Below are 287,461 nucleotides of genomic sequence, written 5' to 3' on the forward strand. Positions count from 1 at the left end.
CCTGCCCTCCTGGCCTGCTGTGCCCAGGCTCAGCTCACCAAGTTCTTTTCCCCTCAGGGCCCTGCTCCAGCTGTTCTCTCCTGTCTTGAAACTCTCCCTTCCCCACCCCCACCCCCAACCGCCAACCTTTGCTTGTCCTGGCCAGTTCATACCTACCCTTCCGGAACTCGGCTCGAAACCCCTGCTTTCCCAGAGGCGGCACACCCACCCTCTAGAGTCAGGTGCCCCCAGTCGGAAAAGCGCCTGTCCTCCCTGGACTTCTTCATAACATCTATAACAATTGTAATTACATAATTATTGGTGCCATTATCTGTTTAATGTCTTTCTTCCCCACTGGACAATAAACTGTGAAAACGGGGGCTCTTTTCTGAATGTATCCCTAGTGCCTTGCACAGAGCCTGGCACTCGATAAATATTCAATGAATGAATGAATGGAAGAACAAACGAAGACCCGGGGATGAAACCCACACGGCACAGGGGAAAGGGTGCTCAGATCTTAAGAGCCGGAGAAAGGTTTGTGGGTGTTCAGTAAAGGGGAGCCACTTGGCAAGGGCGAATCAGGAAAGGCTTCTAGGAAGAGGTGTGTGGGACCTCCTGGAATAGTAAAGTGCTTTGATTCAGAAGTCCCAGCCGTGAAGGTTAAGGTGTGAGTCAGAGGTCCAGTCGCTTAGTTTCACCGAGCCTCAGCTTCCCTGTCTTTAAAATGGGACCAGGGTGGTGCTCACGTCAGGTGGTTTTCATAAAGGTTCGATGTACTCAGCACGGCACATGTAATAAGAGTTTGCTTAAGCTGCATTACTACTGAGCGGAGCCGGAACTTGGTAATTCCAGGCAAAGGAAGCAGCATGTGTGAAGGCGTTTATGAGGGATAAAAATTCCATTTGATTCCCTGCTGCCTTGGAAGCCATGTTTTGTAACTCATGCCCTGGGCCTGAGCTGCTTGGCCAAGGGGGAGTGTCTGACCCGGTAAGAGCCGATCACAGGCTGGCCAGCGACCTGTGACCTCTCGCTGGGCCCATCAGATTTCCTCTCTGGGGTGTTTGATTGAAGAGACTTGGGAAGAATTGGCGGGAGAGCTGAAGCTGAAAGACCCATGGTGGAAATATTGCGTAACAAACTGTAAATTAGAACTGAGCACGAGGAAATCAGAGAGATGCCTCTGATGCTTCCGCTCCCAACCCATCTGTAACTTTATGAAAGAAGTTTCTATTTTTTTTTTCTTTTTTGAAGAGGTGGGATAGCAGTACAATTAAATTTGGCTTCTCACTCAAAGACATCTTAGCTGTGTGACCGTGGACAGAGGGCTTGACCTCTCTGAGCTTCACTTTTCTTGTCTGCAGAATAGAGATCATTAAAGCATTTCTCTCAGCAAGTTGTGTAGATTCAATGAGATAAGATATTAGGTCATATTACTGTTCACTGATATCCTCCTCATTAAGAAAAACCAGGCTCATCTAAAAGATTGGGAATGCTTAAGCCTTAACTTCACTCTTTGGGTCTCTGATCTTTCGTGGAGAAAAAAGGCTGAGAAATATGCTCAACCCCCCACACTAGGCGTATTTTCCAATGCTCTTGGGCACTTAAAATTGTCAATATTCAATTCAGTGTTCTATGGACATTTTGATCCATAAAAGTGGATTTTCACATGGTTGAATCTTTGAAAGGAAGGATCCCCAAGAGCCACAGAGAGCACTGGACTGGGGCATTCCTACCCACCCCCCCACCCCCCCCAGCCCCCCCCCCCCCCGCCACCAGGAGATGGACTTGAGGCCTAATCAGGGAACATTCTCCATGCCCAGGGAACAGACCCCGCAAAATGTATGCCCAGAATGATTTCAGAATCAACAGAGCTGTGACTGTCGTGTATCTCCCGTTCTTGTGTCTTCAGAATGGAAATGTTTGACTGTGATGTCCTGTCCAGTTACACCGCAGTATTTGGGGCCTGTGGGGGGTGGGGGTGGGGAGGTAGCTGGAATTTCTGGTTCTTAGATCTCGGAACCAAAATGACCCAGTTCTCCTCTCTCTGTTGGAGGGTATTCTAGGCATCATGCAGAAATCTTGGACTTTTACACCAGTGTTTGGATGGGACTTTGGATGGCTTGTCTAAAGATAAAAAGGTTCTATATGTAGGTGATAGAGGGTATTCAATCTGTTGTGGCCAGAAGGGCAGACCGTGGTAGATTATTTTATCAGTCACTACCACCCCAGCCCCTTGAAGTCAGCCTTGGCCACGCAACTTAACTTTGGCCGATGACATGTGTGTGCAAGTCACATGTTGTTCGAGGCAGAAAACCTAAGAGCTAGTTCATGCCTTGCCACACTCTTTCCTGCTGAAATAACCACAGCCGGTAATGTTCTAGACAGAAGATGCTTCAGACGCCTGCATCCTGGAAGAAAGCAAATATGTGGCCAGGCCGCAGCCAGTGTGCCCTGGACAGGTAGCGTGGGTGAGATACAGACGTCGGCAGTCGTAAGAACCTAGAAATTTCGAGTTGTTTCTCCCTGCCACGCAGCTGGCTTACCCTGACCGTTAGCATGATGTGCTACATGAAGGGGCGTAGTTAACAATAAAAGTATAAAAGGGGGGCTGTATCATGGAGGACTTGAAATACAAGCCATATGTCTGGCTGAACCCGCATAAGGTGTACAAAATAAAGTCACTTTTTAATATTCCAGGAACACCCTGATCCCATCTCCCTGTAAAGAGTGTCTTTTCTTCTCTCCTCACAGCACCTGCCGCCTCTGTCTTCTCCCCTCACCCTGAGTTAAGTCTGGAATCCTCCACAAAAGTCTGTTGAAGTTACTGCTCACAGAGAGGATCAGAAAATCTAGTCTGTCCACCAGAGGGAGGGCCTGTGTTCCCAGCTGCTGGCTTCCCTGCCTCATGGTGTCACTGCTGAAAACGGAATGGCCAAAAGCAAGCAGCATAAAAGGAACAATTGATAGATCTCTCTGTACTAAAACGTAAGATTTCTGAATGACAACAGACACCATAAACAAGCTAGAAACAAGCTATAGCCTGGGAGAAAATATTTGCAATTTATATAACAGATAAGGGATTAGCATCCAGAATATATAAAGAATTCTAACAAATCAATAAGAAAAAGACAAATGGCCCAATAGAACACTCAGCAAATGATAAAAAACAGTCGATTTATGGAAAAGGAAATTCAAATGGCCAATAAACTTGAAGAATGTTCAATTTCACTGGTAATCAAGGAAATAAAACATTAAGCGACCATGAACTATATTTCACTCGTCAGATTGGCAAAAAAAAAAAAAAAAAAGATTTGGTGTTAAATGTTAGTGAGGGTGTGTGGAAATGGGGACTCTGGGCCACGGTTGGCGACCATGCAAATTGGCACAGCCGCTTGGAGGGACAAGTCCACTTGCTGGTGTATCCCCCAGAGAAGGTGCTTGTCTATAAGGACGCCTGTGTAGAGATGTTTACTGCAGAATTGTTCAGAAGAGTAAAAACCTGGAGAGGGGCATCTGGGTGGCTCAGTCAGTTAAGTGTCGGACTCCTGATTTCAGCTCAGGTTATGATCTCATGGTTCGTGGGTTCGAGCCCCGCATCGGGCACTGCGCTGACTGCAGGGAGCCTGCTTCGGATTGTCTGTCTTCCTCCCCCTCTGCCCCTCCCCTGCTCTCGCTGTCTCAAAAATAAATAAATCAACTTAAAAAACAAAACAAAACACACAACTCCCAGAAAACCTAAATGTCCATCAGCAGCCAGATAAACCCTAGCAGGCCTGCTATGCAGGCCCATGCAACTATTCACAAGAACGAGATCAATCTATGACATAACATCAGGAGATACCATTGGGTGCGTAAAGGAAGTGTCAGAAAATACGTAAGGTGTGGCATCTTTTGTAGAGACAGAAAGAGAAACCTACGTAATACTTTGGAAGTTTTCTTTATAGATATAAATGTATAAAAAATATTCGGGAGGATGATTCAAAGGGCAACGACAGTAGCAATCTTCGAGAAGACGGAGAGGACCTTGCCTGGGGGCACTGGTGGGAAGGTGGTAAGTAGGTCGGGGTGGTGGTAAGAGGTCACAGGGGACTGAGCTTCGTTGCTGGTAGGTCTGTACCGTTTTCACAGAAGGGAAAAAGGAGAAGGTATGTGTGAACTGCTTGTGTCATTAGAAACGAACTGTTCATAAGGAGAAGCAGGCTGGCTTGTGAACCCCCTCTTCACTGACAGAAAGACAGCGGGGAGCCAGGAGCACCACCGCCCTGCTTCAGGGTGCAGGGGTGTGTGTGTGTGTAGAAACCAGTCAGGAGAAGGTAGCCGCTGGCACTGACTCCCCCAGCATCTCAGCGCCTCAACACAACCAAAGTTTCTTTCTCGCTCGTGTCACAATTCAGTGTGCGTGGTGGGGGAGGGGATGCTCTGCTCCACACAGTCACTCAGGGGCCCCGGCCCCTTCCATGTTGTGCTTCTGTCGTCTTGCGATGTCTTGTCTTCCTCTGCATTTGGCTGCCGAGTGGGACACAAGAGATGCCATGGAGGACTGCTCAGGAGATTTCTAGTCCTCTGGCCGGAAGTGACCAAACCTCGCATTCCATTGGCCGGGACGTGGTCACATGGCTCCGCCTCAGTGCAAGGGAGGCTGGGAAATGTAGTCTAGCATGTGCTCAGGAAGAGGGAAGCAGCTTGGGGATCACAGAGCAGTCGCCGCTTCATTCAGCTGTGGAGCTTTGGCTCCTACACATGGTTGTTTCAGGCCACATGCTGGCCCACCTTCTGAGTAGGGCGCCGGCCGGCGTGATGAAATACGTGCTGGAGAAAGATGAGGAGGGGAGACTGGGTGAGGAGAGGAGGAGGGGGCTCCTGCAGGGGTCCCAGTGATGGGCAACGAGGTCTGTGTCCAAGCAGCAGCAGGGGTGGGGTGTGGAGCAGAGATAACAGGTCTTCTAGAGGCAAACTCTGTAGGATGTGGGGGTTACGGTACAGAGGCCACACAGGGTGGCTCCCTGGTTTCAGAAGGACAGTGGCCCCTCACACTGAGCTGGGGAACAAGTTTGGCTCCAGAGGTGGGTAGCTCCAGGTCTGAGAGGTCTGTAGACACCTGTAGAGGGAAGCGTCCTGCAGGCAGCTGGGCGAACGCAGAAGCAAGGTGTGGGCTCCTGGCGAAGATTTGGGGGTTCCAGCTGGTACTTGAAGTGATGGGATCATAGTAAGTCTGTGTCATAAGAATAAGACACACTCAGCTCTCCCCAAAACAGGCAAAGGACGTGTCCCTGTAATTCTAGCATCCTGAAGTCAGGGCAGCCGAAAGGCTGGACTTCCAGACACTGCGTGATTGCTGACAGGGCAGAGGAGACGGACCAGGTTGGGGGGGGAGAAGCATCTGACAGTGAAGGGACCTCTACATGGGCCCCAGTCTTTCTGAGAGGGAGGGGCTGGACCCAAGGAAAGAGAAGCTGCGAGCTCAGTCTGTCCTGGGGGCAGGAACATGGCCAGCACAGGCAGGAGATAACTCTATGACCTAACATCAGCTGTGCCCGCGTTCAGGAGCGCCCCGTGCTTAGTTTAATGCTCTGCTACTGTCATTTTGACATTGAGAATAATTGTATCTTTGAATCTGTGGGGAGTTATTTTTTTTTTATGTTTATTTATTTTTGAGAAAGAGAGTGAGCACGAGCAGCAGGGAGAGGGGCAGAGGGAGAGACAGAGAATCCCAAGCAGGCTCCGAGCTCAGCACGGAGCCTGATGCAGGGCTCGATCTGATGACTGTGAGATCATGACCTGAGCCGAAATCGAGAGTCAGACGCTCAACCGACTGAGCCACCCAGGCCCCCCTAAACTTTTTTTTTTTTTTTAATTTTTTTTCAACATTTATTTTTTTTTTTGGGAGAGAGACAGAGCATGAACGGGGGAGGAGCAGAGAGAGAGGGAGACACAGAATCGGAAACAGGCTCCAGACTCTGAGCCATCAGCCCAGAGCCCGATGCGGGGCTCGAACTCCCAGACCGCGAGATCGTGACCTGGCTGAAGTCGGACGCTTAACCGACTGCGCCACCCAGGCGCCCCACCCCCTAAACTTTTTATAAGTTTTATAAGAGAAGTCCGGTGGAACAACGGAGCATGCCTGTGACCAGAGGAGACAACACGCAGTGTTGGTGCCCACCGCTCCTTGCCTCCCTGTTGGCATATAGTGTTTGCTGTGCCCCTCGAGCACAGAATTCCGGTGGACCCACAATGGGTGGGAGCCCAATGAGACGCCAAGCAATTGAAAGGTAAACATGTTCCTTTGACTGAGGGGGGCGCCCACAGCCTCCAGTGGCCCCTCTTTCCTTTCAGTTAAGAATTTGCTTGGGGCATCTGGGTGGCTCAGTCGGTCGAGTGTCCGCCTCTTGATTTCGGCTCAGGTCACGATTTCACAGTTCGCGGGATCGAGCCGCATGTCAGGCTCTGTGCTGACAGCTGGGAGCCTGCTTGGGATTCTCTGTCTCCCACTCTCTCTGCCCCTCCCCCGATTGTGCATACTTGCTCTCTCTCTCTCTCTCTCAAACATTTAAAAAAAAAAGAATTTTCTTGGAACGGTTGAAAGAAGGCGATGCGAATTACTAAGCAACCCTTTCGCAACCTTTCGCACTAGTGTTGTTTCTCTGTATTAGCCAGCTACTCAGTCGAAAACCATGACACAGAAGGAAAGGACAAGAGTGACCACAGTTCTTTTTCTTCTCAATCTTCCTACTCAACAGAAAGCTAAAGGCAGATAGTGTTAGTAGCCCGTGCGTAGATCAAGAATTGTGAAATAAAACCACTTGCGTTCATTTTGTGCAGCGTTCCTGCTATTCTGGTGAGAAGAAATATATGTATCTATATGAGCTACAAAATAGGTATATGGTTTCGGTGATTCTGTGTGGGAGTTAAATGCTCTTATATTTGCATTTAACATTGGTATTGCCTAAGTGGCATTAAATCTCAAGTAAAAAGTGTTCTGGCCAGTTGTGAGAGAGACCACTGGAAAAAAAAAAAATTTTTTTTAATTAAATCTCAACATTTTTCATTGTACTTTTCCCCTGCTCTTTGGACAGGGGCCAACGTTTTCATTTTGCACTGGGCCCTGCCAGCTATGTGGCCAGCCCTGAATGCAGGGTTTTGCCTAGAACCTCGAGACCCAAGCGACGTAGGACAAATGTTTTGGCTCACCCACTTCTTGACCCAGTGTTTGAGATCCTCTGTAATTTGGCTCTGTTTCTGATCCCAGTGGCAGATTGCCCCATGACTCGGAGCTAGGCTTGAGCTCGGCTGCCCCAGCTCAAGCCTCAGCTCTGCCTTTGCTGGCCGTGTGGTCTCAGGCAAGTTCCTTAACCTCTCTGTATCCCACTTGTGCCATCTCTTAAATGGGGATTTTGATAGTAGTACCTCCCTCAACGAGTTGTTGAGAAGGTTAGATGAGATAATAACCACAAAGTATCTGGAACAGCCCTTGAAACCTCCAATTGGGGCTCGACATGGGCGAGCCGTTACCATTCTAGCATTTTCTACAATTTTGCTATCTGGTGGAGGAAGTCCCTGGCTGCCCTCCCCTCTGGCATCTTGGTGATGCTGGAAGATGGGATCAAACTCAGCCCCTGTGCTGAGGAAGGGGCTGTGGAGAGTGGGGCTCCCCAGTAGGACATGGGCTCCAGGCCTGGGGGGGGGGGTGTTGCCCTGAGGGCTCCGTGTGAGGCTGTGAAGGCGGCTGTGGGTCTGGGGTTGGGTTGGGAGGATGTTAGAGATCTCTTGGTTTCCACATGTGTATTAATTTTCTAGGGCTGCCAAACGAAGTGCCCCAGACTGGATGGTTTAAACAACAGAAACTTATTTTCTCATAGTTCTGGAAGCTAAAAGTCTGAGACCAAGGTGTTGGTGGGCTGGTTTCTTCTGAGGCTCTCTTCACGGCCTGCAGATGGCTGCCTTTTTCCGGTGTCTTCGCAGGGTCTCCCCTCTGTGTGTGTCTGTGTTCAAGTCTTCTCTTCCTGAAAGGTCACCAGTCATATTGGTTCAGGGCCCACCCAGTGACCTCCTAATCTTAATTACCCCTTGGAAATCCCTGGCTCCAGGGGGCCTGCGTGGCTCAGTTGGTGAAGTGTCTGACTTGGGCTCGGGACATGATCCCACAGTTTGTGGGTTCAAGCCCCGTGTCGGGCTCTGGGCTGACAGCTCAGAGCCTGGAGCCTGCTTTGGATTCTGTGTCTCCTTTTCTCTCTGCCCCTCCCTTGCTCATGCTCTGTTTCTCAAAAAAAAAAAAAAAAAGAAAAGAAAAAAAAGGAAATAAAAATAAAGTCCCAGGCTCCAAATTCAGTCACCTTCTGAGCTAGTAGGGATTAGAACTTCAACATGTGAATTTTGGGGGACACGGTTCAGCTCCTAAGAGTGTCTGTGAATGCATGGCTGTTCGGTGGGTTCCTGTGACTGCCTGATTGCACACCCATGTGTTTGTGTCAGTGTCTGAGTGTAGGTCTGTCCATCCTAGTATCTGACCTTCAAGACTTCCGGGTCTTGGCATGCCTGTGGTCATGAGGCCTCCACGGCGTTTGGGGTCAACCTGACCATTCCGTGAGTGCGTCTGGAGGTGGTGCTCTAGAACAGCAGAGATCTGGGGGCCTCGGGGAGCGGGATCTGCCCGCCTCTGGGTCCTGTGCACACGCGAGCCTGTCTTGCGTGTGTCGATAAACTCGAAATCTGAACGGGCATGTGGCTGCAAGGCAGGATTTGAAGGGAAAGGGGAAGGATCATATTCATTTGAGATCTGAGAGAAGACAGCGTGTTTACAAAAGCGAAAGAACAGCGGGTTAAACATATGTTGGCGATGACTGTGAGCCGACAGCAGCTGAGGCTGGGCTGGCTGCAGGGTAGATGCTGTGGCATGTTGGTGTCTTTAAAACTGTCACCAAACCAGGGGCGCCTGGGTGGCGCAGTCGGTTAAGCGTCCGACTTCAGCCAGGTCACGATCTCGCGGTCCGGGAGTTCGAGCCCCGCGTCAGGCTCTGGGCTGATGGCTCGGAGCCTGGAGCCTGTTTCCGATTCTGTGTCTCCCTCTCTCTCTGCCCCTCCCCCGTTCGTGCTCTGTCTCTCTCTGTCCCAAAAATAAATAAACGTTGAAAAAAAAATTAAAAAAAAAAAAACTGTCACCAAACCAGATACGGAAGCAAAACAATGGGACTGAGCAGAATCTAGTGGGGGCGGGGAAGGAGGAAGCACCGGTGCCTGGGAGGGGGGGTCATCGTGAAGGTCACTGTCAGCACATAGCTGCTCCCCCCACCACATTGACCCTTTCTCACTCTCTCCACCCACTTCTTTCCAGCTGAACAGTCTGCACCCTGAGCCCTGGAGCAGGGGTCAGGCATGACGCCCCCACTCAGGCTGTGCTCAGTGCTTTGCAGGCGTTTACTCCTCCCTGCAAACCTGCAAAGGGGTAATTATTATCTCCTTCTAAGAGTGGAGGAAATCGAGACCCAGGGAGACACAGGGCCTTGGTCAAGGCTGTAGCAGCTGGGATATGAACTGAGGTCTGAGTGGCTGTTCTCAGGATTCCTGGATGTGTTTGTTAAAAAACAATGAAAGAGAAAAAGAAGGGAGAGAGGGAGGAAGGAAGGATGAAAAGGGGGAGGGGAGGAGGGAGGAAGGGAGGAAGGAAGGAAGGAAAAGGAAGTATTCCCCATGCTTTGAGGTGGAATCTGTGGGCAGGCTCGGTTAAATAGTGTATGTTTCCATCCCTCCGTTTATTTCAGCGAACAGGCTTACGTGCACAGTGCTTTCAGGAGGTTCTCTCATCTCCAGGTCTGGAGGTACAAATGTTCCCCTCGGATGTACCCACTGGGGCCTTTCTCTCGGTGACTCCTTTCCTTGTGGGCTTTGTAATTGTCTGTAAACTCACACTCAGCAAGGCTTGTTTCCCCTGGGGGCCCATGTGCCTGGGTTGTATCGATGGAGCCCTTTGAAGCCTGCCTCCACTGGGGATCCAAGGTTTTTGTCTGGTCTTGGATGCGGTTGCTGCTTTTCAACTTCCCGGGAGAAGTCTCCGGGCTCCAGGCTTTATGCTGGAGTGTGGCGCGGCCCCGAACCTCCCGTTTTCTTTTCCACTCCTGCCCCGGCTCGATGGCAAGTCTTTTGTCTCTTTCACGGACCAGCAGGCAGAAATTTTCCCCCATAAGTTTTGATAGGTAGAGTTTCTTGTCCTTGTCTGTTTGTAAGAATGGCACTTTCTCATTTCTATGACAGTATCTTCTTGGACCCATCGTAACCCGGAACTGTCTTTGTGACCAGACGATTTTCTCCCATGTAGTTCCCTCGTTCAGACTATGCGTCGTCTTTCCTCGTGGTGCTTTTCAGCTCCGTCTGCAGCCTGGTTCTTCCACCACGGACTCCTTCGAGAGCAAAAGGCCCTCCGTCCGGGTGGCTTTGGCTCTGTTAATCTCCACGTTTTGCTAAGGAGTGTGTTCCAGCTCACGCCTTCTAATGGCGATTGCAATTTTGTCTTTGATTTTTCCTGGATTTGCGAGTGCTTCGTTTCCTTCCCAAGGTTTCCTTTATCCTCTTTATCTTTTGTCAGTTCTAACAGACTTGCAAAGTGGATACTAACCAGAAAGGACAACTAGAGAGGTGTCTAGAGATGGTTTATTTAAGTTGAATGTTTAAATAAATCGACAGTGCCTGATGGTCAGGACGTAGGCAGGGAAATCAGGTGGCCGGGCGGGACCCCTGCTTCGGGCCAGACTTGGCCAGATGCTCCAGCGTTACTAAAGGTCCTGTGGCCTCTGGCTGCTCATAGGGAACATGGTGGCAGGAAAGCTGGGGCAGAGTTGTCCCAGTGCCTCTTTGTCTTAGCGAGCAACTCCCCTGGGGCTCCTGGCTCCCACCGCCCCCTCCCCAGGGAGCTTCTCAACCTCACTTCCGGCTCGCTGTCCTGACCCTCAATTCCCTCTTTGTCTGGCTCCTGGGGCTCCCTCTTTCTTGGCTTAGAGCTCAGCCACGCATTTATATCCTTTGGTTATATTTTATCTGGCATTTTGATGTAGAGTAGGAGTGGGGATTTCCCATATTGACCCCAATGCACTACCTCCAACTAGAAGTTTCTGGCACAGTTAGCTATATACCTTTGAGCAAGACATTCAGCATCTCTGAACTTCAGTTTCTTCATCTATAAAATAAGCAGGTTTATGATAGGGATATCTACAAATAGGTTGTTACAAGGAGTATGGGAGCCAGGCATGCGAAGAGTTTAGAATATATGGTGCCCGGAACATGGTAGGCATCACATAAAAAGTAGGTGTTATTATTACCTCTGCTCCTACTTTCTTTTTTTTTTTTTAATTTATTATTATTATTTTAAATTTTTTTTAACGTTTATTTATTTTTGAGACAGAGACAGAGCATGAACAGGGGAGGGGCAGAGAGAGAGGGAGACACAGAGTCTGAAACAGGCTCCAGGCTCTGAGTGGTCAGCACAGAGCCCGACGCGGGGCTCGAACTCACGGACCGCGAGATCATGACCTGAGCTGAAGTCGGACGCTTAACCGACTGAGCCACCCAGGCGCCCCCTAGATGTATTTTTAATGTTTATTTATTTAGTTTGAGAAGGAGCGTGTGAGCAGGGGAGGGGCAGAGAGAGAAGAAGAGAGAAGATCTCAAGCAGGCTCCACACTGTCAGAGCAGAGCCTGACGTGGAACTCGAGCTTACAAAATGTGAGATCATGACCTGAGCCAAAACCAAAAGTCGGACCTTCACTGATGGAGCCACCCAGGTGCCCCATCCTGCTCCTATTTTATTTATTATATAAAGATCTCTTTATTATATAAAGATCTCGGGCTCAGAGAGATTAAGTAACCTGCCTAAAGTCACAAAGCTGGTCAGTGGAATAAACCCCAGATGTTTGAGTCTTCTCAGCCTAGGTGCCCGACATGTGAGTAAAGAGGACTTTAGAATGAGCCGGGCCCCAGCCACCATCTGAATACAGCCTCATGACAGATCCCAAATGAGAGGACCTAGCAGAACCCAGTCAACCCCTAGATTTGTGAGCAAAGTAAATGATTGCTATTATTGGACGCCACTGTTTCGGGAAGGTTTGTGGCACAGCGTTGGACACCAGGACCCCCGTTTGGTTGCTTACCAGGCACAGTGTACCCCTTGGATAGACACAAGGCCACAGTACCGTGTCGTTTGTTCGTTCATCCATCTACTGAGCAAATACATACTGAGCCGCCGTTCTGCCCGGGGCTCTTTTCTAGGCACTGGGGATTCGGCAGTAAACGAGACAGACAAGATGAAAAACAGACCAACAAATAAAAAAGAAAATACCAGGTAGTGATAAATGCCAGGGTGAAAATAAAACATGACGAGACAAAGTGACAAATGGAGTCTTTTCAACTTAGGTGATCGAGGAAGTCTTCTCTGCTACTCTTAGGGTGAGGTGAATGTCAAGAGAGTAAGAGCTGGCAGCAGAATATTCCAAGGCAAAGAATTGCTAGTGGAAATGCCCTACGGTGGGAACGAGCATGTTTGGGCATCCTCGGAAGGCCGGTGTGGCTAGAGCATGGTGAATGGGGGGGCAGGGGCCACGAGAAGGACTCTAGGAGCTGTGCGGGGGAACACGTACGGCTTTGTAGGCCAAGGAGATGATGGTGGGATTTTGTCCAAATGCAACGAGAAGGCATTGGCAAGTATTTTAGCAAGGTGGTGTATCCAGTGAGAGTAGGGCAGGCTGTGCTGCTATAACAAGATAAACCCTAAAATCTCAGTGGCTTTCCACCACAGAAGTTTGCTTTTCTTTTAAATAGCAGTCACCTATGTGTTCGGAGGGGGGTGGGATTTCCTCTCAATGGCAGCTCAGAAGCTCAGGCTGCCTCCATTTGGTAGCTCCATTATCTTGTATCTTCCAGGTCACCGTAGGTCATCTACCTAGGGGCAGGTAGAAGGAGGGGACAGGGTGGGGAAGGCACACCAGGTCTTATCCGCCTTAGCCTGAAGCAATGCAGACGGCACTGCTCACATCCCATTGGCCAGAACTGGTCACATGGCCAAGCTAACCATATTGAGGCAGGGAACACGCAGAAGACCTCACAGATAACACCTGAGAGCTCCCGACAGCCTCTACCAACCAGAGAGTAATAGAATCTGATTTGTATTTCAAGTCGGCACTTGGGGTGACTGCGAGAAAAAAGTGACCCAAGAATTCCCATTCCCATTGGGAATCCCAGCTATGAGGAGGTTCGGAAACTGTCGCCCAGCTGTCTCCTCTTTTGAATTTGTCACTCGTGGCCCTTAATGCTGGGCAAATTTTACCTGCTGGAACAAACAAGAAAAAAGAAAGAAACAAACAAAAAAAACACAAAAACTTGCATCTGGCTCAGGTCAAAGCTGGAGCCAAGAATTCAAAACCAAATGTTTCATCAGGGAAGCCCTGATTCCCAGACTTTGGCATCATGGATTTGTAAGTTCCCAAAACAAATATGGAAACCAACAAGAGTTATTTTGTCTCATAAGTACATACTGTCACTTTATTTCATAAAATAATGGGCATCTTAATATTTATAAATCAGAAGGAAATAATGGCACAATAAAGAACATTCTTTTTTTAATGTTTATTTATTTTTGAGAGAGGGAGAGAGAGTCTACGGCCATACCACCCTGAACACACCCGATCTCATCTGATCTCGGAAGCTAAGCAGGGTCGGGCCTGGTTAGTACTTGGATGGGAGAGAGGGGGAGAGACAGAGAGAGAGAGAGAGAGAGAGAGAGAGAACCGAGCAGGGGAGGAACAGAGAGAGAGGGGGACAGAGGATCCAAAGTGGGCTCCATGCTGACAACAGGGAGCCCAAAGTGGGCTCGAACTCATGAACCTTGAGCTCATAACCTGAGCTGAAGTCAGACACTTAACTGACTGAGCCACCCAGGCGTCAGAACATTCTTTTCACAGGAAAGACAGTTGACAACTTTACACAGATCATACACATACATGCGTGCACCACGCACGTGTATCGTCACGCTAGGCCAATATGCACTAATAACGTATGTTCGTCGGCTTTCTGGAATTGCCCGTGAGAACCTTTTATCATCATTAAATAAGTGAATCTGTGCCATGAGCTACTGTGTAACTATTCTGAGTTGCTGTGTGAGAAGCTGCTTGAGGCAGATTAACCACTTTTCACTCCAAGAGTCACCCTCAAAACTTTCAGTTTGGGAGTCACGTTTGAAATCCCTGTTCGTCTTCTTATACTGTGATATCTTAACACTCATGCCATGCCCCTCTCAATTGGTAGCCATCCAGGCCTCTTCTTGTAATAACTGCTTACCTGTTTGAGGTGTCTTTCCCCTTAGGTGGGGCTCCTGAGATGAATTCCGTGCTTACCCTGTAGCCTAAAGTTTAAGCCAGAGCAGTCTCAACATTGTGCTCCCCTTCGGTATGTCCCGCCATTGTCCCGTGATGTCGTAACTTACGGACGGAAATGCAATTCTGCTCGTGGAATGCCACATTGTCTTTATTTCTCTCGTTTCCCTCCTTGCATTTCCTGCCTCGTTGACAGGCACTGGGCCATGAACGGATACTTGGAGTCTACGGGACTGAGTGGACAAAAGCAGCCAACGTCCAGAGCCAAACGGACGCCAAGAGCCAAGGGTGGCCACCCAGGCCAAGCGCAGGAGTCTGGGGGAATGCAGGGGGAGCAGGCACCTGCCCTGGTGGTTGGGGACAGGCCAGGGAGGAGCGGGGGGAGCTGGAGGGCTAGAGAAGCCTCGTGAGGACCTGCAGGAGCTGGCTGGACCCCACCTGCTTCTCCAGTCTTACTTCCCTCAGCCCCCTCCAGTCAGACGGACCCTGCTGGACCTCCTCTTCACACAAGACCTCCTTCTCCTCTTGTGCCCTTTGAGCACGTCCTTTCTGCCTAGAGGACCTCCTTCTTGTGCCCCAACCCTCGTTGTTCTGCCGGGCCAACCCGTATGCATCCTTCAAACGGAGCGTGCTCTGCCTTTTTTCCGCACGGCTCTCACTGGACATGCCTCGTTTGCTGCCTCGAGCCTCGAGGCTGAAACACTGGATGTGAGGCATACGAGAAAGAGAGGGGGCCAGGATGGCCCCAGGTTTTGGGCTGAGCAACTGGAGAAAGATAGCCTGTTTCTAACAGGCAAGATGGAGCAGACAGAGGGAGGAGTGGGTTTGGAAGGTGCAGTCGGAGCAACAGAAGTATGACACTGGAGATGCCCGCTACACATTCAGACGGGCATGTCGGGTGGGCTGTTGGGTAAAAAAGTTTGCGGTTCAGGGAAGAGGACTGGGCTAGAGACAGAGTTGGGAGTCAGCAGTACCAGGCTGGTATTTAAAACCATTTTTTTTTTGGATATGAGAGTCTGTGGGATGTGTGTCTTTTTTTTTTTTTTTTTTCATTTACTTATTTTTGAGAGATAGAGCACAAGTGGGGGAGGGGAAGAGAGAGAAGGAGACACAGAATCCGAAGCAGGCTCCAGGCTCTGAGCTGTCAGCACAGAGCCCAACGCGGGGCTCGAACTCACGGACCGTGAGATCATGACCTGAGCCGAAGTCAGATGCTCAACCGACTGAGCCACCCAGGCACCCTGGGATGCATGTCTTTCAGACGCTGTCCTTCAGCCTAGGACGGCTGGTCCTTCCAGCAGGCCCTGGGCCACCCCTTAACCTCACCTTCATCCCTCCAGCCATGAACCCTTCGCAGCAGCTCCAGCCACCCCTCACCTTCCTCTCTACTCTGCGTGTTCACACAGCTTACCTCCTTTGCCTGCCTGATGACGGCTCCTCGTTCTTCAAGGACCACATCCTTTCTCTCTGTAGTCTCTTCCTGGAAGAATGAGTATTTCTGTTCTTTCTGTCACAACAGCACTTTGACCATAGGTTATCGATACCCTTGGGCAGATTGCTTCACACTATAATGTAATACCTGTGTGGTTGATAAATATTTTAGAAGATTACCCCAATGTGTTTTCTCCTTGGTAATTCCTTCTAGACCCTCAACCCGAGCCTCTTCCCTCCTTAAAACCTCTTTCCCAGGACTTAGTACTTCAGGGCAGAAATGATATAAAGTAAACCCAAGAACAAACAACCAACAAAAACAAAGGGTAACTTCTTGACTGTGAATTCTCAAATTTCACTGTTAAAAATCCATGGCATTAAGAGAATAAGAAGACAAGCTACAGATGGGGAGAAATATTTCTAGATGATGGTGCCTGGCCCGTGGGTAAATAGATGCGACCCTCCCCTGTGTCCAGTTTATTTGGTTCAGGGTAGACCTGACCTCTCGTCGGGAATTAGAATTCTCTCCCCGTAAGTCTGGAATTAGAGCTTAGAGACACTTGTCTGTGTCTCAGATCACCGGAACTACATGATGCATAGCGGACTGAGGGGGCCATTATGGCAGCCATGTTAGATAGGGAACCAGAGAGAAGAGAAAAGAGGTCTGTTTGAAAGGGGGAAGGATTGGGGCGCCTGGGTGGCGCAGTCGGTTAAGCGTCCGACTTCAGCCAGGTCACGATCTCGCGGTCCATGAGTTCGAGCCCCGCGTCGGGCTCTGGGCTGATGGCTCAGAGCCTGGAGCCTGTTTCCGATTCTGTGTCTCCCTCTCTCTCTGCTCCTCCCCCATTCATGCTCTGTCTCTCTCTGTCCCAAAAATTAATAAACGTTGAAAAAAAAAATTTTAAAAAAAAAAGAAAGGGGGAAGGATAGGGCGCCTGGGTGGCGCAGTCGGTTAAGCGTCCGACTTCAGCCAGGTCACGATCTCGCGGTCCGTGAGTTCGAGCCCCGCGTCAGGCTCTGGCCTGATGGCTCGGAGCCTGGAGCCTGTTTCTGATTCTGTGTCTCCCTCTCTCTCTGCCCCTTCCCCGTTCATGCTCTGTCTCTCTCTGTCCCAAAAAAAAAAAAAAAAAAAAAAAAGTTGAAAAAAAAAAAAGAAAGGGGGAAGGATAGAAGCAGACACATGGGGAGAAGGAGTAACAGGAGGCCACGTGACCCTGGACAAGCCCCAGAATTTTCCTTCCATGTGACTGTTTTCCTGTTTGTTCCACAAATTCTCTTTTTTGCCTAAGCTGGAGTGCGTTTCTGTTACTGATAACCAGATGATCGTTAGCAACAAAATCTGAATCTCCTCCAGACTGTGTGCACATCTTGAGGGGGAAACCGACTTTCTAAGTCCAGAAGCCTGACCAGGACTCTCCGTGAGGGATTGAAGAAACAGGCACTGTCCGTGGAAGAGTAGGACCCCATCCACCAGAATGTTGTCCAGGACTCTGGGAATCCTGTTCAAGAATTGCGTATAGCAAAGCTACAAGCATTCGATTTGGAGTTTGACGCCTCTGACCCTCACTTAATCACAGCATGACTTAGGAAGCCCCAATTTCCATAGCTGTCGCGTGGGGATCACAGTCCCCGCATCACGGGATCCAAGTCGGCATTGAGTGAAAAAATTTACGCAGGAGAGCCGAGCCCAGTGCCTGGCACAGGGGGAATGCCTGTGAATGGAAATTGTCGTGATTTCTAACTGCCGTTGAGAATGACACTGTTCATCCAAGAAATATATGTTGAGTGCCTCCCGTGTCCTGGCGTGACGGAAAGAGAGAGAAGACTGCCAAGGTGCTTGCCCTCCTGAAGCCTCCAGTCTAAAGAAAAGGAAGTGGCTGCTCTGGAGTGCCTTCCTTGTGCCAGCTCTCCAGAGTAAGCTCCTCTGTGACTAGGAAGTGGAGTGAAAGAATCACAATTTGGGTCTGTCATTCTGCGGTGCCCCCGTGTAATAAAAGCAGTTCTGCACGTGGTTATGGTTTCTGAGTTTCAACAGCACTGTCTGTGGTTGTTCTGGGTTTATTTTTCCTATCCTTACAGTCAAACTCTGTGAAAGAGAGCCGGCCACCTCTGCACCCCTGTCCCACAAATGCATTCAGCCCACCTGCCCGCCTTCTGCTTCTCCAGGCGTCTGTGTTCAGTCTGAGAGCACAGACCAGATCAAAATCCGTGCAGATCAGAGCAAAGTTCTGTTTCAGCTGGCAAGACTGATAAACTGATGAGATTTCCCCCTTGCTCTCTTAAGGCAGCATCCATCCATTCTAGTTCCCACGGATCAATGCCGGAAAACAGCCTGAGGAGTAATGATGTAGTTGTTAATTGGGAGAGCTTTAAGGGAGGGGGCAAAGAGGACAAAAGTGAGCGGTGGGGATCTCAGGTTCAGGAGGCTGTCTGAGTTGATGCTTGGGCCTGTGTGCTCAAGGCCTGCTAAGCTGCAAAGACCTGCTCCCCGAACTTGGCCGCGTGTCATTGAACACCCTCTGGGATCTCATCATGTCTGAAATACACTGACTTTTTTCTTTCCTGATTAGATTCATTATTAAAATGTTTAAAAAAAAAAACCCTTGATTGTCTTCCTCCCTGATAAGGAAACTATGATTGTTTTTTATTATTTTATTTTATTTTATTTTATCTTTTTCCAGATTTTCTGAAATACAATTGACATATATATTGTGTAAGTTGAAGGTGTACAACATGATGATTTGATATACATACGTATTGTGAAATGATCACCACCGTAAGGTCGGTTAACACACTCATCCTCTCCTACACTTAGCATTTGTGTGTGCAGCGAGAACTTTTAAGATCCGCTCTCTTAGCAGCTTTTAAGTATACAATACAGTGTTACTAACTGTAGTCACCAGGCTGTACATTAGATCCCCTGAACTTGATCATCTCGTCGCTGGAAGTTTGGACCCTTTGACCACCTTCACCCATCTCCCACCCTCACCCCCCACGTCTCTGGCAGCCACTAATTTTCACTCTGTTTCTATCATTTCCGTGTTTTAGATTCCTCATATAAGTGAGCTTATACAGTACTTGCCTTTCTCTGTCTGACTTCTTCTTTTTTAATGTTTACTTATTTTTGCAAGAGAAAGAGAGAGAGGGAGAGACAGAGTATGAGCAGGGAAGGGGCAGAGAGAGAGGGAGACACAGAATCCGAAGCAGGCTCCAGGCTCTGAGCTGTCAGCACAGAGCCGGACATGGGGCTCGAACCCATGAACCACGAGATCGTGACCTGAGCCGAAGTTGGACGCTCAACCGACTGAGCCACTCAGGTGCCGCTCTGACTTATTTTACTTAGCATACTGTCCTCCTGGTTTGTCCATGCTGTCACAAATGGCAAGATTTCCTTCTTTTTAATGGCTGAATAATACTCCTCTGTGTGTGTGTGTGTGTGTGTGTGAAACTTTATCCACTTGTAGGTTATTTCTGTGTCTTGCTTTTGTAAATAACGCCACGGTGAATGTGGGCGTGAGGTGTCTCTTTGAGATCTTATTTTCATTCCCTTTGGATATATACCTGGAAGTGGGATTTCTGGGTGACATGCTAGTTCTATTGTTTAATTTTCTGAGGAACTTGCACACTGTTTTCCGAGGGAACAGTGATTTTAAGTGGCCCGTCAGTAGGCCCAGCCTCAGGAGGTGACCTGATTGACAAAGCCGATTTCCTAGCGTCCCTTTACAGTTGTGTGTATGTGTGTGTACAGCTGGGAGTGGCCATGTGACCCATTTCTGGCCCATGGGATCTAGCGAGGTCTGCTGGGGAGTTTCTGGGAAAGACTTTGCTCCCTGTCCGCCTTCGTGCTATGAAAGAGGAGACCATCTAAAGCTGGAAGAGCCAGCCATTCTGTGCCCAGGAGGCAACAAGTGTGAGCATAAAAGACAAACCACCTGAAGGTGTCAGCAAAGGATGGAAGGACACGTGCTCTTAATGCCTTCATTCTCCTATAACAGGAAGACCGGAAGTAGATGACGCCAGGCCAGCAAAATAAATGCCTGTTGTTCAAGCTACCGTTGGCTGTTGGTCCTGTAGTTTGTGTCCATATACATAGCTAAAATACATAGATATGCTAAAATAGAAAATGAAAATCTCTATCCTCCCCTTACCTATAGCCACTGTTAAACTATTAACGTTTGGTATACATTTTCCAGGGGTCCAATGTATTCTAATACCTATAAATATTTATAAATACATATAAAATTAACGGGCTCCTAGAATAAATGCCTTCTGTTCTATACCCCGTTTTGGTTTTTTGTCTTACTTAACCAAATACCGTGGTATATTTCGATGTCAGTACAGCTTTCCTTTTTTAATGACTCAATCTTCTATGGCTGGACATTTAGGATATATCCAATATTTTCTCATTATAAGCAATGCTGAAATAATTATCCTTGAACATACATCTGTGTGCACTTGCCTGATTGTTTGCTCTGGATAATTATTAGACATGGACAGAGGGTATGCACATATTAAATGTTGACACATCTATGTATTAAACAAATGTTTATTGAGGGGCTAGTATGTGGGGCACATTTATGCTTGATGAACAGATACCATGGTGGAGCTTTTAGTCTGATGGGGAGACTGAGAATTGAACAGGTAAACAAATAGTAAATAGCTACAAATTGTGATGAGTGGGAAGAGGGAAATGAATGGATGTGGTGTGAATACAAAAGGAAGCTACTTAGATGACCAGCGAAGGCCTCCAAGGAGGTGACATTTAAACTGAGAGTTTAAGGATGAGAAGGGCCCAGGAGATCAGTCTGGTGGCTGTTTTCCATTATATGAACGGAGGCAAAGCCAGGAGACTGGTAAGGATGTTATTGAAGTCGTCTGGGCAAGATAATGTGGTTTCGAGTGGAGTATTAGGAATATACAAATGGATCAGTGGACAAAAACAAAACATTCATAAACAGGGAACTCAGTATATTATAAAAGTGTGTATGCTTACAGTAGTGGCCCACAATTTTATTTACTGAAGTTTTACGTTATATTTTCATATGTTAGATAAGCAGTATTAGTACTGCTCTAACAGATACTAAAATATAAGTTAACATGATACTAATATATGATATGAAATATGAGTTATAATGTAAGTTTTACATTATATTTTATATTCATTAGGATTACTATTCTTGTAAGAAATTTAATATAATCTCCAGTTTCAAAAATTTTCTGCATATTTTCCCATATTTATCAAGATCAGTTTTTTCTTGATGTTTATTTGTTTATTTTGAGAGAGAGAGTGTGTGTGTGAGCAGGGGAGAGGCAGACAGAGAGGAAGAGACAGAATCCCAAGCAGGCTCCATGTCATGAGCACAGAGCCCAGCATGGGGCTCAATCTCATGAACCAAGAGATCATGACCTTAGCTGAAATGAAGAGTTGGATGCTTAACTGACTGAGCCACCCAGGCACCCCTCAAGATCAGTTTTAAAATAATTTTGTCATGTTCCATTGCACCCCTCCCCCCAATCATATTGGTTTTTTAATTTAGATTCCACTAAATTTATATATTGAGTTAGGGGAGATAGACATCTTTGCAATATTAAGACTTCCTCCCCAGGGACTTGTTATGTTCTTCCTTTTATTAAAGACTTTTATGTTTTTCAGTAAGGTTTTATAGTTTTCTTTCTATGGCCTTGCCGTTTCTTTTTTTTTTTTTTTTTTAATTTTTTTTTCAACGTTTATTTATTTTTGGGACAGAGAGAGACAGAGCATGAATGGGGGAGGGGCAGAGAGAGAGGGAGACACAGAATCGGAAACAGGCTCCAGGCTCTGAGCCATCAGCCCAAAGCCTGACGCGGGGCTCGAACTCACGGACCGCGAGATCGTGACCTGGCTGAAGTCGGACGCTCAACCGACTGCGCCACCCAGGCGCCCCGGCCTTGCCGTTTCTTGTTAAGGTAAAGGCCAGGTATTTTATAGTATTCATTACTACTATGAATGCAATTTATTTTATTTTATTTTTTAAAGTTTATTTATTTTTGACAGAGAGACACAGAGCGTGAGCGGGGGAGGAGCAGAGAGAGAAAGGCAGACACAGAATCTGAAGCAGGCTCCAGGCTCTGAGCTGTCAGCACAGAGCCCGACACGGGGCTCGAACCCACAGACCGTGAGATCATGACCTGAGCTGAAGTCGGACGCTCAACCGACTAAGCCACCCAGGCGCCCCTGAATGTAATTTTTTTTAAAAAAAATCATACTTTCTAAATGGAAATCACTGGTATTTAGTGCTGTATTTAGGGGATCCTATAAGTAATACCTCTTTCCCTCTTCTGAATTTGGAAGAAATTGAGGCATAGATACAGGAAAGAGACATAGGAGATAAAAGTCCTGGAAATTGACAGGAAAATGTAGCTTTTGATCAGTAGCCAAGTAGGCTTTCTATAATATTTCCCCTTGGATGGGATGATTTACCTCTATAGTAGCAGGCAGTGCTGGACAATAGTATCTCTCTGCACCAGAAATAGGTCCATTTGCCGCATGGTAGAGAACACAGAAATACTTGCTGTCTGTGATCAGCCAAAGCCAAAACGAACACAGAATTCTTCTGTATAGAAAAGAAGTCTTCTCCCTTAACAGGAAAGTGATTGATTTCAGTGTTTATCTTATAGCTAGCCATTTTACCAAAATCTTAAGATTTTTGACTGATTCTCTTTAATTTTTATTTTTAGGTACACACTTAAATCATGAATAGATAATATCAATTTTGTCTTTTCCTATCCAATACTTGTATTTCTTATTTATTTTTCTTCTCTTATTTCATGGGCTTTAGTTTGTAGCAGCTATAGCAGGCATCCTTGTTTTGTTTCTGACTTAAATGAGAACACCTTTAGTGCATCACCATTAAATATGGTTGTTTATGGCTTCTGATAAGTAAATTTTATCATGTTAAGCTTGAATTTTTTTCCTCATTTACTAAGAGGTTTTAAAAATTTATAAGTAATTGGTGTTGAAGTTTATCAAATACTTTTAAAGCATCTGTCTTGTTGAAATATCCTGTGATTTTTTTTTTTTAATTTTTTTTTCAACGTTTATTTATTTTTGGGACAGAGAGAGACAGAGCATGAACGGGGGAGGGGCAGAGAGAGAGGGAGACACAGAATCGGAAACAGGCTCCAGGCTCCGAGCCGTCAGCCCAGAGCCTGACGCGGGGCTCGAACTCCCGGCCCGCGAGATCGTGACCTGGCTGAAGTCGGACGCTTAACCGACTGCGCCACCCAGGCGCCCCTCCTGTGATTTATTTTTAACAATGCAATGAATTTATAGACTCCCTGAGGCTGAATTATTCTTGCCCTTTTGGAATAAATCTTGCTTGATCATAGTGGATTTTGGCTTGTTTTCCATCAAGTTGGACTCAAATTGCTAACATTGTGTTCGGTAGCCTTACGACTATTATATACTTAAATAGGTTGGTTTATAGTAGTGATTCACGTATTAGAGATAACTGGTGAACTTTGAAAAGGTGGCCCTGACTCAGATGAGTTTGAGAAATGCCATGTTTTTTACTCCTGGACTTCACAGGGACTTTACTATACTCATACTTACTGTGGTTCTCCAAAAGGTAGACTGTAAATGGCACGCGGCCCTGTCTCAAGTTATTTGACTGTAGACCCTCTTTTTCAAACAACCCTTATTAAATTATCTGGAGACCAGTGTTCTATACTGATCTGCAGTTCTCCTTTTTGGTGTAATCTGTCGGATTTTGGTATCAGAGTTATGCTAAATTTGGGAAGCGATATGGAATATTTTTGCTTTTTTTCTGTGTAAGTTTTTCTATTAAAAAACTTTTTTAATGTTTATTTGTTTTTTTAAATGTTTATTTTTGAGAGAGCAAGCAGGGGAGGGCCAGAGAGAGAGAGAGACAGGGAGACAGAGGATCTGAAGCAGGTTCCATGCTGACAGCAGAGAGCCCTATGCGGGGTTCGAACTCAAAAACTGTGAGCTTATGACCTGAGCTGAGGTTGGGGCTTAACTGAGCCACCCAGGCACCCCTGTTAAACATTTTAAATAACATCTAAACACTTCTGAGCAGAATTGCCCTAAAAAAGGGCTCGTCTGTGTAAAACAGAGCAAAGTGGAGTGGTCCTGGCTGAACTTGGCCACCAGCTGAGGCTATTTCCTCGCGGTCACTGGGGAGGCTGACAGGAAGCCTGGCCTGGCCCCCTGCCCCCAAGTGACTGCCCACCGCACAGAGAACAGCTAAGTGCTGACGGCTTTAGTGGTCAGTCCAGAACGTGGGGCTCGAACTCACAAACTGCGAGATCATGACCTGAGGGGAAGCCAGACGCTTAACTGACAGAACCACCCAGGCGCCCCTCTGTGTAAATTTAAATAACGGAGGGATTGTCTGACCCTTAATGGTTTGAAAGAACTTGTCCGTAAAACCATCTGAACCGGTGGCATTTCTGAGACAGACGCTTGGAATGCACACACTTGCCTGGCTTCCCCACAAGACATTTTCCTCGACAGCCAATTCTGCTTAGAAAAACCTAGGATGTGTGAAAATTAGACTTGATGTATTAGCAAATTGATGCCAATCACTCTTTGCATGGTCCTCAGCTCTAAAGGCTCCAGCCTTCTGACCACAGTTCTTTCAAATGGCAGGCCAGCCTCTGCCTGGGAATGCCTTGCTGGGGCTCTGTGGGGCATTTTTGGTTAAGGAATTATGCAGAGCCTGCTCCTGTCTTTGGTAGCAGCCATTCTAGCTGAGAGTCAAGCTCTGGACTCCACTCCTCATGCAGTCTTATCCTCTGGCCTATACCTTTCCCCGAGTACTGTAGGGCATCACATCTGTAAACCTCTCCCTCTAGATACTTCCCTGAGGGCAGTCCCATGGCCCCTGTGGGTTGATCATTTGCCCAGCATAAAGGGGAGGCAGAGAATCGCTGGGAGATTGGGGTCATTATGAGAGAGAGGCCCGTTTTTAGTGGAGTCTGGGACCTGGCTAAGCTTGTATTGGGTCATTTGGGAGAGTGGGGGGGTCCCCTGAACTGGAGTGAGCGGAGCTGAAGGAATGGCCTGCAGTTCACGAAAATCTAGGAGGGCTGGGTGTCCCTGCTAGAGGACAACGTGTGTGTGTGTGTGTGTGTGTGTGTGTGTGTGTGGTGTTCATCTAAGGCGCCAAGAGGCCTGGGGGCGTCCAGGGTTCTAAGGCTGTGCTGAAGGACTGATACAGTGAGGCCTAGGAGAGCTGAGTGGGCTGCGGGGGCCCTGGAAGAGAACAGCTTGGCGGAGGGGATAACTAGGGCCCAGGCTCCAAGAGGCCTGGGGCTCCCGGGGCTCTGAGGCCGGGCTGGGGAGGGGGGGGGGTTACCCGCCGGCTGGGGGAGGCCGGGCCGGGGGGCTCGCGGGCTGGGCCGTGGGGGAGGCCCGGGGTAGGCGGGGTGCCGGCCGGGGCGGCGGCGGCGGCGGCGCGGGCTCCGGACGCGAGGGCTCCCGCTCCCTCCTCCCGCCCGAGCCAGCCTCGGGCGCCCGGCGCCTCCCCCGGAGCCAGCGCCAGAGCCGGGAGGCCCGGAGCCCGGCCCGCCGCCGCGGCCCGCCGAGGGAGCCGCCGCCGCCGTTGTCGCCGCCGCCGCCGCCGCCGCCGCCAGGCCGCGCCCCGCCCCTGCCGCCGCCGCCGCCGCCGCTCCCCGGTGAGGCTCGCGCTCGAGCTGCGGCGCCGGCCCCGCCGCCTGGGCCCCGGGCCCGGCCCCTCCCGCGCCGCCCGGGCGATGAGAAGCTGCTTCTGCGTGAGACGGAGCCGGGACCCACCGCCGCCGCAGCCGCCGCCGCCCCAGCGGGGAACAGTTAAGTGAGGTCGGGCGGGCCGGGCGCCGCGGAGGCTCGGCGGAGCCGGCCCTGCTGCCCCGGCGGACGGGCGGGCGGGCGCGGGCCCCGGGCCGAGGGGCGGGCGGACGGGCGGAGCCGGGCCGCGCCGAGGCCTGCGGGCTCCGTGCCCGGCCCGCCGCGGGGACAGGCCCGGCGGCCTCTTCCCGGGCCCGCGCGCGCCGCGGCTTCCCGAACCCCGGCTCGGCCTTGCAGCGGACAGGCCGGGGGGAGCTCGGGGACCCGAGTGCCAGCAACGCCCCCAGGGCCGGGCAGGTGAGGGTCTCCGAGAGCCACCGCCGCCCAGGTGAGAGGTGAGGCGGCCCACCTGTGCCCAGGCCGCTGCGGCCACCTGCGCAGACCGGGGACATTGATTTCACTGGCCTGGCCTGGGGTCCGGCTCTCTGTGGTCACGTGGGTGCAGACCAACTTGCACCTGAGCCTTGAGCATCACCTGGGGTGCGGCCTCACCTGTGACCTGGGCACAGCAGAGAGGACACCCAAATGCCAGGGCACCTATCTAAAGGTGAGGCGCCCGGAGTGGGCACCCAAGACCCAGAGTACCCATCCTGGAAGTGTGATGGCTGTGTTGATGAGCACCCCACACCCCACAAGGACTCCAGCCTAAGTGAGACAGACTTAGGACGGGGGGACATCGGATCCCCAGTGACAGGCCCAAGTGAAGAGGGCAGACCTATGTGCATCTTTGTCCTCTTTGTTACCAACAGACAACTCTTCCTAAGTTATCAGCCTCTCTCACCGCTAAAGATGTGACTCGTCTTTCCCCTGCTTCTCAGCAGTCTCTTCAGCGAGGCGCAGAGGAAGGCCCCAGGAAGCAAAAGGCAAATGGCTGTTGCCCCTTGTCTGCTCCCCACCCCCACCCAAGAACAGACTTCTGCCACAAAAGCCACAACAGGCCAGTGACTCTTTAGGGGCCTTTGTCTCTGGTGGTTCCTTCTCAGTATAATCTCATTGTGCATTTCTCGACAGCTGGCTGCATCTCATCTCGTTTTAACAGGGGGAAAAAAACCAAGTCTTATCAGCTGCAGCAGAGAAGCTTTAGAAAAGTTAGGGGATAAGCTCTGCAGAAACCTAGGCAAACCGAAAAGCTCAGGGTCCTCAGAAGGTTAGTTACAGGGCACAGGTGACACCTTTCTAGCTCCCTGGAAATTGTGGCAGTGCTTTGAGATAACTGGGCCGTGCGGAGAATATTGAAATGGAGCCTCTGAGAGGTGGGGCCTCTGCTGGGACCTGGGCACCAAGACCCGTGTGAAGCAGTTGACATGTGAATTACTGGTTCATTTGAGTCCAGAATCATCTTCTTTAATCAGCATTTTAAAAAATTTGTTTAATTCATTTTTGAGAGAGACAGACAGAGTGCAATTGGGGGAGGGGCAGAGAGAGGGAGACACAGAATAGGAAGCAGGCTCCAGGCTCTGAACTGTCAGCACAGAGCCCACCATGGGGCTTGAACTCATGAACTATGGAGATCGTGACCTGGGCCAAAGTGAGGCGCTTAACTGACTGAGCCACCCAGGCGCCCCTCTAATCCGCATTTTTGATTCCTTCCTTCTAGCTCTTAGGCCACACTCCTGATTTATGCTGAAGGTATTTTCCCTGCCTGCCTCCATCCCGCTGGCAGGCTCTTCCCACTTCCAACTGGAACAGCGCACCATGGCCAAATGCAAGGGCTTTAGAATTAGACCTCAGCTTAATCCTTGGCTTTCCTACTTCCTGTGTGTTCTTGGGTAAACTAATGAACTTTTCTGAGCCTCAGTTTCCTCATCTGTAGAGCGAGGCTAATGATAATATGTATCTCACGGGATTATGGTGAGCAGTGAATGAAATATTGCAAGAGAAGCATTTAGCTCTGTGCCTGCCTCAGGGCAAGTGGTCGGTAAAGGTTAGTGGTTATTAGTAAGTGTTTGTTGGCTTATTAATCAGAAGAAGAGCTTTATTTATTTATTTTTTTCTTTAGAGTGCCTTTCTGTTTGTAGCTCTCCTTAGGGCAATCAGGAAGGGATGTTAGCGTAAGAAGAACACAGGGCTTGGATTTAGGGGTTTGGATTTGAATCTCAGTCTCCTTCCTGCAGTCCCGGTGACCCTAGGCAGGTCATGGAACCTCACAGAACCTTCCTGAATTCCAATGTCCTTCTATGTAGAAGTGGCTTAAGAATAAAACCTACCCCATAAGGCTGAATGAATTAATGTATGTGAATGCATGTGGCACTACAGAGGGTGTGGGGGAGTCCTCTCTAAATTTAGGTGGACTCCAAAGGCAGACCCTGGTTTTCTGGGTCCATCATTTAGACGATTTGGAGGTGGGAGGGGTTGTAAGAAAAAGAATGCAAGAATATCTTGCTTTTGTGCATTTCACGAAACCACACGGCCATGCGAACGCATTTCTGGGTCCCCTCTCAGGGCCTTGGAAGGGGTAAAGGGTGGGGGTGGCTGAAGGTTCATTGCTATCAGTTTCATGGCAGATCGGCTTCTGGGGGGCGTCAGAACCTAGAAGTCCTGGGCCCCTCCACCTTAGCAGGTTGGAAGGGTTCCACGCGTCCCGCCCGAAGAGCGACATCCTTGCCACACTGGAAAGTAATGATAGAGTTGGAGCCGAGCATGGGAAATGTCAAAGGTGCTATTATGATCATGAAGATAACAAATGACTACATGGCTGGATGTGGTGGGCTGAGAACACTGTATTTAGTTGGTTGCGGTTGAATGAGCAGAGTCTCCTTTGCTAGTTGGGTTGTGGGAGGGGAGGCCTGGGGTCCCTGAACGAGCTGCCTCTCCCAGGCTGTTCTCGCGCTCTCAGAGGCCCTCCCTGGCCAACATTTTCCTGGCCAACATTTTCTGGCCCCACTGGCTCCGGTTGGCCTTCTGCTTGCTGGGCTGCCCTTGGGAATTGTGGTTTCCCTGCATCGTCTGCGCTGTTTGCAATGAGGTTGCCTATGTCAGACCTCCTCTCCTCTGCTGCTTGAGAGGCAGAGCCGCTGCGGGGTGTACTTGACATTGCCTCCCTTGTTGGGGACACCCTGCGGGCACGTGTTTGGTTTACCTGACACACTTCGGGTGAGATGTGGAGCTTGCGCTGGTGCAAATGTGAGAGGCCCGTGGGCCTGGAGCCCCGGAGTCACATGCTCAAGCCTTGTAGCTCCTACCTCCCTGAGGACTGGGGGACCACCTTGTTGCGCTGTGGTTATAATCTTTCTTTATACATGAGCTCTTTCTATACACACACATGGACACAGACGTAGCTGTTGTTGTTTAAACAGGTACTGATCAGCAAAAGCAAAATACTCAGGAGAATATCCCTTGATCCTTTAGAACTACAGCAGAATAAATGAATTCTTGGTGTGCAAAATAACCCTAAGATGTTTATGAAAATGCAGATTCCAGGGCCTCACACCCAGACCTCCAATCGGAACATCTGGGGAAGGGGCCCTGGGATCTGTGTGTTGAGTAAGAAATGTGGGGTTGTGCTTCTGCTTCTGGAAACTTGAAAACCACAATTGTGGAGGCTTTTTTTCTTTTAAAGTATACAACGCACATAACATAAAATGAACCATCCTGATCGTTTTGAGGTGTGCAAATCAGTGGCACTAAGTACATTCACACTGTCATGCAGCTCATCTTTGGAACTTTTTCATCTTGCAAAACTGTGTACTCATTAAACAGCTTCGCTTTCCTCTTCCCCCAGTTTCTGGCAGCCACCATTCTCCTCTGTGTTTCTATGAATCTGACTAATCTAGGAACCTCATACACGTGGAATTATATAGTATTTGTCTTTCTAGACTGGCTCACCTCACTCAACACGATGTCTTCAAGGTTCATTCACGTTGCGGCATATGTCAGAATTTCTTTCCCTTTTAAGCTGAATACTATGCATTACGTGTATATACCGTGTTTTGCTTGTCCATTCATCTGTCTACGGATACCTGGGTTGCTTCTGCCTTTAGGCTCTTGTGAATAATGCCGTTGTGAACATGGATGTACAGAGATCTTTTCAAGACCTGTTTTCAATTCTTTTGGGTACATACCCAGATGTGGAATTGCCAGACTATACAGTAATTCTATTTTTTTTAAGTTTATTTATTTATTTTGAGAGGGAGAGAGAGAGAGAGAGAGAGAGAGAGCGAGCACAAGTGGGGATGGGGCAGAGAGAGAGAGAGAGAGAGAGAGAGAGAGAGAGAGAGAGAATCCCAAGCAGGCTCTGTACTGTCAGCACAGACCCCGACTCAGGGCTCAAACTCATGAACCGTGAGATCATGACCTGAGCCGAAGTCAGAAGCTTAACCAACTGAGCCACCCAGGCGCCCCTATTTTTAATTTTTTGAGGAATCACCCTACTGTTTCCCTTAGTGGCTACATTTCCATCCCCAGCAAACGGTGCACCAGGGTGCCAATTTCCCACGTCCTCGCCAACACTAATTTTTAGACTTTTGATAGTAACCATGCCAGTGGGTATGAGGTGATAGCTCGGTGTGACTGTGGTTTGCATTTCCCTAGTGATTAGTGATGTTGAACATCTTTTCATATGGTTGTTGGCCGTTTGTAGACCACTTTTGGAGAAAGGTCTATTCAAGTCCTTTGCCCGTTTTTTCCCATCAAATACTTAATTTTTGTTGTTGATAATTGTGAGAGTTCTGTATGGATTTGGATTTTCACTCCTCATCGGATATGTGATTCGGAGAAACTTGCTTCCATTCCATAGGCTGTCTTGTTCACTCTCTTGACTGTTTCTCTTGATGCAAGTTCTACAAGTTCCTTACACGACACAACCCTGTGAAGGAAATATTATCTGTCGTTCCAGTTCTGCTGGGGAGGAAACTTAGGCCCAGCTCAGCTAACGCACCTGCGGCCACACAGGTTTAAATTAGTGCCGGAGCTGGGATTCAAGTTCGGGTCCCTCTGACTCCAGAGCTTGCACCCTCTCCATCGCTCTGCTTCGCTTTTCATTCCCGCACCGACCTGATACTGTAAGGAGGCCCCGCGGTGGTCTGCAGGAACGGGGGCGTTGGTTTGAGGAGCATTGGGTTACAGGAGAGGAAATAGGAACAAAAGACTTTCGAATCTCTTCCTTCCTTCCTGAAGCCCTGCATCATTGCTTGGACCTTAGAAATTGCAGAGAAATGCCAACAGGCTTTTAACCGTTTTGTTTGTCTGTCTGTTTGTTTGTTTGTTTGTTGTTTAAGCACCTCAGAAGCTTGTTTCGGCCGTCCATCTGCTACCCACAGTCCCCCCAGTGGTCTGTTCACGCCGCTGCTGATTCCACGTCTCTTGCCCACAGTACCTTCACTGCCCTGCACCCTCTCTCTTTCCAGGAGGCCAGGTGGAGCGCAGGCTCTTCCCTCACATCTCCCTGACTCACCAGGCAGAAGGAAGTGGCCCCTCATTTGCAGTCTCTTTCTTTTGGGATGTTTCCTCTGGCGTGTGAGCTCCATGGGTGGTGGCCACGTCTGTTTCATCGCTGTACCACCCAGCACAGTGGCATTTCACCTGGCTGTGCATTATCCAGTCTTGGGCCCAGCCCAACCCAATTAAGTCAGAACCTGGGGGTTGGAAGGGGCAGCCGTGGTTTTTACAAACCCCTTAGGGGAGTCTTCTGGGAGACCAGCCTGGAGACACCCTGGCCCCTGCCAGGCTCTCATCCAGCCTGCTTGGGCTGGGTCACAATCACCTCTGGAGCTAGCTGCTGGGAGCTCTGCAGTCCCGCCTCCCTTCCTCTGCAGCCTGCCTGTCCCTGGAAGCGTGGTGTTTGTCCTGGGCTCACTGACGCCCAGCCTGGCGTTCTAATTGGAAGGGGCCCGCAGGTCTGCTCTTGCCGTTGCCCTTGCTGTTTTATGTGCCCACCTTAATTCAGCGAAACGTGGGCAGTTTGGGAGGATAGGAACTTGATTCATCCGTGCATCCACTCACCCACCCACTCACCCATAATCCATTTATTGAGCACCCACCGTGACATAACACCTTTGAGCAACTAATGTTCTGCTAGGGAAAGTGTACTAAACCTTCTGAGAGGCAAGGCTGTGTGTTTCTGTGTGTGCATACGTGTGTGTGTGCACACGTGTGTGCTGAGACCGTGTTCTTGGTGAGCATCGGCGTTCTCAGTGACAGCAGCTGTGTGTATGGGCAATCGAGGAAGGTTTGGGAAGAACGGGAGATGTGACCCAGGTTTTGAATGGTGGGGTGGGTGCCATAGGGGGAGAGCTGGGTGCTCTTGGCTGACTCTCTGGGGAGGGAGAGACCGAGGGACTCATTCCGAGGCTGTTCCTCATGGATAATTACCTTCGGGTTTTTTTCTGTTCATTCATTCGTCAAACATCTCATGAGTACCTGCTGTCTTGTACAAAGTTCAGATTGTGGACCAGCAGCTATTTGTCACCTGGAGCTTGTCAGAAATGCAGCTTCTCAGGCCCCATCCTACGCTTATTGGATCAATATCTCTGGGAGTGGGCTCCAAGAGTGTCTGTCTTAACCAACTCACCAGGTGACTCAGGCCAGAGTTTGAGAATCCCTGCTCCAGAATGTTGGATTTCCAACCGCCATCATTGCATACCCTCCCTCAGTGCTTAGCACAAAGGCTCCCCATAAATGTTTGTGGGCTTACTGCTGTGTGCCAGTGCTGCTGGGTACTGGGAATGTGAGAGATGCTTCAGGGGGAGGATGGCATGTTCAGCCAGGACATACGGTGATGACAGCCAGCAGGACACTAGACACCTACCACTGAGTCTCAGGAGAAAAGTCCGGGCGGTTGGAAGTATTTTGGAAGTCATCGGCGCACAGGGAGAATGATTAGATGACCAAATGTCTGAAAGTCAGAAAGGGGTTGGTAGTGATGGGACACGCCTGGTTGACCTGAAGCTGGGTGTTCTGATTCTGGCCCGAGAGCCCATTTGCTGGGTGTTGAGGTGACACATTGGCATTTTTACCCTAGACGCTGGCCATCAGGGTAAGGGTGTGCCTGACCTTATGTCCCTGAATAGCAAGAGAGCATTTCTCTTGGGTCCTCCTGGGATGGCTTCATCTGTAGAGCATCTGCCTTCTTTTTTTTTTTTTCAATGTTTATTTATTTTTGGGACAGAGAGAGACAGAGCATGAACGGGGGAGGGGCAGAGAGAGAGGGAGACACAGAATCGGAAACAGGCTCCAGGCTCCGAGCCATCAGCCCAGAGCCTGACGCGGGGCTCGAACTCCCGGACCGCTGTAGAGCATCTGCCTTCTGTTGGGGGTCCTCCCTCTTCCTTCTCTCCAGGGGACAATAGGGCACCAAAACTTTGATGGGAGTGGGCAGGGCTGACCCTCATTTGCAGTGTTTGTGGGCAGGTCGGAGTGGGGCTCACAGTATACTGGAGACTGCCCCCAGCACCAGGCTCCCTGGTTGTGCAGAGTTGGGCCTGTATGAGGCAGGGCTTTGGCCACAGCGGTGCTGGAGAACTTGATCCCGGATTTATTTTTGGAGCGAGAATTCCAGGATCTAACATTGCACTGTGTGAGCTGCAGCACCCTGAACCCCAGGCCCGCATCACATGGTTTGTAGAAAATCTGTTTGGTATACAAACGGTTAATATAAATGTAGGCATAGGTCCGATAGAATGGATACATGTATTCAGCAGACTCTTTTATTAGAAGTAACTGGGGCCTTTACTGGGGAAAAGGAAGTGCTCGCCATTGTTAGTTTCCCTGGCTGGGAAATTCTTTGCGATCTAGGAGAGCTTAGAAAAATATTTGCCTTAGTTTCCTAATATCTTAGCAGCCTTCCCGGCAGCTTGTGGCCTATTGCCACCTGACCATACTCAACAGTGTTTGTCACAGTGATTTGGCTTCTGACCAGGTAAGTGGTCCAGACCAGAGTGCAGGAGGCACAGGGATGCCATTCTGAGCTTCCACCGTGGACGCCTCTCAGCCTGTGCGCTGTCGTCCAGGAATAGTCCAAGAGCTGGCTGGCCATTGGCTTGGGTGCTGCATGGACCCAGGCCTCAGCCTGCCATCTCCTAAGGAGGTAGGTCTCTGCACCTTAGCTGCATGGAGACCACCCAGCTTGCGTGTTTGTGTGTGTTGTGGTGTGCATTGGTGAAGCCTGGCCATGGGCTCCCTCCCATGGGAATGGGGCCGTGTCCTTCTGCACCTGCTGAAGATTTGTTAGCAGCAAGATGCCAGTAATCGGGGCAACAAGAGGGCCTCGGTCCCTGTAGACCACTACTGCCACTGGGCAACAGGCAAAGAGCTGCCCGATGTGGGCACAGCAGCAGCTTGTATTGGGAGACAGCCCGTTCTCAGTCTCCACCCTGCTGTTGGTCAGGTTCCCACGGCAAGTGAAATATTTATCCACTTCTCTTCCCCAACCCCGCAAGCTGGTGGATGTGGGCAGACAGTTTATGTCTTTTGTGCCCTTGACTTTGGATTTCAAGCAAGCTGATGGCAAGTTCATCCTTCTGTAGGGATTTAATTAATCCACGGGTTTTGTCATTTCAATTACGGTAGGCCAGTTTAACCTGCCCCCCCCCCCCAATCCTTTGAAATTATTCTCCTCAAAAGTTGTGTGCAAGTCGCGCCTTCAGCCCTTGGCGGGCAGTGCTGGTGCTGCTTCTGAGCCAGCCTTCCTCACCGCGGCAGGGAGGCCGAGTTGGGGTTCCCGCTGCGCCTCCTTTGATGGCAGCGCCCCTTCCCCCCTGCGGTTATTGCCCCCCACCCCACCCCGCCTCTAGAAGGGCCTCGGCGGAGAGAGGTCTGAGCTCTGTTAGTTGGGTTTTGATTTCAGTACAGGAGTTGATAAAACGAGATAAACCCCAGGCTCGAAGGGCCGGGGAAATTAAACAGAGATGATATCAAAGTTCCCCTGAGTTTTCAACTGTGATACAGTAGCTTAGTTTTCTCCCAGACTGGGGCCGGGAGGCGCGCCTTTGATTCTGAAACAATATTCAGCATCAGTTAAGCCCAGCACTGCTGACTTTCAGGGATTAAGCACACTGTTGTAGTAATTCTTTGATCAGCTACAAGGGAGCAGTGTGCTGTGTGTATGAGAGGCTTTATAGTTAAAGTTCATTTCTCTGTGAACCTGGGATGATGGCATTGCCAGGGTGCTGCAGGGCTGGGCGCCGGGGCCTTCCCCAGGCACTGTTTGCAGCATTGCAGGCAGAAGCGGGAGGCGGATTTTCTCCTACCCACCCTTGTTGCATCGTATTCATCAGGCACGGCATGGAAAAAATCCTCCTGGATTTTCCTCCGGAAAACCCACCTCACTCTAACTGATCCCATGTAGCCCCCGTATGTACAGGCAACACACACACACACACACCCCACAACACATTTACACATATTCTTCTGTCTGGCGGGGAAATCCTCCTCTCGGGGTAGACACAGGAATAGCTGCCCAGAATAAAGCTCTGCAGCCCCTGGCCTTGGAAATGACGTAGTGGAGGCTGGCCACGCACTCGGGGTAAAGATTGGGATGGGGATTGGGGCCAAATGACCTGCAAGGTTAAATTGGGAGGACTAGCCAAGTCCAGTGTTGCCACTGCACTCTCCGTGTGCCCTCGTGCAGATGTGACTCCCGGGGGGCATCACGACCCGCATTCCTCACGTGGCGTTTACCGAGAACTGACTTAGTTTCAGGTTGGTTCAGTCTTAGGGCTCTGAGAAATCTCCACCTCTGTCGTCTTGTCATCTAAAACACTGGTCAACTTTTGGCTTTCCCCCTAGAGACCTTCCTTGCAGCCACAGCTGGGATGGTAGGAGTTTCCCCAAATTGCTCCCCCCACCTCCTCCCGGTTGGCCTCGCGACTTCCAGTTGGTAATGGAGCCCCTGTGTGCTGTCGATTGCGCTCGCACGGTGCTATACATCAACCTATTCCCTCCTGTGCAGTGCTCGGATCTCCCTCATTAGGCCTAAATTTACCTCCGTCCTACACAAACATGGCCTTAGCTCATTTTTATTGTTGTAAATTATTTATGAGGGAAGTGTTGAATCTTGAAACTGAGGTGTGAGGAAAATTAATCCCATGTTACTTTTATCTTTCTGTACTTTTCTCCCCCTTGCTTCACTTATTGGGCTATGGCTGGAGAAAGAAGAGCTTTGGCATTTTTAAAGATAATTAGTGTTGAAACTGCCTTCTCCATCTATCGGACGGGATGTTGGTCTCCCTCGGCACAGTGTCACGGAAAGCAGACCGGACCTGGGAAGGAGGACTAAGGGTCCTGTTTAGGTCTGCGAGCTGCCAGATGCCTGGCTTCTGACAGCCGTGGGCCTCAGTTTTGTCTTCTCTAAAATAGGGGCGATAAGACCCAGCCACCTCCCAGGTTTGGTGTGATCATCGGTGGAGAAGGAGCCTGAGAAAGCTTTTTGAGAAATGCAAAGCACCCTACGTATGCGGTAGCGGGGTGTCAGTGTGTTTGGTGTGCAGTTAGGGTTTTGAGATAGGGGTGGGTCTCTCTCTGCTGCGTAGCTGCTGAGGACGAAACCAGGGGGTTGTTGCAAGTAGGCCTTGGTATTTTACGTTTCAGACCCGCATTGCCTCTTGCCAGACAGGTTAATGTTGGTCTTAAACAGCCCGCTCCCCCCTCTCGGGCAGATCTGCTCCGCAGGCTTGCATTAATGGCCTCTTCTCCCCTCTCAGAGGCCTGGCCTGTGACCCTGGGCGGCCGAGTACTCGGCGGTGCCATCCCTTCTGGCTCGAGGCTCCACACAGCCCGGGAAACGTGGAGTGCCAGTTAATAAATGGCCTTTTGTTAGGAAGGTCAATTGAAGTGACGGTAGAGACGCTGTTAAAAGTAATTTGCAGTCAGAAAATATGTAATTCAGGGCAAGCTGCTTTGAGTGATTGCCTCTGCCATGGATATCTTGGGCGTTTCTCATTAAAAGCTTCCTTTGCCGGTGGTGGGGCTTCCTCCACCGCCGAGCCGGCCGCGGCCCCGCGCCGCGAGGAGTCATTTGTCTGTATTTCACAAAGGCTGCCTTGATCCCCGGGGTACAGCAACTGGGGGGAAAGGGAAGAAAGAGGCGTGCATCCGAGATGCTCTGTGCTCATGCTCTGCTGTCGCATCCTCCCGTCTGCAGGCCGGGCTGGGACCGTGCACGCATGGGCACGGGCCGCCGGCTCCTTTGTCTGCCTCAGCCGGAGGCAGCCCGCGGCCATCTTGGAACCTGCCGCTGGGCTGCCTCCCCGGTGCATTGTGGGAGCGGCGGGGCTCCCGAGGCGAGTTTCCCCACCGCCCTTGACGGAGGGCTTCGGGAAGGGAGCGGCCTTGTCGTGGGCGTCCGGGGCCGACGTCGTGACCCGGGGCCGGGACTCTATCAGCAAATAAAACCTTTCGTATTTATTCCCATGTTCGCCTCCTGTCTCTCTGTCTCTGCCTCGCTCTCTCTGTCTCTCATGGTAGAGGCGGTACTAGCTTAATAATAATAATTAATAATAATAATAATAATAATAATAAAAAAAAGAGACTTACCTCGGATGTTCTTTATTAAATTCACAGCATGGTATTGTAGCACTGGCAGAATTTGTACATTCTGCTAATGAGTTGTTAATTGCAAAGCGTTTTGGTAACCAACAGCAGGTACCCGTATTTTTCGAACTGCAGCAAGGTTATTTTCGTGCTACCATACTATGGGATTTTCCAAGGGAAGATACTTTTTTGATTAGTGTTTGCTTCAGATTGGGCTGGTACACTTATTTACCTCTACACCTTCTTTACTGGGGCATGCATATCTACTCATTCAGTAAGTATTTACTTCATGACTACTGTGTGCCAGAAGCACCAAGCCCTGTGCTTTATATAAACCTGGCTGGTAAATGAAATTTGAAAATAGAAAATGTGGCATGGTATGCTACCCCCTGCCCCGGGCTCTAGAAGCTTATTTTCAGTAGAATTAAGTAAAGCATAACTTAGTTTAGCTTTTGTCATAAACAGAAGTTGAGAGTGTGGCTGCTGCCAGGTGCTTCCTAGCGTTGATTGGAGACTTGGCTCGATTTCATTGGCAGGTCTGTTTTCCGGAACTTTTGTGGGCTTGGGGGGACACTGATCACTTGGGTGACTTGCATATAGCATTCTGATTGTTCCTATTTAAAAGGCTGCAGTCATTTTTAATGGCCTCCGCCTTTTCTGATTCTAGGCTGGGAACTAAGAGTATTTCTTCTCCCTGCCTGTTTGGTTTGCTTTAGAAGCAGTAACCAGCTTTGAGAGATCTGGTAGACCTACAACCAGTGGGACTTAATTGCTGCAGAAGGAGGTGGAATTTAACTTGCTCTTTTTCCCTGCTTGTCCTTTTAAAAGAACTAAAAGTCATTTACATAAGGTGTTACCTCTTTTATTTGCTTTCTGGTGCACTGCCTCTGGAGCTGCCCAGACCCAGTGCTCTCTATATCCTACTTGTCTCCTCTGGTCACATCAGGAGGCAGTCAGCAGCAGAATAATAATGCCATTTCCCCTCCCTGTCTCCCAAAGTGCCCGGCAAGAATTATGGTCATTGTTAGTGTTTAGCTTTGAGTAAGTGCCCACATGACCTGCAGGATTAAACACAACAGAGGCACCTGCCAGCCCTCCCAGGAACGGCACCTACCACGTTTCTAGCCAGTTATGCTGGACCTGTGTGCCCCAAGCCTGCCAGTCTCGTCTGCATTTTATTGAGTGCCTACTGTGTGCTAGGGACCCCTCTGGGCTCTTCATTTATATGACTCCCTTAGATCTCATGGCAGCTCTTTGACTGTCAGTACATTGACCTCTTGCTTGCTCAGAGTCATGAGCCAGTAAGCCTTGGAGCCTGGATGTGAATGTCATTCCTTTGCCTCCGTGCCCAGAACACTTTCTTCCATGTGTCTGGAAGCCTGCCTGCCCCACAGTCCACGCTCGGTTGTGGTAGAGGCTGTGGATTTGGAAGTCTGCACCTCCCCAAGGAGATAATGTACAGGAGAGAGGTGAACAATGCTGTTAGATTTAGCTGCGTCTGATTTATCCTCAGAGAAGCTACTGGCATCTGTTCAGAAATCAGGCAGCTTGTTGAGAGAGTCAAGAATGGTTTGCTTTTGGGTTGGAGTCAAAGTCACTTCAGGGAGGCCCTCCCTAACTCTGTTAGCCCAGAGTTCAAAGCCAACTTGAGAAGATCAGGGGTCAGAGATAACTTGAGTTCTTGATCTGAGGAAAGGGTCAGGTAAGGTCGGGGCTCCTATAGCTGGTTCAGGTAGACAGAGCTTCGCTCCGGATATTTGCCCCAAGATTCTGGCTCTAAGTGTTTGAGACTTTGTATCATTCACTTTAAATGGTCAGTTTGAATTTTGTGCTTTCTTTTTCCTTCTTGGAACCAGGACCAGTCCACCATGCCTGAAGTCAAAGACCTTTCAGAAGCTTTGCCAGAGACGTCGATGGATCCCATCACGGGAGTGGGAGTGGTGGCTTCTCGGAACCGAGCCCCAACAGGCTATGATGTAGTAAGTCAAGATCCACTGATTCAACCGATATTTGCCTCCTGTGTTCAAGCCCCTCTGAACCTTGTACATAAATGTGCTTCTTCCCTCTAGGAACTTAAACAGAGGGGGGAAAGCATCACCAGTGGGAAGTACGGGGAGTGTCCTAGTTTGGGAGTCCAAGAAGCTGAGTCCATCTGGGCTGTTTCCTGGCCTTGGCTAAATCAGTTGACTTCTGTGATGGTCAATTTCACCTTCTATAAAACTGAAGGGTTGGCCCTGTTGATTTCTAAAGTCACTGCTAGTTGTGACATTTCATGGAAAGGATCCAAGAGCCTAAAAGAGCCGTGGCGGTTGGCATCAGTGGTCCTGCATGTGTTGATGTCATCAGTGTATTGCCCTATGTTTGTATAGCTCTTTGCAGTTTGCAGAGCAGTTTCCTACCTGGGAACTCATTTGGCTGTCACGGTTCTCTGGAAGGCTCGGAGGATAAGTAGCTTTATCTTCCCTTTGCTGATTAAGAGAACCCAGGCTCTGATAAGTGGAGTGACAGAGCCCCAGTCCTTGGGAGTGGTGACTCAGGACCAGACCCCCTTCCGAGTCCAGTGCTCTGCCTGATTACACCACTACAGTTTAGCAGAGAACTTGCTGTGCTTTTCAGCAGGTGTCTGTGGTGGTGTTCAGTAGATGGCTGGAATTGGTTATTTTGTTGTTTCGTTACATACGTCTTGATTTGGCTCCAGCTTAAAAAGTGCTGAGTAACATGAGGAAGGTTTTGTTAACAGTGACTGTGGTCACATGTTCTGAGATTTTCAGGTGGCCTTATTTTTACTTTCCTCGTTTTGTTTAAGACAGTGTTTTATTCTTGTTTATTGGAAGCGTGCACCAAGAATACATACGAGTAGAAGATCATGGGTCTCCTCAGCCAGCACTGAAAACCTGCCGCCATGATTATATTAGCATCTGATGTCCCAGGGGTGGGAGGGCTACGACAGCAGGGCCCAGAAGAAGCCCTAAGGCATGCTTTCTCTGCCTTGACACTGTTGACATTTTGGGCCAGATAATCAGAGACTTCTGTGCTGTGGGACTGTCCCATGCCACGTATATAGGATGCTTAGCAGCACGCCTGGCCTCTACCTACTAGATGCCAGTAGCACCCCCCCACCCCCGCCCAGTTGTGACAGCCCAAACTGTGTCCAGACATTACTGGTGTCCCCGGGTGGAAGGGATAGAGGGGCAAAAGCAAGCGCTGCTGGGAACACCACAGTATGTATCGGGCCAGCCAGCGCTGGGTCCTGTGCAAGGCAGCAGCAGCCTGTTAAAATGCTCCCCATCACTTCCCCAACTGTTTGAAAGCTTATAAACATTTTAAAAGTGAAAGGGCGAGGGAATCTTTTCTGACAAAGATTTGAGTCTTACCTGCTGTCTGACTTCAAAGCACTGTTTGAATGTATAACTTACCATAAAATAGAATCATTAGATATGGCTCTGTGCCATAAAACTCTTGGGAAGCTAATAAAAATGTTCCTGATTTGAGAAGCCAAAGTGTCTTTTGATGAATTAGATATGAAGCAGCAAGTCATGAATCAGGGCAGGGGCTCAGCGCTCACGCTCTCTGGGAGGACTGGCTCGGGGGTCGCTCTCCTGGGAGGGCTCATGCGGGGGGCTCACCCCCAGGGCATGGGTCTCCGCGCCTTCTTGTTATTCTCCTCTGTTGATCTGTGTCTTTAACATTCGGCTTGTACCTTTGGGGTCATCTGGAAAGCTTGGCTGGTGGGTGGCGGATGGCCTTTGATAGTCTGGTTTTCTGAAAGTCTTGGGAAGTCTGACAGGAGCAGAATCTATCCCTATCATTTTCTCCTAACATCTAGCTCAGGGCAGAAGAGCGCAGTGTCAAATGAGTAAAATTAATAAGCACATTTCATGATTATGCCGTACCACGCATTATAGTAAAAGGTGAGCAGGGCAAGAGGCCCCTGAGGGTCAGCCTGGCAATTACCCAGCCTCCGCACGCGCAGATGGAGAGTGTCCGGGCTCCCTCTGAAAGCCCTTCCAGGGAGAGGGGTGGGAGTCCTCTCTTTGTGCTGACCACTGGATCGTCCTCAGGTAAGATCTGGTCCCCGAGAGGTCCGACCCCGAGTTCAAGGGGAATGGCGGGGAGGCCCGTTCCTTTTATCTAGAGTTTCACAGAAACTCAGCCTCCAAACCGAAATATAAGGCGTTTTATGGTGGCGGGTTCAGAGTTGCTTAGACCCAACGTCAGTGGCCGAGGAAGCCCTGCTGTAGATTTGTGGCGAGACCCCTCTCTGCCGGTCACATCTGCTGTAGGATTAGTCCCTCCAGTGCACAGAGTACGTTAAGTGCCGTGACCACGAAGCCCTGAGAGTTTGGCACCGATGGGCTGCTGGCCCTGGGTAGCACGGCCGCTTTAAAGTGAGCACAGGCCTCGTGGCTTGCTTGAAGTAAAAGATGCCGCCTGTGTGTTTATAAAAATTTGATTTTGTAGCTTCTCTTTCCTCCAGGGCAGGGGAAGCTTCTTAGGCTAAGGGGCTGGGGATAATTTGTGAAGCTTCTCAGTTTATTGTCCCTATTTCTGCAGCCCTCTGTGAGATCGCCTGCCCCCCTGCCCTTTCTGTCCCACTGCCGCACTCTCAGATCTTAGAGCAACTGGTGCGGATGTTCCCTGGCGTCACAGGGCGGGCGGGTTGCACGTGTGACGCCACGGCATCTGCGTCCCGACTCTGTTGTCGGTGCCTGGCATTTGCTGAAGGTAGCACATGCTGTTGTATCATCTTTGGGTGGTCAGTTTTCCGTGACTCGGGATGCCAGAGACGCACTTCGTGCTAAAACTCTCCTGTGCAGAATTAACCTCTGATTTCCAAGTCAATCTGGGATGTAGCAATCTGAGGGCATCAGGCTGGCCGTAGCTGATGACCACTGTGGGTGTATTTCTCATGTATTTCCGCTGAAATACGTCCTAATACGTCCTACCTTTTATTTACATTCTTCGGCCTTTCTAAACGAGTGTTTACAAATCGGAGACTAATGCCTCAACACCGTATTTATGGGGCGACTCTTTCCAAAACGGAAATAGCTTCCTTTGACAATACGCTTTCAGGTAATATACTTTCATATGATAACATACTGCTTTGGCAAAAACTAACGAAACGAAAAGTCAACAATACAGACAAAGAATAATCAAACACTCTAGAGTGTTTTAATTAATTTATTTTAATTTCTTTGAGAGAGAGCAAGCGAGCAAGAGGGACAGAGGGAGAGAGAGAGGGAGAGAGATCGAGAGAGAGAGAGAGAGATCGAGAGAGAGAGAGAGAGAGAGAGAGAGAGAATCTTAAGCAAGCTCCACGCTTAGCGCAGAGCCCAACGTGGAGCTCGATCCCACGACCCTGGGATCCTGACCTGAGCCGAAATCAAGAGTTGGACGCTCAACCGACTGAGCTACTCAGGCGCCCCTGGAGTGTTTTAATTTAAATTGTTTATTTATCCAGCCTGTTTTGTGAGTAAATACTATGTGCCGGCTAGGAACTGGGTATATGCTGATGCATGAAAACATCCAGTGTTCCTACCTTCACAAAACTTACAGTCCAGAGGGAGAGGAAGACAATCAAATGACCACACAAATAAATGTAAAATAAAATTGTGCTAAGTGCTTGGCAGGGAAGTCCTAACAGACTGTTTTATTGATCAGATCTAGCTTTCCGGATCAGTCTACCTTTCTTGCTAAATTCCAGGTTATGACAGCATGAACCTGCTTCAGCTTCTAGAAATCCCTCCTTTTCTTCTCTACTCTGAGACCTGTCTGCCCCCTAGCTTTTTCTGAGACCCTCCCAGGGCGCCACCTCAGTTGTGCTTGGGGTTCTTAGCTCTGGCTCTCTCCCCTGCCTCTGCACTGTGCCATTTTTCCTGGTGACACCTGTGAGGTTGCCCTTGGCTGGGTACATACAGCTCCTTGCTAACCTGTCAGTGAGTGACTGCTCCCACCTGCTGCCTGAGTCGGGTCGGACAGTGTGCCTTGTCCTCTACCAGAGTCACTTTTTTTTTTTCAGTTTATTTATTTATTTTGAGAGAGAGCAAGAGGGGCAGAGAGAGAGAGAGAGAGAGAGAGAGAGAGAGAGAGAGAATTCCGAGCAGGTTCTACACTGTGAGTGCAGAGCCAAAACTGGGACTCGATCTCATGAACCATGAGATCATGACCCGAGCCAAAACCAAGAGTCAGACGCTTAATGGACTCAGCCACCCAGGTGCCCCCAGAGTCACTTTTAATGAGACTTACCTGGAACTTTAGGGGGAAGGAGAGTGAGAGAGTAAAATTCAGAGAATACGGACGCCTGCTACTGAGGCGCAGTGTCCTTTGACCCCTACTTGCCCAGACTCTTCTTTTATTCAGCCCACCTCCCAGCAGCCTTTAGGGTTGAGTCCCAGCCTCGGAGAGAGTAGGAGATATTTTTCTTTTTCCTCACGGCAATCTAACACCGCCTCCATTCTCTTCCTGAAAATCCTCACCCTACACACAAGAGTCTTTGTGGCACAGTGACCCCAAAGTGACAGATTATCCCCTAGCTCAGTGAGTATTTTCAGATGTCCAGGTGGAGGATTCTCAAGATTTTGTGCGTCTCAATCCTCTGGAGGACCCCACGCCCCAGATTCCGCTGCAGTAGGTCCGGGCAGGGCCTGAGAATTTCATGTTGACCAATTCCCAGGTGACGTAGATACTGCTGGTCCAGGGGCCACACTTTGAGAACCGCTGATCTAAATCAAATCATTCTTTTTATTATTTTTTTTATTTGAGAGAGAGAGAGAGAGAGAGAGAGAGAGAAGGAGGGGCAGAGAGAGAGGGAGACACAGAATCCGAAGCAGGCTCCAGGCTCCGAGCCGTCAGCCCAGAGCCCACGGACTGTGAGATCATGACCTGAGCCGAAGTCGGCCACTTAACCAACTGAGCCACCCAGGTGCCCCTAAATCAAGTCATTCTTAAACAGTCTCCGCATGTGGCCACCACACATCTACCTCAGGGAGGGCTGTGCTAACTTTTTCTGTTGTTTTTCAGCCTCTCCTGATTTAGAGTTCTGGAAGTCTCTGGGGATGTGTGTGTATGTGGGTTTTTTTTTTTTTTTTTTTGAAATATATTTTAAAAATATAAAATGGTACTACTGATATTTTCCCAGCTTCTAAAAAAATAGTATATTGTGGGCATAGATAGCTCTCTATCAGTCCATGTAGGTATATCTCATCTTTTTTTTTATCTTTTTTTTATCTCATCTTTTTAATGATGAATATTGTATTGTCTGACTATGCCAACATTTAGCTAATCCCACGTTGAAGGGCACTTAGTTTGTTTCCCTTTTTTTTTTTTTAATTTTTTTTAACGTTTTTTTTAATTTATTTTTGAGACCGAGAGAGACAGAGCATGAACGGGGGAGGGGCAGAGAGAGGGGGAGACACAGAATGGAAGCAGGCTCCAGGCTCTGAGCCATCAGCCCAGAGCCCGACGCGGGGCTCGAACTCACGTACCGCGAGATCGTGACCTGAGCTGAAGTCGGACGCTCAACCGACTGAGCCACCCAGGCGCCCCTCCCATTTTTGTTTGTAATACGCTAAACAAAATCCTTGTATATGTATCTTGCTGTGACTGTCCTATTAGCTCCCTAGAATAATTCCATAGGTTGGAATTACTGGGTCAGGATATTCACATTTTAATTTGATTAACATTACTGATTGCCTTCCAGAAAGGCTGTGACATTCTGTCAGTTTCTATTCTCATTAAGGTGAATGTGAATAAAATGAATCTGGGGGGGTGAGGGTGCAGGGGAATGAAAGGACTGAGTCTCCCCCTCCCCCAGGCTCTGTGCCCAACTTCCGGTGGTGCTGGCACACCGCCAGGAGGGAGGGCCTCGTGATTCTATGACACTTGTCGCAGTGCTACCTGTGGATCTTCTCCCCAAGGGGTCTGTCATCCCTGAGAAACAGATTCTGTGTAGGACAGAAATCCAGCTTTAATTTCACGTGATTTCAGCGTATCTTCCAGCCTCACGTCCTTCTAGTCACTTCTTTGGCCTCATCGAACCTCTCACTTCCTCGTGTTCGGAATAAGCAGAAACTTTATACCGTCGTACCTCTAAGTCTACTTTTCCCATAATTCCAGAATTCCTGTACCTCTCCCCCACCTTTCTGGGGTAGAATTTGACTTCTCCTTCAAAACCCCGTTTGAGTAGCTCCTTAGTGAAACTTCACCTGACATTACTCGTTCGTGTATTTATTCACGCATCGGTTTCACGAATATTGTCGATCACCTGCTGTCGTGTGAGGCCCTGGGAATCCGAGGTCTGGTGAAAGGTGAGAGGTGAGCCTGGGAGGGTGGATGAGGCCGGATCACAACACGAAAGAGCCAGCTGCTCTTCTGAGGGTGATGGGGGTCGTCAAAGGGCTTCAGGAGGAAGAGATTCTTAGATTCGTGTTTGCACAAGTTCACCTGGCGTGTGCAGCAAGGAGAATAATTGGAAGATGTAGGTACCAGGGTAAGGGGGGATGGATTTGGAGGCCGTGTGCTAGCGCGGGGTGAGAGACTGGTGGGCTAACCACAGCCGTGGAAACAGAAGACGTAGATGGATCTGAGGGACATGGGAACGTGGGACGTGGGCACCCAAAGACATATTCTTCCACAGAAAAAAATGGATTCGAGTGTGGGGAGGCGGGCGCAGAGGCGAGGAACGGAAGGGCCAAGATGACATGTGGCTGTCTTGCTGGGCAGCTGGTGGATGCTTATGCTGTCGCCGAAATGGGAACGTGGACGGCCGGTGGGGGGGGGATGCGGGTGGGGTGCGCGTGGAGCAAGGCGATGCCTCAGTTTGGGGCACGCTCAGTGTGACGTCCAGGTGGAGCTGTTGAGGGGCCCTCGGTCTGCAGGTCTAGACAGAGATCTGGGGGTTGTCGTCACATGGCGGAGACCATGGTGTGACTGAAGTGTTCCTGGGACATGGTCCTGTCGCATCAGGGTCCCTGTCCGAGGCCCCCCGGGGTATCGCTGAGTACTGGGTACGAAGGGGGCCCTGCAGAGGGGACTGGGGCTGAGCGTCCAGAGAAGTAGGTGGGAACTAGTAGGAAACTGAGGGGAAAATGAGTCTGTCTAGAAGAAGGGTAGCGTTCACAGTCGCCTAAAGGTTAAGGAAACTTCAGCTGAAAGGTTTCTGTTGGGTTAATGCCAAGGAAGCGGGGTAGACTCAGAAGCAAGACCGGAGTGGACCTGAAAAGCCCACCTGAAGTGGGAGGGGACCTTGAAGGCAGGGAGGGAGAGGGAGATGACAACGGGAGGGTGGCATGGGATCAGGAATCTTTTTTCCTTTGTTTACAGGCGGGAGCGTGTTTGAGCACGCCCGGTGGGGAGGAACCCGGGGAGAGGGGCTGTCTGAGGAAGCAGGGCCCACGAGGGGCAGAGGACTCGGCGTCCAGGGCCCCCCGGAGAAGAGCCAGGAAGCGATGCTTTTGCGTGGCTGCTGCTTCCTCCTGGCACCGTGAGCTGGGAAGCCAGCCTTGGTCACGGCCACCACCGGCGAGTGGGCCTCGCGGGCAGACACGGGCCGCTCGTGCCTTAAGCCTGCGCTTCCTCCGTCCCCTTTCTCTCAGCACAGCTGCTTACTTCTGAAACTAATTAGACGACAAAACCTTTCTTAAAAACTGCTGGACCTGAATAATTTATATATGCCCTAAATGTATGTGGGATTTTCTAAATAATTAGAAGTTTCGAATGCTTGAACTGTCAAACGTGAGTGGCGCTGGGGGGCCTAGGCGAGACCGGCTTCCCTCTGGGCCGGTGGGCTGTGTCGAGGGGGCACAGAGAGGGGTACGTTTAGAGTCCTATGCCCGCAAATGAGGTCCTACTTAGCACAGTGGTGAAAGAAAGAGGTAATCTGCTAGGTGCTGAAGCAGGTTCCAATAAGCTGGTCTTCTTACGTAGCGCCCAAGGAATTCTTAAAAAGTCACATGAGGGGCACCTGGGTGGCGCAGTCGGTTAAGCATCCGACTTCAGCCAGGTCACGATCTTGCGGTCCGTGAGTTCGAGCCCCGAGTCAGGCTCTGGGCTGATGACTCGGAGCCTGGAGCCTGTTTCCGATTCTGTGTCTCCCTCTCTCTCTGCCCCTCCCCCCGTTCATGCACTGTCTCTCTCTGTCCCAAAATAAATAAAAAACGTTGAAAAAAAAAATTAAAAAAAAAAAAAGTCACATGAAAAGCCTGTGAAGACGCTAACAATATCTTACTAGAAACCTATGGTGGGGGACCCTGGGTGGCTCAGTGGGTTGAACATCTGACTCTTGGTTTCGGCTCAGGTCATATTCTCACCATTACATGAGATTGAGCCCCGTGTCCGGCTCTGTGCTGAGAACGTGGAGCCTGCTTGGGATCCTCTCTATCCTTTTCCCTCTGCCCCTCCTCTCTCTCTCTCTCTCTCTCTCAAAATAAATAAACATTAAAAAAAAAGAAACATATGGGGGACATCACATGGGAAATGTGGGGTGTAGTCATATGTCTAGTCTGATCCCAGCTGACACACAGCCCTCCAGAAATCTGAGGTGCTACTTGTGACCGGAAAGCGGTCTCCTGACCAGAGCCCATGGCCTCGAGGAGCTGCCCCCACCTCCAAACTCTCTCTGCCTCCACAGAGCAAAAGCAGAAGCAAGGGGCAACAGCTTCTTCCTGCCGCCTCCGGTCCCCTCCCCACCGCTCTGCTGTCCAGAGCGGAAACCACTGCAGGCCGAGACCTGCCTCGCACACGGGTTTATTTTCAGAACCCGAGCTTGTTTTGAGAAAAAGCACCAGGTGTTCCTCCCTTTTGTTTTGTGAGAAAATACATTAAACGGAGAATTACTAAAAACACGGATAGTGGTTTTATGACCGGCCCCTGAGCCTTTGTTTCCTGTGGCTTGGATCAGCCAACTTCGTGCAACGCTGGCCTCCTCCCTGCTCGTTTGCCTGTGCCCTGCAGAGCCCTGCCTGGCCTCGGACATCCAGGAGGTGTGCGAGAAGCGTGCCTTGTCTGCTCTTAGCATGAGTCTGTCAGAAATAGTGGCTCGGTCTGTTAAGTGTCCGACTCCTGGTTTTGGCTCAGGTCATGATCTCATAGTTCATGAGTTCGAGCCTCACATCAGGCTCCACACTGACCGCACGAAGCCTGCTTGGGATTCCTTTCTCTCTCTCTGCCCCTCCCCAGCTCATATGCTCGCTGTCTCTCTCTCTGTTTCTCTCTCTCTCTCTCAAAAAAAAAAAAAAAAGAAAGGAAAAGAAAAGAAATAGTAGCTTGAATTGTCTACTTCTAGACTCCTGTCCCACCAACTCTGCATTTTGGTTCTGACGCAAAGACTTTCTTCTCATTAGTGACTTTCTCTGCAGCTGATTCTTCTAGACAACGGGGAGAACTTGACAGTGCGGCATTCTGGTGCCTCCTCTTGTTCGCTCACCTTCCTGTTCACCACTTAGAAGGGCTTCTGACAAAGAAACCCCAGTTAGCTGGGTTAAGGGAAAAGAGGGACCTGCTTTAATTTTCCTTTTTTTTTTTTTCAGTTCAGCTTTTTATTTGGAGATCACTGTAGATTCACATGCAGTTGTAATGAGTAATACGGAAAGATCCCGTTTTTACTCAAGTTCCCCTTATAGTAACATCTTGCAAATTCAAGTAGCAGTCACAACCAGGATAGTGACCCTGAAACAGTCAAGACACAGAAAGCCTCTGTTTTCAAATGGACCTGGGATTTTATTTTTACCCAGGTGTGATGAGGCCAAAGGATCAGGCGACAAGTGCTGCTGAAAAGGTAGTTTGTTCTATTCCCAGCTCCCAGGGGGAGGAGACAGGCCATGCCACTGCAGGGCCACCCAGGGAAGCCCCAGCAAGGGGCAGGAGGCAGAGGGAGGAAGCAGGGGCAGGAGCCTTTACTGTGGTGTCTGTGCGAAAGGCAAGGCAGGTCAGGTGAGCAGACTTTGGACCCTCTGGTTGAAATCGTTTCCGTGGGCTCTGGGCTGGAGGGCTGGTCTCCAGTTGTCAGATACCTGGCCCTGGGGTGATTTAGGCCAGGGGAACAGTGGAAGGAGCCTGGTAAAAGGAGGTGGATGGGGCTATAGACTCGGGGTTGGTCTGTGCAACTCAAGGTTGCGTGTAAACGCTGTGCTCATAGGCAAGTTGTATACAATCTCTAGCAGTTAACTAACCTCTTCCTTAAGCGCAGACAACTACTAATTTGTTCTCTGTTTCTATAATTTTGTCATTTCAGGAACGTTCTGTAAATGGAATCCTGCAGCATGTAACCTTTTGAGATTGGCTTTTTTATTGTTGTTTTTCAAAAACTCTGCATAAATCTCTGGAGATTCATCTATTGCGCTTTTCATAGCCAAATCGCATTCATTGGTGCGGCTGCACCACACTTTATTTAGCTGTTTACCTATTGAAGGACATCTTGGTTGTTGCCAGTTCGGAGCTATTGTGAAGAAAGCTGCTGTAAATACTTGCGTACACGTTTTTGTGTTAACGTAAGTTCTGGTTCCTCTGGGATAAAGGCCCAGGCGTGCGGCCGCTGGTCATATGAGAGGTGCATGTTTAGCTCTTTTAAGAAAATGCCAGATTCTTTTCCTGGGCGACTGTAACCTTTTACATTCCCGCTGGTAGTGTATAAATGACCCAGTTTCTCTGCCTCCTTTCTGACATTTATTATTGTCCTTTTTTTTAGTATTAGACATTCCGATAGGCGTGTAGTTATTCGTCACTTGGTTTCATTTGCATTATGCTAGTGGCTGATGACGTCAGACACCTTTTCACTTATTTGCCGTATCACATCTGTCTCTTCCGTGAAATGCCACTTCATCTCGCACTCCTTTCCTAATTAGGTTGTTTGGGGTTTTTCCTGTTTGAAGAGTCTATGTGTATTTTAGGTACGAGACTTTTGTTGGTTATGTGGTTTAGAAGTCTTTTCTTCTGGTCCATACTTGTCTTTTTATTTTAACAGGGTCTCGGACGAGCAAACGTTTTAAATTTTGACAAAGCCCCACCTACCAATTTTTCCATTTATCAATCATGTTTTTGGTGCCAAGTCTAAGAACTGTTAGCCTGGCCTTAGATCCTGAAGATTTCTCCTATTTTTTTTTTTTCCTACAAGATGTGTAGTTTTACATTTAAGTGATACATTTTGACTTAGATTTTGTATAAGGTGTGGACTTAGGTCTGCGTCCTCTTTGTTTTCTGCTGTGGATGAATGGCTGCTCCAGTACCATTTGTTGGAGAGGCAACCTTTCCTTTCCTCTTGAATTGCTTTTGAGCCTTTAGAAAAAATCAGTTGGGCATATTTGTGTGGCTCTCTCTTAGGTTCCATTCTGTGTGTATAGCCCTCCACCAATACCACACAGTATTGATTACTGCAGCTCTGTAATAAGTCTTGAAATTGGGTAGAATGATTCCTCCCACTTGATTCTTCTTTTTAAAAGTTGTTTCAGTTGTTCGAGTCCTTTGTCTTTCCATATAAATTCTAGCATAATCTTGTCCATATCTATAAGAAATATGCTGGAATTTAGATGGGAACTAACATTTAAAAGGGGTTCTGACCCAGTTCCAACATGGCGGGGGGGGGGGTTCTCCACACCAACAACAAGCAGTTCTGACCCCAGCAGTGGGTGTACTCTAGATCAACCATGAACTGTCTGCCCAGAGATAGCATCACGTCCTACAGGTTGAAGGCTCAGTCCCGCAAGACTTCCCCCTCCCCCACTTCAAATGACCACCACAGGCTGGGTTGTCACCTGTGCTTCTGACCTACCAGTTACAGATCAGAGGTTCCAACTACCACTTCCTTGGGTTCAATTAATTTGCTAGAGTGGCTCACAGAGCTCAGAGAAACATTTTACTTATGAGATCACCAGTTTATTATAAAAGGATATAACCCAGGGGGGGTGCCTGGGTGGCTCAGTCATCTAAGTGTCCAATGTCGGCTCAGGTCATGATCTCATGTGTGAGTTGGAGCCCCGCATTGGGCTCACTGCTGTCAGCCCAGAGCCTGCTTCGGATCTTCTGTTCCCCTCTCTCTGTCCCTCCCCCATTCCCGCACATGCTCTCTCTCTCTCAAAAGTAAATAAAACATTACATAAAACAAAGGATATAACCCAGAACAGCCAGAAGTAAGAGAGGCCTAGGCCAAGGTGTGGGGAGAGGGCGTGGGACTCCTGTGCTCTTTCTTCCAGTGCACCATTCTCCCCACATCTCCACGTGCTCACCAACTTGAACTTGGAAGCTCTCTAATCCCCATCCTTTTGGATTTTTATGGAGGCTTCATTCCATAGGCATGATTGATTAAATCATTGGCCGTTGCTGATTGATTCAACCTCCAGCTCCTCTTCCCTCCCAGAAATCAAGGGGTGGGACTACAAGTTCCAACCTTTTATTCATGGTTGGTTCCCTGGGCAGCCCCCATCTTAGGTGCTTCTCCAAAGTCACCTGATTAACATAAACCCAGTTGTGGTAGAAAGGGGCTTGTTATAAACAGTAAGACACCTCTCTGACCTTTGTGGCTCTGAAACAATTTCAGGAACTGAGGACAAGAGGCCAAATATTATAACAAAAGATATTCCCATTACTCTTACTGCTCAGGAAATTCCAAGGGTTTGGGGAGCTATGAACTAGAAACCGTGAGTGAAGACCAAATATGTATGTCTTTTTTTTTTTTTTAATGTTTATTTATTTTTTGAGAGAGAGCGAGTGAGGGAGCGCAAGAGTAGGGGAGGGGCAAAGGATCCAAAGTAGGCTCTGTGCTGACTGCAAAGAGCCTGACACGGGACTTGAAACCACAAACCCTGAGATCACAACCTGAGCCAAAGTCGGATGCAGAGCCAACTGAACCACCCAGGCACGCTACCAAATATGTATTTATTATTATAAATCACAGTGTCAGGGGGCACCTGGGTGCCTCAGTCGCTTAAGCATCCAGCTTCGGCTCAAGTCATGATCTCACAGTTTGTGAGTTCGAGCCCTGCATAGGGCTCTGTGCTGACAGCTTGAAACCTGGAGCCTGCTCCGAGTTCTGTCTCTCTCTCTCTCTTTCTCTCACTCAAAAATAAATAAACATTAAAAAATTTTAAATTACAGCATCACAATATTAAATCTATATCAATTTGAGGAGATTCACATCTTTACTATGTTGAATTTCCCAATTTGTGAGCATAATATTGTCTCCATTTATTTAGTATTTTGATTACTTTCACCAGCATTTTTTAGGTTTCAGCAGATAAGCTATATACGTTTGATATAATTAAACTTAAGTACATCATTTTTAATTTTGAGCAATTGTAAATGGAGTTGTATTTTTATTTATTTGTTTATTTTCAAGTTTATTCATTTGAAAGAGAGAGAGAGAGCAAGAGGGAAAATCCCAAGGAGGCTTCCCACTGTCAGTGTAGAGCCTGATGTGGAGCTCAAACTCACAAACCATGAGATCATGACCTGAGCCAAAATCAAGAGTTGGAGACTTAACTTACTGAGCCACCCAGGTCCTCTCTATTTTTAATTTTGATGTCTGTGCGTTCATTGCTATTATATAGAAATAGAATTGGTTTTTGTATGGTTATCTCTGCTGAACTCACTGTTGTATGTTTATCTTTGCTGAACTTTTGAGACCTTGCTGAACTTACTTATTAGTGTATATTCCTTGGGATTTTCAGTGTAGACCATCACATCAGTTTTTCTTCCTTTTTAACCTATATGTCTTTTATTTCTTTTTCTTGCCGTATTGCAATGGCTGGAACTTCTAGCACTGTGTTGCATAGAAGTGGTGGCAGTAGGAAATCCTTGCCTTATTCCTGATCACAGGGAGAAAGCATTCAGTCTTTCACCATTAAGTATAATATTATCTGTAAGGGTTTTTTTTAAATTTTTGTCTGTTTATTTAGTTTAAGAGTGACAGAGACAGTACGAATGGGGGAGGGCAGAAAGAGAGAGGGAGAGAGAGAAAATCCCAAACAGGCTTTGTGCTGTCATCACACAGCCCCATGTGGGGCTTGAACTCACGAAACCATGAGATCATGACCTGAGCCAAAACTAAGAGTCGGACACTTAACCAACTGAGCCACCCAGGCTCCCTGCTGTAGGTTTTTTTATAGATGCTCTTTATCAAGTTGAAGAAGTTCCCTTCTATTCCTGTTTTTCTGAGTATTTTTATCGTGAATGGGTGTTAAATATTGTCAGATGCCTTCTCTGCATTGATTGATAAGATCATGTGTTTTTTTTTTCTTTAGCCTGTTAATGGGTGTATTACATTGATGGATGTTTGAATAATGAACCAGCCTTGCAAACCTTGAATAGATTCCACTTAGTTGTGGTGTATAATTCTTTTTACTTATTGTTGAATTCTTTTTGCTAAGACATTTTTTGCTAATATATATCAGTATTCATGAGAGATATTGATCTGATATCTTGATATTAACTTTCTTTTGGTACCATTTCTATCTGGTTTGGCAATACTAGATTCATAAAAGGAATTGGAAAGTGTTTCCTCCTTTTCTGTTTTCTGGAGGGGATTGTGTAGAATTGGTGTTAATAAAATGTTGGATTTTAATGTTAGGTAGAATTCTCTAATCTCTAATGAGATAGTCTGGACCTGGACATTTACTTTTTGTATATTCTAAAATGATGACTTCAGTATCCTTACTAGTTATAGGGTTATTCAAATAATTTATTTCATATTGGGTAAGTTATGGTAGTTTATGTTTTTTGAGGAATTGATCCTTTTCATCTAAGTTATCCAATTTATGAATGTAGAATTGTTCATAGCATTCCATTATTATCCTTTTGATGTCTGCAGAGTCTGTAATAATACTCTCCATTTATGATATTGGTAATTTGTGTCTTCCTTCTTTTTCTCTTTGTCAGTCTCCGTAAAAGTTTGCCAATTTTATTAACCTTTAAAAAAAAAAAACCCCAGCTCTTCATTTCATTGGTTTTTCTCTGTATTTGCCTTCTCAATTTTATTGATTTCTGCTTTTATCTTCATTATTTCCTTCCTTTGCTGACTGTAGGTTTATTTTGCTCTTTTTCTAGATTCTGAAGGAAGGAGCTTGGATTATTGATTTGAGACTTTTCCTCATTTCTGATGTATGCATTTAGTTCTATGAATTTCCCTGTCAATAATGCTTTAGCTACGTCCCACAAATTTTCATACATTTAAAAAAAATTTTCATTCTGTTCAATGTATTTTTAAATTTACCTTTAAATTCTTTTACCCATGGATTGTTTAGAATTGTGTTATTTAGTTTACCAACATTTAATGATTTTCCTGGAATTTTTCTGTTATTGATTTCTAGTTTGATTCGATTGTGGTTGGAGAACACACTCTGTGTGATTTCAGTTATTTTAAATTTGTTGAGGTTTGTTTTATAGCCCATGAAATGGTCTATTTTGGCATACAGTCTATGGTCACTTGAAAGACTGTGTATTTGTTACTGAGAGGAATTTTCTTTAAAAGAGGATTAGATCCTCTTGGTTGATAGTGTTGTTGTGCTCTTCTGTATCCTTGCTGATTTTCTGTCTAGTTATTCTATCAGTTTTTGAGATCAGGGTATTGAAGTCTCCAACTACAATTTCGAAATTTTCTGTTTTTCCTTTCAGTTCTATAGTTTTAGCTTCATATGTATTTTACAGCACTGTTTTCTGGTACATACACATTTAGGATTGCTGTCTTTTTGGTGTACTGACCCATTATTATGTAATGTCCCTTTCTGTCTCATAATTTTCTTAGCTCTGAAGTCTTATTTTATCTGATATTAATATAGTTATTCCTGCTTCCTTTTAATTAATATCTAATAACTGTTTCTATACTTTTACTTGAGCCTACCTATAGCATTATATTTGAAATAAGCCTTTTGTAGGCTGCATATAGTTAGATCATGATTTTAAATCTACTCTGCCAATCTCTGTCTTTTAATTGGTGTATTTAGACCACTTATATTTAATGTAATTATTGATATTTTGGGGCTAAACCTGACATTTTATTTTTGATTTTCTGTTTTTGTTTGTTTGTTTCTGTGTTCTTTCTCCCATCTTCCCATGGGTCACTTGAACATCTGTTAGAATTTCATTTTTGCTTATCTAATTGTTTTTGAGTGTCCCTTTAATAGATTTTTTAGTGGCTTCTCTAGGTATTACAGTGTGTGTGTGTGTGTGTGTGTGTGTGTGTGTGTGTGTGTCTTATAACAATCTACTGGTAACCTCATTTTACTTACTTCAGGTGAAGTGTAGAACCCATGTTGTCTTTTATGTCCCTTTACTTTACCTCATTTATAATATAATTATCTTAAATATTTTTTCTACGTATATTTAGAACCTTGTCAGTGTTGTGATTTTTGCTTCCACCATCAAACATAACTAGAAATTCAAGAGAAGGAAAGTCTATTTACCTGCATTTTTGCTTACCATATTTTTTTTCTTCCTTCCTGATGTTTCAGAGTTTCCGCTTTTATCATTTCTGTTTAGAGGACTTCCTTTAGCCATTATTTTATAGTATTTCTGCTTATGACAAATTCTCTTAGTTTTTTTAAATCTGAGAATGTTTCTATTTCCTGTTCATTCCTAAAGGATATTTCACTGGATATAGGATTCTGGGTTGAGAGTTCTTTTGGCACTTGAAAAATGATGTGCCATTTCCTTCTGGCTACTGTGATTTCTAATGAGAAATCTGCTGTCATTCAAATTGCTCTTCCCTTAATAGGTAAAGAATTGTCTCTTTCTCACTTCTTCAAAAAAATGTTTTTTTCCCTAATTTTTCAGAAGTTTGTGATGTTTCTTGGTGGGCATTTTTTTGGATATATTTGGACTTTGCTTACCTTTTTTGACTCTGTAGCTTTATGTCTGTTGCTAAATTTAGAGTTTTTCACCATTATTTCTTCAGATACTTTTTCAAACTTACCCTCTTTCTCTTGTCATGGAACTCTGATGGCAGAAATGTTAGATCTTTTGTTACAGTGCCACAGGTCCCTGAAGCTCTGTTTATGATTTGTGCAGTCTGTTTTCTCTCTGTTGGGTAATTTCTGGTCTGTCTCCCGGTTCACTGATTCTTTCTTCTCTCTTCCATGCTGATACTGAGCCCACCCATTAACTTTATTTCAGTTACTGTATTTTTCAGTTCTAAAATTTCAATTCAGTTTTTTGTATTTTCTATTTCTTTCTGAGACTTGCTGTTTCTTTGCTAAGACTTTCTATTTTTTTTTCATTTGCTTTAAGCATGTGCATAATTGCTCAGTGAAGCATTTTCATGATGGCTGCTTTAAATTGTTTTTTTTTTTTTTTTCAGATAATTCTAACATGTCTGTCATCCTGATTTGGGTGTCTATTAATTATTTTTATTCAGTTTGAGATCTCTGTTTCTTTGTGATGTTTTTGATGAGTGAGTTTTGATTAAAACTTGGAAATTTTGGGTATTATGTTGTGAGATGCTGGATCTCATTTAAACCTTCTGTTTTAGCTGGCTTCTTTTGACACAATTCTGGTAGGAAAATGGGAGGAAACTACCTCTTTACTGCCAGAAAGAAATAGAATTCCAGTTTCCCCACTTGGCCTCTGTTGACACCCGAGAGGTAGGGCTCCTTGTTATTGCTGGACAGAGGTAGGAGTTCTAACTCCCTACTTACCCCCCACTTATACCTCCCTGATAGGAGTGCCTCATTACAACTCCCCTGTGGCTTCTAGTGACATCACATGGTTGGGAAGATGTCCTTGTTAGATATCATGGTGATATCTAACAGAGAGGTCCTGCCTGTCTGTTAGACCTCTTCAACATCACCCCATAGGGGAGAGGGAGAGATGTGGGGAGGGGTACCACATTACCATCTGGTGGGGATGAAAGTCCTGGCTCCCTACTTGGCCTTCCCTGACACCATCTTGGCAGAGATGTTAGGATGCACCATGACAGCCTGGTGAGTGTGGGAGTCTAGATTCTCTACTCTGACATTGCTGGCATGAGTGGGAGTGGGCACAATATTTTATATCGTGTCTGGAGTAGATCTGTTAATGTCTAAAAGTTTCTGTCTTGCTAGGATGCCCCTTTGGCTGGAGAAAGCAGACTTTTGTTGGGGCTTTTTTGGTCTGTGTCTGTTGCTCTTTCTGGGTTGCTGGCTTCTTTAACTCTAAGACTGGGATATGTAGGGCAAAAAGAAACCCACAGAACTCACCATCATGTTGTTCCTTGGGTCCTGAGGTCCCTAGCCGTCTGCCTTCTTCTGTCACCTTCCAGGGTTTACTTATGTTTGTTTTGTATAATGTCCAGGGTTTTTAGTTGTACTTAGTGGGAAGAATAGGGAAAAGCATATGCATCCCATTTTCCTGGAAGTGGAAGTCCTGGCTTGCTTTAATTTTATGTTAATTCAGGGTTAACCAGAGAATCTGTTTGTTTCTACGCCTGTCGGAAATCTTTCTAAAACATTTATGTTTCAGCCTTATTATGTTTATAGGCAAGAAATATGCTACTGGGAGCTTGCAAAATACTTGCCAGTTACTCCTTAATGTCGACAAGACTCGAAATGCTTCAGGGCCACCTTTCTAATTTTTGTGGCCCACATTAAAGTATTAAGAGACTGTTTGCATGAGGGATGGTGCATATTTGGAGGAGAACATGTGGTTGAAGTTGAGAATTGTGGGTGATGAGCTATGTTATTGAAAGATTGAGGATTACTGGAGGGGAGGTAGAGTCCATGAAATGTCTCCATATAGGGGAGGTGACAGTGGAAGGCAGCATCTGTTCTGATTCTTGAAGAGGGTAGACACCCAGGGGTTCTAGCAACCAGTTGTATTTATTAAGTAGTTATTTGTAAAGTCTTGCTTTGTTTTAATAGCAGGTAACTATTAATAGTTTGGTCTCTATCCTTCAAATCCCTTTTCTGTGAATTTGAATATACAGTTGATCCTGGGCACCTGAGTAGCTCAGTCAGTTAAGCGATCAACTCTTGGTTTCAGCTCAGGTCATGATCTCAGTTTGTGAGTTCAAGCCCTACATCAGGCTCCACACTGTTACAGTGTGCTTGAGATTCTCTCTCTCTCCCTCTCTCTCTGCCCCTCCTGTGTGTTCTCTCTCTCAAAATAAATAAACTTTAAAAAATATTTTTAGAAATACAGTTGATCTTTGAACACCATGGACTTGAAAAGTGGAGGCCCACTCATGTGGATTTTTTTCAAAAGTACAGTGAAGTGCCATAAATGTGTTTTCTCTTCCTTATGATTTTCTTAATAGCAGTTTCTTTCTCTAGCTTACTTTATTATAAGAATATGGTATAGGATACATATAACATACAAAATATATGTTAATCACCTGTTTATGTTATCAGTAAGGCTTCCAGTCAATAGTAGACCATTGATAGTTTTTGGGAGGGTCGTAAGTTATACATGGATTTTCTGCTGCACACAGGGGGTGTTGGTGCCCCTAACCCCCACATTGTTCAAGGGTCAGCTGTACTTATATATAAAGAGAGAAGATGTATAGTTTAGTGGTAAAAGCATAGACTCTGGAACCCTCCTACCTGGGTTCAAATCTTGGCTCTGCCATTTATTAGCTGTGTGATCTTGGTCAAGGTACTGTACCTCTTAGTGCCTCAGTTTCCTTGTCTCTAAAGTGGGGATTAATAACAGCTTTCCTCATAGAATTGTATGGGGGTTAAGTGGGCTAATGTTTGTAAAGTGATTAAAATAGTAACTTGGCTTAAGCTAGGTAGCTGTTACTATATTATTATTAATATACATATGCTATACATAATATTCTTTGACTTTTCTCTTTTCTTAGCTATGTTTGTAGGAAATCTTTCTATGTCATGACCTGTATGTCAACCTCATTCCTTTTAATTACTGTTTTCCCACTGTGTAGTAACTTGTTAACCACTGTCCTGTGGGTGAAAATTTATTTATTTATTTATTTATTTATTTATTTATTTAGTCAGTCAGTCTTTGAAAGACAATGCTGTGATAAGTAATACATGTCTGGGTGTGTGCTAATGGATCAAAGGATAGGTATACTTTAAATTTTAGGAATTCTTTCCAATAGCTTTTCAAAAATGCTTTACCAATTTATATATGTTCCAGTAAATGACATACAGAAGTTTCTATTTGTCCTCATCTTTTTGATCACTCTTTATTAGCAGTCTTTATCTTTATCATCAGTCTTCTTATTTTTATTTTCCCAAATTAGGAGCTCACTGTGTGGATTTGTAGTATTTGTGTTTAGGTTGAGTATCTTTTCCTGTCGATTGGCCATTTGTATTTTTTCTGTTAATTTCCTGTTTTTATAGACATTGACTCATTTGGTTAGCTTCTTATTGATTTGTGGGATTCCGTCATATATTCTATTTACCAATTCTTTGCCTATTACATATGTTACAAGTATTTTTCTCTCAGACTATCATTGTCTTTCAAATGTGTTCACAGTATCAAGTTTTATTGTTTGTTCATGTTATCAGTTTTTGGTTTTTATGTAGTCAACATCTGTCAGGTTTTTTTTTTTTTTTGTCTTAATGCTTTAAAAGATTTGTCTGGATCATAAAACTAGTAAATGAAAAATTTCTGAGAAACAGTACATTTAAATAGTCTCAAAGTATCGCTCACAAAATATTTATTAATTACAAAAGAACAAAAGTGGGGAAACCAAACAGATATCAGCGTAAATAGGTGATCCAAGTTAACATTACCAGTAGTGACACAAATAGATATCATGTGCCTCTTGATATGATACACTGTGAAGGACACGGCATATGAATAAATATGTGAATATATATATATGTATATATATATATATATATATTGCACATATAGAGAGAGAGAGGAAGAGAAAAAACAAATGTCGTAAAATGTTAACATTTTAGGGAATCTAGGTGAAGGGTATACAGGAATTATTTGTATTATTTTTGTGACATCTCTAAATCTTAAATTACCTCAAAAGAAAAATTTAAAAAAATTAAAGAGACGCAAAAAAGCCTATCTACCCCAGGATTATAGAAATACTATCCTGTATTTTTAGCTAATACTTCATGTTGTTTTGTTGACTGGGCTTTTTAAACATCCAGATTTTTGTTTTGGGTTATAGTATAACGTAGAGTCTTAACATTTTTTGTCTTAACGCTTTCTGAGCACTGTCTTCTACCTGTTGGTTTGATGTACTGCTGTTGTCATAAACCAGACCCCTGCATATTTACAGGTTGGAGCTTTAGACTGGTTGAAAGCTCATTTCTGGTCCCAAAGATGGAATTCAGCAGCTTCTTTTCCCTTAGGGAAAGGGCCCTTATGCAGAGTGGAAGGCATGAGGCAAACAAAAATAAGCTGTGTTGCTGTCGCCTTCCGACCCCCCTGACCCCTAGCCAGCCCCCTGGGATTAGAGGGATGGGGGAGGGGAGGAGGGGAAGACTTGATCCTAGGGGTCTGCGAAGAATCCTGGGTAGGCCTTGCCTTCAGGGTTGGGATGTGAGGCTCCTGTGTGTTGCCAGTAGATCCGACAGCAGCTCTATACAGCAGGCCCAGGCTGGGGGGTTTAAAAACTCTCCAGTTAGGTAAGACTGTTCCACTAACAGCACATCATGCCCTTAAAATTCATCCTTAGCTTTTGTGAGTAAATCTAGAACTACGGCATCATGACAGTGTTGCAGCATCTTGCTCTTCACTTAAGGCCCGCAGGCCTCAACGGATTTAGAAAGCAGTCTGGTGACCACAGGGAGAAATCTTGTTGCCAGGTGGCATTTGCTTGAGCCCCAAAGGCAGGAATTTTCCAGGCTGTTTCTAGGTTCTGTTCCTTACCATTTATCCATTTAACCTATTCTTCTACAACAACACACTGTTTCTGTTTTCGAAACTTTAGAGCATGTGGGGTTTTTTGAAGTTAGTAATTCTTTGATTTTCTGAAAATTAAGGTGAAGTTGCCATAACATAAAATCAACCAGTTTAGAGTGAACGATTAAGCAGCATTTAGTATATTCGCAGAGTTGTGCAACCATCACCTCTCTCTAGTTCCAGAACATTTATTTCATCATCTGAAAAGGAAACCCAGCAGTCATCAAGAAGTTGCAGGCCTTTCTCCCCTCCCCCAGCCCCCAGCAACCACCAGTCTGGGTTCTGTTTCCATGGATTTACCTGTTCTGGATATTTTGTATAAATAGAACCCTATACTATACGACCTTTTTATTTGGCTTCTTTCACTCAGCATGATGTTTTCAAGATTTCCATAGCACATTTTGATATCTGATAGAGCCATTTCCTTCCTTCATGTTCTTTTTTTCAAAAAATTTTGGGTATTTACAGCATCTTATCTTTTTAAAAAAAAGTTTTAATGTTTATTTATTTTTGAGAGGAGGGGGGGAGAGAAAGACAGAGACAGAGAGGCAGAGACAGAGACAGAGAGTGCGTGAGTGGGGGAGGGTCAGAGAGAGAGAGAGAGAGACACAGGAACCCGGCACAGAGCCTGACGCAGGCCTCAAACCCGCAAAAGGTGAGATCGTGACCTGATGTAAAGCTGGACACTTAATCGACTGAGCCACCCGGGCGCCCCGCGTCTTATCTTTTCTAAAAGAACTTGAGAATCAGCTTGTCACATTCCACAACATATTATGTTTTGATTCTCAGTACAGTTGCACTGAGTTAGCATGTCGATTTGAGGGGAATCCGCATATTTACAATACTGAGTTTTCCCGTCTAGGAATAAGGTGTGCATTCTCTTTATTGAGGTTTTGTCTTATGTCCAGTAAAGTTTTATAGCATTCCTCATATGTCTTGTCATTTCTGTATGTGCTTTTTTGTTTGTTGTGCATAGGTTCTTTTTTTTGTATAGCTTTAGTGAGGCGTACTTGACCTACAATATACTGCATAAATTTAAAGTATTCAGTTTGACGAGTCTTGACATGTGTATGTTTACACCTATGAAACCGTCATTGTCAAGATCATGAGTGTGTCCATCACCCCCAGAGGCCCTTCAGTAACACATCCCTCACTATCCCAGCCCCATCCCTAGAAAGCCACTGGTCTACTTTCTGTCACTGTAAGCTAGGTGGCATTTTTTGGAACTTTATATAAATTCTTTTTTTTTTTCCTTTGGTCTGGTCTTTTTTTCTCAGAATTCTTTGTCTGACTTTCTTCTCTCAGAATAATTCTTTCAAGATTCATTCACCCTGTCGACTGTATGAGTAGTTTTTGTGTGATTGTTAAATGAGTAGTAAGTACTTCATTGAATAGTTATATGACAGGTTATTTGTTGATGACTATTTGGGTTATTTCCAGTTTGGGCTAGTGAAAAATAAAGCTACTATGAACATTCAGATACAAATCTTTGTGGGGACATATGCCTTCATTTCTCTTGAGTAAAAAATGTAGGACTGGATGCTGGATTGAATGGTAATGTACATTTAACATTTTAAGAAATTGCCAGTGTTCCATATCCTTGTCAACATTTGATTTGCTCACTTTTTTGAATTGTAGCCATTCTACTGGGTGTGTAATGGCCGTTGATTATGGTTTTAGCTTGCATTTCTCTGGTAACGAATGGCTTTGAGTACCTTACCTTGTGCTTTTTTGCCATTAAGTATGTGTCTATGTTGGTGAAGTGTCCGTTCCAATTTTTTGCCCATTTTTTATTGGGCTTGTTATCTCAGTTTGAAGAGTTCTTTGTATATTTTAAATACAAGTCCTTTGTTGGATATATGTTTTAAAAATATTTTCTCCCAGTTTGTAGCTTTCCTTTCAGTGTATTTGAAAAGCTAATGTTTGATGAAGTCAAGGTTATTAATTTCTTTTTTTTTTATAGTTGATGCTTTTTGTGTAACACTTAAGAAATCCTTGCCAAGCCAAAGGTCAAGATTTTTGTCCATAATCCCTTTGAGAAGTTTTAAATTTTTAGCTGTTACATTTAGGCCAAACTTACTTGAAGTTAATTTTTATATATGATAAGATACAGGGATCAAGGGTCATCTTTACAAATAGCTGAAGTGAAGATTATCCTTTCTTCACTGAATTGCTTTGGAACCTTTGTGAAATATCAAATGATCATGTATTTATAGGTATATTGCTGGGCTCCGTATTCTATTCCATGATGCATATATCTGTCTACATGCTAAAACTGCACCCTTAGATTACTGTAGTTTTGTGATAATTCTTAAAATCAGGCAATCCTCAAACTTTATTCTTCTCTAGCTATTTTGGTTATTCTGGGATATCAAAAATGTCCTTTGAATTTTAATATAAATTTTAGAATCAGCATGTCAGTTTCTAAAGAAAAGGCCTGCTAGGACTTGTGATTGGGGTTGTACTCAATGTATGGACCCATTTGCATAGAATCATCATCTTAACAATATTGAACCTTCAGATTTATTAACATGGTTCATCTCTTTATTTATCTAAGTCCTCCTTCGTTTCTCTGGTAGATCCTTTTTGGTTTTCAGTGTACAACTCATGCAGATCTTTTGCCACATTTATCCTTAAGAATTTCATACTTTTTGGGGTACCTGAGTGGTTCAGTCAGTTAAGCGTCTGACTTCTGCTCAGATCATGATGTCACCATTCCCTGAGTTCAACGCTGGGGTCGGGCTCTGTGCTGATGGCTCAGAGCCTTGAGCCTGCTTCAGGTTCTGTGTCTCCCTCTATCTGCTCCTCCTGCATTCATGCACTGTCTCTCTCTCAAAAAAAAAAATAAACATTAAAAATTTTTGAAAAAAAGAATTTCATACTTTTGATGCTATTGTCAATGTCATTTATTTTCATTTTAATTCCATTTTAGTTTTTTTTTTTCATTTTTTTAATGTTTATTTTCTTTTGAAGGAGAGAGAGACAGAGCATGAGTTGGGGAGTGGCAGAGAGAGAGAGGGACATAGGATCGAAAGAAGGCTCCAAGCTGTCAGCAGAGCCTGATGGGGGGCTCGAACTCACAAACCTGAGACCGTGACCTGAGCTGAAGTCAGATGCTTAACTGACTGAGCCACCCAGGCACCCCAATTCCATTTTAGTTTATAGAAATACAATTGATTTTTGTATATCCATCAGATATTCTGCAACTTTGATTAGTTTTTATAGCTTCTTTGAATATTCCTTACAACTTTTCTACATAGACAGTCATGTTGTCTGTGAGTAAAAGCAATTTTCCTTCCTCCTGTCCAGTCTGTATGCCCTGTTATTTGTTTGTTTATCTCTACCTTACCACACTGGCTAGAACTTCCAGTACACTTGGCTAGTACTCAGTACACCTGAGTTAACCTGGTGAAGGCAGACTCACTTGCCTCGTTCCATGTCTCAGGGGGAACAACATACAGTGTCTCACTTGAATATAGTGTTAGCTGTAGACTTTTTGTAGGTACTGTTTCATAGGCTTAGGAAGTACCCTTCCAGAAAGCTTTTATCATACATGGATATTGAATTTTGTCAAATGCTTTATCTATATTGAGATGATCATGTAGTTTTTGCTTTTTAATCTTTTAATATGATGAAATATACTGGTTGCTTTTGGGATGTTAAACCAAACTAGCTTTTTTGGGGATCAACATCACATGGACATAATATGTTTTCCTTTTAACATATTGTTAGATTCAATTTCCTAAATTTTGTTAGAACAGTTTATGTACATATGCATGAGAAATATTTGTTGGCCTACAGTTTTCTTTTCTTATCGTATCTCTGTCTGATTTTGATATTAGGGTAATGCTGGTCTCATATAATAAGGTGGGAAATATGTCTTCCTCATATAAGTTCCTTATATATCTTCTGGAATATTTGATGTAGAATTTGTATTATTTCTTTAAAAAATTTTTTCTCTTAATGTTTATTTGAGAGAGAGAGAGAGAGGGAGAGAGAGCATGAGTGGGAGGAAAAGCAGAGAGAGAGAGAGAGAGAGAAGACACAGAATCTGAAGCAGGCTCCAGGCTCTGAGCTGTCAGCACAGAGCCTGACGTGGGGCTTGAACTCACGAACCATGAGATCATGACCTGAGCTGAAGTTGGACGCTTAACTGACTGAGCCACCCAGGCACCCCTAGAATTGGTATTATTTCTTCTTCAAATGTTTATGGGATTTACCAGTGAAGCTATCTGGACTTGGTCATGGGAAGGTTTTATAAACTCAAGTTTTTAAGTAGATATAATGCTATTTATCTCTTCTTGAATGAGCTTTGGTAATTTGTATGAGGGAATTTTTCCAATTAACTGAAGGTTTCCAGTGCCTGGGCATAAAGTTGTTCATAATATTTCCTTATCGTCTTTTTAATATCTTCAAGATCCATAGGATGTCTTCTCTTTCATTTCATATAATGGCAGTTGGTGTCATCTCTCTTTTCTTGCTCAGGCTACCTAGAGTTTTATCAATTTCATCCATCTTGAAAGAACCAGCTTCTGGTTTTATTGATTTTCTCTATTATTTTTTCTTTTCTATTTTATTGTTTTCTCTTTATTATTTTCTTTCTTCTGCTTACTTTGGATTTAATGTTCTAGTTTCTTAAGGTGAAAGTTATAGTCATTGATTTAAGACGTTTCATCATTATTAGTATAAGCATTTTTAGTACTATGAATTTCCCTCTACACCTTGCACTAGCTGCATCCCTCAAATGTTGATATGTTGTGTTTAATTTTAATTCCATTCACAGTACTATCTAATTCACCTTTTGGTTTCTTCTTTGAACCATAAGCTATTTAGATATGTGTTGTCTCACTCCCATGTATTGTGAATTTTCTAGATATATTTCTGTTAGTGATAACTTACTTCATTCTAGGCCATCAGAAAATAAACTTAGTTTTTTGGCCTGGTGCAAGAGTCAGCAAACTTTTTCTGTAAAAGTCCAGATAGTAAATATTTTAAGCTTTGTGGACCAAATATGTATATTGATTTTTTTAACCCTTAAAAAATATAGAACCATTTGTAATTCATAGACTGTACACAAACAGGCTACTGGCTAGATTTAGCCTGTGGGCTGTGGTTCAGGCCTAGATGATCTGTCTTAGTAAATGTTGTATGTATACCTGAGAAAGTATATATATATATATATTCTGCTGTTGTTGCAGTTGGAAAGTTTTTGATAATTGTTAAAATAGTTCTTCTTCACCTCTCCCTTTTGTGGGGGCTCTAATTACATGTATATTTGTCTACTTGATATTGTCCCAAAGTTCAAGTAGGTAGACAAATCCTAGAAGGAAATAACAAAAATGAGATCAGAAATGAGAAGTAAAGGAAGAAAGAATTGTTAATTGAGAATTGATTCTTTGTAAAAAGCAGAATAGATAAACTTGTAGCAAATATGGCAGTAAATGGAAATAAAATGAAGATAAGCAGAATTTTGATTGAGAGAAGGAAAGTAAGAGTATAAAGAGATTTGAAAATTGTAAGAGAATATGATGTGTAACTATTATATGCAGTCTTATGCGACTAAAATTAAAAATCTTGATGAGTTAGATCATTTCCACTGCTATTTAAGAAGAAGAAATCCTATCGCAAACGTGCATTGAAGGAAGAAATTGGAAAAGTCATTAGAGAGTTATTTCTAACAAAAGCATCAGACCCAAATTGTTTTAAGGTAACATTCCCTAAAATTGTCAAGGAACAGGTAATTCCCACATCTTCAAACTATCTTAGAGCTTTCAAAAAAGAGGGGGAAGCTTTTCCTTTTGTTTTACAGAGCTAATTTAATTGATAATTGATATTGCTATTGTGCATGGTACTATTTTTTCCCATTGTTTTCTTCAAACGATTATTAGTTTTGGCTTGCATAGTTTGTATAAAGGAAAACTAACTTTTAAAATACATTTATCATGAGATGCCTGAATGGCTCAGTTGGTTAAGTGTCCGACTTCAGCTCAGGTCATGATCTCACAGTTTTGTGAGTTCGAGCTCGTGTTGGGCTCTGTGCTGACAGCTCAGACCCTGGAGTCTGCTTCGGATTCTGTCTCCCTCTCTCTTTACCCCTCCCCTGCTCATGTGTGCGTGTGCTCTTTCTCTCTCTCAAAAAAAATAAAAATTTTTAAATGTTTATTTATTTTTGAGAGAGAGACACAGAGTGTGAGCAGGGGAGGAGCAGAGAGAGAGGGAGACACAGAGGCAGAAGTAGGCTCCAGGCTCTGAACTGTCAGCACAGAGCCCGATGTGGGGCTCAAACCCACGAGCCGTGAGATCACGACCTGAGCCAAAGTCGGACACCCAACCAACTGAGCCACCCAGGAGCCCCAAGAAAAAAAATTTTAAATACATTTATCTTGTGTCCAACAACCTCATTGAATTATTTTATTGCTTCTGATTTCCCTTTCTATTCCTTGGCTGCCCCCATGACCCTTTGGACCATGGTTTAAGCAGATGACAAGTTTGTAAGGTTTATGCAGTAGGAAATGATATGATTGCAAATTCCACTGTGTTGTGAGGGGGAAGAGTTTAAGAAAGCATTGGCCTGCTGACTAAGCAGATATCCATTAATAGCATCTCTACTCTCCTTTGCTAAGACCTGTTGCAGTGTCTCCCCACCCATCTCCCTAACTCCATTCTGACCTCCAGTCTTCCCTATGTGATTGCAGATGGAAACTTTCTAAAAGAAGCAGACTACTCCTGCTCAGAATTCTTCTCCAGCTCTCTGTTCCTAGATTCAGAGACCAATTCATTGTTTTACTTAGACACCCGGCAATTAACACTGGGTAGGTGTTTATCAAATGGATGGGCTTCACTGGGATCTCAGACCTTTTTCTTGACTTGCCCCTTCACTGCCTTTCCACCCCCATCCTGCCCCCTTCAGCTCTGTGTGCTTCTCCAAATGTGCTGTTCCCATTCTTGCCTGTGTGCCCTTGTGCGTGCACGCCATTCCTCTCCCTGGGGAACTGTGTTGGAACTCTTTGTATTTTGGTACTTTCCTCTCTTGCAGCTCTTACCACTCTGATTGCAGAGGTCTGCCCATGCGCACCTTCCTGTGAGGCCCCTGGAGGCTGTGGAACAGTGTCTTTCATGTGGCTGCACCCCCAGTTCCCTGCACAGTGCCTGAGAGTATACGTACCCCACCAGGCACGCAAAAAACGTTTATTGAATTGAATTAGCTGGCTCCTTTGTTCTGCCTTTCTGTGCCTGGGATAGCGGATGCCAACATCCAGCTAAGTTATGTTTGTGTTAAACATGAATTGAAATGCAATTACAGCTGGCAGTGTGGTTTGAGAGCCGAGCAGCAGAGTAAATAAGAAGGGTGACTTAGCCGCAAGTGCCAGTTCATCTCCTTTGCTTTCCTGCCTCCTGTCACTGAGTGTGACGCATGCATGAGCAGCACGAGTTCAAGTGTCCTCCCTTATACCCCAGCAGTTTAACTCTTTCCGTCCTTCTGGTCTTCTTGGCTCTCTTCCAAGGGCCCCTTTGTCAAAACCGGCCAGAGGCCCAGAGCCAGGCCCTGCGGTCGGTCGCAGGTGGTTGTCTCCAGCAGGAGGCTGTCCTCCCCACTGCAGGTGTTGCCCGAGAGCTGGGGCAGAGGTGGAGTCAGCAGCAGGGAGCAGGGGAGCCTGGGCCAGGGTGCAGGCCGGCCTCCTTCCTGAAGGCCTGGGGGAAGCCGTGTGGAGTCACTGGATTTTCTGCCGATCCCAGAATTCCTAGTTTTTGCTCTTTTCTTAACCATATCTGCTAGGGCCCCAGCTAAGGCAAAAACAGTACAGCTTACCAAAGACATTGCCTCCTGATCTTAGACCCATTTGGGGTTTTTTTGACTTTATTGAATTGCATGCAGAAACCGCATCTTATAAATGGACCTACCTTGAGGTCAGTTGAATTGGCCAGAGAGAGAAACTTCCTTCTTGTATTTGGGAAGGCACTTAGATGTCTTGGAGTGTCAAGGTGGGGGTCTCCAGAATCTTTCAGACCGTGCAGTTGCTTGTTAATGAGCATTCATATGGCCTCCCTACATCAACTGGGCATGCTTCTTTGTATAAGCCTGCTCTCGTGGGCTCAGAGGCTTTCTGAAACTTTAGAGACGGAGCTGAAGGGGAGAGGAAGCGTCCGCTGACTGGCAGACATGTATTGGGCCCCAACGAGTGTAGGTCCTGTGCTGGGTCCTGGGAATCGTGAATGTCAGATGTGGTCCCTGCCTGCGCGCAATTTACGGACCTGAGCAAAAGGGAAGAGGTGCGTATCCTTGGGTAGCCCTCTTCCTTCCTGAGATTAATCTTCCCAGGAGAATCCTCATTCCCTCTCCTTCCTGCCTGGGTTCTTGCTTGTGAATCCCTCTCATTCTCCCTCCCTCTTCTCCCTCTTTTCCCTCCACACAAACGTACTGTGGTCCCCTCTGTTCCTAGAAACTGGTGCAGCACCGCCCCCATCACCTTCCTTCACCTTACCGTCCCCTCCAGCTGCTGTCTTAATAGTCCTTTCCCTCGAAGGTTGTTTCTGCCTCTCCTCTTCTTCACGATCTCCACTCACCCTTACTTCCGAATTGTCTCCCTCCATGGCTTTTTCCTGATTCTTACTCTCCTTGATCTCATCTCAACTTTGGACACCGTTGGCCAGTTCCTTCCTCCCTGAACATAATCCGTTTTCTGAATGCAGAACTGGCCTATGCTCCCTATGGACCGTTTGGAAGATAGAAAGTACAAGGAGGGAAAAAAGGGATTTGTAATCCTACACTCAGAGGAACAATGCCAGTAACATTGTGACCTGTATTTCTTAGTTTTTTCTTCGGCGTGTGTGTGTGAGGGGGGTCAACAGTAATGGGATTCTGCTCTCTATTCTGTTTCTGATGTACCTGAACCACACACTGTGCTTATTATCGCATTGTGTGTTTTTAGTGTATTATTGTACTATTTTCTTAGGTCATCAAATATTCTTCTATAGCCCTTCTTTCTTGAAACACTCTTATCCCTGAAATGTGATTTCAGCTGCTTTCTACGTCATTCTTCTCCGGTTTCCCCTCCCGTGTAGTCCCTCCCCAACACTACGACATCCCCGGGTTGTGTCCCAGCCTCCATCACTGTGCGCTCTCCTCCGGCCTGGGTCCCAGCCACCCGGAGCCGAGCCGCATCCGCACGTGGGCAGCCTGTGCTCGGGCCGCTGTCGTTGGCCAGACCCATGGTTCCATCTGCCTGCCAGACTCGTCCACGTATTGCAGTGGTGGCACTCAACCTGAGTATTCCCAGAACGAACCGTCTTCTGTTTCCTTACCACTGCCCACCCAGCCCCCCAAACCACAGCCGCCCCTCCTGCCAACTCCTTCTACCAGGTGGAGACCAGACTCTTCCTGGACCCTCCCGCCCCCGGTCACGGCCCCCACCCCTGGCAAGCAGGTTCTTGGATTCTACCCCCGTGTCATCTTTTACACTATTCCCTTTCTGTCTCTACTGTCACCAAGGTCAGCCTTCACTATTCAGGTCCCAGGTGGCCTCTTCCAAGAGGACTCGTCCCTCTCTTCTCAACTTCAGGGTTTGTCCTTGAAGCATTGGGGCGAGTCCTGACTCCTGCACCTGCTGTGCTCCCCCAGGTTCTGGCTCCTCCCACCTCTGCTCCTCAGCGCATCCCGCCTGATGCTGCTCCTCTAACTTTTTCCACGCCGCCCCCCTCCCTGCGCCCTGATGTGCTTTCTCGTCCTTCCGAGCACTCCCCTCCATTGTGGTACTAAGGGAGCTCTCCTTGCTCTTCCGGTAACTCCGAATATCCCTGCTATGTCTGGGCCTGTGCTAGTTGTTTCCATAGACAGTATTTCCTTCACACAATGACCCTGTGAAGTTACTGTTACAATCTTCTTTTACAAGAGGAAAACGAAGCCCAGGAGAGCTCGAGGGCTCTTCCTGAGATCACACAACAGGTGTGGATGAGCGGAGATCAAACCTTGGTCTCCTCCGTGTACACACTGTACCCTCACTGCTTATTCAGCTTACCTGTCGGCCTTCCTCTGAGGAAGGGACCGTGTCTACTCATATTTGCGTATGCGGAAGAGCATCGTGCAATGCCTCGCGTGTCTGAGCGCTTAGTAAATATCTGCGGAAGGAAAAGTAAAGACGTGAATTGCACCCCAGCGATGACTACATAGGCAGGTAGGGGTCCCCGTTTAAGGCCAGATCAGCCTGCCTACCTGAGCGTGGGAAGGAGTGTTTCTGCTACATCAGCACCAGCATTTGCCACTGACTAAGGGATTACTGTGTTCTAGCCGCCGGGCAGAGCACTTAATTTGCACTGTCTCTTTTAATAATTACACAACTGTCTGAGATAGAATCTATTGTTTCCCTTTATGGAGGCACAAGCTGGGGCCCAGAGAGGTTAAGGAACTCAGCCAAGGTCACACAGCTACTAAGTGGTGAAGCCACAATTTGAACTCACATCTGTCCAGTACCAAAGCCCGTGTTCTAAACTGCTACGTTCTCCTGCTCTCCTGGCCCAGGAGAGTAGGGATTGGGTGGTGTGAGGCATAGGTTGTTATCCCAGGGTCCCGTGAGGAAAGGGCTTTGAAATACTGTGCCCTGGTTAGCAAAGACAGAGAGGAACTAGCCTTAGGAGCAGCTCCTGTTTTCTTCTCTCTTCTTCTCCTCATTCAGCAGACGCATCCTCCATAATAATTCTCTCTTACTCTCTGGATCCTGTGGTAGAGAGAGGATTAGTGAACCCTGCCCCCCTTTTTTCTAATTAAAAATATCTTCATGACATTTAAAAAATTATAAAAGCTCATTTCAGAAAATCCAAATCATATAGAATTATATGAACTGAAGAATGAGAACATTACCTTTCTTTTATTCTTAATCCTACACTTATTATTAGCAGTTTGGAAGTATCCTTCTAGGCTTGTTTTCTCCCCCCCCCCTTTTTTGCAAAAAAAAAAAAAAAAATATTTATTTTTAATTAAATAAGGGATACAAAAAAATCTTCTTATTTAAAAAAATCAAATAATACAGCCGAAAGCTCAAGTCACTCTCTACCACACCCCTAATTTCTGTTAGCCACTCTCATCAGTTTGTTCTTTTTTTTTCCTTTTCCCTCGGCACTTACGCGTTTAAATGACTGACAGAACTATGTTGCTATAACTTGACTTTTTAATATAAATTAGATCACGCAGCAAGCTCTTGCTTTATTTTTCCCGAACGATGCGTATGCTGGTTAGATCTTTCTAGATTGATGCGAATAGGACTAACACGTTCTCATTCCCTGGAGTGTGATGCTCCATGGCAGGCTGAACGCTCTACACGAGCATTCTCCTGATGCCCAGCGTCATCTCTGTCCAGTTTTTCACTGCAAAGAGCCTCAGGGCACACCCCCTTGTTTGCGTTGCCAGATTTAGCAAATAAAACTGATCAGATGCCCAATGAAATCTGAAAAATTTGAAAATTTTTTAAATTTGAAAAAAATTATTCACTGTTTCTCGTGTATCTGAAATTCACATTTAATTCAATCGGGCGTCCTGTGTTTCCTCTCGCAACTCTTCGCCTTTTACATTTATGAGTATTTGAAGGCCCTACTCCTTTTTTTTTTTTTTAAGGTGTCTACGATATCTGATTTTTTTAAATGTTTATTTATTTTTGAGAGAGAGACAGAGTGCAAGTAGGGAAGGGGCAGAGAGAGAGGGAGACACAGAATCTGAAGCAGGCTCCAGGGTCCGAGCTGTCAGCACAGAGCCCAACGTGGGGCTTGAACTCACAAACCGTGAGATCATGACCTGGGCCAAAATCAAATGCTTCGCGAACTAAGCCACCCTGGTGCCCTGATCTGATTTTTTTAAATTAAAAATTGTATTACTAAATATTTCATATACAGTTCTTGAATAAGGGGGTTTGGGGGCACTGAACCCCCCCACCACTGGCACAATTGAAAATCCATATATAACCGCTGACTCCCCAAAAACTTAACTACTAATAGCCTACTGTGGACCAGAAGCTTTACTGATAACATAAACAGTCAATTAACATCTTTTTTTGTTATATGTATTACGTACTGTATTCTTACAATAAAGTAAGCTAGAGGGGAAAAAATGTTATTAAGAAAACAGTGAGAAGAAGAAAATACATTCATAGTACCAAACTGTATTTATCACACACACACACACACACACACACGCACACACAATTCGCAAAGAAGTGCATCTACACAAACCGGTGTTGTTCAAGGGTCAGCTGTATATAGAAAAGTATACAGAGTAATGTAACAAATATCCATGTAACTATCATACAGCTTCTTCAGATATTAGTATTTCACTAAGTTTATGTGGGATCTTTGTTTTTTTCAATAAGAGAGAGAGAAAACGTTATTGGTGCCTGTGTACCCTTCGGACCATGCATCCTTCTTTACCCAGAGTAACTACTGAGTTTGGTATTTTTCATTCCTATACATTCTTCCTGTTTTCAGACTTTGTATAGATGACTTCCATGTGGAATCCATTATCATATTGTGCATATTTTTCAACTTGTTCTTTCGCTAAGCATTGTTTTCGAGATTTATCCTTGGTGATACATACAGCTCTAGTCAATGTATTTTCAAGGCTGTATAAAAATCTGTTGCATGAATATACTATGACATATTTATTCATCCTTTTGTTGATAAGGATTTGGGTTATTTCTGATAATTTACCATCATAAACAGGGTTGCACCTAATACCTTCATATCTTTGTGCTAAGAATTTCTCTAGGGAGCACTTACGGCGTGGAATTGCTGGGTCATTTTCACCTTACTGAATTTAGTAAATGTGTTTTCCAAAGTGGCTGTGCCAGTTTGTGTCCTACGTGTTTTTGTCAGATATTTACAGGTTAGTCAGTGGTTTGCTTTGAATGATATAACATTGTCATTTTTAATTTGCATTTCCTAGAGAGGTTGAATGTTCCCTCCCATGGTTTCTCCATATTGTATATCATTTTTCTTTTGGCTTATCTCTTTTTCTCATTGATTTGTAGGAGTTCTTTATTTATTTTGGATATTAATCCACTGTGAGTCCTGCATCGCTCACTGTCTGAGGCTTGTCTTTTTACTGTTTTTAGTGTCCTTTGCGGTACTGAGGTTTTAAGTTTCAGGGTCGTAAAATTCATCAATCTCCTCTCTCACGGATTTTTCCTACACATGCATCCATTTCTTTAACAATTTCCTCTATTGAAATCATAAAGATTTTTTAACATTTTTTTGAAAGGCTTTAAAATCTTGCTTTCCACCTTTAATCTTTAACTCACCCGGAATTTGTTTTTATGTGAAGTAGGGCTCTAATTGCATTTTTGGTTTCACAGGATGTCTGAGTGGTATTGATTGAAGAGTTCATGCTTGACCACTGCTATGTCATCTGCAGTTCTGTCATAGGTTGTGGTGGAGAGGAACCCGCCTCTGTGTGGCTGCCAACCAGCCACAAGGAAACCTGTTGCTGTTCTCGGTGCAGGTCTCCGTGTGGAGACCCAGGGCTGTGTCCTGGCCGGCCATCTGGGCGTGGCAGAGGCAGGAGCACTGTGGCCCCAGCCATCTTTCCCAATGACCCAGAATGGAGCGGACATTTCCACTTTGCTCTAGCCGAGCACCCTGCCCGTGTTTACATCCCATTTCCCCGCTTATGGCTTTGCAGTCCCCAAGAACTGACTCCTCTGTGTGTCTGTCTTTCCCCCCCAGCAGATGCAGAAGCAGGGCTCCTGATTTCTTGGGGTGTCCCCGGGGGTCTCTGCTTTCTTCCATCCTGCCCCGCCTCAAGAAGCAGTCTTCTCTGTGCCTGCTGGAGTCACGGCAGCTGTGCGGCAGGTAGAATGAAGAAGGGTGTTCTGCATAGCCCCTCGTGCCAGCTGTAGTTTGTGCATTTTCTCATTGCTCGCTCTTTTCCTTACTCATTCAGCCAGTTGGCAAATACCTGACTGTGTATCATCAGGGGGGCTTTCCAGGGCCAGGGGTCCTTCAGCCAGGCCCTAAGTGAGGAGAACGTTCCACACAACGACGTTCCAGAGGGAGCCCCAGGAGCGAAGCCAGGGAGGCAGGAAATCGCAGAGACTAAGGGAGATGGGGCAGCCTCAGGGACAGAGGTGTGCATTCATTTCTTTCACTAAAAAATGTTAGACATCCCAGCTGAAAGTCTGTGGCAGACCTGAGCCGGCTGTTCAGGATACAAAATGATAAAATAGTGCAAATGGAATCAAAACCAAACAACAACCAAGAGTTTCTGGACTCGTCCTCAGTCAGATGGCTCTTTCCACTGTAGAGTTTTAGAAAGCCTTTTGGGCACACAGCCTGTTAGGGAGTCAGAAGGAAGGCCACTTGGGCTCCCATTCGTGCTGTGCCTAAACTGCTCTGAGGAAGAGGTGAAATAGCTTCACGGTTGGCCATTGTCCGACCTGGGCCAAGTGTCTGTGTTTCCACAGTGGATGATCTAACACGTCGAGAGCCCTTTGAACTTCATTCTTATTCATAGTGTCAGCCAGATATTTCCTTTGGAATGTCTGCAGAGTTTCCCGGCCCCTTTGATTGTTTTGTGTCTGCCAGATACATCTTTGAATTGTGGGTGGGCTCCCTTAAAACACCAGGGTGTGAACGGGTTGGCCAGTCTGCTAGTTAGCCTGGTGGTGAGCCGTGGTGTCTTTTGAGAACCCCTCGTTAGGCAAGGCGAACCTGATGCTGACATCGAAGAACTGTTGATGGCTGCGAGGATTTACTGCACAGCCCCTCTGCGGGCAGCCTCGTTGGGTAGCTGATTTACAAAGTGTTTCTCAAGTTTAAATCCGACAGATCGTCATTTCTCACCCCATCAAACGAAGTCTTTTAGATTGTTGTTTTTATTATAAAAGCTGCGTAGAGTCAGAAGGTACAAACTTCCAGTTATAAAATATGGTGTTCATGGGGAATGATGTCCAGCATGGCAAGTATAGTTAATAATACTGTGTTGCATATTTGGGAGGCTAAATCTCAGAAGAAAAAAAAATTCCGTAACTATGTGTGGTGATGGAGGTTAGCTGTACTTATCGTGGTGATATTTCGTAGTATAGACAAATATCAAACCACTGTATTGTAAACCTGAAATTAATATAACACTGTATGTCCATTATGCCTCAATTAAGAAAGAGAACACCAGAAAATACCCAGAAATCTCAACTGCTCACAACCAGACAGTAGTTAATGCTTTGCTTTATATTTGTCTCAATCTTTGTGTACACAGATGATTTTTAAGAAACAAAATATGACATTGTACTACGTAAATTATTTTGTAACTTCGTCTTTTCCCCTGAACTTTCCATGAGCCTAGATACGTGTCCTCAAAATCATTTCCAGTGGTGCTGAGTCATCCATTTACTGTAAGGATGTTCTTTAACCATTAGAAATTTATCATTCCCCTCTTTTGCCTTTGTTTTGTTATTGTTCTTATTTATTCTTGAGAGAGAGAGAGAGACAGTGCAAGTGGGGGAGGGGCAGAGAGAGAGGGAGACACAGAATCTGAAGCAGGTTCTAGGCTCTGAGCTGTCAGTGCAGAGCCCAACTCAGGACTCAAACTCATTACCTGTGAGATCATGACCTGAGCCAAAGTTGGATGCTTAACCGACTGAGCCACCCAGGCACCCCCCCCCAACTTTTGCCTTTAAACACTGTACCCCAACGGACATATAGATAACACTCCTCCCGTCTGACCCCACTCCAATCACAGAGCCCCCCTTTCTGTCCCTTTGATCCATCTGCCTGGTTTCTACCCTGTCTTCATGGTAGCTGTTCCCTTGCCCTGCAAGGCTGTTCCTCCAGATCTCACGTGACCGTTTCTTCTTGTCATCCAGGTATCAACACTGAGGCACCTTATCAGAGAGAGCTTCCCTGGTCACCCCCCTGAAGCAGACTCTTTTCTTCAGTCACTGTCCCCGTTCCCCTATTTTATAAATGCACTTAGCATTCCCTAAAATTATCTTACATGTCTGTTTATTGTGTGTCTTCCCCCATCGAGACTGTGACCCTGGGGGTCAGTGACCAGGTCTGGCTTGTTCAACTACCTATCATCTGCACCGTGATCAGAGCTAGGCGCTCAGAAGTTCAATGTGAATGAACAAATGATGTGTGTATTCTTGTGTTCACATCTGATCTCTTCCTGAGGCTCTCTGCCCAGGAGTGGAATTCTTTGGTCACACTGTGACCCATGTGCATGTCTATTTTTAAGGCATTTGATATGCAGCACCGAATTAATCTAATTTAAAGTTATACTACTTTATACTCACGCCAGTAGCAGTTGGGGTGCCTCTTTCCCCCATAGCCTCCCTTGACTGTTGCCATCTCCCCTCTTTGAAACGTGTCTTTGGTAAAGAAAAGTGGCATCTTGTTGGCACTTGAATTTAATAAGTACGTAGGTGGAACATATTTTCGTGTTTGTTGGCCATTCCTCTTGCTTCTGTGAACCGCTGGCTCATGGCCACAGCCTGTTCCTTGACCGGAGTGTTCGTCTTGTCCCTGCGGCTTTCTAAGAGCTGTGTAGATAGGTTCTCTCTTAAGCTTCTTGGTAAGAAGATTTTTCCCCACACTTAATATACCATGGACACAATTATAAATATACCGCATCCTTTTTTTTTTTTTTTCAAATTTTTTTCCTAACGTTTATTTGCTTTTGAGACAGAGAGAGACAGAGCATGAAAGGGGGAGGGGCAGAGAGAGAGGGAGACACAGAATCTGAAACAGGCTCCAGGCTGTTAGCTGTCAGCACAGAGCCCGACGCGAGGCTCGAACTCACGGACCAGACCGCGAGATCATGACCTGAGCCGAAGTTGGACGCTCAACCCACTGAGCCACCCAGCCGCCCCTACCACATCCTTTTTAAGAAGCGAGTAAATATTCTATGGCATAAGCATACCATGATTGATTGAGCCAAGACCCTTTCATTCCTCAGTTTCCTCATCTATGAAATAGATAGTAACTCATTATCATCATCGTAACTTGTAGTGTTGTTGTATAAATGCATTGCTTACTCTAATGATCTAGGGTGAATAAAATACTGCACTTAGGCTCCTGGCACACAGGATGTACACCATGAATGTTAGTGAGTGCGGTGTTTTTACCCACAACACGTGGGGGATGCAGTGGAACAGACTGGACAGGTGTGGCATCAGGTAAAAGTCCAGCGTGCCCCCCACCCCAGGGAGGCCTGAGCTGGGTGTCGGCCCTCCAGAGAAGCAAAAGCGCTGTCTTTCACTGAGGTCGGCTTGCTCAGACTTGTCTTGGTTTCTGTGTGCTTGTGTACTAGTTTTGGTTGCATTTGCCTACCCTCCCCCTTACACAGGTGAGCTCCAGGACCTCTGTGTCTCGCAAGCAGAGGAACGCAGTGAAAACACGGGGCCTTGCCTGAGTGTAGACACCCTTTTAAAACCAGTGGAACCACATGATCCTCTTAAGAGATACTGAAAAAGCATTTGACAAAATACAGCATCCTTTCTTGAGAAAAACCCTCAAGAAAGTAGGGATAAAAGGATCATAAAGGCCATCTACGAAAGACCCACCGCTAATATTATCCTCAGTGGGAAAAAACTGAGAGCTCTCCCCCTAAGGTCAGGAACATGACAAGGATGTCTCCCTCTCACCACTTATTCAACATAGTGTCGGAAGTCTTAGCCTCAGCAATCAGACGACACAAAGAAATAAAAGGCATCCAAATTGGCAAGGAGGAAGTCAAACTTTCACCCTTCGCAGACGACAGGATACTCTATGTGGAAAACCCAGACTCCACCAAAAAACTGCTAGAACTGATACATGAATTCAGCAAAGTTGCAGAATATGAAATCAGTGTACAGAAATCAGTTGCATTTCTATACACCAATAATGAAGCAGCAGAAAGGGAAATCAAGGAATTGATTCCATGTACAATTGCACCAAAACCCATAAAATACCTAGGAATAAACCTAACCAAAGAGGTAAAAAATCTATACACTAAAAACTATAGAAAGCTTATGAAAGAAATTGAAGAAGACACACAAAAAAATGGAAAAACATTCCATGCTCATGGCTTGGAAGAATAAATATTGTTAAAATGTCGATATTACCCAAGGCCATCTACATATTCAATGCAATACCTATCAAAATAACACCAGCATTCTTCACAGAGCTAGAACAAGCAATCCTAAAATAAATATGGAACCAGAAAAGACCCTGAATAGCTACAGCAATCCTGAAAAAGAAAACCAAAACTGGAGGCATCACAATTCCAAACCTCAAGCTGTATTACAAAGCTATAATCATCAAGACAGTATGGTACTGGCACAAGAACAGACACATAGATCAATGGAACAGAATAGAGAACCCAAAAATTGACCCACAATCATATGGCCAACTAATCTTTGACAAAAGCAGGAAAGAATATCCAATGGAAAAAAGACAGTCTCTTCAGCAAATGGTGTTGGGAAAACTGGACAGCGACATGCAGACGAATGAACCTGGACCACTTTCTTACACCATACACAAAAATAAACTCAAAATAGATGACAGACCTAAACATAAGACAGGAAGCTGTCAAAATTCTAGAGGAGAAAGCAGGCAACAACCTCTTTGACCTTGGCCACAGCAACTTCTTACTTGACATGTCTCCAGAGACAAGGGAAACAAAAGCAAAAGTGAACTATTGGGACCTCACTAAGATAAAAAAGCTTATGCACAGTGAAGGAAACAATCAGCAAAACTAAAAGGCAACCGACAGAATGAGAGAAGATATATGCAAATGACATATGAGATAAAGGGTTAGTATCCCAAAATCTATAAAGAACTTATCAAACTCAACACCCAAAAAACAAATAATCCAGTGAAGAAATGGGCAAAAGACATGAATAGGCACTTTTCCCAAGAAGACCTCCAGATGGCTAACAGACACATGAAAAAATGTTCAGCATCACTCAGCATCAGGGAAATACAAATCAAAACCACAATGAGATACCACCTCACACCTGTCAGAATGGCTAACATTAACAACTCAGGCAACAACAGATGTTGGCGAGGATGTGGAGAAAGAGGAACCTTTTTGCACTGCTGGTGGGAATGCAAACTGGTGTGGCTACTCTGGAAAACAGTATGGAGGTTCCTTAAAAATTAAAAATAGAACTACCCTACGACCCAGCAATTGCACTACTAGGTATTTATCCAAAAGATACAGGTGTACTGTTTCGAAGGAACACATGTGCCCCAATGTTTATAGCAGCACTATCGACAATAGCCAAAATATGGAAAGAGCCCAAATGTGCATTGACAGATGATGGGATAAAGAATATGTGGTTTAGGGGCGCCTGGGTGGCGCAGTCGGTTAAGCGTCCGACTTCAGCCAGGTCACGATCTCGCGGTCCGTGAGTTCGAGCCCCGCGTCAGGCTCTGGGCTGATGGGTCAGAGCCTGGAGCCTGTTTCCGATTCTGTGTCTCCCTCTCTCTCTGCCCCTCCCCCGTTCATGCTCTGTCTCTCTCTGTCCCAAAAATAAATAAACGTTGAAAAAAAAATTTTAAAAAGAATATGTGGTTTATATGTACAATGGAATATTAATCAACGGTCAGAAAAGAATGAAATATTGCCATTTACAACAGCGTGGATGGAACTAGAGTGTACTATGCTAAGCAAAATAAGTCATTCAGAGAAAGACAAATATCATATGACTTCACTCATATGTGAAATGTAAGATATAAGACAGATGGATGTGAGGGAAGGGAAGCAAAAATAATTTAAAACAGAGAGGGAGACAAACCATAAGAGACTCTTAAATACAGAGAGCAAACTGAGGGTTGCTGGCAGAGTGTTGGGTGGGGGGGAAGACCTAAAGGGGTGAGGGGCATTAAGGAGAAGACTTGTTGGGATGAGCACTGGGTATTACATATAAGTGATGAATCACTAAATTCTATTCCTGAAATCACTATATGTTAACTAACTTGGATTTAAATTAAAACAAAAATAATAAAAAAATAAATAAAACCATTAGAGTCAATAGCTTAGACTTAAGTCTTACAAGATAAGGAAGGCGTTTCAGCATTAAAATTAAAATCACCATTTTCTTCCATACTTCCAGCACCAAAGCAAAACCCTCCAAACCTACATGCTTCCAGAAGTGTTCACAAGCGTTACCTTTTCTGCGGCATTTGGTACTGAGCTGAAGCAGTATGTTCCCAGCCTCCTTTCACTATGGTGATACTGGTGGGTCTCTGAAGTGGCCCCGAGTGGGTCTTTCTGTTTGGATGATGTTCTTCTGGTATATTCCAGGTATGCCCCTATGTGGCTTGTCAAAGGCAGGGCCCATAGGTGTCCTGGTTTTGACCTAGCAGGTTGCCTGTCCTTCCCTGGGCGGTGAAGGGTGACTGCTTCCTGAGGGTTGAGGTGGAGACGCAGGAGTGCACAGTTGGGCTGGTGACCTGGGAGGTCCCCCCATCTTGGTTTACTGAGTTGATGTTAAGTTTACCTCACTTCTCTGAGCCTCATTTTCTCACGTGTCATCTGTGGAGCAAACAGTACGTATGTCATTGGGTTGTTGGGAGACTTCAATAAGAAGTGCACGTGACTTGCTTAGACCCTTGCCAGGCAGACAGGAAGTCCTCTGCAAGGGTTCCAGCCCCACTGCCTGTCCTGAAACCAGGAGGATTTCTTACATTTGAGTTCACGGTTCTGTTACAGCACCCATGCCCCATAGGCCAGCTGTGGGGAGCCAGTCACACCGCACAGTGGCTGTTCGGGCTTCCCGTGTACACATTTTTTTCCGTAACTGCTGCACAGTGGTCCAGAGTGTGACCTCTGAACTTGGGCCAGAGAAGGATTCAGAGGCCTGGGCCGAGAGACAGAGGCTGAGTCCGGATCCTGGTCAGGCAGCTTCCTCTAAGGTCTTGTGGTTGGTTCTGCAGGGCTGGGACTGTCACTCACAGGGGACCCCCAGGGTAACTCTAGGCGGATTCGAGCAGCAGAGGAGGCCAGAATCCTCTGTGCACGCAGCTTTGGACATTGTTACACTCTTGGGAACCCACTGAGGAGGTGACTGGCATTGAGGTCATGTTGCACCTGGAGGAACATCCCTGATGGTGGGGGTTTCCCTAAAAGGAATCGTCCATTCCCATAGTGTCTCCCGTGATACATTTCCCAGCTCTCTGATTCTTTTAAAGTTAAAGTTCACTTTTCTTTCAACAAAAGGATACATAGGTAAAAAAAAAAAAAAAAAAAAAATCAAAGAGTACCGAAAGGCTCAGAAGAACAGGCAACAGCCCCCAGCCTGTCTGTTCCTTTTTTACTCCCCAGAGGCACTTTCAACCCTTAGATTTCTTCACTTCCGGTACTTTATCTCCGTTTCTAAATAGTTTGAATGAACTACTTATTTCTTAATTTACCTATCCTACACATTCAGTTCTCTTAAAATCTCCCCCAGCAGGCAGCCTCACAATTTTTGGTAACTTGGTGGTCAGTGTTTACGTATTATGACAAGGCAGACTCTGGGTACCGCTCAGTCAGGTAATGTACTATGGGTAGTTTTTCTTTCTCATGCATCCTTCTCATTTTCTTGGAATTAGTTATTGACTTGTTTCTTTCATTTTGCTTAACTGTCTAGGTGCCTATTTCTTTTATATTCTAATTTTTAAATTTTCTTTTTAATGTTTTCCCAGCTATCATTTTTATTTTATTTTGCTGTGTTGTGTTTTGTTATTTTATTTCCAGTATAGTTAACATACAGTGTTCTGGTAGTTTCAGGTGTATAATGACATTCAGCACTAACATACATCGTGACACGGCACTCCTTAAGCCCTGTGACCTATTCCCCCATCCCCCCTACCAACCTCCCCTCTGGTAACCATCAGTTTCTTCTCTGTAGTTAAGAGTTTGTTTCTTGGTTTGCCTCTCTCTCTCTTTTTTTTCCACCTTGCTCACTTGTTTTGTTTCTTAATTTCACATATGAGTGAAATCATACGGTATTTGTCTTTCTCTGACTGTGTCCTTTTGAATTAGTATTTTTGTATTTTGGGGGTGTGATTACTGGATCATAGGGTAGTTTTCTTTTTAAGGAACCTCCATACTAATTGCCTATTGATTTTTACATACAGATTAAAAATTTTTTTTTAATTTTTAAATTAATAAATTATGTTTTCAAACAGCTTTATGCCTGTGTTTTTACTTTTCTAAGTGCTCCAGTACATCTGTCACACACCCATCCATATTTCTTCCCAGGGTTTAAGTACAGTTCCAGAAACTGTCCTAGCCACTCTTCCTCCAGATGTCCCACCATGGCTTTCTCTCCTTTTCCTCACATCTAGGCCTGGGCACCCCTGTCGTCACTGTCCCATGTAGGATCTGTTTCCTGGGGTTCATGGTTTCCTCTTCATTGATTTCATCCCCAGTTTTGCTGATGCATTCTCCAGTAGGTTCCTAAGAGAGGGCTGCTGGAAGATTAACTTCTTAAATCCTTGTATGTCTGCAAATGTCTTTATTCTGCCCTCACATTTAATTGGTTTGAGTGGAGAATTCAAGAATTCCCCAGAATCTTAAAGACATTTTTTTCCCTTGTCTTATTTAGCACTCGGTGTTGCTGTCGAGAAGTCTGATGTGTTCTGATTCCCATTCCTTTTTATGTGACATGGTACTTCTCTCTGGAAGTTTGAAAGATGGTTTATTTCTCCCAGATTTGGTGGGATTCTCTCTTGTTTTGCTTTGGGGTGGGACTTTTTCATTCACTGTGCTGGAACACTCACGTCCTCCTTAGTATGGACACTCACCTTCTCTTCCATTTTTTGTTTCTCTTTCTGGAGATTTCATCATTTGGATGTTGTCCTGATCCCTCAGCCTTCTTTGTTTGACTTTCCTATAGCTTATCTCATCTTGGTATTCTGCTTTCTGGAAGTGATCCTCAATTTTCTCTTCCAGTATTTTTTTTTAATTTTTAATTTTAGCTATAACTTTTTTATTTCTAGGTTCTCTATATTATTCTTAAATTGATCCTTTAAAATGGTTTTCACAATATTCCATTCTTTGGTGGTTGCAATATATTTATTAATCCTTTTGAAGATATGAATTATAGATTTGGCTGCCTGTTTCTTAATTTTAATTGTTTCCTCATACTGCTTATACTGTCTCTGCTACCCTCAAATGCCCGTTGTTCTTTTTTTCTTTTTTTTTTTTTTTAAGAAAGGATTCAATTTTGTTTCTTTTTTTTTAATGTTTATTTTTGAGAGAGAGAGAGAGACGGAGAGCAATTGGGAGAAGGGCAGAGAGAGACACACAATCTGAAGCAGGCTCCAGGCTCTAAACTGTCAGCACAGAGCCCGACAACACAGGGCTCTAACTTATGAAACCCGAGATCATGACCTGAGGCAAAGTCAGATGCTTAACCTACTGAGCCACCCAGGTGCCCCTAAATGTCTGTTTTTCTAATTTGGACACTGTCTTTCATATTTGGGACTTACCTTCAGCACCTGGTGATCCTTTGCTGTCAGTTTATGTTTAAGAGTGGGGCACTAGTTAGTGGGGGTGGAGTGCCGGGGTGGGGGTGGGGCCTGTGGGCTGGTGGGTGGTGCACAGGGTGATGTAGCAGGGAAGTAGCTTTTGTAGCAGGAGACCCCGAGAGTCTATGCGTGCTGGTCTATTCTCTGGCACTCTTTAGTATCTCCAGAAACGAATCCTTTGGTATCCAGTGCTTAGGGGATACACACAGCTGCTGAGACACCAGAAACAGGAAGGAGGATAAGCGTGGTGGTGGCAGGGGAGGGGGGCCCACCATTCAGTATGCACAGTTTTCAGTCTGGAGTCTACATCCTCCTTATGTTCTGGAGTCCTGAGCCTTACTGGTTCCATTTATGCAGAAAATACATCTGAAATGGGGATGGGGATCTGGGAGTATGACTGCTGTGTTTATAGACCTTGTTCCAATCTTCCTGTTTCACCCTCATCCCCAGTGGTATCTGGTGGCTCTGGGACGGTGTCCCGGGGTGCAAGTCATTAGACCCTCCACTCTGCTAAATCCCAGCCTTTCACTTTACACATCTCTTTGCACAGACGGTTGTTGACATCTCTCTTGCATCGTGCTCTTCTCCTGCTCTGTATTTTAGTGGGTTCATGCCTTCTCCACGTGGTTGTCATTTGAGAAGAACATCGGCAGAGAAGGGAAACATCCCCATGTGTTCGGTCCGTCACTGCCCACCTACTCCTCTCCACAGGCAGCTCCTATACCCAGGGAAATGCTGGAAAGACAGGGAGGGCATGAAAGGGTGAGTGTGTATAGGAGAGAAGAATGTGTATATGTGAGTGTGTAATTAAAGAGCGTGTATGAGAGAGAGAGTGTGTGTGTGTGTGTGTGTGCGCGTGCGCGTGTGGCACGTGTGAAGCCCTGTAATAAATACTCTGAGCAATGCACTCAGCAGCAGCAACTCCAGTGATTTGGGGAACAGGGCAGGGTACAAACAAGATAAGCGAAACAATAAGGGACCTCATTGTTGAAATGGGTATGTGGCCTCACAGAGTGGGGATTTTGAAGGGGATATACTCAGCTCAAGGGATTACATCCTGGAAACTTCATTTAAAGTTTTTTGATTACCTTACTCGGGTAGCTAGCAAGGTGTGTGGCTTTTCACATTTCGACCCTGACTGAGTGGCAGGTTAGTTCATTCCTTCAATAAGCTTTGATTGAGCCCGTATGTATCAGGCACTGTGCACAGTGCAGGGGATGGATGGCAATTGCCATTTTCCTTGTGAAGCTTGTAGTCCAGGGGCAGGATAGTAGGGGGCAGGTAAACATTAAGTGCACATGTACATAATTTGTGTTTGAAGGCCAAATCTAGTCCCAGAGATGGGGAAGGAATCCCAGAGGACCAGCTGAACCCCAGTGTGGCAGTTTAGGACTTTTTGAATCTTGACGTAGCACGATGTCACTTTAAAGGTGTGGTTCGATGTCAGACCAGCTGTCCTCGTTTTCGGTTTAGACGTGTTAGTGCTGGCTCTCTGGGTGCCCCCTGCTGAGCACTGAGGCAGACGCTTTGCATGTACGGTCATCTCTAACCACGGCGTCCCCAGGAGGAGGGGGTTTGCTTAAGCCATCCAGTGTCAGGTTCAGGTCTGCCTCTTAATTTCATGGGCTGCGCTGCACCTAGATCACCTCTTCCTGCAGCCCTCAGCCCACCTCCCCATGGCCTCTCCCATCCCGAGAGTCAGAGGCTGGCCACTGAGTTCTCACGGTCAGAGTTGAAACGTGAATTTCTGCAGGGGGGCCTGCGCAGCCTCCCGCCTCACACGTAACTTATCGTGTACCTCGTTAGCTCATCTAATTTGGGACACAAGCATTAAGGTTCATAAACACCTTTGTGTGACTGGATTAGAAAGAAGCTTCTGGGTACATCTTATTTTTACAGGGAAGGCGAGGCTGGGAATGCCTGGCCTTGTTACCCCAGGGCCACTTTCTCAGTGCTTCTGATGAGCTGGGACCCGGGACCTTCTTGCTCCTTGTTCTAGTCCACCCTCCGTGTGGGTCCGGGCTCTGGGCACCTCTGTGTTCTGCCCAGACACACACACACACACACACACACGTGCACACACACATGTGCATACACACACATATGTGCTTGCACTCTTTCTCCCTCTCTCTCTCTCTCTCTCACCACCCTCCTCACCTCCCCTTGGTTGGGGTTGGAGGGCATTACACATTTTTACTTCATTGCAAATGAGTTGTGGCCTCAGGGCAAAGCCAGGCCTTTGGTTGTGCATTTTTAATGCCTTTCCAGTGCAGGTTGGAGGGCTGTACCGCCTGGGCCTCCCAGGTAAGGGGCAATCCCGCTGCGCACCTGTTCTCTTTACACGCTTGTACCGGCCTCTTTATCACAGTGAGGTGTCTTTCCCACCCAGAAAAAGGAAAATTCAGGCAGTGGGGTGAGCAGAGGGGGAACCATCCTTTTCAAGTCCTGGAAACAATAGCCTTGATTTAGGGTATACCCGCCCTCCAGTGGAATTACTAAATATCCAGGAGAGCCCTTCTGAACTCCATTCCCTTTCTGGTGGGAGGTTAAAGACAGCTCTGTTTTCTGAGGTCCCAGCCTGGGATTCCACAACCTTCTAGTGTTCTGCAGACTATTTTTTTAATGTATCAAAAATAAGGCATTTATTATCGAGAAACCACGGTTTGTGTAAGTTCCCTTATTTCTTTGTTCCTCTAGCATCTTTTATTTTCACATCTTCATGGTTCTGAAATTGGGATGCATCTTAAAATAGATCCGTACAGTTTGATATTTGATTTCCTTTTTTCCTAAAGGGTTATTCTTTCCATCCCTGAGTGATTCCCAAGTGACTACATCCTAGAATTGAGGAAGTACCAGAAAAGTACAGTTTGGGAAATAAAAATCTTTCAAAACTTAATGTGCTGACTTCTCCAATCCTTTCTTGGTCCATTGCAACAAAGGTTGCTCTTTTCTCGTTAGAACCACTCCATTCTCATGGAATCCACGGGAGAAAACAAACAAAAGAGATGCTTGGTGGTGGAGAGTTAGGGCCCCTGCCTTATAGCTCATGTTTTCCAAGAAACTTTATGTAAGACCATTGTGGGGGAAAGTGCTGATGAGGCCTGATGCTGTTCCAGGTCGTCTCTTTCTGTGGGGGTGACATAGTTGGAGCAAACGGTTCCTGAAATTATCCCCATACCATTCCTCCCCCACATTTCAGGTCAAACATATTTGCACATGTAGCATAAGGGTCTTTCTTTTTCTCGTGTTGCACTTGCTAATTTACGATTGTTCAGTTTGGGGGGGGGGGGGAGGCATTTTTCTTTTGCCAGTTGGCCTTTGGGCCTCTCTGAGGCAGCCTCCGAGAATGTAGCTGTAGGGGGCCCTGGGGATGCCCCCCACGCCCCCGCCCTGCTCATGTGACCACCAGAGGCCGTTGGCGTGCTGTGTGGAGAGTCCACGGGATGGGGCTGAGACCAGGCAGTTTTTGTGCAAAGAATGGAGGTGCTTTCAGGGATTTGTCAGATCGAGAACTGCCCCCCGATGTCTAAGGCCCAACAGGACGACCAGGGAGACAGCAGAGAACAGATCGTCTTGGAGCTCAGTCTGAAACAGGGTGCTGCCCCCCCCCCCAGTCTTCCTGGATGTGCCCCCTCGGGATGCTGTCCTCTGGAGCTACCGAGTGAGACAGCAGAGCAAGCCCCGGCGGTCTGTGACTAGAACAGTCTGAAAAGAAATGGGGGGGTGGGGAGGGGAGATGCTGTCCTCATCCAACCATTCCTCTCCTGCTCTCCAATCTCATCGTCAGCAGATTGCCCCAAAGCAGGGACTTTCACGCTAAGCTCCCCGCCCCGGCCCAGTACACAAGTCCTTTAGGACTCAGATCAAGGCTGGCTTCATGCTTGAGCGCTTCTGAGAGGAACACCTCTGTAGCTCTGGACTGGGAAATGGCTTCTTAGTGAGGCCATAAACAAGGAGCTGAATCTTTTTTATTTTTCCATCATGATACAGTTTCCGACCTTGAGTACCACTCGTGGAGCCTGCGTACGGAGGAGACAGAGAGGAGCGGGCTTCCCTGGTACCCCGCCCCCCAGCCCCCACTAGGGTCCCCTTGACGAAGCATCCTGGCTGGCCCCAGGGCCCTGGAGCGGGCGGTGCTCCTCTCAGGTGGCATTTCACACCCCATTGGACTTTTTTCTGCACCTGTATGTCCCCCGAGTAAGTGGTAATGAGGAACTTAATGTGCTGACTTCTCCAATCCCTTCTTGGTCCATTGCAACAAAAGTTGCTCTTTTCTCATTAGAACCATTTTTGTCAGGGTGTCTTTAATCAATGGCTTCCCTGGGGACAATATTTTTAGAAGTTGTATTTTTCACATTCTCCCTTTTCCCCTTTTGGAAAATCTCTTCGCGGTGCCTAGTGAAATGAACTAATGAGATGCCATGAGAGTTCGGGCCAGTGTTAATTGGCGCAGGTATGGAGAAGATGCTCACACACGCCTCCTTTTCCAGCCTGCCTTACCTGTGCTCTTTTTCTCTGTCTCTTTGGTGTAGGTTGCACAGACAGCAGATGGTGTGGATGCTGACCTCTGGAAAGATGGCTTATTTAAATCCAAGGTTACCAGATACCTGTGTTTCACGAGATCATTTTCCAAAGAAAATGTAAGTCTAGTAGTGGTGTCCGTTTGCTGAGTGAGCACAAGGCATTTACGTGCCTGGCTGAAATTTCCTCTTTTTTTTTTTTTTTTTTTTTTTTTTTTTTTGCTGTTGTTGTTGTGGTTTATTTTCATTGCCATATTAATCTGTGGTTTTAGTGAACTGGGTAGAAACCAGCAGCTAGCGCTGTGTTTCATTTATTAACGGTATTATTAGCCACGTACCCAGGTGTACCGTGAACTCCATTAAAATGTGTTCTCAAAAGGGAACCAGGAAATTTCTCCCCCAGCCATCATTTGCCTACCTTTCCTGTAAGTCACAAATCACAGGGTAGTGTGGACGTGAGAGTTTGCTAGTGCAGCTGCATTTAAAGCCGGCCGATAAATGGAAGCATGGCTGGAAGGACACTCCATGATCACCTCTTCTCCCAGACACGGCCTCGTTTCCCAAATGACTTTCTCCCTGAGTCTCTGTGACGTTTGACATTTCTTTGTGTCTGCAGGTAGGTGTCTACCACATGTGTAGATGTCTTTCGGTGTGGTGTTCTTAATTCTTGGGCCCGTAAATTAGGAAATTTTAAAGCTATCCATTAAGGCTCTTCCAATAGAGTGTTTTAATGAGTGGCTTAGAAAAAAAGGGAAGTAGCTTTTGTATCTACCCAGAGCTACTCTGAGTGGGGCCTCTTAGAGGCACTGCAAATAAACCTTTTCCATCCTCAGACAGTCTCTGCGAGTATTAGCTCCTTTCCCGAGATCAGAGAGTTTCTGTGCTTATCTAAGGTCACCTGTCTTCCCTCGCCCCAAACGGGGAGCTGTCAGACTTTGATTTTCAGGGGTGACATTGTATTTTTGGCCTAGATGTCATTGTCTCTTTCTAACGCAAAAAAAAAAAAATGGGGGGTTATTAATTTATTTTTATAAATTTTATTGTAACAGTAACAGAAGCTCATGGTTTAAAAAGAAAAACGATATTTTTCAAACATCCTCATTCAGAAATGGGAAAGGGGAACAGTCGGTCTTTCTCCCCATCACATACCACACGGCCTGTGGTCCTATCCCTGGGTCCTCTGGTGTCCCTCAGTGATGTCTGGACGTAGACAGTCACATGGTTCTGTGGCTTGCACACTCTCCCACCCGCCATCCTGTTGTTTATTGTTAAGTCTTTGTTAGGAAAATCATTTCCTCATGTATCCAGGAGTGGGGCAGAAATCATTGCTTTAATTTTCTCCCCCTAATTACGAGAGTAACATATGCTGGTTGTAAAGGACAGAGTTCCTAATGGGGCAGGGACAGTCCCGGCACTAAACACTGGAAGTCCTTCTCGTGCATGTGGGAAGGTGGCAGCTAAGGCTGTAAGGAGTCTGAGCAGGTCCCTGGGTGCCGCCCTGGGAGACACTGGAGGCTGGGTTGCCTTTCCGGACGGACGTGGGCTCGTGCAGTTAGGGGTGCGTGGCCCCATTCCTCCTCCCTGCGTCCGTGTCCACACTCGGTACACTCTCCCGCCCCCTTTGTCCCTGAAGTTGACCTAAACCCGCTTTTGAAATGATTGATATTTTTAGCTTTTGTCACCTCCGTCCTGTCTGCCGGCTGCCACTTTCCGCAGGTCAGCTCATTCCTGCCACTTAGGGCGGGATGGACGAACTCCCCGAGGAGTTGAACAACTCACTGTGGCCTGGTCTCTTGGCTCATCACTGATCTCTGCTCAGCCTCTTCTCCTGACCGAAGAGGCTGCAGCTCCAAACCGTAGCCTCAGAGGACAGCTACGATGTCTTTGATAGTTTTTGATTTCTAGGGTTATTTTGTTTGATTCTTTGTTTGTTTTTGCATTTGCCCTGAAGGCTGTGGGGTGTTGTAGTCTAGGCCAGAAGAGTCCTGGATCCCTTGGAGCTGGGGATGGTGACAAGTCAAAAAATGACAGAAGTCACCAACGCTTGTTTATTTTGGGTGTCCCGGGTAAGTGTGTTTCATATTATACAAGATGCATCGAGTTTATCAGCCTTTGTTGAACATTAAAGAGATCTTACTGAGTGCCTGCCTTGCAGGCCTCACTCCAGGAGGGCCAGGCGTTGGGGGGGGGGGGGGAGGGTATTAGCAAAGGGCTGGGGGAGAAATCTCGCTTCCCCTCTGAAGGAGTATAGGAAATCGGTGCATTTTCTTTTCCGAGGAAGAATGACTGAGTCCGGGAGTGAGATCCAAAGGGATCCAGACGAGGGGGGGTTGGCAGGGACCCACTTGCCAGCTCAGGAGCACAGGAGGAGTGGGGTGTGTTTTAATCCCATACAGCCAGTCTGTCCTGGTTGTGCTGTCACCACCAGGACTTTGCATAGTGTCATTTTTTACAACTGTAGAGGAGGGATGTGGGATCTCAAGACTGGACAGATTCTTAATTAGGCGGCTCGAGACTCCCAATGTAGGAGTTTTGGGACACTCCTTTGGAACCTAAATTCCTTTCCCCCAATAACGCTATTAATACAGAAACCTGGCTTTGGAGTGACATTGCTTCCTGGGGAAGGATCGAGATTAATTGCACTTTTCATGCCCTGTACTTTCTGCATTACCTGTAATAATAATGTACATAGATTAGGTAGGGAGGATATTAAACAGAAGGATTTATGAACATTTGAATATTAAGTTGGTTATCTGTGGCTACCTTAAATGCAAGGTTGTCAAAAATAATTACAGTATACTAGCAAATACTGGCTACCAGAGACAATATAAATACCCTGAGTCAGTGCATATTGGGCTTTTGGCATGAATCATTTGCTCAACAAGGATTGGGAATACGTTCTTCATATTTATGAGGAGGAAATGAAAAAGAGCACGGGATGGGGGAGGGGAGAGGAACAAGCAAAATTAATGGTGTCGCAGACCTACTGTATTAAACCCGGTACAGCAGCAGCCCCGTGCACGGAGGGACCACACTTGGGCTGCGGGCAGCTTTGACAGTGCAGCCTCCCGTTTTGTATGCATGGGAGGGTTTTTGATGCTTTTTTTAATGGCCACACCACTGATGTTCTGGTTTTATGATCAGGGACATTTGTAGAGTGTGGAGGGTGAGGTCGCTAAGTGGTTTGCAGTTGACTTCTGTGAAACCCAACTTGTCAAGTAGAAGACATTTGAGAAGGATATTGATGAATGCCCATCCATCTACGGGGCAGGAAAACACAGCCAGTTGTTAATTTCTCAATGCAGAAAGCAGTGATGACATGGAAAAGCAACTGCCAGGGGAAAAAAAATTATGATAGATTAGATCAGGCAATTCTGAAAGCAGCTGATGTTTTCGAGTTAGGTTAACGGTTCAAACCTTTTCTACACGGTCAGAGATTTATTCTGCATTAGTAAGATTCCCCTTTCCACTTGCTGCACTGCACTGGGCATTGTTTCCCTGAGACCCAGCTACCTGAAATGTAATAATATAAAATGGTCCTCAAACACGATAGTTCACGGAGAAAGAAACGGTTTTGCGACAACAGGGCCATGAAAGCACTGGTCACAGTTTGCACTTGACATGCCGACCTTCACAATTAAATCTGGAGAATGTATTTCATTTGTGCACTTTTGGGGTATGATGGGTTTATCAAATATACTTTCATTTTTATGTTTATTTTTATTGTTACTTTTGTTTTTGCTGATACAGTTTTTTAAAAAAAAATTTTTTTTAACGTTTATTTATTTTTGAGACAGAGAGAGACAGAGCATGAACGGGAGAGGGTCAGAGAGAGGGAGACACAGAATCTGAAACAGGCTCCAGGCTCTGAGCTGTCAGCACAGAGCCCGACGCGGGGCTCAAACTCACGGACCGCGAGATCATGACCTGAGCTGAAGTCGGCCGCTTAACCGACTGAGCCACCCAGGCGCCCCGCTGATACAGTTTTGATTTGTCATCCAAGCAGATCTAATCTCGTTGCTGACTCTGGCCCACCCCGTTGAAAAGGTGCCCCCCAAACGTTAAATTGTTCAGATCATTATTGAGCACCTGCTGTGTGCCAAGAACCATGCTAAGCTTGGGTTTAGAGTAATGACAGATGGTTTGGGTCCTCGTGGTTCTTGAACCCCAGAGGTGAGACAGACGTTAAACGACTAACCTCACAAAGATGCCATTACAAATTGATACGGGGGAAAATAGAGAGTGACCAAGAGAGAACATAGCGTAGAGTTTAGATGGTAAGAATCCCCTGACTGGTTTTCTGAGGTCTTGTTGGCACTGAGCGTTTCCACCGGAAGTGTGGGCTGCAGGCACCAGTATGTTTGCAGACGATCCCCTCTTGCAGTTCCAGAATGGGATGTGCTGTCTGCAGGAGGTATTTTTGCACTGGTTACGGAAACTGCGCACTGTGGACCACCATGTACTGCCACTGAACAGAAACTTTAAGAGGCCCTTGGGCATGTCATTTTAGGAGATGTGTCATACTGAGGCAGCAGGGCTTTTCACTCGGTATCAGTTTATGATTCTTGGGATTTTACGGAATGCATCTAGCAGCCAAAACGTGTCAATATGCAGACCGGCCATCGCGCAGGAGTGTGACTGGTTCTCCGTTAGGCTCCGATGCAGCTCTCTCCTGCTGTGGCGACTGCCCCGGGAACGTGCTCTTTCTAAAACCGGCTGGCCCCCGAGAGCTGAGGCTCCAGGCTGAGTGGCAGCCTGGTCCCAGGACGCGTGCGCACAGCTGCCCTCTGCTGGGTTATGTGTCGAGCGTCTCCCGGGTTGCTGTCTAGCCAACTAACCAAAGCCGTGGCTGAGTGAGTGGCTTTGAGGTGCCGCAGATGAAACTCCTTCCCGGGGGCCACGCGCGTCCCCGTGTAACCGCTGGGGAACATTAAGTGGCACCTACTCTAATTAACCTGCTGTCGTAAAGCTGCACCAGTCATTGTGTTAAATATGCATCTCGAAGCCAAAATGGCAAACCCACCACAGGGGTGTTCAGATTAATAGTCTGTATCTCTTTTCTTTCTTCCCAAGAGTCATTTAGGGAACGTGTTAGTGGATATGAAGCTCATTGACATCAAGGACACTCTGCCTGTGGGCTTCATCCCGATTCAGGAGACGGTGGACACACGTGAGTCTCCCTTTAGCACCACTCATTACAACGGGACTTTTCTTCCTGCAGGTGTATTTTTAGAGGTTTTGCATGGGCATTTTTCTTTGGGAACATTCCAGGAGGCCTTGCTGCATGCCCGTGAATGAACCCTGCTGCTTCTGACGCGTGTCTGACTTGGTTCTCCGAGGAGTTTGTGGTGTTCTGGGGAGCAGCGTGTAAATGAGCAGAATGTCCTTTTCTCTTACAACGGGCTCCCTGCTGAATCGGCCCCCTCAGGAACACAACGGTGAAACTGCTCGTGGTTCGTGGTTAGTCCATCCTCTGGTGTTAACGGAAGCCAACCTTGGCGCAAGACCCAGAAGCATCAGGAAAAAAATCAAAGACGCCTGCAATAATGTCCTTATTTTTGGCTCTTGGAGCACACGAGAAAAGTCGGAACCAGAAAGCCTGCGCTAGAGGACACAGGGTTCAAGTGTGAGTGAATACTCTGACCCCTGAGCCACAGCGAGCAGAAGCGCGTCCCCGACCAAATAGAAGCTTCTTCAGGATCCTGGAGTGCTTTGAGGTTCTTGTCAGGCACGTCAGTTATTAAATCATGCTGGAAAACCTCTGGATATTTGAGCCTCCCCATTTTGATACAACTTAACTTGTTTTATTTTTAACTACTGATCCCAACTTTAGGATGTCCCCAACAGTGAAGCAGCAAATGGAAAACAAAGAATCCTTTCTTTATTACATATGATTCACTTGTGAAATTCTGGATCTCATTCTTTGTCATACATGCTTTATTTTTCCATAGTTAGTCCCATTTTAGGCCCACAATTTTTTTGCTGTTTTCTTGCTAGCATTTCATATAGACCAGACTTTGCATATCTACACAGACGCCACATAGCCATTTTTTTTTTAATTTCTTTATTGTAGAGAGAGAGCACATAGCGGGGGAGAGTGGCAGAAGGACAGAGAGAGTGAGAGAGGAAGGGAGGGAGAGAGAGAATCTTAAGCAGGCTTCACACTCAGTGTGGAGCCCGCCACGGGGCTCAATCCTGGGATCGTGATCTGAGCCGAAATCGAGCGTCAGCCACTCAACCCACATCTGAGCCACCCAGGCACCCCCCCCACCCCGCCACCCCCTGGCCATTATTTTAATGAAACAAGGATATTCCAGTGTATAGCGTATTTTTATTTTCTTAATTGTCCTCTCACTTTTGGCCATTTTGTTTTTACTTGTTATATACGTATTAGCTAATAATCATGAGAGCGGACGTGTTGTAACCTAATAGATGCTAACCCCTGTGATAAATGGTTCCTGACTTCACTGAATCTTCAAAAGACCCCTATTTAGAGATGAGCATTATTAAACCCATCACATGTGAGAAAAATGAGGCACAGGAACTGCTGAGGGTTTGAAGAACTTATCCAAGATTCAAGTGGGGGAGTAACTGGAAGACACACGCAAGTCAGACTCCAGCCATACTGTTAGCCACACAGCCGCCCTGTAACAGCATGTGGTTAAGTGCCTTTTACAGAAGGGTTTTATATATTTATGCATCAGGGTTTTCTGGTAACGGTTCTATTGAGATATAATTCACCTACCATATAATTCACCCATTTGAAGTATCCATTTCAGTGGTTTTTAGGATAGTCACAGAGTTGTGCAACTATTACCACAATTAATTTGGAAACACTTCATCATCAAGAAAACCCTCTACTCATTAGCAGTCACTCTCCATTTCTCTCCAGCCCTCACCTTGCCACCGCTTCCCAGCCCTGGGCAACCACTAACCTACTTTCTGTACAGACTTGCCTGTTCTGGACACTTCATGTAAACAGGATCCTCCAACATGTGGTCTTTTGTGATTGACTCTTTTCACTAAGCATAACCTTTTCAAGGTCCACGTTGTAGCATGTGTCAGTACGTTATGCCTTTTTATTGCCGGATAATATTTCGTTATCTAAAGGTCCCACATTTTGCTTATCCATTCAGTTGGTGGACATTTGCACTTTTGGCTATTAGGATTGATGCTGCTGTGGGCATTCATTACAAGTCGTTGTGTGGTGTGGACCATGTTTTTCTTGCTCTTGGGTGCACACCTAGGAGTGGGATTTCCAGCGTCACATGGTAACTCTGTATTTAACTTTTTGAGGACCCACCAAACTGTGTTTCAGGGGAGCAGCACGATTTTGCATTCCCACCAACAGTGTTTAAGGGTTCCAGTTTCTCCACATCTTCACCAGCACTCGTTATTACCATTCTGGCCATCTTAGTGGGTGTGGAATGGTCTCTCCCTGTGGTTTTGATTTGCATTTCCTGATGGTTAACGGTGTTGAACAGCTTTTCACGTGCTTGCTGGCCATTTGTATATCTTCTCTGGAGAAATGTCTCTTCTGATCCTTTGGCATTTTAAATTGGATTGTCTTTTTATTGTTGAGTTGTAAGAATATTTTCAGATATTCCAGATACAAGTCCTTTATCAGTTATATGGTTTGCAAAATTTTCTTTCTTTGGGTTTTCTTTTCACTTTCTTGACATCCTTTGAAATGCACAAGCTTTTTATTTTGACGGAGCTCGGTTCATTTACTTTTTTCCTTTGTTGCTTATGTTTTTGGTGTCATACCTAAGAAAGCATTGCTTAACTCAAGATTACCAAGATTTATGCCCGTGTTTTTTTCTGAGGGTTTATTGTTTCAGCTCTTACATTTATGCCTTTGATCCATTTTGAGTTAACTTCTGTGTATGGTGTGAGATAGGGGTCTAACTTTATTCTTTCACATGTGGATGTCATGTTCTAGCACGATGTGTTGAAAAGACTATTCTTGCCCCCGCTGACTTGTCTCAGCATCCTTGTTGAAGATCATTTGACCATAAATGTGAGTTTGTTTCCAGACTCTTGAGTTCTCTTCCATTGATCTGTATGTCTTTCCTCATGCCAATAGCACGCAGTCTTGATTACCGTAGCTTTGTGGCAAGTTTTGAAACCAGGAAGTATGAGTCTCCCAACTTCATTCTTCTTTTTCAGGATTATTTTGGCTATGCTGGGTCCTTTGAATTTCCATGAATTTTAGGATTAGTCTGTGTCTGCAAAGAAGCTAGCTAGGTTTTGATAGGAGTGGTGTTGAATCTCTAGATCAGTTTGGGTATGGGTAAGATTTTGAATGATTTTCTTGTGATGAGTTTCCGAGTACTTGAGGCTGCAGGGTCTTAGGTCCGCTCTGGTCTGCTCCAGCCTTCTTCTACAAACATTTTCCTTCTCTTCAAGCACTCTATACTTGACCCACACTGAGGTACTCACTCTACACTCTTCACTCCTGTTTCCTTCCTGACTCTACTTATTGGCTGTGTTGTTTTCCTTGCCTGAAATGCCCTTTCCCTCAATTCTGAGCGTCCACACCCCTTAGCTTTCAAGGGCGAGCTTTAATTCTGCCCCCTGCGTGAAACCGTCTCTGACCCCGAGGTACCAGTTTCAAGTAAGTTCGCTCTCCTCCACGGTCAGCGAAGATTGATGAACGCCTCCGTAGGCACCACAGGCTTTGCGAGAGAAGGTGACTGACTAAGATACTGGGCCTTCCCTCCAGGAGCTCAGTCTGGTGGGTGACCTGGCCCTGAAAACAAGGTCTCGCGTTACAACGTAACCAGACAGAACTGTCATCCGTCAGAGAGCAGGGGCCAGCTGCCTCCTTTCCACTTTTCATCACAGCCGGCACAGCACACGTTTAGTGGAGGGAGGGAGCAACGTAAGCACTGCGGTGCAGTGGTCGGAAGCCAAAGGAAGCGATCGGGTTTGCCTCTCAGTGGCCCCCTGTTCTCTGTCAGGACACGCTGCGGCTTGGCGTGGGGGAAGCACGTGAGCTCCGGGGTCAGACTCACTGATACAGGGTCTGGCTCTGCCACTTACGGCTTTAGCACCCCAAGCACATGACTTCACCCTTCTGGGCCTCAGTTTCCTCATCTGTAAAACAGAGGGGGGAATGTCCGATACCTCGTAATGTTTTTAGCTTGGATTTTAGCTGCGTCTATGTCTTCTGCGCATCTTTGCTACTAACCTTTTTCTCTGAGGGTGAGATTCATGTTTAATTCATCGTCGAATCACCTAAGGCACCTACCATACACAGCACCTTGCTCGGAGGATGGGCTTCATAAAGATAAGCTTTAGTAGTCTCTGTTGCCAAATTAACTTCCAGAAATACCAGTTCACGGTGCCACTAATGATACAGGCTTGTTCCTGTTTTCCAGAGGCCTGTCGGCGTAGGCTTTAAATTTTTATTCAGTTTTACTATTCTAATTTTATTTAATTTTCTCGTCATCATTCATTAGCAAGACCTGAACATTTTCACACGTGTTCGCTTGCTGCTTTTGCTTATTCTTATGTGACTCGTCTGTTTAGGAACTAAAATTGCCTTGTGGACTTGTATTCATTTCCCACTTTTCCCCCGTGTTTTTCTTAGGTTCAAAATTTGCCTTGGTGTTCGTTTTTGACAACTAATTGACTTGTGATGTCTTTATATCGATACACTGGAGAGCCACGAGGGATTTCCCATTCTGCATTTTCCTCCTGATTTGTTGAACCAGTTAAGTGAGGAGGCCTAGGGCCTCGTCCTGTCTGGGCCTGTGGTCTGGCTGCGGTGCAGCCCCCGTGATCTGGGTGGGAAGCCTCTTCCCCGTGACTGGGGGTCTGTCACTTGGCTGCCCGTGGACATCCTGAGGGCAGGTCCTCGCATCACCAACAAGTGTCTCACCACACACGGAGAGGGGGTGGGCTTAGGGTAGCCTCTTCATTTCGGGTTAGATGTCGTTTCCTAGAGCCTCTTCCCAGGGGCCAGGTGAGCCCAGACCGACCGGAAAGACCTGTGGTCAGCTCTGTGCAGTTTGCAGCGCCTTTAAGGCCCCGATTTTATGAAGTCAGCCAAAAAACAAAAAAAAGAAATGAGACTCTTGTAATGAATTTAAAATAGTTTGTTGCTATCCACACAGTACTTAAAAACTGGAAGACTGTTTGTTTTAGTAAAGTGCTGTATCCTTCCTCTGTGTTCATTAGCATGACTGAACACATTTCTATTGACTCTGTATAATGTGTTTACTTAGAATCAGGCCTGTTTAAGCATGTGTAATTAGTGGCTCCGTCTCTTACCCCGAGTTGCTGTAGATGGAGGAATGGAGCAAAGAGCAGGGTGGCAAAGGCAAGTAATATGCCGGCCTTTTCGTTTATTGGAGGAAAGGTCTCACCTTCTTCACACATTCAAAGGTCCCATCTTACCGGCTAATAGTTTCTGAAGGGGCAGGGTCGCTACGGGTGTTTTCCCGCCCGGGGTAACCGTCCCTGCCTTGTGAGGTATGATGTCTGGGGTCTGGATTGAGGACGTTACTACTCCTAGCTCATAGATCGGATCTAGCCCTCAGTTCCCTTGCCTGGGAAAAGAACCCACCAAGTTCCTGAGTTTCCTCCCCTCCCCACTCCCAAGTCTACGAGGCACCACCACTGATGGCGATCCCCCCTCCGTCAAGCCAAGACCAGCGGCGGGACTGCCCTTCCCTCCCCGTTCTGTTGTCTGATTTGAAAGTGCGTACTTTCTGCCCCAGAACTGAAAGGTCCTGAAAGTCAATGCCAAACACTGACATAAATTGTGTGCTAGAGGTTTACTGGTAATAATGACGATAAGAACATTCATGGCTGTGCTTTATCGAGCACTTACTATGTGCCAGGCACTGGGCTAAGTGAAGCATATGATGTGGTATCACATTTCATCCACCCAGTGTCCCTTTGGGGTGGGGTTCCATTAACTCCCTTTTGCAGATAATGAAACCCAGGCTCAGAGAAATTAAGTCACTTGCCTAAGATCATAGAGCTGATGGCGGAATTGGGACTTCAACCCAGATACATCAGACTCATGTATTGAGTGGCTGCAATGGATTGAAATTCATTTTTTAAAACCACAAATGGGGGCGCCTGGGTAGCCCAATCGGTTAAGCATCCAGCTCTTGGTTCCGGCTCAGGTCACGATCTCATGGTTCGTGACTTCGAGCCCCGAGTCAGGCTGTGTGCTGACAGCACAGAGCCCGCTTGACATTCTCTCTCTCCCTGTCTCTCTGCCCCTCCCCAGCTGGCTCTCTCTGTCTCTCTCAAAATAAATAAATAAAACTTAAAAGAATAAAACCCACAAATGAACAAACCAAAAAACACCTGGTTGGTCACCATTGGAGGTTGCTACATCACCAACTCATTGCTCTAAGATTTAATAGGTAAGAGCAAAGAATCATGTGTTTTTCTTTCCTTTCCTGTACCATGCCTTTTTCAGGGAGACCAAGTAGTTGACGAAGAAAAGTTATTTTTTATGTAGAAGAATTCCAGCTAATAAATGCAGAAGAAATCCCAGAATTAGAAAACGGCCATTTTGAAAACTTTAATGAGATTATGGATCTAGGTAACAGTCCTCAGTGGATGAAAACACTGCTCGAAGGAAGGTAGTTGGGGACTTTATAACCCAAGTTCCGGGCCGACACCATGGGAACCCAGGGTGGCACAGCCGGATGCCATACCTCATGATAGGACACTGTTGGACATATATGTACCACTTGTGAAGCATTCCTACCTAAAAAAACAACCAAACGAACAAATAAAATCTAACCTGAATCTAATCAAGCCTTCCACTCTAACTGCCACCTTACAGGAAATACAGGAGAATGACCCAATCTTACCAACTTGTCAGTGCCCTGAAGAAGAGGGGAGGGTGGAGAGGTTGTTACAGAATAAAAGGAACCTAAGAGTCCTAACAACCAGAGCTGGTGCATAGACATTGTTTGGATCTTGATCCAGGGAAAGCAATAGTTAAATGATATTTTTTGAGAATAATAGAGAAAACTTAAATATAGACTGTTCGTGATAGTTAGGAGTCATTGTTCATTTTGTTAGCCTTGATAATGGCACGCGGGTCACACGAAAACTGATCGTTTGCCTTGGATGCCTACTGAGATATTGATGGGCGATATGACACGGGGCGGGGATTCATTTTAAATCCTCCAGCAAAACTACCAGGGAATGGGGGAAAGAAAGAGGTGACAGCAGCTTGTCCATTGTTGACAGTGTTGAAACTGGATGATGAGAACAGGTGGATTCATTCATTCTGTTGTTCTCCCTACTTTGGGGAATGTTTGAAATTTTCCATAATAAAAAGAAAGAAGAAAAGCCCCAGTGGCAAAAAGCATTAATACTCAGGGTGTCCGTGGGTATGTCCCTGATGGCTTGAGCAGTGAGCAGGTGATGGTTGTGGCAGTTATGTGGCTGTGAAGCCAGCTCCACGGGTTTATTCCAAGCTGCTTCTCCTTGCAGAGGTGTGTGCACCCCTGGAAGCCCTTCCCGGCAGGGGTGTCTGGGGTCAGGTCCCGAATGCAGGGCAGGGCTCCTGGTGCCTACCCTGCAGTCCCAGCCTGTGGAGGGCAGGAGGGGTGCAGCCCAGTGGCTGGGATGACCGGTCGCTTTTGCTGCCAAGAAGGGAGCGTGACAGGAGACACGGCGTTCAGAATAGAGATGTTGGCGTCTCTGGTAGACTCATACCTTTTCTTGTCCTTTTCTTCAGAGGAGGTGGCTTTTAGAAAAAAGAGGCTGTGCATTAAATTTATCCCACGGGATTCAACTGAAGCTGCGATTTGTGACATTCGGATCATGGGCCGGACGAAGCAGGCCCCCCCTCAGTACACGTTTATTGGGTAAGTCTCAGGAACGCTGATCTCCTCTCTTCTCTCTGCCAGGAGTGCTCAGGTCACTCCCAGGGCTGAGGTCCCGAGACGGTGTGTGACCCGGGGGCTCTCGGCCACCTGCCTCTCTAGCCTGAGCTCTCATTGCTGCCCTTCCTGCTTACGCTGCTGCCAGTCCAGACGCAGAGCCCTTGACCTCTCTGTGCCTCTGCTCACACTGCCTGCTCTATCTAAGGGACTTTCCTTCCCTTGTCCTCCTGTGTGTTCGTCCTTCAGGCTTCTCGGGGGCCTTTCCACATACCTGAAAGCCCAGATATTCGCTCCTTTTTGACCACTTGGCCTCAACCCTCTACATTGTGTATTCGCCCCACCAGAGTTTAAGGAGCACCCGTTTTGTCCCTCAGGGCCAAAGACCCCGGCTGTGGTGCTGAGGGAGCAAGCAAAGACCTGCTCTCATGGAGCTGGTCTTCTAAAAGGGGAGACAAGCAGCAAACAAGAAATAAACGAGACCATTTCAGTTAATGGCGAAAATGAAACAGCAATGAACGGAGGCTACTTCAGCGAGGGTGTCAGGAGGGTGACATTTGACAGAGATGTAAATGTCAAGAAGAAAGCAGCTCTGCAGAGACTTGAAGGCAGAGCCTTCTAGGCCCAGGAGAAGAGCGAGTGTAAAGGTGGGAATGGGTGTGGCATGTTCAGGAGCAGAAAGCAGCCCAGTGTGGCCGGCACAGGCAAGCGAGGATGAGCCGGGGTTTGGAGTGAGCGGTTAGCAAGACCTCGCACAATCGTGGCGGAAGTTTGAATTTTATTCCAAGAGCAATGGAGAGCCATCGGAGGGTTTAGAGTCGGGAAGAAACATGAACATTGCATGACTACATGATAATTCCTTGTGCAATTCTTTTTTTTTTTTTTTTTTTAATTTTTTTTTTCAACGTTTATTTATTTTTGGGACAGAGAGAGACAGAGCATGAATGGGGGAGGGGCAGAGAGAGAGGGAGACACAGAATCGGAAACAGGCTCCAGGCTCCGAGCCATCAGCCCAGAGCCCGACGCGGGGCTCGAACTCCCGGACCGAGAGATCGTGACCTGGCTGAAGTCGGACGCTTAACCGACTGCGCCACCCAGGCGCCCCTGTGCAATTCTTTAGTCTGATGCTCATCCTCCCTGATAAGCAGAGGACTGCTGAGGGCTTGGCCCACTGTGTCCTATTCACCCGGTAGCCTCAGTACCAGACGTGGGCCCAGCTCTGTAGCTGTTTTATAAATACTAAGTACAAAGAATCTCAGGATTTCACTCTGGGCTCTAGATTGTAAGTGATAAGAAACCCAACCCAGGCTGGCTTGAGCAAAAGGAAGAATTCGTTGGCCGACGTAACAGCGGAGATCAGAGGGCAGGATGGCTTCAGGTGTGGCTGGAAGTAGGTGCTCAGAGGACATCCCTAGGACCTGGTTTCTGCCATGTTTACCTCCTTTCCCAGATTCCTTGGGGTAGATGCCTTTCTTCCACATGCTCTTCCCCAGTGGACTCATGGTGGTGTGGGAGCTCCGCCTACTCATCCTCCAGGTTCAAGTTCTGAGGCAGAGAGCAAGTCTGTGTTCTTGATCATTCAAACAAGTTCTAGAATTCAGTCTCAGTGGTCCTGATTGATCTCACTGGGGTCATGTGCACCCTGAACTCATCACTGCTCCCTGGAAAATGTCATTCTCTGAGAAACCAGGCCTGAACCGGAGGCAGGATTGGCTCTGTTGGAACCCAGGGGCTACGACTGGGGAGACAGCTGCCCCCCAGATATGGAGGGAAAGCAAAGAGTCAGAAAGAGGGACGAGTGGATGCTGGATGCCCGAAAGATGACAGGTGTTCATTATATTCAGTCAAGTGAAATTCAGGTCTCTCCAACCAGTGAGTCCCATAGATCATTTTTTGTTCCCCTGGCCACGGGCCTCTCTCCCTGTCCAACTTCGCAGGTACCATGCCCGTCCCCGTGGGCCCCCATGGGTGCACTCTCCTACTTGGCTTTTGCAGTGACTTCTATATCCGGGTTGTGCTCTGTTTTGCTTCTTGTTCACTTGAGCCCAGGTCTTCACTCTATAAGCCAAGCCTTTCTCCGCGGAGCTCTCCCATGGGCAGTGGCTGGGAATGTGGTGTTTGCATGGAGCACCTGGGGAGCAAGTGTCTCAGGAACACCTGATTTTCATCTTGGTGCACAATTAGACTCTCGGCTGTGGAATCTGAATGCCCTGATTCAGGATTTTGTGGTCCCTAAGAAGGATTCTATGATCATCCTCTTCCTACACACTGAAAAGTCCTGTTTTGCAACATGGTTTAAACTAATTATATAAACAGGATTACAGGAGGAGGAAATAGTTAAGAGAATGACCATACTTTAGGTATTTTAGAAGCAGCTATTTACATACAAATAAAAAGTCATTTAATAATGAACTTTTTTTTTTTTAATATTTATTCATTTCTGAGAGCACGAGTGGGGGAGGGTGGGAGACACAGAATCCGAATCAGGCTCCAGGCTCTGAGCTGTCAGCACAGAGCCCCACGTGGGGGCTTGAACCCATGAACCGTGAGATCATGACCCAAACCGAAGTCAGATGCTCAACCGACTGAGCCAGCCAGATGCCCCAATAATGAACTTTTAAAGTCTAATTTCAGTTACTATGTGTATTTTAAATTACAAGCTATAGTACTTTAAAAGACTCCATTTTTAACCAGTTTAAATAATTCTAAAGAATAGATTGTTACCATATGTATCTTGATAATCAAAACTAGAATCTTCTTTCTTTTATATCATTCTGAAAAGATTGCTAAATTAGCACATTTGGTATCATCTTGGAGCAAAAATTCTTTTCCATAAGATGACAATTCCCGCGTTGTTTTTTTAAACATTTATTTTTACGTAATCTCTTGGGGCTTGAACTTACAACCCCAAAATCAAGAGTCACATGCTGCACCACTTGAGCCAGCCAGGTACCCCCAGTGCTATTGTTAAGGAAAGAAGGAGAACAGTGTCTAGAACCCTGAGTCCCCTTCTTCTTAAAGATGAGCACATATATTACTTTGCAAGAGTTTGAGGTTGTCGGCTGGGGGAAACACACCTCAGCCTGCCATCAGCTCCTCCAAGGCCATTGCCAAGATGTGATGAAATCAGCATAGCTGATGGGAATCATCCGTCTAATAAGACCTGTTTGTGGTTTAGAAGAGTTCCTATAGTGTAGTGAGGAGGTACTAGAAGTATCCACTGCAGAAGTCTATCCTCATGGTTTGACGAGATACAGTTCTATGGGGCAGCTGAGAAGTTGTAAATTGGATGTGGCTAAAATAATCCCATTCCAGCTCCAAAGACCGAACCAGTCTCATAACCAGTCCAAACTGGGTGTTGTGGGGGTGGACTGCAGTGGGTGTGCGGATCACGGAACAAGAAACCTGATGTGGCATTTGTCAAGCCCTTTTGGGACCACTCTTGGTTGTAGTGGTCTGTGGGGCACATGCCTCAGGCTTTGTGGCTTGAAGAGATCTCCCAAACTGACCACGAGAAGGAGGCCAACCGCTGGTGACATCCAGGCAGTAGGAGCTTTATCCAGAAGTTGGGATGTGTTCTTGAGCAGGGTGGGGCTAATTCCACCCCCCCCACCCCCCCATCCCGCCGTTGTTAAAAAGCCAGGCACACGCATCCATTCATCCATTGTTGCCCCATCTGTCTCGTGCTAACCAGGTAAAGGACTTCAAGTGGATCATTACATAATTACCTACAGTGAAATGGCAAAATGAAAAGAATTTGGAAGACTGAGAACTAAGGAAAATGTCCATAGTATAACCGGGAAGCAGCTCCGGGGTGGCTAAAGATGGCATGTCAGAGAAACCTGCCTTGTTGGGACAGTTGACTTCACATTAGGCTCTGAACTGTGACATCTGGAGCACAAAGGGAGGTGACATAAGTGATCATTGTGGGCAAGAGTGGACTCCCCGGTATTTGAGGCTATGATTCTTTTCAATGAATTGGTTCACTTTGTTCCTCAGGTAAATGCTTTGTGCTAAACCACACCATGAAGATTTCTCTTTTCTCCTAAAGGGAACTGAACAGCATGGGGATCTGGTATCGAATGGGCAAAGTCCCCAGGAATCATGACTCATCTCAACCCACAACGCCTTCCCAGTCATCCGCTGCTTCCACCCCGGCCCCCAACCTTCCCAGGTGAGGCCTTGTCAGTGGTATCCTATGCTGTTACGCGCGTTACGGTCTTGTGGTCTCGGGTCTCAGAACAGCTCCACTTAGTGTGTGCTGAAAACTGCAGAAGCAATAAACCGTTAGAGGAGATTTTTAAAAACCCAATTAGAAATGTTTGCATTACACGAATGTAAAGGCCATTCTGTATTCTGTTTTGTACGTATTCTGCAGGCTCCTAAAATAGCAGAATATGCAACTTTAAATTGGCTTGCTATTCTAAAGAGCTCATACCTGCACACAAACGCGTGATTTATAGCCACGTGGTTGGGAACACTGGCCATAAGAAGGTAGAATTCCTTCTCTGCCTCGGCCAACAACTCATTTGAGGGTTGGTAAGTAATTTTGTTCATTTTCGTATCATTTCTTTTCCCAGTGAGCCACAAACTAAGAAATGGGTAGTTTGGGTATGAGAGAATAGTGAGAAGGTTTTCAGGGCATGTTGGTTTCAGTAATCCTGCAGAGAAGCTTAGGTGAGCAAACTGGTCACTCTGTACCTGATTTCAGTTGTAATAGACGTAGTAATGGTCTCTACACTTTCAGCAAAAAGTAGATGTTGAAAAGAATCCTGTCAAATAAAAACTCTTCCCTCTCAGCCCTTAAACTTACCGTGGTGAGGATTGCCTAACGCAGAGAATTGTCAATTTCGTGTGCTGTGCACCTGAAACTAATAGACTGTTGTAAGTCAACCATAGTTCAATAAAAACAAACAAACAAACAAAAAACCCCTCTGCTTTACTAGTAGTGAATTATTTGAGGGCAAGGAACAAACAGCCGTGAGGGATTAAATTTGAGAAAGGGATTACAAAAATTAATAAAACAAGTAAGAATTGGCGAGGCAGTGCTGTTTGGGGATTGATGTAGCACAAATGAGGAATCTAAGAGCTTCCACATGGGTGAATAGAGATGAACAGCGTCTGTCGGGAACAGATTGTGGGGCTCCTCCTGGGCCCCACAGACCACACCCTGCCCTCCAGGAGGTGCAGAGGAGAGCCTGGTGTAGCCACCGGTTCTCCACGCGCTGCTCCTCTAGCTGCGCGCCCGCCCCGACCTTGGCAGAACACCACTGGCGTGAGCCAGCAGCTCAGAGGACTCTGTCTCTCGGGACATCCCCCATAAAGCCAGTCTGGTCTTTCCTCATGACAGTTTCACGAACCCTGAGCGATACTTAAACTTGACCACCTGGAATCGCCTGAAACTTTGCAAGTAGTTTTCAGCCTCCCTCTGGCATGAAGAGACAGGAATAGCCAGTGAGCTTCCCAGAGTTGTACACTGAACAGTGGATGTCTCTGGTTTAGGAGTACCAGGCCAGCGCAGCTCAGTTCAGTTCAGCACTTTCTCAGTGCCCAGGGCACCTGCATGGCTGTGGTCACTGTCAGCTGCACCAGGGGACAGCCCAGGCCCATCACCTGTGCTCAGGTCAACTGAAACCCATAGCCCGGGAGTAGTCACAGCTGCTACCTATTGACATCACAGGGTCTGGAAGGGGCTAGATATGGGCAGCACCTCCGGGCAGGCTCTAAGTTTCTGTCGGATAAAGAGCACTGGTTCTCTCAGTTAAAGCACGAAGAGCTCCCCCCACAGAAGCTTGCCAGTCAGCCAGAGAGCACGGTCACCAGCGATGGAAGCAAGAGGGCCCGGGAACACTGGCCACGGGGAACCAGGTAGAATCGGAGATTCTTGGTATCAGAACGAAGGGTTCACAAGGCTTGTATATTTTATACAGAAACTCTTGTTGTGGTTTGCAATGGCTCCAAGGAATTTGGATCAGTTTTGTTTTACTTGCCCAATGAAGCAGATGTCAGCATAGTCTATATAAAAGGTATTGTCATATGACTGAGTTAAGTCTGCCACTGTGCAGTAGGATAATCGACTGTTACATTAATGCTTCCCAGTAAAAGCCACTGTCTGTCCCAAGCTCTCCTCCAGCACTGGGCAGCACTTCCTAGGTGGCATGCACATCTCGGGGAGCCTCCTAATGCACGGGGGCGGTTTTGGCGTCTTTGCTTTTTGTATTGTTTCCCTAACTAGTACCTTTGACTTCTAAAAAATGAAATGCTGATGATTCACTCAAAATGTCCACTGAAGATTTATGAAATGATGAGTATTTTCCTGGAGGCTTCAGGTCTGTCGGGTCTCCAGCAGAGGAATGTGATCGCTTTATCTCTGTGGGCGATGCTAGTTTTCCCATGTGGGGGTCTGCATGGGGCCCATGGGGTGAAGGCCTCCAAATCCAGCTCCTGTGAACTCTCTCCCATCCCGAAGCTTCAAACTTTAAGCTAAAATAGTACTCTTGTCTTTCCTTCCTTTTTCAGGCTTCTATGCCTTTGCTCACGTGGAAGCCTGTGTGCAACAGGTGTGTCTTAGATTCCCCTGCTTTAGATGTCCGCTCAAATGCTTCCTCTGCCGGGAAGCCTTCCCTGAATGCCCTGGGGCTGGGCCTGGGCTGGGCTTTTCTCTCTGAGTGCTTCTTCTTGGTCATTATGCCTTCACTTTGGGTTGTGGTCATGTTGTGAACTCCTTGAGGGCAGGAACCATGTCCGGTATCTGTTATCTCTAGCGCTCCGCACAGATCTAGACATGTACTCAGTTTTGCAACAAATGCTTCTCTCACAGCTTAGGACCCTGTGCTGCAGTCCTACCCCCCCCACCCCCACCTCCTGCCCCTGACGACTCCTGAGTCCCTGAGCACTTCTTGGGCCCTTTTCTGATTCTAGCCCAAGCTTAAGAAATACTTCCAAGTGCGGTCTTTGTGTGGACACAGGGATCAGGTGGCAAAGCCAGGCTAGAGGGAGTGTGCGGTGGTGCAGCGCCCTCTACTGACCAGATCTGGAGGTGGCCGGGAGGACCGGCAGGCCGGTCCGAGCAAGGGGCAGCAGGCCGTTTTTCCCAGCAAATCTCGCTGAGGGGACTGGAAGGGACCGAGGGAGGGGCCGGTAAAGACCCTGTTGCCTGCTTGAGCTCAGGCTTTTGCCTCAGAAGCTAAAAATGTGTGCTCTGCCTCCCATTTCTTATGTTGTCCCTCATGTTTCAAAGAATCCCATGCTGTCTTTTTGGAGCACTATTATCCCCAGCTTATTTCAGACAAAAGGAACGGTTGGTGGACTTTTCCAGAGTTGATGGGTCATCACCTGAGGACCTCATGGTCCTGGCAGAACTGCCCTCTCTTTCCAGAGGCAGTTCCTAGCCCCGGGAGCAAGCACTTCCTGCCTGTTTCCTTCCTGTTGTTGCAGAGAATGATAGTCTTTTCCTTTCGGAATGGCCAGGCCCCCGCAGAGACGAGGGAGCCCCTCGGTTGTATCCAGTGAATGGACACAGTGTTTGGTAAAGTTCATGGCAAAAGGCAGGATGAGGCGTGTTGGCAGTGCTCTTTTTCCTCATTCAGGAAACCTTTATCTCACACACATACATCGCTGCACGCATCTGCCAACCACTTCCAAGCAAACAAGGACCTGCCTCCTCTTCCAGAAGCATGGAGCCCATGTTCTCTCCGGGCATCAGTGCGGCTCCACCTTCGGCCTGTCCATTCCACGCACCCTGGTCAGGGTGGTCCGGCCTTGGGGCTGAGACACAGTCCCATGTCCCCATCCGTCCTCCGAGGTGGCCACGGCTCTGCGAGCCCGCCTGATACATACAAGCAGACGATCGGTCTGTGGATCCAGGCTTTTCTGGTTCTCTTCCATGCCGCTGCCTTAGGGCAGGGGGAAGCGCCTTCCTGCTTCAACCAGAGCAGCCCCCGCTGCTCCCTCTCACGCCGGGTTCTTACATGTGGTTCTGCTGCCCCCGGCTCCGAGGTTTGGAAAAGCTCTGGGAGGCAGGTGGGTTCACAACTGATGGAGCACCGGCGGCCCCAGAGTGTGGATAAATGAACGGTTCCGTGTTGTCCCGGGTGGGGGCCCCTGGTGGACTGCTGCCCCCTGGCTTGCTGAACGGTAGAACCAGTGGCTTGATGAAGACATCAGAGGCATGCTTATCAAATTTGCAGATGACACAGAGTCATTAGGGAGTGCTGATGTGCTGAACGACAGAATCAATACTCTGCATCTCCTCTACAGCTAGAACACCCTGCTGGAACCAGGAGGTGAAAGGTGATGGGTGAAAACGGACGGCATATCACCCCCCTCCCCAGGTTAAAAAAGTCAGTTGCACAAGGACCAAACTGAGGAGACCCGGCTTAGCAGTGATTTGTGTGCAGTGACCAGGCTGGGCACGAACTGGGGTTGTGTGGAATGCGGCCTGGTGTGCCCAGTGGGGCGTGTCCCAGGAGGTGGCGTCCCACACCTGTCGGGTTCGTTGGGAGGCTCACGTCGATTGCCACACACCTCCTTGTGAAACTTACCCAAATTGAGCACCGAATTAGAGTATGCAGAACTGCTGTTTTGACCTGAGTAGAGACCTGGCAATTGGCTTCAGGTGTTTGAATGGTCAGTGGGTACAAGGCAGAGAAGTGTTTCCAGGTGGGGATGGGTCATGGGCAATCCCAGAAGACAAAAAATCGAGACTTTTCGGACCTGCAGGGTTCTTCATAAGCCTTATTTAAAAAGTATATCCTGGGGCGCCTGGGTGGCTCAGTCGGTTAAGCGGCTGACTTCGGCTCAGGTCATGATCTCGCGGTCCATGAGTTCGAGCCCCGCATCAGGCTCTGTGCTGACAGCTCAGAGCCTGGAGCCTGTTTCAGATTCTGTGTCTCCCTCTCTCTGACCCTCCCCCGTTCACGCTCTGTCTCTCTCTATCTCAAAAATAAATAAACGTTAAAAAAATTAAAAAAAAAAGTATATCCCATCCCCACCCTCAGATTCAGACTCCTTGCCAGAGGTGACTCCAGGGAGCTGTGGCAGGTGGAGAGGGCGCAGAGCAGTGGGTGTTTGTCGCCATGGTCTGCTCTGTGTGTGTGTGGCTTTTAGTGCTTCCTCACTGTCTGATTTGTGGCCGTTGTCCCCTTCCCCTCACCAGTGCTGTTGTCTGGGGAGGAGGCTTGGAGAGCTGTGGAGGGCCGTGTGGCACCCTCCCTGGGATGGAGGGCACAGAGGACCCTCTGCAGTGCTGACCTGGTGTCTGTGTCCCGGCCTTGGCATGGATTTTGTCCCTTTCCAAGTTCGTCTGAAATAAGTAGTCTGGACTCCCAGGTGCTAGAATTTCTAGCTTATGTGGACACCGGGCTTGGGTTGTCCTGGGAAAGGTGGAGTGTGTGGTTCCAGGAGCTCCTGTCTGCCCTTCCCGCCGGCCCAAGTCTTACATGTCTTTCTGAAGGGCAAGCTGCCACCTCAGGCCGTGTTTCTGAAGGGCAAGCTGCCACCTCAGGCCGTGGGCACGTCCTACGATCCTCCGCTGACATTGTCCCTCCCCTGGGAGAGGGAGCCGCAGAGCACACGCTCCTCTGCCAGCTGTTGAGTCCTGCCCTGCAGCCTTCGCCTGCGAGGTGCGGCCTCTGGGGAGCCTCTCCCAGGTGCCAGGCGGGGCTGAGCTTCCCTCATAAGGCGCGTGTCACTGCCCTGAGTTGTTCCGGTAATCTTCCGGTGATTTGTCAGCTCCCAGCGAGTTGTCAGTCACAGGTTCCAAAGTATGTTTCTTAGTGACAGACATAATTGTACTTAACTTTTTGCGTGGATGTTATCAATCTGTGACAGATACTCTGGGAAATGGGGCATTTAGATTGCAGAAGGTCTGTCACACGCGTTTAGTCTTCCTCTCAGGGACACCAGGATTCAGTCACAACTTTTGCTTGTCGATGTCAGGTTTTGAGAACATAGATCCTTGCTGACCTCAAAAATCGTTCCGTCACTCCGATCCCAGGGCTGTCATCGGAAAGGTTAATGGCTCTTCCTAAAGGAGAGAGAAAATCGCACTTCGAGGATCTGGAATTCAGGCCGTGCACGCCCAGGCCCAACCCCCTCCCCCCCCCCCCATCACAGCCGTTGTCAGAGGCCCCTGAGCTGCCACACTCTGTCCGGCCTCCCTGACCCCGCCTTCCTGGGGATGTGGGATCAGCTCTGCCAGTTGATCAAGCCACAGAATAAGCCAGCAACCCGGACGGAGCCTCGGCTCATGGGCTGGCATCCTGTTGTCGAAACTGACAGCTTAAACTCCGCAGGCCGCCTCTGTCGGTGGTCAGTTATGAGATGGTTTTTGTGCTGTAGATGACATGTGTCACCTGCCCTGTTGTTGCCGGACTTGAACGGGGGGTCCAGGCTGGCACCGATCAGGGAGGCCGAGTTTCCCTGTTGAGGTGTTTGCCACCGGCACTGGAGATCCTGCCTATCGGGAGGCCCAGCAGGCTTGCCTGGTTTATAGGTTTGATGCGGGAGGCTCAGCTGAGGGGAGGGGAGGGGAGGGGAGGGGAGGGGAGGGGACGGGACAGGTTTTCAGAGTTGAAAGCTGTTCTTTAAGGTTCCTCACTTAGGAGAAGGGCTGTCTGTGTCCTGCATCAAGGTGAGATGAGCAGACAAGACCAAAGATGGATTCTGTTGGTTCTCTTCTTCCCCCATAATAGTAAACCGTATGGCCTGGATTCCGAGCTCCCTTCCACAGGAGCAGGACCGTCTGGGGGCACATGAGCCCCGGGGGAGCACCCTGGCTTGGTCCCCCTGAAGGAGGGCTTGGGGCTGGCCGGTCCAGCAGGACCATCAGAACCTTGCACCTCAGCAGGGCGTGCCCAGGCAGAACTGTGGGTCTGGCTTCACTTGGGATCATTAGACTTCCTTTTCCTTCACACGAAAACCACACACATTTTTGTTGGTTTAACTGTGAAGATGGGATACACATTTTCATATCCTTCCGTGCCGTGTCACCCCTTTGAAGATGAAGACTTAAGGCAGATGTTTCTCGCACGTAGAGCACAAGCATGGGCATTCACCGTGTATTTGAGTTCTCCTCTGCTCCTGGTACCTTCCACCCACTCCGTTCAACAGAACCAACAGCCGGGGCGTCTCGGAGGAGAGCTGTCTGCATGGGCAGGACCCGAACACCAAATCAAAGTGAGATTAGACCCTGAGCTTCCTGGGGCTCAGGTATTACTTCATTTCAATGGTTCACTTTTATATTCTCTGCCTGGAACTTCAAAGTCCTGGGTTGCCTGCTGTCCCATTGAGGTTTTTAGACTTGCACATGTTCTTTTTTCTTTCTGGAACTTTCACTGGCTTCCTGTTATCTGACCTATCTCCCATATCATCTTGCATCAATCCAGGTGAATCTCTTGACTCCCGAGCATCTCAGCCTCATTCCAGAACCATCTCAGCCTCATTCCAGAACCATCTCTGCTCTGGCCATTGCTGTGTATCTCCCCTCATGCCTGCCCCAGGCCCTCCTGGAAGAGGCAGGCCAGACTCCCGAATACTGAGGCTTGGTCCTGTCCACCTTCCGGCCTAGGGTAGCCTTTGCCTCTTCTAGAAAGCCCGGCCCGGGCTGCTTTCCCCCTTCCCCTCCTCCAGTTTCTCACACCAGACAATTTGGCATTTCACATTTCCCTGTCATTGCTACGTATATTTATGTTTGCTCTTATGACTAGATCTGCTGGCTTATTGATAACAGGGATTCTCCTGTTTCCTTCTCTCGTAAAGCTTCGGAAAAGGTTAGTCACACAGAAATACAGATGATAATGTACTACCGTGTATGGAAATCTAGCAAGTTCTTTTGGCCGTGTCAACTCAATTCAGTTAAGCGTCAGTGAAAAATGTGTGGCCCCCAAATGGCAGGGACTTTTGAACACCAGGTGCCTGGCACACGGTAAGCACTCAGAATGTGTATTAAATGTATCAAGTGAGCTGGTTTAGATACACAGGACCAGGTATCCTGTATTATCCTTCTCCACCTTCCATTTATTCTGCCAGCCAGCCAGTACAGACTTGCCTTTGCATTTGCTGGGTCTCCAACACTTTGCAAGTGCTTTTGCAAATAAGAACTCACTTAATCCTAATAACAGCTCTGTGAATTAGGGTACTGTTATTCATATCCACTTCAAGAAGAAGAAGCTGAGACCCAGGAGGTTAAATTCCTTTCCCAAGGTCACACAGAGCTCGGATTTGGACCCGAGCAGGTGAGCTGCCTGTGGCTTACAGGCCGCCTGTGCCCGGGTCACTGGCTGTGGGGCAGCCAGCCAGGTGTCCCAGCCGTCTTCACGTGTGGCCTCTCCAGGCTCCTGAGCAGCAGCTGGGAGCCGGGGGCTTCCCGGAGCGTGCACGTGGGGCTGGGGGAGCCCGTTGTCTTCCTGGGCTCCTCGGGTCGGAAGCTGCCCTCGCAGTCTGCACTCACACCCTCTCAGGAGACACCCGGATGTTGGCCGGGGTCCTCCTCGGTGGCCGAGGAGAACATGTGGACGCCATACACGAGAGGGTCCTGGCGTCACAGCTCAAATGGCTCCCGAGCCCGCGATGAAGCGGGGTTACGAGCAGTTTGATTTATTCTGGCGATGATGAGAGCCCTGCGAAAGAGACCTACAGGGGAGGGTTCTCTGAATATCTCTCAAGTGCCGGTGTCACCGAGCTGTGACTGCTCTTGCAACAGTATCAAACTTCGCTTTGGTGTCAGTAATTTTGAAGGGGAAATTTCATTAGAATGCAGTTTGGTATTGTTGGATATGAATGATGGGTTTAGGCTGAGCAATACACTTTTTGATATTAATTTTTAATATGGCTTCTTGGGAAGTCAGAGCTTCTATTTAATGAAGAATTGACTATTAGTCAATACAGCTCCTGCCTCTGAGCCGGCCTTCTTTGCTCTCACTCTTCCACATCAGATTTTGACAAGGTATTTGCTGCTTGTAAATGTGGTATCTTTGTAATTTTTGTGACTCTGTGAGTGTCTTATTTTTCTTGGTGGTTATGGTTCTGCGTGCTTCTTGTTGTCCCGGAAGCAGGGCTGTAAATGTGAAATGATTTCCTCCTGTGCCTGGTTCGCAAGTGCATGGGGCTCTTTGTGCAGTTGGTTTAAAGCTCCAGGGTTTGGAGAAAGGCCTTTTTCAGGATTATGAAAATAGTTTTCCGTGTGTCAGAACAGATTTATCAGTTCACTTTAGGGTCGGTTTTGTGAACCAGACCATTTAGAAGAGGATATTTTACCTTTTATCAGAGTGGAAGCTGACAGTCTATTTGCAGGTAGCTCTATGGAATATTTCACCTGGATCTTTCAGTGTAAATCTAGCCGCCAAACAAAGTAAAAATGGGCGTTAAGCGAAATTTCCCGTGATTTTACCCACCCCAACCCCCACCCCCGGGCTGTTCTATTTCAAGGCAGGGTTTCAATTATTAATTTGGATATTTAATAAAATCCCTTGCTTGCAGGAACTTTTAAAAGTCCCCTTGAATTTTATTCGGGTCGGGTTTTTGCCCGTGGGTCGGGTAGCATTCAACTTGAATATCTTTCTTGAGCAGATGTTTTGTTTCCAGTTGAATAATAATATTAACAATCGAATAAACGAAATTATCATCATCATTATTTCAGCCACAATTTTTTGAGCATCTTGTGCCGGGCACTGTGCAAACACTTTACAGGTATTGTTTAAATCTTCCTAACCACGCAGTGAGGTGCGTAATGGAAACGAGCAAAGCTTTTAAGAAACGAGCAAGCTGCAGCCAGGAGAGGTGGCGGCTGACCCAAAGGCAGAGCATCAGGGCTCAGAGGAGCCAGGACTGGAGCCCAGTCCCACCACCCCTGCCTGAGTGTTAAGACTCTTGCCTCAGTGTCTCCTGCGGCCTCGACCAGGACCAGACACAGCCACAAGCCATTTCAGCCCATGGTTCACATTGTACCTCCTTCTTAGTCATTGCTTCATTTTGCTCAGCAAATTGTTTTCCACAGCTTCTGAGATTGATTGAGCAAGGAGGAGAAGAATGCGCCTTTGATTCTTTGTTAGGGTTTGTTATTTTCGGCTCGGACTGTTCCCCTGCCCGCCCTGCACTCTCACGCACGTAGCCTTTTATGAATCTGAGTTTGGCAGTCTCGCTGCTCTTGAATTTTGGAAAAGCGGATATTTTAGTAGGCTGGAAGAAGATGAAAAGCTAGAAGTGCCCATATGTTCCTTGTTTTTAAAAGTAGGGTCAGTGAGGTTTAGAGACTCTTTAAATATTTCAGTTTATAAGATTAGACTAGATCATCTGGAATGGAAGTGTGGTGCCCTGGGTCCCAGACTTCACTTTTTTCTTCATTTCTTTTATATGGGAGGTAGGTGTTTTGGCATTGCAGGGTTCAAGTGTAATAAAACTTAAATGTAGTGAATAAATACCATGATTTGGAGTGTTGCAGCAGCTATGAAGTTAGTTTCCTTTCTTTTTCTTTCTTTCTTTCTTTTTTTTTTTAAAGTCATCAGTGATTGAAAAATAACAGTTTAGTACAAGGATGGTAACTTAACTGAAAACTCCAAAGCCTTAAATTTGAGAATGCTTGTTGAGTGCACCTGGGTTTGGACTGTAACACCCCCCCCCCCCCCCCCCCCCCCCCCCCGCCTCCACCCCCTAACGTATATACACAATGCTGGATATAACTCCAAACTCCAGAGTCGAGTCTTTGGCATTTTTCTAAGGAAGCATGCTCTTCACCCAGTCAAATCTTGGCAGGCTGAGGTTAAGCCTCGCTCCTGAAATGTCGATTTGAGTACCCTGAAATTGAACACAGCGGTGCGTCTTGTTAAACCCATGCCATCCTTTGTCCTCACACCCTCTTGGCAAGTGATGTGGTTGGTGGTGGTTTTTCTTGATCCCGAGGTATCTGTAGAAGCCCACAGTCTGAGCAACTGCCTACCCCAACCCCAAGTCTCCAAGTGAGGGGCCCTTGGAGGTGACTTACTGCCACGCACGTGGAGAGAGGCAGGGGGGCTGGGACCAGGTCTCCCCTCCAGTTATGGTCCAGCTAGCATTTGATACTTCGGGCTGTGAGGTGTGACAGACAGCACTGTGCTGCCCTTGGTGACCCCACACGAGGTCCTGGGAGAAACCTGGCTGAGGAAGGGCTGTGGTCACCACCCTGGTAGAACCTCTGAATATCCAGAGAGGAGGGACCTTGACCTTAATTGTCTTCCAGGGCCCCGCCCTTCTCCACCTACATTAAGCGGGAACTTTGTGCTCCCTGCATTTCCTGTCATGTTCATTCACTCTTCATACCTCTTGGATTTCTAAATTTCAAGAGTAATTTGTCACTTTAGAGGAGGGAGTCATTAATAACCATTATTTAGAACTGTCGAGCCTTCCTCTCTGTGTGTGAGTGTCTGAGTTAAGCATCCAAAAAATTGGCCTTGTTGGTGGCAAACAGGGCCTCAGTATTGACAGATCAGGACTGCCCCACCCCCACTGGTCTTTCTCACGTTCTAGTTTTTCCAAGTCTGTCTTTAATCACCGAGAGAGTGGCGGCCGAGTGGTTAAAGCATGTCCTCCTGGAATTCATTAGTATTATTACCAAAGACCGTGTTGTAAATTGTTGATTTTTTTTTTTTTTAACTGCTTGGAAAAAATTTCTCAACTATTTCATTTTAATGTGCTTTAAGAGTAAAAAAAAAAAAAAAAAAAAGAGGGGGTGGGGGAGAAAGATTTTCCTCGTCAAACATTTGAAACAAAATAGTTCTGAAACCCTGGCTTCAGATCTCTCTGGGTGTGGGCTTTGAGTGGTTGTCCTAAAAGGAAGCTGAAAATAGCATCTCCCTCACCTCAGGCTGTGGGGTGCTGGCCGGGAAGAACCCCCAAACCTTCTGAAAGTGGTTAAAAAGAATTGGCATTTGGTGTATGTTAATGCACATTGTTATTCTTTAACATTAAAATTCCACTAAAGTAGTAATAATTACTGTTAATATCTTCCAGTGGAAACTTACAGTAAAGGAGCAATAGTAGAAACAGTATTTAAAGGAGAGCTGCAGCGTGATAAGAATGCAAATAAGTGTTATTAGCCTAATGATTTTGCCGTCGCCATGGTTGTGCGGCACCAGTGTTGTGAATATGTCATCCGGCACCCGTGAATTTGGAAAGTGTGTCAAAACACAACTTCAATTAGTTTGCTCTAATTATGGCTCTGGAGAGTTTGTAACTACATCACTCCTCATTAAAAGAGATTTTCTTATATGGATTAATGTAATATACAAAGGAAAGTTTCAAAGTTCCCGACGCCGTTTGCTCCCGCAACGAGGCAAGCTCAGAGCGGGGCTGTGATGGATCCTGGGTCTGCTGCTGCCACCGGCCTGGCCGAGGCAGGGGGCCGAGCGGCGGCTGTGGCCGGAGGGGAGCCGTGCAGACTCTGCCTGGGGCAGCCCATCCCTCCGTCTGGATAATCGGCCTCCTGCTGAAGTGGCCGTGCAAATGGAGTTTGGACGATTTCCACAAGAGGGTAAATGAACCCATCTCAAGCCTTTAAGAGAAAACTGCTGATCTGCAACGAGGAAGATGTCCCTCGTCCACAGCACCTGTGGCGTCTGGCAGCCGGCTCAGCCGAAGGAACTCAAGACCTCCCATGGCCATGTGCAGTGTGTGAAGTCAGCCTTTGGTCCTGTCCTGGGGGCCTTGAGGGAGACTTCCCGCGAAAATTTACTTTGGGTCCCGCAGAACCCCAGGGCATCTGTGAAATGCCAAAAGTCTTGTCCCAGAGTGAAAAACCGTACTCGAAGGAAAGGATATCTCTTGCCTAAACTGATAGGTAGTTACAGATGCGATTGTGGAGCTGTCGCCGTTTTGGAAGAAGCAAAGTCCACATTTTCTTAGGCTGTTACTGACTTCCCTCCCCTTGGACCCCTGCAGCGCCCACCTCTGCGAGGCCTCCCCGTGCAGGGGCTGGACGGCTACACCAGGCCTCCAGCCTGCTGTACCAGGACGTTTCCTTGAGCTCTGCTGCCCCCCCCACGCCCCATCCTCCTGAGCAGCTGGCCACAGCATCCTTAGGACTCCCCAGTGTGGGGAGCCCGGTGGTACATTTTGAATCCAAGAGTTAAATTGGAGAATGCTTGTTGAGTGCACCTGGGTTTGGAATGCAACCCCCCCCCCCCACCCCCTTATTTACACACCCAATGCTGGATATCTAAAATACGGCTTTGAATACATTTGTACTTTTTTTTTTTTTTTTTTTTTTTTTTACCTCCGTGTTCTCTTTGTCCTTATTTCTGGTGAGTACAAGGGCGGGTGTGTATAATGAGTGACTTGGCCTTCTTTACACCACTCACAAGCAGTGTTCCCTTGCTACTCTGAGCCTCCGTTACCTCTTCTGTGAAGGTGGGGATAAGACTATCTCCCTTGGAGATTGTTCTGGGGACTAAATGGGGGCCACGTGAAAGTGCCCCACCAGACACACCACGGGCCCTCGTGCACGTGGCCTTCTGTCTTGGTCCAGGGTTTCTTTCCGAGTCCGGTCGGAGCGTGAGCACCTCATTCCCTGAGACCTCTCTGTTGCCACCACTTGGCTCCCGTCGGCCCCAGCCGTAGCTTCAATCACACCCCCCTCTCCGGCCCAGCTCTCACGGAGCCAGACTGTGGGCGCAGGGGCCCCCCAGGGCTGGGGCGGGGATCGCTGTGCTCACAGGTGAGCAGCTGGTGAGGGGTTAAGATAGTAATTGTGTAAGTCTTCCAGGCTTTCTCCCAGTTCTGCGATAATTTGATGAAGAACTTCACCCTAATTAAATATTCAAATTAGGAATAAGTGTCAATATGGCTTCCCATTGCCTGGAATGATGATTAATTGTATTCAAAACTCTAGTGGCCCACTGTAATCTAAACTGAACCGTTGTTCTTGATTATTTCTGCACCACACTTGCCATGTTTTTGTTTTAAGATTTAAACTAGTAATTGATTTGCCATATGCTGTCGAGCTGCACATACTTTCAAGCTGCACGTTGAGGAACTTGGGGAGTTTGGAATTGTGATTTCCTTAGCCTTCCAGTGGCAGTTTTCCTGTCCAATGCAGAGTGATTTGGTTGGGAGAACGTGGTGTCTGTGATGCCCATGAGGAAAACTCATTATATAGTCAAGTTGGTAGGCTGAAGTTGTATTGATCGTGGCACACGAGTTGCTTGAATGGAAAATGAACAAATCCGTACATTTGGTTGGTGCTTTGCGTGATTTCGGCAAAACAGCATGTTCTAGTGGAAAAAAGGATCAGGTCAGATCCCAGCTCGGCCAGTTTCTTTAGCTCTGTGACCTTGGGCAAGTCCCTTAACCTCTCTGAACCTCCTTTCCCCTGGTCAGTAGAATGATACTTACCTTGCCGGGTTGGGCCAATTAGGGATGAGTGTGAATCGTGAAGAATAATTGAGGTGCTCAGTAAGTGGTAACTGTCCTAATAATAGTTGATTGCAGGAACAAAGGCTTCATGTCATGCGCCCCCCCCTTCCCCACCTCCTGATCATCAGGAGTCTGAAACCACCTCCCACTTTCCTGAACGACCCTGCACTGGACACTTCCTAGGGTTTAGCAGAGTGCCTGGTGCAGGGTAGGCACTCAACAGATGTTTGTTTGTTTTATGCCATTGCTTTAAAATTAAAACCTAGAACCTTACTTGTATACCTTCTATTTAGAGCTTTTTTACTTTGCAATATAGGCAATTTATGTGTTTCAATTTACTTATAGATAAATTCCTAAAGAGGACAGATAGAAGTCTCATGTGGCTCTTTTCATTTTTTTTTTTTAAACTCTATTCTTTTAGCACAGTTGTAAGCTCACTCTAAAATTGAGGGGAAGAGATTTTTCATATATCCCCTGTCGTCACATGTACGTAGCTTCCCTGTTATCAACATTCCTCACCAGAGTGGTACTTTGTTTGTTTGTTTTTAAACCAGGGATGAAACTACACTGACACATTATAATCCCCTCAAGTCCATAGTTTGGGTTTGCTCTTGGTGTTGGACATTCTGTGGGTTTGGACAGATGTATAATGACCTATGTCCGTCGTCATAAAATCATTCAGTGTATCCTCACTGCCTTGAAAATCCTCTGTTCTGCCCATTCACCTCTCTCCCAGCCCCTGGAAACTAGTCATCTTTTTACTGTCTCCACAGTTTTGTCTTTTCCAGAATGTCCTAGAATTGGAATCCAGTAGCATGTAGCCTTCTCAGATTGGCATCTTTCACTTAGTAATACGCATTTATCATTTGGGTTTTCAGACGATCTCTGTGCCAAACCTGTGCTTGGCATATAGTAGGAGCTCAGTTAAAAACTGGTGGACTGAGTCAGTCACAACATATGACTATGGCAGCCTTGTGTGCCTACCAATATCTCAGTCCGTCTGCCCTTGGGCAGCATCAATTCATTGGGTATATTTGGAATCAAGTTTCAAGTCTGAGCATAGAAAGTTTGTGAGATCGTGAAGATCATCGTAGAGGAAATAGGTCTTTTAGGTTTTACAAAACCTCACTTGACTCTGCTGGTGTCAGCCACAAAACAAAAGGAAAAATGTCTCATCAACCCTTAAAAATGGTAGTGAAACTTGCACGTGGTTATTTCTTTCTGAGGTTGGTTCCAAAATCAACGAGAAAAGAAAACTCCCCAGACCGAAAATTATTTTAGGACCTAGAGTCCTTAAAGTCCTCAAGACTTTCAGTCTCAGTGGAATGAAATTGCAAGAAAAAAATCGCAACATTATCTCTCATTATCTCTGGGTCTTCACAGATCTAAATCTAACTCAGAACTCAGTTTGGAAGCACAGGGGACCTGGAGTGGGAATCCTCTGCGAAGTCTTTGAGGATACCGGTGCTGGTCGGGCTTTCCAGCTGAAAATGATTCATTTTAATTACCATCCAGGGCGATCTGATACCTGAGCATATGGTCCTTAAGAAATAAGCTTGCCCAAACTGTCAGCGAGTGTGGGCAATGGTCAGGGACCTCATTCTGACACCGTTGACCAGCCTTGGAGAGCGGACGCTCTAGAAGGTGCTTATTAAAATGCCAGCAGGTGCAGCGAGGGTCCCCTTTCCTGTGACTCCCTCACCCTGCTTGTGCCAGGTGTTTTATAAGAGCCTTTTTCTTCATTAAATGGCATTCATTAAGCACGTCCTTACACCTGGCACAGAAGCTGTGTGTCACAGATGACTTCTTCCCAATGGTGTTTTGCAGGAATAAAGTGGAATTTCATTTAGCCATTTGCTGTGTTCTTTCTCCCCCGACCACCTCCACTCAATTATTGTGGCTTTTGCATATTCTATTCCTCCTCCCCCCTCCCCATTGTGTTACTTTCTTTTGCACGTTACCTCTGGTCCTTGTCCACCAGCAGGCAGGTTAGCTGGAAAACAAGATGTTCCTTTAGCACCGAGTGCTGTGCTGTTTGCTTTCGTATACGTTTGCTCAGCTAACACTCCCGGCAACTTCTGGTCTCTGCCATCTTTCTTTTACTGATAAAAAGAATAACTTCCCATTAGAAAAAATTAACACATAAAAATATATGAACGGAGAGGGGGATCCACACTCTCAGCTCAGACGTCCGTGGTCCACACTGTGATCCCAGCCCTGCCACCAGCCCAGGGCCATCTCTTCTGTGATCTGATGTATCCTTTCAGGTCCCTTTGGTTCTTGGGTGCCTGTTACATATCTGGGTACCCACAGAAACAATGTGTGTAGGGTTGTTTCCTACTCAGGGTTTGTTGTGTTTCATTTTGATCAAACAACTGAGACTTTGAGATTTGGCTGTGGTGATAGAAAAAGTCTGGCATTTTCCTTCTTCTGTCCTAGTTCAGTATTAAAATGAACATTTTCCCAATTCACTGCTCTGACAAACACAGCTGCAAGGATGCATCCACGCCTCTCCTGCAGCTGAGTTCACGCTCCCAATAACATGGTCAGCACCCTCCCCCAGTTCCACCCGGAAAACCTGTAAACATCATTTTATATCTGCAAAGTATTTTGAATCGGAGACTTTATAATGTTCCATAAATTATGTCATATTTATAACCTAACGTTCTGGTGTTTGAGTAGAGCATCACGATTCTGAGCTGAATTTTGTAGTTTTCCCCGTCAGGGTTCAAATCCAAGCTGTGTCCCCCCACCCCCCCCCCCCCAGGCAAGCTGCTGAGCCTTTCCGAGGCCATCTGTCAAACAGAGATGATCTCAGCGCCCAGTTGTAGGATTCGGGTGGGGGTTACGTGATGCATGTAAAGGGGAAGCCCTCCGAAAATGTCGCTAAGGTTATTTGCCTGTTTTTATCTTCAGTAAGTCTTTTCCCACATTTCCAGTTATTTCCTCAGGCTCCATTTCTAGGGGGAAAGAAAAAACGCAGGTCCTTTGTTCTGCTTTCTTCCCCACTCTTAGGTCTTAACTTCAAATCCTTTGGCGCATGTTTGAATGTATTTCTTTCAGAGAAAGGGACGTGAATGGTCTTGCTTGGTCAGCGTCTTCACCTGTGAAAGACAACTTGAGGGAATAAGAAACTGCTGGAATTCAGCTCTGTCTTCCTTCAGAACCTCTGTGGCTCCTTTGTCTTGAGGCAAGTAGTATGACAGAGGAAAAGTCTGAAGTCACTGTCGGTGTCTGCCAGGATTCGTCTCGCAGCAGGTCTCTCTTGACTGCCATTTCTGGAGGACCGTCAGCCCGGTTGGCCTCTTTCTTTAGGTGTTTTTGTCTTCTTTTTTAGATCAGGGAAGTATTTTCAGCTTCACTAAAGTATACTCAATCTAGGATAAACTGCACCTATTTAAAGTAGAATTGGATGAGCTTTGACATATGCTGCCATCACCAAAATCAACATCCTGGAATATACCCACCACCCCCAAAACCTCCTTGTCCTCCTTCATAGTACACCCTCCCTCCTCAGGCAGCCGCTGATCTGCTTTCCATCCCTATGGGTTAGTTTGCATTTTCTAGAACTTTACATAATATCACGGAATGATCCCACATGGACTTTTTACTTTATTTTTGACTTGGCATAATTATCTTGATATTTACCCACCTTGGGTTTGTCAGCAGTTTCTTTTTTATTGTTGAGTAGTATCCATGGCATGGATATACATACTGTGATATAGTTACAAATCACTGGACATTTAGCTTGTTTTTAGTTTTTATTACTACAGATGAATAGCTGTTTAGTACATTTGTGTATAGATCTTTTTTTTAATGTTTATTTTGAGAGAAAGTGAGCAGGGGAAGGGCGGCGGGGGGGAGGTGTGGAGAGGAGAGACGGAGAATCCCAAGAAGGCTCCACACTGTCCGCGCCGAGCCCGATGCAGAGCTCAAACTCAAGAACTGTGAGATCACGACCTGAGCCAAAATCAAGAGTCCGACACTTAACTGACTGAGCCACCCAGGCGCCCCCTGTGTCCGATTTTTTGTACAGACTTACCCTTTCATTTCTCTTGGGTAAAAATCAAGAAGTGTAATGGCTGGCTTGTATGATGGGGTATGTTAAACTTTCTAAGAAACTGCAAACTCTTTCCTGCAGTTGTACCATTTTACATTCCCACCAACAACACGTACGAGTTCCAGTTGCTCCTCGACCTTGCCAACAGATTGATATTTTTAGCCTATTTAATTTTTGCCATTCTAGAAGATGTGCGGTAATATTGCACTGAGGCCTCAATCTGCACTTCCTAATGATCAGTGAGGTTGAACATCTTTTCATGTGCTGATTGCACATTTTCTCTAGTGAAGTGTCTGTTCTGATCTTTTGACCATTTTTTTTTTTTTAACTGGATTATTTGTCTTGTATTAAGTTGTAAGAGTTCAGTATAAATACTGGCTATAAATTGGATATGTGTTTTTCAGTTATCTTCTTCAGGTCTGTGGCTTGTCTTTTCATTTTTGTAACACATCTTTTATTTTTTTTTATTTTATTTTTTTTAATTAAAAAAAATGTTTTTATTTATTTTTGAGACAGAGACAGAGCATGAGCGGGGAAGGGGCAGAGAGAGAGGGAGACACAGAATCTGAAGCAGGCTCCAGGCTCTGAGCTGTCAGCACAGAGCCTGATGCGGGGCTCAAACTCACAGACTATGAGATCATGACCTGAGCTGAAGTCGGACGCTTAACCAACTGAGCCACCCAGGCACCCCGTAACACATCTTTTAAAGAATAAGAGTTTTGGGCGCCTAGGCGGCTCAGTTGGTTAAGTGTCTGACTCTTGATTTCGACTCAGGTCATGTTCTCCCAATTTGTGAGTTCAAGCCTGGCATCGGGCTCTGTGCTGACCTCAGGGAGCCTGCTTGGGATTCTCTCTCTGCCCCTTCCCTCCCAATAAATAAATAAACATTAAAAAGTTTTAGATGTTGAAGTTGATTGATTTTTTTTCTTGTATAGTTTGTGCTTTTCTGTGTCTTATTTAAGAAATTTTTGCCACACCTAGGGTCGCAGAAGTGTTCCCCGTCGTTTTCCTCTAAAAGAGGCCATGCTATGCCTGTGAAATCAAGATGCATTTAAATAGTATCAAACCCTAGGACTTCTAGACTTAACAATTTGCCCCTTCTCTTTCCTTTTTTCTAAGAACAGTTCTGTGAATCTCGGGTCATTTTATCAATGGTGTGAGGAAAACATCAAGATTCATTTATTTACATGTGGCTATCTAGTTCCAACACCATTTGTTGAAAAGATTACCCTTTCTTCATTGAATTGTCTTGGCACCTTTGCTGAAAATCCATGGATCATATATGTGTGGGTCTATGTCTGGACTCTCCATTCTGTTGCATTGATCTATGTGTCTATCTTTATGCCCTAATACCACACTGTATTGATTATTGTAGCTTTATACTAAGTCTTGAAATTAGGGAGTCTGGAAGTCAGGATTTATTTAGCCATGAGTCTTTATTGATTTTTGCTTGGAATGCTGGAAGCCCTGTTGACTTCTATATTTGGTTGGGTATTTTTTTCTTTTGATTAGGCAAGCTTTAAACTTTTTTTTTATGGTTGTTACTTTTAATTATTCTGATTTCTTTCTAACACTGAGAATGTTTAGATTGGTTTTCTGTGTTTATCATAGTTTTCCTCATCATCTCTGTATTCTTTCTCTACATTCTGGAAAATTTGGGGGAATTTCCGTGATATTACTGATACAGGTTTTTTTTAAGATTTTATTTCTGTATTTCTAATGCAGATAACTTTCTCTGTATCCTACAGTAAATTCTTTTTTTAGAGCGAATTTCTTGTTGTGTGACCTTTTTTATAGACCTAGGTATGAGGATATGTATTTCTAGACTGGGTGTTGACCAAATGGCAGGATGTATGACTTCTCCCCACATCTCATTTAAGTGCTCATTACTTAGGAGACATCCTAAGGTAATGAATCTTCATTACCTTTCTCTGTTTTCTTTAGTTTTTGTAGAGTCTCTGTGATAGGAGACTGGCCAGAGCCATCACTGGCCCTACAAACCCTACAGTCCTGGTTTTTCTAGGGCACGTACGCTTTCATCCCCCTGATTTGATTTTTTTTTCAACTGTCAATTCTTTGTCCCAGTGTGAATGAATAAACAACTGTTATTCCCCCGGTATTTTGAAGATCTGTTTCCATCCAGAGCGGTCTGCCACTTCTGGCCTTGTCCCCCAAGTACAAGTATATATTCTCTAAGTGTTTGCTCACTACCATTCAGAAAAGGGATTCACAGGCTCATCGGGGAACTGTGAGGTAGCTCTCATGTGACGAGTGTCATGATCCAGTTACTATAACCAGACACCTGACTCCTCTTTACTGGCTGGCCGTCTAGGCACTGTCCCCTTGCCACCCTGCTGAGGCTGTTAAGTCAAGATGCATTTAATCAGAGTGTATCAAACCCTAGGCCTTCTGGACTTCATAATTTTGTCCCTTCCTTTCATCTTCTCTAGAATAGTTACTGAATCTCTTGGGTCATTTCCTATTTTTATTCCTGCTATGTCTCTTTTCCTTTCTATATGTATGTATATAATTTTTTTTTTTTTTTTTTTTTTGACAAACATGTTCTAGCTCTGTCATTCCCCCTTGCAGGATTCAGGTAAATGAATAATAGGTTAAAGCAAAACCTTCAAATATTTTAGACTACTTTATTCTTTTTTTTTAATTTTTTTAAATGTTTTAATTTATTTTTGAAGGAGAGAGAGACAGAGCATGAGCAGGGGAGGGGCAGAGAGAAAGGGAGACACAGAATTCGAAGCAGGCCCCAGGCTCTGAGCTGTCAGCCCAGAGCCCGATGCGGGCTCAAACTCACGAACTGTGAGATCATGACCTGAGCCGAAGTCGGACGCTTAACTGAATGAGCCACCCAGGTGCCCCTAGATTACTTTATTAGGACCTAAATTCTTGGAAATAGTTACTTGCTTGGCCTTAGCAAGTAAGTCTTGTCCTCTGTCTTTTTTCCGCTTGTGAACATTTTTTAACTTTTTGCCACGAGCACCTTTTTCTTTAATGAAGAATACTAAGACCAAGCCTTTGTTCTTTTTCTTACTACTCTTCTAAACCCCACCGCACCAACTTCAGACCTCAGGCTTTTGCAGAGTTCCAACACATTGTCCTACAATAGTGGTCTTTAAGCTGGTTGGTCTAAGACTTTCATAGTTTTAAAAATTGGGGATTCCAAAGAGCTTTTTGTTTAAGTGGCTTATGTTTATCTATAATTACCTTATTAGAAATTAAAACTGAGAAACACGTGAAACACAAGAATATGCAAGGAGACATCAGAGCGAGCGATGACCTCAGAAGTCCCACAGCTTCTGAAAACTTCTTTCTGCTTGTAAGAGGAGGGGTGTCTTGGTATTATTATTATTTTTTTAATGTTTATTTTTGAGAGAGAGAGAGACAGAGTGCAAGCAGGGGAGGGGCAAAGAGAGAGAGGGAGACAGAATCCAAAGCAAGCTCCAGGCTCTGAGCTGTCAGCACAGAGCCCGGTATGGGGCTTGAACTCACAAACTGTGAGATCATGACCTGGGCTGAAGTCTGATGCTTAATCGACTGAGCCACCCAGGCATCCCGGTGTCTTGGTATGATTATGAAAATAGTTGTGACCCTATGGACTCCCTGAAAGTGTCCAGAGGTCCCTGGAGCACACACTGAGATCTCCTGCCCCCGCCGAAGGTGGGTCTAATACAGCTGTCAGCCCCGGAAAAACGGAATGGGAGTTGTAATTTCACACCACAAAGTTTGTTCTGCATATGTGCGTGAACATGTGTGCACCCATGCGTATATAAGAGGTGAGAGATAAAAGTGACGTCTGTCTCCAACCTTGAGTCTGCCTCTGCCTCACCAGCCACCGTTCCCTCCATGCTGCCCTCTGACAGTTTGAGAGGACAGCAGGCATTACGGCCGCCTGGGCAGAGCCATCTTCATTATATGTGGCCACTGGGTCCAGAAGATTAATGGTAACATTTTAAAAATTCACACAGACCTGGAATCAGCACTAGAAAATACAGATTTAAATTAACAAGGAAAAAGCAGAATCCCATCAAAGGAAATAAATCGTGCTGGCAACTATTGTCACATAATAAAATGTATTCTATAACTGAGGGGCTTTTATATGGAGCTGTCTGCAGCTTAGTGGCCATGTTAATTGAATAAGGTGCCTAAAACTGACTTGGGGGAAAAAAATGAAATTTCCCTCAGCATCTATTTAGCCAGAGCCCTTGTCAGCAGCATGTGTGATGCTGACCTATTTGTTACAGAACCGCCAGCCCCTCCTGCGGAGAGAGGTGATCACTCAGCAGGGTGTGCCTGTCTCCTCCAGGCTGTTCCCCGGTAGGGAATGGGGAGGAACATTAGATAAAGCTCCCCTAGGATTTAGGGGCTCTTCTAGTTGGAATTCTCCAGTTACCAAATAGATTTGGGAATAATGAGCCATCATTTGAGTCAAGTGGCAGAGATTGTTGGCCTCTGATGGTCGATCCCTTGTTCCAGTGGTCCAAGGCCTACTAGGGATGGTTCTAGAAAGTCTTCATCTCTAGGTGCCCCCCTAGGTAGAGCGGGTTTCCTCAGTCTTTGGGTCTTTCTGGCCTGCTAGTGATCTTTATGAACACTCTTAAAATCTAAAACACATTGCTCTGCTTACAGAGTAATCAACGACTTTGGGGCCCCTTGAAGTGACTTCACTGAACTTGGTGTCTTTGGGGGCACCAGCAGCCATCACTTTTCAGTTTTGTTGGATGCCATGGAGTACTCGTTCTTCTAACCCCTCTGGATTGGGTGCTTCAGAAGAGCATCTAGTGTCCACGGTCTGCTGAAGCACCTGACTGCTTCCTTCTTTCCTCTGCCAGCAACATCCAGCATCATGAGTGGTGCGTTCCCTTAATCTCTTTAGACCATGAGGTTATGGGAAAGAAGCCAAGGTATTGAGTTAACCAATCACAACTTCATGTGTGAAAATTAGGCCTTTGTATCTTCCCACCAGATGCTATAGTAACAGGCACGGGCTCTGGCTGTTACAGTCTTCTAAAATGTTTTAAATGGCTGTAAAATTATTTTGTCAGACAGTTGTACCATAATTTTTTAACCAGTCCCCTATTATTTGAAATTTTATTCCATTTTTTGCATTTTAAGCAATGCCGTGATGAATGTGTTTATGTTTATGTAAAAATATTCATGAAGCAGAAATAGTTGCATTTTCCAAACACTTAACCAACTCTGTCCTGGGGATGAGAAAGAGACAAATGGGAAGTTTTCCCGTAAGTTTCCCCACATTGTCTCTAAGTACAGGTCAGAATCAGATTCACCCTTTCGTTCAGGCATTAGGTAATCTTACAAGGCTCTCATATTTTCAAGTGCCCACTGTGTGCAGGGCACTGTTCTAGGCACTAGGGCTTTGGTGGAAAGAGAAGGTGTAGTGGAGATCATGTTCTGGTGACTTGGAAGCAAATCGGACAGTCCTGCAGAGTGGGAGGGGTCTGCAGAGAAGAAAGTGGGGTGTCATAAGAGCAAGCGGCTGGAGGAGAGGTGCCCCAGCAGACATCTAGGGGGTGGCCTGCGGGGGGGGAGAAGCCAGCTTCTGGAGAGCTGGGGGAAGTGTGTTTAAGGCAGAGGGAACAGCAAGTACAGAGGCCCTGAGGCAGGAATGAGAGTTCAAGTTGCTGGTGAGGATGGAGGAGGTGAGTGCAGGGACCGTGAACAGGACAAGTTCAGAGAGGAGGGACGGGCTGGAGCTGACAGGACGTCCCAATGGTGGGGCAGTGGGATTTCATTCTCCCGCAGAGAGAGGACACCAGTGGGTTCTGTAATGGTCCTGGGCTGAGGCCCTCATGAACAGGACTCTAAAACAATGGCAGGAACAGGAAGAATCAGAATAGGATCTGTATGTTAAATTGTCACCGACACTGTCTGCTCTGCCTCGTAGCGAGGTGTGCACCAGCAGGCAACATACCCTCACTGAAGGGCACCCAGCGCCTAGGGCGGTGCTGGGGTTTGAACCCGCGTCAGGCTGACTGCAGGGCCAATACCGTTCACCACCGCCACCGCTCTGCCTCCCTGGGTTTGTGGTTGGGCCGTGGGTTGTCCCACGCTGTTGTTTTTCCCTTTGTGAGGTGGTATTAGAGGGACTGTGACCTTCCAGGGTCCTCAAGCTAGCAAGTGGCAGAGATGTGGCGTCCTTGACATCACTTTCAAGGGGGGCCTAGGGATGGACCGTGCAGTCCTCACTCTGTGTAGCCGGTCGGTAGTCAAGACGATACATCAGGGCGACTTTAGGGTAACGGTAATAATCTCCGGAGGACACATAAACTAACCTTTTCATCAATTCCCAGCTTTCTGTTTGTCAGCTTTACCTCAAAAGCCCCAGTCCCCTGTTCTATTGAATAGAGTTAACTATTCTTATGTGAAAAGGTTGCTGGGAACATTAGGCGAGGGGTATATGTAAAGAAACTCAGCCCAGTGCCTGGCGTGGGGTCCCCCCCGACCCCGGGGGACGTAGAATTTCCTTTTGCTCTGAGACGCCGCTGAATGCAGAGCCTCCCTGGTTCCTGTCGTCTGTCATTTTCAGGCTAATCTGACACCGCAGCGCCCCTGGGCCACGTCTCCTTCAGCAGGTGACTTTTTCTTCCTCTTTAACCACAGGTTATCTGTCCCCTCAGCCCCAACTGTCCATCCTCATTAAGGGAGGCCTTGCTGAGCCTTTTCAACCTCCTGTTTGTTCCCACGTCCCCTCCTTCCTGTGGCCAAACAACAGAAGCGAAAAGCCTCTATTTGCAGCGTAGGGAACTCTTCTCCCCAAAGCTGTCTCTGGTCCGGGGCCTCTCTTCCTGCCCTCTGAATGCTGCATCATACTCTTGCAGGAACCACTGTAGCTGGAGTTTTGGGTAACTTCATTTCAGTTCAACACATTGCTATGGAGCAATGACTCTGTAAGAGGCACAGCTGGGTCTGCAACTTGAATGCTCTTTTAATTCCACATGGACTGTGAAAACCGTACATTGTCTAGAGTAGGAGATCAGAAACCTTTTCTCTATCCTCCCCCCGCCCTCCACCTCCCATAGATTCCCGACCACCACCAGTACTGATTTCTTCTTCCATCATGCCTGTTTTCCTCAGAACACAGAGGAGTGGGATGCATGGTCTCAGAGGAGACTGCTTGAGTCTAATTGGCAAACACGCATGCACAGAAACAAAATAATAGATGCTATAGCCATTTATGTCAAAAAGATCCAAAGGTTTTAATGGAGTAGGTTGAGCACTTGATGTGGTCAACGTATGTTCAACAGTTGTCTACCCTAGGTCAGAAATCGTCCTAGAAAATGGAGTACAAAACTGATGAGCTTTGGCCCTGCTCTTGAGGTCACAGTCATGTTAGGAAGGCAGACTCGTATCAGATGCTTCAAGTATATTGTGAGAACTGGAGACGACGGCGGGGGGGGGGGGCCTCTGTGATCCCAGAACAAGCCCAGGGAAGGTTCTAACAAAGAAGATATGATTAGGTGGGGTCTTGAGGGATGGATAGGAGTTTGGAGGGTAGGTAAGGAAGAAATGGAGATTCTAGGAAGGAGAGCAGCATGGATAGAGAGTCAGACTAAAGCATGAAAAAAAAAAAACAAAACATGGCATATTCAGAGGTTTACAGGACTTTCCCTCTTCCTGGTAGAGGGAAAAGTGAGTGACAGGAGACAGAGTTGGGAAAGGCAGGCTGGTGTGTGAGGGCAGCTTGAGTCAGGGTGTGGATGCGGGTTAGGTTGCCCAGGGAAAGCGTGCAGAATGGGGCGCGTGCTAAACCAGAACCCTTACAAATGGCAACTTTTTAAAAAGTTGGAGGAGGCGCCAGAAAGGACCATCTGCAAGGAAGGGAGGCTGGCCAAGGGAGGGAGGGCTGCAGAGCCTATCAGCCGGGCACAGCCTGATGCCCCAGGGAAGCGGGAAGGTTCAGACCAGGGAGTCCACGTTGAGTGGGGCAGCTGAGGAGCCCCACACCTGATTTCTCTAGCACATCCTTCATGTTTAAGTCCTTTGTATTCTAGAAGTGCCCCCAAACCATTCATCTAGAGGGCTGCAGCAGGACCCTTTGGCAGGAATTGTTAAGGGTCTACACACAGTAAGTGCTGAATAATTGCAATTTCCTGATAACCTCCGTTGTAATTTGCTGCTCCGTTCCCGTACCGTGGCGTCTCAGCTTTATTTCCTCACTTTCCCACAGGCGGGCATTCTTTTAAAATTGCAAATTGGATCTTGTCACATCTCTGCTTCAAAGTCCTCCTGGATACAGTCCGAGCTCATGCAGGGCCCTGCTGTGCTGTGGCCCCGTAGCCGTCTTCAGCCTGGTCCCACACCCTCTCCCGGCCTTCAGGCTCTGACCACTCCGGCCTCCTGCCAGTTAGGAGGCTAGTTTCGCCTTTCTGCCTGTCTGTCCTCCATTCCCTGCCCCCCCCCCCCAACACAGCTCTTCCTGTTTTCCATGTGCAATCACATTTGTAAGCAAGCGTTCCTGTAACTTGGTGGGCATTTTCATGTCCCCTCCCTGCCTGCTCTAGGGTGACCTCTGCCCACACAGGGGCCCTGCCTGTCCTGCACCCCTGCCCCGGGCCCCATCTATGTGTTCTCGCTCCAGACCCCTTGGCCCGTCTCTAACCACTGAACGGCTGTGCTGGCCCTGTCTTCTCTTCTGGCTGCTGGTTGACTTCTTTGCCACCGTCCAGGTCCGCCGGTCTCCTGAAGTCCCGCTAACACCCACCTCCTCCATGAGCCTTCCTTGAAGGCCTCCAGGCCCTAGAGTAGCCACCGCACTGCACAGATGTGTGATGTCCTTAGTTTGCTTGCATGTAGCTCTTGCAAGTGCTTTCAAGGCTTGGAAATCTTAAGGAAGGGCAGCCCTGCAGTGTAGTCCTTCCCTGGCTTCTGGAAATCCCCTCACTGGTGCAATATCAGCGTCTGCCTCAGCCAGCTTCGTGGATGTGCCGCCGGGACCGGTGCACCGGGGCCCAGCCTCGAAGGGCCCCACGCTTGGCACAGTGCTCTGCTGTCCCCATCTTGAAATTTCCAGTGTTTGAACCGGGGCCTCCCATCCTGCACCGGGCCCTGCACTCGCCTCCCAGGGGCGGCACGAGGAGCCAGGAGAGAGTGCGTGAGATCTGCACACCCCGAGGCCTGGCACACGGCGAGCACCCTCTGCAGGCTCACCTGTCATCATTTCTGCTCCGCTCAACCACAACCACAGTCAATAATTCATTCTTCTGTTTGCTCAGCTTCATTGACTAAGTGCTGTGGTCAGAGGCGCCGATCAACTGTGTAAAACCCTTCTGCAGCTGCTCTTCATCGTCTCAGGGTCCCAAACCTGGCCAGCCTTCAGAGTCACTGCTGGAGCTTGTTAAAAATAGATTTCTGGCCTCACCCCAGGCCCGCTGAACCCGACTCCCCAGGGGCGTGGCTGTGACTCTGTAGTGTTAGCAAGCTCCCAGGTGGCTCTAATGCCTTCATTTGTGCTGTGACGGGCGGAACAGAATCGGGAACCTTCATCCTAGGGGATAGAAACCTTGCAGTAAGGCATTCAGTGTCCTTTCCAGCGCCGTTTCCACGTGTTCCCTGACCCTGTGCCAGTGTTGGCTTTCCCTGACTCTCCACTGAGTCCCTTGTACTGTGTCGAGACCCACGTCCTCCTCTGAGAAGGGGTCACTAGAAGCCCATCCCCTTTGTCGGAACTCTTGGGCTCACTCAGCACCCGGGCGCACGTCCTGTTCCACAGTGGCTTGCTTCTGTACCTCAACACCCTGTAGCCTCTGCATCCTTAGTTAGCATCAGTAATGAGCAGACATTCAGGTTCAGTACACACACACACGTCAGGGTCTCCCTGTGCTTCTGCCTGCTGGTGGCCCTACACTGCTAAGTGCAGCCTGTGCTCAGCAGAGCCCTCCTCCTCCCCCCGCCCTCCCGTCTTGGTTCAGCCAGGCTGTTCCGTGACATAGGTGTTTGCCTCCACGCTTAACCCTGCAGCCCAGCAAACTGAATGCCTCTACAGCCTTAGGTGCTCATCTTGTAGCCAAGAGGCTTCTGCTCGCTCCTGGCTCTGCGGAAACAGGTCTTGCCCAGAGAACCTTCCCTCCTAGGAGCCTGGATGTACAAGAGTCATTCCTGGAGGTCACACATTTGTTGTGTGAAAAAGGCAACATGTACAACGTAAAGCTTGCTTGATGTAATAAACGTTCCCTTCCTCCGTCTTTTCCCTTTTGGGAATGACTGAGTGTGGCCAAAACTCTGGCTCCTGAGCTATTTCAGGCCACCTCCCAGTCATACCAGGAAGAGGCTTTATTGTTTATTTGTTTGTTTGTTTGTTTTTTCTATGCAGACCTGGTGGGTTTGAAATATATTTCCTATCGTTTTCATCTTTTTTGCATTTGCTAAAGGCAGCTGATGACCACACTAAATGGCTTATCTACTTTGATTGAATACTCGCTTCTGCTCTGTGCGCACTGTGAGCTTTAATGGCCAACACCTGTGGCGTAAAAGACAGTGTTGAATCAATCAAAGGTGCTTTCCTAAGCACCTACTGTGTGCTTCTGCCAGAGGGGGGAACATGCAGGCATAGCCATTCAGAAGAGCATGCCATTCTGATTCTCAGTGGTTGTTAGTTTTCCTGGACTCACATGGTAATAATAATGCTCAACACCTTTGTTCACAAAGTGCTTCCTGCACTGTTATCCTCAGTGGCTCCATGGGACAGGTATGAAAGCCATTGGGTAGATAATGAGCCAAGATGGCAGAACAAACCGAGATGCCTGTCCAGAGCCTAAGTATTTGCTCCTGCTGGTATATCTTGCCCCGTGGACCGAGGTCGAGACTAAGTTGCCCACCTCCTTCAAGCACCTTGGGTTGGACATGCCATGAGGCTTGGGAAACCCTTTCTTCCACTTGGATGTTCTTTTAGGAATTAGAAAAAAAGGTGACTTCTGATGCCTGGAAACTTCGGAATTCCTTGGGGGAATTCGAGCCGTTGGGGGGCCTGCTCACCAGGGCGCCCCCACCTCATGCTCTGTGCTGCTGCGGGCCGTTGGTGGTGTGGGGGCTTTCTGGGCCTTGGGGAGTGCTCTGCGCGCCCTGTAACCTCCTTTCTCCTCCGTCTCTTTCTTAGGCACATCTCTCTAACGCTCCCTGCTACCTTCCGAGGCAGGAACAGCACTCGGGCTGACTATGAGTACCAGCACTCCAATCTGTATGCCATATCAGGTACGTGGGGCCTCTGCTACTGGCCAGCTACCGTGTCTGTGTCCCGGGCACCACCTCCCTCTGCGTGTCTCCTGGCTTCGAATGGCATCTGTCTTCCCTCTCTCTTTCACCCTGCAAGGGGCCTGTTCCCTGCAGAGATCAGCCCTTTCCTTCCTTTGTGTCACCTCAGCACTTAGAGGAGGGCCAGATACTCCGTGTGTTTTGAGACTAATGATGAAAAACAATGTGTGGATTTCACAAGCTTGAAGGGAGGCTTCCTGAGAATAGTCCCTGTATTATTCACCTGCCAGGGCCAGGGCAGATTGCCCCTGGGGTCTTGGGAGCAGCACAGAGCCCAGGCCCAGTCTGCTCACCAGCCCACATCCAGGTCTGTCCGCACCTCTCATTTCCCAAAGCCAGATTTGTGGCCCGAAGGGACACCGGCGGTCTCCCCTCCCAACTACCATCGTGGGGGTCTGCGATTTCTGAACCTGGCCTTGAAATTGCTGGTGTTACTTTGGCAGGAACGTCAGCGGCGTGAGTCTCCCTTTTCACCTTCACCCGGGGAGGGGGATTCCTGCAACCCTTATTTCAGAGTGGAGATTCATTAGGTGCCTGGCAGCACAGGTGACCCGCTAAGAGCGGAGGAAACCCGCAGGCTCACCTCCGATTATCCTCGGCCTCCAGTCAGGGGCGTTTGTGTATCAGGGGAAGTAGCAAATCGGTGCCACTTACCAGCGCACACCCTTAATGGTGAGTGACGTTTTGAACACGGGAACATGGCATTCATTCATGTACCATAATGAATCCGTTATTTAAAAGGTAATCTTTTTTCTAAAAATTGCAACTTGGGGTTACTAAATAGATGAAATAGAACAATGGTATAATTCATGTCAGTATCAGTTTCTCTTGTTATGATCACTCCCTAATAGGTTTGGAAGTAGAAGCAAAAGCCAGTTGTTCGATTTCTGGGTGGGGAAAGGGAAGGCCAGGGATGTTCTGAAAGCCCTGGTCACCCCAAAGGGTAGAGGGAGCACGTTGTCTCAGAAAAGCACCTCCAGAGAGGATTTCTTTTGTGCTGTGGCTATTTCAGCAAAGTCGACAAGGAGCATAACGAGTGTGGAAAGATGACCTATTTTGTAGAAAAGCTGAATATTTCCCCAGATGCTTCGTGGCATGGTGGTGCAAAACAGGTCTGTGAAATCCAGCAGGGCGACCCCGTTCCGAATGCACATGAGGAAAGCTCAATCAAAGCAGATGACTTTTTCCCTCCAGCTTGCAAATCTTTTTCCAGCCACGGTGTTCAGCTCCCCCCACCTTACCTGGGTTCTCTGATGGCTTTCCCAGCTGTTGACATTTCTGCAGAAAAGGGCCCACAGAGTGAAATCTCCCCTGGTTTGGCAGGAACGTTCCTGTCTGCCTCTGGACCACTGCTTCCTCGCCCCGCGGCTTTGATGAGGTGTTGTTAGTTTAGCAATACCGAGGTAACGGCCTCAAGACACAGGGGAAGCCATTCAGAAACTTCCTGTTACATTTATGTAAGTGGCAGTCTGTTGGGTTTTATCTTCCAAACATCTACCGTCGAGGCTACGGCAGGGCCGCGGGCAGCCCCGGTCTCGTCGGCGGCTGCGGGCACCAAATCGCTCCACCCGGGTCCGGGACGGCTTTGTTGTAATGCTGCCAGGAAGAGTCCGCAGGGCCCGCTGCCTCCATAAGGCCTGCAAGCTCAGCACTGGGCAACCGTGGTGCAGCTGGGAAGCCTGCCCGCCCACCCACCAGCTGCCTGCCTGCGAGCCGTTCTGGTAGAAGGGAACAGGGACCACCCCCACCCCCACACCCCCCGCTCCGTATGAACAGGATCTGGCGCTGAGTGGCACATCTCAGTTTGGTATCGCAAAGTTAAGGTTTCGATGGTTTATTCCAAATTCACTCAAGGCAAAGCGTGCCCAATGCATGGTCATCGGAGCTCTGCTGGTAACCAAATGAATGGATCATCCTGTTCTTCTGGACCGGCTCTCTGGTGCACGTTCACCACAGACTCCAGGGGCCAGGCCTTTGGCACACACCCCTGGTGCACTCTGGTTCCTTCCTGAAAACATCCAATCATGGCTCCCTTCGTTTGTAGGCCCTTCCAAAGGAGGTTTCCAAACTAAGTAATCAGAAAAGCGAGCCGCCCACTTGTAACTCGTATGCGTCGTTACTAAAGTAATATTTACTCTTACACCTTTTCTCAAAGGCACACCTGTTAATCTGTCCTCTTTCCTGTACCTTCCACGGAGACGGTTCGTGTGTGTCAGGCCTGCAGGGGAAGAGACGGTGCTCTGAGCTGCTAGAGGAAGGGGAGGAGAGAGTACGGAGCTCTGGCCTGAGCACACGGACGTGTTCGTGAACTGTTTATGGGAGGGAGGAAGGAAAGCCTTTAGCCTGGTATCTGCCCTGCTCGGGAATCCTCTCTCTGACCCCTGGGGCAGGCGATCATCCCGATTGGCCATTCGAATGCCTCTGGCATCTGTGCCCACTACCTCCGGCCAGCCCGTTCTGTCTCTGTGGGGCCCTCCCTTGTTCAGCTGGGCCCTGTCTTTCCACATGTTCATGTTCATTCAGCCATTTGGGGGTCCAGATGCAATCCATCAGCCAACACGTGCCAACTGTTCCGCCAATAGTTCTGTCTTGCCCACGGAAGTGGGATGAGGGGCTTCTGCTGACTCAGTGCTGAAATCCTGAGAGGCTCCTGTCCCCTTGCTCAGACACCCTGTACGCTCCTCACACGGCCACAAAGCACACCTTTGATCCTCCCGCTTCTGCCAGTAAGAACTTCAGAGAAATACTTAGCGGTGTACGAAGAGATTCATCCACAGGGATGAGCAACGCCGCTTCTTAAAAATAACACTCAGGAAAAGGGGTTGGGGGATGGATCTCGTAAATATCCAAAACAAAAGCAAAGGGTTAAATTATGAAACGTTCTTACAATGGCCTTGTCAGGCATGAAAAAATGATGTGGATAAAAAAGTGTGCATGGATGGTAAGTGGCAACCAGAGTGTGCAATGTGATTGCATTAAAAAAAAAAAAAATATGTGAAGTCTGGAAAGGTCTGGGAAGGTACCTGCCAGGGTGTTTCCAGTGGCTTTCACCAGCCTTGCCTGCTCTTTTTTTCTTTTTTCCTTCTTTGTAGTGTCTCATTTTTCTATGTTGGCAAGTGTTGCTTTTATAATAAAAAGCTTAGACCCAGAGTTCATTTGGCATGCTCTTGGCCCCACTGGCCCCCGTAAGTGCCTTGTCCTTTCTGAGAGCTCACAAGCCTCCTGACTCAGAACGGGCTTCTAAATTCTACTGGAGATCACTCGCAGGCCACAGGTCAATTATCTTCTTATGGTCCCCTTTTGAGAATATGTGGGTTTTTTCTATTGTCCAGTCCCCGGAATCTCCTGTCCGCCGATATCTCCCAAAGACTGCTGACTGCAAGGCTGACAGCATCTGGCCTGTTCCACTGGTGGTACAGAGGCAGACTGAGCATGAGAGCCTGGCAGCTTGGGCCATCTCCCCACATCACCATGTCCCTCTATTCATTAGGGCTTGAGGATGATTTTCCTGGAAAGAGGAGCTAGAAATGAAATGGTGGGTGCCTGGTGTGGCCCACTTGACTATCTGGTGTGGCAAACCACTTTTGTTTAATTCTTACATTTGACGAATGGCAGCTCGTGGGTTCGCGTTCTCCTGGCGACATTCTAACCTGTGTGTTCCCCTCAGTTAGGTGCCTCTAAGACCTTCCCTCCAGAGAGGGCTCTCCTCAGGGCCACATTGATTTTTCTAGATTCCATCCCGCATCCCTGCTCCTGAGTGTCCTCGTTCTGTCTCTCGATGCTGGTTTTCTTTTTAGGAATATCTTCTCTCTCCTGGGAAGTCTTCTGTTTTAGTCCCGAACAATAGCCTCCGACCCTTCCTTTTCCCCCTTAGAGCTGTTTTAGATGTCTAGATGTCTGATTTATTTATATTCCACCTGTTCCAGACAGATAGAAGGCAGCTCCAAAAATAACACGTAACCAAATCAAGGTGGAAGTGAAAACGGAAGCATGAACAAAAATATAGATTGGAAAAGAGGGGGTGCGGCTGTGGGCGAGGTTTTTCACAAAGGGGATTCTGGGTTTGGCTCTAAATCAGGACAAGCTCTGTATGGATAAGAATAAAAATAAGCTGGTTGCTTGGGAAGAGCCTAACTTTTCCTTTTATGGAATTCTTCCTCATTAAGAGGGCCCTATACGATGCTGTCTGTGGACAGCAGAACAGCCCCTGTTCAGGGAGTTTGAGAAGGACAGCCTGGAGGCCTGTGTACTGGGGGATCTGCTCGTGTTTGAACCCCTAACATGCTTGGTGGTTGAAGGAGACGTTTTCAAAATGTTCTTGTGTGGGGCTTCCCGTGCCTTAGGGACTGGAGCCACGGGGAGTGTCAGGAATGAGGAGCTCCCTGACCTCCTGTCCACCCTGGACAGCGCACCTGGGCCATAGGCTCCTATACCGAGCGGCTCTGCCACGACATGCCCGCGATCACTTTTTCTAACCAAGGAATGTCTGCTATCTGACTTAGGGCAGTTTGGCTTAATGAACAGGAGGCAATAGGTATGGGGAACCACGCTGCGCTACCCTTTTGTTTTGTTGTTATCAACTGATTCAGACCTCCAAGTGCAGATTTTTCCCCAAAGAACTCATTTGTCTCCCTTTCGGAAAAAAAAATTGACATAGTAGTGTAAAATAGTAAAACTATGCAAATGCATATAGGAACTGGCCTCAAACAGTCCATGAATTCCGGATGAGCCACAATGCAGAAATACCCAGAAGCCTCACCGCATGGGGGGCCGAGCGGCCTGGCTTCTCTTCCCTTTGGTACATAGGCAGTTGGCCTTGTTGATCTCTTCATTTGTCCATCAGCATGGGGCTGACCACAGAATTGATTGCCCACACCATCACTTTTGAGAGTAGAAGAGGTCCCCACTTGCACCCGGACAAAAGCTGTAACCTGGAACTGTCCCAGCAGATGGGCAGGGTGGGGGGGGGGGGGTTTCCCCCCACCTTTAGTGTTCTTGGGTCTTCTCATTTTTTCCAGAGTTCTTTCTGATGGCTGGAAAAGCCCTGCTATTGCCCTCTACAGCTGTGCCCTCTTAAAATCCCAGCCCCCTTTCAAGATGTTGGGCCAGGAAGCCTGTGAGCACGGATAATCTGAGTCCATTGACTCATCACCTTGACTCACAAGACTTGCACAGAGAGGAGAAGGATTTCATCTGAAACAGAACCGTGTATGAGCTGTGTAACTCTGACATCAGACCAGGAAAGCACAAAGCAATTAAAAATAATTAATGATTTCTGAATATCAGCCTTCTCCATGCAGTTTTAATCTAGTCCTCATTTAAATTGGAAGATGGACATTTAATTATCAGCATTATGAAATTCATGATTTATATATTTCATCCAATTGGATAAAATTTCTGCTACCAGCTCATCTTCTTCCAAAAAAAAAAAATATGTTTTACAGTGTGATCATTTAAAAACTCCTCTGCCCCATACCAAACAATTATACACACATTTTTCCTTTCATTTGCAGTGATTACATTATTTCTGTCTTTTAGGGAAAAAAAAAAAAGAAAAAAAAATCTCACCTGGAAAATTGAACGTAAACCTAATCCTTTAACGACCATAAAGTATGGTCGGGTTGGACAATGAAGCTAAGAGACCAAAACAATAGGGGTGCTCGAGAAAGACGGTTTGATTTTGTTTCTGTGTGAGACGTTCTAACCAACAACTGCTTCGCGCCCAGTGTTGCTGGTATTCTGCAGGATTTGTGTCCGCATCTCCCGTGTGCATGCCCCTGGTTCTCCTCTTCCCCTGTGTTTGGGTGCGTGTCAGCCATGCGTGGGTTGAGGGACGATGTTACCAGTAACCACAATTGAGGGAACACCACTGTCTTCCAGGGGAAGCCCCCACCTAAGTACACCAGGCAACCTCTGCGTTCGCAAACGTCCCCCATGGCCTTTGTCCGTCATGGACGTACTCGTGTGCCTTATGTGGCCTTGTATTCAGACCCCCGCTTTCCTTCATCCTCCACCGAGGATTTTCAGAACCACCAAGGATTAGTTGGAGAAGGTGGGGGCAGGGTGGGGGAGAACGTGGAGGGGAGGGTGGCCAGGACCCAGGAGAGAAGCCTCCGTTTGACACAGCCATAGATAATAGCAGACGGGGGAGATTCCTGAATGAAGCGAAAGAAATATTTATAATAAGGGTGCTCAAATCAAGGAGGAAATAAGTCATTTTAAAGGCAAATAAATTTTTATCATCGCCCCTAACAGCCATGCGTCCCTTGTCTATCCATCTATTCTTGCCCTGACTGACAACAAAATCGAGCACAAAGAAAAATATAATAAGAAAAAGAAGAAATGAATGGGAGCGGATGGGGAATTGATCGCATAGTGTATTTGTATATCCTGATGTAAAAGGTGCAGTTGACAGGTGGCCAGGTTTGCTCTGTACACAACCATGTGTGTGCTGTCACGCGCACGCACGCTGCCTTGTTTCGATTGATGAATTGCCTGCTTTCTTGATTAAACCTTCCGTCACTTAAGAAACAAAAAGCCTGTGTTTAGATGGCAGAGTGGGACATGTCAAAAAAATCTGCCTCCTTTACCTTTGTGCAGATGTTGGGCACAGACTGTAACATGTATTATTAAAATGAATGTGGCATTTACTGTGCATTATTCCTTTCCTGGGAGAAAGGACTATAAATTATATGCTAATAATAAGCTTTAACCCTTTCGAAATGCAAAAGATTTAAGAGTGCAAATATTCATGTAGGCCTGGCTAATTGGATGTGCTTTTATACACCCACCGTGATGGCTGTGTCACCGAAGTTAATGAACAGCGTGTGCGGGCAGGCACACGGGGCGCTTGGGGAACTCTCGCCTCCTGGAGGTGTTCCGCTCGGCAAGTGCCTCCTCTAGGATTTCACAGAGAGACCCTGAAACCCCTCAGCTGGGCTCGGGATCATCTTACTTGGGATTAAGTATGGATCTACAGCCATGGTGAGTGGCCCCAGCTAGTCTCATAGAGCTAAGCATCAAGGGTGGTCCTCTCCTGACTTTCCTGCCTCCCCGCTTGGGGCTGGCCAGGCTCGGGCCGGCAGGACCAGGCTTTGGTGCCTCGCACTTACTTGTCTGTCTTCCTTTACCTGGCTCGTCTATCCTCAGTCCGGTTGCCCAGGTCACAGACTCCTCTCCCCAAGTAGAACTCTGCAGAGCAAAACCTTCATGCCTGCCCCATTCCACCGTGTGAATTCACGCCTCGCTTGCCCAGCATTGAGGCTGTCTGGTGGCCAGCCTCTACTTTGCCGGTGCCTTCTCTCCATTTCTCTTCACCCATGCTCCCCAACCTGTGTCACTCCCGTGTCCTCAGCTTTGTCTCTCTGTGCATTTGCCCCTGCCGGTCAAATGGCTCAGATTGACCTACCTTCTCTGTGGACCCATCTTTGAAGGCCTGTCCCCAAACTGCCACTAAGCTTTTCTGATTCTCTTCCATCTGGGACTGCTCTCTTCCTGGTTTATGTACTCCCACACTGTTTTGCGTTGGAGAGATTTCACCTGTGAGCACTTGGAGACAACAAAGGTTTATGGGCAGTGAGGAAGGAGGCTGCCTTCCATTCTTTTTTTTTTTTTTTAATGCCTATTTTTGAGAGCGAGACAGCGTGAGCAGGGGAGGAGCAGAGAGAGAGGTAGACACTGACTCCGAAGCAGGCTGCAAGCTGTCAGCACAGAGCCCGACGTGGGGCTTGTACCCAAGAACCACGAGATCATGACCTGAGCCAAAGTCGGACGCTTAACCGACTGAGCCACCCAGGCACGCCATGCCTTCCATGCTTCCTGAACCAAGGAGGTTGTAATTAAACTAAGGTGAAAAGGAAGGTTGTTAACTCCTTTATTTGTTTAGCAGACCCTGAGAGCTCTGTGTGCCCAGCCCCATGCTCCCTCCGAGGACCATAGGAAGCCTGTGGAAGAAGGTTCAGCAGGTGACTGAGGGGACATTTGGAGTCAGAAGCACATGTGGCCATCACACAGAGCCTCTGCGAATGACCACACAGGTTGTGCACCACACAACACGTGTGGATGGCTCCCCACCAGAGTTGTGCCAGTGCACGGGCATACACTAAGTTACCTTGGGCAACTCACTCCACGCTAGGTGCTCCTACCTGTGAAACGATTCAGTAAGGACTGCCGCCTTCCCGGCATCGGCGTGAGGAACCGGGGGGTAGAAGAACATTTTAGAAATCGGGAAGCAGTACAGGAGTGTCCCTTCTCTCCGTCCCCGCCTCCCCTGCAGGGCTGTGAGCAGAGCAGGAGCCCAAAGACTTGTTGAGAGTTACCACTCGGGACACCCTGGCTCTTGCCCAGCCCGTTCTCTGTCGTCTTAACCCGCTCTTCTGTGATTTTGTATGTAAGATTACTTCTCCGTAATCACAGTGCTCGGAGAAAATCTCGTCGTCAGTCCGAACAAAGTTGCAATAAAGGCTCTCTGGCATGGCTCTGCTCGGCACCCCCTGGAAACGGAGACATTCTGTCACGCATCGTCACTTAGAAGTGGGCTATTTTCTGTGGCTGGCAGCCCACGAGCCCTTTCTCAGGAGGGTGACGGAATGATGGCTTGGGGCAGGAAGGAGAGAAGTGGTTGGCAGAGTGAGCCAGCAACTTCTATAAAATCGCCCAATGTGGCTTTGGGTTTTTTTTGGAAGAAAAGTACGTGGGGCAGCGGGGCCGCCCAGGGGGCTGCTGTCTACTTAAGGCTTTCATTTCTGCCTTTCCTGTGCTCCACGAGCAGGAGAAAGTTGAAGACTTTTTCCAGTTTCGTCATTGTGAAAAAAAATTTAAAAATTATTAGGTGACAGATACTCCGGTGCCCTTGAAGGGCTAGCCCCACCCTCCCGCTGTGCTTTCATTCTCTCTCTGGTTTTTAAGCAAGGCCGAGCTCAGGCAGGCATTGGTTTAATGGCCTGCATCCCCTGCTTCAAGCCAAGAGCAAAGCAGCCAAGGGGCAGCGGGAAGAACCAGGGCAGGAGCCAGAAAAGCCAGATTCAGGCCCCGTTCTCCCTCTGATGAGCCCCGAAATGGCAGGCACAGCACCAAGCCGTCCTGGATCTGAAATCCCAGATCTCTCCTGTCTCCGTCGTTGCAACAACAGCATCAATAATTTAAGTAGAACGGTGTCTCGGCTCGTGTTTCCTGGAAGCTTCCCGGGCCTCAGACGTGGTCTCGTCTCCGGGGTGGCAGCGGTTGCCCCCACCCCCCAGGGTCGAGGACGCCGTGGGAAGGAGCCTTGCGGGGTTTATGGATTCGGTGCCCACTGTGTCACCGGCAAACATGTGCGGTTGTTGCCCCCAGACCATCCAAACACTGCTTTGACTGGGACGTCCCCGAACGCAGGAACACGTGGAGAAAAACCGGCTCTCTGAGACCTCTGTCCCTGTGTGTCCATGTCCCGTGTCTGGTTGTCAAGCAGGAACGTGCCTCCCTTTTGCCGTCCTACGTCTCCTCCTGGTGGGCAGCATGCCTGGGAGCCCACAGGGTCCTCTCTGCAGGCCTAGTCCCAGAAATGCTGGAAAACCAAGGGAGTGTCTTGAGCCCCTCTCTTCGTCTGCCCTTTGCCTTTCTTCAGAGGGTTTCTCTGGGGCAAATGAACTAGCCTAGTTGGCCCAACGCACAGTCCTGCCTCAGGACAGCTGATACCAGGGCAGCCTTTCTGTCTTTTTCTAGCTCTGTCTCCCTCACGGTAATAGGCTGTTGGCTGGGAGGGGGAAATGCCATAATTAAGGCAACTTCTTTAATTTAAACACATTTAGGGAGCTGAGGTTGTTTTTGCTTTTATTAAAATGGATTATATTAATTTACTTTAATAATACCTAACCCTCCTCGAGCACTTAGCCCGTACAGGTCTCTGTGTAAGCACCCTGTGCACGTTCTGTCATGTCACCCCAACAATCCTCACCAAGAAAACCTTTAGGGCTTGTACCATTACTAGTATTTTATTTTATTTTATGTTTTTTTTTAAAGTTTATTTTTGAAGGAGAGACCGAGCACAAGTGGGGGAGGGGCAGAGAGAGGGGGACACCCGGCATCCAAAGCAGGCTCCAGGCTCCAAGCTGTCCGCACAGAGCCCGACGTGGGGCTCGAACCCACAAACCGTGAGATCGTGACCTGAGCCGAAGTCGGACGCTCAACCGACTGAGCCACCCAGGCGCCCCCATTATCTCTGGTTTGTAGGCCTAGGCCCAACTGCCCGTGTTGCCGAGCTCCCATGCTCAAACCTTGTAAGACACATCTCTCTTATAAATAGCTTTATTTTATCTTTATAAACATTTTTATTTTACAGATGGGGGAAACAGGTTTTGAGAACTTGTGATCTCTCCACAGTTATACTGCTAGTAAGGGGCAGGGCCGAGATTCACCCCCAGGTCCCTCTGATCCAGCCGCTAAGTTCCAAATCCCCACACCGGAGAGGTGCTCCAGGATGTGTGTGGCCATTTGCTCCCCGTGCCAAACTGAAGCTGAAAATGGCACCCACCCCTAGAGCGAATCACTCTGGGACTGACTTGGGATATTAGGTCTCGGCATTGTTCAAATCTCAGGTGATTCCCTGGATTGTCCTCTCTGAAACCTCATCAGAGCGAGGCCCTTGACACTGGGCGGATGACCCCTCCTGAATCCACAGAGCAACTGAATGGTGGCTGTGGCCCCCCGTTGGCTGTTGCTGGGCAGAACGGTGAAAGGATAAGGTGCAGCTCCCTCACTCAAGCTAAGCGGCCTGAGTCAAGGAGCTTAACTTTTTTGTCCCTAAATTTCCTAATCTGTTCAATGGGGATGACCGTGGTTTGGGGTGAGGCTTAGAACCATAGCTGGTGCACAGAAAGTGCCCATAGATGTGTTGCTGTGATTGTAATTATTCCATGGCCCCTTGTTCCCACTGCTTCTCGGATCTTTCCGGACCAGGAAAGGGGATATTCCAGGAACCTCCTCCCCCATCAGTAGGTGGCTCTACCACTGCTCTTGCTATTGGTGACCTTTGTCTGGGGAGCTCTGGGCACCTGGATTCTCCCTTGCCGTGGTCTTTTCTTAGCCCTGTGGTGAGAGTGGGTGGCCCAGACCCACCCCTTCACTTAACTGGGACTGAGCTTTAGCTGTTCTCCCCTTCTGCCCGAGCGGTCCTGGACCAGGCCCACAATAGGACGTTTGTTTGAAGTGACAGTCACCTGTCCGTGCCTCCCCTGCCTTGCAGCTTCATTCTCTGGCTCGGGGCTCCTAGGATGCATCCAAGCCCGAGGTGACTGACCCTGTGGGTCCCTGTCAGCGCCCAGCCCATGTTTCCCTCCTGCCCGGGTCCGGCTCCCGAGCTCTGCTGCTGCCACCAAGCACCCGAGCTTTGACCTTGCCGACTTAGACAGCAACCACGGGGTCAGACTCCAGGTTGAGTGCATTTAAACTCCTGATGGCTTCATGAGTGAAGTTGGGGGCATTTGGAAGAAACTGGGGAGAAGTTGGACAGCCACGGAGGATTTGGGGGTGAGATCAGAAGTTATCCTTCATCACACAATGTGAGCATCGTCACTTTTGTGGCAGAATGAATGCATTCGCTTGCTCACGTTAGGACAAAAGAAATTCTGATCTCTTTTAGAACAAGGAAGCCACCTTTCCTGTGGACAGAATACCTCAATCTATTCGTTGTGGTGCATTTGGGGTTTTGTGTCCTGCATATCCACTGCATTTTCCCTCTCTTTTTATTAATGGCCAACAATGGTCCTCACCTGTTGTATTTTCAAAAAAAAAAAAAAAAAAAAATCTCCGTGCTCCAGCCTACATTTGGATGGAATATATTTGTCACATATCCGAGAGAAGGAGGCCCCTTATTTCCCAGATTTGTCTTTCGATTGTCTCTAAGACAATGAGTGATGCAGAACTCTAATTCAAGGCTGAGATCCTTTGTCAGAGAGAGGTTTCTCACGCCTGACTTGTTTTATAGCGTGAACGATCTCATGATCCACTGGCCAGACAACATCCATAATTTTGAATGAGAGAGTAAAGCTTGCCTCGTCGGCCCTAAGCATCGTTTCTGGTGAGACACTTAGAGGTACTTAATCGCTTGCTACCTAGAGGCAGTAAACGCACCCATCTTGATGTTCCACTGCCCTGCATGTTTACCTTAAGTGTGCCCCGTGCTAACAAAACACCCGTGTCAATCCTGTCGGAAGGTCCTTTGGCTCGTGAATTACAGAGTCCTCATTCACCCTTATTCTGCCAAAGATGGTTGTGCCTTTTGTAGGCCCAAATGAGCAGCAGCTTTGGTCAGAAGCCTCTTGGCTATTTATGCTTCTTATAAAACTTTGGCTGTCTGATTGGTTTCTCAATTCCAAGAGAGTTGATCCAGCTTTGGTCGTAACATCTCATTCGGTGCTGAGTTCTCTGCTGGAATTCAGGGTCCCTTCTGGGATGCTGACACAATGGTGCCCCTCATTCACTGGGATGGGTCTAATGCCCAGCCCAGGGCCCGGGGACCAGGAGGCACTCAATGATATTTGTTGTTGGATCAGTTCTCGAGATTCACCCTTTCCAGCTGCATTGACTGTGTGACTTTGGACATTTTATGTGACATTTCAGTTCATTTTCTGTATTTTGAGGATCAGCTAATGTATGTGAAGTACCTAGTACTGGATGGGCACCCAGAAATTGTAGCAGGTATGACTGTCATAAACACTGTTATTCCAGCAACGTGCTACTCATTATTCAGGAAGCACTGGTCTTACTCACCCTGCAGTTTGACATCCCACAACACCCCCCCCCCCCCCGCCCAACCTAGAAATGCAGTTGTCGGAGGGAACAGCTGCTTCACTAAGGAAGAACCAGAAGGGAATTCACACCTTCAGGGACCCTGCCAAATACGGGGGACTTCTCGGTGGAACATAAAGCAAAACTTCCATCCTAGTCCAGAAATCAGTAATTGCTTGAAATGTTAGTTTGCTACTGGGTAAAACAATTTTAAAGAAAACTTCTCAGCATTGAAATCGGCCTCTGATTTTCCCTATCCCTTCTCATCCAGTTAGCTCTGATTGAGAAAGGATCATAGCTGTGTTCAACCCTTGAAATGGTTTGACTTTGTCTTTGCCATTTGGTTTGTGGCTTTCTTTCCTGCCCCTCCTATCCCAGAACCCTTTGGGAAAAAGGTCCCCAGAATCCTTACAAAGCTGTGAGCCAGGGCTTGATTTCAGGGTATATAGTCCTACCACCCACCGAGCTGATCTCCAAGTCCCCTGCTCCAGAGCTCACAGCCAGGCCCAGGGGCCCCCAGGCTCTAAGGCACCACAGCCTGGCGACACGGCCACACCAGGCATCCAAGGCATCCTTGCTCTGCGTTTGAGAGTAGATCAAACAACTTTCCTTGATGTCCCCATCTTACGGGAGGTCACGAGGCCTATCTATCAATGGTGAGGAACTGTTCCTTTCTTCAGGCTACGTTTTTTTTTTTTTTTTTTAAAGATATTGTACCTTTTACTTGGATTTAATGAGGACAGACATTTTAATCAGAGGTTAGTCATTTATTTTTGCAAACTATTGTTTTGATTCATCATTTTTGCAGATAATTAAATGGTTCAGTTGGCACAGTGTGTCTACTTTATTAAAACAGGTAATTTTGAAAAAAAGAGATGCTATTTTTTGGATCACTGCACAAGAATTGCTTCTATCTTCATCTTTGAGCATAGTTTCTCATTGCTTCGCCAGAAGGCTCTCCTGTTCAAGCATTTGGTGCCCTCTCTGGTCTGGAGAGGCTTGCCCTTGGATGATTGGGGTGTTAGCCACTCCGCCCTTTGAAACGGGAGAGGAAGAGTAAATTCTGTGCTGTTACCTTTTAGAAAGCCTCTGGGGTTTTAATTGGATTGGGGAAAAGAACCTACAAGTTATGAACTTGGCAGAACAGCAGCCGTGGTACTGAAAACAGATTAATTGTAGCCCTCACAGTGGGTGGAGTTTAAAAGTCAATTACTGCTTGTCCTATTCTAATTTACACACCTAAGATTTGAAAAAGTCTGTCACTTAGTGTGAAAGTGAAAAGGTTATGTTACTAGTTTGAGTATACCTGTGTCTTTTCACGTGTAAATGCTTTAGCGACATATATTTGTAGGTAGGCAACTTGTAGCTGCACAGCTATAATATAGCTACATCTGTGAGCGCGACTCCTTATGAGGAGTAACCTTTAAGAGTTAGCTCCTTTAAATCCATAATGGCTTAGACTATCGTCCTTTGTCTTGCGGTGCAATCTACTTGTAGGCACCGTGGCCAGCCCCTGCGGAGCCTGGGGAACGCTCCGCTCCTGGGTCACGAACCAGTAAGGGAATGGCCCTTCGGGAGTCAATTTTTTCAAAAACAAATTGCTCATGACATTTGCTTTCTTTGATTTTTCCGTGTTTGTGTCCTGAATCAGTTAATTCACTCATTAAAAGGATTTATTTTAGGAGGACCAATTAAAACTTTGGAAGCTAATTTTTTGCTGAGCAGCGCAGACCTCTGAAAAACACAATCTATAACATGGCTTCTGCCCTTTTCCAGCAAGAGCCGTCTGATAATGCCGCAGCCTCCGGTGCTCCTGGAAGTACGGAACCGTTGTTCTTTGTCCTCCCCTCTGGGCGAAGCTGCCGCGTGGGTGGGTTTCTCCCAGCCTCCATTGTTTTAAGGTGAACGGGCAAGTCCGGAAAAGTCCAGCCCAGGAGTGGCACCCGCCGCATTTGTTTGCTCGCATCAACCCCATAGTTTAATTTTTTTTAATAGGAAGCTGCTGTGTAGTTTGGATATTTAAACAGTTATTAACCGAATGACAATTAACAGATTGCATAGACAGATTTTCTTTTGAAAACCTCTGAAATTGAGTACAGTTTGCAAAACTATCACGGCATAGTAATGACAATGAATTTTGATTTCCCGGAACTGATATTAGACTCCTTATTAAACTATGTGCATCTGCTTTTAATTTACTCCAAATAATTGGAAAATGCAATGAAGCTTTCCAATTAAAGCACGGCTTTATGCTGTTTAATAATACCCCCATAATATTATAGCTTATGAAGTGACAGGTGAGTTGGTGTATGAATAAAACATAAAGGCAGCAATAAGGGACAGAAAACCGGAGACAGTTGTGGGGATTTTAAATGCTGGATGTAATTTGCATATATTAATCTCTTCTTTTCAGCCTTATCAGGCCTTCTTCAGTATTTGAAGTTAAAATAGCGTTGACAGGCGGGAGTACGCTTAGTTTTTTCAAGGATTTATTACTTGTATAATTTCTGATCTTTAATAAGCAGATATGACTGATCCTCATAGTTCTATAGAAATCGGTTAATTGTTCCAGATGGCGTGTACTGATTATGCAAAATTACTTTTCACACCATTTTTTTTGTGATGGAGTTTGGAGTAAAATTAAATTTTTTATAGCCTTCTTATCATGCTGTTTTACAGTGGTTTTTCCACAGAAGTTGAATTTAATCTACTATATTACATTGACCAGCACAGTTATTCTAATGTAGCATTTTGTGATTTGACAAAGAATAATAGAACACATTGCTCATTGTTCATTACTGTGTCCCTAATAAAAAGGAGCTCCTGTGTATAGAACATAGCTGTTATTTATGAAGAATGCCTAATTCATACGGTTAAAAACGCAAAATTGTACTATGAAGTAGTTCCTTTTGGGGAGAGAATATCTGAGAGAAGGAAATGGCCATAGGCACGCTGCTACAGATTTTACATGCTGAAGGAGGGGTCCTCTTTAATGAGCAGACTGTTTAAATTGTGCTACTTGTTTTTTCTTTGAAGGGGGGAAAAAAGGGGGCCAGATAATCTCATTCTATTAAGAGAGGTGTCATCAGTTGACTTGTCTTGATTTACATAATCCCAGAAGCCTTTCATAATTGAATAGCATTTATAAAAGGTGGGATAAAGTATCAAAAAAAAAAAAAAAGTCCAAAAAGCTTCAATGATAATTCGTCTCTCTCACATTTCCCAAAGTGTTGATCGTCGCAAAGCGTCTTGTGCCAGTGTCAGAGCGGAGTCCGGGTCGCAGGTGACATGGATCTAGGCTTATCCGTGTCCAGGCTCTCAGATAACATTCTCTCTACAGTTCAGCTGGTGGTGGGATTTGAAAGACTGAGCAGATTCACCCCCAAAATGGGATTGTAGAGCTGTTACCTCGATGCAGGGGCGGATGCAGTTTCCAAGGGGGTGGGAGGCGATAGATTTTCCTGTTGCCCCAACAATCCTGCCTGGGTGTGCAGTATTTTATATATAGCAGATAAAGGACAGTATTTCTATGTATATAATCTGAAGTTTAACTTGTTTTCAAAACAGACCTCTGCGTATTAAGTCTTAGAGGAACTTTTAGAGACTCTGGATATAGATTTCTATTTTGGAGTCACATCCCATATGCAGACACACTGACAAAGACCATTCTGTGGCCGGCCCAGCGGCTTGCTCCAGGTAGCACAGTCCTGGCCCATTACCCACATTGGTCGTCCACAGGCCTTGAGAACTTTTCATCGCTTGAACTTGAGGTGGATCTGGATCTGTTTACAGAGTTTCATTCCCCTAGGCCCCTGGGGTGTCAAACTTTTTTTTTTTTTTTTTTTTTTAATCTACGGCAATACTGATTGCTCTTCACCAGAGGGGTCCCTGGAGTGGAAGCAGGACCTCACTGATACCTCCATGAAACAGACAGACATAAATCCGTGAACCTCAGAACTCAGAGGGTAGCTGTCCGTCTGGGTCTGTTGGCACTGAGGCATGGAGTGCAGGACGGCAGTCGCTCTCTGGGAGTTTGAGATCTCCCCCGACCAGTCGAGAAAAAGATTCAGTTGGATGCCCAGGTGTTACCACCACCAGGGTCCTGTAGTATGTACTGTGTACCTTGGCCTTCGGGACATCTTTGATTAAATCCTGTTCTGTATCTAGTCCAGTCTTGAAGGGATATATGCTGTATATTTGGCTACCTATAGTTCCACAATGACTAGTTAAACCAAACATAAATGTGATCCACAGCCCAGTGCACTTCAGAAAGGCAGCACTGGTGAAATTCTGTATTCACTTGACCTCCTTAAGTACTTCCAAAACTTGAAACCTTTCACACACCCTCTTTGGTAAACTCAAAACATATTTTTGTGAGAATGAAAATTATATGAAAAAGAGAATGCATAAATCAGACATGATTAAAAATATTTGTTCTAATGCAGTAATAATTTGGTAGTAATGCTTTCATCAGTATAGCTTAAGGCTACATTAAGTGGACAGACTTTATATGGATTCTCTAATTTTAATCTTCAAAATGCTATCTAATGTCTCATTAAGACTTGCATATAATGTATCTTAAGTACAGTCATTAAATATAGTTTAGGGAGATTTATGTTCAGATATTGCTTAAAGATGTTTTAATAGGCCCATTTACTCTGATGATATTAATGAGCTCTTAATACAGACGAAGCTTCCAAAACTAGTGGTAAAGACTCCAGCCTGAACACAACAACTTGAAATTGGTGCCTGGTGTGGACAGTCGCCCACAGGTTAGCCCTGCTAACATTCCTGGGTCAGCACAAGCCCCTCTGATGAGCCCTGAGTTCTGGAAAAGGGTCTGCTCTTCCTGCTTTGTTCTGGCTGTTGACCCCAGAGCACTCCCGTTCTCCCGCATGTCTGAAAGCAGTCCTCCTTTTCCCCAGAAACTGTGCACAAGACACGTGCTAATTTGGCCAAATTGTACATCTTCAAGGTCATTTGAGCGGCATTGACGCTCTTAGCGGTGTTGCTGGGGCATGGGAGGGTTAAGGGAGGTCTTTGCCGTGCTTCCCGTGTAAGCATCTGCCAGGTAAGGTGTGAGCAGTCTGGCATCGTTATGTGAACAGCTTCGATCTGCCATAAGTGAACTGTAAAAGGTCACAGGGGTGTGCTCTCATCTTCGAGGCATTCGTAGTGACTGAAATATACCTAATAAAGCAGTCCTGCTAATTCAAAATTGGAAAGGAAAAACCCAGCCCGACAGCAATCTCTGTGCGCCCCATGCCCGTGCGTGACCGTTCCCCGGGCCCTACTTTCAAACGTGTCGCAAAAAAAATCTGTGTCGGTATTTCCTTTTCTTTTAGAGAAATATTGAAAAGCACATTTTTTTTTTTGTTTCCATTATTTTAAGGGAGAGGGGGGAAAGAAAGAACCTATGAGTTCAGAGACTTTTCTAATTACTAAATTGGTTTGTTATAAAAAGATAATAGCAAATTTCTTCTTTTCATAATTGGACATTTCTTCCCTGTAGGCTAATGCACGCACAGCCCGTGCATGCACAATAAGTTGTGCTTTTGAAAAGCCATAACTAGCTAATAACAGCTACAGTGTCATCAGAGAGTAATGGTGTGCTGATTAGCATAATTAATGACAAATGGTGGTGCGGAATTGGTGGATTGGTTTAGCGGATGATGAATGCAGGGAGGCCCGGGCTGGGGCCTGCCAACTAGGCCTCGCTGGCTGTCAGCCCTTCTGTTCTCACCGAGGCAGCCCTCATTAGTCACGATGGGAGGTGCCAGTTTGTATTCTGTTTGGAGCACAGAAAACTTAATAATCCAAGCAAATGTGGCTCTCCCTTTTTCCTCAATTTACTCACAAAATTCTCCGCTCGCCCGTTTCCTTTGCGGCCGAACCATGAAGACACGGCCGTTTCGAGATGCTTCCCTGACACTTGAAGGGGAAACGAGGTACCGTAACAGACACTCGTATCACCACGCTTTCCTCCGCCCGTAGATGGATTGCTCCCGTTACGAGGGCTTCTGCTTCGTGGACTCTGTTTATCTGAGTATTTATAAGGGGAAAAGAGATGAACTCAGGAAGCTATACATTCTGTCCTGAAATAAGACTAGCACATTTATCTCTGACTTGATTAATCAGACCTAATTTGCATTCTCAAATGAGACTGATAAAAATGGATTTACCTTTTAACCTTTAGAGGGGGGAAAAGTATTTCTCTGCAAGATTTCTGGGGCTATCTTTCCTTAACCGATAAGAAGCCATTCCTTTATCAATAAAGATGAAAATCCTTAATTTGCATTAGCGAATGAGACTAATTATTATATAGTTAATTAGCATCTGGAAATGAGGATTATCTTAATTACAAAGCACAATTTCCCTAATAGCTACAAAACTGTAAGTTTGATCCGTGTGGAAATTGGTAACTATTATTATGTAATTAGAGATAACATTAATAGTATAGAGTCTTTAGGCATAATTTGCATATGCAAATGTAATTTACCTGAACCAAGCAAGTGGACCGTTAATGATGGGAGTGTGATAGAGCCGACTGAAAGTTTTAGAGAGCTGAATGGTATCCGTTATGCCAAGTATCTAAATTACAAAGTGATAGAGCAGGTATGGACCTTTTGTATTTGGAAGGTCAGAGTTTAAGAAGAATCAGTAGCTGGAGGGTTAAATAATGAATCCAACTGCTTCGGGAAAGAGCTGGCCACATGGTCCTCTCCTTGACTTCAATTTCCGCATGCTTCCCAACATGCCTTGAATCTCAGATGTACTTTCCTTACGTACGTGAGCATTTCTGAATATTGGGTCTATCTTCTGACTGACATGCACTTTTTTTTAAAATTTTTCAACGTTTATTTATTTTTGGGACAGAGAGAGACAGAGCATGAACGGGGGAGGGGCAGAGAGAGAGGGAGACACAGCATCGGAAACAGGCTCCAGGCTCTGAGCCATCAGCCCAGAGCCCGACGCGGGGCTCGAACTCACAGACCGCGAGATCGTGACCTGGCTGAAGTCGGACGCTTAACCGACTGCGCCACCCAGGCACCCCTGACATGCACTTTTAAAGCAGTTATACACACACGCGAGCACAGCAAGTTATGAAATTGACAGTAGAGCTTACAGTTCTTGGGGGAAATTCCAAGCCTTCTGAATTCCATCTGCATGGTCCTTGAGTCGGAGATGCTGCTTGAGCTACGTATCCTCTGGTACCCATCCACTTCCCTCCTTCAGGCTGTAGCCGTGTTTCTCGAAAGATGGGGTGGGTACCCATGAGGGAGAATGAGATGTGAATGGCTTCTTTAACCTTTTATTTCACCCATAATAGCATATCAGTGAAGATCATTGTTTAGAATGAGATTAAAGTAGGTATATTAATGAGTCTTTGGGTTAGGCTGCAGTAACAGGCCCCCAGATCGCAGTGGAGTACAACACCGCCATTTGTATGTCACTCAGGTTCTAAGTTGGAGACTGTGGGTTGGTTGGGGTCCTGCTCCATAGGTCTTCTTGTTCTGGGACCCAGGCTGAAGGCAGCCTCAATCTGCAACATGCTGTTGTTAGAGAAGAGGGGAAAGAGCAGGAGCCCCAGAAGTAACACCCAGTGGCTCTAGAAGCTTCTGGTCAGGCATGGCAAGGCATCTAGTCCAGTCAGCATCAGTGTGCAGGGCTGTGTCGTCTTCCCCAGGAGGCCCTGACCTTCCCATGGCGCTGGGTGGGGATGGTCAGACTCTCACAGGAAAGTGGAGGCGCTTACATAGGGGTGGTGGTTTTGAGTTTTATTTTTATTTTTATTTTTTTTTTAATTTTTTTTTAACGTTTATTTATTTTTGAGACAGAGAGAGACAGAGCATGAACGGGGGAGGGTCAGAGAGAGGGAGACACAGAATCTGAAACAGGCTCCAGGCTCTGAGCTGTCAGCACAGAGCCCGATGCGGGGCTCGAACTCATGGAACGTGAGATCATGACCTGAGCCGAAGTCGGCCGCTTAACCGACTGAGCCACCCAGGCGCCCCGGTTTTGAGTTTTAAAAAATGTTTCAAAAAAACAATAAGATGGCAATAAGTACACACCTGTCAGTAATTACTTTGGAGCTTTTAGTCCATTTACATTTAATCAAAAGACATAGGGTGACTGAAAAGATAAAAAAGAAGAAGACTCATCTATATGCTACCTACAAGAAGCTCATTTCATATCTGAAGACCCACACGCACTGAAAGTGAAGGGATGGAAGAAGCTATGCCACACAAATGGAAATGAGAAGAAAGCTGGAGTATGATACTCAGATGAAATAGACTTTAAAACAAAGACTGAACAAAAGACAAAGAAGGTCATTACATAATGATAAAGGGGTCAATGGAAGAAGAGGAGGCAACATTCATAAATATTTATGTACCCAACATAGGGACACCTAAATATATAAAGCAAATATTAACAGACATAAAGGGGGACATTGACAGTAATAGAATTATAGGGGACTTTAATACCCCACTTACATCAATGGACAGATCATCCAGACAGAAAATCAATAAGGAAATACTGGCCTTAAACAAGAAATTAGACCAGATGGATGAAATAGATGTACACAGAGCATTCCATCCCAAACCTGCAGAGTACACGTTATTTTCAAGTGCACATGGAACGTTCTCCAGGATAGATCACACGTTAGGCCACAAAACAAGTCTCAATAAATTCAGGATTATGAAATTATAGGGGCACCTGGGTGGCTCAGTCAGTTAGGTCTCTGACTTTGGCTCAGGTCATGATCTCATGGTTATGGGTTCGAGCCCCATATCGGGCTCCATGCTGACAAAGTGGACCCTGCTTGGGATCCTCTCTCTCTGCCCCTCCCCCACTCATGCCTACTCTCTCTCAAGTAAAAAAATAAACTATAAAAAAATATTTTTTAAAAAATGAAATTATATCAAGCAGTTTTATCAACCACAATGGTATGAAACTAGAAATCAGTTATAAGAAGAACACTGGGAAAAACACAATCATGTGGAGACGAAACAAGCAATGGGTAACAAAGAAATGAAAGGAAATCAAAATGTATCCTGAGACAAGTGAAAATGGAAATACAGTTTTCCAAAATCTATGGGACATAGTAAAAGCTGTTCCAGAGAGAAGTTCATAGCTGTACAGAGCCTACCTCAAGAAACAAGAAAAATCCCAAATAAACAATCTAACTTTATACCTAAAGGAATTGGACAAAGAAGAATAAACAAAGCCCAAAGTTAGTAGAAGGAAAAAATGATAAAGATCTGAGTGGAGAGAAATGGAATAGAAACTACAACAACAACAACCACAAAATAGAAAATACCAATGAAACTAAAAGCTGGTTCTTTGGAAAGAGAAACAAAACTTATAAGCTTCTAGCCAGACTTAGCAAGATAGAGTCCCAAATAAAATCAGAAATGAAAAGTTACAACTGCTACCACAGAAACACAAGAGATCATAAGAGACTACTACAAACAATCATATGCCAACAAATTAGGAAACCTAGAAGAAATGTATAATTTCCTAGAAATGCCCAACCTTCCAACACTGAATTGTGAAGAAACGGAAAATCTGAATAGACTAATTACAAGTAATGAATTGAGTCAGTAGTTTTGAAACTCCCAAAAAACAGAAGTCCAGGACAAGACAGTCTGGGTGAATTCTACCAAACATTTAAAGAAGAGTTAGTACATATCCTTCTCAAATTATTCCAAAAGATTGAAGAAGGAGGAATGCTTCCAAACTCATTTTATGAGATCAGCATTACCCTGATACCAAAACCAGACAAAAGTACGACACACAAAAAGAAAACTGCAGGCCAGCATTCCTGATGAATATAGATGCAAAATTCTCTAACAAAATATTGGCAGACTTAATTCAGCCATACATTAAAAGGATCATACACCATCATTAAGTGGGGTTTATTCCAGGAATGCAATAAATCAGTGATAACATCACATTAACAAAATGAAGGATGAAGAAAATCATATGATCATCTCAGTAGATGCAGAAAAGGCATTTGATAAAATGCAACATCCATTTATGATTTTAAAAAAACTCTCAAGAAAGTGGATGTAGAAGGAAATTATCTCAACAGAATAAAGGCCATATATGACAGGCCTGGAGCTGACATCCTATTCCGTGGTGAAAAGACAAAAGATTTTCCTCTAACATCAGGAACAAGACAAGGATGCCCAGCCTCACCACTCTTGTTCAACATAGGGTTGAAAATCGTAGCCACAGTAATTGAGCAATAGAAAGAAATGAAAGGGATTCAAATTGGAAAGGAAAAAGTAAAATTGTCACTATTTGCAGATGACATGATATTATATACAGAAAACCCTAAAGACTCCACACACAAAAATGTTAGGAGTTAGTAAATAAATTCAGTAAAGTCACAGGATACAAAATTAACACACAGAACTTGATTATGCTTGTACACACTAATAATGATCTATAAGAGAAATCAAGAAAATCCTATTTACAATTGCCTCAAAAAGAGTAAAATGCCTAGTAATAAATTTAACCAAGGTGAAAGACCTGTACGCTGAAAACTGTAAGACGCTGATGAAAGAGATTGAAGAAGACACAAATTAATGGAAAGATATTTCATGATCATGGATTGGAAGAATTAATATTGTTAAAATGTCCATTCCACCCAAAGCAATCTATGGATTCAAATACAATCTCCATCAAAATTCCAATGGCATTTTTCATAGAATTAGAACAAAGAATCATAAAAGTGTTCATGCAGTCACAAAAGACTCCTAATAGCCAAAGCAATATTGAGAAAGAAGAATGAAGTTGAAGGTATCATGCTCTGATTTCAGACTACTACAAAGCTCTAGTAATCGAGAACGTATGGTACTGGCATGAAAACAGACACACAGATCAGTGGAATAAAATAACAGATACCGGAAGTAAACCCACCCACATAAGGTCAATTAGTCTATGACAAAGGAGGCAAGAACATACAATAGGGAAAGGACAGTGTCTTTAATAAGTGGTGTTGAGAAAACTAGACAGCTACATGTAAAACAGTGAAACTGGACCACCATCTTACATCATATACAAAAACACATTTAAAATGGATTAAAAGCTTTGAATTTAAGACCTGAACTCCTAGAAGAAAACATAGGCAGTAAGCTCTTTGACATTGGTTTTAGCAACACTTTCTGGGGCCACTCTCCTCAAGCAAGGGCAACAAAAACTTGAACACCAAACTAAAAAGCTTTTATACAGAAAGAAAGCCATCAACAAAATGAAAAGGCAACCTACTGAATGGGAGAAGATACTTGCAAATCATACATCTGATGGGGGTTAACCTCTAAAATATATAAAGAAGGTATACAATTAATACCAAAAATACAATCCAGTTTAAAAAACGGGCAGAGGACATGATAGACATTTTTTATAGAAGACATACAGATGGCCAACAGGTACGTGAAAGGATGTTCCACTCCTCTTCAGGGAAATGTGAATCAAAACCACAGTGTGATATCACCTCACACCTGTCAAATTGGCTATTATCAAAAAGACAAAAAAATCACAAGTGTTGGCAAGGGTGTGGAGAAAAGGGAACTCTAGTGCACTGTTAGGGGGAATGTAAATTAGGGCAGCTGCTATAGGAAATCTGGAAGTCCCTCAAAAAATTAAAAATAGAACTACCATAGGATTCTGCAGTTCCACTTCTGGGTATTTATCTGAAGAAAAGGAAAACACCAATTTGAGGGGATCTATGCACTCCTATGCTGATTGCAGCATTGTTCACAATAACCAAGATATGGAAGCAGGCCAAGCGTCCATCGATGGATGAATGGACAAAGAACATGTGGTATATACATACAATGGACTATTACTGAGCCATAAAGAAGAACAAAATCTAGCCATTTGCAACAACATGGATGGGCCTTGAGGATATTATCCTAAGTGAAATAAGTCAGACAAAGATAAATATGTGATTTCACTTATATGTGGAATCTAAACCAAAAAAAAAAAGGGAACAAACAAAACAGAAAATGACTCGTAAATATAGAAGGCAAACTGTTGGTTACCAGAGAGGACTGTGGGGGGGGGGGGGGAGGCAGTAGGGGAAATAGATAAAGGGGACTAAGAGGTACAAACTTGCAGTTATAAAATAAGTCACAGATGGGGGCAGTGCCTGGGTGGCTCAGTAGGTTAAGTGTCTGACTTTGGTTCAGGTCATGATCTCACAGTTCGTGGGTTTGAGCCCCGCATCAGGCTCCGCGCTGCCAGTGCAGAGCCTGCTTGGGATTCTCACTTTCTCTCTGTCTTCCCCACCCCCCCCCCCGACTTGCTCTTTCTCAAAATAAACAAATTTAAAAATAAATAAATAAATAATAAAACAAGTCATGGGGATGTAATGTATAGGAGAGGGAATATAGTCAATAATATTGTAAAAACTTTGGTGACAGATGGTAACTAGACTTACAGGGATCATTTCATAATGTATAAAAATATCCAATCACTGTGATATACACCTGAGACTAATAAGATATTGCATGTCATTTATACTTCAATTTTTAAAAAGTGAGTTTCAACCAAAAAAGTTTCAGGAAAAAAACAAAAGTAATACAAAATAAAATCAAAATGTTAATGTAAAAATTTTTAAAGTGAGTTTTCAGATGTAATGAAAAATAAAAGTTAGTTATTATGCTGGAAAAAATAAGTGAAGCGGGACATGAGACATGTCCAAACTTGCTAAAGTTTGGGAAACATTGGCCTATGGTTTCTGTAGCTTATTTCAACAGTCAGGAGCTTGATTCTCCTGGCATAGTTAGGTATTAGCACAGGATTTTCACAGGTGTTCCAGTGTGGTGGAAATAGCGTTTGCCCTCTGGGGTTTAAGGCTCATTTTGACCTGTTCCAAACTTGAGAAGGTCACTTCTTTGGGATTCAGTTTTCCCAGCTGCAAAATGAAGCTGTTAGACTAGGTGGTGGTCCTTCTTACTGCTCTGCCCTCCCAGCACCCCTCTGAGCACCTGTTGAAAGCCAGGCACTTTGCAGGGGCTGGAACAGAGGTGTTCCAGAAAATGCTGCCGCAGGGCTTGTGGGACTCAGCAATTCCTATAAGAACCTTAAGAAGTTTGTTGTTAGAACAGTTCATTGATATATATATATATATATATATATATGTATGTATATATATAATATGTATGTATATATATAATATATATGTATATATACATATATATACACACACATATATATACACACACACATATATACACACATATATACATATATATACATACACTGATATATATATATATGTATACACTTTTTTAATCAAAAACAGACACAAACTTCTGTGAATTGTAAATTCAGGCAATATTTTAGGATATATCTTTTAACCTTTTTTTCCATGCCATATATATCTTTATATAAATATTTCCACCTAATTGTCCATTCTGGTTTTTTGTCAGATTTATTGAGATATAATTTACATACAGTAAAATTCACCCCTTTAATACGTATAGTTCTAGGAGTTTTGACAAACATCCAGTGACATGCTAAATGTCATGTAACCACCATCAGAAACAAGATACAGAATTTTTCCTTCACACCAAAAAGTTCTCTGGTTCCTCTTGCAGGTCATTTTCTGCCCCACCCCCAGTCCATGTCAATCACCCATGTTTCATGTATCATAAATAGAGTCATACAGGATGTAGCTTTATGTGTTGCTCAGCGTCATGTTTTTAAGATTCACCCATGCTGCATATATCGGTAGCTTGCTCCTTTTTGTTCCTGAGAATGTCTGGTCCGTTTTGAAACCTGGTCACAGACTTCCTCCTTGCCTTTCAGTCGTCTGCCTCAGGGCAGATTTAATGGTTGTGTAATCTTCCTCATGGCTGCAGAGTGCACTTGATCTACCGGGTCCTCTAAGGCTGGATATTTACATCGTCTTCACTTCTAAAGTACTTTGGTGAGCTTTCCTTTAGATAAATCTCTGTTCCTTAGGGTAAGTGTGCATTTTTAGGCATTTTAATATACAATGACACATTGCCCACCAAAATGGTTTAATCCATTTATACTTACACATGTGTGAAAGAGCTAGGCTTTACTTTCCAAAATCCTTATCGGTTTGAAAGAGGACATGGCATCTCACTGTGAGTTGATGTTCCCAGGATTCCTGGTGAAGGGCTCATTTCCCTGTGCTGATTGGCGGCTGTTCTTTCCTAGTCCTTTCCCGTTCATGCCCTTGTTTCTTTTCTCTCGACGTCCGGCTTTTGTTTATCGAGCTGTCACAGCTCCTTATGGAGCAAGTTCTTTTTTTGCTCTCATGTTACTACTTCTTTTTTCCAGTTTGTGGTTTCTCCTTTAATTTTGCTTCCCCCCCACCTTTCTGTTTTGTACCTTTGCCATCATATTTGAGAAAGGACTTCTCTGTCTCATGGTATATTCTGTTACCTTTTTTTTTTTAAATCTAAAATCCATCTGTGATTTGTTTTGATATGTGACATGAGGGAGGTGTCTCAGTGGCTGAGTGTCTGACTCCTAATTCCAGCTCAGGTCATGATGATCCCAGGGTCGTGGGATCGAGCCCCCCATCAGACTCCATGCTGAGCCCTTTCTTCTTTTGCCCCTTCCCTGCTCACATGCACATGCTTGCTTTCTAATAATAATATATAATTATATATAACATATATATGTACATAAATTATATATTTATGTACAATTATAGAAATATAAATATATTATATATTATATATTTTATACATATATGTATATATGTGTGTCTGTGTATATGTGTGTGTGTGTGTGTGTGTGTGTATATATATATATCTTAGCATGAGTAAGGATCTATGTTTTTCCAAATCATCATTGTCCTAGCATCACTTATAAAATTACCTTTTTTTTAACCAACTCATTTGAAAACAATTTTATATAAACCTATTAAGTACTATAATAATTTTGCAGCTTGTATCCTGTTATATTTTGTTGACTGAATGCATATTCTGATGAAAGGACCATTCTTTTAACTCTTATAAATGTATGTGTTTGGTATTCTGTCTTATTATCCTTTGTAGCTGGTTTCAAAATATTCCTAGTAATCCTAGCTCAAATTTTTACCCAGTTAAAATTCAGAATCACTTTTAAGTTCCAAGGAAAATATTTTCAAGATTTTGTTTGGGAAAATATTGAAGCTGTAAATTAATTTTGGGAGAATAGTCACCTTTAAAATACTTGATCTTTCCTTCTAGAAATGTAATATGACTCTCCATTTATTCGAATGTCCTTTTATGTCATTTAAGTAGAATATCAGAATTTACTTTCTGTTGATCTAATGCCTAGGTTACAAGTTTTTGTTGTGGTTGCTTTGCCCACTTGGTTCTAACCGGGGGTTGCTTGTTTATATATTTTAAATACTGTTGGTTATTGAATTTTTAACTAGCTACCTCTCTTGTATGTGTATTATTTCCAGTAGCTTCCAACTGATTTCCTTGGGTTTTCTCAATAGACACCAATATCACCTGCAAATACAAGTTTGTTTCTTTGATAACATTTACGCTTCATTTCTTTTTCTTGCTTTATATTGTTGGCCAGAACGTCCAAAGCAGTAAATGATAGTGGAAATTGTTTGCATTCTGACCTGGTTCCTGGCTTCAGTGGGGATGGATGTTTCTAGCGTTTCAAGTCTGAGGTAGGGAGAGAGAATTTGATCATGTTAAAGGAACAATTCTTCTATTCCCATTTTCCTGGGAGTTTTTTTTTTTTTTTAATTCAGGCACTAATTTCAATTTCAAATAAAAATAACTTCAAAATCTCTCCATACAGTATTGTATTTTTTTCTCATTTGACTTACTGTTACAAATCATTGTATTCTGGTGATATGGCATTTAGAATATTGCTATATTTCTACAGTAAATCCTTCCTTACCACAGTGCATTATTATTAATGCTAGATTTGAGCTGCTCTTATTTAAATTAGGATTTTGGTATTTATATGAGATTGGGCTTAATGCTTATGAAGATATTATTTTTGAGTGATCCAAGAATCAGAATTTTTTCTTTTAAATATGAGAGTATTTTTTAAATATTGTAATTTCTGTTCCTTGGGGGGGAAGAAAAGGAAAATGAAAAAAATTTCCCTGTAAAAACTAAATGGACCTGGCGAGCTAGCAAGGACTTTGGGAGGAGGGACAATAATTTCGATTTCTTTCACAGTGTTTTTTTTCAGGCTTTCTGCTTTTTCTTGAGTCAGTTTTGTCATTTACATTTTCTTTGAAAGAAAAACCAGCCCTTTTACCTGAATTTTAAAGTTTCGTGGTATAAAATTGTGCCTAAGAGTTTATCTTGATTTTAAAATTAATATGCCTGCAGTCATAGGTATTCCTAATTTTTTTCCCTTGGTCTTGTTAAGGATTTATTTGCTGTATTTATCTTCTCAAATAACTAGTTTTTGATCTATTTATAAAGGCATTAGGCTTTTCTGTTTCATTATTTAATTTTATCTTTATTAGTTCCTTTTTTCTACTTTCTTTTGGGGTTTTTTTTTATAGCTGCTTGAGTTGAATGGTCACTTCATTTGTTTTGGTTTTGTTTCATTTTTTAATATAATTTATTGTCAAGTTATCTAACATACAGTGTATACAGTGTGCTCTTGGTTTCTGGAGTAGATTCCCATGATTCATCACTTATATACAACACCCAGTGCTCATCCCAACAAGTGCCCTTCTCAATGCCCATCCACGCATTTTCCCCTCTCCCCCGCTGCCCCCTCCCCATCAACACTGTTCCCTGCATTTAAGAGTCTCTTATGGTTTGCCTCCCTCTCTGTTTGAAAGTATTTTTCCCCCTTTCCTTTCCTCATGGTCTTCTGTTAAGTTTCTCAAATTCCACATATAAGTGAAAGCATGATACCTGTCTTTCTCTGATTGACGTATCTCACTTAGCATACCTTCCAGTTCCATCTACGTTGTTGCAGATGGCAAGATTTCATTCTTTCTAGTTGCCAAGTAATATTCCATTGTATATATAAGCCACATCCTCTTTATCCATTCGTCAGATGATGAACGTTTGGGCTCGTTCCATAATTTGGCTATTGTTGAAAGTGCTGCTATAAACATTGGGGTACAAGTGCCTCTATGAATCAGCACTCCTGTATCCTTTGGATAAATTCCTAGCAGTGCTATTGCTGGGTCATAGGTAGTTCTATTTTAAATTTTTTGAGGAACCTCCACACTGTTTTCCAGAGTGGCTGCACCAGTTTGCATTCCCACCAACAGTGCAAGAGGGTTCCCGTTTCTCCACATCCTCGCCAACATCTGTTGTTTTGGTTTGACTTTTAACAAAAATATTCAAAGCTGTGGAAATACCTTTGTGTATCACTTTGATGGAAGGCTGATATATAGTAATTACATTTATAGGGGCACCTGGGTGGCTTAGTCGTTAAGCATCCAACTTCAGCTCAGATCATGATCTCACTGTTCTTAGGTTTAAGCCCTGTGTCAGGCTCTGGGCTGACAGCTCAAGGCCTGGAACCTCCTTCAGATTCTGTGTCTCACTCATGTTTGTTCTCTCTCTCTCTCTCTCTCTCTCTCTCTCTCTCTCTCAAAAAATGAATAAACGTTTTTTAAAAATTATAGTAATCACATTTATAAATACACAATCACTTTAGTTTTGATTGCCTCTCTGACTCAGGTGTTAATACTTTCTCTGAGTGATTGAGATTTTAACTTGTTTCTAATTTTATTGCACACTGGTCAGAGAATATTGTCTCTGTAATGTTCTATTTTTTCAAGTCTATAGAGTCTTTGTCATCTAATATATTAGCTGTTTTAGTAATTGTTCCATTGACACTTGAAAATATATCATCTTTCTGTAAGGCACAGTGTTTGAGTTATACACACAACTCTTCAGGTAGGATGGATGGTTATATCCGTATCTTTATCTCCATCCATCCTGCTTGGCCAAAAAACGATAGCTTTTCTTGTTTTCTAAATTTCTTATGTCTTAATCATTTTTAATCATTTTATTTCGTATATTTCACCATAGTGCCATTCAGGGCATGAAGGTTAGGACTGTATATGTGACCCTTCATCAGAATAAAATCCCCCCTTTCTGTTCCATTTGTGTTTTGTGCCTTAAGTTCTAGGCGGTCCTTGTCGCATATTGGCTGTCGGGTGTTTTGCGGGCCCCACAGCCTGGCTGTGAGCTCTGTCACACTCCCCTCTGCTCTGGCCAAGTGAAGCTCCTCCTGAGGCTATTGCCCACATAGGCCTTTGCTTGGTTTTCCTCGGTTTTCCTCGTGCATCACAGAGAGCCTTTCTGTTCCCCCGTCCACATCCCCACCAGCCTCCAGCCTGCACGGTAGCCACGCCCTTCCTGGAAGCCATCCCTGGTGACTCCTATCCTCCTTGTGTGAGTGGCTCCAGCCTGCCTTTGTACCCAAGCGTAAGCACATCTCTCTCAAGTGCCCTCCGTATGCACATCAGCCGCCCCGAATCCCCTCCTGTGGGCAGGAGCCCCCTTCCAGAATTCCCTTACTCAGACTGGAACGTGGGACCAAGGCCCGCTCCGGCTTTCTCTCCCACTTAGTCACTTTGTTATAAAGGAATTGATTGCTGCTATTAGACTATTCTGTTTTTAAGAGTTCATCATGAAATACTGTCTAATTCACTTTTTTAAATTACTTCAAGAGCCTTACTCCAAAATTTTGCTCATTAGTGCCATTGAAAGCTTTCCCGTGTCCCCTGGTGATTCTCCAGGGACACGCACAAGAACACTAGACAGCATGGTGTAGAAAAGGCAGCAGGGACTTTGGAGACCCCCACCTTCCGGGTGGGCACCATCCCGGTCACCTGTCTGTGGCAGGCTCCTTGTCCCTCCTGCACACAGGGCTGCGAGGATCAACAATTCAGTCAGCAGCCACCGAGCAACTCCCGCGTGCCAGCCCAGCTCCAAGTCCGCTTGATAACGTCCACGGTGCCAGCAGAGAGCCTGGGGACGGTGGTCGGGGACCTAAAAAAGCACGGGGCCCCTCACCAGTTTGCTGTGACCTGCCACCAAAACCGTGCAGTACAAACCGTGGAAAGCAGGTTGCTCTTTGGTGCGTTGGGGTGGGTCTCAGCAGAAGGCCCGGTGGCCACAGGTGCATGCGGTACAGGCGCTTCACGGGACGATCCTGGGCCCCAGAGATCCGCAGGCCCTTTTGCTCTCGGGCTGTCTGCCTGACAGACAGCACGGCCTCCCTGGTTTCCTGTCATTAGCGTGGTTTCTTTCGGATGACAGCGAATATGCCCACAGCACCTCCTTGCTAAGGCTCATTTCCAGAGGAAGACAGAAAGTCATTCTTCATGGTCAGAAGTAAGGACAGCCTATAATTTGGGCAAATTTAGCCACTTCCTACCTTTCCTGTCCGGAGAACGAGGAGTATTTCTGAACCTGGAAGGCCTGGCCTGGTAGGCCCTGAGTCCCATGGGCAGCTGTCCTCAGGCTGGGATGACCGTTGAGTCATTACCCATAGTGAGAATGACTGGTTTCTGTCCTCTCTTGACCAGCCTTGCCTTGGAGGAGCAAGTACTGTGAGTGCCTGGTTTCGGGGAGAATAGTCCATCTTTACTGAGTTAAAATCACCTTCATGTGTGAACTTGCTTAATCTATGCAACCACCCTGGGAGGCACGTGGGATTACTGTTAGATCCCCATTTTATAAGGGAGGAACCGAGGTTCAGAGAGGGTAAGTGAGTTTCCCAAGGCCACACAGTAAATCACAACAGTTCCACAGAATTCCGTCATAGCCTTTCATGCTCTGCTCTTAGCTTTCTTACTTCCTAGCCTGGATGTTCCACGGGGGAAGTGCTTGGCTTTATCGGTCTTTGCATCCCAGCTCCCTGATGTATAGCGTCAGAGTTGACTGAGGGCTCTGCAGTCAAGTTCATTTTGCGGTCTGGTCTCCGCTCCGGCCAACAGCCTGGGCCTGGGCCGTGGCAGCGGCTGCAGAGAGGCAGAGGCAGGAAGGCTCATTAGGTGCTGAGCACTGCCGGTTACCTGTGCCACGTGGGGCGTAGACGCGGGCCATCCCTGGGAAGGAAGACCCGGCTCCCACGAAGGCGGCAGGCAAATTCCATTGCCTCTCATTAGGCAGCCGAACTGATGGCCGGCTGAGCCTGCAGATCTGTCCAGGGACTGGTGGACGCCCCAGCTTGCTCCCAGAGCAGCCTGGGAAGCCAGCCCCCTTTGGGGTGGCACAGATGGCAAGCCCAAACGACAAAGTAAACTCCAATATGTCTTGGAGACACTGTCAGCCTGCAGCTTATTTGTCATGTCATGGCAGCCTTGTGGATCAAGGGCACCCTCCCTGCCCGCCCTGCTCCCTCCCCCGTGTGAGCATTATTTACAGGAAACTGATTTTTATAGGGTTGGGGGGAGGGGTGCACAGTGACGGAGGTTTCCAGAATGGACACTGGTCATTTTCTTTTGCCTTTGGGAAGTGAATGATGCTCATAGCAAACACCCAGCATTTAGAGTATCAGCCCCTGTTCTGAGCACTTTACCTAAACTGTCTCTTCTGCCCTGACAGAAGAGGTGGGGGCGTCCTTAATCCCACTTACAGCTCCAGAAACCAAGGCACAGACAACTGAGTTCACTTACCCAAGTCACACAGCTTAGGTGGGTTGGCTCTGCACCTGCTCTTAACCTCCACGCTCGGTTCCCTCAGTTGTAGAAACAGAAATGGAGGCGTGAAAAGCTTCCTCCAAGAACACAGTGAAGATTCAGTGAGATACAGCCTGAGATGCCGTGGAGGGGGCTGGGGAGGCAGGGAGAGGAGACTGGTTTGGAAAGGTCCACCCTCTGGTGTACCTGTGGGTGGAGGAGTGGTCGGGACAGGCCGGGGGGCACTTATTGAGAGAGGGGTCCTGAGAGCCCCACCCACCCGCAGTCAGGAGCAGTCCCTGGAGACCAGAGCATAGCCTGGCTTGGAGAGGAGTGGATTCCGTGAAACCCCACAAGCAGCAGGAGTTCAAATGAGGGCGACAGAAGCAGAGGGAGCTCCGCGGTGGGGCTGCCTTCGTCTCGGCTTCCCGAGAGAGGAAGAGAGAGAACGCTCAGGGGCCTGGGCTGGGTGCCCAGGACACATGTCCTTTGAAAGCATTTACTTATCTTTCTGATTTAGCTTTAAAGATGCCCCAGAACTCACCGCCTGCGGGCACAGGTAAGCAATGAAAAGCCAGGCAGAATACAAAGAGCAGATTAGGCGATCCATGGGATCGAGCCCGAGCTGTTGGCAGAGTCTCCGTGTAAATTCCGTGTGGGTTGGTTTGATTGAGGACACCTGGAATGTCGTGAGCTCGGTGGCTGTGAAAGTCGCACCGTTTCATTCCTCAGTCCCCCTTATGGGTTATGGGCAGCTCCTTTCCGAGCAGCCCCCTGTGGGGGGTGGGGGGGAGGCAGGGGGTCAACTTGTCCCAGCCTCGTTCAGACTTTGGAGGTGTCCGTGACCAGCAGAGGCACCTTCTTCTGCTCTGGTGCCTGCGAAGAGGGAAGACGTTCCTGGGTGCTGTGGCGGATCTTCCTTTTGTGTGCGTGCCGGCTTGCAGGTGTGCACACACACGCGCACCACACGCGTGTGCACATACGTGCACTTACAGCGGGCTTCCAACTAGAATTTGCATTGTGAAAACGCAGACCCAGCTTAGTGCCCAGAGTTGAGTGTAGGCCTCTCAGCGAGCCATTTATTAAACCCTGAGGCCCCACTTCCTGCCAGTCACTCTGCTTCATTCGGGGCCATAAAAGGCACAGAAGACAGGTCCTGCCTTTGGCCCAGGGCGCTCTCCTTCCGTGTACAAGGCCAGGACTCAGCTTCGGGTGTGCATAAGCCTGAAGGTCCTTGGAGTTGGCCTGAGAGCCAGGGAAGTGTGCTCCCTGTTAAAGCACAGTCTGTTTGGTGACTTGGGGGCAGCCAGCGTTAACAGATTCCACGGGGCCTCTGGCTTGTTGGTACAAGACATTGGTTCTCTTCTGAATGTTGCTGGAAATAACAGGGCAGCTGTCCAGCCTCTCTGTGCTGGGTTAATAGGTAGAAAGTGTTCCAACCGGCAGAGGAAGGGGACAGTTTTCAGAAGCTATGCCCATGCCTTTGCCCTCAGACGTGTGTGTCTATGAGAGGATGTGATTTGAGTTTGGTGAGTGTTTTGGCCGAAATCACTGGAAAAGTAATTGGAATCTCTTAAGGAGGAAAGGAAGGAGGAAAGGATGTTCAAGGGTAGTTGCTGATTGATACCAAAAACAAAGGAGCTGCAGGATGCTTAGCAACTTTCGGCTCTGCAACTTGTCATCTGGTTCTTTCTCTGGGACAAGTGGCCTGTCGTGGGGCATGGGATGGTGACTCTCAGATCAGATGGTTTCATTTTAAAGTGCTGGACCCACATAACAGCTCTGCCCCTAAGACAAGCCCCTCACTCCCTTTGAGCTTCAGGTCAGTCTCTGTTAAGTGGGGATTGTAGGAAGGACTAATTAAGGCACTTGTAGTGCATCTTTTCTTCTCAGCTGTGAGATACACAGGATGTCTTCTCTGCTCACATGGACTGGGAAGGAACTCTGTTTCCTACAGCGCTGGCCCTCTGGGTCCCTTGGTGCTTCATGGAAGAGGTAGTTAGTCACACAGGCTTGGCGTCTTCTCTGCTACAAGGCTCCTGTCGTTGCTTTCTAAACACACATGCACACACGGCCTCCCTTTCCTTCTGGAACATCAACGTTATCAACCTGGATGCCATCCAGGCCTGGGGTGAAGGCTTACCAGGACCGACAGGGCAGAGCGAGCGAGTGAGAGAGAGAACAAACATCTCAGGTCCCATTAGGGACCATCGGAGAAAGAAATGCAGTAACACAGAGGAAAGCTTCCGGAGACAAACACGTAGAACACATCCCCCTGAATCGGTATGACTTCCCACCCATTAGCACTTTCCTTTGGTCCCTTCAGTTGGAAACCATCTTTCTGTCCCGAAAAATAGCCTCTCTGCTTTTATTTCCAAACTTCAAAGATGACTTTTGAAATAAAGTTTTCCAGTAAAATTCCAAAGGTTTTACACATGTGTGAAAGGAGGGGTCTGGCTGTTAAAATGTGTTTCCTCTGCCCCGTGGTCCCCTTAACCACAAAAGCCCTGCAGCTGCCTCCACTTTGTTCTCTTAAATATTCTACCAGCTCGCCTCGCCACCCCGCAAGCAGGCCGCTTTGGTCTCTTCCCTTCAGCCCCTCCAAGTCTTACTCAGTAGAGCCTGGCGGGGCAAAATTGGCCTTTAGTCTCCCCGTCCCCCCCACCCCGCCCCTGTCCCTCTGATCGCTGGAGGAGACCTTCCCTATTTGGGCACTGTTCACAGCTCTTCAGCTGGCCCCAGGAACTCCAGTCTCTAACTGGAGGCCACTGTGGCCCCAGGCTGGGCCAGTGGAATGCTGGGCCCTGGCCAAAAGAATTTTCCATTCCAGAGTAAAGATGAGTCTTCAGTGGCTGGCGGTGTGGCCGTGGTGGGTTTTCAACCTCTTCGTGTCTTCCGTCCCACAAAAAACCCAACTGAATCATTGGAATGGGGGGCATTTTTGAACTTCGAGTGCACTGTGTTACGGCTCTGGGGTCATGGGTGATTCTAGAACAATAAACTTGGACAGGTCATCTTGAACGTCTCTTCCGAACACAATAATTAGACCATAAGTGTTTTTGTAGGATAATTCCCCACCATATTCCCAAGTGCCCAAGTTTAAAAACCGCTCTTCAGCACACAATTCTCCCACGAAATGTAGGAACATAAAAAGTGAAACATTTGGGTGAACTTTGAGAACTAATGATTCTATAAATAAGAACTGACGTCATTTATAAAGTTATTTAAATAAATGTTGTCACTAAAATAAATTCCTCCGTATATGACATCACCATTAATAATAATTTTAACCGTGAGTTCTGTTTATGTAGAAAAGAATTGGGCCAGGACCCAAGGTTTTTCTAAGCAGGCTGTCAGTGTGCTTGGCCGAGGTTCCCATTTTTGCCCCTGCAAACCACCCCCACCCCGCCCCCCACCTCAGGATGTTCAAAACGTTGGCAGGAACCTGGCTGAATTTAAAGACACCTTCGGAACCAGGAAGGAAACAGATCAGCTCTGTTCAGGCCACCTCGCCTCTGTCTGAGAAGGCTTTTTCTTTCAGCAGAGGCCAGTTTGCTCACCATTGATCACCAGTGCTGTCCAAACACCAGTCTTTAAAGCTGTGTTAGCCTTCCTTCCATACCTCAAGTGCAGGGGGCTCCCTCTCGGCCGTCCACACTCTCCCCTCGCCCCTTCATTTTCTTCCTCCTTTCTCACGCCCTCTTCCGTTCCATCACCAGCACTGGCCTCCTTGGTGGAGTCCATTTTGAAGAGTAAGAAACCATCACCTCCAGAAGGTTCCCGCTTTTTCAGGAAAAAAGCAGAGAGCAGCCCAGCTGGGCTGAAATTCAGGTGTTGGGTGTCAGTTGGGCCTACTTGCTGGCCGAACGCCCCACACCTGGAATCGCACTTTGTCCTTGAGCAAAATGACAAGGTAGTTCATGTCCTGATCTTCGGGATTTCCACCAGCAGTGGGCACCACGAATGTTGTGTTCTCAAGTACAGGGGAGGGCCTGCTGCAGGGGTAAGGACGCAGCTCCCTCTGTGTGTGCCTTCTCTGTGTTTATCACACCTCAGATGGCCCCCTGGGGGTCTTCGTGAAAATAGAGAAGTGTCACGTCTCCTAGACGGTGGGGGGGGGAAAAGGTGTGCTGGAACAGCTCCCCTAGCTCCTGGCCATTTGGGATTTTACAAGCGGGGCATTTAAAGCCACCTTGTGTTTTCTCAACCTTAGGTGAACATGAAGTCACAGTTTGGTGTTTGTCCAACAGCCTGGCCAGAATCAAGCTGAGAGCGCCAGTCAGCAGGCTAGCCCCTCTCTCCACCAAAAACTAAACGAGAAAAACAAACCAAAAAAAGGTGTGCTTTCAAGGTGTTCCTGCCAGAGACAATTTGGAAACTCTTTCATAATAAAGACTGAGCAGACTATTAATGATACTTGTCCTCTGGACCCCCATACTCCGCCCCTCCCCCCCAGCAGCCCTGAACATTCTCTCCCTGAGAGGCAGCCTTTGACTTTGGCATCAGGGGTCCCTTCCAGGCCTCTGCTGAAATGGTTTTTCCATTGACCCAGTAAATGATTACACAGCAGTCAGGAGGCCCATAGTCAACACCTGGCTCTGTTACAGGCCCACTGGGCTGCATAGAGCAGGCCCATAAACCTCTCTGAGCTCCGGTGTCGTCATGGCGACCGCGGAACAGGGTCAGCCTCTGGGGCACAGGGTAGAAACTAGGATAAAGGAGATAATGGGTGTGCGATCCAGAAGGGAAGTTACTCCACAGGTCTTCCAACTTGGGGAGTGTGAGTTCTCTCATTTCTAAGCTGCCCTCACTCCACACTGGCCGATAGCTTTGTCTACCTGCAGGGTTTCTGTTTCCCCTTCTGGTTTTTGGTTTGGGGTTTTTAAATTCATGTAATATTTCCCCTTTCCTGGGGCTTTAAAGTATTTTTAAGAACACTCCCCTGCTTTCCCATTGAACCTTGCGTTTCATAAGGTGCCCCCTAATTCCTGCCTGCGTTGCTTCCTCCCCAGCAGCTGCAGTGACTCTGAAAGCCTCGTGGTGGAGAAATCACTTACGCATGTCTTTTTAAGCTGTTAGGTTCCACTGAAATGTATCCTTTCGTACTTTGTTCTGACCAAAGGGTCCTTTTGAAAAACTCAGGGCAGATTTTCAAGTGGCTGGAAGTCATTACCCAGGGAAGCCCAGAAAGGTTGAAGGATCCAGTACAAGTTAGAAATGGGTTCCTTAGCTTCAAAATATAAAGAGCTCAATTTGAGTTAGGTAGAGAGAGGAAAAAAAGAAAGCCTTCTGTCTGGATTCCAGAAAAGACCATCATAAGCTAGTTGAAAATTACCTTTCTTTCCTACTGTTGAGGGTAAAAGCGATTCAAAACCCTGAGGACTCCAGGGGCACTTGGCTGGCTTAGTCAGTTGAGTGTCTGCCTTCGGCTCAGGTCATGATCTCGCCGCTCATGGGTTTGAGCCCCGTGTCGGGCTCTGTGCTGACAGCTCAGAGCCTGGAACCTGCTCGGTATTCTGTGTCTCCCTCTCTTTCTGCCCCTCCCCTGTTCATTCTCGTTCTCTCTCTCTCTCAAAAATAAAAGACATTAAAGAAGGAAAGGAGAGGAAAGGAGGAAGGGAGGGAGGGAGGGAGGGAGGGAGGAAGGAAGGAAGGAAGGAAGGAAGGAAGGAAGGAAGGAAGGAAGGAAACAAACAAACCCTGAGGACTCCAGAAACTCACCGCAGATATAAAGATAGACCAACGACCTTTCTGGGTATCTTGCCCATGGAAGATCTGAACCAAGAGATACCTGTGGTTGGGTTACATAATACGTGATTAATAATCACTTAGTGGATAGCCTGGTTGTGCTTTGGCATTGGTATTTCTTGACATCTTGTCTTAAATTATGTAGGAGTGTCAAGATCCTGACCTTCTAAGCTAGATGCTGCTGGCCTCCCTTTGGACTGGAAGCATGGCTCCCTTGCCTCTCACTGCCATGAGACAGGGTGACCCCCATTTGCCTCTCTGGGTTGTGATGTGGTCTAGCACAGTGTCTGGCTTTTGCCAAATGACAGCAGTGACCAGTACTGCGGTACTGCCTGGCCCTGCCACAGTAAGTCCTTATGGGTAAACAGAGACCTGTTTGTGCATAAATCTTCAGGAAACTGTAGCCCTGAGACCCTCATGGAAGCACTCTCTGGTTCCAAGCACAGGCTGGGGCTTCTCATGGTGCCGTTGAGCCAGAGTCTCGAGGTTTGGGGCTAGGGATTTTTGCATTTTTCAGGAGCATCCCAGGTCATTCTGACACATTTGGAAGTCTGAGGACCTGTGGTTTGGAGAGAGAGGATGTGTCTTCTGGAATGTGAGGGCCAGCTTTGAAGACACCATCTATATTTTTATTTATTTTTTTTAAATATTACTTACTGTTGACCTGGTTTCCATACAATACCCAGTGCTCATCCCAACAAGTGCCCTCCTCAATGCCCATCACCCACTTTCCCCTCTTCCCCACCCCCCATTAACTCTCAGTTTGTTCTCAGTATCCAAGAATCTCTTATGGTTTGCCTCCATCCCTCTCTGTAACTTTTTTCCTCCCTTCCCTTCCCGTATGGTCTTCTGTTAAGTTTCTCAAGATCCGCATATGAGTGAAAACATATGGTATCTTTCTCTGACTTATTTCACTTAGCATAATACCCTCCAGTTCCATCCACATTGCTGCAAATGGCTGGATTTCATTCTTTCTCATTGCCAAGTAGTATTCCATTGTATATATAAACCACGTCTTCTTTATCCATTTATCAGTTGATGGACATTTAGGCTCTTTTCCATAATTTGGCTATTGTTGACAGTGCTGCTATAAACATTGGGGTATGTGTGCCCCTATGCATCAGCACTCCTGTATCCCTTGGGTAAAATCCTAGTAGTGCTATTTCTGGGTCATAAGTTAATTATATTTTTAAGTTTTTGAGGAACCTCCACACTTTTCCAGAGCGACTGCACCAGTTTGCATTCCCACCGACAGTGCAAGAAGGTTCCCATTTCTCCACATCCTCCCCAGCATCTATAGTCTCCTGATTTGTTCATTTTAGCCACTCTGACCGGTGTGAGGTGGTATCTCAGTGTTGTTTTGATTTGTATTTCCCTGATGAGGAGTGACGTTGAGCATCTTTTCATGTGTGTGTTGGCCATCTGGATGTCTTCTTTGGAAAAGTGTCTGTTCATGTCTTCTGCCCATTTCTTCACTGGATTATTTGTTTTTCGGGGGTAGAGTTTGGTGAGTTCCTTATAAGGGTTTTGGATACTAGCCCTTTATCCAATATGTCATTTGCAAATATCTTTTCCCATTCCGTCGGTTGCCTTTTAGTTTTGTTGATTGTTTCCTTTGCAGTGCAGAAGCTTTTTATCTTGATGAGGTCCCAATAGTTCATTTTTGCTTTTAATTCCCTTGCCTTTGGAGACGTGTTGAGTAAGAAATTGCTGCGGCTGAGGTCAAAAAGGTTTTTTCCTGCTTTCTCCTCAAAGGTTTGATGCTCTCCTGTCTCACATTCAGGTGAAGACACCATCTTCAAAGTGCTAACAAAGGCCACGCTTACCAGTGCCTGCCTTACCCCCCTCGCTTGTCTGGACTGGCCCCTCTCCCACAGGGGCACCATCTCCAGAGACGTGATTGCTCTCCAGAGAGAGGGCTCCTGTGCTCAGGGCTTGTTTTCTGTGGGCTGGCTCCCCAGGTGGAGGTGCCCTGCCCAAGAAGCAGGGTCTCCTGCCATTTGCGTTACCCGTCTGGACTTTCTACTTGGGGGCTCCTATTTGAAACCACTATGTTTTTTTTTTTCCTGCCTGTGGCATCTACAGTGTCATATACGCATCTCAGCTGCTCTAGAGGATGCCTGCCAGTCTCTCTGAGAGGCCCCAGCAGTCCCCCAAACGAATCTGCCACCGCACGGTCTCTAACCCTGGCACGCCCCACCTCGCTGCATGTGCTCTCAGTGGCTCTGTTCACACCTCCCTGAGGGGGCAAAGTGAGGCTCTGCTCCTGCAAGTGCTCCCTGCACATGAGGCAGGTCCTGGGTGGAGGCAGCCTGGGGCCTCGGGCGACCAGGGCTGCAGCTCCCACTTTGCTGGAAATGTCCCCATGGAAGTCGTGAGCACTTGGGCCCCAGTGTCTCCACCTGGAAAAGGAAGGCATTCCAGAGAATAGGCACCAAACTAAACCTCTGGCTTGGACCTTCCCGGGTCCTTGGATTTGTTTATCAAATCTCAACGCACCCCATCTCAACGCAGACCACATTGATAGTTGTGCCAGTTAGTAGGAGATTAGAGTGACTCGGAGCAGCCGCTGTCAGGGCCAGAGGGGCGGGCATCCCCCGTGTCCAGGACTGTGGTCCAGAGAGGATCGAGAGGCTCTGTGGTGTCGTGGGAGGGAGGCAGCTCCTCGGTTCAATTCTGCTTCTGCGTCTTGCTGCCGTGTGCTCCTGGCAGGTTGCCTCAGTGCCCTTAGCCGGAGCGTCCTGTGTAAAATTGGAGGGGGCTGGGGGTGACGAGAATGAGTAACAACAATACATAACTCAGGATTGTCATGAGAAATCCATCAAGACACAGAAAGCCCCTAGACCAGGGCCTGGCACAGAGTAGGAGTTCAACTAACTGTGAGCCGCCACCACCGCCCCCCTCTTTGGGATTTAAAGTACTGATGACAGGTGCAGGAGGGGATAGGGGACAAGTCCCTACTGTCCCAGGCCCCAGGATCAGACATCCAGGTGGGTGGTAGAGCTTCTCACTGGGATCCGGGAAACAGAAGCAGGAAGCTTGTAAGGGGAGAGAGATCCACTCTTTCTTCTCTGTTGGGGGAGTGGGGGGGCGGCGGGAACAATGCCTCACTGCCTGTTATGTTGCGTCCCCAGTGGACACGCCAATGCACGTGGCCGGCAGAGAGTCCCCCGCGATTCCGCCCGCTGGCTGGTTCGGGGCTCATCAGGGACTGCGTCTATTGTCTTCCAATCACACTGCCACGGAGTAGTTTGCATAAAGTCCCAAGTTTGTAATTAAAACAATTGAGAAACAATTTTCGCTATATAAAAAAAAAAAGCTGAACAGGAAGTGTCTTTTAAGCAGATGTTGTGCTGTGAGCCATGTAGAAATATTATTTTATCATCAACCCAAAACGGTTATCTCAAGACTTGAAAACTAAGGGAACATCTTTTCTACTAACCCAGCGTTTTTTAGCGCCCAATATCATTTCACATTTAAAGGTGACAGCAATATCTTTAACGTTTTTCTATTGGATTAATAACATTTAATGTTCAAAGCAATAAAGTGAAATGTTTTCGTGAGGGTGCTTTAGATCGCTAGTGGAAAATTCAAGTGGGGAAAAAAATTTTTTTAAAAAGACCACACACACAAAGTAATAGACGTCGAGAGCCATAAACTGGAAAGGGAGCCTGGGCATGGAGGTGGTTTCGAGGAGCTTGTGGGTGTGTGAGGCTGGGGTCCCCGCCAGCCGGGCGCCAGGAGGGGCTCCATGCTCTTGGCAGTGAGCGCTGGGAGCCCTCGCCCCGTCCCCCAGCCATTCATCTCCACCCAGCAGCGGAATATGACAATGTTAGCATTTTTCATTTCCCTGACGTTACCATTAATAAAGCGATGATCCAAAAGGGGCTTTGCTGAGTCTGTTCTTTATGCTACCATCACTCACGACTAGATAATTTCACACAGGATCGTTTTAAAATTAAATGACGATAAAAACGCTCTGCTGTTCTGTGTTCACCAGTTCATAGAAGTCTATCAAGTCATTAATGTGTCATGACAAACTGCTCGATGGATACAAGAGTAATTAATTATTTGAATAAATAACAAGTTGAACTTGGGGCTTTGAACCACAATGACATACGCATCCCATTAAGGGCGTCTTGGAACCTTTTCAGGGCACTGGTATGAAGAGTTAAAATGCAGGCCAGGGTCTCGGAAATGATGAAAAACAACTTCGTAAACACAGGGTAATATTTTACAAGGAGAAAGCCAAAATGTCACATTTCAGCGCCCACATGTTGTTCGGCGTTAAAAGTTCTCTGGCAGCGGCCATCTCAGGATCCCGCTTGATCAGTGATGATTTCAGAGAACAATTACACAGATTTTCATAATCACCATTAATCTCTGCATATTTTTCAAGATAATTACAGCAATTATTATTGAGATTTCTCTTTTATATGCCCATTGTGGAAAGGAACAAGTGCTTATTACACCGGATAGTTCAAAGGACCCTGGATTAAAATTCTTTGTCATCTCTGCGCTCGCTATTTCAACCCCGTGTTGCCTCTGAAAGTTCATCAGCTCTAGAAATTAGAGTCCTATTAGCAGGCTCTATTATTAAATCTCAAGGCTGAGCTTGGGTCGTGGTTAGAGTGGATGGTTGAATTGTTCGCTCGTGGGGCTGCTGGGTTCGGTTGGAATTACTGTCAGGTGGCAGGAGACGTCTGTGACAGGTGTAGTCAGAGACGGGTGGCAGCCTTATACCTATTTCCGTGATAGACTTACAAAGTGAACTAACAACCAATATTTAGAGAATACATTTTTGTGACATGCCCTTTAAAGGTTAATATTAAATCTGAGATCTGGGTAATTTATGGCATTGTACTTCACAGACACGCCAGGTTTAACGGAAGGGAGCACACTCCCTGGGATTTCCACGTCAAGGTGGGTGTCCGCGCAGGCATCGTTTCTCAGAACTTCCTCTTCAGATCACTGCTGTCCAGAGAGCCCGTCCGCAGGACGGGAGTTTGTGGAAGGTGATAAACTGCTTTCAAGAGAAGCCGTTTCCTGGGGCGAAGTTTCTCGAAAACGATGCTGTTTGGAAACGCACCGCGGTGTAGATCCAGTGTGCGCGCTCCTGTGCCCCATCCCAGCCACGGGCATTCATTTCTAGTCTCCTGTCATTCCATGCCCTGCCGTGGGGGCCGGCGGAGCCTGCCCACCTCCACCAGATGGTAGAGGTCTAGCTATGTGAGGCGGACGACGGCCAGGCCTTGGCTGCTGAACTGGGAAGTTCAGGATTTGAGCTTTCTGTTGAGGGAGAAAAATGCAAGACCTAAAAGTGCCCCTTTTTTCCCTTCCAGCTAAGTTCTGGCCTGGTCTGAATGCACGCAAGCAGCGCAGTCTTGTGTAAGTTCAAGTTGGGTTTAGACTGCCGTCAGGCTCTGCGTGGAGGTCCCGTTTTATTGGGCCCGTCCCTGTCTGCCACTGTGCCTGGTCTCGGAACCACCCAGCAGCTTAGGGAGGCTGAAGCCTGGAGCCGCTCAGGCAGCCTCTCCCACGGTGGCTGCGCCTCGGGGCCCTCGTCCCAGAGTCTCTCCTTCCCTGGGGGATGCCCAGGCCCTGGGGAATTTGATCCCGCTAATCAAGGTCAGAAGAGCTCGGTGCGGTGGTACCAAAATGCCACATTTTGCGCCATTTCTCTTTAACCTATGGGCAAGCTCTTTTCAAATCTTAAATAAAATGTCTAATGGGGTCCTACCTGTCCTCTTTGGGGGATATTCGAGCCCACTATCCTGTTGATAAAGTGCGTGGGCGCTCAGACCATTAAAAGCTTACCTACGAAGTGGAATCATGACATCGGAGAACGAACGGCAGAGGCGAGTCTATCTGTCTTGGCTGTAAGAGTGTCCCCGGGGAGAGTGCCCCGAAGATGCCGCGGGCGGTGGCTCCCAGACCTCTTCCACCTCCACACGCCTGCCACCCGCTGTCTCCCCTTCTGGATTACAGTCCGCTTCCATTTGTAGGTCACGTTTTCATTTCTTGGAGGATATCCCCGCCTCATCCTTCGCACAGCAGGAAGGAGGCGGACTTGGAGCGAGCATCCCCGTTCCTGTCCCAGCCCTGCCATTCACCAGCTGTGTGGCCCTGATAAGTCCCTTCCCTTCCGCGTTCCAGGTCGCTTTGGCAGGGTGGGCATGGCAACACCTCACAGGGCCATCCGGAGGTTTAAACAGGGCTGTGTGCAATGCCCTGGCCCACTCCTCTGCCCCCCGGGTGGGCACACCTGGGGCAGCGCTCTCCAGAGATCGGTGGGTCCAGAGCGGCTTCAGACATACGGAAACCTGGGACACCTTCTCTCCTTGCTCTTTGGTTCCAGCAAAGGGAAGGGGAGGCATCTGACCAGAACCCGTTACAGGGCTTTGTGAGTAGAATCTGGTCGAGGGCTGGAGAAGTCAGCAAGAAACCAGCTGTTACCTCCAGGGGGGTTGAGAACTGCCTCTTCTGGGGCTTCATCCCGGTGTCAAATCACCAATACGGATTTAATATGATGCTTCTGTGAGACGGAAGAATGTCCAGCTAGGAGGGATTTTATTAAATTTTTTTTTTTCAACGTTTATTTATTTTTGGGACAGAGAGAGACAGAGCATGAACGGGGGAGGGGCAGAGAGAGAGGGAGACACAGAATCGGAAACAGGCTCCAGGCTCTGAGCCATCAGCCCAGAGCCCGACGCGGGGCTCGAACTCACGGACCGCGAGATCGTGACCTGGCTGAAGTCGGACGCTTAACCGACTGCGCCACCCAGGCGCCCCTAGGAGGGATTTTAGACTTCATCTAGCCCAGGGCTACACCTCAGACTCACCTGGGAGCGTTGAAAACCTGCTACCCGGGGCCCATAGCTCAGAGCGAGCAAATCAGAACCTCCTGGGGGAGGAACAGCAGGTGGCATTTTTTTTTTATTTTTTAAAGTCGCAGATGAGCACCGGCTGAGACATCTGGCCCAGCCCGTTCACTCTCCGATGAGGACACTGAGATGTGACCGCCACGCACGTGGGCCTCCTCACTACAAGGCTGGTTTTCTTTCCACTGTCACTGCGTCAACAGATGCTGTCCCCCTCTCAGGGCATCCCGTCAGGAGGTTTGCGATGTTGGCATGACCCAGCTGGGATCCCCTGCCTATGGTGCTGTTCGCCGGGTTTCTTTACTGTAAAATTAGCGTGTTTCCTTTTGTGGCGGATATGTAATTAGTGGGAAGTATTTGGGGGCTACGTGAATAGCTCCTTCCTCATCAGATTATCCACCGATTTTTGTAACTCCGTCATTCCTTCGATAGGAGTTGGCGTTTTATTGTAAGGAAGAGCTTCCCCCCTCATCCCCAGTTTGTGCGTGTTGGGTGTGCACTGGTGCGTTCTTATTCATTGTCATCATTACTTTGACACTCAAATTGTTCCGACTGGCCAGCGGGAGCCCCTTCCCACTGGCTCCCGGATCCTTCTGCGGACTTTCCGTGATTCTTTGAGGATGCCTTTCTTTCTGGTACAACAGCATGTCCCGGACTTGTCCCTTCCCCGCCTCCCTTCCATCAGCCACTTCTCCACAAAGAGCCCCTGTTTCTTCCGGAGGAGAACACTAGAACCCAAAATCTGGGCACTAAGTGTGGCTCATGGCTCCTGGGCTGTCAGGGGATAGAGATATACCTACAGTTGTGTGTGTTGGGAGTGCGTGTGCATACATCTAAGTGCACAAGTGTATAAACACATATGTAACTGTGTATGTTTATGTATCTATATCTACTTCTTAACATCAAGCTTATGCTGTCACCTCCGGATTTGATCCAGCACCATTCTAACCCCCTGGCCGATTTATCTTCCTCAGCCAGAGCATCCGATGTCAGCAGTCCTCAGTCCCCTGTCGTGGGCCTGCCCTCTTCCCACCGTGTGTTTTTCCCAGAATGTCTCATCTTCTCTCGTGCCTCAGTCACCAGCAGGCTGGAACCCCCCAGTCCTCCGCAGCCCTCACTTCTGTATTTCCATCTGCGCAGTCCTTACCGACCAATGTTGCATCTCGCTCATGACGTCCCAACCACGTTCACCAGTTTCTCTCTTGGGTTGTCTTGCAAGCCTCTCAAACCCAATACAGCCAAAAGGGCCCCCACCAGCTTACCCTGCACTCCTCTCCCGGTCCCCCGGCCCCCTATTCTCCCGATGGCCAAGCCGGAATCTCGGGGTCACCCTCGCCTCCTCCCCCTGCTCCTCCCCCTTTCACTGCTGCAGCCAGTTGCCAAGTCTCTTGGCCCTGCGTCTGAATACCTCTCGATCTGTCCCCACTACTCCCTTCTTACTGTCACAGTCCTAGATGCCACCACCGGCATCCCGCACCTCTTTTCCTGCCAAGAACCTCCTCCCTCAAGGTCCTGCCTCCAGCCTCACTCCCTCTAATCCATGCTTCTCTCCACACTCAAAAAAGACTTTCCTAAAACAAAACATGACCATGTCTCTCTCCAGCTCAAAAACCCTTCAGTGGCTCTCCAGGGACCTCGTGGTGACATGCAGGCCACTTAAAATGGCAGTCAGGGCTCCTTATGAGCTGGCCATTGCTGGTCTCTCCACTCTCCTGTTCAGCTGTTAAAAAGACCGAGATACGTCTGTCGCTACCAACATGGGAACGCTGACAGCTATTGAAAAAAAGCAAAATTCAGAACAGTTAGCTCTGCGATGATACTGTTTTTATGAAAAACACAGGCACATACAAGACAAAATTCTGTATTTCTTCTCTACGTATGCAAACGGGTCCGTACGTGCATGTATTCCGCACATGCAAACAGGCTGGGAAGACCCCATGGGCCGTGCATAGACCACATCCAGGGCTAGGCCTGAGGAGGGTGTGGGATCAGGGCTCTGAATTCAAGGGGCGCTTCAACTCAGCTATACTTTTGGAACTGTTTGTTCAGAAAATGTATTCATCTGGGGTGCCTGCGTGCTATGTGCGGTTGGTTAAGGATCTGATTCTTGGCTTCAGCTCAGGTTGTGATCTCAGGGTTGTGAGATGCAGCCCCGCCTGGAGCCCCACGCCGAGCGTGGAGCCTGCTTAAGATTCTCTCTCTGCTCCTTCCCTCTTCTCCTCCCCCACTTGCTCGCGCTCTCTCTCTCGAAATTAAAATGTATTCCTTTATTGAGGGGGTTAAAAAAATACAACTTAAAAAGATACAGGTCTTCCTCGTCTCCCTGTGGGGTTACGTCCCAATAAACCCATCGCAGGTTGAGAATGCATTTACCATTCCTGCCCTCCCGGCATCATAGCCTAGCCTAGCCTACCTGAGACGTGCTCAGAACACTTACAGTGGCCTACAGTTGGGCAAGAGGGTCTAAAAACCTACTATATGCTGCTAAAGTGTTGGCTAGCTCTTGTAATGTGTTGAATACTGTACTGAAAGTGACAAATAGGATGGCTGTTCGGGGATAGCATGGCCGTCGGCTCGTGGTCACCTGGCTGCCTGGGACCTGCCGCCCTGCACCACGAAGGGACCGTTCCGCTCATCGCTAGCTCAGGATAGGATCAAAATTCAACTTTTGAAATCTGGCCTCCACCAAAAGCACGTCCCTTTTGTACCATCATAAAGTGGAAAACTCGTAAGTGGAACCGTCTTAAGTCGGGACTGCCCGTGTACGAGTCGGTCTTGAGAAGATGGGGAGGCGTGTGTTCCTGCCCATGCAGCCGAGCCCTGCCCGCACGCCCTGCACCTGACGTTCCGGCGCTCAGCAGCTAGAGGCCAGGCCGTTCCGCATCCGCACTTGGCCCCCATCCCCAACTCGCCGTGGCCTGAACTGCTTGTTCGGACCGTGCCTGTGTTCCGGAGGACTGTGGTCGCTCCCAGGGGCAGCAGACCTTCTCTGGCCCTCCGTCTGCTTCTTACTCTGCCTTTACAGAGCCCCTTTTGTTACGCTCCAGCTCGCTTAGGAGTTTCTGTCCCACACTGGGGACATTTACCCCGTGGCTCCTCAACAGTCCAGGAGCCTTTTGCTCATGGGGAAAAGTGTCACTTAGTTGGATTTTATCTTTACCTTGAGCAAAACGTAGTAGGTCTCTGCCCAAGCCACTAAATACTTGTGAAAATTTAAAAAGCGTTTCTGGGGGCGCCTGGGTGGCTCAGTCGGTCGAGTGTCAGACTCTTGGTTTCGGCTCAGGTCATGATCTCATGGTTCGTGGGTTGGAGCCCCAAATCAGGCTCCGAGCTGGCAGTGCAGAGCCAGCTTGGGATATTCATTCATTCATTCATTCATTCTCTCTCTCTCTCTCTCTCTCTTTCTCCCTCTCTCTTTCTCCCCCTCTCCCTGCTCCTCCCCCGCTCACTCTCTCTGTCTCTCTCTAAATAAATAAACTTAAAAAATTAAAAAGCATTTCTGCAGCAGAGGGAGGAAGATGTCCTTGTGCACAGGCCTAGAGTTTCCCGTGGCTGTGGAGCGCGCGTGGCCCAACCTCTCTGGACTCCTACCCTCTAGGCTCCCTCTGCTCAGGCCCCAGCTCCCGGGCCCCTGAGGGCAGCTCTGGAAGTGGGGGGGGGGCAGATGTTGGAGGGCTCTCACTTTCCTCCCAGGGATGTGGGGGGATGAAGTGGGCCACATGACTAAAGTGACACTTACTGGCAGGTGTTGTTCTGTGTGGGGGACAGGGAGGCCGAGAAATGAAGCGGGGAGACTTCCTAATTGCCCCCACTCGGTAGAACCTCAGAGAATATTCATTTGTCAGGTGAAGCCACCTTTATGTTGAAGAATATGCTATTTCTCATAGACCTGGCACCCAGGGGCAGTTTTCTTTACTTCACTTTTGGGACTCTTTCCTGGGGGACATGAAGCAGCCTGGGCCTAGCTTGGGCCTTGCTCCTACTTGAGCTTGACCTATAATGCCAGAGATGGCAGACCCCAGGGAGAGCCATGGTCGGGGGGTGGGGGGCACTGAGGTACTCCGGGGCAGGCACTGCTTCGGCACCTCCAGAAGCCTCTGGATTGGGACTCACAGCCCCGGATTACAGAACTTAACGTGGCTGCATGTAACGTGTTGATGTAAAAGGTCGAAAACCACAGAGGTCTACTCTCTTGGAAGGGCATTCTCCCCAACTGCAGTGGCGATGATGGTCATGGTGACCGTTATCGAGCACGTACTTTGTGCCTGGGGCTTTATCTCCTTTAAGCTTCACAGCGATCCAGGAATGATCCTTTCCTTCTACAGTTGAGGAAAGAGAGGCACAGAGAGATTAAACCCTTGTCCTGAGTCCGAGGTGGACCCGGCCTGAACCACGCCTCTGCAGAAGCGGGGGGCTGTTGGTATCTGCGAATCACTGGTAACTACCGCGTGCTCCGTGCCCGCTGCAGGTGGGGCCGTGCTCTGCCCTCTCTCCCCTGCGGGTTCATCCCCGGAGCAGTGCTGCAGAGTGGGCGTGGTCAGTCCTCTCCCATGTGACTTGGGCCCAGTGACTTGCCCAGCGCATCCCACAGCCAGCAAGTGGCTGAGCCCAGCTCAGGGCTCACACATGTCTGACTCTGGCACCCACTCCCTCCTCCCTCAGGAGGTCACTGTGGCTAATAAGTCAGTTCTTTGGGCTTATGAATAACTGGAGAAACAAATTGCTTTGGGGATCCAGAAAGAAGTGGTTGGCCTTATGTGGACTGACTTGGAATGTCACTGAGCAGACAGTCCTGGAGGTGTCTACAGATATCTTCCAGGGAATATCCCCAAAGTGAAATCACCAAGAAAACAGAACAGGCTTGGTGTTTGGGTGTGCAAATGAATTTTGAGGACCGGCCTTGAGATCTTGAGGTGTTGGCATCTTTCCCGTCACAAATTGTAAAGGACTCTTGAATCCACTGGGAAGGAGAGAAGAAAGGGTCAGGTTGCTGATTACTTACAAGCAGGTACCCGGGATTAAAGGCCTTGCACCATTCCAGCTGCATTTACCTTTATTCGGAAAATGACCACCTGCCAATAAGCCACCTCGTTCGCCGTCGTCTGTGCAAGTACTTCTGAGCTGTTGTGACTCCAGTTCACGTTACAGGGCTTTACCTATAAGCGGACGATACTTGAGATGCTGGGAATGGAGTCTTTTCCTTTAAATATCACATTTTTTGCCACGTGATTTTATGACCCTTTGTCAAGCATGGTGAAATTAAAACATGCATTGATTAGAGCACTTCCTCGGTGAGATGTCTGTGAGGGAAGGGGTGGGCAGCCCTGAGCAGCTGTGGGTACCCCAAGGCAACGGGGTGGCCGTGGTTCTGGAGCCCTCGGGAACTGGTCGGCGGTGGGTTGGCATAGAGCCCGCAGAAGTCCGATGGTGTGTGTTTGGAGGAGAGAGTTCAAGGGATGGCTCTGAGGGAGTGCCTTCTCGAGTCAGGTGATAGTCCCCGTGCGAAGGGGAGGTCCGGGAACTCTAAGCCTGTCCCATCCCCAGCCAGAGTTCCTGCAGGGTCCTAGCTAGGCTGTCTGTGTAAGCAGGAGTCTGATTCTACGTCCAAACAAATACGGTGTGCAAATCGGACTTACTTCCCCCAAGAATAGCAAAGTCAGGTATTCGGGTCAGTTGGGGGGGAAAAAAATTCCCCCCCTTCTCCTTTAGAATAGGGGGTGGTAGCAGATTAGAGCTTTATTTGTTTAAACCTTGCAGATTCTGTAAGCATTCACAATCCTCTTGACTTGTAGTGCCTGATTGTAAAAAGAACAGTTGAATGAGCTCATTGTTTCCTGGGTTTTTTTCTTTAATGTATTTTACAAACACTCCGGTGACAGGCCTGACACGCTGATTTCTATGTACTCGCACTTCAGTCTGGGATTACAGCATTAATAACAGAGTTCCGTGCATCATGCCATTTTTAAGCATGATCGTTATGATAAAGGGCATATACTTAATTACAGGCCTGCTTAATTACAGCTCTGTTGAAGCTCGTTTGTTTAGGAGAATGCTAATTGCACTACGGAGCCCGCGGCACATCCTGGCTTTCATGTGCCGTATGCTGCTCCGTGCCGTGGACCAGCATTTTGTTAAAACTGCCACCAAAGATAAAATTTAAAAAAAAAGAAGAAGAAGAAGGAAACACAGTCCTGGTACTAAAAGGAAGCCTGTCTGGCGCGTGGCTGTAGGTCGGGGCGGAAACCACCATTTGCGGGCCGGGGGCCTCGCTTCTCTTGTGACCGGGGTCCCTGTCACCCTCACACAGCCTCCTGAGAGCTGCGTCTTTCCCCCCATCTCACAGGGTAGCCGAGGCTCAGAGTGGTGGGGCGGCCTGCCGGGCCACACGTCCGCACCTGCTGAGTTGGAGGTGAGACCCAGGCCGTTGAACCGCCAGGCCCACCCTCCCGCCGCAGCCCTACAGTGACACAGCCACTGTAAGCTGGACTCTGTACTCGAATCCTGGCACCTGACTGCTCTCGGCCTCGGCTTCCTTTTTTTCTCTTTGCAATGTTTTAATTGTTTATTTTTGAGAGAGAGTAGGGGGGGAAGGGCAGAGAGAGGGAGACAGAGGATCCGAAGATGTCGGCACAGACCCCGATGGGGGCTCGGACTCATGAACTGCAAGATCATGACCTAAGGCGAAGTCAGATGCTCAACCGACTGAGCCTCCAGGCGCCCTGCGGCTTCCTTGAGTATAACTTGCAAGCGATCTGTGTTGAGGCTTAAGTTACCTGCTACGTGTTCACCACCCAATATGGAGGAGGTTCCTATCCTCTTGCCTCGTTTGTAGAACTGGGAGCAGTTCTGTTACCTCCAGGGTTTGGCGGTGGGTGGGGAAGGGGGCTTTGTCGTGTCCCTGGGAGCCAAGGGGCCTAGAGAGGGGACTGCCGTGTGCCCCAGGAATGCCACCTTTGGTGCCAGCAAGAAAAGGACAGGCGTTGCCCCTGCTTCTGGGTTGTGGCCACGGACTGGCCAGGCGGTGCCTGCCTGAGATCCCCCACCCAGACCCCGGCTGCCTGGGAGGGCAGCCTGGGGGATCCGAACAGTGGCTCTATGAGAGCAGGGACCCCCTCGCTCACAGCTCTCACTCCAGCTCCCCCACGTGTCTCTCTGAGTAGACTCAGCAATAGACTGAGCGAGTGTCACAGTCTCTGAGCACTAAAGAAAAGTGAAGACAAAACACTGGCTTCAGCTAGGGGAGAAAGAAAGGAAGGAAGTAACGTGGCTCCCCCGTGAGTAGCCAGGATGGAGATGATTTATGAACACTCTTTTGGAACACATGAAAAATGTGTGCCATTGATTTTAAGAATTATGTTTGGCAAATCTCTAGATATTTTAAAATATGGAATGGCTGCCCAGATAAAGAGTAGAAATGGATGTTATGGAATTAGAAGGGGATTCAGCAGTCCCACAGATCAGCTTTCTCCCCAACACATAAAACCCCGCCCTCACTCCCCGGCACGTGGCCTCTGCCTGGACCCCGGTCAGCCAGCTCTGCTGTTCCTCCCTTTCGTCCTTGCCCCATCCCTCTAGCCCTCGCCCTGTGGTAGCTCTGAAAATACGTGCAGACATTTGGTTACGATCACCTTCGAGTCTTCTCTGGACCAGGATCCCCATCTTTCTGCCCTTCCCCATGTGCTGGCACAGTGCTGGGTTCTAGAGGGTGAACCAAAATGGACAGGGATGACACCTTCCTGGAGCATGAGACCTGATGGTTTCCTCCCCTCTCCTCACGTGGTCTGACTTCAGGTCCCTCACCATCCTGGGACTCCTTGTAGGCCACCTGAGAGGACCCTTTGAGAGATCAGTCCCCATACTGAACTCACAGTCAAGCCCAGAGCAGACCAAGATGGCGGCTCTCTCACCAGCACCAGGACTGTCGCACCATAACTTACCCATGGCACCCCTCCTGCCCGGTTAAATACCAAATCACATTACCGACTTGTTCAGCTACAAACCAGTCTCTTTTCATGTCTTCTATTGTTATTTCACATGTCCTTCATCCCACCTAATACAGTAGGTTTTTTAGACCTAAAGTACAGGACTTACTAGCATTGACCTTCAGTAAATTCCATCGTTAAATTTAGCCCAGGATCCCAATTTTTTGAGATCTTTATTGGATTTCTCTCTGTTTCCCAGTTCATAGACTCTCCTCCCAGATCTCTCCATCAGCCACATCCTAGATAAGCCTACTAGGCATGTCTTCACTGAACTAATCGATAACGCCCTGGGCACCCTCCGGAGAGGTCAGTTGAGGTCGGTGTCAATCTATTAATCAGCTTCTTGAACATCTAGTCCAGCTACTTATGGATTCCCCCCCCCTTAACATTGTCCAGCCATATTTATCTGTCTTGTCCACACAGGTAACGTGAGAAATTCTGCCAAGTACTTTGCTAAAATCCACATTCTTTCAGCCTACTCAAACCTTTGATGTACTAGATTTTTTAAATAAATGAAATTTGGCTGGCAGACCGTTTCGCAAAGTTTTATTGGCTCCCCTTTCAAGGGGCTCCCCTCCTGGCAACAGCATCCTGTCCCTCTCGCCAGCTCCGTCCAGGAACTTCAGCCCACAGGATCCTATCAACTTGCTTTCTTTTTCCTGCAAGCCCGTTAAAAGTCTGTTTTCTAGAACATGAGAAGCGTCCAGCCGTGCCCATCTTTCTATCGCGAACTCTGAAGTGGAAATTTATCCCAAGGTTCCCATCTCTCTCCCGTCACCAGTCAGCTCCCCTTGGCAGTCAGACTGGATCTGAGTGGTCCTCCCCACCATCTCCTCTGCCGCCAAGCCCATCAGCCGGGCACCAGCCATGGGGCGAGCCAGGCCAGCATAGCTCTGAAGGCTACGGCTGCCTCTTCTCACACAGTCTCGCTCGGGGTGCCTCTTCCCTTTCTTCTGTCCACAAGGGCTGCCTTTAGCGTGGCCCCATAAAGACGTCGCTTCTGGAAATTGCCTTTGACTCTAATCGAGGGCCAGAAGGAGTACCTTCATCAAACACCTTGATGTTCACATGGGGGACTGGCCCATGGCCCCAACATATCCCCCCCCCCCCCACCACGCCCTTCTCCAGGTCTCCAAGTAAGGTCTCCACCTGGGGAAGGGCGTGGTGGGGGAGGTGCCTCTGACTGAAACTCCCTCCAGGCAGCTGAGAGACCTACCCACTTCCTCTGGTCTGTCTCAGAAGCTAAGACGGGCCTTTTGGAAATGCTGTGCGTGCGTGTGTGCCTCCCTGTCCTAACCTGAGAAGGAGTGATGCGACATTCCAGGAGGCCAGGCCACCGTGGTCCGGAGAGCCAGATCTTCTAGATCTTTCTTTTCAAAGGCATGACCGTCAGTTGGAAGGAGAGATAAAAACACACTGCTGTGGGGAATAGAGGGAAAGTGCTGAGTGCTGGGGGATGACTCTGGAGGGGGGAAGTGCTTTGGAAGAAGAGACAGGTGGTGGCTGCTCAACATTGTGAATGGACCAGATGCCGCTGATTGTTCCCTCTAAAATGATTAATTTTATATTCTGTGAATTTCACCTCAACGAAATTTACTGAATTTTTACTAATGTGCTAAAAATTTTTTTAAAAGCCCAAGTACTCCTCCTCCCTGCTTAAATCTTCCCAGTTACTAGGGGAAGATGGCAGTCAGCAGCTCACCGAGCCCCCAGGGGCTTAGGTACGTGCCCTGTGGGGCCAGCCACCGAGCCCCTCCGGGCCCTGCCCTGTGCCGGGGATGCGGGGATGCAGAGGGGACTCTCGTGGACTGCCAGGAGAGGAGATGTGGCCCCGGCCAGGTCCCCGGGGAGGAGGGGGAGCGCCTCTGGGACGGCTCACCGCTGGAGGGGCACTCAGAAGGGCAGCCAGGGGTCAGCACGAGAGGGGAGGGGAGAGGGCGTTCTGTGACGGGCTCGCAGGCCCTCACGTGCCAGTGAGGACCCCCACCTTAGGAATCCCCCCGTTTGGGGAGCTGATGTGCTCCCAGCTTGGGACCTCCCTGCCTCGCCCCTGCGCCCACTGCTCCCCAGGCCTCTCGTTTCCGGGGGTGATCAGGCCATCGCACGTCACCCCATCTCCAGAACACACGTTCTCTAAACACACGTGGGCCTTCAGATGCAAGCACGTCATCAGCGAGGAGGAGTTCTTCGCCTGGCTTCTCGGAAGCCCCCACACGCCTATAAGCCTCGTGAATGAATGATCAGGGCTTCTCCGCTCGGGGATGTGTGCTGAAGATGGGCTCGCTGAAGACTACACCGGGCCCTGGGTCAGCGTGCTTCCTGCGTGGGGTGCGTGGGGCGAGCAAAGGGAGCTCGGCCTTGGGCCACGCTGCCTAACAGGCGGAAAGAAACAGCAAGAGGTGTGTGTGTGCAGACGTGTGTACAGGGAGCAGAGTGACGTGGCCCTGGCAGGGGACAGCAGTGGGCTTGGGGAATTTAAAGGAGAGGCAAAGTAGACCGTGGCTTTCACCTTGACTTGGGACGGCCAGAAGCAGGGCGACGCGTGGCCAGTGAGCGGGGAGGCCTGGGGAAGGGCGGGTCTGACTGAACTATTCTCGCACACACCCACTTCCTGGCCTGGGTCGATCAGGAGGAGCTCGTAGAAGGGCCACCTGGAGACTTAGGGAGAGCATGATAATGGTCGTCAAAACCTTGAAGAGGCCCTGGTCTGGAAGAGGCAGATGTGTTCTCAGAAATTCCATTTAAACCTAAGGGAAGGGTCAGAGGATTTGAGTCACTGCTTGCTACCTGTGTGCCCTCAGCAGGACCCATTCTGTGACATGATGGCAAGTGCTAAGTGCTACGTGCCCACCCGCCTCTGTGGCACTGAGAAGGGGGCAGGGGGTCAGGGGTCGGAGAGCCATCGGGGGTGAACCTTGGCTCACAGCCGGAGTTGGGAAGATGGTGGCAGTTGCTGGGTAGGGATCGTGGCCTCTTCTTGGATTTTGGGTGGGACCCCGTCCTGTCCTCTAGACAGCACGTGGCCTTTCAGGGGTCATCTGTTCACTGATGGGTTTTCGCGGCTATACACCAGCATGCACGCATATGTGCGCCGATGTCACCTGTCACGTCCGAATGTGTGACGTACTGCGGAAGATGACTGTGGGCTTCTTCCCATCACACCTTTCTGGGGGAAGTGTCACACTGTTCCTGGCCCTTAGCTGGAGCTCCTCCAGGCAGCCCCAGCGGCTTGCGGGGACCCCACAATGGCAGAAGCCCCCCCCCCCCCCCACCGACCATGGAAGTCTCTATCTGAGCCAGGGGGCAGGGGGACAGGCCTTGGACAGCAACCTTAGAAAGAAAGGAAGCTTCCGGCGGTGCGGCAGCTGGGGCCAGCTGTGCTATTTCCTTTTCTTCAGACTTCCCAGAGAAGGCTTCATTCTTTTCCTCTCCAAAATAAATTACGAACATAGAGTAAAATGATCCTCTTGGCGATCAGACCTCTCTGACTCTGTCCCAGACTTCTCTCTTTTTCTCCTGCTTTTCTTCTTTCCGCTCCCGCGACTCTTCCTCCTTAGGACTGAAAGAAATTGCCACCTGTATGCCAGGGAAGCCCCATTTGGATGCTGGGGGAAGCCGCTTCCCAGGGAGCCCACTCACCACGTCTTCTCCACGTCCTCCTTGGCCACAGTGTGCCTCAGGACCATTGCCGGCAGGGCCAGGGGGAGGGAACCGCACCACAGACCCTGGTGTTTCTGTTTGCTTGGGACCCATTCCCATTCTGCTGTCCCCTGAAGACAGCAGTCCATCTAAAAAAGCCCAGGCCCGGGGTGCCTGGGTGGCTCAGTCGGTTAAGGGGCCGACTTCGGCTCAGGTCATGATCTCGCGGTCCGTGAGTTCGAGCCCCGCGTCAGGCTCTGTGCTGACAGCTCAGAGCCTGGAGCCTGTTTCAGATTCTGTCTCCCTCTCTCTGACCCTCCCCCGTTCATGCTCTGTCTCTCTCTGTCTCAAAAATAAATAAACGTTAAAAAAAAAAAAAAGTTTAAAAAAAATAAAAATAAAAAAATAAAAAAGCCCAGGCCCAGGGGACGGAGGCTGAACCACGGTGGCCACGCTGCCCCCACCCTGCTCCGTGCCGGGCGCCACACATGCCTCCAGTGCACACGCACCCTTCCTCACAGGCCCTGCCATCCTCCTTTTAAAATGTAACTTAAGCTCCCTGAAACCCACAGGCAGGATTCAAACCTAGTCCTTCTGACGCCCAAGTCACTCTTTCCTCCAAGCTGGACCTTTCCCGTGGGCCCGGCAGCCTGGAGGGTTGTGTCGCTCTCAGCTGAGAGAACGTCCGCTGCCCATCTCGCAGAGCACAGCTGTGTCCCCTCCCCGCCTGCCTGAGCCTCTGTTCCTGCCGCCAGCCCCTTGGTGGCCCCCGCTGCTTACGGATCAGAGGCCTGACTCCTAGGTGGCCTCTAGGTCCTTCTCTGCCCCCACGGCTCTGGTCTGTGCCTCTGTGTGGTGCTCCGGGGGCGTGTGAGGTGTTGGCCTTCTGCACCGGGTGAGTGTCCTAGGTGCAGGGGTGGTACCTGTGCCCGTGTCAGCTTGTACTTCGTCAGCATCTCAAGTCCCTGAACGTCACCGGTGTCTGCAATGCCGTTTCCTCTCTTCTTTTGCAGCAATGGATGGTGTGCCTTTTATGATCTCAGAGAAGTTTTCTTGTGTTCCAGAAAGTGTAAGTGTTCTGCATGATCTCCCTTCTGTCCTGTCACCCCCAGCCCGCCTGCGTTCCCTCTGCTCATCACACAGGGCCCCCCCGGCAGCCCTCACACCCCGGTCCTCCCTCGTGTTGTCCCAACTCCCTCTCTGGGCCCCTTCAGCTACGGCTGCACGTAGCAGGTGCTCGGAGAGTTAGGGAAAAGCAGGCACGAGGGGCGGGGAAGGAGTGAGGCAGACAAGCGGAAAAACTCAGATTCGGCCATGGCCAAGCCTTTTTTTTTTTTTTTTTCTCCCCAAATGTGACCATAAATTGGGCTCATTGTGAATGTTCTTGGTTTCCAAGCTCAACTTCTTAAATTTTTTTTAAAACGTTTATTCATTTTTGAGAGAGGGAGGGACAGAGAGGGTCCGAAGGTCAGGACAGCGCAGAGCCCGATGTGGGGCTCAAACTCGGAAACTAGGAGATCACGACCTGAGCTGAAGTCGGATGCTTAACCGACTGAGCCACCCAGGCGCCCCCAGGTTCGACTTCATTTTTGTTTTTTTTATTTAACCGTGACAACATTTTACAGAAAGAAGGCTGCCTGGTTTTTTCATGGTCATTGCCGGATGCTGCGATAACCACACTCTCTGCTCTGGATTGGAGGGAGGCCTCGGAATGGCAGGGCCGGCCGGCTAGTGTGTGTGCCTGTGGCTGTGCTCTCCCGCTCACTGTGGGCCCCCAGGAACCCCATGCTATGCACCGGCCAGCCGGGGCCCCTGAGCTATCTCTGATGACAGGGGGCCTGAGGGGGCTGGCTGGGGGCCTGAAGGCCCGATCCCAGACTGTGGGGGGAGCCCACCCCACCTGGCACTCCTGGGACCCTATCAGATGGTGCCCCCCACCTTGGGTGCAGAGCCCCCGCCCTCAACTGTTTCAGGCCTGGCCCGTGCAGGCTCGATAGACTTGTTTCAGGGCTTTTAAAATCCTTTTTGCAGAACTTTGCTTCGAGTAGCTAATAACCGTGAGGGCCCCAGTTTGGGCACCAGCTAAAGAATCCCTCAGTGTATTTCTTGGATCCAGCTTAAAACCACCCGGCTTGCGATTTGACCTGCTCTGTAGTTTCCATTTTCATGAAATATAATAGGCCTCCTCTGAACCCTTCTGGTAAGCAGCTTAATCTTGAAAAATGCTCGTGACGTGACATGCGGAGCATGAGTAACTTCAGCCGACGCCACTTGGCCGCGTTGCCATGGCAACGCTGGCGCCTCTCCCGCCCCGCTCCCTCGGAGAGGCTGTTCTGTCCTGCGCACCGGCTCCAATCGGGAAAGTTTAGTGGGGCAGTTAGAGCCTAATGATGCAACAGCTGGACCTCTGCTGGATGGCGGGCAAGCAGCCCCGTTCTTGCCACTCGGGCTGGCAGCGGGAGAGAGCCAGGCTGTTTTGTGGCTACTGGCAGCGCAGCCCCGGGAGCGGAGTGCCGACTTCGGTGGCCCTGCCCCAAGATCGCCCTCGCCAGCTCGCTGCTGCCCGCGCTGCCGACTCAGCACGTGCCCGAGGCCCGGTGGCTTGGGCCAAGCCCCGTGCCGCACACCCCCTGTGCTCTGTCCTTTAACCTCCCCCGCCAGCCCAGCCAGGACGCCCCGCCACCCTGCTCCGAACAGGAGAGGAAGCCCCACCTCTGGGCTGTGGCTGGGAACCACGAAGGCCTGGGCTTTTGTCTGAGACTCCGGTTTCACCTGTTCGTCCCGGCTGCCTGTTTTGCCCCCCCCCCCTCGGGAATATGAAATGCCCGATGTGCCCAGAGAGGGCTCAGAGCAGGGGCCCCAGGGACCAGGTCCCCTCTCACCATGCGTTCAGCCCAGGCTTCTCCGGGCTTCCAGCTGACCCTTGTTGCCATGTGCATTTGATTTTTCATGTCGTCTGGTGAAAAGCCAGCGTCCTCAGAAAAAGTTCCCATCTTCATGAACTTCTAGAAACGCCCATTAAAGTGCAGTGTTACCAGTTTTCACCACGACTGATCATTTCTCATTTCTCAAATGATAATTGATGGGCACGTCCTTCATTCCCCTTGCATTTCCAGAGGCCTAGAACTCCCTCCGGCTCCTTCCCTGGATGTCAAGGAGTCCCAGACAAGAGACTGACCATCCTGCCTCCTGGAACTGCTTAGACCCATCCCACCACGTAGTTGGAGCAGTCAGGGTGGCATGTGGTGAAGCCCTGTGCCCCTCCGGCCCCCCAGCTGTGAAAGGAGCAAACCGGCTTTTGACACGGGCATGGGGAAGAGGCGGAAGTGATCAGTGACAGTCACTGTCTTTTAGGAGGGCTGTGACCTTGCTGGGTGCTGTCGACAGATGACCAGGCAGGGTCCCTGCCAGCAGGGGCCAGCCCTGTTGTGGGCCAGGTTTTCTGCAATATGTGCTCCCGTCGCTCACCCCTGTACCCTCAGTGATCACTAGAGTCCCGGTGGGTTTCCACTGAAAGAGAATAGAGAAAACGCTAGATCACATAGGGTGGTTTGAGATGTCACCGTCGTCATGCATAAAAGCGAATGTGAAACAGCATTTTCCAGCCGTTTAAAAGGATGCCTTGATCTGTGTTTACAGATGCAGCCCTTTGATCTCTTGGGAATCACCATCAAATCTCTGGCAGAAATTGAAAAAGAGGTAAGCAAGCTGGCAGAGTTGGGGGCAGGTGGGGCCCGGGTCTACGGTCCCAGGATCTGGCGGGGACAGGGGGGGTACCTAGGTGTGGGGGGGCCTCCAAGGAAAACACTTCCGTGTCGCTCAGATTTATTCCTTAGAAAAAGAAACTCACTTTTAACGTGTTTTTTGCTTCAAATCACATATGACCAACACCTCCTTGTGTTCTCTAAGCCGGAAGGTTTTAAGTGACGGATGAAACAATTCGGGCCTCAATGTTTTAAAATGCTTCCGTTTTTAAAAGGTGGAGGTTAGGGGATAGGCCCGGAGTCTCCTTTCCCTCTCCTCCTCCTGCTTATTTGTCATGAGGAGGGGTTTGGGGAAACGTCCAAGGAGCCTCTTCCAGGTTTAGAGCAAGGATCAGGATACATTCCGTTGTGCCTGATGAGCGAGGCCCCATTCGGCCGCCTGGTTCCACATGGTTTGGATGTTTTCCTAATAAAAAAGAAAGAAATCCAAGACTCCAGCCCACGTGACAACTCTGAGGAACGAGAGCCGAGAGGAGGGAAGGAGCCTGGGGTCAGACCCGCCGGTCAGTGTTTTCCCTGTTTGCGTAAGACATCACTGGAGTGTGTGTGTCGTCTCTTATGTGTAGACGGTCGTTAGGCAGAGTCACATGCTTGCATCCGGCTCTCCTCTGAGAGGCACATTTGTCTCCAAGATGGAAATGGTAGAACCATTTCAATATTCTCAGTTCCTTTGGGTTTTCTCCTGTATACCCAGCTAGCAGAAGCAGGTTGCATTATTGAAAGATGGCTGAAATCAAGGAAAATTGAATCAATGTAGTACAACAAATTTCTAAAGCTGTCATAGCAAAAACAAGACAAAAAAAGTCCCCCTTTGTCTTTGATTCTCACTAAATCATAAAAACCAACCTGATTGTCATCTATAGATTTGGGGGGAGGGGGCGGGAGCTGGGCAGTGAACTTGGGGAAAAGAATGGCTGGCCACCACATTGGAGATACATAGGCTCCGTGTATATACGTGGGGCCCCGTGCACCCCCTTCTCAAAAGCAAGCAGCCCCCAGACGGTTCTGCCCGCCGCCTGTTCGCAAACCGCCTTCGCCTGGGGCCCTGCGCAGGGTGGCACGGGTGAGCGTGTGCAGAAGGTGGCTCACTCTTTCAAGGTGGCTTTCAAGGTGGCTCACTCTGGCTGCAGGGGTAAATCAGGGGCACGGCCTGTGACCCCTTTAGGACGGACAAGGTCACACAGACGTCTCACCCGGCTCCACGCTGACCGGGGGCAAGCGGTCCCCTCTCTGTTTGAAGCTGGGATAACAGTAGAAGGCACGTCATGGGGTTTTCAGGAACACTTCACGAATATATGCGAACGCCAGCGCCTGGCACCACGGGGCTGAGGGTGCGGAGGTGTTGTGTGCTGGACCAAGGAGGCAGCGTCTGAATGCCGTGTTTTCTCCTGCCTCGGGCCTCCTGTGCCACAGCCATAGCCCCCTTTATTTCAGCACCTGCTCTGTGCTCACCTTCAGCTCGGGGCTGTACCTTCATTCCCACTGGTTCCCACCCCCAGAAATTGAGACTCTGGAGGTGAAGCGTCTTGCCCAAGATTGAGACCCAGCAGTTACACTCCAAACCCTGCCCCTTATGACTTGAAGTCTGTGGTTTCACATCCCTTGAAGGGGCTGATGGGGACAACGGTGCAAGGGAGGCCGGTCGACCTGACCCTGGCTGGGCCCGTGAGTCACCGGGAAGGGGTAAAGTAGGCGGAGCCTGTGTGAGGCTCGGTGCGGGTGGCAGAAACCACCAGAAACCTGAATTCTCATGCTGAGGACGAAAATCTGACCCAAACATGTGTCTTGTTAGAAGGCGTTGTCTTGATGTCCGGTGCTCTGAGCAGAGGCTGGCCGGGGAAGAAAGAGTTCTGGACTCGGCCGCCCCGGGCTTAGATCTGAGCAGCGCCACTTAGCTGTTCTAAACCTCCGTCTTCCCCCCTGTAAACTGGGAGAGTAATAAAAAATCCTCACTGCCAGCACTTACGGGGTTTGACCGAGATAGTCGCGTACGGGGCTTAGGACGACGCCCAGCGTGCGGCTGCCGTGGTCTCAGTCACGCTGGTTGTGACTCTTCCCTCTTACCGTCCACAGGAAGGGGGGGCGAGCAGCGTAAATCCATCCCGTGTCGGCACGGCACGCCGCTCTGCCGCTGGAGGCTAAGCAGTGACGTCCCGCGTGACCACGCCAAGCTTGATTTCTTGTTTACGTGATGGGTTAAAAATACTCGTCTGTGTTCTGCGTTGAAGGAAATTAAAGTGGAGTTAAAATGAGGGGAGGTGGGGGAGGTTGGAAACGTTAAATAGGATATAAAACCGTCGCAAACACCACCACAGTCAAGAACGCTGTGGTTTTTTCGTTTAATCTGAGGATTTAGAAGTTACTTACCCAGGCCATCCGCGTGCATTTCATGGTGATTAGTATGTTGATATCACACTCTGGTGAACGGGCTGCTGCTTCGGCAACAATGGCAGAGAATTTTCTCCATAAACAATCATGAACTTGCTCCTTTTCGCCCCTGAACTAAGCATAGCTCACGGAGTCGGAGGCCGAGGAGAGAAGCTGGGCCCACAGCCCCCTGGCCCCGGCTCTCGGCTCCGAGGGTGGGGCCTGCGTCGCTGGGTGTCCCATTGGTCAGGATGATTTTGCAACTTCCCATTCCTGGCAAATCTGGCTGCCACTGGGGGCTGCAGGGTGGGTGCTGCCTGGCAGAGGACTTGGCTTTGCTCATTGTGTCATACTTTACACTGGTAAGCCAAACCCCTTGCCCACAAAAAGGCAGGAGACACCCTTTGGGTTCGGGGCCGACACGTGACCCGAGCCGCCTCTCTGCCCATCCTGAATACCTCCCCGATCTCTTGGGCTCCTAGGCAGCAGGGAGAGGCCGGCATCCATGGAGGCCGCCATGTGCTGTCCTCCTTCACTCTCCACACCCTGTGCAGACAGGTGCTGTTGCCCCCGTGCAGAGCTGAAACCTGGGCTCGGTGGTCCCAGCCGTAAAGGAAGTTCAAGTGCAGTCCCTGATGGCAACACATCGTTCTGTCTGTCCAGAACCGGGGTGGGTCTGCTTTCCTGCTGACCTTAACTTTACGTACCCTGCTCTGCCTGGGGGTGTTTCTGAATTTAAGCCTGTGCCCTATCGCCATCGTTTGGCCGCAGGGATTGTTCACTCCATGAAGGACCCCCCTCAACCTGTCAGCTTTGAGCTGGGTGGTTAGGGACCAAAGGGAATACCCCAGCAGCCAGCGCAAGCAGGGACCCGCAGTGCACCCCAGCCTGCCACACCCGAGAAGCACCCCAGTAAGAGATGGAGAGAGACCAGGTGTCACCCCAGTTGTGAGTGGGCAGTGCACCTCCAGCCCCCCCTCCCCCCAGAAGCAGGCGAGCTTCAGGGAAAGTGTGACGCTGGGCCCTGGCCAGGCCAGCAGCAAGACGCATGAGGCCCCCCCCGACAGTGTGGCTAACAGCGTGGACTAGAGCCACCCGCCACGTTGGTGGGCAGATACCGGGTGTTTGCAGGGACGTATGTGGACCGTGTACACGGTGGAGGCAACGTGGTTGGGTGGAGAGGGCACAGTTTGCGAGCTTGGATACCTGGGGTAGCATGCCAAATCTTTGCATCAACGTGACCCTGGGGCAGGTCCCCTGGCTTCCCCCACCCCAGCCCGAGCGCTGGTCCCGCATCCGTGATGATTATGGCGTATGCAGCACTTGGTTAAGTTTCTTGAAAGACCCCCAAGAATGGTCATGTTTAAGGTCGCGGCTAAAACCTGTGTAGATGCCATCGAGCAGAAATGGGGGGGGAGGGGGCGGAATTCTTCACAAACAGGAAACCTGCACGACTCAGAACTACTCTCAGCTGTGGGTGTTGACAGTGGACGAAGCGGTGCTTACTAAAGAAATTCTCACTTGAGTGCCATCACTCTCCTGGTGCTCAGTGGTGACACCAGCCTCCTTCCTGCCCAGCCTGTTGTCCAGCAGCCATATTCCCTGCCGTCCACGTCCGTCCCCGGCCGGGAGCAGGGCCTCTGCCGTGTAAATTAGTCCAAAGCATGAGAAAGTGAGTTGTTGCTCCTCTCCCCTCAGCCACAGGAGGTGATCGGTGGCAGTGATGGGGAGGTTTTCTGGCCCAGGCCCCTCCCCCATGGGGCTGAGCAGCAGGAGAGTGGTGGTGGCCCTGGGGGACCGTGTCCCAGTGAAAGCCTTACTGTCCTTCCCGCTGCCCGGACAAAAGGTTGTCTCTGTTTAGGAGTCAGGAAAAGTGTAATTTTGCAGCCAATCCCTGTGATGAAGCATCTTCTCTCGGAGAAGATGGACGTATAAATATTCTCCGTCTCTGCTGCTCTTTATGTCCCTTGTAAGCAGTTGACCCACTTCCCCATCTGATGGATTCCCCGTCACAGCCAGGCAGACGCGTCCCAGCTCCACAGTCCAGGCAGCAGCCCCTAAAATGATCCCGGTGTCTCTGTTCCCCTTACCATTACTCTGCATCCTTCCTCCCCACCCACTGCCCCACCTGCCCCGTGGCCCTGGCCATCCCCAGTCTCGCCCCTCCAGCAGACCCTCCAGCCCTCGTCTCAAGGAATAACGGCCAAGAGACAGCGGCCTTGATTGTAGATTTCACGCTGCATGCATAACAACCTGCAAGCCTTTGACAACTAGGAGCCAGCAATTCCTATGATGAAGTGGCATCCAGCACCCGTCCTGCCTTCCAGCTCAGTGCAAAGCCATTTCCCCACCTGCTGCCGACCTCCCGCAGGAAAGCACGATGCTCACCCTCCCTTCAGTGGGCGCCACACTGAAAACTGAGCACGACAAGGGAAGCTTTATCAGCCCACCGTGCTTCCTTGTAGGGCGCACAGCCTCCATTTTCACCCGACTTTAAAGCTGAAAGACACGGGAGAGTCTAATTAGTAAAGGGACGATCTAATATTAATCACTCCCTTAAAATTGACAAGGGAGGCAGTTCATTTAACCACTTAATTGCTACAGGTTTTTATGGGCTGCTGTCTGCAGACGTATTTAATGAAGAAGTTATAAATCTAAGGGAGCTTAAAATTTTAATTTTATACCTAAATATTTTCCTTGTTCTCATGTTTGTAGTCAACCCTCAAGAGTGTAGTCACGTGGAATGTTCTTTAAATGAACATATTTGCTAACTGGCGTCATTTCAGTTTTTAAAACATTGGTTCCAGCAATTAGGCATTTTTCTCAGTTCCCAAATGACTAGAGAAATTCGTCTTGATTATAATTGCTCTTAGCCACGCATATCTAATTTGTGTCTTTTTAAGTGTTAATTAGTAAACAGTTTGAGCTGACATCTTTATGTGTTTGTGTGTTGAAAAATGGGGCTCATTGCTTATTTAGCTTGGGGCCGATTCCACTAGCATTTACGTCACGACATTGAGGTGAAATTAATGGAAACACGTGTGGCAGCGCAAGGTAAAAAGAATTTTCGAATTCAACTTTTGGGCATCCACTTTGCACGGGCTTCTACAGGCCCCTTCAAGTAGATGAGAGTGGATTTGGGACCTGCACACGTGGGAAGAAAGCGAGGCGGAAGATTTTTGTGTCAATAATGAAATGGCAGAGTCCCAATTTTATAAAAGCAAAATGTTCATGTCCCAGCACAATTGTTCATTCTTTCTACTTTTGGAAAGCTTTCATTGGGCTTATTAACGGTAAAGGATTTCGTGGAGGGAGAGGTTGCAAACTCTGTGGTGTGGTCCCTTGGCACCATCTAGTGGTCAGGTCTGGAACTGCAACAGGAAATAAGCTGCCTTCTGTCTAGATGGAAGGTTTTCACCCCCCAGAATCTTTTTATTTCTCAGTGAGGAAGCAGATACGTTTTGGGAAAGAAATTTTCCTGATTTACTTATTAAATAAAATTTAGTTAAATAAACAGAAGTTAGCCTGTTCTTCCTCCCTTTTTCATTATTGCACAGAGCTGCCACCCACATTCTTACTGAGTTGAGATAATTCCAGCCCCAAACAAAGAAACCTAATAAATTAGTTTAATGGTTGGCCTTTCTGAAGGCTCACGAGAAGTGTTAGGCTTCTTCTGAAATATGGGGCGTAGCTTGGGGACCGCCACTTCATAGACTCTCCGGGAGTCTGACCACAAAGCTTAAGAACCAGTTTGAGGCCACAGACGAGATTAGTTCCCTCCCCCATTAATTGTAGCAGATGTCTTGGACAGTTGATCATCTTAAGCAGCTACCCTGCCAGTCAGAATCCGTTTTTTAATATTTAGGGCGTTCCCCTTGAGTTCAGAGGTAGGTCGTACATGTTTATAAAACTGCAAACATCACAGAAACACGTAAAGTAAAAGGTGGATGCACACGCGTGAGGTAGGCTCACACCGTGCGTGATCCTCGGTACCTAGCTTTGTACTTGGCACAACCTTCCACATCATTCTGCACAGACCTACCTCATTCTTTTTAATGACTACATGTGGTTCCCTTTTATGATTATGCCGTAATTTATTTAAGCAATCCACTATTGATTGACTTTTGAGTTGTTTCCAATTATTCACTCTTACGCTGCTGCAGTATATTTCTTTGTACGTGTGTCTTTTCTCCCCTGGGTCTTTCTTTAGAAGAATATATATTACCAGTTTGTCTTCCAAAAAGGGTGTGCGCATTGAAACCTCCCCACCCCACCCCGTAGTGTATGAGGGGGTACCTGCCCCCCCACATTCTCTAACTATAGCTGAGCAGCACCAGGATTGAAAGGGGAACATTCTTTCATATGGTTATTGCCTATTTGTAGTTATTTTGTGAATCTCTTCTGTTTGTGCCCTTGCCCAATTTTTTTGTTGGCTTAATTTTTTTTTTCGTTTGTTTTTAAGAATTCTTTATGCCCTTGGGACACCTGGGTGGCTCAGTCAGTTGAGTGTCCGACTCTTGATTTCAGCTCAGGTCCTGATCCCAGGGTTGTGGGATTGAGCCCCACCTCAGGCTCCGCACGGAGCCTGCGTGGGAGTCTCTCCCTCTCCCTCTCTCTCAAATAAAATTAAAAAATAAGGAATTCTTCGTGTTCTTTATAACCACTTTCTGTCATATGTCAAACACACACTTTAACTGGTGGTTTTTCTTCTTGTTAATGATGTGTTCTGCCACATAATAGTTTTCATTTTTCATGGGCACTTTTGTCTTTGTTTTAATGTTTTATTTATTTTGGGTTTTGTGTCATAGATTATAAAAATAATCAGTCCTATTTTCTTCCACTCTCGTATTTTAATATATTAAAATACTAAATTCTTTTCAACAACTTAATCCATCTGAAACTTATTAGAAGATAAGAATAAGGACCAGCTTTATTTTCTCCTATAGCATTAGCCAATTTTCTGAATACTGATTGCTTTCTTCGGTGAATTTTTTTTTTTTTTTTTTTTTTAGAGAGAGAGCGAGCGAGCAAAAGAGAATGCAAGCAGGGGAGAGGGACAGAGGGAGAGGAAGAGAGAGAATCTCAAGAATCTTAAGCAGGCTCTGTGCTGGCAGAGCCGGACACAGGGCTCGATCTCACAACCGTGAGATCCTGACCTGAGCTAAAATCAAGAGTCAGATGCTTAACCAACTGAGCGACCCAGGCGTCCCCCCCCACTCTAGTGAATTTTAAATCCTGGCTTCCTCCTATCGTTTCGTTATGTAAGTGGATCAGTGGACCTTTCTTTTGACTCTGTTCTTTTTATATTATTGCCACCCTGTTCTGAATCTTATAACTTCATAATAAGCTTTAAAATTTTTTTTTCAACGTTTATTTATTTTTGGGACAGAGAGAGACAGAGCATGAACGGGGGAGAGTCAGAGAGAGAGGGAGACACAGAATCGGAAACAGGCTCCAGGCTCTGAGCCATCAGCCCAGAGCCTGACGCGGGGCTCAAACTCACGGACCGCGAGATCGTGACCTGGCTGAAGTCGGACGCTTAACCGACTGCGCCACCCAGGCGCCCCCATAATAAGCTTTAATATATGATAGAGTTTTCCCTTTATGACCCCCAAATGGTCCTAATTACATTCACATGCTTATTCTTCCAACTTTAGAATCTTTGGGGGGCGGGGAAGATTCCAAAAACTCTGTTCTAGTGTTTACTGTAACTGAATTCACTACATAGATGAACGGAGGAGTGATTGGCGTTTTAGATGAAGAGGCTCCATCCAGAGAGCAGAGTAGAATAGTTGTTCTTTGTAGGGATCCTGCACGCTTCTTTCTAGGTCATTCCAGGTGTTTTATGTTTCTGTGGCTCTTGTGAATGGCTCTTTCCTTACATTTTATTTCCCCGACATTTGTGTATCAAGCTGCTGGCTTCTCACCGACTTCTTCTGTTGTCTCTGCTGGTTTTCCAGCTCCTTTCCTCTGGTGTCCCTGTCCCTGGCAGGCAGTTGTCACCTGCGAATACCCATGTGGCCTCCTTCCCTGGGTCTGTCCCTTCTCCTGCAGGCCTCTGCCAGGGACCTCGGCCACCGGGCCTCCTTGTCTTACCTGTGGGTTAACAGAAGTTTCTAATTTCAACAACCCGTAATGCTGCTTGCTGTGGTTTGCTCGTATAGACGTCTTTTTTTTTTTTTTTTTTTAATCTTGTTAAAGAATTAGCCGTCTAGTTCTGCTTTTCTCAATGTTTTTTACCAGGAATGGATGGTGGCTTTTGATAAATGTCTTTTAATCATCTATTGAGATGATCATATATTTTCTCTACAGCATATTAATATGCTGGGTTATGTTCATAGAGTTCCTAATTCTGAGAGGCTCCGCGCCCCCAGCCGCCACCGCCCCTTCGGCTCCGCAGGCAGCGTTGTCCCCCCCGCCCCGCCCCCCACGGCAGCGTCCTCTCCCATAGCATTTCCCCCACCCCCACCCCAGCCCACCTAGCAGCAGCCACGACCCAGACTGCTGCCACAGGGGCTCGGGGCATTCATCGCAGAAGTAAGAGAAGCAGGCTGAGCCCGTGGAAATGAAGCTGACGCGGAGAGAGCGTTCAGCGGACAGAATCACCTGTCCCGGTTGCCCCCGTGGGGCGTATGCTTGTTCAAACTGAGGTCAAGGTGAATACGTGGTCTCCTGCCAAGTCCTTCACCAAAGGATTTTCCTCTCCATGGTTTGAGAACTCTCATCCCCCACGTTTTAAATTTTTTTTTTTTTTTCAACGTTTATTTATTTTTGGGACAGAGAGAGACAGAGCATGAACGGGGGAGGGGCAGAGAGAGAGGGAGACACAGAATCGGAAGCAGGCTCCAGGCTCTGAGCCATCAGCCCAGAGCCCGACGCGGGGCTCGAACTCACGGACCGCGAGATCGTGACCTGGCTGAAGTCGGACGCTTAACCGACTGCGCCACCCAGGCGCCCCATCCCCCACGTTTTAAAGTCATCTCCCCCTCCCCCCAAACCGAACTCTTACAAGGTTGCCCGTCATGTAGGTAAAAAGCATGAAGACAGAAAGATCAGGGGGAGCACTTTCCCAGAGCGACCACACAGCCTCTCGTTTTCCAGTGCTAGAAAGCGGTATTGTTTTAAACACTTCCTACAAGTCGCTTAGGAGGGGGGAAAGCCTGGGGAGGGAAAACGCAAATAGCTGCTTTTTTTAGGTAAGATTCGGGTGAGCACTGAAATGCTGGCCCAGTGAGGGGGACGTCCCCACGGCTGCCCGCAGACACAGAAATGTCATTTTCAGCAGCAAAGGCGCCGTCCTTCCACGGCAGAGCGACAGGCTGGTCACACAGGCGCCCACCAGGCCACCAGCCCTGCGGTGAGGCGGGGGAGGGGCAGGGACGTAAGACGCCTTCTGTGTCCTTGTTAATCACACAGCAACCCTCGGTTCCACCACAAAATGTGCTCTTCCCCCATTGTCCTAAAAATTGCATGGCCTTCTCAGTCTTTCATTTTCATACTTGTAATAGTCATGGCTACAAGAATTATTTCACTTTCTTGCTTCCTTTGTCCCCATCACCCCCACACACTCACAAAATCAGTCACAGCGATAACACAGCAGTTGCCACTGCCCGGCTGGGCAGTTTATAGGGTGGGGTGGGGAGTGTGGCAAACCGGAAAACGCATGCTTCTTGAAAAGCGGCAGCCTGCAGTCACAAAAACGAACATCCGGACTTGCCGTAGCCCCCTGTTTGTCTAATAAAAGCTGGAAAATGTTGGCATTTTATGCATTCTCTCAACTTCTCAGTGTTCATTTTTAAACACCCCACGAGCCAATAATGTGTGAACCACCAGCTTGTACACAGTGTGTGCACAAAGATGCCAACGCAAATCACACTTAGACTCATAATCTTGCATTCACAGGGGTGGTGTGGACAAGCACCAGGCTCGGGACTTTACACGCATGAGTTAAATACCACATGCTAGGGTGCATCCCACCATCCTGCTCAGAGGGCTGTAGGAATCCAGAAAACCCACACTGGACTGACTGCTGCTTCCACAAAGGACTGAAAATCAGAATGACCTCTGACCTGCCTGAGAATGTAGCCCCTAAGCTACCTACCTTCTCTCCTTTGCACTAGGCTGTTCCCAGAGACCTGCTCTGTCCCTTTACTCACCCATCCTATTCCATCCGTCCACCCATCTATCCATTATTCATCCAGCCACCCATCCATCCACCCACCCACCTCTCCTGGACCACAACCTCCCCAGGCTCTGGAGCTACAGAAATGGCTGTGGCCCCTCCTGACCGTGCACCGAGGGATATGGGAAGTGTTGTGGAGGCCCGGGGGGTGTGATGAATTCTCCCCAGGGGAGAAGGGAACATGTGTCAGAACAAGTGCCCCTTTGGCTGGGCCTTTAAGGACAGTAGGGTTTAGCTATTCACGGGAGACAGTGTCCCAGTGTTCAGAAAGGCACAAAGGTATGACTGGGCCCCGGCCCATTCAGGACTTGCTGCTGGGCAGTGGGGGAGGAGAGGTCCAAGAGCTTTCATGGGGAAAGGTCTCAGCAGAAACCATTCAAACCTCACTCCGCAAGAGGGGGGATCCTGGGGCTGTGTGATGGGGCAGGGATATGGGAGTTAATGTTCCACTCTTCAGAGCTCTCCGACGCTCCTCCTCCTCCGTCGGCGTCCAGCTGGAAGGTGCTTTGTGAGCTGAGGGTGCCTCTGGAGTGGGGGGCTCTCCTGGCACTGAGCCCAGGGAGGCAGGCTGCTTAGGGCAGTGAGTGGATACCGCCATCCCCTCCTGGGAGTCCCAGGCTTAGAGCGGGAAAGGGGGGAGGTCTGGGTGCTGAGGATGAAAGGGATCTGGACGCCCCAGAGTGGAAAGATGCAAGGGCTGAATCAGTGGAAGGTTGTACGTTAATGAATTCAGCATCCGCTTTCAGAGCCCCCCTCTGGCTGGTACTGTGCCGGGTACAGTGCCCAGGCAGACATGGCTCCTGCTGGAGCAGGTGCATCTTGGAGGGGTTCTTCTTCAGACCATCATTTAGGAGAGACGCAGCAATGGGCCTGGGTGGGCTCAGGGCCCCGACTTGGGGTTGCTCCTCTCTCAGAGCCCAGGAACCCAACAGAAAAGCCAGAATGGACACAGAAGTGGCTTCCCCAAGGGCTTGCGGGAGCCGCACGGACCCCTCTGTGGAGTTGATGTGGGACCAGAGCATCTATACCCGACCATGGTGGTGGTTAAAAATGCCTCCCTGCAGTGCCCCCAAGCCCTGGTGGCATCAGAAAGGCTGCTCAGCCTCTCAGAGCCCCGGTTTGCTCACCTTTAGTGGAAAGACAGCAATACCAGCTTCCTGGGACACAAGGATTTGGTCCCAGCTCGCTGACTCGGGACGTGGTAGCTCCCGCCGCGCCCATCCCCTTACTAGTGACCACAGGGGTCACGGTTGTAATCCATGAGCCCTGAGCTCCAGGCCTGTTCTCCAGCTCTAGGGTGTTCTAGAACCTCAAGAATGGGGAGGGAAGTCCTGGTATCCCCACCCTCCCCTGTGCCCTCAGGCCGCACGAGGACAGCCCTCCTCCAGGTAAAGCAGTTCCACATGCTTGTCGGGACCCCAGCGCTTCCCCTGCCTTCCGCCAGTTTTTCAGAGATCTCTGTAGAACCATAGTCTGAGTGCAAAACAAGGACTCCCATGGGAGGAAAAATAAGAGACCACAAAGTGTCACAAGCCTTGGGCTTGGTTCTCAGTCTCCCCTTCAGGAGCTTGAAGGGGTGGACATATTCGGATTAGCTGGACAGGCCTCCCCAGTACCCAGACGAGCTGCCCTATGGGGACGTGAGGCCCTTCCGTGCCCGCTCCTCACAGGGGCACTGGCTTTGACCTCGCACGGGGGGCTGGGTGCCAGCAGCCAGGCTTCTGGAGACAGAAGGGGACTCAAGCCCTTCAGTGAGGGGTAGAGGCTTCCATCGCTGATATTCTGAGAGGGGTTGAACCGTGGGCACTAAGAGTGAAGGCCTGGGCTGTGAGGAACGAGAGCAGGTGCCAGGACAGGCTTGGGAGGGCAGGGCCACTAAGAACCTCATCCACCTTCCTGTCTGTACGGCGCCAGGCCCGTGTGAACGAGCCTTAAGTGAACCGGACTTCCTGTTGGCCTGAATCCTGGCCCCTTCACTTCTCCTCCACCCGCCTTCACCTGGCCAGGCCTCCGAGGCCCAGCCTGGCCCCTCCGGGCCTGTTCTCGGTGCACCCTTCCAGCTCTTCCATGACCCACCCCAGTGCCAACTTACACTGGCTCATCGGTTCACATTTGCCAGTCTGCCCCCACCTCCGAACTGCACCTGCACGAGAGGAGGGTGCAGACGCTTGTCCGACGCCAGTTGCCCCACCAGCCCTGCCCCTGTCCGTAGGGGCTACTGGGGGCCTGGTCCAGCTTTGCCCTGTCTCTCTCTGGACCTTTGGGAAGTCTGATCCTCCCCTGGGCCTCAGCTTCCATATCTGCACTACTCAGGCACTAGAAATAATCCCTTACTATCTTTTCTCCTCTGGAGCCTCTGATTTGATCATTACTGGATTCAGGGAGGAAGGGTATATACTTGCCCTTTTTTCCCTCCGCAGATCTTCCTCAACTTACAATGGGGCTTTCCTCCCAGTAAATCCATTGTAAGCTGAAAACACCGTGCGTGGAAAACGCACTTAATACGCTTCACTTACCGAACAGCCTAGCTTAGCCTGGCCTACCTTAAACTCCCAGGACACATACAGTAGCCCACAGTTGGGCAGAAGCATCTAACACAAAGCCTGTGTTGTAATAAGCTGTTGACGATCTCCTGCAATTTGTTGGATACTGTACTGAAAGTGACACGCAAGATGGTTGTATGGGGACAGCATGGCCGTCAGCGTATCGGTTGCTGAGACCCGTGGCTGAGGGGCTGCCGGGGAGCTCTAGCTGCCAAACATCAGACGCCAGGACGAGGTTGGGAGGAGTTTCGTTCAGCACATCACTGGCTTTTGCACCTTCTTAATGTCAAAAACATCCAGGTCGAAACGTCGACATCGTAAAGCGGGGACTGTATTATATTCGGTAAAAGTTTTCAGGCAGTGATTCTCCACCTGCCTAACCAGTAAGATCTCCTGGTGCTTCTGGAAAATGCTGATGCTGTCAGGCCAGGCCAGTTGAACCAGAACCATCCCACCGGGGGCAGGGCCCGGGGATCGGTGGCTTTGGTTAAAAACCTTGATTCTGATGCATCAGGAGGACTGGTTTCTTCATTCTCAGGGTGCTTTCACACGAATTGTCCCTGGTGCTTCTCACATCTCTGTGACCAGGTGAGGGTTTGATCACCTCCTTTCTGCCAGGGAGGCTGCAGCTAAGCGACTTAGCCTCCACGGTGCAGCTAGAAGCCAAGGTCGGCATGTCCCATTTCCCAGGATGATGCCCTTGCTATGGCAAAAGGCTTTTGGAAGCTGGGGCGCACGCACTGTAGCTAGAGAGGCCCGATGCCTCAGCTGCAAGGTCTCCCAGACAGAGGCACACGGTGCCTGGGCCCCCGGAAAGCCCCAAAGAGAGCCCCTGACAGTGACGTCTCTTTTCCTGGAGAGACCGACAGGCCCGGGTGCTGTGATGGCCTGTGTCCACCAGAGGGCGCCATGACCTGGCGCTGCTCAGCTGGGCTCTCGGCTTTGCGAACCCAAATGCTTTTTAATTGAAAATTTTTTTAATTCAAAAAGGATTTGCTGTTTGTACGCGAGTGCAGGTTTTCCTTATGCAGGAGACTAATGTCTTGAGTAAACAGATCCGGGCCCAAATCCACCTTCAAAGGTACTCGCTGTTTGCCCAAGGGAGTGAAAGACCTTCCAGAAGCGGCCCTAGTCTCTTGGGCAAACACTTTGGGGCCAGCAATCCCCGGCAGAAGACAGTGTCTGTGGGAAGGGTTATCCGCAGCCTAAGGGGGATTATGTCTGGGGACATATGTTGAAATTTCATTTGGGGAGTTAGAGAAAACAAGAGGTGGGGGGAGTAATGCTTTTCTCCAGCCAAGATAACCTAAAAAGGGAAAGCTCCCAAGGGTAGGATTGGCGGGGGGGGGGGGGGGGGGGGGGGGGGGGGTGCGGGGACAGCAATCTGTGCGCTGCGCCAGGAGCCCTGGCCCGCTGGTGGGGGGAGGGGCGCGCGCGGGCTGTGAATCAGGAAAAGGCAGTGTGTGCACCCGGGACGACTTCTTCGTTCGCGAGGTGCCTTCCGTCCGCTGCCCCAGGCGGACACCTCCCAGGCGTGGCCCTAGAGCAGCCAGAGTGAGGCCTCTCCTGAGCCTTGCCATCTCGGCCCTCTGCCTACCCGCACCCATCCCCACGTCCCGCTTTTGGGTCACAGAATTGCCTGAACTAGTCCCCAGAACAGCAGCAGGCCACCTGGCAGTTGGGTGACAATGAAGGATCCTGGGCTCCACCCCAGACCTTCAGAGTCAGGACATGCGTTCTACCAGGACCTCCAGGGGATCTACATGTGTTCAGGGTTCATCAGCCTGCTAGTCTCTTGCTCTGGGTGCCCTCTCTCCCCGCCCCTGAGGGGTAGCCACGCCGGCCAGTCCACACTGGCACCTTGGCCCACCCAGAACTGCTCCTACGGAGGCCACTAGGTGTTTTCAACCACCCCAGCCCCGGCCCGTGCCGCTCTGGCGCTCATGCCTGCCCTCTGCTCCCCTCGCGGACCCACACCTCCGGGTCCCCCACCCCCACGTGCAGGGCCCGTCCTCATCTTCTGACCCTGTGTGCTTCTCTTGAAGCATCTCCACATCTGTCACTCCAGCTGCCCTTCCCCCCGAGTGCTTCTAATCCCCGACCTTTTATCCCTGGTTCCACGTCTCCCAGCCGGGCTCCTTCCCTTCGGTGCTGCTGGGGACCGCCCTCGGCCACTGGCCGAAATGCACTCCTGCCCTCCCACAACCTGCCTCTCCTCCTGTGTTGCCCCCTTTGGTTAATGGCGCTGGCACGCACATGCTCTGGCCCCGTGCCCAGCACCGGGCGGAGGTGGTGGGTGCTGGTGGAGTCGAGGAGGGAACCTTCCCTGTTGTGATGCACGCGAGCAGCCACCAGGTGGCGGTATTGTCCCAGGCTTCGCCCAAAGGCGGCCTTGTCCGGGGCTGCTCTGCTGGGCCAGCCTCCTGGGGCAGGAGTCCATCCTCGGCCTGTGCCCTGGTCATCAGGGAGCCCAAACGCGAGCGGGTTGGGAGCTGCTTTAATAGCTTTTTCGAAGTAGCCAACAGATGTGCAGTGAGTGCCTGCTTGGCGCCAGGGCCGTACAGGCCCTTAACCTGCTGTAGCTCACGCCGTCTTCCCAGTTGGCCCTGGGAGTAGATTGTGACCCCACTGACTTTTGTGAGGTTTAACTGACATATACCACGAGCTTCAGGTGTCCAACATAACGAACCCATATTTATATAGACGGCAAAATAATCACAATGAGTCAACATCTGTCACCATGGTGACAAATTTTTGTGATGAGACCCTTTAAGATTTATTCTTAGCAACTTCCAAATAAGCAACACAGGATCAACCATAGTCGCCATGCTGTGTGTCACATCTCCTTGACTTATCTTACAACTGGAATTTGTACCTTTTGACCCCTTCGCCCATCCACACGCCCTCCCCTGGCGAGTACCGGTCCGTTCTCTGTACCTGTTAAGTATGGGGTGTTGTGTTTTTGTTTCGTTTTGTTTTCTAGATTGCACAGATCAGTGAGGTCACATGGTATCTTTCTCTGACTTATTTCACTTCACACGATGCCCCAGGGTCCAGCCCTGCTGTTGCAAACGGCAAGATTTCGGTTTTTTTTTTTTTTATGGCTGAATCATATCCCGTGGCACATATATGCCACATCCGTATCCCTTCATCTGTCAGCGGCCACGGAGGCGGTCTCTGGCGTGGCTGCTCTAGATGGTGCTGCCGTGGACGTGGTGCTGCAGGTATCTCGCTGAGTTAGAGTGAAGTGGAATCACCGAGTCCTAGGGGAGTCCTAGGTTCAGGGTTCTCGGGGTCCTCCAGGTGGCGGCACCAGTTTGTGTTCCCAGCAGGGCACAAGGGTTCCCTTTTCTCCACAGCCTCGCCAGCACTTTCTTTTTAATATTTATTTTGGGGACAACGGGAGAGAGAGAATCCCAAGCAGGCCCCGCGCCATCCACACAGAGCCCGACGCGGGGCTCGAACCGGCAAACCGTGAGATACGATCTGAGCCGAAATCAAGAGTCAGAGGAGCCTCAACCGACCGAGCCACCCAAGCACCCCAGCACTTATTTCTTAACGTGACCCCACTTTAGAGATAGCTTCACTAAGGTTCAGAGAGGGGCAGAGACCTGCCTGAGGTCACCCTCCAAAGCCCTTCCCTCTCGCCCCTTCTGGCAACAGACCTTTGTAGGGACCACAGTCACAGCTGCGGCGTAGGCCCTGTGGCTCCGGGCTCAGGAGCCACTCGAGCTATTCAACACAGGGATAGGATGGGGCCAGTGCAGATCTGTGTCCGTCTGTCCTGGGTCAGCCTTTGGGGCCCTTCGGCAGGGGTGGCCTGCTGGACTGCCTACCCACCGTTTCTACTTGAGGGAAAAAGCCTCAGAGGTCTGCTCCCCCTCATTCAGGACTGACCCCTAAAGCCGTCAGCACTTAGCTGTTCTCTGTGCGGTGGGCAGTCACTTGGGGGCAGGGGGCCAGGCCAGGCTTCCTGTCAGCCTCCCCAGTGTCCCCGAGGAAATAGCCTCAGCTGGTGGCCAAGTTCAGCCAGGACCACTCCACTTTGCTCTGTTTTACACAGACGAGCCCTTTTTTAGGGCAATTCTGTTCAGAAGTGTTTAGATGTTATTTAAAATGTTTAACAGGGGTGCCTGGGTGGCTCAGTTAAGCCCCAACCTCAGCTCAGGTCACAAGCTCACAGTTTTTGAGTTCGAACCCCGCATAGGGCTCTCTGCTGTCAGCATGGAACCTGCTTCAGATCCTCTGTCTCCCTGTCTCTCTCTCTGGCCCTCCCCTGCTTGCTCTCTCAAAAATAAACATTTAGAAAATAAAATGTTTAACGACCACTGACCTGATCCAAACTCCTCACTCCTAAACCCCTAGGACCACACGGCTGCCTTGGCACATAACGGGCCGGGCCGCTCGCCACAGGCCCACTCCCAGCCTCTGAAGCCCAGGCCAGCAGGCCCGTGTCTGCTGGAGGGCACTCCTCACCTGTGTCTGCTCTTCTGCCTGGCACACACCCCCATTTCGATGCCCACCGGGTCTTCGGGGGGAACCGTGGGGGCTCCCCGTCCCCCAGCAGAAGTACTTGCCTCTCTGAGTCTCCATTAGACTCCGAGCCCACCTATACATGCTCCTGGGATCTAGGGTCAGGTAAGCTTCCGTCTTAAGCATGAGGTGGCACAGGGCACAGATGTGCCCCTCCGGGTGCCACCCCGGCCCAGGCTGGGTCGCCGGTGTGGGCGCTGTCCCCCGGGAGCCTCGGCTTTCATCAGCTAACCAGGACAGTCACCCACCCTCCAGGGAGCAGCTCTGGGAACTCAGAGAGGTACACGGACCTGTGGGGTGCTGCCCCTTCCCCGCACCGCTCCGGTGTGTCAGCAGCCGTGCCCAGAGAACACGGAGTCAGAGGGCCCCTGGGCAGTTGCGGGATGGGGTGTACCTCGCGCGACCCTCTCCTGCAGGCAGCCTGGCCCGGGGGCAGCGCGTGGCTTCGGGCGCTGCAGCCCCTGGACCAGGACTCCGTCCTCACACCCTGGGCGGCCAGAGCGCGGTCTGCGCACACGCACGCACGCTGGCACCACGCGTGGGCGCACGCTCGGCAAGTTGGCCCCGGGGCCTCCGCGGGCCGGGCCGAGGCCTCCCTGCGGCCTCCTCGCGCACTGACCACGCTTCTCTGTCCGCTCCCTCCCGCAGTATGAGTACAGCTTCCGCACGGAGCAGAGCGCTGCGGCCCGGCTCCCGCCCAGCCCCACGCGGTGTCAGCAGATCCCCCAGTCCTGAGGCCCGGCCGCCACCCCGCCCCCTCGGGGAGAAGACGCAGCCGCCCGACTACTGAGCGCCCCTCCCTCGCCCAGTCCAGTCCCTCCTGCCCGCCCTCACCGCCCCCCCACCCCCGGGGGCTCGCCTGGGAGACTCCGGGCGGCTGAGCGGTTACCTCCTCGGCCATCGGCTTGCCTGACGGGACACCCCCGCCTCCCCGGGGACACTGTTCATAATCTCGACTAATCTGTGTTTGCTGTAGTGACCAGCAGCTCCTGGCGTGTCTGTGTGACGACCAGCCTCCTACACGCGACCCCACCCACCGCGGGAGCCACCCGAGGGCCCCGCGCAATTGCGGAGCTTCCCGGTGACCCGCCGGCTCCCTGTCCTCCTGACTGTTGCCTGCCGCTAAGCTCGCACGTTCCTCCTGGAAGCCTCAGACGGGTGGCAGCGGGGCACAGCCCCCCGCCGGGGCTCCCCCCGCGCCCCAGAACTGACAGCGACAAGCGCCCTGAGCGTTTCATGGCAACCCTGAGGACTCGAGGGAGGAAGGAGCCGGCGGCCCCCGAGCGGCCCCAGGCCCCACCGGTGGCCACCCCTTCACACTCGGCCCCCAACCGACACACTGGACACGCAGAGGTCGTGGCGCAGCCGCCCGGCTGCCCCCACAGAGGACGTCCCCGCTGGGCGAGAAGGCCGAGGGACCTGGTGCTTGCTTGGAGGGGAGTTTTGCTGCCCGGGACACTGTGCTCACCCACCACCCGCCCTGTTCCTCCCAAAGGGCTCATCTCTGCAACGCCCACGTGCCCTGACCCAGAGACGCCCCTCCCTGGGCTGCGGGAAAGAGACCCCGTGGGCTGGTGTCCAGCCGCAGAGGGACGCGGGCACGTGGTCACCCAGCTTCGCAGAGCCAGGCTGCATCCCGATGGGGTCTGCCCACAGCAGGAGTCATTTGTAAAAGTCCGTCTGAGCCAGGTCACCGAACTGGGGCCATGACTGGCCAGTGGCCACACTGGCATCTCCCACAATGCCGGCTGCCAAGTTCAGCCCCACTCGGGTTTGCCATGAGAACAGGGCTGCAGCCACCCCTGGGGGGCTCAGGCCCCCACCTCGACGGCCTGCCTGGTCTAGTTACCAGGGTCTGTCTCGATTCCACAGAATGTTGGGATCTCCCACCTCGGAGGTCACTAGAGGGCAGCAGGAGCTTTGGATGGGAGGCTTGACGTGCATGGGGGGGGGGGGGGGGGGGGGGGGGCTGAGGCCTGGAGAGCAGGGAGGTGCCCCCCCCCCCCATGAAGGTAGCACAGGAGAGCCACAGCCAAGGACGTTCCCCGCCTACCCGTGGCTCCTGGGATGGCACGTGGTGGCTGGGGCAGAACTGGCCAACGTGTGGAGGGTGGGGCAAAAATACCTCCTGTACCTGCCGTCAGCAACGCCAGCTCCAGAACCTCTACCCTCACCACTGTCGCCCCGGATCTTCAAGGCGATACCTCCTGATTTCTGTGCATTACAGAAGCGGGCACCTCTCCCTTCCTCCGCCCAGACCCGGGACGTCCTTGGTGGAGCTGGCCTTCCTGTGCCTCCCACACAGCAAAGCGGCAGGAAAATGCAGGCGGTGTGTGGAACCCCCGGGGTCCAGGAAGCCAAGGGCTATGGTGCTCACCCAGGAAGGAGAGAGCTTCGAACTGGTCTCAGATGTACACGCCGAGATAAGCTAGTTGTGTTTCTGGGGAAACTGGAGGAGTCCCGTGGGGCCCAGAGAACCTGTGTCTCCTGCTGCCTTTTGGACGGGTGGCCGGTCCAAAACCAAGTGACCTGCGTGACCCCAAGCCCAACACAGAGGGACGACCAATTCCTTCTGTACCATTCGCTTGGTGCGTGCGCTTTGTTCACGGCCTAACTGGAAGATTACCATCTGACAGGCAGCGCCCGGCAGCCCTTCTCCCTTGACCGACAGCCAGGGGTTTTAGCGGCTCTCAGGGCCGAAGACGACCACGTGGGAGCCCAAGCGTGGGTGCAAGAAGGCGGAGCTGGGCAGGGAGGGCGGCTGTCCCCCCCCCCCCCGCAACTCCGGGGCCATCCTGCAGTTACGGGATGGGGCTGCGGGGCCACCAGGAAGAGGCCAGACCGGTGTGGATGCAGGCGGCCTGGGGTGACGACCTCCACTGCATGGTAGACATAAGCGACGTGTAACGGTGACTGAACGTCACCCTAAACCATTAGGACAATTAGGCAGTGACCGTGTTAGGGAAAGGTTGGCGTCTGTGGTAGATTTTAGGCTGCTCCCAGCCCTCTTTGCCTCTTGGGGGGGCGGGGGGGGGGCGCGTGCAGACAGCAGGACAGCCCGGACCCCTGGCACACCACTGGAACAAGGCGACCTTTTCTTTCTGGGAGGGCGCATTGCCTCACAAACCCTGTGACCACACAGGCAGGGAAGGACAAGGGTTCTCGGAAGTGTGAAGGGCAGGGGCCGGGCCCTGTGTCCCCCAGCACTCCCCGCCGCTCCCCCAGAGACCAACGAGAGCACGGGCTTCCCTGCTGCCTTCTCTCTTCCATCTGAAAATCCATTCTCTCTCCAAAACCCTTGGAAAGGGCATAGTGCTAATAGGGGGTAAGTAGGTTGCGACGTGTTCATTTGCAAATTTTTATCAAGGCTTTTCCTGCCCCGAGTCCCGGAACCAATATGGGCCACACGCCCCTGCCACCTGGAGAGCTGGGACCAGGTCAGGACCCCCGCCCGCCCCGGCTTCCTTGCTGGCAGTTCTGACCCCTGCACAGTTGGCCACCAGGAGCCCCTGACATTTGCTTCCCCACCCCCCACCCCCCGTGCTGTTCAGAAAGGCAGCACGGCGGGCGACGAGGACTAACACCTACTAAGCACCTGCTCCGTGCCAGGCAGTGGCACATTTCTCCTCTTTAAGCACATTTTCTCCCGTTTTTCTCCCTTGAAAAACACCCAGAAATGGATGTTCGTTGCTCCCGGTTAGAGACGAAGAAGCGGAGACCAGTCCGCGGCACAAAGCTGGCAGGTGGCAGAGACCGGATTTGGGCCCGAGGCTCGTCGGACCCCAGAGCCACTGTGCCGGCTGGGCCAGCATAAGCACACGCCTCACAGCCCCTTTTGGTTCCGGTCCCGTAACGGACCTCCCAGCGCCGCCAGCCACGCTGGTTCCGGCGCGATAGCGTCGCCGCTGCGCCATGGTGCTCGGCAGGGGGCGGGAGCCCAGCTGCCCCCTCGCTCCACCCCGACGACGAGGGCTCCCCTGAGATCCAGGGAGCCCGAGAGCAAAGCAGGGCCTCGACCCGGCAGCCGCGTGCCCACGGGGGTGCGGGGCCGAGCTCTGGCTCCGCCCACTGCCCCCCTGCCGCCCGGGCCTGGAGGCGGCGGCCCCTCCTCCTTGCCCGTCCGGATGCCGCCCCACAGCGGCCGTCGCCGCCAGGAGACGGGGCTTCTGTTCTCCCCGCGACAGGTGTGTGGGCTGCCATGGGACGCTGGGGCCACGGCCGGGCCGCTGTGCCCTCGCCATGGGAACGACGTCCTTACCGTATTTATTTGAGGTGACTCTGTACTTGGCGAAGGGAAGTTTCACTGTGTGATTGTCTGTCTTAATATAATTTGTTAAATAAACGTTTTAACCTTTTCCCGGGCTTGCTGCTGTAGCGCTACGTGAGGGAGGTCGGCGTCCCTCGGGGAGGCTCCAGCATCTTCCCCGGCTCCTGGCCGGGGAGGGGGGGTGGGGGGGTGGGGAGCAGACAGCCACCGCCCGGCCTTCCCACCCGCTAGAAAGCAGCCGTGGGCTTCTCTGCCCGTTTAGTTTAGAGACCTGGTTACGAACCGGAGGAATTCACGAGGGCCTAGAAAGCCCTGCCGTTCTCTGGGAACAACCCTCAGGAATGCTCCTTGGAGGCAAAAACCCCAGTTGCCACAAAAGCACCTGAAACCCGTGCGCGTCAACAGGTCGCCAACAAGAATGCGCTTTCATGTGCGGCTTGCCCGGGGCCCCCGTCTGCGAGGGGTTCGGGGCGGCCGGGCTGCTCGAGAGGACACGCGGCCCCCGTGGTTTCGGTCCTGTCCCGACGGCTCACCTGCTGGCGAGACGCCACTGTGAACGCCGGCGAGGGGACCAGAGGCCCGCGGGACACGGCCCAGGGCTCCGTGCGAGGGCCGTCGCTTCAGATCTCACTATCAAAGCTCTTTCCCTCTTTTGTAAGTAACCTTTGCATTTTTGGGCTTGACGTGACAACCTGAGCTGTCACTGCCTCCAGCCCTGTTTACGCCAGACTCAGAGTGGGGCCCACCTTTAGCTCACCTCTCATCAGGGCCATGAGAGTCCCCCAAGTGTCCCTGCCTCCAGCCTAGGACCCCCACCTCTGGCATCTCGCAAGAGCGAGGAAAAGCAGCCCAGAGAATTCCACGAGAAATCCACAAGGAACACTCAACGCAGGGTCTGAAGAGCTGGATTCCGATTCTGGCTCTGCCACTCCCTGACCACGTGCACGTCACCGGTTACCCAGCACCCGAGGAAGGAGAGGGTGCGTCCCTCCTGGCCTACCCTGGGAAGACGGGAGGAAGGGCTCTTAGCGTCAGCAGAGACCACGTGACTTGCCAGGTCTCTCTTCGGGGCCAGGGTTGGGTGTTGCCATCCACAGCCTAGTGCTAGGTCACCCAGGAAGTTCAAGTGGTGGCCTCCGACTGACATCCAGGGCACAGAGTCCGTTTGCAAGAGGCCTCATGCACTGCTCAGACAGACAGATTCCCCAGAGCCGGGAGGGGGAGGCAGCTCACAGACCTTAGGGCAGCAAGAAACCAACACCTACACACGACAGCCTAGGCCAGGGAGGGGTGAGTGGCCAGACCCAGAGGAAACTTGGAACCCAGAGCAGGATGCAGCCAGGCGGCACCTGTTTCTGCCTCATCTGAGCATCTGCTTGTAGTTCTCTCACACTCAGGCCCTCCTTCTCACGTGCTCTGTCCACCAGTGTGCATGGCACATGCGCCTTTGTGTGTATACACAGCCACTCGAGCTTACATGTCTCTGTTCAGAAGATCCAGAGGCAAAAGAGTCCCAGGACAGACTCTGATTGGCCAGCCTGGGTCACGTGACCCTCTCTGCCCCAGTGACTCTGGCCTGGGGCGGGGAGGGAGTGTGTGATCACAAAGTGTCTGGAGCAGGTCTAACTTATTTAGACCCTCATCAGGCATCTGCTGCAGGGGAGCCCGAGGCTGTGCGGGGAGGGGTAGCACCTCTTCCCCGGGGAGACGGAAAAGCACTCCATCAGCAGCTCTGTGCCACGGGGAGAAGACGCTGAGGTGGGTGGAGGGGCATGCATCCACCTGTCCATCTGTCTGTCTGTTCTCTCAAACCACGTTGTAAGAGCACCTTCCACACGTAGGCGAGAGTGTGGGCACCGGGCAGTCAGCAGTGACCCAACACCACAGAGGTCCCCCTCCTGGATCCATCCCGCTTACCCCCTGCCATGTCTCTCCCACTTCTCCCCCTGCTTCTGCCTGTTGTCGTTGTCTCCTAGCCACCCTGGCTCATCCCTAAAGCTCTGGGCTCCCTGAGCCCCACCCTGACCTTCCTCTCCCCTTCTGCACCCCCCCCCCCCAGGCTGCTGGGGCAGCCCGTGTCTTTAACTGTGCTCAGCTTTGCTGCCGGCCCCGCGTGCGAGGCCCCACCCGGGTGTTACCCCTTGACGTCGTGGGCACATCCCAAGCAGAGCCTACCATCTCCCACAAGCCCCAAGCTGCTCCCCTTCTCCTGACTCCCGGTCCTGGAACAGGCCCCCCCCCATCTCCACACCTGGAGGCCCCCCGCCGCCACCACCAGCTGGAGCCGCCTGTGATCACCCCGTTTCCAGCTGGACAGCTCCCCCCTCTACACGTGCATTCAAACTCAGCCAATGTTTCCTCTTCCTGCTGCTCCTTTTTAAATTCTGCCCCTTGACGCTTTTCACCTGGATTACAGCATCAGCCCCTTAGCCGGTCCCCTGCCCCCAGCATCTTCCCCTCCCAGCCACCTTCCTCATAGCCATCTGTCGGGATGCCTCCACTCACAGTGCCCGCCCCCCCAAGAATGAAATCAGAGTCCCTCAGGTTTCCAACACCATCCTTCCAGGTCTGACCCTGCCTCCTGTCCCAGCCTCACCTCCTGCAAACCTCCCTGATGGATTTTGCATGGTTCTTCACACCCTAAACTCTGTACTTCCTTGCTTTTGCATATGCTGTGCCCCCTATCTAGAATGCTTGTCCCTCATTTTTCTGTCTGGTCAAGTCTTGTTCATCCTCCAAGCCTCTGCTCAGACACCTCCTCTGTGATGTCCCGCCTGACCCCCTGGAGGCAAAGCTAACATTCCTCCCCTTCAAGCCACTCCATACCTTGCACACTGGAACCACTGACCCATGGGCAACACTGCAGCCCTCCAGTCCTTTCATTAGACGACCTGCTCCTAAAGGAGGGGGAACAGGTCTCATTTATGACACCTTCCTCCGTAGCCCCATGTATACGCACCCAACACAGGCCTTGAATAAAAACAGGCAAGAGCAAATGCTCAGTGAACGACTAACTCAAAGTGGGTAGGGCGACAGGTGGGCTGGACTCCACTGCTGAGCAGCCCGAGAAGGATGGGCCCCGGTGGCCCTTGCCGCGAGGTTTGTGACCACCCCAAGGACTGTGATGACCAGCAGCAGCCCTCCCTGGACAAGTCCCGATGCTGGCCCCAAAGCGACCAGAGACAAGAGAACTGGGCCCTCACCTGGCCCACCTCTGAAGCCACGGCGCCCAACAAGATCCATGATGGGGGTGCAGCAGGCAGGTAACGGCCATGGGCTGCTAGATGTCCCCCTGAAGCCCAACTCAAGGGGCTGCCAGAGAAAGAAAGACGATCCATAGGTCACAGGAGCCAACACTAAAGCTAGGGGGGCTTGGGTCTAGGGGAAAGCAGCAGAGCAGGGGGCAAGATGGCCGCTGCCACCGACGAGAGGCAGTGTGGGGGCGGGGGGCAATTTGCTGGCTGTGCTCGTTCATCTCCACCCCCCCCCACACACACACACACACGCACGGGCGTTGCCCCGGGTGGCTCAGGTCATCCCTTCGCTACCAAAACAGCAGCGTGGCTGACCCCTAAGCTCCCACCTCCCTTCTCCCCACACCTTGGGCCAAGTAAGTGCAACCAGAGACACGGGTCTTGGGAAAAGTGGTGCCAGGCAGAGGTCTTGGCCCTTTCCCTTTGGGTCTGGATCTCCTGAAGGGGAAGGGCACGCAGGTAGACGTGGGCACAGTTGAACAGCCGAGACACATCCGTCCCTCCTCCCTCGTCACTCTCGGGAGGGGGCACAGGACTCACAACCGTAACTGCACAACGGAACCACCTAGAGAGTTTTTAAGACTTCCTGTGCCCAGACCACACCCAGATCAGTGAAATCAGAATCTCCGATGGAGGGACGCATGAGTCCGTCATTTTTCAGTCTCCCCGGGTGATGCCAGTGTGCAGCCGAGTTTAAGAATCACCAAGCTAAATTCTGGGCTTTCCCAGATGCATGTTGCTTCCCTCAAATGCACGTTACCAGCGATGGGGCTTAGAGTCCGAAGGAATAAATCCACAGGAGAGAAACAGACCCCGGAAGAGCTGGTCCACCAAAAGGAACACAAGAAGCTGACCAACCAAAAACAGAAGAAGAACGAACAGACCAGAGAGAACATGCGTTTAGTATAAACAAAAACTAGCCCCCAGGAGAGGAGGACACTGGAAACATTAGGGGCTTATTCAAAACAACTTGCTTCTGCCCATCAGTCCTGAAATGCTGATAGGCCAAAGAGGAAAAGAAACCGATATATCAGCAATTGCACTTGAAGATTTTACTACACCTCTCCCAGAAACCAGCCAAGTTCATATAACACAAGCCAATACGAGGCCAGCATGATCCTGATACAAAAACCAGGCAAAGACACCACAAGAAAATTACAGACCAATATCCCTGGTCAACACAGATGCAAAAAAATCCTTAATAAAATATTAGCAAGCTGATTTCGATAGTGCACTAAAAGGATCATAAACTGTGATCGAGTGGAATTTATTCTAGGAATGCAGAGATGGTTCGACATCTGCAAAGCAACCCATGCTACACCACATCAATGAAATCAGGCTAAAACATACGCAGAGAAAGCATTTGACAAAATTCGACATCCATTTGCGATAAAAAGCTTTTAAAGTGGGTATAAAGGGAACGTACCTACATGTTCCTGTTCCTGTACCTGTATATTCTCTATAACATAATAAAGGCTTTACAGGACAAGCCCACAGCTAACATACTCAATGGTGAAAAGCGTTCAGCTTAGAGGGAAAGCTTTTAAGATCGGGAATCAGACAAGGATTCCCACCCTCTCACCACTTTTATTCCATATAGTATCAGAAGTCCTAGCCAGGGCAGTTAGGCAATAAAAATAAAATACATCCAAATTCGGAAGAAAGAAGTTGTCATATTTGCAGACAACGTGATAGGATATAGAGAAAATCCTAAATACTCCACCAAAGAAACGTTAGAATAAATGAATTCAGTGAAGTAGCAGATTACAAAAATCAGTTGCATTTCTATACACTAATGATGAGCTATCGCAGTGAGAAATTAAGAAAGCAATCCAATTTGTAATTACATCAAGAAGAATAAAATACCTAGGAATAAATTTAACCAAAGAGGTGAAAGACCAATACACCGAAAACTATAAGACCCTGATAAAAGAAATTGAAGAAGACACAAATAAATGGAAAGATACTGCATGTTCATGGATTGGAAGAATTAATAATATTAAAATGTCTCTGTTTCCCAAAGCAATCTCCAGATTTAATGCACCCCCTACCAAAATTCCAATGGCATTTTTCATAGAACTAGAAGAAAGGATCCTAAAATTTGGACGGAACCACAAAAGACCCAAGTAGCCACAGCAATATTGAGAAAAAAGAACAAAGTTGAAGGCATCACGCTCCCTGATTTCAAACTATATTAAAAATCTATAGTAATCTAAACAGCATGATATTGACACAAACCAGATACATAGATCAACAGAACAGAAGAGAAAACCCAGAAATAAACCCATGCATACAATGACCAATCAACTTAGGTCAAAGGACCAATAACATACAATGGGGAATGTACAGTCTTTTCAATAAATGGTGTTGGGAAAACTCGTCAGCCCCATGCAAAAGAACCACTTTCTTACACCATGCTGAATTAAAGACTTAAGTGTAAGACCTGAAACCACGGAACTTCTAGAATACAGCAAAGGCGGTAAGCACCTGGACATCAATCTTAGCAAGGTTTTTGATCTGACTCCAAAAGCAAAGGCCACAAAAGCAAAAATAAACAGGCGGGACTACATAAACTAAGAAGCTCATGCACAGCAGAAGAAATCATCAACAAAATGAAGAGGCCACCTGCTAAGCGGGAGAAAATGTTTGCAAGTCCTATATCTCCTAAGGTGCTAATATCCTAAATATATAAAGAACACATACCTCATACAACTCAAAGGCAAAAACATAAATGAAACGATCTGATTAAAAAATAGAGGACCTGAATAGACATTTTTCTAGAGAAGACATCCAGATGGTCAACAGACACATGAAAAGATGCTCAACATCGCCCTCGAGAGGGAAATGCAAGTCAAAACCACAATGAGATACCACCTGACACCTGTTAGAATGGCTAGTCTCAAAAAGACAAGAAATAACAAGTGTTAGAGAGGGGTAGGAAAAGCCCCGTGCTTGAGAGCCCTGTTGATGAGAATGTAAATTGGCGCAGCCGCTATGGAAAACAGTAAGGGGATTCCTCAAAAAATTAAAAACAGAACTCCCTTGTGACCCATCAATTCCACTTCGGGGTATTTATCTGAAGACAATGAAAACACTAACGTGGGAAGATACCTGCACCCCTAGATTTATGGCAGCATCATTTACAACGGGCAAGCCATGGCAACAGCCTAAGTTTCCATCAGCGGATGGATGGATAAAGACGCGGGGTGTAAATACACCTTAATAGTATGCCACCGTAAAGAAGAAAATCTTGCCACTTGTGACAATACGGATGGAACTTGAGAGCACTGTGCTAAGTGAAATAAGCCAGACAAAGACAAACACTGTATGATCTCATTTATAGGCACAATATTTAAAAAAAGAAAAAAGTTCGCAGATACAGGGAACACGTTGGCACATGCTAGAGGCAGGGGGGTGGGAGTAGGAGAAAATGGGTCAAAAGTACACACTTGTAGTGATAAGAGAGTTAATCGTGGGATGTAGTATACAGACAGCATGGTGACTACAGTTAATAATACAGTTTTGCCTCTTGAAAGTGGCTAAGAGAATAGATCTTAAAGGTCCTCTTACAAGAAAAAAAAATTGTTAATTATGTATGGGTGATGGATAGTAACTAGATTTATTGTGGTGACTATTTCGCAAGATATACAGCTATTGAATCATTATATTGTAAACCTGAAACTAATGCTATATGCCAATTATACCTCAATTAAAAAATACACATGAGCGGGGCACCTGGGTAGCTCAGTCAGTTAAACCTCCGACTCCTAGTTTCAGTTCAGGTCACGATCTCACGGTTTGTGAGTTCAAGCCCTGCACTGGGCTCTAGGCTGCCAATGCAGAGCCTGCTTGGGATGGATTCATTGATTCATCCATTCTCTCTCTCTCTCTCTCTCTCTCTCTCTCTCTCTCTCTCTCCCCCCCCTCCCCCCCGCCCCTCCCCCTCACACCATCTCTCAAAAAAAATTTTTTTTCCCAAATACACATGAGCAGACAGATAAAAAATTCAAATAGCCTAATTAAGAAGCTAACATGGAGTCCATATCCCCTTAAAATTTGCTATGTACTAAGCCACTGGAGAAGTCTCAACAAATTCCAAAGCACCAACATCATACCTAAGATCATCTCTGATTTGGGTGACAGGACTAGAAGTGTGTAAAATGGGAGCTCCTTAACATCACATACAACACAAAACACACAACTAAGAGAAAACCATAAGGGAAATTACTGAGATCTCATCATGGAACGATAATGAAATACCTACCCAGGTCAGAACCTTCAGGACACAGCTGAAGCAGTAAATAGAACAAAACTTAGTCTAAATTTATCCCAAACCAAGAAAGATCGAAAACAACCAACCTCAACTGTCCGCTGAAGAAGGTAGGAAAAGAGCAGTCGGTCAACGCAAAGAAACAGAAAGTAATGACTAGTGAGGGTAGAATCAATGAAATAGAGAAAACATACAGAAATGTGAGCAGTGTTTTCTCTGAAAAGAGCAAAAGACAAATTTCTGGAAAGAGAGACGATACAAATAAAAATCAAAACAAGAAATAACCACGGACATAACAGATTCACAAGTTTTTTTATTAGGAACCCTCTGTTACAGATCTGAAAAAAATGTAAGATGTCAAAGTGACGTAAGAATTCTAGAAAAAAAAATATGTCAATTATATGTCAACTTAAAAAGAGAATGTCTGGGGGCGCCTGGGTGGCAAACATTAGAACATCAATTCCAAACCCTGGTGAGCATGTGGCTGTGCTGCGCAAGAGGGAGAAGTCTCACTGGATGTGGCTTCAGGGGACAGGGTTTGGGTCCACGAGTGGTGGACGCGGCAGGAAAGCACATCTCCGTGTGCCCGGAGTTGTCCGGCCATGCAGGAGCTCCCTCACAGACAGTGAGCGCCCCATCACTAGAGAAGCCCGCTTGTGGAGGACACTGAGTGCACGGGGGTGTTTTATCGGTTCTCACTCATCAGGGGGTGGATGACTTCACTAAGGTCAACGGTTTTATGGTGCTGTGTTGCCATCATTCCATTGCTTTCTTTCACGTGTTTTGTTTTGTTTTTTTTACTGAAGGGTAACATTCATACCAAACAAGTGCCCAAGTCGTAAGTGTACTACCTGATGAATACTCACAAACTGAACACACCCATGTAAGCAGCCCAGACCGAGAAACAGACTCCACCTGCCTTCGAGGACCCCCGGGGCCCACCCGGCTACCATCCCTCAGAGGCAGAGGAGCACTATTCCTGACTTCTAAGCCCACAGATCAGTTTTGTTTCTGACGCCTACGTAAATGGAACCCTAGGGCACCTGGCTCTTTTGTCCCTGGCCCCTCACCCTCGGCAGGATATCGTGAGGCTCACCCGTGCAACACGTGGCGGGGGTTCGTTCACTCTCTTCGGCAGGTAGTAGTAGGTCCGCGGTGTGAATGCACCGGTTTCCCCACCCCAGCGCCAGTGGGCTCCTGAGTTGTTTTAGTTCGGGGCCTGCCGCGAGCAGCACCGTGGACACTGGGCACGTACATCTGGTACGTGCAGACTCATCGCTGTGGGGATCAGCATCGCCAGGAGCGGAATTGCTGGATCGCCGAGGCGGCACGCATTCGGTGTTGGTAACACTTCCAGACGGTCTTCTAAGACGGAGTAGCGATTTACGCTCACACCAGCCATGCGCAGAAATTCTAGTTGCTCCGCGCCCTTAACACCACTTAAGACTTTGCAAAATTAGCCATCTCGGTAGATATGAAGTACTATCTGACTGCATTTGAAATCTGCTTTTCCCTATTGACGAATGAGGTTGAGCGCACGTTCATGTGTTTATTGGTCCCTTGAGTATCTTTTGTGAAGACCTAGTCTCTTGCCCATTTTCTACTGTATTGTCTTTTTCTTAGTTTATTTCTTAAGTTCTTCATATGTTCGCAAAATGAATCCTTTAAAATATACATATATGTGTGTGTATATTATACACACACACACACACACACACACACACATATATATTTGCAAATGTCTTCTCCCAACTATGGCTTGCCTTTCCTCCCTTTTAATGGTGTCTGTTGATGAACCGAAGTTATTCTCCTACAAATCAATAGCAAAAAACCTAAACATCTGATTTGAAAGCGGGCAGAGGATCTGAATAGACGTTTTTCCAAAGACGACATACAGATGGCCAACACATACATGAAAGGATGCCCAACATCACTCATCACCCGGGAAATGCAAGTCAAAACCACAATGAGATATCACCTCACACCTGTTAAGATGGCTATTATCGAAAAGACAGAAAGAGCAGGTGTTAAAGAGGACAGAAAGAAAAGGGAACGCCTGTGCGCTGCTGGTGAGAATGTAAATTGGTGCAGCCATTATGGAAAACAGTACGGAGGTTCCTCAAAAGTTAAAAATAGAATTCCCATATGATCCAGTCATCCCCCTTCTGGGTATTTATCTGAAGAAAATGAAAACACTAACTCGAGAAGATATCTGCACCCTCACGTTCAGCGCAGCATTATTTGTAATATCCAAGACGTGAAAGCAACCCAAGTGTTCACTGATGGATGAATGGATAAAGGAAATGTGTTATGTGTGTTATACACAAATATGTATACGTAATATATGTTATACACACACACACACACACACACACACACACACAATGGAATACTATCCGGCCATACAAAGGAATGAAATCTTGCTATTTGGGACAATACAGATGGAACTTAAGGACATTATGCTAAGTGAAATAAGTCAGACAAAGATAAGTACCATATGACGTCACTTATCACGTGGAATCTTAAAAAGCAAACAAAAACCCAGTTCATAGATACAGAAATTGGTAGTTACCAGAGGCGGTGGGGGGAAGGGGTCAAAAAGGTACCAATTTCTAGTTGTAAAGTAAGCAAGTTATGGGGATACAGTGTACAACATGCTAACTACAGTTAGTAACACCGTGTTGCACGTTTCGAAGTTGCTAAGGAGACTAAAAAGTTTTCATCATAAGAAAAAAACTTTTATGACCACGTATAGTGACAGATGTCCCCTAGCCCTATTGTGATCATTTCACAATACATACAAATACAGAATCACTCTGCTGTATACCTGAAACTAATATATATGTCAAATATACCTCAATTTGAAGAACTATAAAAATTTTAAGACATTATCAATATAGTCCAATTATCAATCTTTTCCTCATACGGGTCTTGAGAAGCTGCCTATCCTCACAAGCAGACTCAAAAATGGCTTTTATTTCCTGCCAGTACCTTCCCTTGGAGAGGAGCCCTCAAAGACAGGAGAGGACAAGCCCCTGGGGGAGATGACGTGGGTGCTGAGTATACATGGGGTGGGGGGTGGGGCCTGGGTGGGAGGACGTTCCCAGTGACGGGGAAGCAAGTGGGCGGTGGGGGCGATCACATCTGTCCACACAGCATCCCAAACACCCACGGGCCGGCACCACGCTTCACGTGTGTCATCACCACAATCCTGCACTCAGGATTCCCCCATCCGGCAAGTGGGGAGACTGAGGCTCCAGACAGTGCTGGGAAGCACGCAAGCAAACCAGGGCCAGCTCGGGGTGCCCGATCAGAGAATGCCCAACTCCAGCGCTGTGCCGGCACGCAGCCTGGATGGAGTCCTCCCAGAGGGAAGCGTCCCATCAAGTGGTGGCTACAGCAGGGATACCTCCCTCGGAGGTCAGAGGGGCCCCACTCGGCACGCAGCTCTGCCACCTCCCCTGAATGTGACCCTGGGGCTCGGGGATAACAGCAACTAGCCACCCAGCGCTTTCCCGAGGAAAAAGAACTCAGACCCAGAACCTGCTTGGCCCAGGGCAGGGCACAGTGCCAGGGGCAGTGGAAGGAGCCAAAGGCATTTGGCCACGGGGAGGCCCCACAAGGCAAGAAAGGGGGCCGAGTGACCGTGGCCCACCCCAGACCTGTCCACCTAGTGTGGGAGCCTCCAGCTTAGTACACACCGGTGCCCCCCTCGGTGTTCCGTGGCTGAACCTTGCCAGGAGGCCCAGGTACCCTGGAGCTGGCTTCCAGGCTCAGTAGTGGCCTCGCTCTATCCATCTCAGCTTCCTGGTGGATAATGAGCCACCGCGGCCTTGTCCAGAGCTGCAGGGCTGGACCCCCACCACCCCGCCGCACAGACCAGACGCGTTCCCTGGAGGGGCCTCCTGCAGGAGCTAGGACGGCCTCTAGCAGCAGCTCCCGGGGAGGCGGCACTTTGCCGGGAGGCAAACCCCACTCTGAGTTCCACTTCCCGGCTGAAGAACCCAGGAAGTCTCTTGCACTTTTCTCGAGCCCGCTTTCTCCTCTGGAAAATTCGGGCCGCCCTCGAGGCTCCCTCTCAAGGCCGCTGGGCAGGGTCTCAGCAAAGGGCCTAGCCTGGAAGGCCCCCTCCGCCCGCAGCCCCGGGGCGGAGTCGGGCCGCGGGTGCGCACACCCGAGTCCGGCCGCGCGGGGGCGCTCCGCCGCGTCTGGCCGGCCCCCTCCGCCTTGCTGACGCTTCCCACCCTTCCAGAAAGAAAGCGGAGCTGCGGGAGTTGGCCTGACTGCCAGAAGGAAAGCCGATCCATCGTCTTCGCGCCGCAGACGTTTGGTTGGGTGGCGGCCAGCCCGCAGTGCCAGCCTCGTCTGCACCCCTCAGGGGTCCCACCCGGCTCGCGGGGAGCGGCCCGCGTAGACTCTGAATCACCCGGATGGAGGACTCGCCCGACCCCGCCGCGCTTGCCCTACCCTGGAATCCCGGGTCTGAGCCAGGGCTGCGGGACGGGAAGCCCCCGGCCCCACCCTCCCTTGCGGGTGGGCTCAGGCAAGTCACGTCACAGAGCCTCCACCCGGAGCCTCGATTGCCACATCCCTAAAATGGGAAAGTCCACAGTCCCTGCTTTGAAAAGTTGCTGAGAAGGTTAAGGAGTTGTATCGCCGTCGCCCACCTTCCTGGCCTTAGGCAAGCCACCTGCACCTCCCTCCCTCATCCTCAGTTTCCCTGGCCACAAAATGGGGATACCAGAAGTCCTTACAAGGCCCCTGTAGACAGGGGATGGCAGCAGCTGCCTGGCGCCCCTCGGTTCTCAGGAAAAGCAGCTCCTGGGCTTGTTCTGGAAGCTCAGCAGCCCCCCAGTCTGGCCGCGTGCCTGCGCTCCAGAAGCCCACAGGTTGTCCTGTAGGGACCCAGGCCACTCAGCTGGGGAGCTGCTGGCTTAAGGCACAGGTGGTGCTCCCTCTCGCGCCTACCTCAAACGGGGTGCTCCCGTGCAGCCCACAGGCGTCTGAGCGGGTCTCTGGGCCCTCCCTGGGTGAGTCGCCAGGCAGAAACACTCGGCTTTTTTGACACCATCCAGAAGATGAACATGTCCCAGGCGTCTAATCCTTCCCTTCCTTTTGGCAACTGAAACTGCCCCGACACATAACCGAGGTACTGGGTGCAGCGCGGGGGTCCATGCTGGAGTCATGGCCTCCCGCAAAGCCAGCCTTGGGACTTGGGGAGCAAAGCAACGCTGCCAGGCCAGGCTCTGCCAGGCCAGGCAGGGGGTGACCCCTGACCCCCACCAGCCCACATCACAACATGCTTCCAAACTGGCCCCAACCTGACGGGCACGCGGAGAACCCAGACTTCCTTCCCCACTAGGGCTGCCCCCTGCCCCCATTTCCACCCCCCCCCCAAATATTTGGAATGGTCTTTGACTGAAATGAGATTAATCCTCAGTTCTCTGACAGTGTCTTTGGGCATGTGTTTTTATAACCTCTCTTTCAAATGAGAACCATTTGTCGCCGGGAAGCTGGGGAGGCCCAGCCCCAACTGCTGGGCCAGGCATCACCGGCACCTGATTGAATGTCGAGGACAGTGCAAGGGGGCAGGGCTGAGGTGAGGGGCGGGACATAAGCAGTGATTACCTGTCCTTTGCTGGTCTCTGCCCTGTCCCCAGCCCTAGCCAGTGGCAGAAGCCAGAGGACCTGGCTCCAACCCCGCCCGCCCCTCGAGCAGCCATACATACTGGAGCTGGTGACTTGACCTCTCTGAACCTTACTTTCCTCCTCTGTAAGACGGGAGGGATGTTGGCCCCCATCTTTCGAGTCACGTGCCCAACGCAGCAACTGGAAGGCGGCAGACCCTAGATGCTGAAGGAGGCTTTTGCACAGTCCCGGCCCCCTTGGAACTCCTGGTGGAAAGGCAAAGTACTCCTGGCTGGGGCCTTCCAGGGGGCTGCCAATGTCTACCGTACGTGTGGCTCGAGCCTCCTCCCCCTTCCAGGCTTAGCCCCGGGCAAGAGGGCATCCCTGCCCAGAACGAAGTTGCTGGAGCTTTAATACGGAGAGGGCTGAGTTTATAGGAACCACAACGCAGCCTCTTTAATTAACTCCCAGCCCTCTGTCGGTGGCCTCCCCCCCTCAGCACGGTCTCTCCCCCAAGCCCAGGACCTGTTTGAAGTTTGCAACCCCTCCCACCCCCCTTCCTGCTGGCCCTGCTTGCTGAACCAACTACAGACCCTTCGGGCTCAGCTGGGAGGGATTTACTGGAGAATTTCAATCATGGGTTCTTGGCTCAAACATGTTGCTTCCCCCAAAATCTCTCCACAGGAGTCTGATGCTTGTGGAACCAAGGCTTGAAGGAGGGACTCTGATGACCTCAGAACTCGGAATTCTACCCGGGCCTGTCAGACATCTCCCAGCCCCTCACTTGGAGGAAGGGAGCACAGAAGAGCAAGAAAGACGCAGGTTCCGGAGACAATGCAGAGGTGCGGGAATCCGTTCACTCCTAAGGAGCTGCTTAGAAATAATTCCACCTTCACCGCCACCCCCTACCCCTGCAGGGGCACGTTCGGACAGGTGTCTGCATCTCTGCGGTGTAAGTCCCCGTTGGTCCTGGAGCTGGGGGAAGTCTGGGAAGGAATCGGAGAATCCCGATGGGTACAATGAGACACCGAAGCCACGGAGACGTGCCGTTTTTCTTAAGCCGCGTGGCTTGCCTCCCCCAAGGCGGTCCCTCAGCATTTTTCAGATGAAGGAGCCCACACCCTTCCACGGGAGCCACGCCAAGAAGGTCCTGGGACAGCGGGCCCCATATGCCGCTCATTTTCCTCCCCCGCTGGGCAGGGCTGACTCGTTCCATTTCTCAGACGGAGATCTTTGCGAAAATGATGGATAAGCCACGGCCCCAACTGCTGTGGCCCTGGGGAGAAAAAACATCTTTTGCAGTTTCGAGTAAAGCCTCCCACTTCTCACTTAATAAGTGCTGAAAGCGGCACAAACAGAAAGAGCCCCAGCTTTCCATGACTAACAAGATGACCACATCAGGCGGCCGCGCTGGGGGGATAAGAGCGAGCCGGCCGAGCGTCCCCGGAGTGAGGAGTCCGGTTCCCTCCCAAGATGCTCCGCCAACAGGGCTTTGAAGGCCAGGCCTGCCGGCCGAGCTCCGGCGCTCCGACGAGCGGAGGGGGGCAAGGGCCGGGCCTCCCTCCTGCACGATGGGCACAGATTGCCCGAGATAAAGGAACCACAGCTTCATCCAACTTGTGCTGATTCGCTCTTTTCAAAAGCCCTTTCAGATGGTTTCACTTCTCCGCGCGCTTTGTTGAAAGATGTAAAAATTTCAAACCACCACAAAGTAAACATTTCAAAACTCGCTCTTTTCAAAATCAGTCACATTTTCAAAAATCCCTTGAATTCCATCTCTCTGCACCGCCCCCCCCCCCTTTTGCTCTCTTTGGATTTGAGTGTTTTTCATTAATTTAGGAGCAGTCCAGGTAAAGCTGGTGTTTGCGAGCCGTGTTTTACGGGCGGGAAGTAGCTTTGTTATTTAAGAGATGTATTAGATAAGTCGGTGTCTTGTCAAAATCAAGCAGGTTTTCTTTATTAGGGTGAAATCGTAATGAACTCATCTGCTTCTAATATTTATAAAGAGAAGAGAGGCCATTAATTCTACTGCTCGTGAATAAAACCATCTGTGATTTCTTTCCATTTGATGGGTTTTGGTTTTAATATACATTTTTCACAAATAAGCGCAGGGATTTTTTGGTGAAAATGTCACATTCAGGATCTCATAAAGAAAGAATGCAAAGAGAGGAAAACGAAATGTTTTGTTAGCTAAGTAATTTCTCACCTTGCAGAGTGGGGAACATTTGAGCCAACTTTAGCACATTAGGTGATAGAATCGCCCGTTCAACGCTAATGCAATCCATGACATGTTACAAGGCAAACCGCGTCCGTTTTGAAGTTTGTTTTCCTTCGGGAATTACACAGTTCATTTAACCTAATCTGTCCTGACACTTGAATTATAATATTATGAGCTTCTTCAGGGAAGTAAAACAGTAGTTGCCTGCTTAAAAGCAAAGCAGAAGTTAATAAAGTGGGCAAAATGTCAAGGAAAAGGGGCTAATCGAATCATGGTGTCATTCTCTAGAGAAAATACAGTCAAGTTGTATTTTTTTTTCCAGTGGAAATCTTGGACGCCTAATGACATATTTCTGTCCAGGAAGAAATCTGAACTCTGAAACCGAACTTGATTAAACCCCAAACTGCAAGACCTTGCCCAATGGGACCACTCGGGGACTTTGACTTCTGGGTGTCAGAGCTTAATTAAAATATTCATCCAGCTGCTCTCCCCTCACCAAGGGGGCCCAGAGGAATTAAACCAATAAGCTTAATTCTATTAGTTCACCTGCCTGTGTACACAGAGATGCAGAAAGACCATTTACTGGTTCAGAAAAAATCATCAGACCCACCCTGTAAATGCAGCATGGGCCGTCACTGCATCACCAAACGGTCCCCCAAACGGAGGTCCGCACAGCACTCTGGAGTCGCAACTCCCGACTCCAAACATACACAGCTATTTTTAATCTCTCTTCCAAGAAAATGAAAATGCCAAGCAAGTCGTTAGAAGGACTTCTGCGTGTGCTAGGATTTATAGGTCATTTATGATAACATATAGCATTTACTGGATTCTCTGTGCCACTGTGCCGAGCCTTCCCCATTCAGGTCTCCGGGAAATCTTCATTTCCCTTTTATGAAGTAAACGCCACTCATTACCCCCACTTGGCAGATGAGAAAACTGAGGCTCAGAATTCTCAGACCTGAAGGGACCGGAAGCCCAGAATTCTCAGACCAGAGTCTGAGCTCTTAACCCCTAGTAAAGAGGGCTTCACGGACATGTTTATCCTTGAGTTTTAATTTATTTTATATCTGCCACACACACAGAGAGGGTACAACGCAAAAGGTATAGGCGACATGAAGGCAAACGTCAGTCTCGTGCTTTCCCTTCCTCAGCGCCCCCTGCTCCGCTCCCCAAGGCTGCCACTGAGGGCAATTCCCAGTGTCCCCTTCCAGAGTTGAGGCTCATCCCAGCAAGTATGTGCATATATCCTTTTTTAAAAAAACGCATATGGGGCACAACAGGTACACCACGCTGCGGCTTGCTTTTTTCCTCTCGTAGTGGGTCTTGGGGAGTTCACCATCTCATTCCTGAGACAGCATTCCATTCCATTCCATTCAACAGACGTAATAGACTCAACCATGAAATTGTCCATATTCAGCCACTTGTGACCAGCAAAAATGGTAACTCAACGTGGTTCTGCTTAATATGTTTCCCCCTGGTTTCCTGTGATGCACGCTGAGGTGGTTTCCCACCTTGTGCACCTACGAACCGCTGTGCTGAAGTGTTATCTGTAGGACAGATTCCTGGGAACACGACTTCCCTGTGATGTGGGCTCGGCAAGTCCCTTCCCTGGGCCCGAAGTCTCCGAGACGAAGCTGCCATACGGGATAATTTCTGAAGCCCCCCCGCAGGCCCTATTGTTCTGGAAGACTGTAATCCCCACCTCTGTAATGCCACATCACAGCGATTTCCCACCACCACCTCGTGGAACACATCCACGGCTCGGGGTCCCCCAAATCACTGTGGCAACAAATGTTTTCCACCAAACACTAACTCCCTCCCTGCTGACTGTATTTGTCAGCCAGGGAATGAGACATTTCCCTGTGATCAATACAAATGGGATAGAAATCTATCCCAGGCAGCCACGGCAAGACTTGGTTTTTTAATAAGGGGACCTCCAGAGGATATTGCATTCCTATGACAACAGCCGACAGACCTTGATTTTTAGTGTCAGAACCTGTTTAAACGCAGAGGTCTGTGACTGAGGACCAGCCGAGCGCTGGGTGGGAGTCTCGGGCTGGAAACAGACTGGTTCTTAAAGGCTGCTGCGAAAACCAGCCGGCTGTCCCGGCCCGCTGCCTGGCCTCAGCCCCCTCGGGCCACCTGTTCACGAAGGCAGCCGAGTTTGCCAGCTGGGCTGCAGTGGAGCTGGTGAGGCTGGCCGGCCGGCCAGAGATATCTGCAGCCACAGACCTGGTTATTTACGGCTTGCCGGTGGTCTCGGGTGACTGGGCATCCCCGGGATGACGGCAATTGGCCTTAAACAAGCCCAGGTTCCCCAGGCAAAGGTGGCAGCGAGCGCGAGCGACCGTACTGACCGGACTCCTGGCTGTAAATTAATCTGGTAACAGAGGGACTCAAAGAGCCACCCTGAGTTGGTTACGGTTTGCAAAGACTTTGGGAAGGGCCGGGTACACACCGTCCAGGACAAACGAGGATGTTCTGAAAACACGATTGTTGCCCCAACGGTCTAGATGCCTCTGGGTCGCCGCTCCCGGTTTTTCTGCCTCTTTTAAAATTATCTGCTGATACCGACCAGGCAGAGAGAGATGGCAGAAAACAGGAAAACGGCTGGCACACAAGGGAGATGGGATCAGCAGTGATTTACTTCCAAGGATCTGAGATTTTAAGTTATTGTTGTGTGTGTGCAATAAATCATATTTTAAAGCATCTGTTAATAGAGTGTTTTCCGAAAAAAAAAAAAAAATAATTAAAAAAAATTCTTTCAAGTGGATGGGTTGTTTTGAGAGGCTGAATCCTTGGGTTTTATTAAGAGATGTGACAATAGGAACGTGTCAATAAGTTTTTCCTCTGGGAAATTTTACCACCCAATCTTATCATCTAGAAAAGGTCCCGTCCTTTAAAAAATTGGAAGAAAAGAAGCCTTAGATGGTATTGCTTCAAATACTTTGTTTCAATATATGTAAATGCATTTAGTCCTTTGGCTTTTTAACCGCTGAATTCACGTTTAGGAATTTTAAATACCATGATGGGCTCTCTCCGAGTTTCAAAAGGCAACTCTCAAAATTACATCTACCAAAGCCCTTAAAATCAGGCACAGAGGTCCCCCAAGGAAGGTCTTGGGGGAGGATTACAACATTCCTCCGTGTGACACAGTGCACCCCGCTCGTGGGCACACTCAGACCCTCTGCTGAAAGGAACTAGCCGGGCTGCAGCTTAAAACTAATCTTGTCCACGGCTCCCTGGCAAGAGGTCAGGAGGCGACTCTTTCAGAATATGATCTCCGGCGAGATCTGAGGGGCTCCAAGATATAACAAGTTGTAAAAGGGCAGGGGGTGGGGGGAGAGGGGGGAGAGAAAGAAAGAAAAGAACAAAAGCAAAATTAAATTTTTACAATTAAGTATATATTTTTTTTCATTTAGTTAATTTCCAGCCGCTCACGTTTATTGCACATTAATTATGCATACGGCTTTTGTGCGGCTTAAAAAAGTGAAGAATGAGATCCTTATCCTTTTGTGGAGGCCCCGCCAGCCAGCCGCTGAAGAAGCTTCGGGTCAGAAGGAGCAGAGGCTGCTCCCCCTCTGCCAGCGGCCAGGGCACTTCGCTCCTGGTCAACACTCAGATCCCCCCACCTCGACCTTCTTAAAAGGGTTTTCTACAGCAGGGGCGGCGATCGAGGGCCCTAGAAGGTGGCTGCAAGGGTTTCTAGGCCAAATCTAGGGAAAAGAGCCCAAACTAGCCCCCTGACTGGCCCCACTCAGTTTGTCTTGACCAATAATCTGCGTTCAAACGCACTGGCCCGGGCCCAGGTGTTAAAGTAGAATGCTGACAAGGCCTTTGTGGGGACGGGTATGGGGGACACGCTTCCTCCCTCCCAACCCCTGCCCCTGAAACACGCCAAAGGAAGCAGAGGATACGGCGGTCCAAGGTGGGAGCATCAGCTGGCCCCAGCCTCGGTCCCCTCCCCAGTGACCTCAGGAAGGGATGGGCAGGTGGCCCTCTGCCAGAATGCTGTGTGACAGCAGACCAGGGCCACAGTACCTCTGTGCCCTTCTCTCAGGACCTGCGTGGAAGCTCCTCTGGATGGCAGCGAGTCCTGTGCCTCTCTTCCTGGGAGGGCCCCCCAAACCTGCTGCCCCCCACTTCGGCTTCCCAGCCCAAAACTCACCAAAGAGGGCCCCACCACCCAAGCAGAAGTGGGGATTCATCCAGGCAGTCCCTGTACCAGCTGCCCAGACTTGGGCAAAGAGCACAGACCCAGAAGCCCAAGGCTCCTAGCTCCAGCAAGGGAGAGACCCTCGGGGGCCTAAAGCTGCCCACGTTTGGCCACAACCCTTGGGCCCTGCATGGAGCTGGGCTCCCTGCATCAGTGAAAACCTGCCCTTCCTCCTCAGCCTGAGGCCGTGTGCCAGGTCACCCACCTCACGGATACCAGGCACCCAGCCTCAGCTAGCCAGGCCGGGGCAGTCACCCTACTTCCCGCACAGGTTTAAGCAGACAGACTCCAGACCCCGGCCCAGCCCCGCGTTCACCACTGGGCAATCTGGGTAACAGGACTCCCTCTCTGATCCCAGATTCCTCATCTGAAAATAGGGAGCCGAACCGGACACAGGGCTGTCCTGGGGTCTGGGTGGAATACTGCCTCTGAGGCACCCAGCCCAGGGTGAGCGCCTGCAAAAGGAGAGCTCACAGCTCTGAGAGGCGGAGACCGATTTCACAGCTGAGGAAACGGAGGCTCTTGGAGGGAAGGTACGCTGCCCAGCCGGCACGACTAGCCGCGTGACCTTGGTGGCCTCTTGGGTTCCTCTGCCCTCAGCTCACGAGGGGCTGGAATCTGACTCCTTCTCCAGCCACTGACGGTAAAGACCAGGCGAGAGTAAAGGAAACTCAGGCAGTTGGAACCTCTCCCCCTCAGGACAGCTTCTGTGGCTGCTGCGGGTTTGCCGGGCCCGTCCTTCCCCCCGCAGGAAGAAAGGCTGGCACACAGGCTCTTGGCCCCGGCACCCTCCACTTAGAGCCGCAAACCAGCAGCTCTGAGACGGGATATCGCCGAAGGAACAAAGACCACAGGAGCGGCTGGGCCGGAGGGCTTGGCAAGCCGGGGCCTGCAGGTGGCCATCGGGGTCAGGCGTCAGGAGCGCACGAACGGGGGCCCCCAGCGCAGGCACCGGCACGGGCTTTGGGACTGGGCCGCCTCCCCCTTTTTTGGTCTTTTAATAAGAAGTGCTCCCCCAATAGTCCTGCAGGAATAAACTGTAAACTGTCCCTCGGCCCTTCTCTTCTAGGTTTCCCCCACCCGTCCCGCGGCTCTATGACGGACTTTGAAAATAAAATTGTCATCATAAAGAAATCAACCGTACATAATAATAAACAACATGTTTAACATTTATTAGTCCGCCTTCTGACAAACCGAAACGTGAAAACATGCCAAAATTCTGGTTTCATAAAACAATTTTTCATCAAGTCCTTTCCTTTGACAAAATGCCTCGGTTTTTCATTCCTGGCTGGTGAGATTCACTTCCAATGAGGCACCGTTTCCAGAAACGGGTCTTGGGCCCGATACTCCCAAGTATCTCTGGCTCCGTTAGACTTTCTCTGACAACATCCTGGCTTTCTTAGTGAGCAACAGTAAGCAGGCCTGATACCCAGGGAAGGGGCGGCCGGGTGGGGAGCACCACGGTCATAAAACAGAACCTCACAACGCAGCCAGTCACGGGCACCAAAACCCCACTTTTCTTTCCTGTGGTAAAACTCACGCAATATAAAATGCACCATCTAACCATTGTTAAGCGTGCAGTTCCCTGGCCTTAAGTACGTTCACGTTGCTGTGCAACCATCCATCTGCAGGACGCTTTTCATCTTGCAAAACTAAAATTCCATACCCATTAAACAACTCCCCATATCCCCCGCCCTGTCCCCCCAGCGACCACTAGTCTACCTTTGTCTACGAATCAATCTGAATTCTCTAGGTACCTCCTGTATGTGGCACATACAGCATCTGCCTTTTTGTGACTGGCTTATTTCGCTCGCTGTCCTTCAGGTTCAAACGTGTTAGGGCATGCACCAGAACTCCTGCCTCTTTAAAGCTCGATACCATCCCGTTGTACCAAAACCCTATTTCTGACATCCCACAGCTACTCAGCGACGTACGCAAGTAGATGATCACTTTCACAGATGCACATTACAATGCTCCCCTTCGAAGGGGCCACACAGCGCCCAGGAAGACACCCCATCTCACCCCCACCCCAGCCCCGCTTTGACGGCCCTGAGGGGAGCTGGGGATCTGGGGGTACCCCAGTCAGCCCAGGTCTCACAAAGATTCAAACCCAGCGCCAGTCTGCCTGCCAAGCCCCTACTGTCCTCACATGCCTCTGTCCTCGGAGCAGGGGCAGGGGCAGAACAGGCTCCTCTGCGCTCCGGGGGAAGGGCCTGGGATGGGAGGCGCGGTGGCCTCCAATGCAGTCAATCAAATCGCTCCCAAGCACCTACTGTGCGCCAGCAGTCCGCTCTCTGAGAGCTCACTGCCTCTGTCACCGCACGTCATTCCACCCTCCTCCTAGCTTGCCCCGAACGGGACCGAAATCAAAGGAAGCTTTTGAAATAATCCTGTTCTGCCATGCCTTTTGTTCTTCTGAGGTACCATACGGTCCTTACGTCTAATTACCAAAATCCCACCCTCTCGAACTACCACTAATTTTCATCAAACGGGAAGGCTGTTCCGGTTACAGAGGAAACTACTGTCATCTCAGAAGATGCACACTGGAAATATCTAGGGCTAACACAGGAAACTTACTTTCAAAGTTAGAGCAAAAAATACTTGTAGATCTAGGGATCCCAGACGAGGCAAGTACGGTAAAATGTTTACATGTGGTGAATCCAGAAGGCCGGTATACGGGCATCTGTATACTCCTCTTTCAACTCTTCTGTGTGTTTGGGTGTTTTCGTAATAAAAAGTCTGGGGGAAAATCCTCTCCCTTTACTATGTCCCGCTGCACTCACTTCCTACAAATGTGACCCAAAGGTCAATGATGGGACACGAAAAGAACATTCTGCCAGGCAGACGAGCAGGTATGCCCAACCTTCCATCTTGTGATGGAGGCGTCACGTGGCCCTGCCCACGAGCTGCCCAAAGAGGTGGTTCAGATGGGAGCCTGAAGCCGCAGCAGGGGACTCTCCCATCATACACCATGCCTAGGAACTCATAAGGACGATGGCCAGGGCTGTCATCGGACACCAAGTAGGAGGTAATGTCCGCAGTTTTCTCTCCCCGCGGCGTGGCCACACTCTGGGCTGTCCCCATCGTCTGTGAAGTGTGTGACACAGAACCTGTTGCTCATCGGACTCAGAAACCCCTCTACGAGCGCAGGCACCACACCCACCTCACTCGCCGCGGTCTCCGGCCCAGAGCCCGGCACAAACCGGGTGCCTGATGGGATGAACTAAAGCTTACGACTGAGGTTCTCTTTTCACAAGTTACAATAAAGTCGAGGGCCTTCCTCACAGCTGACCACAGACGGGGGTGAGGGGCTGGGAGGGTGGGCATTGGGCACACCTGCTGCCCGTCTTTCTGAGCAGCTGCCGTGGAAGGTAAGCAGGCAGCAGGCCCGAGGAGTCTCGACCGGAACGCCTAAAGAGCAGACAGCTGGGATCAGGGGAGGAGAAAAACAGGTGAGGCCAGAAGATAGGGGTGGTGGCACACCAGCCCCTAGATCAGCGACAGATGTGACCTGGTCAGAACTGGGGATCCAGGTGAGCCTCCCCAGAGCAGCCTCTGAAACCAAGCACTCTCCCATGGGAAGGCCCTGGGGTGGGACAGCCTTCCTCTGGCCACTCAACGTCTGCCAGCCGGTAAGGGGGACCGGAAGAGAGGGGGACTCCCTCTCTGACAAGGGGGAACCACCTAAGAGGGTGTGTTTTGTAACCATTAGAGATCACAGAGAAGCACGCTGGGCTGGGGGTGGGCCTCCTGGGGCCCCGGGTGGCCAGCAGGCAGCCAAGAGGGACCTAGGGTGCCAGGTTCAATGCTCCCTTCCCTTCCAGAGATGCTGCCCAGGGCAGTCAGGGCTCAGGGAGACCTCTGGACACCTGGAGGTGGCAGGGACCTCTGAACTGGGGACTTGCTGACTTTGTGGCTGTGGCCTTACAGAAAGCCCATCACGGGTAAGAAGAAATGAAGGAGGAACTGTGCAGGTAGAAAACTGGTTTGTCCATGGGCATGCGAGAGGGCCAGCTGCGGTCCCTGCCCCTTTCACAAGGCCAAGAGTTAAAAGCTGGACTGTGGGAGAACAGATTCAGTCCTGTGCTGACCCCGACCAGCAGCAAGCCACCTAGATCCCGGAGCCTCCCTTTGCTCTTCTGTGAAAGGGGCACAACAGTGCTACTGTAGTCAGTGGTCCTTGTCAAAAGACCTGGCACAGTGCCTGGCCCAGAGTGAGCGCTCAGTGAGGGGTGAGTGTTATTATCACGGCCGCTGTTACTGCGGGCCGTGTGCGCTCCCCACGCCAGCGAGCTCTGTGGCTGCTGGGATTTGCAGAGATGCACTTTACACAACGCCGATCCCCAGGGCCGGCAGACACAGCGTGACGGCAAGTAGGTCTCAACACTGCATCCAAAGCCCCCTCCTCACCCGCTGCCTGTGTCCGAGGTCAGCCTTCCCAGTCCAGGGGCTGCCATCTCCCTCCTCTCCCCCCCACCCCAAGCCCCGGCCAGGAGATAGGATGGCCCGTGTCCCCCCCCCCCCCCGAGGACGCAGGCCAGAGACTTGGCCTTGCTGTTTGCCACGAAAGAGCAAAACCACCGCAGGGTTCAAAAGGAAAACCTGGTAACTCGTCCCAGACGGTCCGTCCGCTTTATCAAAGCTGATTCCAGGGAGCAGCGTCCCCACCGGGAGAGGCCACAGCCTCATTAGAGAGTTCTGGGAACGTTGAAATGACCGGGCCGCCGCGCGTCCCGGGACAATTAGGACCGTCCCTGGGCCTTCAAAGGCGAGCGCCGTGTGCGTGGGCGCGTATGGGTGTGCGTGGGCGCGTATGGGTGTGCGTGGGCGCGTATGGGTGTGCGTGGGCGCGTATGGGTGTGCGTGTCTTCTTGCTTTAGTGCTTTTTGGCTGTTTTTCTCTTCTCGGGTTTCGCCCCCGTCAGCACCGGCTCCGTGCGTGTCCCAGCAGCCCCGTCTCCGACCCCCGGGACACCCCCAGAGGTCCCAGACCTGGCAAAACCTCCCCGCATGTCCTTGGAACAGGCCCCAGGACGCCGCCCTGAGACACCCAGCTCGGCCAAGAGATGGGAACCATGCCAGCTCTCTGGCCAGCTCCTTCTGCTGCAGCTCCCCCATCATGAGTCCAGAATGCAAACTATTCCCCCACAGCAAACTCCCGGCTCTGGTTTCCGGATGCCTCCCTCCGATGCTGCAGTCTAAGCCGAGATTCTTCTCCAAATCCCGAAGAGCACCTCCCCCGCCCCTTTCCTGTGGAATGTTTCTTACCCACGTCAGGAGGCATAGGCAGGGACAGTAACACGTTCCTCCGCACCCCTGGACGCTGTCGGGGCCTCAGTTTGAGAGGCGTCGTGCCGTCCGGAGACGCGGGCTCGTTTTGGGAATGCCCCCCCCCCCCAAAACAGATCCAGGCCACGCAACACGGGCCTGCCCAGTCCTGCCAACGCTGCCGCCCATAGCCCAGGCCCCTGGCACCATGGAAGTTTCCTGTAATCGATGACTCCACTTGTGAGACGCAGATTCTGACATCGGGCAATTATTGGAGGGGATCCGCATGTTGCTTTAAGTGAGAAGGCAAATTCTAGATACTTTTGTCATAACACCAGAGGAAGCAGGCGCAATATTTGCAAAATTGGAAACAGCCTTGGGTCTCAGCCCCTCGCTGATGGCACTCAGGTATTAATCCATTAAGGCAATCAAAAGAGCTTAAATAAAAGTCTGAAGCCTGCAATATACATGTCCATGAACAAGCGGTAAAACTTCCTGAAAAGGTGATTTCAAAGCCATATTGCCCACGCTTGGCAAATTGCATATTTAATTATTTTGTCAGTCCCTCTTTCTCCTCTAATCTTTGGGGAAAATGCCCTGAGACATACGAAACCAGTTAGGATAATTAAGGTACGATGGAATTAGGTGTCGGCTGATTTCTCAGAAAGATGCCATCCTCTAACCTGGTATGAGATGTGTGCAGGCCCCAAAAAGCAGTAACGTCTGTAATGTCTGCCTTTCTATGGAAAGATCAAAGGTCTTTTGCCCCTTTCAGGATGTTTGTAGAATTTGTTTCCCAATTATCCCACATTTGCGCACTGGGACATCCTAGTTAACTCTTTGATGGCACCTCTGGAATTGGGCCGTAATTGACATCAAGCTGCACCTCCAGGCTCCAGGCTGGGGGCCAAGGTTCTGATCTGGAGTCTATGCTCCTAGAGGAAAGAAGATGGATGGAAGATAGAAAGGGGGTAAAGGCTGAGGTTTGGGTCCCTTAGAGCCTGGCTGCCACATTCACTCAGTGATGAAGGACTCTCCATTATTCAGACTTGGCTGAACGCTGGTAAACTCCTCTGCTGTCACTCTGGTGTGAATTTGGGCTAGGATTTGGTCTTTGCATAGTTTTGCCATCTTAAGATACAGACACTGAATACACTCAACATGTTATTTTCCCACATCAGGATATTTCTTCTTGTCCAGAAAGAGGTTAAAAAGGGAGAAAGCCATCAAATATTTTGGAAAGGGGAGAAAAAGTCATCAAGATTTGAAGTTTTAGTTATGGCAATTTGAACCTAAATGTGATTAGGATAGTATGCCGAGGTATAAAGTCAAATGCTAAAAAATTTTAAAGAAAATATGAAGACTTTTCCTAGCACGTATTTCTTTTACTTTTTCACTATTTCTTCTTTTCAGGTCTGTCGGTCTTTCTGGACTCTGCAAATATTTTTTGCCCCGACTGCTTAGTTCAAATAATTTGTCTTGAACATCTTTGTCTTAGGTTAAGAGAAAGGGAGAAAGAAAAAGACAGACCTAAATATTTATATGCCAATACAATGGCCCTCCTGGAAATAATTTTTTGAAAAAGGCCTCAATAATTTGAAAAATGAAATACCATGGACTCAAGCAATCACGTCCCAAGAGCTGCCCCAAGAACCTGTGGTGGTCCTTTACCCTTTTCTTACCTTCCATATTATCCCTTAAAAATCCACCTGTGTCCCAGCAAATTTTTAATCAAGGAGATGAACTCCCAGAGCATCAGAGGGAAAAGTTTCCCTTAAGGCAGCTGTTTTCCATATTCTCACAGAGGACCCAGAAATCACAGAGGCAGCCTGTCGGCACTGCCGCGTTCTCTACAAACAACGAACTCAAAAATGACTCGTTTCCCAAGTAATTTTCATTGTGAAGAAGCCCCCTACAAAAATACATACTGAAAGAAAAATAGCACACGGAAACGCATTTTCTACTCTTTGCAACAGTAAAGGGGTGATTACGGTTTCTGGCGTTTCCAAATGCTAACAGCAAGTGCTTCTAACCCGGGTTCCTGCTGCCTTAAAAATGCCCTGGAAGGTTCTGCCTAGGAGGGAACAGGCACCCCAAGCTGGGGAAAGGGCCCTAGAGTTGTCAGATTTAACAAGATGCAAATACATACCAAAAAAAAAAAAAGCACCAATTAGTATTTCAGATAAATTAGAATTTTTAGTATAAATGTGTCCCAAATATTACATTGGACATACTTATACTAAAAAATCATTCCTTGTTTTCCGAAATCCCATTTGCAAAGAGCACTCTGTATTTCATCTAACAACCCCAGCCCTGGGTTCCAAATGGGATACAGGAAGCAGAGCAGGGACATCCGAGTTTTCCCACCCAGAAGCAGAATTGCGTCCATCGAGAAAACACTGTTTGGGGTTGCGTCGGGAACAATGCTTGGCTGCCATCATCCTGCCGTGTGACTCCCACGGACCTGTCTCAGTACCCCGGTTTTCTCATCCAGGAGTTGGGGGTTGGAGTGAGGTCTGAGGTTTGCAGGCAGGAAGCTACTAGCTCTATGCCAGCCCTCAGGGGGCTTGGTAGCATCTCGCCTAGCCCTCCCTACACAAGCCCCCGTGTCCCTGATCAGAGGGAGGAAGCACCAAAGCCTTTGCTTAGGGCCCCAGCTGAACACGGACACCCAGGAATTTTAGCTGAACTGTTTTAAAGCACCAATGTACTCATTGTGGGGAGACCTGGCACTTTGTAGGCCTTCCTAACACTGCACAGTTCGGTGCTGTTTTATTTTGATAAACCGTGGGAGTTGGGGGGGGTGCAATCATGACAATTTCGGGGTTTTGACAGCTGAAGGTCTTGACTTCTGGGTCTGGCGGTCCCTGGCCTATGTGGGTTCAGGCCTTCAAGATACAGGGGTTCTTGAGGGGGTTCCCCCAGACCCCTCACTGCTCAGTGAGCTTTGGGAAGTGACCTCAGAGGCTCCTGTTGGAGGCTTGCGATCTGAGAATGCCAGCCCTGCTGGGGTGATCAATGCAAATCATGTCCGAGGGGAAGAGGGTGCGGTTCTTCAAGGCCAACCTTCCATATTCTCTCTCTCTCTCTCTGGCCCCAGGCCCCACTTAGGAGCTGCTGTCCTGTTTCTTCTGACAGCGCCTCAGAGGGCTCCCCTCCCTTCGGTCCAACTATTCCCTCAGCCAGTTCTTTCTCCTATCCCCCCTAATTCCCTCCTGCTGTAGAAGCTCTTCTGGTCCTGCTGAGCCTCCAGGGGGACAGAGAACAGCTGGTCAGCATCTGGTGCTCTCCATTAGCCAGGGCCCCTGCCCCCTGGGCCTTCCGCTCCCCGGGCGGAATAATCCCGCTTCCTCTAACCTTTTGGCTGGGTCCCGAGCCCCAGGGCTTTCATCATGTCCAGTGCGGCCTCTGATGCCCCTCCAGGCTCCTTAGCCCTCCTACGGCTTCTGCTGGGCCAGGCCAGGCTGACCGGCTAGGGCTGGGTCAGGGGGTGAATGACCCCCGCTCTCCTCCCAGCCCAGAGAAGTTGGGGGGGGGGGGGTGGAGGGGCAGCTGTGTCTAGGGGAAGGAGGCAGAGGTCAGGGCCATGCCAGGTTCTCCCACTGCCAGGTGAGCCAAATTTTTTCGTCTAGAAATTGGGGACCCTATGATCTCCCTCGAAGGTTTGGTGGGAGGACACCAGCAGGGCATATGGGTAGAGCCCTTTGCTTCTGTTCCAGGCCATCCTGAACTCCTCTTCCTCTGTTGGGTGATTTGGGGCCAGTAACCTTGCCTCTCAAACCTGAGCTTCCTCACCTATAAAGGAGCAGTTAGGAAATTCTGGAGAGCAACCTGCAACGTTCTTGGCCCTGCCCCCACAGCAAGAGCTCAGAAATGTTAGGATGTGTGTCGTTGGTGGGTGCTGTGAGCAGCGACAGTATCATTATTTGTCATCCCAGACCAGAAGCGTGCACGTCCCAGAGGCCCAGCCCTGCCTCCCTTCGCAGTCCTTGGTTGCGGGCCTGTCGGACTCTGCTGCCGCCCCTGGCTGGGAAGCAGGGGTCTGCAAACACAGTGGAGTTAGCTTTCCCGCCTCAGTGCTCCCAGAAAGACTTGAGGAATCTCCCCTTTCCAAAAGTTTCCGTGGCCTCAGTGTGGTGCCTCTACAGGCCCTGAGGGTCAGAGAATGGCTGAATCTGGTGGTCCTGTCCCTTCCCTCCCTTGGGGTGAAGTGTATGTGCCCCCAAGCCAGCATGGGCACCGAGCCGGCAAGGTCAGTGCTGCTGAACTCCAATGCTCAGCATTTACAGACTTGAACAAAAAAGCTCACAGAGTTTCTGGCCTCCGTACGGACCTCAGGTTCATGTCCCTCAGGAGACCCAACACTATATAAGGGTCCCAGAAACGCCAGTTGTTCAGAGTCCAGAAGCGGCATAAACTGTCGGATTTAGGAATGAGCCCTCTGGTCCTCAGGGGTGGTTCGTCCTGGAAGGGGCTGCAGAGCCACGCCCTACCCGCACCGTCTCCCTGGGGCCTCTGTGAGGCTTGGGAGCCAGGAGCTTGGGGCTTGCTCTCCAGCTCTCGTCGAGGTTAGGAGAGAGCCACTGGCAACGTCCCCAGCTCCCCCGCTACATGCCGTCGCATCTGCAGGCACAGCTCTGCACCCAGCACATACCTCACGATTAATTTGGTGATCACAACTTGGAAAGGATCCCGGAGACTAGAACGCTATTTATTAAATGCGAACTTCTAATTACTTCGCGGAATGCCGATGAAACTGCTCCTTAAGTAATCTTTTTTTTTTCTAGTGACTGAGCCGCAACGTATTTTTCTAGCAATTATTTTTAACATCCCCCCAAAGTTGCCCCGAAGATATGCAAAACACATTTCGTACGAATCGCACTTAAGAGAGACAAGCTCTCTTTCCCCTCCATCTCAGTTATTAAGAAAATGGGAAGTCAAATTTGTCGATAATCACATGTCCGCAACAGATCCTACTGGGGGTGGCTCCCCCACAGCAACCAAGGAAGGGAAACCAAGAAATAAACCAGAACACATGCCTTCAATGTCTGTGTGTGTTTGCCATTCCTGCCAAGGTGTGTCAGTTCCAGGGCGGAATTTTCCTGGCGTCAAATGGCAGCGAGTCCCTGGCTCCCCCCAGGCTCTGCAAGTGGGCTGGATGGAGTTTAGAGCCGTAAGAACTTACCTGCGGGCGTCCCGAGGGGCAGGCTCGTCTCCGAAGCTGGCTGTGCCAGGGCTGGGCGACAGAAGGTGGAGGTGCGGCGTGTGGAGGCCCTTTGTGGACAGGTGCACGGGCCCATCCCTCTCCGAGGCGCTACCTGCGGTTTACTGGACGTTTATTAGAAGCCCACGCAATATCATGGAGCACCTGCAGGCAATAAAACCCCTTACATGTGTGAGGCCTTGAGGAAATTAACGGCTCCTCCCTGGGGATGCATATTTTGTGAAGATGTTTATTACAGATGAAGTGCTCCCGGGGTGGAACATTAACAAGTTGTACAGTGATAAAAGGATTTTTATCCTTTTTCGGTGACAGAAGTAGGAAGAAGGCTTTAACGGAATCCATAAAAGGCCGACTTCCTAATGAATTTTCTTAACTCTTTATTAATAGGGTCAGCTGAGTGGAGTCGGGGTCCTTGGACCGCTGGACAAGGGGGATGGAGACAAACGGGGGGCCGAGGGCCTGGAGGCTGGACAGAGAACGCACAAGAAGGGTCTGGGTTCGAATTCCAGGCAACAAAGACCATCTGAGAGCCGGGTGCATGAGGAATGCATTCGGCCCCAGGAAACTCATTTGGAGGCCCCTCCAGGTGATGGGGTGAGTCAGGCCAAAAGGCAGGTTCCAAACCCCTCTTTTTAACCCCCTGTTCCCCACTCCGGCCTGCAGGCCATTACCAAGATGAAAGCCCAGAGAATGCCTTTGGACCATGACTGCGGAATCTAATTGAATTATATGAACGCAGTTAAACGTCTGCTTCAGAGAGGCAGGGCTCACTTTCAAGACTGGATGCTTCAGGAGTTAATGGGCTATTTGAACAATACAGGCCAAGAGCCGAACACAGGTGGGCTGTGTTAATAACTTTATTTAGACCCGCTTTTTTTTTTCCCTTTGAGGCGCACAAGCCTTCCATTAATGCATTCATTAGAGTTTATGGCCGGGCTCTGGTTTTCTCCTAATGACACTGTCCAGACCCGGCTCCCCGGCTAATTGAGGCCAGCTGCCCGGCTGCCCCGCCCCGGCCTTGGGACCCAGGGTGACCAGGATTAGCTGCTGGAGCTGGACCTGGGCCTGGGCAGGGCTGGGGAAGATAGCGGTTGAGGGAGCGAACCCTGCTGCTCCCCCGCCCCAGTAGCTACGGGAGAGAAGGGGTCAAGGGAGCCTGTGGGACACCCAGCCCCACCCAGGCACAGAGAAGGAACCCAGATGGGTGAGCTTCTATTCATTCCAACCCACCCCCCTTGCCATCTCCACTCCGGCCCCCTCCTGGCCCTCCTCCCCATTGCAGTCACACTGATGTTCCAAAAGGCCAATCGGATCCTCTCAGGTCCTGCTGAACAGCCGCAGGGGCTCCCCACTGCCCTCAGAGGAAAGTTCAGACTTTGTGTCGGCATTCGACGTTGCTTCTGTTGTCTCCAGCCTCATCTGTCACTCTCATCTTCCTGCATCCTGTGCCCATCCTCTGCTTGTTGTGAACCATAAGCCAGGAATGCCTCCCCTTTATCCCCATGGGCACCCCCCGACCTTCTCTCAAACCTGCCAGACCCAGTTCAAATGCAGCCTCCTCCAGGAAGCCTTCCTTTTCTGCCTGAGTCAGAATCCTATGGATGTGGGTATGTCTTATCATTGGCTCCCTCTGTCCACTAGACCATGAATATCCTGAGGGCAGGGTCCATGTTCATTATTATTATCAAAATAACTGTAACACACTAGTTGTTCCCCTTGTCCAGCATTTACCGTATGCCGGGTGCTTTATGAGCATTAGCTCATTGAGCTTCCACAGTACCCTGGGAGATACAGTAATTGTCCCCATTTTACAGATGAAGAAACTGAAGCTCAAGGACAAGAAATCCCTTGCCCGAGGATACCCAGCTCTCTCATTTACCAGACCTCACTTCCCCTCCCCCGTCGACATCATGGGACTGTAGCAGCGGTATGCTGGAATTGATCGATACCAGCTTGGAAGTGCTGCTTGTTTATTTTCAGGAATTCATTTTGTGAGCTGGTTGTTAAAAGCAGCCGCTGTTAGAAATTAAATTATATAGGGGCGCCTGGGTGGCTCAGTCGGTTAAGCATCCGACTTCCGCTCAGGTCATGATCTCTCAGTCTGTGAGTTCGAGCCCCGCGTCGGGCTCTGTGCTGACAGCTCAGAGCCTGGAGCCTGCTTCCGATTCTGTGCCTCCCTCTCTCTCTGCCCCTCCCCCGCTTGCACTCTCTCCCTGTCTCAAAAATAAATAAAAACATTTAGAAAAAATTTTTTAAGAAATTAAATTATATAAACTTACAATTAAATAAGTGATATGAAAATCAAAGGTAATAAATACTCCAAACCCATCGATTCCTATAAATTCACTTCATTTTACTCTCACCGATGCTCTTGACATTGTCTCTGTCCATTGTCTCTGTGTTGTAAAACTACCATATGGTGGTAACTGAACATCCCTTCCCAGCTCCACGTTTGGTGACATCATGTCGGTAGCTTGAAATCAGCCACGGGGTCAAACTTTGTACCGTGGAAATTGGCAAACTGTACAAGTCAGGGTTGGTTGACTTGTTCTCCAGAGAGCCGCTGGTAAGACGTGTACAAACATACCACCAGATTCTAGAGAAGAGTCAATAAAGAATCTAACTAGAGTCCTGAGCACAGGGCCTGGTACCTATTGGGCACCCAGTTAAAAGTTGGTTTGAAGATTATGAGTGGTGGTCATGGCAACAATGCCAACCATGTCATGCTCCCCATGTGCCACCCCCCAAACCTCTCTCCACCCCAGTTCTGTCTCCTGAGCTCCAGACCCACCTCGCCCCAGCTTCCTGGACACCTCCATTAGCATGCTCAGGAGCTCCTTGGAGTTGACACGTCCAGAATGGAATCTCTGACCCACCCCCGGGACTCCCCAGCTCAGTGAATGGCGTCTTCGCCCCCCAGTGGCCAGGCCATCCCTCTTGCCTCCACCCTGTCTGCCAATCCCCACCACCAGCCCTTCACCACTACCTCTTGCCTACACTGGGGTAACTCACCATCAGTGTTTGCCGATCTCACTTCCTCCAGTCCACACCCTTCCAATGGGCATAAGTCTAAGCCTATTACCCAATCACCTGCAGAAGAAGGTCCAAGCTCCTCCCTATCACCTAAGGCTTGCTCCAGCCTCCTGCTGCTAACTACAGGTCCTCATCTCCCACCTCCTCCCTTGGTACATTCTGCTCCCTGCGATGCCAAACCACTTATATTTATTGAGCACATTCTTCTGGATGGCTTTGAGTACTGGGGCTACAAGAGTGAACAAGGCAAAGTCTGAAACTCGCACTTTAGCAGACAAAAAAAAAGTTAAAAATCATATATATATATATATGATATATCGGGACACCTGGGTGGCTCAGTCAGTTAAGCATCCAACTTTGGCTCAGGTCATAATGTCGAAGTCTGTGGGTTTGAGCCCCCCTCGGGCTCTGCACTAACAGCTCAGAGCCTGGAGGCTACTTCGGATTCTCTGTCTCCCTCCCTCTCCCTGCCCCTCCCCTGTTCATGCTCTGTCTCTCTCTCAAAATAATAAACATTAAAAAAAATTTTTAAATCATATATATATCGTATGTGTTATGATATATACGCACACATATATATATGTGTGCATATATATGTGTATATGTGTACATATGTATGTGTATGTATACTATCAGGTGCCTTTGCTAGCATAGAGGAAAATAAAGCAGGATGAGAACAGAGAGTAATAGAAGGGGTTATTTCCTATAGGGGTAGAGGACAGTCTCGCCAATTGGTGACATTTGGGCAGAGACCAGGAGAAAGTGCAAAGGCCCTGGGTCGGGACCATTAGGGCTATGCAAGGAACAGCAATGGTTAGAATAGAGTGATCAGGTAAATTCAGAGAAACACAGGGCTCATATCACATCAGGCCTTGTTTGGGCCAAGGACTTGGAATTCATCCACAGTAAGCTAAGAAGCCATTAGCAGATTTTCAGCAGGGGAGTCACAGGATGCACTAGGAGGCAAGTTCAGGTGTCCTGAGGGGACGACGGGGGCTATGCTGGCTCCTCCTTCTGGACCTTGGCTCACGGTATCCTGTCAGCCTGGAATGGCCGGTCCCCACTTCTCCTTATCAAGTTAAGTCTAAATCCAGGGCCACCTCCTCCAGGAAGCCTCTTTGATTTCTCTCCCTGGGTTGGGTCAGGTAGCCCTTTCCCATGTTCTCCTGATGCCCATTCATATCCCCCTCACTGCAGTTACCTCGCTGTTTATAAGGTCTCTCTCCTCACCTGTTTCCCCAACAGCCAAACAGCAACTTAATTAAGTACAGGGCCTGGGATTCTTTCACCACAGGGCCAGCATACAACCAAGCCCAAAGGAGATACTTAGTGAACATGTGTTGACATAAACTAAAAGATACAACAATATTAACAGAGTGACTGCCATTCAGCAAAAACTCAAAGAATACCTTTTAAAGGGAAGCTTCGGAGCACCTGGGTGGCTCAGTCGGTCAGTTAAGCATCCCACAATTGATTTCAGCTCAGGTCGTGATCTCGTGGTTCATGAGATTGAGCCCCACTGCTCTGAGAATGAGGAGCCTGCTTGGGATTCTCTCTCCTTTTCTCTCTGCGCCTCCCCCATGTGTGTTCTCTCTCCCTCTCTCTCTCTCTCTCTCTCTCTCTCTCTCTCTCTCTCTCAATAAACATCTAAAAAAATAAAAGGAATCTTCTACAGGCTGCCAGAGATCTTGCACTGAACAAACAAACATGTTCCCACCCTCTTGAGTCTCCCACTCTAGGGTCTGGAGAACTTCCAGAAGTTAGGTATGGCCAGAGTTGAAGAGAGGGAGGGGGAATGGTGACAGCTGATGCAAAATTAAATCATACTGCTCGGCTAAAGAATTTGTACTTTATCCTGTAAGCAATGAGAAGCTGTTGAAAGCATGTGGACTAGCCAAATTTCAGTTCTGGAAAGGTGACCCTAAAATGGCACCAGGCCCAGATGGCTTTATGAGCTTTCACAAAGAATAGATACTTCACACGCAATTAATACCTTCCGGAGAATAGGAAAAGATGGAAAGTTTTACTTATAATCCTGTGAAGCTAATACTAATCGGATACCATAATCCAACAAAGACAGCACATAAGCCCTATGGATCAATGTCATCTGAAATGTTGATGGGGAAGGGCACCTGGGTGGCTCAGTCAAGTGTCTGACTTTGGCTCAGGTCATAATCTCGTGGTTCATGGGTTCAAGCCCTGCATCGGGCTCCACACTGTAGGTGCAGAGCCTGCTTGAGGGTCTAACTCTCTCCCTCTCTCACTCTGCCCCTCCCTCACTCATGCTCTCTCTCTCTCTCCCTCTCTCTCTCTCTCTCAAAAATAAATGAACTTTGGGGCGCCTGGGTGGCGCAGTCGGTTAAGCGTCCGACTTCAGCCAGGTCACGATCTCGCGGTCCGTGAGTTCGAGCCCCGCGTCAGGCTCTAGGCTGATGGCTCAGAGCCTGGAGCCTGTTTCCCATTCTGTGTCTCCCTCTCTCTCTGCCCCTCCCCCGTTCATGCTGTCTCTCTCTGTCCCAAAAATAAATAAACGTTGAAAAAAAAAATTAAAAAAAAAAAAATAAATAAATGAACTTAAAACACTTTTGAAATATTGATGGGGAAATATGAAATCCAACACTCTCAAAGAGAATCTAGTAGAACATGAAAAGTATAATACACCATGATCAAATAGCATTTATTCTAGGAATGCACGTCCAAGAATGGATGGTCAACCTGAGGAAAAGCTACTTACAAGTGTCCATTACATTCAATGCCCATTCTCAATTTAAATATTGTGGAGACTTCATGCTTAAAAATGAAACACCAGGTTGCTGACAAGGATGCATCTGTGACATCATCCTGGCTCAGGAGTCTTCCTCCTTTTGTCTTCATGACACAGACACACTCACCCTTCTCTTCATGGTCACCCCCAGGTGTTGAAAGTGGTACTCAGCTTACTAATCCTCACCTGAAGTTATTCGTGATTCCCAGACCACAGATTTAAACCATCCACTCCAGGGGCGCCTGGGTGGCGCAGTCGGTTAAGCGTCCGACTTCAGCCAGGTCACGATCTCGCGGTCCGTGAGTTCGAGCCCCGCGTCGGGCTCTGGGCTGATGGCTCAGAGCCTGGAGCCTGTTTCCGACTCTGTGTCTCCCTCTCTCTCTGCCCCTCCCCCGTTCATGCTCTGTCTCTCTCTGTCCCAAAAGTAAATAAACGTTGAAAAAAAAAATTAAAAAAATAAATAAACCATCCACTCCAAATAATCATGACATGCCAGGGAGCTAATGGGAAATACAAATACTGGGAAATAAAGTATGACCATTTTCTTTTTTTTTTTTAATTAAAAAAAATTTTTTTTATTTTAGAGAAAGCCAAGCAGGGGAGAGGGGCAGAGGGAGAGAAGAGAGAATCCGAGGCAGGCTCCATGCTCAGTGCAGAGTGTAACATGGGGCTCAACCCCACAACCCTGAGATCATGACCTGAGCTGAAATCAAGTCAGACACTCAACCAACTGAGCCACCTAGATGCCCCAGTATCACCATTTTCAAATGAAGATGCTGTTTGCTATAAACTCGACACTGAAATAAAAAATTATTAGAATTTATTAGTCTATTATTAGTCTGGTAAAACAGCTAGTGGTTAGATAAGCAGAAATAGCTTTCTATATTTCAGTGACAAGCAGTTAGAAAATATCATGGAAAAAAATCCCACTTATAGAAGCCATAAAAAGAGCAAATGGCTACAAATAAATATAACCAGAAATGTATAAGACCTATACAAATAAAACTAAAAACCTTTATCAAGGGACATAGTACTCTTGAATAACTGGATGGGAGGATTGTTTACCATAAAAATCTACAAAATGCTTATCTTCTCCAAAGTAATCTATGAATTTAACCCATATACAAACAAAAATCAGGAATTTTTTTTAATTAAATAAATCTGGAACTACAAATGTATTAGAATTACCAAAAATTTTTTGAAAGAAAGATTTATGAGGAAGGTTTGCTTATACAATAACAAAATATATTGTAAAACTATAGTAAATAAGTCAGGGTGCACCTGGGTGGCTCAGTCAGCTAAGCATCCTCCTCTTGATTTAGGCTCAGGTCATGATCTCACGGTTTGTGAGTTTGAGCCCCGCATTAGGCTCCGTGCCGACAGCGCAGAGCCTGCTAGGGATTCTCTCTCGCCTCTCTCTCTCTGCCACTCCCCCAGCTCATGCTCACTTGCGCTCTCTCTCTCTCTCTCTCTCTCAAAAATAAACAAAAAAAAATTTTTAAATAAAATAAAATAAATCAAGAAGACCCTGGCAGAGGAAGAGACAAGCATGTCAATGAGACCGATCCAAAAACAATGAGAAGTAAACAGAGCGAAATATATAATTCAAATCCATAAGGAAATAATGGAACTTTTAATAAATAAGTGAAAACATTAGGGAACCATTGGGAAAAAAATAAATTCAACTCCTACCTTCCATGAAAATAAATCCCAGATTTACTAAGGATTTAAGACTTACTTTAGAAAGGAACTTATTTAATTACCACAAGAAAATATTGCTGAGCATTTTTATAATCTTTTTTTTAACGTTTATTCATTTTTGAGACAGAGAGAGACAGAGCATGAATAGGGGAAGGTCAGAGAGAGAGGGAGACACAGAATCTGAAACAGGCTCCAGGCTCCGAGCTGTCAGCACAGAGCCTGACGCGGGGCTTGAACTCACGGACCGCGAGACCATGACCTGAGCCGAAGTCGAACGCCCAACCGACTGAGCCACCCAGGCGCCCCGAGCATTTTCATAATCTTGAGTGTGGGGGAGATCTTTCCAATATGACTCAAAAGACCGAAAAACTTTTTTTAAATTGCTATATTTAGCTACATAAAATTATAAAATATTTGCTACATATATAACAGAAAGAAGTAAACAAACTTACATATAAGAATCTCTTACAAATCCAAACATATGATAGAAACAATTCACATAAAAAGAAATTAAAATGGTCTGTGTATGTAAGAAAAAGTGCCAACCTCAGCCATGCTCAAAAACGGCAAATCAATATAACATCGAGATAGCAGGTTTTGCTCGTCAGATTGGTTAAAATTCAAAAGAATAGTAACACCCAGTGCTGATGAGGATGCAGGGAAAGAGACAGTCTCGTGCACAGCTGGTGGGAGAGTCGACTGGTGCAGCCTTCTAGAGGAGGCAACATACACTAATTAACTGGCCTTCTAGGACTTTATCATGAAGAAACAGACAAGCTCCATGCACAAGAGTGTTCAGTGAAGCACTGTTTATAAATAGTGAAAAATCAGATACAAACTCAAAGTTTAGAGAAAAGGCTAAATAGTTACACATGCATCCTAAGCAGCATTAAAAAGAATGAGGGAGACCTTTGTGTGCTGATACGGAACCACCTACAAGACTATCGTTAAACATGAAAAGTAAATGCCAAGCAGTATATATAGGATGTTTGTAGTTGTGAAAAAATGTGTATGTATATGTATATGTATATGTATATGTATATGTATATGTATATGTATACACACACGCATACATGTATAGGCACAAACATTCTAAAAAGATGTCCCCCAAATTGTTAACAGTGGTTTGTTGTGGGGGGTGGGATATAAGCCATTTGTACTTCCAAATTCTTTATCTTGTGATTTTTTTTTAATATACAAAAATAAAATGAGAAAGCTATGCCAAATATGTGTGTGTGCATTTTCACGAGAAAGCTGTCAAAAATTATCAGTTTACTAAAGCACAAATAACATGATACCATCTTTTTAAAAAAGAGTGTGTGTGTGTGTGTGTGTGTGTGTGTGTGTGAGTGTGTTTTGTATGTATCTGGCTTATTCATTACTTCATCTCACTGTTGGGCACAAAGTTGGGGCTTAATAAACATTTGCTGAACAAATCAAAATTTATATTCCTGGAAGATATATGTTCCTATTTTAAATGGTGCTGGTTCCTGGGTGATGGGACTATGAATAATTTTTATTCTATTTGTTGTTTTCCCCTAAAGTTTAATAGGTATTGTGTGCATTACTTTCATAACTTTTTTGATTCAAAAATAGAAGCTAATCATTACTCTAGAAAATTGATAACAGGCTGGTCAATGGGCCAAGTGGTCGAGGTCTGGGGCCACCGTGGAATATGGGGACTGGAGAGGCCAGACGTCCTGGCATAGTCTGCCCAGGGCACAGTCCAATAAAGATCCCTTCCCCACTGTCCTGATTTCCATCCCAAACAAGCATCACACTCACCTGGAAGCTATAAAAACAGTTACACTGCCAAGCCCGGGCCCAAATGAGCCAGCTCTCTGGAGGTGGCCAAGGGCACCGTGGTCTGGAGCTTCCAGAACCAAGTGTGATGCCAGGGCACAGGCTAGCCTGACCATCGGGGTTGGATACTACTGCTTTACTGACATCCCACATTCAAGGCCTCTCATGACCTGGCCTCAGTTTACCACTCCAAAGTCAAATGGCACCCTGTCTCCCTTGAACCACATTCCCCTCTACCCCCATTAAACCTGTCACTCTTCCTGAAATAGGCCCTGCCCCTCACACCTTCACATGGACAACTTCCCGATCTGGGATGTGGCCCCCACTTTGCCTCCTGGCACACTGCTAACCATGGAAGCCGATCTTGAATGCAATTCAGAGATTGCATTGCAAAGGGGGTTGACAAAGGGGGTCTGGAAATAGCCAGCAGCCACACTGCATCCAGAGTCCCGGGGTCTCCAGAACAGCTCACCTTCCCCGGACTCCGATCACCCCTCCCAACCCAATTCTGGGCAGATGGCCTGCAGCCCTGAAACTGCGGCCGGCATGCCGCGTCCATCCTGGGGACAGGATGCTCAGGCACAACGCCCTAGAACCCTCCTCTCTTACAGATGTGGTTACTGACGCCCAGGGAGGCTAGCGCTATCCCGACCACCCCCTCACCCACCACAACTGCTGGCTCCTAGACAATTCTCACACATTAATAAGCAACAAACACCCTGCCAGAAAACACCAATCTTGGGGCCTCTGGGTGGCTCAGTCAGTTAAGCGTCCGACTTCGGTTCAGGTCATGATCTCACGGTTCACGAGTTCGAGCCCCACGTTGGGTTCTGTGCTGGCAGCTCAGAGTCTGGAGCCTGCTTCGGATTCTGTGTCTCCTTCTCTCTCTGCCTCTCCCCCACTCTCAAAAATAAATACACATTTAAAAAATACTTTTAGGGGCGCCTGGGTGGCGCAGTCGGTTAAGCGTCCGACTTCAGCCAGGTCACGATCTCGCGGTCCGTGAGTTCGAGCCCCGCGTCGGGCTCTGGGCTGATGGCTCGGAGCCTGGAGCCTGTTTCCGATTCTGTGTCTCCCTCTCTCTCTGCCCCTCGCCCGTTCATGCTCTGTCTCTCTCTGTCCCAAAAATAAATAAACATTGAAAAAAAAATTAAAAAATAAAAAAATAAAAAATAAAAAATACTTTTAGAAAGCTGCATTTAAAAGAAAACACCAATCTTTCAATCAGTGCGTCGTGGGTGGAGTGAGGGCTTCCTGATCTGCACAGAATCTCTGCTGGCTCAGGGGTCTCATCCTGGAATTGGGGGTGGGGCCCTGGCTTGGTCCTGGCCCATGGGGGGTTCCGGCCGTCCTCCCTTGCCCCTCACCCAGCCCAACACCTACCCCGAGCCTCTCCAGCTGGGCACAGCACCGAACACCCAAGATTCCTGTGTCCTCTTCCCCACATCTCACCCCCCAGCCGGTGAGGGCCGAGCCCTGGATGTCCTCGTGCAGGACTGGAAGGATGGATGCCATTTGTTGGGAGGAGAAACTGAAGGGCCCTGGATGCTGGGGACGGGGTGAGGTAAACGGGGTGACACTGGACCTGTTTCTGGAGGGCCAGCTTCTCTCACCGTCTCTCTGGTTTGGATCTCAGTGAATCTGGTGGCCCCGGGCCCAGCCACTTGGTTGGAAGGGTGTCCTGGAGCACTCGGCATGACAGAGAGCAGACCTCGGCAGCGGGCAGGGCCACAGTGGGCAGCGAAGCCACCCCGGTGGCGCACGCCCACAGCAGAAGAGCGCAGCGAGCCCCTGGGGTGAACCTGAACCTGATTCCTTGCAAGACCCCAGCACCCGCCCCAGATGAACACAGGCTAGGAGAGAAGGAAAGACAGAGCAAGTGGTGTCGAGCCCAGCGGGATTCTGTCCTGGGCGACGTGAGCCCCGCCAAAGGCCTGGCCTCTGGACATCAAATCCCACCACTACCCTTGACTGGCTCCTCAGCTGCGTGGCTTCAGGCAAACTCCCATCCTCTCTAACCTCACTTTCCTCCTCTGTTAAATGGGCATAATGCTCCTGCCTCATCACTGGGTGGCTGTGTGGACGAAACGAGAATGTCCACGTAAACGCTCAGCCCAGCACTGGCTCTGAGTGAGCACTCACCTGGTGGTGGGGAGACCTCGCCAGGGCCATCTGGTCCTCTCCTTGGGCCCCCGACTCCAGACCCTCACCCACTGGCTGGTCCCCAAGGCAGTTGGGGCCTTCAGGTGGGAAGCGCCCTTGACTTCTTAGGGCCCCAAACAAGTCCCCCCACCACGGGCCCTGCCTAGCCTGTGGCCGACGCCTTCTGCTGGGCTCTCCCTCCAGGCCTCTTATCTCTCGCTCCATATTCCTGTGGCCCTAACCCTGCTCTGGTCTCCACACTTAAAGGAAAAGTCCTCGGACTGCCTCCAGCAGCATCTGGGCCCTCTTGCTCACCCCTGCGCAGGCACACTCCCAGGAGGGTCCTCGGCACCCCTGCTCCTCACATCTGTCCAGGTTCCGCCCACGCCCCCTCGCCCACCCCCACCTCCAGGCACATCTCTGTCCTGTCCTGGCTTCTTGAGCCAGCCTTCCTTTGAGATTCTTCCTTCTCTTGGCTTCTCTCTCCCTCCACACCCTGCCCCCCACCAACTCTCTGGTCTTCACAAGCAACATGCATCTTGCTCCTTGCTGAATCCTGAGCACAACTGAATGAATAAACAGAGAGAAGCCAGAGCCCGGTGGGAGGGAAAGGGATTGAGAAAGCCACAAAGACAGAGCGAGGCAGGAGAGGCCGTCATGATGGGCAGAGCGGGCGTCACTGTGCAGATAGGGACCCGCAGGAGGCTGGAGACACTAGTGATTGAAGGTAAGGACCACGGAGCCAAACACACTGGATTCTAACGCTGACTCTGCCTCCACTTCCTCATCTATAAAGTGGGGCTAATAACCCCCCTCAGAAGTCATTTAGGAGGATTAAGCAAGTGTACGATGCCAGTTCGCTCCTGGCTGGTACTTGCTTAGGTGCCTGAGATCATCTCCTTCTCACCACAAGCCTGGAAGGTCAGATTAATGTCCCCATTTTTCAGATGAGAAAGCCAAGGCCAGAGAGGTTATGTGGTTTGCTCAGGACCACAGGGTTCGATTCAAGAGTGACGGGGATGGGATCTGAACCCAAATGCTCTGACCCCAAAGCCAGTGCTCCCAAACACAGCCCAGCAGCCCAGCACAACACAGGTGCTCCAGTAGTGAAAGTGTCTACCCAGCTCGGGGGCTTATTCTCAGGGGTTGCCTAGAGGTGAGGTCAGTAAGGAAGCCCACAGAGGTGAAGTCTTTGGCTGGAAAGTAAGGACCTAACAGGCTAGATGAGAAAGGACAGAGAACTTCACACTCCAGTCTGGGAGTCTGAATGTGAGCCAGTGGCCACAGGGAGCCAGAGCAGGTTCTTGAGTGAGGGAAGCCCTCCAGTATCAGTGGGCGAGGTAGACGGAAGACACTATGTCCACGGAGCAGAAATTTATCCTGTAAGAGGACAAGGCTCAGGCCTGGCTTATCCAACCATCCAACCCTCTGCACCTGCTTAGTGCCTGGCACATGGTAGGCAAACTAGTGATGGATAAATGAATGAAAGAATGAATGAATGAGGTTGCCACATTGAAATGGATTACACCTTCAACCCGACAGGTTCTCTTCTGGGAATGACGTGTGTACAAGGTTCTTCCACATACCTTTGCTAATAACAACAAAAGACAGACCACGGTCAAAATGTCATCGCAGTGGGCTGGTTAAATAAATCAAGGCCATACACTCAATGGAATACTGTAAAAAGAAGAGCACCTTTCCACAGCAACACGGAAAGATGTTCAGGACCCAGTAAGTGAAAAGGGCGAGGGAGAGGTCACGGTGCAGAGTTTTGTACGTTCGCATCTTACGATCATACAAAACATCCGTGCGCATAGAGAAGCTTGAGAAACGCTGACAGCCGTGGCTCTCTGTGGCAGGTGGAGGTAGGAACTGGGGACCTCACCCTTCTGTCTACAAAAAACTTTGAGCCACATGGATGGTTACGTATCAAAATAATTAAATTTAAAATATTTTGTGATGGGTTCCAGGGTTGAGGCAGGGTCCAGGGAGAAGAGGGTAAAGATGAAGACTGCCCTCAGCCCTGCTTTCTGGCTTTGAGGAGCCAAAGCCAAGGCCATGCATGCGGCGCTGGATGCACCGCGGAGCGCCCCTCGGGCCCCTACTGAGGGGTGACTCGGGTGGGGGCAGGAGGTGACGAACCGGCAGGGATCACACCTCTCCCCCGCACAAGGGCAGGCTACCCTCCTGTTGGATGCCCCTGATGCGCAGGGGAGGAAACTGAGGCACACAGGAAGCAAGACATTTGCCTGCCGGGTCCCTGGCCTAGGAATGAAGTCAAACTGGTACAGGAACTCCTGTACCAAGTTCAGGATTATTCATCTACTTCACTCACCCATTCGTTCATTCATTCATTCTCAGATAACCCTTGAGCCCCTGCTCTCTGCCGGACTCTGCAGTGGATTCTGGGGACTCATACTTAAATCGCAAGAGGGCGAGGAGAGACACCTAGGGCTGGGATTTGAACGACTCATCAGAATCCATGGATGGGAGACTGGGCAGAGGGAAGAAGTACCAGCAAAGCCTGGGAGGCGGGAGGGGCGCGGTACCACCGGGGACACAGGCATGGGTGCCCAGCCTCACCCTTCCACTCTTGATTCAGCCTCCAGACAGAGCCGGAGACCCGCCCAATCCATGAACACCCCAAATTGGAAACCCCGGGCTCCATGCCGGCGCCCTAGGGGAGGGGCAGGAGAAAAGCAGGAGCTGGGCGACTGGATGGGGCCAGCAGGCGTGTGAAGGCAGGGCAGAGGGCTCAGACCCGTGAACAGAGCAGCTCACCAATGTGCGCTGCAGCGGTGAGGGGCACAGAGCAGGAGGGCGCTGGTGGGGGTGGGGGCGGAGGGTGGTGGCAGCTGCTGTCCCTCTCTAGCCGGGCGATGCACAGGGCTGATAGCGGCACCGCTGGGCCAGCTGAGGGGGGCTCACTGTGTCCTCCCCCCAAAGTTCTTTATCAGCAGGATGCGACGTTGCCAGGGAACCTGCCTCGGGCCCTGCTCCAACCGTTGCTGGGAGAATTATCAGAAAGATTTGAGTCTTTTTAATTAAATCGGAGCCAAATGCAATCCTGTACCCGCCGCCCAGAGAAGCCCATTCAGTATCCTGTCAATGTCTCTGATAGCTTTGTCTCGCAGACCCTGCTATCAGGCCACCTATCTGGTCGCAAGGCGGGCACCCCTGTCCCCAGCCTGACAGAGGCAGGCACCTGGAGGGTAAATACATGGAAAGGCCCCCTCTGCAAGGTACTGACTGGCCTCCAGGGAAAGCACCCGGAGCCAGGCAGGAAACCAGGCATCTCCAATCCCCCCACTCAGCCTTCAAAGCCACCTCTCTGGGCCACAGTGCCCAAGCCCACACCTCTCGAGCTTTTACTCAGTGCTAGGTGTGGTACCCCGCCTGCAGATTCCTCAGGCTGCAACTCAAAAGGAAGGTTCTGTTATCATTCCCGTTTGACAGAAGAGAAAACAGAGCCCCAGGGGGGGAAGTCACTCACCCAGGTCCACACAGCTCGAAAGCGGCAGAACCAGGATTCAAACCTGGATCGTTCTGACTCCAAAGTCGCCACTCAATTGCCGCATCTCCCCAGCTTGGGCCTCCCCAACCGTCCCAACCTCCCTCTTGCCAAAGGCCTCCTGGTCTCCTTCCAGAAGCTCCCACCACTAGTGGTCACAATACTGACATTACTAACAGCCAAGACTTTCTGAGAGCCCACTGTGCGCCTCATCCAGGCCCCCCCCCTCCCAGCCTCAGGGGGCAGATTCAGCCTCTGCCCCATTTCGTGACAGAAGAGTGAGTCACTCGCCTGGTCCCACAAAGCCAGGGAGAGTCCTGCCCAGGGCTTCCTCGTTTAAAGCTGGCCATCTCAGCCTGGCTCCTCCCCAAAGGAGACAAGTGCATGCCTCGCACAGCCCGGCAGCGGGAGGCAAGTCAGGGTTGGGGCTTGGAGTTGGTTCACACTGTGGCCAGAGGACAAAATTAACTCGATAAATAATGTGGGCACGTGGGGGTGGGGGTGTTCTTTTTAGAAAACCCGGCAGCTCTGGGCACCCATGCCTATGCGCTGACTTTATAGAGCTAAGTTTTAATTGCGGGCCCCACACCCTGGCTGCAGCCACCCGGCAGAGGAGGATGTGTGTTCTTTTTAATTAAATCTGTCTGTTATCTCAGCGTATTGTTGTATGAAGGGAGGCCCATTAGTGGCTCGTGGGTTGCTGGGAAACCGCATGCTGCATTGGACACACAGGCCCTGCAAAATCCTCCCACAGGACCACGATCGCTGACCCCTCCCTCCCCTGTCCACACTGTACCACCAGGGACAAGCTCCTGGACAGAGTCCTCTCACACTCAGCCCCAGTAAGCTCCAGGCAGGCACCTGCCACTCGGAGCTCTTGCTAAGTAGGGGAGCCCCTCACACCAGGAACTGGGAGGAGCTGGGCTCTGGGGTCAGAGAACCCTGGGCTGAATCCTGGCTTGGCCACTTGTTTGCCGTGGGACTCTAGGGTGGTAACTTTACCGTTTTTGGTAATGGTGATGATGGGCAGCTTATATTTGCTGGATCATCATGGTAGGTAATCTACAAGCTTTATGTGCACAATGCTGTTGACCTTACACAACACCCAGAAGTAGGGACCGTTGTTATCCCCATATACAGGTAGGGAAACTGAGGCTCAGAAACAAACTATTGTGGGTCACACAGCTTATATTATGGCTGAGCTAGGATTTGAATGGACGACTGCCTCGATTTCTCCACCTGGAAAATAGAGATAACAATCCTCAACTGGGAATGGGGGCATTATATAGGACAGTGAAGGGCGTGGAACAAGTTTCAATAAATGATGGTTTTCATTTGGCCTTTGTAATTTAAGTACAGGAGTAGCCATTAGCCCCATTTTCCAAAGGGGAAACTGAGGCTCTGGTCCCCATAGTCCCCTGTACACACTCCCCTGACATCACCTCACATCTGGACATCCCAGCAGCCTCCTTATCAGGTTTCCTGTCCTGATTTCATGCCTTTCAATCCTGTCTCCTCTGGGCACCCAGAGCTATCTCTCATTCTACCATTAAAATAATGCATATTTAGGGGCGCCTGGGTGGCGCAGTCGGTTAAGCGTCCGACTTCAGCCAGGTCACGATCTCGCGGTCCGTGAGTTCGAGCCCCGCGTCAGGCTCTGGGCTGATGGCTCAGAGCCTGGAGCCTGTTTCCGATTCTGTGTCTCCCTCTCTCTCTGCCCCTCCCCCGTTCATGCTCTGTCTCTCTCTGTCCCAAAAATAAATAAACGTTGAAAAAAAAAATTAAAAAAAATAAATAAATAAAATAAAATAAAATAATGCATATTTGATTTTACTTGATTATAAAATCAAATCAAATCAGGACAAATATGTACAAAGACAGAAAAGTATAAAAAGAAAATTTAAATCACATGTAATCCAGGTCGCCTAGGTGGCTCAGTCTATTAAGCTTCTGACTCTGAATTTCAGCTCAGGTCATAATCTAGTGACATTGAGCTCTGAGTCAGGTTCCATGCTCAGCATGGAGATTCTCTCTCCTCCTCTCTCTCTCTGTCCCTCTCCTGCCCACTCACACTCTCTCTCTTAAAAAAAAATTAATTAAAATAAGTAAATAGGGGCGCCTGGGTGGCGCAGTCGGTTAAGCGTCCGACTTCAGCCAGGTCACGATCTCACGGTCCGTGAGTTCGAGCCCCGCGTCAGGCTCTGGGCTGATGGCTCAGAGCCTGGAGCCTGCTTCTGATTCTGTGTCTCCCTCTCTCTCTGCCCCTCCCCCGTTCATGCTCTGTCTCTCTCTATCCCAAAAATAAATAAACATTGAAAAAAAAATTTTTTTTTAAAAATAAGTAAATAAATCACATGTAATCCTATACTGTTATCTATTTGGGTTAACTTCTGTCTGTAATTTTACTGTTGGCTCATTCACTCATTCATTACTTAGTTAGCCCCTACTCTGTGACACGCCTTGCACATGATACTGGGGGGAAATGTTGTGAATAAGACGGACCTGGTCACTGCCCTCAATGAGTTCAACATAATGAGAGCTTATTAAACAGACAAGCACATCTATAACATTGAATCTCAAGAGTAAAATGTGCTGCACCACATATTTAAAGGATTATACACCATGACCAAATGGGATTTATTCCTGGAATGCAAGGGTAGATTGACTGAAAACTGATCAACATAATGTACCATATTAACATAATGAAGGGGGAAAAAACACATGATCATCTCAGTTGATGCAGAAACAGCATTTGACAAAATTCATCACCATTTAATGATTTTAAAAAACACTCAAAAAACTTGGAATAAAATACAACTATCTCAATATAATAGAAACCATATATGAAAAACCCACAGCAAACACCATACTCAATGGCGAAAGACTGAAAACTCTTCCCTAAGATCAGGAATAAGGCGAGGAAGCTGGCTTTTGTCATTTCTATTCAAGATAGTACTGGACATTCTAGCCAGAGCAATTAGACAAGAAAAAGAACTAGAAGGCATCCAAACTAGAACAGAAGAAGTAAAATTATCTCTGCTCACAGATGATATAATCTTATATGTTGAAAAGACCGAAATTACACACACACATACACACACACATGCACATGCACACGCACACACACAGGCAAAAACATAGTTAGAACTAATAAATTCAGCAAAGTAGCAGGATACAAAGTCAACCCACAAAAATCAGTTGCATTTCTGTACATTAACAATGAACAATCTAAAAAGGAAATTAAGAAAGCAATTCCATTTACAAAAGTATTAATAAAAGAATAAAATATTTAGGAATTAACTAAGAAGGTTAAAAACTTGTACAACAAAAACTACAAAACATTTCTGAAAATAAATTAAAAGTGACAAATAGATGGAAAGACATCCCATGTTCATGGATAAGAATAACTAATATTTCTAAGATATCAACACCACCCAAGACAATCTACATACTTACTGCCATCCCAACAACTTTTTTTCAGACACAGAAAAACTCATCCCCAAAACTAAAATTCATATGGTATCTCAAGGGACAGCAAATAGCCAAAACAATCCTGAAAAAGAACAAAGTTGGATTCACACTTCCTGATTTCAAAACTTAGTTTAATCAATTAATCAAAACCATGTGGTACTGGCACAAAAGCCAATGAGGTAGAATAGAGGGTCCATAAATAAACCCTCACGTGTATGGACAAATGACTTTTGACAAGAATGCCAAGACAAGTCAATGGGGAAAAGACACTCTTCAACAAACAGTGGAAAGAAAACTAGATATCTGCTTGCAAAAGAATGAAGTGAAACTACATGATCGAGCAATTTCATTCTGGGAATAAATATACTCACAAGAACTGAAAGTAGGAAGGCAAAGCGAAACAAGGGAAGAGAGAAGAAAACTCAAACTCAAAATTCTACGAATTTTTAAAAAATAGATTACATTCAAGAAACAAGTAATGTGTTTTTCAAATATTATGATTTAGAATTTTCTCTTTTTCAATGCTTATTCATTTATTTTGAGACAGAAGGAGAGGGACAGAGAGACCATGAGTGGGGGAGGATCAGAGAGGGAGGGAGAGAATCCCAAGCAGGCTCTGTGCTCATAGCAGAGAGCCCGATGCAAGGCTTGAACTGTGAGATTATGACCTGAGACAAAATCAAGAGCTGGACACTCAACAGACTGAGCTGCCCAGGTGCCCCTAAAAACTTCTCTTTGGGACAAAGCTTTGCTATCCATTCACCTGGATTCAAATCCTAAACCCATCACTTCCTGGCTGTGTGACCCTAGCAAGTGGCCTCACCTCTCTGAGCCCAGGTTCTTCGTCTACACTGTTCAGATGGGAGCAATCCTTTGAGAAATGAGAACAATATGTATTAAGTGCCCAGCACGTAGTAAGTACTCAGTTCTTCCCACCTGAACTTGACCAGGGCCCTCACACTCAGCTCAGCCTGAGCATCCTCACTCCCTGACCCACACCGGGACCACCTCTAGCTCCGGCTTCAACCGAGATCTCTCCCTCTGGGGGTAGCCCTGAACAGATCTGGCACCAGGTGTGGCTAGGAAGTCCCCTCCACATTGGACAGGGGACTGGAAACGGTGGCCCCAAGGAAAGGGCTCTCCCTCTGGGGACCTACAGCCCCATCCATCCCCTGCCAGCCAGCTAACACATCTGACGCCCATGTGTGTGCTCCCTCGGCCAGGGGTTTGGGTTCCTTGTTTTATGGTTTTCTAATCTTCACTTGGCAGAAAGGAAGCGGTGGGTCTGCCGGGCCGTGCAGAGAGTGGCCGGAGGATCCGCAAAAGAAAGATTCATGAACCATCAATGGGAGTGCCTCCAAGGCTGCCCCAGCCCTTCACACGGAGATAAATCACCACTAGGGAAGGAAGATAAAAGGTGCTGGGATGCAGGGTCCGTCTAATGAGAAGCAATGTGCTGAGGGGGACTTCTTCCCTGAGCTCCTGCAGAGCTGGACTGGTGATGGTCCCAGGGGCCCCTGACCCACGTCTTCCCCAGACCCAGAGGACACGTGGCCTGTACAGTCACGCAGAGCCTTGTACTGAGAAGGGCCTCATGCTTGGCTTAATGTTCTGCTGTTGCTGCCTTGAAACTCGTAATAACTTTTGAGCCAAGGCCCCACATTTTCATTTTGTGCTGCGTTCTGAAAATGATATACCCAGCCGTACCTGGCCGGGAGTGGCTTTGGACATCTGATGACCCACACCCTCTCTGGTGGATTTTTATCTGGCACAGCTTGCACACCTCCAGAGACAAGGGTGGCCCTTGTCCTCCTGGGGTGGCCTCAAGTCTGCTAACAGGTAGCTGAAGCCCAGAGAGCTTACCTCACAGTGGTTGAAGGAATGATCCCGGTCTAATAGTCCTGGCTATTAGTCCTGGCTAACAGTCCACTGGCTATGTAACCTGGGGCATGTTATTGCACCCCAGTTTCCTTGGTTGCAGGGTAAGGTTAATAATAGGGCTATTGTGAAGAGTCCAATGAGACGATGCATATATGGTGCCTGGCATAATCTGCTCATGTACTTAATCAATGATAGCTGTTATTATACATTATTGTAAAAGGTCTCCTTCTATCAGGGTGGGATCTGCAGGCCTGAAGAATGGTTAGAGGGAGGAGGCAGAAGATGGTACATGCAAAACACACACACTCTCTCTCTCTAAGTCAAACCTATGAACTTCACCTGGACTCCACCCATCAGGTACCTTGTTCTCTGCTGCCATCTGCTGGCATGAATCAGGCACTGCACCACAAGTGGCATTGCTGGACACCAATTTTCATCTGTTCTAATAAGAAGAAGATAATCAAATCATTTGACAGTTTACAGAGGGCAGGCTCTGTGCAGGCACTGGGGACCTCATGGTCCCTCTTGGAACTGCAATTTTTGTGGGAGAAATGGATAATAAGCAAGAAAACCAACAGTTTGATTTCCGCTGGTGATAAGCACAATGAAAAGAAGAAAACAAAAAGGCAAAAGGCGGGGAATAGAGCCAGTGGGCCCTCAGTGGAGCCAGAAGGGCAAAGTCCATTCTGGGGCAGGGTCAGGAGGGTGACAGGCTGGGAGGCAGTCAGGCAGAGGGACATGGGGTGGGACACGGGGTAGAGCTCTGCGGCTTCTCTGGTCCCATCGGCCTGGCTCCTCAGCCCCGCCCCCACTTCCTGAGCAGCTCTGGGCAACTTCCTTCCCTGACCCAAGACTCAATTTCCTCATCTGGAATATGGGGAGAGTCACAGCCACGTCTCAAATCAGTGCTGTTGGGTGCATTCAGTGAGATCCTGGAGGGGAAAACATTTTGTGAATTGCGTTATTCTTATCCATTATAATCCGATTGTCAGTTAACACTTGTTATGCACCTACTAAGGAACTCTGCTAAGCTCTTTGGTAAATTACTTCAGTGAATTCCTTTAAAAAAACCAACAACACCCCCTGCTCTGTAGGTACTGTGATGATTCACCACTTACAGCCCAAGGACACGCAGGACAGTGCTAGCACAGGGGCTTGGGTGAGAGTCTGGGGACAAGGCTGTCAGCGGGAGGCTGAGTTTCTGGCCCTCCTCCAGAGTAGGTCACCTGCACTACCCTTGGGGCTTCACCACCCTGAGGTGAGACGGCGGGAGAAGAAGGAAGGACCTCCCCCACGGCTGGCTGGGCTCCCACCTCCACGACTCAGGGAAACACCACCTGTTGAGTAGGACTCTCCCCCACACAGTGCCACCCTCCAGATGCAGGGGCGACCTGGTCATTCACTCTAAGCCACCCCGTCCAACCCTGGATATGCTGCCTCTTCTCTCCGGCCTCAAGTTTTCTCATCTCTAAAGTAGGGGAGGGGGGGCGGGGAATGAGCAGGATCACTGGGAAGCTCATGAAGTACAGAGTTAAAGGTGACAGAAACCGTGAAGTACAGTGCACACAGGCCCCAGCTATCTGTGCTTCTTTCCTTTTTTCAATTTTTTTTTTAACATTTATTCATTTTTGAAAGACAGAGAGTACAAGCAGGGGAGGGGCAGAGAGAGAGGGAGACACAGAATCGGAAGCAGGCTCCAGGCTCCGAGCTGTCAGCACAGAGCCCGACACAGAGCTCGAACTCACAGACCGTAAGGGAGATCATGACCTGAGCCAAAGTCGGACGCTTAACCGACCGAGCCACCCAGGCCCCAGCTCTCCGTGCTCCTTTCCGAGCAGCGTGTGAGGCACTTTTCATCCTCACGACAACCCCCTAAGTGACCGGCTCATCCTGGTATGTCTGGACCTTTCCGGATTCTAGAACTCAAAGTCCTGCATCCCAGGAGATCCCTCGGTTCTGGGCAAACCTGTAAGGTAAGAATATTTTCCACGTGTTCCAGGTGAGGAAACTGAGGCTCAGAGTAGATACGCACTTGCTCAGAGTCCCACAGCGAGGAAGGGGCTTCAGAGCTGTCCTTTGACTAAGGCACCTGGCCGATCCCCATGGACAGCGAGAGCCATGGAAGGTTCGAGGCAGTGGCAGGCTCATGCCCAGGAGCTCACTGCCCACCCAGGCAGGCCTGTGCTGTGCAGTCATTGAGGTGTCAGCCAGCGATACACTTCAGAGGAGGACAATCTGAACGAACAGCAAAACACCCTGTTACACTCCCTTCCTTGTTTAGGTTTCGACTTTGAAGACACAAATGCCTCAAATAAGTTCAACATGGGCTGGAGGCCCAAGAGACTCGGGCCCCAATTGCTTCCAAATGGGGCAGGAGACCTCACCTCCCCAGAAACTGTGGTTGATGTACACATGGTTTCAGATGCCTGAGCGTCCCTAGCAGGGCAGGATGGGGCCGCATGTGCTCCTGGAAGGCAGGGCCACGGAGTGGGAAGGGAAGGCTCAGGCTCAGGCTCAGGGTTGATAGGCTGGGGACAAACCCCAGCCCTGAGCTTCTCCCATCAGCCGCCACGCATTGAGGGACCACTGAGTAAGCCCATAGACATCACTGGGCGCCCACTGTGGCTTGGCGAGGTAAGACCAATTATCCCCGTTTTATAGGTGGATAAGCCAAGGCTGAGAGACAACAGGACTCATCCCAGGTCACGTGGGCGGAAGCACCTGAGCTAGATCAGACCCAGGATCCTACAGCCTCAAAGCCCCACTGTTGCCCTCCAGATCCTACCTCCTGCAGACTTGAGGTGGGACTTGGGTGGCTTCTCTGCCCTCTGTCTTGGCTGCTCATCTGGAAGACGGGAGCAGGAGCCCATACCTCCACGTGTGTTGAGAGGACTCCAAAGAGATTGAGTCTGTAAAGCATTCAGGAGGGACGGGATCACGGCAACTGAAAAGGCTGATAACAGTTACCACCACTGACATCCGGTGACATTATCCTCATGTTCAAGTACGTGATTTGCTACTATAGTTTTGCTGCCACTGTGGCACCTGGGAGCAAGGAGGGCTATTTATTGAGCACTTACTGTGTGCTGGGTCCCGCTGCTGGTTCTTACAGACATTAACTCATGTAATTCTCACAACAACCCCAAGAGAGGCACCCTCATCACCCTCCTTGGCAATTTACAGGTACAGCACTGACACCCAGAGAGAAGGAACCTGCCTGCAATCACTCAGCTACTAAGTGGTAGGGCTGGGATCTTAATCCAAGCAGGCTGGGTGGGTCTACACTCTGAGTTTGATTCCATAGGACAGAGGCTCCTGGAGGCAACTGGGGCCCCTGGGACAGGGGCAGAGCCACGGACTCCTGGTTTTGGTGAGGGGCAGGGAGCTGGACACAGTCGGGGCACCTGGGGCACTGCAGGTGGAATCCTCCCTGCCCTAGAGGAGGTCACAGACTGAAGAGAGAATGGCAGGCATCCGTGACTCGCATGATACAGGCAAAGGCTGGGCTGGGCAAGTTCAAGGAGGAGAAGGGCGGCCTTTTCTGAGAGGGTCAGAAGACCTGGAGAAGGGGCCCTGGGATCCGGCCCTCAGGGAGCTCAAGCTGTTCACCGGGGAGCATTGAAGGGTCGAGGGCTGGGGCAGAGCCAGTGGAGGGAAGGAGGACCAAGGAAGGGGGCTGGGGAGGGGGGCTCAGGGCTTGCAGGAGGGAGCAGGCAGGGTCCTCACCCACAGCTCTGAAATCTTCCCCTGGAGAGGCAGGGAAGGGCTGGAGCCACAGCCAGGCTGACAGGACAGGACAGGACAGGACGAGGCAGTGGCCAGCGGGCAGGGAGGGGGGAGGGGCCACAGATGGGAAGCAGGTGGGGGGTGGGTGGGAGGCAGGAGACAGATGAGGCCTGGACAGGGAGGAAACAGAGAACAAGATGAGAGATAAGATTTCAAAGGCGCGTCGGACGGTGGCAGCGGCAGAGCACAGAGCAGCGCCTGGACGGGGTGAGGCAGGGGTGGGTGGGTGGGGAATTCTGAGAGTCCTGAGGAGGGGAGGGGACGGGAGGCCCAGGGGCAGCTCTAGACAGGGCTCCCCAGAGCCCTGTCAACACCACTGTGTCCCCTAGGGCTGCCCCCACTATGTCTCTCGTCCTGTCTTGCTGTCCCCCCACCATGGTCTACTGTGTCCCTGACTCTGTCCAGTTGAGAATTATGCCCTCTATTCAGGGGTATGCCCAGTACTGTCCCTTGCGTCCCTAGCCGCCACGTGATCCCAACCTCTCCCCATCTGTGTCCCTGTGGCACTAGTCATGCCTCCCCTTTTTTTTAATGTTTGTTGATTTTTGAAAGAGAGAGACAGCGTTCACGCACGAGTGGGGGAGGGGAGGGGCAGAGAAAGAGTGGGACAGAGGATCCGACGCGGGTTCTGTGCTGACAGTAGAGAGCCCAACGCAGGGCTGGAATTCACAAAGCGTGAGATCATGACTTGAGCCAAGGTCAGACACTTAACCGACTGAGCCACCCAGGTGCCCCTGGTCGAGCCCTTTACTGCACCACCCACATCTAGGGCCACTCTGGACTTTCGGTAACCATGACGATGATGCAGGGAGTGAGCCCGTGCATGGAGCAGGTGAGGACCTAAATCTTAGCCAGTGAATCCAGTGTGGGTCAGGGGTTTCATTTGTGCCGCAAACACCGCTTGCGCCCAAGCTGTGCGTGCAGCGGGATGCAGGCCTTCAGGAAGCATTTCCCCAGCCCTGCAATGCGGCAGGCACTGTTCCAGAGCTACGGCAGAGAGCAACACAGGCCCATATCCCTGTCCTCGTGGCACTCATGTTCCAGTAAGGCAGGGATGGGCACTAACCAAAATTAATAAGCAAAGAATACCACAGGTTAGATGGTGCTGAGTGCTCCAGGAAAAACAGAACAGGGAAGGAAGTGAGGAGGACTGGGCAGGGGTCGGGGCAGGGAGTGCACTTCAAAGAAGTTACAAGCAGGGAGGTGACTTAGAAGGCCATTGCCGTCATTTGAGCAAAAGGTGATGGTGCCCTCGACCAGATACAAGTAAAGTGCTCAGAGTCAGGATATACTTGCGAGGGAGAGCTGAGAAGGTTTCTGAAGGACTGAGGGAAAGAAGACAGGTCTTTGGCCTGAGCAAGAAGCAAGAGGGAATCCCCTTCGTAGAGATGGGGAGGCTGTGGAACGACCAGGTGGGGGCGGAGGTTCCACGTTGATCTTTAACTTCGTGCACAGAGGAGCAGGTGGGTGCCGTAGGTGACAGTCTGCAGTGGTTGCAGAAATGCCACTGTCTGCGTGTGGGCAGCTTGGGCAACGCAGCACAGCAGAGGGGCTGGACCTCAGAACACAGGCAGATGGAGAGCAGCTCTTGGCACGGCAGGTGTTAGCATCTGATCACCCAGAGGGGCAGGAGACAGCGCGGCGCAGAGCAGAGGCTGGGCGGGGTGGGTAGAGCCAGCAGGGTAGGCGTGAGGGTGGAGAAGGTGGCCTCACTGTGCTCCTTTGGGAGTCCTGGAACCCACCAGGCCAGCATGGATGGTCCTCCACAGCCTCTGACGTCGAGACAAATGAAGAACCTAGAGTTAGACTATATTTGAATCCTGCCCTTCTACATCCCAGCGGGCAAGCCTGGGCAACCTAGTCTGAAACATCTACAGGATAAAAGTTCCGTGCTCAGTGATTGTTCAGGGGGAGCTCTCGATTCTCTTCTTTCTGTGCATCACAGCAAACCCAAATTCACTTTTGTAAATAATTTTACCTTGGTTAATGTTTAGCAGGTACATATTAACTCACCAGTCGTTCTGGTAAACACTCTGAATTATCTTGTTTAACCCTTATCCTAACCTTAACCTTTAACCCTCTGTCATTTAAATACAAATCACTGTAAAGCAGTCAGAGCCTGTCTGGCTATGAACCATGTGACTTCTATTCAACCATCAGAGGTAGAATGGCTATGAAGGGCACACTGTGGACTCATATACAACCCCAAGCTGCTTGAGGCTATTAGTTAAATGTCACAGGATGTGGAATACTACTCAGCAATAAAAAGTAAGGAGCTCTCAATACTGACAATCACTTAGATGAATCACCAGGGAATTGTGCTGGGGAGGGGCGGGGGGAATTCCCACAATCATGTATCATATGATTCCATTTATATGACATTTTTGAAATCACAACATTTTAGAAATGAAAAATAGATTAGAGATTGCTAGAGGTTAAAATGGGGGGGGGGCAGGAAGGAGGGGGTGTGGTTATAAAAGGACACCAGGCGAGTCCTGTGGGGAGAGAACTGTTCTGTACGTTGACCGTGGTGGTGGATACATGAATCTATATACACGATAAAATTGCACAGAACCAGGGGTGCCTGGGTGGCTCAGTCAGTTGAGTGTCTGACTTCGGCTCAGGTCATGATCTCATGGCTGGTGAGTTCGAGCCCCACGTCGGGCTCTGTGCTGAAAGCTCAGAGCCTGGAGCCTGCTTCAGATTTGGTCTCTTGTCTCTCTCTGCCCCTCCTCTGCTCGTGCACTGTCTCTGTCTCTGTCTCTCAAACATAAATAAACGTTAAAAAATTAAAAGAAAAAATTGCACAGAACCAGACACACACACACACACACACACACACACACACAAATGAGCACAAGTAAAACAGGGGAATCTGAATAAGCCCTGTGGATTGTATCAACGTCAATTTCCTGGTGGGGCTGTTGTACCACATTTTAGGAGACGTTACCATTGGACTAAAACTGGGTAAAGGGCATAGAGAGGTATCTCTTCCTTATCTCTTACAACTTGTGTGGATCTACACTTATCTCAAAATAAAATGTTTAATTATTAAAAACAATCACGAGATGTCCACCAAAGACAACACCCTGGCTATTTACTCCTGGGCTAGTCATTGCCTATGGGCGAGGGGCCACTAAGACACTGAAAGCTTACAACGGAAACACATTATCTGAATACACAAAATAAACTCTACTTCTGTCTAGAGCTAGGGTGTCCGACAGGAGCCACTAGCCACATATAGCTGCTGAGCACTTGAAAGAAATACAGCCAGTACCTACTGACATGTGCTGCCAGACTCACCAGATTTCGAGCACATAATATGAACGAAAGAATGTAGACTGTCTCGTTAATTTTTTATACGGACTATATGTTGAAATGATAGCATTTTTATATATTAGATTAAGTAATATATTTTATTAAAATGACTTTCGTCTGTTTCTTTTTTGAATGACTCCTGGAAAACTTTAAAGCACAAACATTTTATGCGTTTCTATTGGATGGCACTCCTGGAGAGCAACCGGAGGATCTACAAGTATCCTCAAATCACGAAGGTTCCAACTGGAACTCACTCCTGGTTTATGTCACTGATGTCTTTTCTGACTTCCCAAAGGGCACTCCCTGCTGGCTGTATCTCTGCAGGACCCAGATCTGGTTCTGTGTGGTATCAGAAACCAGCTAGGCTCACGAGGCTTGGCCCAAGGTCTCCCCAGAGGTCAAGACCAGTAAAAGCCACAACCCGTGTACTTTCCTTTTTTTTTTAACGTATTTATTTTTGAGAGAGCACGCACAAGCTGGGGAAGGGCAGAGAGAAGAAGAGACAGACGCCCAAGCAGGCTCCACACCACCAGCACAGAGCCCGACATGGGGCTCGAACTCACAAACCACAAGATCGTGACCTGAGCCAAGATGGAGAGTCAGAAGCTTAACTGACTGCTCACCCGGGCGCCCCAACCATGTGTTCTTTCTGATGGTAACCACACCCCTAGTGGTGAGCACTGCCTAACATACAGAATCGTTACGTTGTACGCCTGAAAATAATATAACATTGTATGTCAACTATACTCCAATAATTGAAAAATAAAAAAAATACTCTCATCTTTCTGAAACTTATGGCTAATAAAAAAATAACACTTTCATTTCTTTCTGTACTAAAAGAAAAAAAAACCTACAACCATATGTTCTTTCTAGAACGTTTCCTCACAAGTGGCTCAGAGGCTCAGGCACAGGCTAATTCACTCTCAGTTTGGGTCCTGGCCCCTAATGTCACCTCTTCAGAGATGCTGTCTGGATACCCTGAAGCACTTCAGATGCCAGTGGGCTCCGTAGCCTCTATTCCAGGGGCACACAGGGGTGACGAGACAATGCTTCACTCAGGGTGGGTCACACGTTGTTCACTTTCTACATAAGGGCTTCTCCCTGCACACTGCACAGTGGAAACCCACTGGGAACTCACACACTTGCAACCCAAATGTGTAGGAAGGGGTAACACCCAGTGGGGTAAGCCTTTGACCAATGGTGGGGGGCTGATATGGCGGACACATACACGAAGCCTCCACCCGTCCTACGGGATTGAGGACGCATTGTCCCTTGACAGCACTGGCCAAGTGGATGACACATCGTCATGCTGGCTCTCCCTCCTCCCTGATTCACTCTGCGTCCCTCCCTCCCATAAAGTACTCTCACTGAAGCCTAGTCTCAGGCCCTGCTTTCTGGGGAGCCCAGGCTAGGACAGAGGCTCTCCGCTGGCTGTCCGTTCCAGAGTGGCCCTCCCAGCCCCAGTCCCCAAGTCCCCCCAACTCTTTTTGCAGCATCTTCTATGCCTCTCTGATCACGCTCACTCTCCATGGGCCCCAAACCTGAAACCGGGCCTAGTGCATACTTGGGGCTCGGTAAATGTTTGTTGATTGAAAGGAAAGACCCTGACAAAGCCTGCCTGCTCCTCTCGGAGCAGTAGACTGGGAAATCCAGACTCTCCGTTTGCCTGCTGTGAACCAGGCACATTTAGTAGAACATCTAGTAAGCTAATGGGCCTTTATGCTGGGGAAAAAAGATGTCGCCCTTCTTAAAAATATTACCTTTTGGACCCACCCAGGCAGGCACCTTACCCTTGAAGGTGATAAAGGTCAACAACAAAGAAGTATTAAAATCCACCAGTCAGAGAGCACTTTGAGCAATTCTGGGTGCAAATAATCCCGCCCTGGAGCCTGGAGCTTCCAAACAGCTGGGATATTAGGAAGTGTCACCAGGCCCCAGGGAGGCCTGGGGAGCCTGGGGGAGTTGACAACACTTTCTTTCGAAAAGTGGCAAAGGTAAGCTTCTCAGGTACTGCAGGTGCTGAGCTTCTGTGATCTCATCCGCTGGCCTGGCAGCTTGCTCCTCAGGGTGGGGGTGGGGACCAAAAAAGATGCCACACGCAGGGGCGCCTGTCACATGCTTTGTCATCACCACCATCTTCGTTGTTCTCCCTACTTATGACCCTGAACCTTTACGGTCACACCTAAGAGGCAGGTCTCAGTCCCCTCAGACAGACCACATCTGTCCAAAAAGGAATAAATCCAGAACAGTGGTTCCTTACTGAGGGCAATGCCCCCCCGCCCCCTCCCCCAGGGCACATGTGGCAATGTCCAGAGGCATTTCTGGTGACCACAGCTAGAGGGAGGTTCTACGGGCATCTAATGGGTACGGGCCAGGGATGCTTCATCCTCCAATGCATAGGACAGTTCCTCACAATAAAGAACTACTCCATCCCAAATGTCAATGCAGACACAGTAGAGAAGCCCTGAGTTAGAGGATGTGGAGTATGTATGGAATGTGTCCTCAGCCTCCTGCTGTATAGGCAGTGTGGCGGCAGGACCCCGGCCATCCTGGGTTTGAAGTCCAGACCCCCTTAGAGAGGCTGTGTATCCTAGGAAAAGTGAAGCTCCCCTTCTGAGCCTCAGCTGTCTTGACTACAAAATAGAGGGCAACACTGACCTCTTTGGATTTCCAGAGGACTAAAGGAGGTAATGTACAAAAAGGGTTTAACTCTATTCTTCCTGGGGCACCTGGGTGGCTCAGTTAAGCATCCGACTTCAGCTCACATCATGATCCCGTGGTTCGTGAGTTCGAGACCCGTGTCAGGTTCTGGGCTGACAGCTCAGAGCCTGGAGCCTGCTTCAGATTCTGTGTCTCCCTCTCTGCCCCTCCCTGCCTCGCGTTTTCTCTCTCTCTCTCTCTCCCTCTCTCTCTCTCTTTCAAAAGTAAACATTAAAGAAAAAAAATTTTTAAACAACTCTTTTCTTTGCAAAGAGAGATCAAGGAATGGGGGGGGGACTGTGCTGGGGTGACTAGAACCCCAAACTCATGTCCAATAGCCTGTGACTTTATTTGGAAACGGTTTTTGCAGATGTGATTACTTAAGCCGAGGACACACTGAATCCAATGACTGGTGTCTTTGTAGAAAAGGAGAGGGGCGGGGCGCCTGGGTGGCGCAGTCGGTTAAGCGTCCGACTTCAGCCAGGTCGCGATCTCACGGTCTGTGAGTTCGAGCCCCGCGTCAGGCTCTGGGCTGATGGCTCAGAGCCTGGAGTCTGTTTCCGATTCTGTGTCTCCCTCTCTCTCTGCCCCTCCCCTGTTCATGCTCTGTCTCTCTCTGTCCCAAAAATAAATAAACGTTGAAAAAAAAAATTTTAAAAAAAGAAAAGGAGAGGGGCAAAGACCCAGAAAAGACACACGGAGAGAGAGGGCCATGTGCAGACAGGGGCAGAGACCAGAATGGGGCAGCTACGAGCCCAGGAGCGCTGAGAATTACTGGCAACCCCAAGGAGAGAGGCATGAAACAGATCCCTGGGGCCTCAGAAGGAACCAATCCTGGGGCACCTGGCGGGCTCCATCCGAGGAACATGCAACTCTTGATCTTGGGGTTTTGAGCTCGAGCCCCACGTTGGATGCAGAGATTACTTGAAAATAAAACTTAAAAAAAAAAAGAAGAAGAAGAAGAAGGAACCGATCTTGACGACACCTTGATTTCAGACCTCTGGTCTCCAAAAACTGTGATAAATTTCTGCTATTTTAAGCCACTAGTTCGGGGTATACTATCTCCCAGCGGCCGTGGCAAGCCAATCCAGGGCGGTGGCCCTACCGTGGCTGTGCTCCTCATCACAGCCATCTATCCATGGCACACTGAGGGAATATGCCCAGCAACACGAGGTCTCCGGGACCCTGACAGTGTCTGCACACGTTTGCCCTCCAGCATGCTGCACACAGCTCAAACGCCCGGGATGTGTCTGGAGCTCAGGGGTTTTTTCCAGACGTCAGGGAGAATGTCTACGTCTCCAAGCACAGTGAAGGTGCACCATCTGTGAGATCCAAGGAGGCTCTCTTGAGCCTCTGGGATCCACCTACAATATGCTGCACGCACCGTCAGCAACACCTGTGTGCACCACCCCCGGGGGGAGTCCGGGGTGACATGGCGAGTGTAGTGACACATCGGAAGAAAGGCGAACAAATGTGGAAGGACACAGACCGCGGGACAGCCACGGCACACAGAAGCCTCGACCACATGTGTGTGTGGAGAGCGCAGCAGGTGTGACCCCCAAACGGCATCCCTGGATGGCGTGTGCAGCATGGAGCGAATCCGGGACACTCCCGGGTGTCCACAGCAAGCCGGGGATATCCACAGCCCAGGGAGGATGCCTCCCCGCGGAGACGACTCCAAGGACTCGGAGCAGCTATGGCACATGGAAAGCAGAGAAGGAGGAAAATCCATTTGGGGCCAAGAGCTCTGTCTGAACTTTGTCCTTTTCTCAAGCAAAAGAAAATATTATTTCACCCTCTAAAGAACCACACATAATAACAGGCGAAATGTCAAGACCAATGTTGATATAAACCCCCAAGGAAAACAAACATCTCCGTACCTTCTCCGCGGCCTCCCCACCTCACCCTGCTCGGCTAGTTTAAACAGATCTAGCAGTGGGCAGAGGGGAGGTGGGGAGGGGGAGCGGGCAAAGGCTGCCTGGCTGGGGGGGAACTAGGAGGAACGCTGAACCTCACCAGGACCAGGAGCCGTCTGGGCGATCCTGGCCTGGAAGGACACAGGGACCAGACCAGCTGTTAAGAGCCCGGCCAGCTTTCAAATCCCAGCATCCGTCACTGCCTGTGTGACCTTGGGCAAATAGCCTGACCTCTCTGAACCTGAGTTTCCTCATTGGCAAATGGGAGGAGGGCATGGGATAATTCGGGTAGAACACTGAGCACAGTGGCTGGTACACGTGGTAAATGAAAGTGGCTGCCATTACTGATGATTACCCTCTGTCAGGACAGATTCCCCCCCCCAGGGGGGAGGTGGGGGGGCCCCAAGACTGCACAACTATGTGAAAGAGCACGCACTAGGTGTCGGTACTAGTCTAGCTACCTTATTGGAATCCGTGCGGGTCTGTGGCAATTACCATCCTCCAGCTGCAAGTGGGGAAACAGGTTTGGAAAGGTGAAGAGACTCGCCCAAGGTCATAAAGCTGTGACCAGGGACCGTCTGGCTCCAAGAGGGATGATTCCTGAACTCATCCAGGAAGCTGGAGCCCCAGTTCTAGTCCAAGACTCTGTGGGACTCTCCACACCCTGGAATGAGAAGGGGGGGGTGTTAGATCACACCTCCCAAGAGACCCCTGAGTTTGGTTCTGGCATGAGGCCCCTGGTTGTTGGCCCTCCCAGCTCTACCCAGGTGGTCCTCCAAACTTCCACTCCAGTTATCTTTTCTTTTTTTTTTTCTTTTCTGAATGGAAGGCAACCCAACAAATATTGTTGAGCTCCTTCTCCATGCCAGACCCTGGGCTGAGCACTAGAGACCCAGAGTTAAATCCTCCCTGAATCTAGGCCTCAAGTAACCCCCAATCCTAGTGGAAGCATGAGGCTGGGGGAGATAAGCAGATACAACAAGGCTATTGTAATATAGTAAGTACTCACTTTCATTGATGCCTGCAGAGGTTCCAGCGGGACTGTGAGAGAGGAGGTACCTGTGTCTTCCGGGGTATCAAAGGGAAAAGGCGCTTGGGTATGAACAGTCATCTGCCTGGAAGCCCAGAGAGGAAGGGTGTCGAAGACAGAAGGAACAGCTCTACAAGGGCATGGAGGCAGGAAAGCCTCGAGTGATGGGGGTCTACACATAGTTCATGTGGATATCGAGTGTGGGAGATTGGCAAGAGAGGGTAGTGAACTGATCCCAGATTCCCCAGTGAGAGACTGAGATGGAGAAGCTGCCAGGGGCCACATCATGATGGGCTTGATGGAAGTGAGTTTCACTGGGAGAGCCACAGGGAGCCACGGAAGGGATATAACCAGATCACATTTGCATTTGGGAAAGATCACTCTGCGTGCAGTGGGGAGAAGAGGCGAAGGCTGGAGATGGGCCAGAGAATACGGTGGCCTGAAGCGGGGCAGTGGTGGGGGGACGCTGAGGACAAGGGGCCACCCAGGATGGGCACAAGGTAGAATCAACAGGACTTGGGGCCCAGTGTGGGGCCAGAGGAGTAGAGAATGAAGAGGACGGAGAAGTCTCGAAGACGCTCTAATTTCACCTCCTGGTGAGGGGGCAGCCCGAGAGGAGAGCTCATGAGGAACTCCGACGGGGATGCCCTCAGTCTGTGGGGCAAACGTCCTCACCAGGACACCAGCGGGCAGTCGGCTATGCCTTTCTGGAGAGAAGCCAGAGCTGGGGTGGAGGCTTGGTCATCCCCCCCAAGGTCACAGTGGCTGACATTTCCCAGGGGGGACGGAGCGGTGCAGGGAATGTGGTAGGCCTGGTTTGGAACACTCGGGCATGCCAGTATTTAGGACTTGGAGCAAAGGAAGAGATGCCAAGAAATAGAGAAGAAGCAGCCAGAAGGTGGTGACCCAGAGAAGAGATGTGCTAAGGATGTGAGGTGAAGACCTGAGAAATGTGCTGGACAACGTGGAGGCCACAAGTCACTGCAGGGGAGGCATGGGGATAAGTGTCAGAGCGCCAAGAGCTGAGAGGCTGGTGTGAGTGAGGAGGTGGGCAAGGACGAGGGCCATACCCTGGTATTTTTTTAATGTTTACTTATTTTGAGAAAGAGAGAGAGAGAGAGAAAGCAAGCAGGGGACCGGGAGGCGGGGGGGGCGGGCAGGGGAGTGGGGAGACAAAGAATCCCGAGCAGGCCCCGCACCATCGGCGCAGAGCCTGATGCTGGGCTCGAACCCACGAACTGTGAGATCATGACCTGAGCCGAGACCAAGAGTCAGACGCTTAACCGACTGAGCCACCCAGGTGCCCTACCCCCCATCTTTTTTGAATGCATACACTGGTCTTTTAAAAGCTTGGCAGGAAATGGAAAGAGAGATAGAAGATGGTAGCTAGCAGGAGGCTCAAGGTCAAGGGGGATTTTTATTTCAAAACGAGACACCTGAAGAACTGCTATCGACTCAGAAGTTCAAACCACAGGAGCTGGTGGGTTCCTGGAGGCAAGGAGGTCCCTGAAGAGAACGCCAGGTGGAGGTCTGGCACCCATGGGGGTGGTAGGGCTTCTGCATGGAGACAGGGACAGAAGTGACGAGAGGGGAGGGTCAACCCAGCAAGAGACGGAGGGATGGATGTCAGCACCAGGCTGTGGGGCTCGTCAAGGGCAGGCGGAGGAATCCTGCGGTGCATGTAGCCGAGAGGTGGGGAGGCAGAGGCTCTGCGTTCAGACTGACCTGGGTTTGCATCCCAGCCCCACCACTCACCAGCTGTGTGACCCCGCAGTCCCCCCGCGTGGCTGTTCCCTCATCCCTGAGACCAGGATAGCAACGGTCCCTGCCCCGCGGGAACAAATGCACGAAAGGCATTCGGCACAGGACCCTGGCGGGCAGAGGACCGCGATAAATGTTAGCGAATAAGAATAATAAATAATGAGGAGCTATCGAAGGGTTTTAAAGCCGGGAAGTGACAAGGTCAAATCTGTATTTTAGAAAGACCCCGCTGGAGGAGGAGGTAGCCTTGGGGAGAAACTAAAAGGTCGTGCACTTCTGGAGGTATTTCTCTGAAGTCTGTGGGAAGTTTGTAGTGTCAGGTTAAAGATTTTATTGGTTCCATGTTTGGTTTTTGATTCGGCCGTTTCCTCGGGTCCTCGCACGTCAGACGCCGGCCTTACTGGCGTGCTCGTAACTGGCCTGGCGAATTGGATCTATGTGTGGCTTCGAGATGTATTTCAGAAGTGAAATAAACTAACAGGAAAAGTGAACAGAGAACAGCACACACGGGTCAGCCCTCCCCTTACATCCCTTACGGCCTGGGTAGAAAAAAGCTTCCATTTGCGAGAGGCACTAACAGTCTTATAGAAGACTCCTGGGGCCCACGGTGAGCCCGAGGGCTTAGAACGGGGTGACATGGAAGACTAGCCAAATAATAGCATTAAGAGTGGTTATTAGTGAGTTTTTACTCCTCAACGATATGCACAGACCTCTGACGAGACAGACACTGTTATTAACCCCATTACGCAGAGGTGAACACTGAGGCCCACGGAATGCTGCTTGCGCAAGACCTCAGCTTGGACGGGAGCCCCTCAGAAGAGACACCCCCGCTCTTATCCACCCTGTTTCCCAGACCCTGGCCTGTGTGGAGCCCCAGGCAGTACTTACTCCGGGAAGCCCCAGGGAGATGGAGATCCTCTGCCTGTAACACAAGCACAAGGTACAAAGAGCCCAGGGAGCAGCAGCCTCCGCTTTCACTTCTCTGCTAACCGGCTGTGTGACCCTGGCCGAGCGGCTTCCCTCTCTGTACCTTGGCGGCCTCCTCCTCAGTCACGTGTGGGTCAGTGTCTAATGCCCGGGGCTGCTTTGTGGATTTCAACGGCCCCTGCCTATTGGGCCTAGCACATAGTAGGCACTCCACAGGGGCCCGAGCCCTCTACCAGGGTTTCCCTGTCAGGGCCGATTATCTCCATGGAATCCACGCTGTGAAAATAAACATGAACTCAAGTGGCCCCAGTCTCCGTGGCAGCCAAGGGGAAGCCAGGTCCCCAGCCTGTGTCTGTTCTGGGCAAGAACAAAAGTTTCCCTGTGAAGTTGCCCCCACCCCCGCTTCCCTTCTGGAGCCAGCCGGGATTGGGGAGGGGCGGGGAGGAGGGGGCCAGGCCTGCAGCCCAGGGAGCCCAGCTGCCTGTCAAAACCCAGTCTCCCTCCCATCCAACCCCATCCTGACACCACCCCGGGGCTGAGGCAGGTGAAGGGCCTCCAAACTCAGGAGCCCCAAGGCAGAAAGCTGGGTCTGGTAGTAGGATTTAAGGGAGAGAGGATTCCCCCCCCCCCCACCCCCCGGCTGGCCCTGGGGACAGAGTGTGCAGGGACCGGAATCCAGGCATGTGGATGGGAGAAGCCCCCACTCCCCATCTTGCAGAGCACTGAGCACTCACCCACCGAACACCCCCTCGCCCCCCAGCCTCCCAGTTCAGAGCCTCTCAGACCTGGGGTGTCAGGAACTGAAGGGAAACGGCTGGTCCTGGAAGACACAGCAGAAACCAGCACAAAACTTGGTGTCAGAGAGAAACGGCACAATTCCGGCTCCATCGTAACTTGCCACGAGACCCCGGGCAGCTAAGGTCCGCCCTGACCCCCGGCTCTGCATCTGCGTCAAGAACGGAGCACCCGGCTGGAGCTGAGCGGTAGCCACATCCAAGTTCAGCAACACACTTCCGTTCAGCAGCTATTTGTGCCCCCTGAGGACCAGCCAGCACCCGGGGGTGGAGGCGAGGCACACCTGTGGTCGGTTCAAACACGTGACAACCTGGGGGAACAAGGGAGCTGGGCAATGGGAGCACAGGGGCAGGGAGGAGCAGTGATAGGACCCGAGGGCCCCCAAGGGAAAAAGAGCCAGACTCAGCCCGGGGCTTGAGAAGCGGAGGCGAGGGGCGCCTGGGTGGCTCGGTCGGTTGGGCACCCAACTTCGGCTCGGGTCACGACCTCACCGCTTGTGAGTTCGAGCCCCGCATCGGGCTCTGTGCCGACAGCTCGGGGCCTGGAGCCTGCTTCGGATTCTGTGTCTCCCTCTCTCTCTGCCCCTCCCCCACTCACACTCTGTCTCTCAAAAATAAATAAACATTAAAAATTAAAAAAAAAAAAAAAGAAGCAGAGGTGAGCGAGGGCAGGATGGGGCTGGTCTGGAGGGCAGTGTGGCAGTCTTGACACGGGTATGGACCCAGTGTGCAGTGTGACTGCTCCCTGAGGTGGACGGGGGCCGTGGGGAAGAAAGCCCTGCTTTACTAGACCCTAGCCTTTTGTGTGCCCAAGCAGACCTGCCGTGGGTCCCCTAACCAAGCAAAACCCAGAGGAGCAACCTCTCTTTCCGCTCCAGGCTCATCAGAGCACAGGAAGCCCACAGGTAGGAGCATCTCTGTGTGGACACTGGGCCACGATTAGAGTTCTGACATGGCCAAGGGCCATGGTGGTGAACTTTGTTCAGCAGGGCAGTGGCATAGGCAATGAGGGAGGAGGCAGGCGTTGTCAAATGATCACCAGGATTTATGTGAATTATAGCTCGATAATGCTGTTTCAAAAACTTAATTTGTTTTGGGGTGCCTGGGTGGCTCAGTCGGTTAAGCGTCCAGCTTCAGCTCAGGTCATGATCTCGTGGCTTGTGGGTTCAAGCCCCGCGTCGGGCTCTGTGCTGGCAGGTTGGAGCCTGGAGCCTGCTTCGGATTCTGTGTCTCCCTCTCTCTGCCCCTTCCCCAGCTCCTGCTCTGTCTCTCTCAAAAATAAAAAACATTAAAAAAATTTTAACTTAGTTTTTTAAATTTTTTTTAAGTTTATTTATTTATTTTTGAGAGAGAGAAACAGAGAGAGTGAGCAGGGGAGGGGCAGAGAGAGAGGGAGAGAGAATGTCAAGCAGGCTCCACACTGTCAGCACGGAGCCCGATGTGGGGCTCAAACTCGCAGACCATGAGATCATGCCCTGAGCTGAAACCAAGAGTCGGACATTTAACTGACTGAGCCACCCAGGCGCCCCTCAAAAATTTAATTTGTGATTGTTCGTTGCTGGTTTATAGAAATACAACTGATTTTCATCTTTCGATCTTGTACCTTGAAAACTTACTAAACCCACCTATTAGTTTTAGCAGCTTTTTGTAGATTATGTTGGATTTTCTGCATACATGATCATGTCATGTGCAAATGCAAGTTTACTTTTTCCCTCTGAAATAAAATGACAACCAGGACTTACCTGTGGGTGCATGTTACACATCTTTTGGGGTTTCCCTGAAATACCTACAGAAATGGGGCTCTGCAAAGTGTTAGGTCTCCTGACTAAAGAGGCTGGTGTTCAGAGCTAGCACGATTCAGCTTATTGTCATCATAGGCTGATGAAGTCAGTTATGGAGATCACAGTCCCTCCCCTTGGGGGGTGGGGCGGGGATTGTGATAATTCATGACATGAGAACTGTCAAGTGTCTGATGCAGAGCAGAATTTGGAGCCCCCAGAACTGTGCTCCCTATTGTCTGGAACAGACATTTAAATGTTTGAGGGGTGCCTGGGTGGCTCAGTCAGTTAAGCGTCTGACTTTGGCTCAGGTATGATCTCACAGTTCATGAGTTCCAGCCTGACGTCA

The 287,461-nt window shown here is 48.7% G+C and overlaps 1 protein-coding gene and 1 long non-coding RNA gene across 4 annotated transcripts; one reads left to right on the plus strand and one right to left on the minus strand.

Annotated features, from left to right (window-relative positions):
- Positions 1–25,475: 25,475 nt before the first annotated feature.
- On the plus strand, positions 25,476–218,807 carry MVB12B (multivesicular body subunit 12B). 2 transcript variants are annotated; one of them, XM_030293047.1, is made up of 10 exons: positions 25,477–25,592; positions 38,913–39,035; positions 88,854–88,961; positions 93,915–94,011; positions 101,563–101,692; positions 105,759–105,881; positions 135,277–135,371; positions 194,077–194,132; positions 196,703–196,762; positions 215,101–218,807. In XM_030293047.1, exons 1-10 carry the CDS (start codon positions 25,518–25,520, stop codon positions 215,185–215,187), a joined length of 954 nt encoding a protein of 317 aa, XP_030148907.1. In that variant the 5' UTR covers positions 25,477–25,517; the 3' UTR covers positions 215,188–218,807. The 2 variants fall into 2 exon arrangements, with proteins under 2 accessions (XP_030148908.1, XP_030148907.1); XM_030293048.1 differs by lacking the exons at positions 194,077–194,132; positions 196,703–196,762; positions 215,101–218,807 and adding an exon at positions 173,027–173,214 and having other exon boundaries at positions 25,476–25,592.
- LOC115499265 lies at positions 194,634–199,632 on the minus strand. Of its 2 annotated transcripts, none has more exons than XR_003964091.1 (3): positions 199,195–199,632; positions 198,794–199,044; positions 194,634–197,554 (listed from the first exon to the last, which is right to left on the minus strand). It is a non-coding gene; the product is annotated as an uncharacterized LOC115499265 (long non-coding RNA). The 2 variants fall into 2 exon arrangements; XR_003964090.1 differs by having other exon boundaries at positions 198,021–199,044.
- Positions 218,808–287,461: the final 68,654 nt, after the last annotated feature.

This window comes from Lynx canadensis, chromosome D4 (assembly GCF_007474595.2).
Source record: "Lynx canadensis isolate LIC74 chromosome D4, mLynCan4.pri.v2, whole genome shotgun sequence".
NCBI classification, from domain to species: domain Eukaryota; kingdom Metazoa; phylum Chordata; class Mammalia; order Carnivora; family Felidae; genus Lynx; species Lynx canadensis.

Coding starts and splice junctions, on each gene's coding strand:
- MVB12B (XM_030293047.1), top strand. CDS start 25,518: ATGAGAAGCTGCTTCTGCGTGAGACGGAGCCGGGACCCACCGCCGCCG. Junction 88,962..93,914: donor GATCATTTTCCAAAGAAAAT/GTAAGTCTAGTA, acceptor TTTCTTCCCAAG/AGTCATTTAGGGAACGTGTT. Junction 105,882..135,276: donor CCGGCCCCCAACCTTCCCAG/GTGAGGCCTTGT, acceptor TCTCTTTCTTAG/GCACATCTCTCTAACGCTCC.